Source organism: Lissotriton helveticus, chromosome 9, assembly GCF_964261635.1.
Source record: "Lissotriton helveticus chromosome 9, aLisHel1.1, whole genome shotgun sequence".
NCBI lineage: Eukaryota > Metazoa > Chordata > Amphibia > Caudata > Salamandridae > Lissotriton > Lissotriton helveticus.
The window spans coordinates 300,498,161-300,786,518 of record NC_136070.1 but is presented as its reverse complement, the minus strand read 5'-3'; positions in this window follow the sequence as shown (position 1 = coordinate 300,786,518).

Here is a 288,358-nt window from a genome sequence, read left to right as displayed (position 1 = left end):
TCGCAGTGGGAGTGCTGCAGGGTGGTCGGGTGGGGCGGGGGAGGGCAGGGTGCGGCGGTATTGGAGCCGGCCATACAACGGCCAGGAGTAATGTAAGGAAATAAATAAAACTATTTACCTTGCGCTTGCAGTGAGCGCAAGGTAAATAGTTGTAATTATTTATTTACTTACTTTACTCCTGGCCGCCGTATGTCCGACTCCACTACCCCCCACCCTGCCTCTCCCCCACATCGCACCACTGCCACTGCAAGCCGCCACTGCTAGGAAAGGAGGACAACAAAGGAGAGGAGGAGTTGGGGAACCGTGACGGCCTCTATAGTACAAGAAGTCCCTTCACCACTCATAACGCCAGGTAAGGCCCTCGTGACTCCAATGCACCTACAGTCTGTGCTGCCCTGTAGAAGCACCAGAGGTCCAGTGACCCTCCAGAAGATCCACAAAATGCTAGTGGGAGATCCCACTGCTAGAAGCCAGCAAGGAGAAACAAGAAGAGCTCATCAATTTCTGACTACAGACTTCAGTTGTACCGGACTGAGCTGTGCCAAGATGGCAAGTGGTGCCTGTACACATGCAGGGAAATCAAAGATCACCTGACTCGACATTGCAACTGATGTGGGCTCCTAACTTTTTTTGAGTGGGGTTATTTTCTGGGTACAAAGAATAAATGGAGGAGCAAGACTCACCAACCGTGAGCAGCACAACCGCTGCAGAGCTACTCTGCCGCTTGTGCAGCCTCCACTTCCTTGACCAAATATATGCTGTCACATGTGCCATGGAACATCTGGGTTGGGGAGAAGAAGTAGACTAGTCTTGCTCTGTGAGCTATGCCAAGTTCACACCACATCATATGGTGAAACTGATGACCAATGACAAACTGCAGGCTTGGCCTGCGTGAACTACTCCCACAGACAGAAAGCTACTGTGACACCATGACCTCAAAGTAGAGGAAGGAGCCGTCACATATCTTGTGGGCGGATCACTTAACTTAAACGATACTTGTGGGTGGAACAGAATGATGAACTGATCTGGACGAGCTCCATCTACACAGTTCTTCTGAGATTTCCCTTGAAGTACTAGGAGCCAATGAGCATTACTTCAGAAGATCTGTGCAAAAATAACAGTATACACTGTTCCACAGATTGCGACTGTTATTGCCTTTCCCCAGTACGCCACTTAACCCTAACATGACACTAAAGGGAGAAAGAGTCTGTAATTCCTGCCAAGAGGTCTGTTCTGCACTGTGACAGATGTGTACAATTGTTGAACTGAAAAAACATTCTCAGGTCGCAGTGGAGTCACTGTGTTTACTTTGGACAGCGACTCCTTCACGTGCCAAGAATGTTACATCAGGACCGAAGTCTTATTGGGACGAGTCAAAACCTTTCCCTTTATAGAAGAAAATATTTCCTTTTAGGAATGCCATTCCTGTAGCCTCAGTGATGTCTCAGTGAGAGAGTTATCTAATGAGATGTATATGCTGTTAGCAGGCGGGCTTGTTTGTATAGTAAGTAGCAGGGCCATTGCAGCTTTTCATTCTTTCAGGGATGCTTAAAGGTGCCTCGTGGGGTTATGTAGCTGTTAAACTCCCGGCATAGGACTGAAATTTTAATGTGCCTGGGTATGCGATTGTTATTCTTATCTGTAAAAGGCTCCAAAGTATGGCGTGTGCATTATAGGATTACTATTCCTATTTATGGGCAGCTGTGGGCTTCCTGCTAAGGGATCTACCATTGCCCGCAGCTCGCGCTGTCTCCGCTCGCGTCCTCCAGCACTTCGTTAATATCAGTTTGCACCTCACACTTCCTTTCAGGAACATAACTCACACATTTTACCAACAAAAAGCTCCATTTGATGCCTATTCCTCTGATGTGCTGTGACAGGGTGCTGTCGACCGTGTTTGCCTGGCAATTTCTCGGAAATCCGATTTGTTGTTGACATTTTCAGGCAGCGTGTCTCGTACAGTGCAGACGTCTGTGAAACACTTAAGTAAATCTGCGCTCGCGCTGCGTACACCCACTGCTGCGGGGACGTCAGAGAGCTTCCTCGCAACCAACCGCAGCATCCATTAGTCTTCACAAATTTGTTTTCTGGCAGCAAGTAATATATATGTGATTAAAATTACATGATGCCTTGAAAAAACATGTCAGGCAGCCGTGCCGAAGCCGTAATTGCACAACAACAGGCATTTAAAGATCCCTCCGCTCAAACCGATCGAGGGGAGAGCAGATAAGATCATCGAAAGTGGCAAGGCTCAGCGCTGTGGAGTGTTGCTTGCTATGACAGTTGCCTACTCGGGATGTGTGATGCTGTAAACACTTTCTCTTGCATACTCCCCGCATTTCTTGAGAATTGTATGATTGCAACTTGTATTATGCATGGCTTTCTTTAGTGAGCATGCGCTAAATTTCGATGCTCAGTTTCTGAGAAGTCGCAATATGAGTTGCAGAGTTATTTGGAGTTTGAGACATGGCATGCACACATTTTCACTGGGGGCCTCGTGTGTATCGAAATGTGACCTAAAATGTGGCTGTTAGATTTGGAAGGGGCCCCCAAGGTAAACCCTGCTAGAGAGATTGTCTATTGTGGAACATGAATGTGATTCTCTTGCTTGTGCAGATTAAGTTGTGAGAATGTTTAGCCTGTGTGTGTGTACTGAGGGCATGAAACCATGTTGGATCCCTTTGTATGAGAATGGTTGACAGGTTGCAGGACAAAGTGGGCTTGATTAGACACTTGTAGTTTGAGAGGGGACCATAGAACATAACTTGCTATTTCCGTTGCAGTGACCGAGGACACAGACAATAGAGGGTGCAGGCAATTGCCCAACTGAAGTGCAGAGGCGGCATTCTCCAGAAAGATAGTTACAGACAATCGTGTGAAGTAGCTTGGTAGAGGAGACCTCTCCTTGTTCATACCGATGTTTTAAATGCCCTAAGAGGGCAACTACGGCTCCACCCTTGTGTCATGAGAACACTGCTGATAAAATACGAATGATGGGAATGTTAGCTCTTGCAACAGATGCCAACACCCTAAATCCAGAACAGACAGAAACTTCTGCAATCCACATTTGCGTCTGTCAATAGGAAATAAATACTGGGTGGTGACCCAGGACAGTTTGCTGAGATTTGTTTGATCAGGGTTCAGAACACAGCCACGTGTCCGATTTTTCTTTGAGCCTTAGAGCTGTGAATTCTGATCGTCAGGTTTCCTTTAGGTTGGAAATAGACCTGCAAAGTCTTGCGTCCTGATAGAAGTGCAGTTTGGGAGAGCCTTGATGGAAGGAGCGTACTTGATGACTTTGTAAGGGATTTTGAAAGCACTTTGGGGGTAGAGCACTGCTTAAAATAATAATACACGGCCCATCTTCTTAGGGTTGCACAGGAGAGTCTCAATAATGACAGCCACATGCACTGCATGTGGACTATAAGAAGCATCAGCCTTCCCAGAGCTGTGGTAGACCCTATGTCCTTACCCCAAATGAGCTGCAAGGTTGCTCCTACTCTTAGAGCTCGGTTCCACCTTCTGGCATGAAGGAGCATTGGCAGGTTAATAACAGAAAAAAGCATGCTGTCCTGAAGCCTGAACTAAGAGATGCCACTATGAATATCGATTAATCCCTTAACTGACCTTTGAACTGAGTGAGCACTGCAGAGCTCTGCTCTGCGCAATTAACAGAACTTGAATTGTTTTACAGCCAAGGGTTGTCGTGCTGCTCCTATAAACCTATATAGGATCTTCGTGTTTAGACAACGTACACTGTAGGATTGGTGTCCAGACTTATTCTAGGCACCTCTACCGGGTATTTTGGCCCGTATACCAGCTAGCTCACAGTGCAACTAGAAACCCCTCTTACCAAGGAGAGAATAGTTCTTGGCAACTATCGAACATGACAACTCTGCCCCATCAGGGATCGTGGATACAGTGCAGTACGTTTTGCTCAGTTACTCGTGCTCATTTTGTCTCAGAGAGATACACAGAATACACGATGGGGACGTTTTCAATAAATATTTATTGAACCAGCCTCTTTCTAGTGTAAAATAAGTGTGCTGAGACAACCATAAGACAGAAACAGATATAAATGGTTATAAGCACCAACTAAGTTAAAGGAGGGTAGATTTCTACCATCGTGCTAAAACAATGAATACAGGCAAGTACATAAAATACATGTAATAATTAAAGCGTCTTGCGTCAATGTGTCAGCATGGAAGGGGGTTTCTCCTCTGACTCCCTCAGCAAGATATGGTGTATATATGTCTAAAGTGAAACCCCCTGGGATATACCTTGCTGTGTCATGTCAGACTAGCTTGACGGAAGGAATGACCCTTATACTTAGTTATTATGCAGGAGATGGTAGGACTCATGTTCTGCTGTGATTCCAAGATTCTTCATGCATAATGAATGAGGCTTAAGCTTTTTGGAGAAAACACCATGTCATCTCTGGACATTACTGTAACTAGGTAAAAGGTCAGTACTAAGAACCGTTATGTATTGTAATGATATGGAGAATATAGGTGAAAGGTTAGGTGAGTACCTGAGCCGATATTGGGGTACCTATATGGAACACAACAGGCTTGAAGGTCCTAGTGCACCCCTACCATGTTTCACCTTTAGACCCTGTTGGACTCCAAATAGCCGAAGCATTGGTCCCTGAAACAGAGCTCCCTTAATCTCACAGGATCACCAGTATTCCTAGGGTAGGCACTTAAGCCCTCTTTTGGGATGTTTCTTTTAAAGATTAAAATGGGGCATTTTGTACTTCTTTATATTTGTTTTGAGGAAAACATGGTACCATGTTTCCCTTAGTTTCAAAACCTATGCCTGGTCATAAACTTAAAAAAATGCATGTAACTCTACAGGTCGGTAGCATTTTTCATGCTGCTGTTACCTACCATCAGTTTCTTTCTCTTCATGCCATAGGCAGTGCTCCAGTATAACAGTGGCATTGGACTTACTCAACTAGGGCTCACTCAGCAAGAGAATGTCTGAATTTAGGAGACTTCTAATGCTCCAGAATGGGCGACAGAAAATCTTGAAAAAGCAAGGTGTACACGCAATGGCATCTTACCACTGGACCTGGACGCAACCGAATTGACCTGAAATAGTTAGCATAACAGATTGGCCATAATGGCCCTACGGAACAGTGTTTGTTTGAAATCTGTAGAAGAACATCAGATAATTCCCAAGCTGTGGGTTCAAGACAGAAAATTACTCCCCCTGAGCTGTGTACCCTACTCTAGTATTGCAAAGAGAAGATGAGCCACAGAAGGCAACAAGTAAAACTGAACAAGATGGTTGCATTTTCCCTGAGTACAAAATCCCATTAAAAAATGTATCTGAAGTAGGGGTGGGAAGAATATTCCATTCTGCCTGTGGCAGAATTTTGTCCACTCTGTATTACTTTTGTATATTGAAGTTCTGGCCAAATTCCGTCAAGCACTGCATTGCAGAATTTTTTCTTGTGTGCGGCTCCAGAATGGTAAGTTGGTGATGGAGATTTGGCACCCCCTAGTGCAATTTCCATTCACTAGGACAGAGCTTTCCAAAGTGTGTGCCGCGACACCATACTGTGTCGCTTCCACTCTGTGGGTGTGTCGCGTGACAATGACCCCCCCCTCGTGTGTGGCAGCCAGGCTCAGACAGCTCCCGGGCACACACACACCCGCATCCGAGCACTTCACAGGTCATTAAAAGACCGTGTGTTAAAGAGGCTTTGTTGATGTTTCACCCCTTCTAAGAGCCCCTGCAGCGCCACTCTACCTCGTGCTTAATGTTTCAGGCCCCCCGCCCTCCCCCGAAATGTGGCTCTAGTTGCGCCTCTGCGCTGGGGGGTGTCCGCTGCTGTTAATATGCTCTGTAGCGCCTCCCTCCACCCTGGGCCCAACAGGCACTAGTCTCGCCTGCCAAGCACCAGCCTTAGCCAGGGGCACTGGCTGCTGCGAACATGATTCCTGCTCCTTGACCTTGTCAGACACCTGGCAGTGGCAGCTTCCAAGCAGTTTCGGAAGGAGTCTCTGCTTGGCGCACTGGTTCAAGGCGCTGCATCTTATTACTTAGAAAACTCAGGCGTTAGCAGAGAGGTGGGGACTCTGTCCAGCCCCAGGTCCATATTTGTATTTGTCTATTTTTTTTATTTATTTCTCAGTTGTTGCATTTAATTATATCACAACCAACGGCTCCTTGTAATGCACAAACAGCAGAGGCAATGCTTTTCCAGGAGCGGCTTACGCGAGAAGTTCCTGAGAGAAGAGTAATGGCGAAAGGGTGGTAGAGATATGGGGGGGGGGAGATACTGAAGGATGGAGAGAGGGGGCGAGAGACATACCGAGGGAGAGAAACACAGAGAGGGAGAGAGACTGAAGGATGGAGAGAGAGAGATAAAGTGAGATAAAGAGAGAGGAGGGATAGCGAGGGGGGAGAGAGAGGGGGGGAGAGAGACTGAAGGATGGAGACGGAGAGAGATAGGAAGAGAGAGAGCGGAGAGAGAGATACTGAAGGATGGAGAGAGAGGGTGAAAGAGATACTGAGGGAGAGCCAGAGAGAGAGAGAGAAAGAGAGAAAGATAGGGGGAGAGGGTAGGAGGGAGAAAGAGGGAGAGAGAGGGAGAGAGGGAGGGAGAGGGAGAGAGGGAGAGAAGAAGAGGAGTGAGAGAGGAAGAGGAGTGAGAGTGAGATGGAGAGGAGAAAGAGGAGGGAGAGGGGGAGAGAGGGAGAGGAGGGAGAGGAGGGAGAGGGAGAGGAGTGAGAGGGAGAGGAGTGAGAGGAGAGAGAGGGAAAGGAATGAAAGGAAGAGGAGTGAGAGGGAGACAGAGGGAGAGAGAGGGAGAGGAGGGAGAGGAGTGAGAGGGAGAGGAGGGAGAGGAAGAGGAGTGAGAGGGAGACGGAGAGGGAGAGGAGGGAGAGGAGTGAGAGGAAGAGGAGTGAGAGGGAGACGGAGGGAGAGAGAGGGAGAGGAGGGAGAGGGAGAGGAGTGAGAGGAAGAGGAGTGAGAGGGAGACGGAGGGAGAGAGAGGGAGAGGAGGGAGAGGAGTGAGAGGGAGAGGAGGGAGAGGAAGAGGAGGGAGATGGAGACGGAGAGGGAGAGGGAGGGAGAGGAGAGAGAGGGAGAGGAGGGAGAGGGAGAGGAGAGAGAGGAAGAGGAGTGAGAGGGAGAGGAGGGAGAGGGAGAGGGAGAGGAGTGAGAGGAAGAGGAGTGAGAGGGAGACGGAGGGAGAGAGAGGGAGAGGAGGGAGAGGGAGAGGTGGGAGAGGGAGAGGAGGGAGAGGAAGAGGAGTGAGAGGGAGACGGAGAGGGAGGGAGAGGAGAGAGGGAGAGGAGGGAGAGGAAGAGGAGGGAGAGAGGGATAGAGGAGGGATAGGAAAGGGAGAGAGGGAGATAGAGAGAGGAGGAGGAGTGAGAGGGAGACGGAGAGGGAGAGGAGGGAGAGGAGGGAGAGGGAGAGGAGTGAGACGGAGAGGAGGGAGAGAGAGGGAGAGGAAGAGGAGAGAGAGAGAGGGAGAGGAAGAGGAAGAGGAGGGAGAGAGGGAGAGGAGGTAGAGAGAGGGAGAGGAGGGAGAGGAGACAGGGGTAGAGGAGACAGAGGGAGAGGAGACAAAGGGAGAGGAGACAGAGGAGACAGAGGGAGAGGAGGGAGAGGGAGAGAGAGAGGGAGAGGAGGGAGAGGAGTGAGAGGAAGAGGAGTGAGAGGGAGACAGAGAGGGAGAGGAGGGAGGGGGAGAGGAGGGAGAGGGAGAGGAGTGAGACGAGGAGGAGGGAGAGAGAGGGAGAGGAAGAGGAGGGAGAGGGAGAGGAAGAGGAGGGAGAGAGGGAGAGGAGGTAGGGAGAGGGAGAGGAGGGAGAGGAGACAGAGGGAGAGGAGACAGAGGGAGAGGAGACAGAGGGAGAGGAGACAGAGGGAAAGGAGAGAGAGGGAGAGGAGGGAGAGGGAGAGAGAGAGGGAGAGGAAGGAGTGAGAGGAGGGAGAGGGAGAGGAGGGAGAGGGAGAGGAGGGAGAGGGAGAGGAAGAGGAGTGAGAGGAGGGAGAGGGAGAGGAGGGAGAGGGAGAGGAGGGAGACAGAGAGGAGGGAGAGAGAGGGAGAGGAGGGAGAGGAAGAGGAGCGAGAGAGGGAGAGGAGCGAGAGAGGGGGAGGGAGAGGAGTGAGAGGGAGACGGAGGGAGAGAGAGGGAGAGGAGGGAGAGGGAGAGGTGGGAGAGGGAGAGGAGGGAGAGGAAGAGGAGTGAGAGGGAGACGGAGAGGGAGGGAGAGGAGAGAGAGGGAGAGGAGGGAGAGGAAGAGGAGGGAGAGAGGGATAGAGGAGGGATAGGAAAGGGAGAGAGGGAGATAGAGAGAGGAGGAGGAGTGAGAGGGAGACGGAGAGGGAGAGGAGGGAGAGGGAGAGGAGGGAGAGGGAGAGGAGGGAAAGGAGTGAGATGGAGAGGAGAGGGAAGGAGAGGAGGGAGAAGAGGGAGAGGGAGAGGAGGGAGAGGAGACAGGGGGAGAGGAGACAGAGGGAGAGGAGACAAAGGGAGAGGAGACAGAGGAGACAGAGGGAGAGGAGGGAGAGGGAGAGAGAGAGGGAGAGGAGGGAGAGGAGTGAGAGGAAGAGGAGTGAGAGGGAGACGGAGAGGGAGAGGAGGGAGAGGGAGAGGAGGGAGAGGGAGAGGAGTGAGCCGAGGAGGAGGGAGAGAGAGGGAGAGGAAGAGGAGGGAGAGGGAGAGGAAGAGGAGGGAGAGAGGGAGAGGAGGTAGGGAGAGGGAGAGGAGGGAGAGGAGACAGAGGGAGAGGAGACAGAGGGAGAGGAGACAGAGGGAAAGGAGAGAGAGGGAGAGGAGGGAGAGGGAGAGAGAGAGGGAAGGAGAGGAGGGAGAAGAGGGAGAGGGAGAGGAGGGAGAGGGAGAGGAGTGAGATGGAGAGGAGGGAGAGAGAGGGAGAGGAGGGAGAGGAAGAGGAGTGAGACGAGGAGGAGGGAGAGAGAGGGAGAGGAAGAGGAGGGAGAGGGAGAGGAAGAGGAGGGAGAGAGGGAGAGGAGGTAGGGAGAGGGAGAGGAGGGAGAGGAGACAGAGGGAGAGGAGAGGGAAGGAGAGGAGGGAGAAGAGGGAGAGGGAGAGGAGGGAGAGGGAGAGGAGTGAGATGGAGAGGAGGGAGAGAGAGGGAGAGGAGGGAGAGGAAGAGGACCAAGAGAGGGAGAGGAACAAAAGAGGGGGAGGGAGAGGAGTGAGAGGGAGAGGGGAGAGAGGGAGAGGAGGGAGAGGGAGAGGAGTAAGAGGGAGAGTAGAGAGAAGGAGAGGAGGGAGAGGAGGGAGAGGAAGGATGAGAGGTAGAAGAGGGAGAGGGAGAGGAGGGAGAGGAGTGAGACAGAGAGGAGGGAGAGAGAGGAGGAAGAAGAGGGAGAGAGGGAGAGAGGGAGAGGAGGGAGAGAGGGAGAGAGGGAGAGGAGGGAGAGAGGGAGAGGAGGGAGAGAAGGAGAGGAGGGAGAGAGGGAAAGGAGGGAGAGAGAGGGAGAGGAGGGAGAGGGAGAGGAGACAGAGGGAGAGGAGACAGAGGGAAAGGAGACAGAGGGAGAGGAGGGAGAGGGAGAGAGAGAGGGAGAGGAGGAAGAGGGAGAGGAGTGAGAGGAAGAGGAGTGAGAGGGAGACGGAGAGGGAGAGGAGGGAGAGGGAGAGGAGGGAGAGGGAGAGGAGTGAGACGAAGAGGAGGGAAAGAGAGGGAGAGGAAGAGGAGGGAGAGAGAGGGAGAGGAAGAGGAGGGAGAGAGGGAGAGGAGGTAGAGAGAGGGAGAGGAGGGAGAGGAGACAGAGGGAGAGGAGACAGAGGGAGAGGAGACAGAGGGAAAGGAGACAGCGGGAGAGGAGGGAGAGGGAGAGAGAGAGGGAGAGGAGGGAGTGAGAGGAGGGAGAGGGAGAGGAGGGAGAGGGAGAGGAAGAGGAGTGAGAGGAGGGAGAGGGAGAGGAGGGAGAGGGAGAGGAGGGAGACGGAGAGGAGGGAGAGAGAGGGAGAGGAGGGAGAGGAAGAGGAGCGAGAGAGGGAGAGGAGCGAGAGAGGGAGAGGGAGAGGAGTGAGAGGGAGACAGAAAGGAGAGAGAGGGAGAGGAGGGAGAGGACTGAGATGGAGAGGAGAGGGAAGGAGAGGAGGGAGAAGAGGGAGAGGGAGAGGAGGGAGAGGGAGAGGAGTGAGATGAAGAGGAGGGAGAGAGAGGGAGAGGAGGGAGAGGAAGAGGACCAAGAGAGGGAGAGGAACAAAAGAGGGAGAGGGAGAGGAGGGAGAGGAGAGAGAGGGAGAGGAGGGAGAGGGAGAGGAGTAAGAGGGAGAGTAGAGAGAAGGAGAGGAGGGAGAGGAGGGAGAGGAAGGATGAGAGGTAGAAGAGGGAGAGGGAGAGGAGGGAGAGGAGTGAGACAGAGAGGAGGGAGAGAGAGGAGGAAGAAGAGGGAGAGAGGGAGAGGAGGGAGAGAGGGAGAGAGGGAGAGGAGGGAGAGAAGGAGAGGAGGGAGAGAAGGAGAGGAGGGAGAGAGGGAAAGGAGGGAGAGAGAGGGAGAGGAGGGAGAGGGAGAGGAGACAGAGGGAGAGGAGGGAGAGGAGTGAGAGGGAGAAGGAGAAGGAGACAGAGAGGAGGGAGAGAGAGGGTGAGGAGTGAGACGGAGAGGAAGAGGAGGGAGTGGAAGAGGAGGAAGAGGAGGGAGAGAGGGAGAGGAGCGAGAGAGGGAGAGGAGGGAGGGGAGTGAGAGGGAGACTGAGAGAAGAGAGAGGGAGAGGAGGGAGAGGGAGAGGAGACAGGGAGAGGACGGAGAGGAGAGAGAGGGAGAGGAGGAAGAGGAAAAGGAGGGAGAGAGGGAGAGGGAGAGGAGAGAGAGAGGGAGAGGAGGGAGAGGAGAGAGAGATGGGAGAGGGAGATTGCAGGAATACTCCCCAGAAGCCCCTGTAGGAGGTTCGGCTCGCTCACTGCGCTCGCTCGCATTACCGTGTCACAAGATGAAGATTGTCGAAGAGGTGTGTCACTGACGGGGAAAGTTTGGAAAGCTGTGCACTAGGAGAACATCTGGATCTGGCGAGATTTTCCTAACTTGGACAGTCACGACCATTCAAGGTCAGAAGGTTGCCACTCGAGTAGAAAATCTACTGAAGCAGGAGCAAAATTATCTCAAGTAGCTGCACCCTCTGGGGCACCACATGGTACCGTATGTGCTGATTTTTCAGTGCGGAGTGTGCTATTGGTGCTAAATCACAGTGCATTCACAGCTCATGCAGCGCAACATACCTATTTCCTTCCATTGGCAGAACTCCATGGAAATTTGTGGAGTTTTTATGTAACTCAGTGGAATTCTGCTGAGACAAATTCCGCAAGTTCTGCCCACTCCTACTCTGAAGCCCAACTGCAGAGTGCACTCTAAAAATATACAAATATTGACGTAGTTTATGCCCTTTGTCTTTTAGTCTTGCTGTGTTTATGCAGTGTTCACAAGGCAGGAAACAATGATGGTTTTAAAGTTAGCAAAGTTGAATTGAGCGTAGTTTTCATTGCACCACACAGGGCTATGCATTGAAATGGGTTTTTCAGCTGAGGTTAAATATCCCAGCTCATCAACTTCACGGATGGAAAGTCCTTGATTATCAGGCAAACAATTGACCCAACCTACTTAGCGACAGTGAGGTAGAAAACTAGCAGCCTGATTCATCAAGCTAAATTGCACTGGCAAAGGGCAAGATTCTCAGAATCTTGCCTTTTGCAAATGCAATTTTTGCATTTGGGATTCATCATCCCAAATGCAAAATTCGCTATTAAAGAATTCGCACATTTGCGAAGAATAGCATTTAAGGAATCTCTATTTGAGATTCCTTAAATGCAATTCATGAATCATTTTTAAATTGCGAAATTGCAATTTTGGGCCGCTATTTACCGAGAGGTCAGACCTCGTGGTAAATAGCAAAAACTTAGAAAAATGCATTTAAATGCATTTTTCTAAGTTGCATGTTACACACACACATGTCCTTTGGACATTTGTGTGCGCAACACCAATGTAGATTACATTTCAGGGGTGCTACAGGGTGTCCTTTGGACACCCCTGCACCCTTGAAATCGCATCCTTATTTGCGATTAGCAATTTGCTAATCGCAAATAAGGAAGATGTAGGAATTGCAATATTTTTTGCAATTCCTACATGAATCCCGTTTTGCAAGTCCTTAATAGCGATTCCTTATGAATCGCTATTAGGGGCTCGCAAAACGGGAGAATGATGAATCTGGCTGTAGATCCCTTCCCTTCTTCGCAACAGTGGAGAGCCATTCTCTACAGCAAAATCCCCCAGCACATGCGATACTTAGTGATGCCTTCGGATTTTTTTACCCCCCCCCCAGATATTTACAATTGTGGCCACTCGTAATACTCGCAGGTGAGCCAGCAAATCATGATTCTTATTTTGCTTATGTATCACGCTGAAATTGTGATATACGGTAAATTCCTTTTGAATGACCATCAATATAATCTTTTACAGATAATCTGCGTTTAAAATTCAGGTAAACCATTCTATTAATTCAAAACTGCTTATGTTTTTCACTAATAATAAACTCACAGAATATAAGAAGCTTGTACAATCCTTTTATTTGTAGATCGACTGTAACCTACAGAATATTCCACCCGATTTAATTTCTATCGAGCTACCCTACGCCAGTGGTAAGAAACACTCAAATTAAATGACATAAAATTCAAATTACAAAAGCCTCCGCGGCATCTTTAGTAATTAAGTTTCCTTCTTTTTTTCAACAGACCCCCGACGAAGGGGCCTGAGCCCCGAAATGCATTGGGTTTTTTACAATATATTGTTTTGTGAAACATGTATTCATGATATAATGATGTAACTGTCTAAATTTGGAAATAATGTTCATCGTGTAACAAATGTATGAATAATAATGAAACAATGATGAATTATTGATAAAGCTGTTTCGAAACGTATAATTGGAGAATTTGAGCTTTCTTGTAGTGCGCGCTAGAGCCCTGGTGACCTTTTTGGGACCAGGCCAAACACATTTTGATTTACACAGTTAGCAGGCACTAATCTAGCGCAGCACACCTACCGAACAAATATTGAGCCATGTCAAAACAGAGTGCAATACCCATATTCATTCAATCACAAATAAGGAACATGTAGGAATCGCAATATTTTTTGCAATTCCTACATGAATCCCGTTTTGCAAGTCCTTAATAGCGATTCCTTATGAATCGCTATTAGGGGCTCGCAAAACGGGAGAATGATGAATCTGGCTGTAGATCCCTTCCCTTCTTCACAACAGTGGAGAGCCATTCTCTACAGCAAAATCCCCTAGCACATGCGTCTTCTTAGATGGCAGGGTATCTTAATGAGGTGTGGATAGTTCACAGTATGCACTATCTAAAGCAGTTATATTTCACATGAATAAACATTGCAACATAAGAAATATACCGTTTTGTAAAAGCGAATATTCTTAATGCATGCAAAATGAATTAGAGATTTGGGGCCATATTATATATATGGCAGACTTTCCCTGCTTGCGCCATGGTGCATCTTTTAAAAGGTGTAGTGGGAGCAAACAGGGAAGTGCATCCTAATATGTGTAATACACTGTCCCCAGGGCAGCTGTGTACTCGCAATGCCCTGGAGGCAGAGCGTTCAAGTGAAATGCAGCGAGACTTCTTCAAAGCTGCTCCACATTTCACAATGCTACGACATGCTGCCTGTACTTTGAAGTGGGGAGGGAGGTCTCCTTGCAAATGGGTGCAGTGAGTGACTGCACCCACCTACAGGGTCTGGGGTCCACAGGATGCCCTTTCTCTTGTCCAATCGGCTGTCTTTAGGAGGCACACTGAAAGTGCATCACCATTTTGTTGCGCACTGTCAGTGCACCTCCGATAGGCGTGTTTGCCTCTGAGCCCATGTTAGTAATTTGATGCGGGCGCAGAGGCAAAGCGTTTCCCTGATTTGCATGGGGTCAAACCGCCATGCAAATAAGGAAAGACTCTCTCCTGATAGCGCTAGTGCTGCATGTAAGTCAGCACTATCAGCATTAAAGAAGGGGACACGCAAGCCTCTGCAGCCCCTTCTGTAATACCATTGTGTCCCAAGGACACACAGAGCAGCCAGACACGCCCATCATACCCCAAGGCATAATGTATAATATGGCACCTGGAATGTAAAGAGTGACTGCATCACTGACATGGATTTTCTTAATGGCTCTAGTCATGCTGAGAAATCCATCAGTGTTTTTGCCTATAATAATAAGTTCATGAATATAGTGCTAGTGGAGCCCCTTTTCAGAGTTCGTTTTAAATGATTGCCAGGCCAGATCTTGTCAGGACCTGCCCCACTATAAGCCCTGCGATGAAGAATAACATATTAAAACAGTGCATTGCCAACAAGCATCAAAACGGTGCCAATTCCATCTATTAGAAGTCATTAAGGGCCAGATGTAGGTAACACATTTTTACCGACTCTAAAATACCGATTTTTACCGAATCGGTATTTAAGAAAAGTGAAACGAGATGTAGGTCAAAATCCGGTAAAAAATACCGATTCGGTAAAAATCGGTAACCCATGCACGGTAATCACCGAATCGGCATTTACCGATACTGCAAATACCGAGTCGGTAAGTCACATGCAATCCTATGGGCCCAGATGCCCATAGGAATGCATTGAAACAACCGACTCGGTATTTACCGACCGGTAAATACCGAGTCGGTAAATACCGAGTCGGTAAATACCGAGTCGGGGATACAAATATCAGGCAGTTGAAGTATCAACCAATCAGGTGTCTCCATCCCGCCCCTCAGCCAACCAACAGAGCAATAGACCAATCCTGTGCATCGACCCCACCCCACAACCAGGAAGTGGCCACACCCATGCAGGTGCAGTGTAACTGATCACACAGGAGAGCAGACTCACAGAGACAGCCAGTTGTGAAGCAGATCCCTGCAGGTTAACCAAATGGAGCAACAAGACTCACAGAGGGATGGACCTGAGAGGAAGAGGAAGATGAAGTTTAGCACTGGAGAACTGCAGGTGCTGGTGGAGGAGGTAGTGAAGCACTACCCAAGAATATTTGGAAAACATTCCCTGCAGGTACCAGAGGCTGTGAAGAGGAGCACCTGGCTGGGGATCCAGACTAAAATCAACGCCATTGGAGTCACCAACAGGGAAGTGGACGACCTAAAAAAACGATGGTACGATCTAAGGATCGTCACGAAGAAAAAACTGGCTGCAAGAAGGAAGGAATCCAATTTAACAGGTGGTGGGAAGAACAAGGCACCTACACTCACAGACCTTGAAGAGCTAGTGGAGTCCACATTGGAGCCAGATTGCGTCCTGGGGATTGGTGATGCAGACAGCTCAGCCCGAGCTGCAGCTAAGAAAGGTAAGGGACATGTCCATCATCCCACACCCCCTGCCTGTGTACCTCCCCCAATGTGTCTATGTAATAAGGAAATCCAGTCCTGACTTTAGTACTCACCTGCAATGCATTATGGGAGTGGTAGTCATTAGAATACCCATATGAACAGTCACCATTAAATTTCGTCAGGCATGCCACACAATACAAGCAGACACATGGGAGGAGCAGAAAATAGTGATGTGAAAGTGTAATTTAATGTTCATAAACAAGGTGAAAGCACCACTAAGATACTGTTCATGTCTGTCCACAGGAGAGACATCACGCAAGTCCCAGCAGTTGAGGGAGAAGACACATCCCCAAAAGGATAGCACTGCGGAAGAAGGCAGGGATGCTGGGCCCAGCAGTGCAAAACCCACAGCGCCATGCGCACAAGCAGCAGACATACCAGAGGCAGATGACACAATGCAACTGGAAGCATCTCCTGTGCTCATAGGCTCACCACTACCTGCGGAAATACAGTCACACACACCAGCTGACTCTGAGGTGTCTGAAATCCTCAGGCCTGTGAGGCATGAGGGACCCCCTCATAGGATCCTACAAACATCCTCGGATGAGGAAGGGGAAGATGATGAGGCAATGCAGTCTTTGGCAGGGAATGCACCAGGGCACACATCCACTACTGTCAGGCCATCAGAAGGAACAAGATGTCGCAGGGTCCGGGAGTCATGCGGCAGTGGCCGTGATGAGAGTGTGTTCCAAGGCCTCGAGACCACAATGGTGAAGGTCCAGCGCCTGCAGGCAAGAGGGATCAGTGCAGTACACAGGCAGATGCGAATTATGAACAGCAAATTCACAGACTTTAACAATGGAATCACATCAATGGCAGACAGCATGAGGGAAATGGCAGAGGGAGTCAGGGAAATGTCTCAGTCTGTGGCGACACTGTGTGAGGAACTGAGAGAGGACCGTGCACAAAGGCGCAGGGAGAGCTATCGCACACATCATGAGACAAGGGGAATGCGCCATCTAGCAACTGCGACTTCACTCATGTGTCGCCGTTCAGTTGCAATGCAGGAGGGCCTGGTGCACTGCTGTACGGATCTATCCCGGGGGATGGGGAGAGTCACTACAGCACTTGAAGTGCTGCTGACTAACCAGTCAGCCACCACAGGACTAGAAGCAGTTGGGGACACAGATACCCCTAGTAGCAGGAGGAGCACCCCAGCCCCTGAAGTAAGGAGGAGCAGCAGACGCCAGAGTGCCGGCGCAGGCACAGCAGACTCTGAACCTAATCAACATCAGGCAGCACGCCTGGGTGTTCTTGGACGCAAGCAGTGAGTCAGACTTTTGCTCATGGACATGTGAGGGTGACGTAACCCCCGTCCACACAGTAGTGCTGGGCACACTAGTATGTGTATTGTGTGTCTCATGTCATTTCGACGTAGTGCTAAATTAAACTACGTGCTTTGAAATACAATACGTGCTTTGTCTCTATACTTACTCAGAAGTAGTTGTGTGTGATTTCTGCCCGTCTCTGTCTACCGTCTGTGGGTGTTGGTCCTCCTACTGGGTTGGCTGATGGTAGTGCCTGCTCATCATCATGGTCTTCATAGTCCTCCAATTCCACCTCTGTGCCCCTCTTAGTAGCGAGGTTGTGCAACATCGCACACGTAGCAATAATCTTACAGCACGTTACAGGTGAGTACTGGCGTGCCCCCCCACTTTTGTGGAGGCAGCGGAACCGGCTCTTCAAGAGGCCAAAGGTGTGCTCAATGATGTTGCGGGTGGATTTATGTGCCACATTGTAACGTCTCTGGCTGGGGGTTGTTGGGTTGAGGTAGGGTGTCAGGACGAAGGAACGGAGTGCATATGCACTATCCCCCAAAGTGGAAGACAAAATATACATTACTCAGATGCACACATTGACATACGTCTGCTTCATCTATCAAGGGAGTGTCACCCATTTCTTTACCTAGCAGGTATCCTTCCCCGAATTCACCCGCTGTCAGGCGGGTATAGATCCCACTGTTCTGGAAGATAAATGAATCGTGGGTACTTCCTGGGTATCTGGCTACTATGTCTGTGATGAAGAACTTGGCATCACAGATTGCTTGAACATTAATCGTGTGTGTTGACTTCCTGTTCCTGTATATGTGCTCTGTGGCAGCAGGGGGGCAAATGGGGATGTGGGTCCCATCAATGCAGCCAATCACGTGTGGGAAGTTTGCCATGAGGTAAAAGTCAGTCTTGGTCCTGAGCAAGTACGCATCAGTGTCTGGGAAGTGGATGTACTGATCCATTCTTTGCATAATGGCATCCAGGAACTTTTTGAAAAAACACGACAGGCAGCTCTGGGACACCCCACCTGCCGCTGCAACTATACTCTGGTAGCTCCCGGATGCTAGGAGGTGTATGCTACAGAGCACCTGGACATGGGGTGGGATGGCATGGGCCCTTGGTCTTGGGTGGTCCAGGAGTGGATGCAGGTCCCTGATCAGGTCCATGATGGTTTCAGGGTGCAGTCTGTATCTCTGCAGTATCTCTGGCTCTGTCAATTGGATGAGTGTAATCCTTAGCCTATATACCTCTTCCTCCCTTCTCCATTCCCTCTCACCTGCTGCCTGTAGCCTTAGTCGTGTTGCTATGACGTAAAATGCCGCCATTCTGTTTCCTGTGTTGCATTTTGGGGTCCTTTTTTATAGGCTGCACCTGATTACCACCTGCTTGCAATCCATGTTAATTACCGACTCTTAATTACCGAATTTTGAAAAATTCGGTATTTTAAGGCTCTCCTACATCTCGATGGCATGGTATTTTCCATTTCGTATATTCCGACTCGGTAATTTTACCGGGTCGGAACTTTTACCGCCACGGTATTTCTTCCGACTCGGTAATTTTACCGAGTCGGAACTTTTACAGACTCGGTAATTGTTCCGACTCGGTAATTTTACAGAGTCGGTACTTTTACCGACTCAGTTTCTTTACCGAGCCGGTAATCTACCGATTCGGTATTTTTACCGGTTTTCGGCGACCTACATCTCATTTTCCGAATACCGGTCGGTAACGGCCGAAAACACCGATTTTCGGCCGTTACCGACCGGTATTAGGCTACCTACATCTGGCCCTTAACCCTTTAACCACGGCGGAAATTCTGCTGTCTCCCGATTTTGGTAAAATTCTGTAAATGTGAATGTTTATAGTGAAAATCACTTCCTATTGAAACATCCCCAAAATCGATTTACTCATGTCAAGAAAACGTGTAAATGTGACTTGATATAAAAGTTTTTACATATCTAGGTGAATTAGCCATTGACTCCCCACTCCTCTCAAGAAGTAGTTTTCTGCACACTTAAGGGCGTACGAGGCTCAGCTACCTCAAAATGTACTAAGTGGATAGGGCCAGGATTGCGCATGCTCGCAGAGACCTTATAAGGCATGGTTAAAGAGGGCATTTGCCCAGGGCACCCATCCTGCTAGTGGTCCCCTAGGAAATTGAACTTTCTCTCTATTTAACCTCTGTCCATTTTATTCATCTGTCTAAAACTCTTTCCCTATCTACCTGACTCCAACCATGTCGCTCTACCAAATGTCATCTTAAGGATTTTGGGGGTCCCGGGCAAGACGAATTTCAACCTTTTTTATACCACCCTGTTAAAGTTTAACATATAATTTACTAATGTTTGGTATCAGACAGGCTTGAATTGGCTCTAAATGGATAATGCAAATTCAATTTACGAAGGTCTCTAAAATATGTTTTCCCAGAGTCCACAAAATCATTATGATAACTTTGTATGCTCCACGCCATTTAAGGAACTTTACTAATAGCATTTAGTAGTAATATTTAAATCTGTAGAGTGGCGCAGAAAAAGTCAGATTCTGTTTTTAAAATAGAAATGATACTTTTCGCCCTAAAAATGGCTCCAGGTCAGTTGCTAGTTTGACGTATAGAGTGCTTTTGCCCGTGAACAAGGCATTTCCATTAACCCTGTCTGATTGCATTAATCCCAGCCTGTGACTCTGGAAGGAAAAGGTGATTTAGATTTAATGCTAATTGTAGGCTCTGAGTCTCCTGTAGGATTTAGACTGTCAGGTAAATAAGTCACAATTGCAAAAGGTCAGAGGTCGATTTAACCCACCACCACAAGTGCCTTGCTATTCATGTCAGATTTCTACGCGGCTTAACCAGATAAGATTCCTAGCTTGTGCTGACTTTGAATCAGATTCAGAGGAGAGATGAAACAGACGCAAATATGTGCCTTTATGTCAAGCTCTTGCTAGACAAGGAAGATAATCAAGTTTCTCATCAGTATACTTGGGCCAAGTAAAGTTACTGAAATTGCAACTCGTGCTCAAAATGTCTTTTGGACCATTTGATTTGAAGGAGGAACAGCTTTTTATCGCATAGAAGGCCTCAAAACCCTTTTTAGGTCCAGCCTGGGCGGCGCGTGCGCTGCTCTGTGGCATGCTGCATTGGAGTATGGAATAGAAGTCCCGCCCACTCTCCGCCCATATTTGTCATTGGCTTGTGTCATTGCCCTTCGTAAATGCTGGCTTCTGATTTGTTATTAGGCTTGTTAGTCCCTCCTTAGTACCGCCTTGTCTTCATTTGTAACCTCCCAAGAGGACTGTCCCTTTTACTTCAGTTCTTACATGTCTTACATGTCTGTAAGCACTATTTTCTTTAATGAGTTTCTCCTACTGCAGGCATGACATGCTTTTCTGCAATATTCAGCTCACCATGCGTGCTTTCACTTTCTGAGCATGCGGGACAATGGGGGCCACTTCTTTGAATATGTATAAGTTTGAGCTATTTGTACTGTAAATGACGTTGCCTTTTATTAATGTGTTAATTAGCAGAACCGATAAATAAAAGGCATTGTCATTTACAATGCCAATAGCTTAAACTCTTGCAAATGTGAGACCTATTGCATTGAAAATGCTTGTTGAAATATGGAATGCCTATCTGCTTTGCACATTAAGACAACTAAGGCAGACCGTAGCGGTAGGCTGGTTATTGGCGCACTCCCACGCTGGATATATTTGCTTTTTAAAACTGCACAACCCAGCTGACTAATAGCTGCGTTGCGCACTCTGGTCATTTTAAAACTGTTCTTTGCTGATTAAAAGCATCGCGCTCTCTTGGGTCTCTTAAATTGCTTTGTCCTGACCACTGGCATAGCGTTTTTATGTGTGTTTGTGTAAAATCTTTGTTTGCTGACTAAAAGCATAGCGCCTGCATACTACTTTGCAAGATTGTACTTACCTTCATTTTCTTCGCTCCCGACCCCGGTCCGCCCCGGCTGTGTGCCGTTTGAGCGGAGGGTCAGCCCATGAGCGACACTTCCTGTCTGGTCCTGCACCACTTCCGCCCTGCCTCTCCACCGTGCAGGTCAGCGGACTAGTGGCTGCAGTACCTGATTGCTTATCTTGCTTCCTGTTTCCCCTACGTGCAGACAACTAAGGCAGACCGTAGCGGTAGGCTGGTTATTGGCGCACTCCCACGCTGGATATATTTGCTTTTTAAAACTGCACAACCCAGCTGACTAATAGCTGCGTTGCGCACTCTGGTCATTTTAAAACTGTTCTTTGCTGATTAAAAGGATCGCGCTCTCTTGGGTCTCTTAAATTGCTTTGTCCTGACCACTGGCATAGCGTTTTTATGTGTGTTTGTGTAAAATCTTTGTTTGCTGACTAAAAGCATAGCGCCTGCATACTACTTTGCAAGATTGTACTTACCTTCATTTTCTTCGCTCCCGACCCCGGTCCGCCCCGGCTGTGTGCCGTTTGAGCGGAGGGTCAGCCCATGAGCGACACTTCCTGTCTGGTCCTGCACCACTTCCGCCCTGCCTCTCCACCGTGCAGGTCAGCGGACTAGTGGTTCACAACAACTAGATATAAATGGGGACTTGGAGTAAGCGCAGCGGACGAGCGCAGCGGGAGCGCCGACTTCGCGCCGAAGTCGCGCACAAGTCAAGCCCGTCTGCGCCCGTCTGCGGCCTGCCGGGGCAAGGGGCACGTCACTCTGCCCCAAGTACCACCTACTCTCCAGCAGAACTCCTTGGTCTCCAGGGCTCTTGGCCTCTAGATGCCATAACCTGTTCTCGTATTTCCTCCCTTGGCCTGTCTCCGGCCTCTGTCATTCCTCCCCCTATTCACACTCCCCTCAATTCCCTTAGAGATGCTGTCAATTCTGGACCCATCAAAACCCTTTCAGCCTACTATCTCAATACCCGATCCGCTGTAGCCCACTCGCACGAACTATCGGTGCTGTTGGACCTCCATGCCCCAGATATTCTGTTTCTGACAGAAACCTGGTTCTGCGAGGACTCCCTCCCCGCACTATTGGCCACCCTACCAGCCCCATACTATGCTCTGCGTTCAGATCGCCTGAATGGCAGGACTGGGGGAGGTGTTGCGGTTATCGCCCGAGGGGATTTCCCTTTTCAAATTCTCCCCTTCCCAGATATCGCTACCACGGAGTACCTGGCTATTCGCACTACCTCTACCACCCCTCCTCTCACCTGTGTACTTATTTACCGTCCTCCTCAATCGCCCTCACTGTTTCTCTCTACCTTTCTGGAAGTACTGGCCACAATCACGATCAACAACTCCTCCATTCTGCTTCTGGGTGACTTTAATTTCTGGCCAGCTGACCCCGCAGAATGCCCTTCCTCTAAGGAGTTTTCAGAAACCCTCCATTCCCTTAATTTCATACCCCATATTCACTCCCCCACTCACATAAAAGGACATGTCCTAGACCAGATTTGGTCCTTGAACTGTCCTGTACAATCTGTCTCCATTGCACCCTGTTCCTGGTCAGACCATCACCTAATCTCATTTGCTCTCCCTACCCACCCCCCAATCAAGCCCCCTCGTCCTAAAAATGTCTGGGTTCGAGCTTGGGGGCGAGTAGATCCTGACAACTTATCTACTCTCCTCTCTGCATCTTACCCTCCTCTACACGGATTACCCACCCTCTCCCAGGTTACTTCTATCGATCAGTGGCTCATCTCAGGTTGCGATTCTATCGCTCCCCTGAAACGGGTCACTTCAAAGCGGGAGAAGGACGCTAACCGGTGGTTCAACGATGACCTCAAGGCCATCAAATTAGCGGTACGCAGAGCGGAGCGTGCCTGGAGGAGAAACTACTGCCCCTTACTCCGACTGGAGTTTATCAACACCTTGAGCCAATACAAACTGGCCATTCTGGCGGCGAAAACAGCCTATTTCTCCTCCAAAATCCTCGCTGCGGAGAACCAATCGAAGGAAATCTTCTCGATTGTGCACAACCTGGCATTCTCCGACAGAACCACTCTCAAGCCCACCCCCTCCCCAGAACTCTGTCACTCCCTCAATAACTTTTTTATCCAGAAAATTGCTATTATTAAAGCCAATATCCCTCCCCCCTCTCCTACCTTTGTGGACCCTCTGTGCCCCCCTCCTGGAGGACATCTTGATACCTTTCCTCTTTTGTCCAAGGAATCCCTGATCTCATTAATCCCGTTAGTCAAATCTGGCTCCCCTTTAGATCCCTGCCCTTCCCATATTCTCCGTCATATTTTTTCTTCTTGCCCCGATCCTGCCCTGCATCTCCTGAATAGCTCTCTTTCCCAGGGCGTTGTACCTGTCCCATTGAAAACTGCAGTCATTGTCCCTATCCTTAAGAAACCAGGCGCGGATCCCTCAGTCCCCGCTAACTATCGCCCCATCTCCCTTTTGCCATTCCTGGCAAAAGTGCTCGAGCGCCACGTCACCCGCACTCTGAGCTCTTTTGTGGAGACTCATGGGGTCCTAGCCCCCCGTCAGGCCGGTTTTCGCCCCGCACACTCTACGGAGTCCGTAGTACTTTCGGTCCTGGACAACCTCAGGGAGGGAATGGACACCAACCAGACCCAGGCCTTGGTCCTCCTCGATCTCTCAGCCGCCTTTGACACGGTTGACCACACCATCTTACTTTCCCGTGTCGGGGCGGCGGGGATCGGGGGCACCGCCCTGGTATGGTTGTCCTCCTTCCTGAGGGGCCGCACCCAGGCGGTTCGCCTGGGTGATTTTTCTGCGGACTTCCGGAAAGTTCAGTGCGGGGTCCCCCAGGGTTCTTCCCTCTCACCTCTTTTGTTCAACCTTTACATTGCCCCTCTTATTTTTTCTCTGCAACAAATGGAGGTCTCCGTATATAACTATGCGGACGACCTCCAACTTGTTTTCAATCTATCTTCTTCTCCTTCATCTGTTTCTAATTTTCAATCTATTATGATTTATATCTGTGACTGGATGAACCACAATCATCTTAAACTCAACCCAGACAAGACTGAGCTGGTGTTGACAGGTGGTTCATCCAGTCCCTGGTCTTCCCTGTTCTGGCCCCCTTCCTTAGGTCTCCCTCCTGTCCCCTGTACCTCAGTCAAAACTTTAGGCATTAAACTTAATTCCCAACTCACCCTTCACTCCCAGGTTAGTTCTGTGGTGTCCTCTTCTTTCCTTTCACTGCGCACTATACGCAAGGTGTCCCGTTTTTTTTCTTTTGAGGCTCTGAAATTGATCACCTTGGCAATGGTCATCTCCCGCCTGGATTACGGCAACGCCCTATATGCAAGTATACCTGCATATAGTTTAAGGCGGTTGCAGCAGATTCAAAACCAGGCGGCGCGCCTTGTGTTCAAACTGCCAAAATTTCACCATGTCACCCCTCTCCTGAAATCTTTGCACTGGCTTCCAGTCCGTGAGCGTGTCCAGTTCAAGCTCGCCTCCATCACCTTTCAAGCTCGACTGGGCACGGCTCCGGCCTTCATCTCTTCTGAGATCACTCCCTATGTCCCTACCAGAGAGCTACGCTCATCTACCAAATCCCTTCTCTCAGTCCCGCGGTTTCGGAGGAAGAAATGGGGAGGATCGAAATTTGCGACCCTTGCCCCACTCTTTTGGAACTCCCTGCCCCCAGAGCTTAGAGCCTCGACCCTCTACCTGCAATTCAGGAAACAACTTAAAGCCCACCTATTCACTAAGGCCTTTGATTAGCTCCCCAGCTTTTCATATCCTTTAGAGTAGGCTGCCTTCCTGCCCTGTTATCTGTTGGTTGTAGCGCCATGAAGCCGCTGGCGAACGTGCGCTTAATAAATAATTTAAAATAGAAAATAGAAATAGAAATTAAACAATAAGAATAATCATAATCTTCAATCAAATTAATTGACTCCAAATTCAGACTAAATCTGTAGACTTGATAGTATAGAGGATAATAGCCCACTGCCTCAAAGACTTATCATTACGGTACGTGTCAAATAGCCAATGAAACAAAAGAAAGTCCAATTGGGACGATTAATTTAATATACCATACAGTAATGTTTGAAAAACAATATATCTATGTACATGTATTTACACAAATCATAAAGCAAAAATACATTTTTTTTAAAAGGAGAGAACGTGCACAGAGAAAGATAAAGTAAGTGCTCAAGTGGATGATCAAGACGATCAGAAGAAAGTGTGGTTGATTTATGTACAAAAGAATATTGAGCCTGTCCTAGATACCGCTTGTAAAAAATACTTCTTTTTTACTCGCTGATTCCTATGTACAATTCCTTAGTCCTTCAATTGCACCATTGGCAATGAAGAAAGGGAGTGGGGGGGTGGACAAGGGACAGGGATTAGTAGGTACAGGCTCCCAAGGGGGAATGTCGTCGACGTTTCGACCCAACCATGTAAGGGGTGGTTCAAATCCTCAATAACGGGTCTTCATCAGGACGGTGTAATGGGGAAAACTCTTTCAGAGTGCACGTCACTTAAAAACATTCATTGGGCACCCTTCCGTAGTGCCTTGTCACAATCAAGTGCGTCGGTTAATCCGCAACCCCAATGTGAGAGTATCCAAAGTTATACGAATTCTTTCCGCATTCCATAACGCGAACTCGTGTGGGAAGCCGTGCGCCACTGATCGGAGCGACGGAGAGAGGAGAGAATTAATACCCCTCGTCCGGATAGAAGACTGATGCACTGGGCATTTATATCTGTTGAAAAACAACGATACCGGCCAACTAACCCGCTAACACTCGGAGCCAGGTTGGCTTGATAGACAGTTTTGAATCTACACTGTAGTATAACTTTGGATACTCTCACATTGGGGTTGCGGATTAACCGACGCACTTGATTGTGACAAGGCACTACGGAAGGGTGCCCAATGAATGTTTTTAAGTGACGTGCACTCTGAAAGAGTTTTCCCCATTACACCGTCCTGATGAAGACCCGTTATTGAGGATTTGAACCACCCCTTACATGGTTGGGTCGAAACGTCGACGACATTCCCCCTTGGGAGCCTGTACCTACTAATCCCTGTCCCTTGTCCACCCCCCCACTCCCTTTCTTCATTGCCAATGGTGCAATTGAAGGACTAAGGAATTGTACATAGGAATCAGCGAGTAAAAAAGAAGTATTTTTTACAAGCGGTATCTAGGACAGGCTCAATATTCTTTTGTACATAAATCAACCACACTTTCTTCTGATCGTCTTGATCATCCACTTGAGCACTTACTTTATCTTTCTCTGTGCACGTTCTCTCCTTTTTAAAAAAATGTATTTTTGCTTTATGATTTGTGTAAATACATGTACATAGATATATTGTTTTTCAAACATTACTGTATGGTATATTAAATTAATCGTCCCAATTGGACTTTCTTTTGTTTCATTGGCTATTTGACACGTACCGTAATGATAAGTCTTTGAGGCAGTGGGCTATTATCCTCTATACTATCAAGTCTACAGATTTAGTCTGAATTTGGAGTCAATTAATTTGATTGAAGATTATGATTATTCTTATTGGCAAATCTATGTCGAGGACCATTTGTTGTCTGTACTGCTGAATACCCAGGTCCTTGGACTTCATTGGGTCAACCCCTGTTCTATAACAGTTGCACATTAAACAAGGTTGTACCATCGTTTGCATGTGGTTAGGCCAAAGAGGAATTCGAACGAGGGGCGCAGCGTCCATTTGTTCAGCAGGTGCAGTTGCATCGGGGCCCACATGCCCGAAAGCCCAATGAACCCAAATGAATGCTATATTTAACAGTTAATTTCCTTTCTTTATCTGCATTGAATCCAGCATTGCCTTTGTGCATACTGAGATTTTCACAACATTCATGAAGACAAAGAGACCCCAAGGGGATACTCCGAGGTGCACAAATGTGTCCATCTTTGTTACCCATTGGCACGCGGCATGGAGGGAACCAGGGACAGTCCATGGACACCCACCTCATCAATGAGGTCATTGACATAGCAGAAGATTTCAAAATCATGGGACATGATAAGCATGTGTAAGAACGTTTTGGGTACATAATGTCACTTTAGAAGATACAAAGGTGTTTTTCTGGGACAATAAAACCTCTTGGCTGCAGAACTATTCTTTTTGCGCATTTAGCACAATTGTAGGCATTATTCCGCATGCAATCTCTCTGAGTGCGTGTTGGCTGTTAAGGGAATTGCAGTCTTTCATCTACATTCATTCTACGGAATGAATGCTGCTGGATGTAAAAGGAAATATAATCAGGCATGGCCAAATGCTATGTGCAGAGTGCTCCGAGAGCCTCTCTGAGGCCAATTGCTATTTTTTTCTGTTGCGTTATTATACAGATTTTATGCTGCTCTGATGTGTTAAGTTTGCATTGAATTTTTATACAGCTGAATACCCCTGATAAAGGTACCAAAGCAAACTAGTAGATGGGTACTATGCTACACCATACCATAGTTGGTTAGCTGAGCAAACATAACTGGCACCCTGCCATGAACACCATAAATTGCACCGATGTATGCTCACTCTGGGTGGAGTATTGTTTCTTTATTTGGATATCTGTTGCTATTTAATGATGATGTATTGATAACTCCTGCTATTTATTGGTCTAAATAATGTGATGTCTAGAGTATTCTATTTGGGGTGCAAGTCTTGCTTTGCATAGCAGGCGTAGAGCAATAGTTTGCTCATCAAAGTATAACAAGTTAATTTCATGTGTTTATTAGGTTTGTTTAGTAACTTTTGTTTAACTGTAGTTTTTCAAAACAGAACTTACAACCCATAATGTGCCATTAATGAAAATTTTCAGTGTTTTTTTAAATTATATGTTCATATTCCTTTGTTACATCCAGCAACCATGGTGCATGGCATGTATTGTAGGCCTGGGCGGTGAACTTCGCTCAATTTGCGTAGTTTGCAGAGTTTTTTGCACTGTGCACTCCACGGAGTTCGCGGGGTGCATAATACTCCGCTTCGCGATGCGCAGCAGAGTTTTTTCCCCGCTCGCGATCGCGAATGTCAAACAGTAAGTTCGGGAGCGCGAGCTTCCACTCGGATAGAATTTCTACCCTTATGACAGGAATACCAGCACAAAGTGAGTCATATAGCCAGGCCCTCGGCCCAACAAGGCCATCCCTCACAGCTCACATTCTTTTAGCATGTGCAGTGGGGTTGGGCAGCACTTAGGTTGTACACCCAAACTCCTGTGCACCTGACTCTGGCAGCAAACCATCTTTGGTTGTGTGCAGCAGGGAGCTGGCCACTGTGCCTAAAGGCCAGGCCCAGCACCAACCTTCTCAATGCCAAACATCACATAATGACTTGTCGTCGCTATGTACTATGCAGAGCATAACTAGATTTTAGAACCACTCTAATCTATGCCACTCCACTCTATGCCACTGCGCTCCACGCTAGCCCTCTCTATGCTACTCTAGAGTATGCAACTCTACTCTCACCGCTACAATCTATGCTATTCCACTCCACACTGCTGCACTTTATGCCACTCCACTATACGTTATTCCACTCCATGTCACTCCATTGTAAAACACCATTGTACGACACTCCACTATATGCTTTTCCACTCTATGCCAAACCACTCAACTCTACGCTATTGTACTGTATGCCACTACACTGTACTTCATTCCACTATATGCCACTGGACTCTATGCTTCTTCACTGTATGCTCTTGCACTCTACCATACTACACTCTATCCCACTCCACTTTTCCCACTCTACTGTGTGCAGTTCTACTGTATGACAGTCCACTCTGCACTACTCTAGACCACTCCACTCTACAACACTCCACTCTATGCTATTTCACTCTACCCCATTCCGCTATGTGCCACTCCACTGTACCGCACCACACTTTAGAGCACTCCACTGTTCACCACTCCTCTCTGCTCCACTTCACTTTGTGACACTATACTCTATGACGGTACACTTTGAAACACTCTCCTCCCCTCCACTGTACAGTACCACACTCCTATTAATAGCACACCCCTTGACGACAGTAAACTCTATGACTTCAACTTTGTATTTTACTAAAAATAAAAAGCCAATACAATTCAATGAAAATAAATAAAGGTTAAACCTTTGTTAAGGTTAGGAAATCCTTATTTATTATTCCTATATAAAACAAACTAAAAACACACAATCATTAGAAATTCTTCAGAAATAGTTATACATTAAATGTATAATGTACACACCACCTTTAAATTTACATAACTGTATGTATTCTTTAGCTATAATTTGCTTTCTAAACTTAAACATATACCTTTAATTGATCATTTATGCAATACCTTCAAATTGTTATAAGTTGTGCACCACCAAATACAATGTATTCAACTCAGTAACCAAACTACATTAACCATAATTCACCACACTACCTTGCTCTGTGTTCTCACAAAATATATGATTTCCATGTAATAACTATTATTGTAAATACTATTATTTTAGATGCTATTGCCTATATAATATGAAGGGTATAAAAAGTGCATGGAGAAGGTTATAGTTAATGTAGTGTGACTACCGAGTTGAATACAATGTGCATGAGTTATAATAATTTGAAAGTGCTGCGTAAGTTATAAATTAAAGGTATAAGTATATCTCAGCACAAAATACTGAAAGTAGAAGGGGCTTCATCAAATCCCTTTCAAGAGTGATCAAAATGTCAATCAAGGTTGGGGTATTTACTTTAAATCTTTTATCTGTAAACAGGCATTTTAGATCTGGCATAAGCCATGACCATTTAATTTTACTACAACTATGGGCCCAATTCTGATGCGGTTAGGAACCCTCGGTTTGAGCCATTGTAACCGCATTGGTCTTGCCCGATTGAGCCATTCCAACTCGGTTTTCCGGATGGCTTCAGATGGGCTCGGAGAGTCCATCTGCCATGCGGAATCCCTTCAGTACCCTAGTCGGCTCTTCTGGCCAAGGGAGTATGATGGCAGTTTCCCATTGCCTTTCTATGCTGGCCTTTCCAACATAGAAAGGCATTAGGTAACTGTCTTTTGGGGCCCCCAGCAGGGCCAGCATGGGTGCTGAGCCGCCAAATGGTGGCCTAGGGAGCACCAATTGTGCACCCCTGTTGATCCCTGCACCCGGTGGCAGGCACCTTGGGTTGCCTGCCATGGGGTGCATGGATGAACTGCACCTCTGTACTTAATGATGCCAGCATGCATTTTGTTCAGAAAGCATGCTCTTATTGTTAAGTATAGGATTGCGACCGAACCTTCCTACTTGCAGGTCTGGAACCGACGTCAAGAGGTCATTTGTTTCCAGTTCCTGTCCGATGTCGGAGGGACTCTTTTTGTTTAATATACTTACTTACAAAGGATTTCACATAGTCTTCTTCATCCATTAGTCCATTGCTGTGTCATTTACACCAGCTACAGCTTGGAACTTCAGCCATTGGTTAACTTCACTATGAAAGTGCATAAGATGCATATCTACACACAAGTAACTCCCTTCAGTTCAATGGACTACTGTTTGAAAGTGTGCAGAGATTAAAAAGTATGTTTCTTTTAGACACAGTTTTTTGTAGATTGGTTAGGGTATGGTAGGCTCCTCAACAATAAACATTTGTAAAAACAATGACACAACAAAAAAAGGACTGACAGCCAACTTCAGTCCTATAGGTTTTGCCATTGCTTTTTAAATGTTAGTAGTAGAAGTCCTCTGCTTTTACTATTTTTCTCACTCATTAAATCTCTGTTTACCCCATAAGGTCTGTCAGAGCAACTGGTTGAAATCATTCAGAGGATCACATAAGGAGCCAGCGCACTGTCTGGTGTAATCCATTAAGTTGTTTTAATGGGCTAAACTGGAAAAAATACATCACCCCATGCTTACTTCTTGCCTAAGAGGCTTGGATTAAACACATTTTCTTCGCAATTTCTTCTGAGGAACAAATGTTTCCAAGCTTTGTCTGGCAACTGCAATAAACTATTCCAAGTATCTGCCTGTCTTGGTTTACGTTCATTTCAACCTACGTGGCTAAAACGTGAGAGCATTTAGTATCCCAGTGCAACAAACAGAGGGGCCGATATATTATGTCTGGTTGTCTCGAGATTCTGATGTGCGATAAGCAGCTTTGCATTGTCTGCATTCGATTCTGGCGATGACAGAATCTGCCAACACTAACCCCTGTGGCCATCAGTTCACCTTTAGGGAGAATGTGAGGCATCCTGTGAAAAACCCACTTATAAAGACCTCTTGATTTTACACACCCAGGGCAGTCCTAAAACTGGATCAAAACCACAAAATTCCAGACAGCAACAGGCGAGAAGAGTGTAACGCTATCAGGAATAATGGAGCGGCCAGCTGTCTGCAGGGCTCTAATTCAGTCTCCAAATTTTGGTGGCAAAAACTTTTCCTTTTGTGGATTATTATGTCATTAGAACGCAAGACTCGAATTAAAGCCTAGGGCGTTCAGCTGTTTTTTTGTCTATTAATATTCTCAGTGGGGCTATGCAACACCCTGGCATGGAAAAGCTATACAAAGTATACTACTGTTAATTAGGAGTGCTCCTTCCAAATATATTTAATTTCATCCATATTTGCCGTGGAAAGGTCAGGCCAATTAAGCACTTCAGCACCTAACTAAAGAACATAAACTAAAACTGGCTGCCGCACTGAAAAGGAATGGGGACATTAGATCACAGAACGGTATGTGCACGCCCAGGGAGCACTGATTGGAAACAGAATGAAGTCTAGAGGTAAGAGAGCTTCTAGAGTCACGCTTTTGAGATACCAGGTGCTGAAATTTCAGGTCAGAACATTGCCTGGGGTGCATCTGAGAAAACCACTTCCAAAGCCAACTAAAATAGAATCACTATAACATGATGCCTCCTTCAAAGTACTTTTCTATCACCTTTCACCTATGACTACATGCACAATTATTGATGGGTAACAGTGAATGCTTAGGATGTTTTTCATTGAGGGGTTCTGAGTGACATCAAGTAGACAATGGCAGGCTCTTACGTACGTCTCTATTTTGCTCACAACACACAGTGGTTATGAGGAAAAAATTTGAAGATTCACCATAGTTTTTCCTCATAGTCATACCCTGTCAGCTGTTGCTTTAAAATGATGGTTATTTTGAACTAAAAAATTAGGAAATATTGAGAGAACATATGTGAGCGTGCAAAGAAACGTTGGATCGTATAACCTCAGTTTCTAGTCATTTTATCTCTTTCCTGACACTTTATGAAAGCTGACACGTGTTCATTAAAGTTATGGGACCACTTTTTCAAGAAGGTAAAGTGGTTTATGAATGTGAACTGGCTTCCACTAAAAAGGCTGTATGAAAATCTAATGGTGACTTTTGCTCATAGCCATCAAGCCCTAAAAGAGCAGAGTTTGGGTGGCTGAAGGTTGTGAAAGCTGGCTTACAGGATGGGGTGCCTAGGCCCGAATGATTAATTACCTTACTTTACAGGGGTAAGTCATGTTGTCAAAAGGGATCTCTGTTCCACATCTTTGTTTAGGATTGCTACACCAAATTTAAGGCCTCATGATGATGGCTGTGTGACCGACACCTTTAGGCCGTCAGTGGCAGTCCCACCGCCATCAGACCGTGGAGGTGCCGCCACTGCATTACAATGGGAGGCGGATGGTTGGCGGTCGGAGAGACATACCGCCATGCATTTGATGGGCTCGCATTGGAGGGACTGCAATCCCTACACAGTGGCAGTGCCTGCTCAAGCACCAACATAGGGATTACAATGTACTTTCCGCCAGCCGTTTCATGGTGTCTAACCCCCCCCCCCATGAAATGGCAGGCGGAAATGGACTCGGGGGCCAGTTGCTGGCCCCTCTTCCCCTCTGGTCCTCCAGTATGGTCCCCCCGCATGGTGCCTGCCACATAGTGCAGGGATATTCAAATTGTGTTTATTTTGTACTACAACTTGTGCTGCAGCCCGCAGCACACGCTGCAATACAAAACAAACCCTTTGCGACGCCTTGAAGGCGGTCGCATCGTAATCCCTATGAAGGGACCGCCAACAGCTAGTCAGGCAGTCTCATTCCCGACAGGATGGCGGCCGGAAGAAAGTCCGACCGTCATCATAATCAGGCCTTAAGTATTAATCTTGCACACAGTGGCCTATATGATGTTATGGGACTTTATAGAGCACATACTGTGGATGCAGTCACTTCTAGGCACAGACTATGTTGAGGCACAAATCATTGAAACATACAGTAAAATGTGAGAGAGCAATCATTGCTTATCCCATATTTAAAAGAAAAAACACGCCACCACCCATGCAAGGGTGTATAGCGCCTACGTTCTGTGGAGTGGCCAAGAGCCTTCGTGTGGAACCAAGAGGTGTTCATCCTATTGCTGGCTCGCCCACCTATTTAAAAGTACATGCGGACAGACTCTTCTTAGTACCCGACAAAACTGCTTTGGGTTACAATCTGTCTATCCCAGAATTGAGTGCAAACTGGAATATTTGCATGCTCCCTTGTGTCGTTCTTTGACATATTAGTGTTACATGCGGCTAACAGCTGATTCTAAACCATTGTGGGCGAAACAGTACAAACCTAAAACTTGTGTAGTCTACACTGATGTCTGTAGACACTACAAAAATAAATGTTCTAATCGCAAAAAGGCTATATTACTTTTTATGCATGCATGGGAACAAGTGGGAAGATCAGGCTGCCGCCATCTCACTGCAAAGTTGAATAAGGCTACAGCACTTGGGATGTAATCTATACTCACATCGTTGTTCTGGTATTCACTTGCAATACTCAAAGCGGACGGGACAAACCTTACTTGTTTTTTTGAGTGATGCGTGCAGAAAAACATGTTTAGTGACGAGGGGCATCTGGGAAAAAACCCAGAAAATGAAGCATGTGCAATGCCTGCTTAATGCCACAAAAGCTGCTTGTGGAAAACATCTGCATACTATGTGCATTCAAATCAAATCAAATCAGGAACATATATTGAGCGCACAAATCACCCGAAAGTCTCATGGCGCTGGTCCTTCCAAACGCAAGAAAAACTAATCATGGGGACATTATGCAGTTCTACATTAATGTCAGACCAGGTGTTTAAGTGGCTGGAATCCTTTCTGTCAGGACGAACTCAGAGAGTGCAGCTGGGAGACCAGTTGTCTGGGATCAGTGATGTGACCTGGGGGGTGCCCCACGGGTCGGCATTATCCCTCCTGCTTTTCAACATCTATTTACAACCGCTGGTGGAAGAGCTCATGCGTATGAACTGTGAAATATTCAATTACGCAGATGACACCCAGCTATTGGTCCAGTTGGAAGACACTAAAGAGGCCCAGGAATCAGTGAGGAACCTGCTCAGTTTCACAGTCAACTGGATGACTAACAATCTGTTGAAAGTGAATGCTGATAAAACGGAGGTGCTGGTGATCAGCAACCGAGAGAATCCCTGGAGTGATCTGTACTGGCCCCCAGAGTTAGGAACCACCCCTTCTCCTGGTTCAGTGGTAAAGAGCTTGGGGCTGAGGATCGATGCGGATCTCTCGATGGCCCCTCAAGTCTCTGCTGTGGTTGGATCTTGTGTAGGTGTGTTGAGGCAATTACGAAAGCTAGTCCCCATCTTATCTGCCTCCACCCTGAAATCGATCGTATCGGCCTCAGTCATCTCGAAACTTGATTATGGCAACGCCTTATATCTTGGCCTGCCACAGAAGCTGCTGAGGAAGCTGCAGGTAGTACACAACGATGCAGCAAGGCTGATCCACTCTCTGCCCAGAAACTCGCACGCAACTCCCCTGCTTCAGAAGTTGCACTGGCTTCCAGTGAAATTTCGAGTTCAGTTTAAATGTCTCTGTGTGGCCCATAAGGCACTCTTTGGGAAAGCCCCAGAGTACATTAAGCAACGTTTGAAGAGGTATGTTCCTGGAAGACCTCTGCGCTCAGGAAAAACTTCCAATCTGATTCAACCCAGGTTCAAACTAAAAACCAGAGGAGGCAGGGCCCTGTCTGTGCTTCTCCCGCAACTGTGGAATGAGCTCCCGGTCATTCTGAAGGAAGATTCACAGCTACTACCCTTTAGAAAAAACTGAAAACCCATCTATTCAGAAAGGCATTGATTCCAGTTTAGGCGGTGAAATAGCAGAGGGCTTTCTTGGGGTACCAGTGTGTTATGTTTTTCTGTTTAGCGCTTAGAGACCGACGGTGATAGGCGCTTTATAAATAATCTATAACATAACATAACATAACATAACATGGTCTCACATGCAGATTCGGAAACACCGCATGAGCAAATATTGTGTGTTACTATTGAGGAACAGCAAGGTGAGTATAAATGAGGATGAAAGATTCAAGCCCTAGTTGTGTACGGCAAGCAGACCAGGTAGTTGATGTTATGGGATTCTTTATTTTCTCAAGACTATTTACAATGTATATAAGTATTGGCATGAGTCACTATGCAGAATCGTCTCACAGCACTCTCTTGTTTCCTCTTCCAGGCTCTTGAAGGACTGTCAAGGTGCCTCTCGGCATGTTAATCAAAAAAGAGGGATTTAGTAGGGCTTTTGGTAAGGTCCAGCATACATTCCCAAAACAAGCTAACCAAAAAAGGGGTATGCAGTTCCTCAGTGAGTCACCATGTAGGTAAGTAGGGAGGCACCATACAGAAAGGCTAAAAGGATATTTTGGTCCTTAAGTGAGTCAAAGGGGGGGGATGCTCCTTTTTCAGAACTAAGACACTCACACACCCAGCCAGCTAGATGTCATGTTTCGTCATTGGGTCTGCTCCTCGTCGGGTTGGCACTGCAATACCTGACAGGCACCCAATCAGGGGCTCTTTGGAGGAGATCTTTTGTTCCTTGCCATTTGGTGAGGTGCGTGTGAGGAGCCTAGGATAGTGTAGATGTAGTGTAAGGAGGGTGAAATTTAGAACAGGTTGGGCAGTCCAAAAACTGTTTTAATGGGATGGCTCCCACCTTATTAAAATGAAAAAAGAGTGGCGACTTAAGCTGAAATAATTGTTAAAGATACTAGCGCTCTGCTCTCAAGGGGTCAACATGTTTATTGCCTAAACATCCAAATGATTGGGCTGCAATTCATCAGGACCATGTGCACAATTATCTACACAGTGTGGTAGTTTCTTTACCAACCTACCTACAACGTGTTGCTAGGTGAAGTACCTAAACAAGGTTTGAGGATAATCTAAAAGAAGAAAAAAGCATACATAAACATGGGAAACAGCCATTACAACGCAACTTTCACAACGCACTACCATTTCAACTAAACCTTTACAATGCAGGATCCATTACAACGCATGCCATTACAACGCAGATGCTATTACAACGCATGCCATTACAACATCTTATTTACTGGTAGTGGCCATCACGAAAAGTCAAGATTTACTCTTAGGATCTCTACTCAAATACTCTGAGTATCTACAACTTGAATATGGCTTACTGCTTTCACAAAGGTGGTGACATGTTCATTTGTCAGAATTAAAGCCCCCATAAGCCTCCCTACCAAAACACTTGTGGACAGTTTTGGTGGGAGGTCTCCTACTTCATGGGATTTACACTGACCCCTATTCTCTGTCTCTACTGCAGAGTTGCTAAATTTGTCATTGGCAGGAAAGACTCTCACAATTCACAAGTTGTCTACTGCAATGAGCCCTGATGGGATGACTTGAAGGAGGTGTGATCAAAAACAATTTGATTAAATATCACATGAGCTCAACTTGTGTCATTATTCCAACTCTTGGAGATGCGAACAAGTGCAAGATGATATTTTACATATTTTGAGGTCCTGTAGCGTAATATTCCAGCATTAGAAGATGTTACTGGGATCTTTTAAGGACTCCTGTGGCTGTAATTTTCATTTAATAGTTACCATGGTTGCACAGGAGTTCTGCAAATGCCTAGGTATGACCAAAAACTGGAGACGGTGGTTTGATACATCAATGGCAGAAGCAAAGACATGGATATTAAGGGAAAGGAAGACTAAATCTGGCCATGAGAAATGGATGGTTTAAAGAAATGTTGTCATGGCGGGCCAGGTCAATATGAAGTCTTAATGACTATTGGGCCATGTTTGCCAAAATAATGGATAATTGTTTTAATTCAAAACACTGTAATAATGCCGATTTTTGTGAGATCTATCCGGTGGTATCTGATGCACTCCCCTAGTTGGCAGCGCTGACACTCTTTCCTGTGGGTACTGTCTTTTTAAGCTGCAAATCACCTCACAATGGAAAAATGGAAGAAATCACTTTCTAGTAGGTTGATGGTTGCATTGCCATTGCACAGCTGAATCTGCACTGAGGAGCCTGAATACACGGTTGGGGTGGTTGTGGATATTCATGCACTATTCAAAATATGTTATCCTGTAATAAAGTGTACTATGTTTTCTTGAAGTACCCTTTGTGCTGTGCATAGTATGTCCTTTCTGACTTCTGTTGCTGGAGTATCAGCCCACCTACAAAAGTAAGATACTTCACAACCAACACAAAGAAAGGGTGTAATTTCATTTGACTGTTCTGTCCTTCATCGATGCTGAATGCTTGACTTCATCTGTTCAGAGTGGAGTGTTGGCTGGAAATGTACTTGACACTTTCACTAATGTATATTGCCATAAACGAAGCAGGTTCTTGTTAGTTTTTTGAATAGTATACAATCATGGCTGATGTTTTCAATCATAATTGAGGTTGTCAGCATGGACATGTGATTTGATACAAATGTTTGTAATGCACTGAAAACAGTAGTGTGACAAGTTGTACTCTGCGAAATAAATGTCTGGGTTTTGGATACTCTATGTTGCTACTTTGTCTTTTGTATCTTCACTAAAATAGTTAAACCCAATGCCAGTGTTAATATCCCTTTCATGGTGTTATAATTACTCTCATTCCTGCTACTCCTCTATTTCAGCTGCAGAGGGATAGTTCTTGTTCCATCTATGTTTTTTACTACTTATACCATTATTCTATATTTTTAACATAGTCCTTTATACAACACTTGTAAATGTTACCCACCACTGGCAGCAAGCTTTGTTGTTATTATTGCTTGTTTTCAGACAGCATTTTTGTAACAGTTTAAATTCGTATTGTTTTTAGCAGCATTTTATCAGTAGGTGGCTTATGGAAATAAAAAGGAGCAAAAGGTAACCATACAAATGTACAAAATGACCTTTAAACAGCCTTTACAAATACAAGGTTAATATTCGGAAGGTGTGCTACTTACTATATTGATATGAAGCTACAGGCATCCTTTCTCCAGGAAACAGCTATATAAGATGTGAAATCGATTGCTAGTCTTCTTTTCACTGATTATATTGACATTTTAAAAAATTCTTTTAAAGCATGATGAGTATATGCTTAAAAGAGGTACGCTGGAAGATGTTTTCAGATTACATCATCATCAGTATATTCTTTTGTTTACTGGCTACACAATATTGACAAGCTTTCCTCACTGTGCTGTCCATGCATGCTTTTAGATATATACATACACCTCTTGTGTTTTAAATATAATACTCCTGTATTTTGCTTCGGAAATCTTGCATATTTACACATTTTTTTAAGCCATCACTCTGGATAAAATTAATTATTGCATAGTAGGCTTTATAAAGCATTTCTCCTGTTTCCAAGCACAATGGACCAGATGTTACTATTACCCACTCTTAATCTCCGTATTAACAACAGTGAGACATTTCAACACTTCTGTTTATCTTCTCCAACATAACTATATCACTTAGCTTAACACAGTTGTTGTATAGCATTTAAAGTGTGCATACACTTATGTTTATACCTCTGTACCTCAAACACAGCTTACGATGGACAATGTGTTGACTGTCCTACTCCTATGCTATTTCCCCTCTTTCAATAATTTTTTCTTCTTTACATTCCATACTTTTTTTTAATCATGGCTAGAAATTCATCTAGGCCGAACTTTCTATTTATTGTCAGTGTTGTATCTGTGTTCTGGTATATTGTGTGTCATAAAACTGTTGACATTATTTGATGTGCATGGACATAAAATGCCTGCAAGAACATAAATAGTGGAGTCTCTCATGTTATCAAACAGAAGGAGGAGGATGGAGAGGAATTTGGCGGTACAGGTCACGTCCTCCCCATATATAATAATTATTAAGTAATTTTCTGTTCCGTCGCTACACCAGCACTGCACTTAAGTAGGTGGATTTTAGGCGATCATTAAGGGCATTCTAGATAGGATGCAATGGCCCTCAGCCACCGGAGTGCCATACTTCATCATAGGACCATGCTCCTCACTCAGTGGGCGCTGTAATACCCAGCTGACCCCTCTTTGTCAGAGAACTTGGAATCTCAATGTCTGGTGTTGGCCAAACAAAGGGATGGTGCCCTTTTCTGAACTGGGGGGGGGGGTTGTTAGGTTGGGGAATATGCTTCAATTTGGCTATCGGTCATCTGTTGCCAATTTTATTGTCAGAAATTGCCCATGTCAGGGATAAAAGTCCTGTAAACTTATAGGGAAAGCAACGAGACCTAGGTTTAGTGATAGTCTCATGTTATGATTGATAATGAAAAGGAAGTTTTACTCTAATGAGCAAAGCCCTCACCCACCATGATTCATTTTAATGCCCCTCCTCACAGTGATAGAGTGCTCTATCAATGTGGGCTACAACCTAAAATAGATAAGGAAGCTCTTGAGGTAGAGATGACAGCCACTGTGTGGTTAAAGGAGCAGTCAAGTCAACGTGACTCGATTACAACAACTGTAAAATAAAATTAATGGATTACTAACACCGCTCAAGGAAGGGAGAAACAGTGGACACAATAAAAGAAATGGTGAAGAATAAGCTCATAAATTAATCATCTAGCATGTACATGTACAGTGAACAAACAACGCTCTTCAAAAAAAATATATATATTGGCATTTGTTGTGGAGCGATCGTTATATAGCATAGCATTCTGAATAAATATAAGACGTTTCGGTAAAATAATAATGTTCTGCTTTATGTGGCACCATTTAATGAAGATGTTAACATGAACGGGATTTTATTCTGAAAAAAATGCAGAAAGAATAACCTGTAGGCAAACATGGGAATATAAATGAAACCACGTACAAGACCTAGCTAGAACACCGCTAATAAATAAAAACGTATGTCCTACAGCGTGCTTCTTGAGTTATATAATTTCCATTGGGAAAATAGCACAAAAAAGGAAAATGCATCAGTGCATTCTGCTTACTGCACATTACGAACTTAAGTATCCTGTGAATGAATTGAAAAAAAATGAGTTTTCTTCAAAGGGATATGACACTGTCATATGTGTTAAGTAGAAATAAATAATACTCAACAATTATATACTATGCCTTACAAGGGGCTAAATATTCTGAAAAGCATTCCACTCGAATACAATCTATATTTGACATGTATTAAAAATCATATCTCATTTGTTTACAAGTTTACAATATTATAACAAACCCTTTTAATTAAATATAAGCACAAACAAAAAACAACACAGAACAAAGCACTTTTCTAAGTATATGTATTTGAACTATAAATAAACGGTATAAAAAGTCACAGTACAGCCCTTAAAACAACGGATTTAGAAAAGACAATGTTCCGCATATGTGGTAAACAACACATAAAGGAAATTAAATGGTTAGCCCAAAAATATGTGCAGTACATACTGCATAAAATAGCCACTTACACTGGCAAAAGGGCGTCACTTAACATAACCGTCAGGGACGGCAACTCATGAAAGTCTAGCACTGAAACAGGATATGGAAGACTACTTCCGGAGGCATTAAGAACCACACAGTACCTGTTTGAATAATGTAGGCTACTTTAGTGTTTGATTGAAAATACATTTAACCAATGGAAAAAAATGCAGGTGAAAGGCCACTTTCCAGCATGAATGCAAATATACTTATTATTTATTTGTTTTACTGAAAATGTAAGGCTGGCCAGGGGCGTGGGAAGGGGGGTGCGGTGGGTGCGTCACTGAGGGGGGGGACAAAATGGCAAGAATATGTGTTTTAAACATGTGTTAAACACATATTTTTGCCACTTTGTCAAGCCGGGGTGACAAGAAATGTTCCACTCCCGGTAGCACCTGACCTCGCTACGCTACTGAGGCTGGCCGCGTGCTACATTTTTAAAATTATAATGTGAGATACTCGCAAGTAGATTTTGTGAAATTTTGCATAATTTTCTCTAATTTTCTCAAACTTTTAGAAATTTCACCAAAACTCATTTTGATTTCTCTTATTAGGTGGTCAATTCTTATCCCGTTCAGAGGACACTAACAATTGCTAGATATGCCATGGTTGCAATTCTTAAAACTCACCAATAATAGTAGGCCTTCTCTTTATTACTGTGGAGGGGAATATCAACATTAATTGGACACTAGAGATATTGATTTGGAAGACTCACAGCAGCAATCCTAAGCATGATCTCTTTTGTTTTAGACATTCTTCAGCAGAGCACAATCGTGGAGGCAAAGGATAAACACAACACTGTTGATCCAGCACTCACCACACCTAATCAGGGATCAATACATCACAGAACAATAGCTCATACACATTCACCCAAATCCCTGATGCGCTGGGGGTCAATTTTTATAATGACTTTCAGTTCCCTTCACAGATTCCTGTTGACATCTCTTAATATATATCAAACTTATACATCAACTTTCTCTCCTCTTGGTCGACGGACCAATTAGTTGAATATTTGATGGCAATGATAATACTATCTTACTAACTATCCAGTCAGCGTAATAATCACACACCTTCTGTAAAGTTAGTAAAGTTCATAAAAAATTTGATTGAAAATGCTCATTGAATACAGTTACGAATGCAAACAATAAAATTCACAAGAGGGAGCGAAACCATCAGCATATGCAAAAAGTGTCAAACTCATTATTCAATTAACGATTCAAGAAGGAGTGGATAGATTAAGAGACATCAGTTTCAGGAAAGATCAATGCAAAACAATATACTTATGACGGAGTGGATAGGTAAAGAGACATAAGGTTCAGAGACAAAAATACATTTGCAAATAATTATGCAATGTATGAGTCAGAATAATAACACAAACCCAATGGAGCTGTGGAATACCACCCACCTGGCCAAGGTAATGGTTAGATAGAGTCAGGGAACAAAGACTTCAAAGACAGGAACGGAACAGGACAGGAACAGCTAGGCCTCCCTGCAAACCGACGGACAGCGACACATTCACCATTCTTCTCTTTCTCCCCTCAGGTCTAAACCACACCCCTAAAGGCACCCCTATTAGACCCTAAAACCTACATGTCCGTCCCACATCAGTTGAAAGATTTCACAAAGTACGATAGCCTATTAGTGGATTTTAGGAGGTGGCCTGTGACACCACTGTGACTTCACAAATAATTTGGTCATGTTATTGTTCTTCATGCCTTCCCATTACCTAATAATTGACTCGTTCACACGATTTAATACATGATACATTTCAACATTTTTGCACATAATTTTATTAGCAATATCTGTAGAAGGAGTCTTTAGTCAGTCACATCCTTTGTCAGGCGAACAATGCATTCAATGCTGAGTATCCTTGAACTCTTGTCTCTTCTTTGCAGCACTCAGAACTTCTGTCTGCTCTGTCACAACTTTTTCGTCCTCTCACCAGCCCCTCATCCATCAGGCCAACTTAAGAATAATGGAGACCCACCCAGCTCAATATAGCAAATAGAACATAAACATTCATTAATTATATGATAATGCACTTTCCACTGTCTACCACCCACCTTTGCACTAGTTTCTGTTAATGGTTTTCCTAGCAGAAGCATAAGGCAAAAGCGGAATTATTTATTAATTTTAAAGCAAAATGCGGCCTAATCATGCATTATTTCCCGTTTCTTTCAAACCGCAAACATGAATACGACTTAGTTCTTTCATGCTTTAGTTTACATTAGTGAACACATGCACAAAGCAGTTTCCCCCATGTTCATGTGATGTGTATATTTGTCTTTTACCGTACACTGTTAGTATGTATTATGGGGGTGTCAATCCGAGCAGGTTTCTTTTTGTGAAATCCTTCTCCATCAGTGTCTAATAGGATACATGTACCAGTCTTTCTCTGGCAGTGCCACTAGAACCTGGAACTCTCTGCCTCCCTCATTCCGTCTAACCACCTGCCTGGCAACCTTCAAAAAGGACCTCAAGCTTCTCCTATCTAACAGACATTTTGGTTAATTCAACCTCGACCAGACTTAATTCCTTTCTCAACTGGGCATATCCTCTGCCCAATTTTTGTAACTTTCTCTTGTGGTAACACTTGTACACCCTCACCAGTGTAAACATTTGAGTTTAACTACTACTAGTGTAACCCACTGTAACCCTGTATCCTGTGTGTTTAAAAGCACTCTGATGCTTTCCGGTCTTGTTCACGCTATATAAAATTATGAAAATAAATAAATAGAATTAGGGTAAGTTCATTGCATTAAGATGAGGTAAGCTGACATGGGGCAGGTCTTGGACCAGGGCTGGCTCAGCAGCCAAGTCTACTTAGGGCAGTTGCTTTTTCCCAAGCAGTGTTCTGGCTTGGTGCCTTGTTAGTATGGATTTCCAAACCCTCCATTTGGTATAGAGGGCATGCTATGGGAAGGCTGGATAGAATTTGTCATATGTATAAAGACACACAGAAGCAGAACTTCTATCCTTTCCTGCATTTTGTGTGAACTTGCTAAGTACCCTATTCAAATAAGATATGGACATCACATTATGTAGCAAATACTCCCATCATTCTACTAAGAGGAAGAAAGAGTAGGTTGAGTTATAATGGCAGGTAGGTGAAAGTTAGGACTGAGAGCTCAGGCTGAGGCAACAACTAGGGGTGTTTGAGCTGAGGGGTGGATAGGTGTGTTCTGAGCACAATGGATCCAGGAGAAATGCATGATATGAGGAGAACTTGCATGAATGCAGAGGTGTTGGAAGTGGGTGAGAGAAAGGGGAGTGAAAAGAGTAGTTTGTCCTCGCTGTCTTTTAACTGCTGTTTCACTTAAAGTAACTATAAATTACTTTATCTTTCTCCACACTCACGGACTGCTGTCCTCCATGAGCATTGTGGTGCCAATTAAGCAAGCAGCTCAGGCTCAGATTGTGAAACAGTTATCTGCTAGTGACTGTGAGGGTATTTACACATGTAACTCTCGGATGTAACTAGTGGGTCAAACAATGGAATTAGTGCTGAACAATGTCGAAAAACCAGAAGTTTGCAGTTTTGCAGATTTTTTAAAACGAGTCCACCATCTTAGCTATGTGCAAGGTTGTGGAAATGTTTATTTATTTAAAAAAAAAATCTTTTAACAGGTCTCTTCTCTTACTTTTAAAGATGACAATGCAGTGCCCTGTTTCCTTTTATCCACTAGAGGGGCAGGGCTGAAGCAGGGAAAGAAGATAATGCAGCCAAATGGAAGCTATACTGTTTCCCTGCAGCCACTCAGTTGACAGCAGCGAAAATACAAGTCCATGAAGTCAGATATATCAGTCACTTTGGGCCCTACATAAAGCTGCAGGAATTAGGCAAAGTTAACTATATCAGCCTCTGGCAATTATGGAAAATATTGTGCTTCTTCAAGAAGTGAGAAATTCCATGATTTGCTCTAGCACAACTGAAAGCTCACCCACCCATAAATCGTGGACATTGCTTCACCAAAAAGCCAGAGTTAGCCATCCATATACAATAAGCAACCCTTATGCCAGAAAAGGCATCTGGCATTTCAGGGTCAGCATTTTGTAAAGCTTTCCACATATCTTACCCCATATGCCATGGTTGTCATATTCATGACAAGTATTACTTCCAATGTGCTACCAATATTTTGCTACAAGTGCCCCATACAAGATGTAATATTAGTGTGCCATCACGAGGATTTTATAAGGGGTGCTCCATATTCCAAGAACTGCCTCCAGCGTACCAGTAACCGTTTTTTATCATGGATGCCCATTTTGCCACAAATTACCTCTAGTATACCAGTGTTTTGTCATAGGTGCCAGTCATGCAAACAGTTTCTTCCAGTACAAGTATGTAGCCATAGGTACCTCCTTTATAAGCCAATAATTAACTTCAGAATGACAGAGCCAACAGCAGACTGGCAAGCATAAAACCACATTTTTACTCATGCTAACTTACACTTCACTTACTCATTCTCTCTCACTATCGCTTGCACTCTTTGTCACTCACTAATTTTTGCTCATTGACACCCACTATCACTCATTCATATTCTGACTCATTCATACTTTCTCGCTCACTCCCATTTGTGCTCAATCTTAATCCCTCATCTCACTTATTCTCACTCATTGCCACTCATTCATTCACACTCACTCACATTCACTCTTACTCTTAATAATATTTCATACTTTCTCACTCACATTCACTTGCGCTCTGTTTTTACTCCCTTATTTCCACTCACTCTGACTCACTCTTTCTTACAGTTAATGGACAGAAAACAAGGATATTACAGCCCTGATGGCCATAGCAGAAATCTGCTCCTGTGTTCTTGGTACTGCCTTTTCCACCTCTGAAGGCAGGGGGTCGCAAAGGCAGTGTCAGAGGTCAAAAGGGGCAATCCAGTGGTCGCACCTGCGACCCCTAAATGACGTCCTTGCCATAGGTCCTACATGAAAGTAAATTAAAATAAATTGCAAATGTTGTCCACAGATTACTTACTTGCAAGGCAAAGGCGAAGAACCTACACAAAAATATGAAACGGAACCGTTTTAACAGGTCTCCTTTTCTATGCCCCTAACATCGGTTTATTTTAGTAAGCTTGATTTCATAGTTACTCAAGCATTAATAAGGGCAAAGTGAGGTTTCTCTGTTCATGAGATATATGAGGAAAAAATCACTGTCCTTGCACAATCTTTAACAGGCATTTAAAAGTCAATGAGCTTTGAATGAAGCTAACGATTATTGTGAATGGTCTAGGCTTTACTGCTTTGAACATCTGTTTCTTTATGCTTCCTTTGGCGTGGCGGTGTAACCCTGCCCTTTCGCATAAATTTCCCCTTTTTGGCTTTCTGTGGGCGAGCTGATCCTAATACCACAGAAAGCAATTGGAAGGAACAATAAATGGTCACGTTTTTTAACGTGATCATTCTATATCAAATCACGTGTCCACATGTGTTAGTATGAAAATGTTTATGCATTTATATAAGACTTCTGCTCATCAGATATTTTCCTACAAATGTAGAGCCATATGTGTGTTTGTATCAAATAATAAAGAGCTTGAGTTGAAGTTGAATAGAGTTGAATTTTGTTGGTATGTATGGCTCTCCTTAGTAGCCAATAGGATTTTAAAGTCTGTTTATTCACTGCAAAATACATCACCACTTCTGTGATTTCACCAAGGGAAGCGTTTACTTTCCTGGTTTTCACCTATCTCTCCAGTGTCTGCCATGAGAAAACAGTGGAATGGCGGCAGCCAGTCTCACTCACCTTCTTACAATCCTCTGTGCACTCCACAGACCTGAGAGGGAAGAATGCACCCAGCTTGTTGCCTCCACCAACAATAACTATCGCCCCTGTCAGCCGCAGACCTCTGCAGATACACGCTGACAAGGGACAATAAGCGAAACTGACCAGTCTCAGAGAGCGACAGAGAGTGAGGAGGAGGAAGAAAGAAGAGACAGTTTGAAAGATACCAGATTGCTTACATTGACATGGGATGGGAAATGTATTTCATGACTATACATTAGTTAGTGGGTTTAAAAAATAAATATATATATATATTGCAAATTCGGTGCCGTAGATTATTTTGAGAGGCTGATGAGACATCAACTAGCGTTTTGGAATGGGTATGTGTGGGGGGGAGGGGAGGGGAGAGGGTATTTTGGGTCTGTTGTGGGAGGATGGCAGTATACAAAGTACTGTTTTGTATTTCGGGCTGGGTGGCTGAGGATGTGTTGAGGATGTTGTGGGAGGGTGACAGAGCAACAGGTTAGCATGTGCATATCAAGGGCAATTGTTCGAAAAGGGTGGTCGGGTGGATGACAGGACATCATGTTAATTTTATTTAAAGTGTAGTTAGACAGAAGGAGGTGAGGCTATCTTGTGCACTGCATACCCTGGGGGACCTCTTTGCCAGTGCAGTTGATTCATGGGATCAGCTGCAGAGAGGATGAGGGTTAGAGGGCTTTCCAAAATGCAACATTTCTGATTCACCAGGGACATTATAGATAATTAGACTTCAGCAAAGCAAGAATCCCACACATAACAAGTTCAATCACAAACAGTGTAAACTCCCTTCCTTTCTGCAAAACAGGTACTATATAAGTGGTAACAGTATCCAAAAACACTCACTAGGTAAGTTACAGACAGAAGTAGTACCTGTGTCTTTCATGTACGCACAGTACACAGTGTACATCATCATTGTGGCAGGTTGACCTTATCTCACACAGCCACCGCATACACACTGAATTTGCTCACCGACACCAATGACTGCACACCGTTTAACGGTGTGGGTCAGTGAGGACCATATGTGGTCTACGGCCCCTTTTTTTCTATATCCTCTGGCCACGCCTGGCCAGAAGATGGGCAACAGTGAACATCTGGGGCAGTGAGCTACTGCGGAAAGGTCAAGGTGGTTCACTACAATCATCAAAAGGACAAATGCCCTTTCATGAGACAAACTACACCATAGTCAAAAAAACACCAAACTACAACAAATTCAGTGCAAAATGTAAAAAACATGCCCAGAAAGTTAGCAACAGCAAGAACGTGCATACTATGGATGAAGCAGCAGCAGCTACTGTGCTCATCATGAACTGGGCTCAGCAATATTCTGCACATTGGGAATCCATTAAAGCTTTACTTTGCTTTGATTTCTTTTTGGAATCTTCAGGGCGGGTCCTGCTACCACCAGCCTCTTCTGTCAGCACCACTGCTGCACAGAGCTAAACGCAGAAAATGGACTCCAAAATCCAGTACAGCTCTGACAACACTGACTATTGCCATTGGGTTTTTGAAGGATCTGGTCAATGTCAATCAGGCTGACATGCGCCTAACACACCTGGCAAGAGTATGTGATGAAAGCAGCACCATCAGTTAAGTCAAGTGACACGCTCCAGCTCCTTCCCAGCTGGCCCCAAGTGAGAACTGTTCAAATCCTTTTGCAACACTTCCTTAGGCCTCCTTGCAGTAGCAGTGTTGTGAACTATGCATGTTTTACAGTGGCACAAAGAAGCTCGACTTTAAAAGTAGGAGTGTGAGAAATTGGTGTAGTATGTATTCGTGTAATTACATGAAATGTTGGCAAAATTGCATGAAATTACATGTAATTATGGCAAATCCATATCCATAATTTAGAAGTATATTTTAGGGAGAAATGTGTCCCTGTGTCAATTTTTGATGCAAGAATGCATTTTGCACCAACAATAGTGCAAAGGACCCCAAAAGCTCTACAAACAAAAACTGCTTAGGTTTTACTGTTCCTGTGCATTCCTGTGAATGGAGCATAATCACATGAAGTGGCGTATGCCATCACTTTGGAAATTTGAACAAGCATAAAATGTAATTCATGAAATGATGCAAATTTAGCATGTGTTCTTTAAATTTCACCAAAGCTTACTTAAAAATATGCATAGTTCTAAAGGATAGTTATCGGAATCCAAAAACAGAGATTCCTGCTTGTTCATCATGGGCAACTTTGTCTTTTGCTAAGAGTGAAATAGTTGTTGAGGCAGAACCCACACACTCTTAATGAATGAACCACCACTGCTGCAGTTGCTTCAAAATATGCCGTTGAGAAAGTAAAACTAATCTAGATAGGCAATGTGCCTAAACTGTAGGTCACAAGTTTAAATACAAACAAGATAGCCTATACTCCTGCACTTCTGCATTAAGAGTCACACCTAGCTCCAGGAATACCGTGGAGTGAGCGAGGAACTTAAAAGTGTAGATGAAGCAGAGTCCCTCCGCATTTATCTGTGTCTTATTATGCAATCCCCTCTCCTATAAGATCAGATTGTCTGAAGGAAGACTGCTAGGGCAATAAATACCTACTTCTTGTGGAGCTTTCTAATGAAATGGTTAATAATAAAAGCCATAATAACAAGATAGGAATGAGTGAGGCTGCAGAGGGTGGAAACTAAGCAAGGGTGTTAAGACTATAATACCTTATTTCTGTGAGTAAGGCAGAGGGCATATCTTTGAATGCAAACAGTGTAATGAAGAGAGCTAGCACAGTTGTTTTTATTAGATCCCAATTCCCTTCCAATTTTAGCTACTCCAAAATGTTAACCTCCTTCCCCAGTATGAGTCCCTTGTCCCTATCACCATGATTAAAGTTTTAAATGGTCTGCTTAGCCTGTTTGAAAGGGTATTTTCACCACATTGCTAAGTTTTTAGTAATGTCTTCTAGTCTATATTAGCAAAGGCAATAGGCCTGATATGTGCACAACTTGTTGAATATTTTTGTTCGATTTTACAACTATTATTCAAATTTTTAAGTCAATTGAAAATGAACAATCTGTTACAATGAAATTAAACAAAAAACAAATAACCTTTTAAATTTCATTTTCTAGACACCTTTCCATCTTCATATATTTTATAGCTCCATCAATTTACTGAACAGCGATGGGACTATTCAGATACGTGATACTTTCGTATTATAATTGAGGCAACTTCAGTTTTGAGAGGAACTCATATTCTCGCATTGCATACTTTATCAGCATAGCAATCGTCGCAGAAGGAGCAAATTGATCACTGATTGTTTGCTTCAGAGAACTCCAAACTAATTTCTAATTACATGAATCCTCTTCCTAGGCAATGAACTATCAATTTGTCATTCTTTGAAAACCACCACCCATTAACCCTGTCTCTTTCTCGACAGGGACCAGAAAAATGGCCTCTACGTGTTTTTTCTTCTTTCTAAAGAGAGCCTTGTATTATGAATATACTTATCTCTCACTGATGTGTTCGGATTTAATTGATACTGTTGTATAGCGTTTTAGGACCCTAGTGTAATTTTCCCGATTCATGCCCTTATTTAGGTATAAATCACCTTGTCCTTATATAGGCATAGATATCATAACCATATTTAGACATAGCCCATGCAGTCCAAATACGGCATGGCTACTTCCACTAGTTCTGAAAAGCCACAACGATTTTTTGGAAAACTCGGCTTCAGCAGTTAGGGACTTACCCTTGCTTGAATATTGATTTGTCCAAGAACTCATGGAGTTTTCAAATAAACTGAGACTCTTTGATGACGTTATTATATCCACCTTTACGTCAAACTCAGCACCCTCAAGGTATAAATATGGCCACACTTACCCAAGCAAACACACAGTGGTTTGGAGCAGTTAGACTATCTACTTGCCCGACTCATCTCGCTACAACAAGTGCCAAAGGAAGCCGACCCTCCAGCTGACGCACTGAGAGAGGCACTGTCTTTTCTCTTGCAGAGAAATCCAGCTCCAGTGTTTCCAGGCTCCCCTTGCGGGCTGTTGGGAAATCGAGTCCTGAGACAGAGAGATACCAGACCTCCTTAATTCTAAACCAAGGTACGGAGCTGATTAGACCCTAAGAGAAATCTTGGATAGATTCTTGGCAAAAGAATACTAAACTTATGCTACACCACACTTACTTCTTCCCTTGTACTAGACTTAGGTTGGGAACATCAGGGTAGGCGTATTGTAGAAGCACCAGTTGAGTACTTTTAGTCTTTATTTATTTATGTATGTATTTTATGGCTTAGAAACCATACCATGCTTTTACAGTATTGTTTTATAATACTCTTTCTGCTGTACGTATTACAGTTTACAGGCAGTCTTACGACTGTAGCAGTTAATTTCTTCTGCATGAGAAAGAAGACTTTTCAATAAATACTTTTATTGAAAACACCCACCTCTCTATTTCTCTGCTCCTCTAGTGAAATGAAGCATGCACGAATGACTGAGTGAAATATCTATCTATTGTTTCCACGACTCTGAAGATATGTTTTATCTTGGGGAAACAAAGAAGTCATGTTTATGCGGTTGTCAGAAACTAATCCATTCTTGTGAATTCGAGAAAGTTTCCAGTGACCTCTGAGCTAGCTGGCACTCACAATTAAGTTTAATATATTAGATAGCGACCTAGTAGACATAAGTTCTACGTCACATCTATAGGATATATTATTCCAATGCGCAGAGCCTATTGGGAATATAGGAACTACACTACATTTTATTTTATTTATTTTATTTTGAAAGTTTTATATAGCCCGAACAAGATCTTTGCAGATATCAGAGCGCTTTACAAGTACAAGGGGGTGATAGAGTAGTAGTTGAGGTAGTTAGGTACAAGGTGCATAGTTACATACGTAGGTCAAAATACAAGAGGTAGGTCGCAGGTGAGGTAGTGTCGGTACAAGGAGCATAGTCAAACAGTTGCGCCAATAATATAACAGTACAAAAATAAGGAGCATATACTTGTTTAAGCGTGCTTAAAATGCTTTTGGAGATAGAATAAAGGCATAGTTGAGGTAGGTGTGTGCAGGGTGTATAGTCACACAGGTGCATCAGAAGTACAAGAGTAGGGATAGTTGAGGTGGTGTAGGTAGAGTGTGCAGAGTTAAGCAGGTGCGTCAACAATATAAAAAATATACAAAGAGGGAACGAATACAATCAAATAAGTCGATAATACAAGTAATACAAATAGACCTAGGGGTCAGGCAGGTAGTACAGGGCGGATTCATGAGAAATACAGAATAATAGATCATGTGTATTTAGCCATGAGGATCGCTTTTACTTCTTTCTTAAAAAGTTTGTTGGAGGAGATGAGCCTGATTTCACTAGGGAGTGCGTTCCAGATCCTGGGTGCCATTCCTGAAAAGGAGCGTTTATAGGTTTTTTCCTTCCGAAATCTTCGAGGCTTCAGCAGAAGATTGTTTGTGCTTCTAGTAGTTCTAGAGCCCCCAGATATAGTCAGCTTTTGAGTGAGGTAGGCGGGTGAGTTCATGTGTACAGCCTTGTGCGTCAAGCAGGCGATTTTCAGATGTATTCTGGCTTCAAAAGGTAGCCAGTTCAGGGATTTAAGGTCAGGGGAAATATGCGAGTGTTTTTTGAGCCAGTGATGAGTCTCAATATCATTGAGCATTCAGCTACTCTGGCACTAGTAATCAATGCCAGAGCCAAGTCTTCTTCCCGGTTGTGTTTCAGGTCCGCAGAGTTAAAATCTTCCAGGTCAGATCTCAAAGTCAAATAACCAGTTTACAATTTAAGTTATGTTGCCATGTTATTTTTTGTGCAGCAAATTTCGCGCATGTTTCCTCATATATTGAAGATTTCTGATGATCAACAAATTACATTATACAGCAACAATTATCTAAGCAGCCATACTGGCAGGAATGAGCACCCTTCACCGAGCCCCACTGCAAGGGGAATTTCTAGAACTGCACCCTGGTCTCCTCTTTTGAACCCGACTCCAAAGAGTCACAAGGACAGAAGATATGGAGTTTGGTGGAAGGCGGGAGGAGGGGCATTAAATGGAACACATATCGAGATAGCCAATCATTTTAACCTTGCCCCATTGAGTATGTCCCCACGAAGAAGCAAGTCATGAGGAAGAGTAGCTAAGCATCAGGGCCACTAGAGATAGTATATACAGCTTACATTAAAAAGAAGGTTATGGCACTTGCATGGAGGTAAAAGCTCTGAAATTATTTGTTCTCATCTTCTCAGTACATCATGGTGCGCTAACCTTTTTGCTGCTTGTTTGTTTATTTACTGGACCCCCTCCCTGCCGAGGCCTTTACTCTTCTCTTGCCTGCTCATTCTTCCCAATCGCCATGTGTCAGGGCAAGCTTCATTCAATTTCAATAAACTCTATAGTTTAAGTAATTAAGCATTTTACTGCAATAATTTTTATTATGCAGATGTAGATTAAACAGAAGTAGTCCTGAGCATCGGTTGGGAAAGCCATTTGTTCAGTGGATTTCGCATGCTGCATATCCATTCAAGGTGTTCCATGATTTATAAGTGTCATTCAAAGTGTGTTAATATCTACACTCCATGTAGCTACCGCCTCCTCTTACCAGGCTATGAAGCTGCATGTGATTGAACTGTAAAGCCAAGCTGACCAAGCTCATGCACTGCTTTCATTGAGCAAGGAAGCACTGCCAGACTTAATGCAAGTCTGTTCCTCCTACCCTAGGATATGGTTGGTAGCCTGGGTGCCCCACTAGCATCAAGTCATGCTGTACAGTGCTAAGCCTCTCTAATAGTTAGAAGAAGACAGTTCAAACCTCTAGTTCATTGTTTCCTGAGCGCTGATGAAACCTTAGCGCCAGCATCCAGGCAAAACAAATGACAAGCATGGTTGCATGGGCAGGGAGAGAGAGAGAGTGGTGAGGGCAAGCACATCCAGCAATGGCAACTGGCACTGTCACACCAAGGTCCCCATCTCTTACTGACAGAGCTGTTGCAGCTCAGTCACTGAAGGGGGAATCAGGGAACCGGGGGCCGGGCTGATAGGCGGTCAGAGCTCAGAGAGAATATCTGGCTCGCACAGCTTTAACTCATATAGGACACACAACTCACTGTGTGGGTTACTTTGCTCTGCTGGACACCTAACCATGATGTTAGAAGTACCAGTGAAGACCAGCTACCTCCAATGCTTATAAGGCACTGTCCCACACATCCTGGTGAAATATGTGTCCCATGATAGCACCCAACGAATTCTAATGTCCAAACCCCCCCTTAGCTATGCCCGGATTCCATGAAAAGACCTCATAGGTGCATGTGCTTTTCATGGCGCCCAACGTTTGGTAAGGCACTAATTTAACGCTAGATCGTAGAGTAACTCAGTCGTGCATTTCACAGAGACCCCCTTTTCCCGTAAAATACTCCAAGAGACGTCTGGAGTGGGTTAAAGGATAAAATATCCGCCATTACTAAGTAGGACGAAAAATCCTATGTATTAGTTTTTTTCGTTTGTTCAACGTTGAAGGATACACTGTTCCAAAATACTGTGCACCTTATCTTTGTTTCCTTGAAACTTGCTATGCAAATTTTCAGTCAACAAAATGTCGAATAGTGATGAAGAAAACGGTGGAGATGCAGTAAATGCAAACCAACCGGGTTTAAACCTTACAGGTTTTGAAGAAACCGATGCGGATGCTATAATCATCCCGGTAAAATGTACGGAAAACTATCGCTATAAAGCTTTACAAAATGGCCTATCATCAAGAGGTGGTAGGGTAATTTTTGTCATAGAGGCACATGAATATTGGCAGACAGAGGTATTCTACTCATGGATTATCTTCCCTCAAGCGAATCCAAGATCACATGTGTTACACTTCTACAAGATAGAGGAACCTCCAGCGGAATTTGTTTCTTTCGAGGACATTGAAATTCCACTAGCTTACCAAGAGCATCCGTTCTGGTTTAAAGGCGCCCTACAACATCAAAATCACATTACCAGGTTCGGTCCACTATGTAGACCAGGAGCAACATGGCTGGTACTAGCCAGCTATACACCACATCCTGACATTGAAAGAATGACAGATGTAGAACTATTAGCTCAGCTAAAACAATTAATTAAAATACATAGACAATTGGTACAATATGTTATGCGGACTCTAACAGTCCAACCTGCTGGGGAACAGCGTTTACAACGCAACTTTTACAACGAAGTACCTTTACGACGCAAACATTACAATGCAACTTTTACAACGACTTGCGCTGGGGGGCGCTCTAGGATAGGGAATAGTTTTAATTTACTATCCAACACCTTCCCTACTATCCACGGGGACTGGAGTAGGAATAGTAAATTAAACTATTCAGTATCCAGCGCCCCCCAACGCAAGTCGTTGTAACGACTTGCGTTGTAAAACTTGCATCATAAAGGCATGCGTTGTAAAAGCATGCGTTGTAACGACATACATCCCAACCTGCTATAAGAATTCCACAGCACACCCCTCATCAGAGGAACACAAACAAAATAACGCTACAGACCATACAATCGGTCATCGGTAAATTACCGACAAAAAGGGAACAAATTCCATTCTGGTTAGCTAAAAAAATTACTCAAATCGAGGCACTATTTCCAGATAGTACACCTCATGAGAAACACAGAATTCTAACAATCTGTTTACCAATGGAGTTCACACCACACCTGGAGGACTGTGACACTTGGGGTACAGTCTTTGCTGCAATCTACACAAAAACACATGGTGTTCCAGCCATGGCGGTAATACCAGATGTCCTGAAACAGATGTAAAATGAATACGGGGCAGAGCCTGCTTTAAATCTCACTATGAAGTTACTAAAAGATTTCAAACTGGTCTCAGCTATAATATTAGCTAATATTAAAGGTGAAGCAGCATCCGTTGCAATCCGCCAAAAACTAAAAGAACTTGATGTAACTGAGCAACCATATGAATTGGCCAGAATAATAGAAAAATCCTATGAAGAACTAGGTAGAGATAGTTTGGGTGGAAAACCAGTAAAGCCCGAACATAATCTCACCACTCCTAAAAAGAAGTGGGAAAATACTTAACAGACACTTCCTAAAGAGAAGCTTTCTCAATCCAGAGGTAGGTCTCCTCAAAAGGAGCCCTCTGAAAAGAGGTATAACCTTAGAAACAGGGATAATTTGAGAAAACCTGATAGATATCAAGATACTGATACAAGTTCCTCTCGTACCTTTCAGACTTCCTCACAGAAATCGGAAAGAAGAGGATGATCAGAACACAAGGAAGAACGCATGAAATCCTAAGACGATCAACACGTTCCAAAAAAATAAGAAAACTCAATTCACCAAAAAGAAGGTAGCAAGTCTAAAAATTAGACATGCCGAGGATCTTAAGAACACAACTCAAAAACGGGAAGTGGGCCCAGACAATGCTGGACAGCGCAGCAGAATTTACCATAGCTCGCAAGATCCGGAAGGATCATCTGGAGACAGTGGACCTGAATGAATACATTCAAGTTGAAACTGCCGATACCAGGGTTAGTGTACCCCATAAGTTATATGAAGTAACACTCCGGATAGAGGGGGACATACCTAGAAAAATAAGAGCACTCTTTTGGGAAAAGCTATCTAAGGGTTATGACATCATTCTGGCTGAAAAAGACTGGCCACCTGAATTTGTCAGGGATTGCCCACATGGCGAAGAGATCATTATGCCAGACTTCTCAAATCATATTCCTAGTCATAAAAAATACACCTATGCCAGAAAATGGGCTGTAGCCCAGGCTCCAGCATTACATAAAAAATCATGTGGGATGGGATAGGGACTTTCCTCACCATTATATCCAGTTAAAAAAATCAACCAACTGCTCAGAGGGAGTATCCAGTCAAGCAAGAAGCTAAAAAACAGGTCAGGGAGATCTTAGATCAACTTGAATTCCAAGGGGTGATTGAAACATGCACCTCGTCCATGAACAATCGTTTGTTTCCTGTCTCCAAACCAGACAATACATATCGTCTAGTTTTGGACTACAGACATTTCATTTCTTGTTGCAAAACCTTTGCAGCACAAAATGCACACAGCGCAGCACTGATGAATAACATTGTGCGCAAAAAATATAAAACCACATTAGATATTTCAAACAGTTTCTTCTGTCAAAATATCGCACCTGAAAGCAGGTATTTGACCGCTTTCTCAATTATGGGGACACAACATCACTTCTGTCGTCTCCCCCAGGGATTCAAGAATAGTCCAGGGTTATTTTCAGCCAGAGTAACAGAGTTACTGCAAACGTATGATGATGAGGCATTATCGTATGTCGATGAAATCTATCTTACAGATGATGATTTGGACAGGCACTTGAACAGGGTGAACACCATAATACTTGGCTTCGCCTCTGAAGGGTACAAGTTCAATTTTAAGAAATCAAGAATTGCCCACCTCAACGTCCTATTCTTAGGATACGAACTTTCAAGTGAAGGCAAAAGCCTGGCAGCAAACTTTTTAGGACAATGTGCGTTGCTCCAACCTCCAAAAATGATGAAAAACAGTCAGTTCTAGGATTCCTGAATTTCGGAAGAACTTATATTCTAAACTACGCAGAAAGGGTTAAACCTCTCTACAAATTAATCAAACCTGATTTCAAATCTACTAATTAGACTCAAAAACACACAGACATTTTGGGTTCAGTGCAAACAGACATGTTAGCAACAACCCCAGACACGCATAAACGTACGCAACCTTGTAATCCGAATCATCCCAGGAAGATGCGGATTCACGTACCTAACCTTTAATGAAGGTGAAAAGGTACCAATGGCTTATAAATCACACTTGTACACACAAGCTGAAATGTAATTCACTTCAACAGAAAAAATTCTGACCGCTGTTCAAACTGCGGTAGCAAAAGAGAGAGATCTCGCACAGGGAAAACACATAAAGGTCATTACTCCTGTACCTGCCTTAGAGGCAGTTACAAAAGCAAGCATTCCGAATGCAAAGGCTTTACATCCGAGATGGATACAATGAGTTAATTATCTTGCTGCAACAGACGTTGAATACGTTTTTGACCCTTACTTGAAAACTCAAGAATTTCTACAATACGAACAAGAGTGTCCTCTGCCCACTGAGATTTTGCCTCTAGAACATTACGGATGTATCATTTATACAGACGGATCAGCACAGCCCGCAATTAGGGGAAAACAAGCTTATAGTGCTGCGTGTGCGATTGTTCAAGGTCGCTGGCGCGATGGTAAATTCCGACCTATGGTCACAAAAACTCAATCCCTAGGAGACTGTACAGCTCAGCGAGCTGAACTACAAGCTTTCAAGATGGCGATTGAAAACACCGATCGCGAGTTCCCCACACTCATAGTGTGCAATTCGTATTACTGCGTCCAATCTGACAACGAATACTTGCAGAAAAGTTCTATTACAGAAAGAACTACAAAAGACTCACGAGATCCATACACTGAGTCATCAACGTGATGGCGTTCACGTTGCAGGAAATTCATTGGCTGATGAAGCCGCGAAGGCAGCTGTGCAAACGGTTTCCATTGCTGCAATCACTCGTTCAAAAACGAAAATAAACATCGAAATAATGCAGGCTGTCACTGCTTTAATAAAAAACAGTGGTAAAACACTTCCAAAAGGCTTTCCACTCAAGTACTCATATATAACTGATGCAAATAATGTTCCTTTTGCTCGAATCCCTGGAGTGGGGGATAGAGTAATCCCAAACATGGAACACAGATTCGGACTAATCTTAGCAGCACATGAAGGACTTGCCTCTGCACACGCAGGCGTTTCCGCCACAGTGTCATTATTAAAGCAAAGATACTGGTGGCCGCGCACGAGGAAACAGACCAGAAACTATGTTTTGGAATGTGAAATCTGCCAGAAAATGAAAGTCTCAACAGTGAAACGCCCGGCGCAGACGCCCCTATTCATTTCAGATAAACCACTAGCATGTATTTACCTCGACCACTGTGGTCCCTTACAAAGGGATGGCAACTATAAATACATCATGGTCACAGTGGACTCATGCTCAAGATTCATGTGGATGTGGCCTCAGCGCTCAGCTGATGCCCGAACTGTTATAAAAGATCTGCAAGTCTTAATCGGCACATACGCAATCAGCACTCTACATTCTGACCAGGGTCCGGCTTTTAGCTCTCGAGCTGACATGGAGGCCATGGCCAGCTTGGGCGTTGCATTGCGGTACTCAAGTCCATTCCATCCTGAGGGAAATTCGGTTGTGGAAAGAAAAAACCATGACATAAAGCAATCTATAACAGCAAGAGTATTAGGCTCGAGTAACGGGTGGGTCAAACATCTAATAAGTGTCCAACGTAGTCTTCACAATCTGCTAAGAAATTCTCTGGGTGGAATCACTCCATATGAAATCCTTTTTGGTACTAGAATGATTGTCGAAGACCTCGATCTCATACTTCAGTGGTAGAACAAAAACTCTTTGATATCAAAGACCGTTTGGCTGTTTTGCAGGACTTAAATGAAACAAGAAGAAGTCTCAGTAACATAGTACAGAAGCCAACGTCCACTGAAGAGAAACCATGTGTCCCAGCAAGATCTGTCTGCATTACAAAGATTGGGGATCTGGTCAGAGAAAATATAGCGGACAAGAAGGAATTTGGGCCTTCTTACAGAAAGCCAGTACCTGTACTAGCAATCCACGGATCAAGAAAGGTGTTACTGCCGCCCCTTGCTGGAAGAAAGGAGAACCAGTTCATATCAATTGACCTGGTAAAACCACATCATGTGGCCGATAATAAGTAGTAGGCCCAGTGGACTCCAAAGGTGTAGCAGACGGCCAAATCTTGCTACCATCCAAGAGGTTCAAACTGAGAGACTCATCACCTTTGAAGAATCTTCAGTAAGAAAAGAAGGACTATGCAACAAAGCCATGGAACTTGTACCTCTTGAAACCCAAATAAAAGTTTGTTAAGAAACTCCAGTCTACAATGATGTAGCATCTGACTATACTAATATGTCAAGGGATAATCAATGGGAACATAGTGCAACGCCACCAAAGGGTAGCTCAAGAACATTTAAAGAAAAATGTCCATACTTCTCAGGTTTTAATGTCACAAATCCAGAAACATTTTACCTAAAAAATGTTAATAAGACAGGAATGAAAAGTATGTTGACTAATACTAAGCAAATTTATTCTGCAGCCTTTTATGCTCAATTGTCCACATTAGGTTTTGACTTTCGAATAGACAACATTGAGACAAAAACTGTCTGGGACACAAAAGACTGGCAGGTACAAGGTTTAGAAGCATTATTCAGAGCCTGCATTATCCCAGAACAAATAATGTTTTTAAATGAAACTGTTCAACAGACATTTTGTCTTGGCCTGGCTAAGATAAAAGACTTAAACAAACCGTCCATACCTAAGCCCAGTCCTGATAGTAATGGAACTACAGATGAGGAAGTAGATGTGAAATATATTTTACAACAAAACAGAACTAATCCTGATTGGAAAAAATGGTTAATCTGGCCCATAGACATGAATACCTGTCAAGATAGATTCCTGAATAAGACACAAGGGTTTGCAGTAACTAGGCCAGATCCAAGATATGTCCATAGACAACATCCAGGGATAATAACAACTTACAGTGTAGGAACACTGTGCCTTGAGTGGCTACAAAAATCCGTACTCCCAGAGATAAAACAGCACTTATCCTTACTTAAAGATGGCGTTGACTTGAGAGACTTCTTACTAGGACCTCGCAAACCACGTCACAAACGTTTCATATACGCCGGTATATATGCTGCTTATAATGAAGCATGGAAAGTCACGCAAATGGAAACTGCAGAACGAATACGAGAAATTGATCGTATTAATTTAGAGAAAGCTCTCTCTGTAGTTGACAATGGGTTAACGACTCTGTCATCCAGAACTTATTATTTGGACAGCATTGTATCCTCTGCCATAGACATAATAGAACAGGACTTGCTCATGTTACAACATGGACAGTCTCAATTACGTTCTATAATGCTGCTAGGCTGGACGTTACAAAACCTTCGTTCAGGCTATGTGCCTTGGCGTCTAATCAACACCACGTCATTGTTTACTGGAGTTAACCTTACAGATAAACACATCTCTTTGGCACAGAGGGGAGCAGACTATACGGTGCTGAGCATAGAAAAACTGGAAAGATTACCATTAACCGTTTTTGAGAAACCAGCCGTGGAATGGATAATACATGGCACCATCACAATACCAGTGACGATTTTCCAGTTTCAGTATTGCTTGAAACACATACCAGCAGGCCTGTATGAAAGGTTGAGTAAAGAATACATAAGGTCGACCTGGGATTTACCATACACACACAAATGTTGGTGTGGGGAAAAGGAGGTATTTATCAGTGGTAAAAATTGTAAAGCCACACTGAGTGGTACACTTCTATGTCAGGGTATTAATTTACATGGAGCCTGCGATGGTTCTTCGACCAACTTATCCTGCCACCTGCAGGGTTCCCCGGCAGCAGTGATAGATCCAATTTTTAGGCAGCTTTCCAATGGGAGCTACATAATGTTGAATGATCACAGCTGTTGTGGAATGATGCCAGGAATGGCCTATCTCGTTAGTGTGTCTGCCAGGGTCACTTGCTGTTTGCAAGTATTGTTTCCTAAAACTAAGAAAGATGGGGAGTCGCCGCTATGGCCTTCACTGAACATCTCTTCTATACGAATTGATAACTTTAAGCAGAATGAAAGCCATTTTTTTACAAAAAACTGTGCCACTGACCTCGTCCAGACAGACATATAATCTGCAAGTTGCAAGGTCCTCTGCAGAGATTCATGCCCTATTATCAGCAAACTGCCCCATACATTTTGCAGAAATGTTAGGTCATATCTTAAACATGTCGGATACCAATGGTATTGTACATGTACTTAAGACGATTTTTTCGGGACTGCTAGCACCCTTTGAAGCAGTCCAAGGCATTTTTCCTAACTTCGTGCACTCTGTGTTCGGCAGCCTGCCTCTCATCTTGGGACTCGTAGCAGGGATAGTATTTCTGTTCCTTCTTCTCCGTTATGGCAAGTCTAGTCACCAGCGATACCCAGATTACCATGGAGAACACTCTTCTGGCAATGCAGTATCGTGAGCGCATAACACAGATTTTTGGCTTGTCTCGTTTAGGAGATCTGAATACCACGTGGTTCCTGTCATTCAGACCAATCTGGCAAGATTGCATCTTACCTGTTCTATGATGCCTGCTTTGTGGAGAGGAATGCATGTTGAATATTTGTCTGACACTTCCATCAGCACTGCCAACGGATGTTGACACTTTGCTTGGTTCTGTAATGGCTCATGCATTGTGTTGTCCCCAACGGAAACCAATCCTGATGACGGCATTAATTGAGGTCTCACCAGCAATTCCAGCTGAAAGTGTGATACGTGGACCAACAGGCACACAGGTACCATCTACTGCGAACATTGCTAATGCGACTGACGCTGACGGCGATGCTTCTCATCTGTGTACGATTGATCTACTTAATGAAGTGATTCAACTTTCACCTACTGTGGTAGACGATTTCGGTGCAAGCTTAGAAGATTTAATGTTTTCTCCTGACACCAAGAATAACTTTTGAAATTAGCACACAGCGTTCTATCAAGTTTGAATTCAACATTCGTTTTTCAAAACAAAGAAAACTCCTAACTTTGGAACTCTATTTTTCTACGATTTGATTTGACTTTTTTCCAAAATTGAGTACTTCCTAGAAACAATATTGACCTTATCCACAAAACAAAACAGTTTATATATTCTGCTGTGGGATGTTCTTGACCTTTTTATTCTGTATTTAGGAGCCATTTCATAAATGTAAAATGTCATGATTCATTCAGCCAGCATTGCCAAAATCATACTATATGCTTAAAATGAAATCATTGCTTTTAAATGCGTACAGTACAAATGCTCATTTTCATGTGCAACCATAGCAAATGCATTTTATGTATTTTTTGGGTGGGATTGTAAACACATGCTTTATATATGTTTTAGTGCTTAAATTTAGTAATGTCGAACATAATAAAGTGCAATGGGTGTTGTATAGCGTTTTAGGACCCTAGTGTAACTTTCACAATTCATGCCCTTATATAGGTAAAAATCACCTTGTCCTTATATAGGCATAGAAATCATAACCATATTTAGACATAGCCCATGCAGTCCAAATATGGCATGGCTACTTCCACTAGTTCCGAAAAGCCACAATGATTTCATGGAAAACTCGGCTTCAGCAGTTAGGGACTTACCCTTGCTTGAATATTGATTTGTCCAAGAACTCATGGAGTTTTCAAAGAACTGAGACGCTTTGATGACGTTATTATGTCCACCTTTACGTCAAACTCGGCACCTACAAGGTATAAATATGGCCACACTTGCCCAAGCAAACACACGGTGGTTGGGAGCAGTTCGACTATCTACTTGCCCGACGCATCTTGCTACAGCAAGTGCTGAAGGAAGCCGACCCTCCAGCTGATGCACTGAGAGAGGATGAAAAATACAGCTCCAGTGTTTCCAGGCTCCCCTTGCTAGGTGTTGGGAAATCGAGTCCTGAGACAGAGAGATACTAGACCTCCTTCATTCTAAACCAAGGTATGGAGCTGATTAGACCCTAAGAGAAATCTTGGATAGATTCTTGGCAAAAGAATACTAAACTTATGCTACACCACACTTACTTCTTCCCTCATACTAGACTTAGGTTAGATACATCGGGGTAGGCGTATTTTAGAAGCACCAGTTGAGTACTTTTAGTCTTTATTTATTTATGTATGTATTTTATGGCTTAGAAACCATACCATGCTTTTACAGTATTATTTTATAATACTCTTTCTGCTGTATGCATTATACTTCACAGCCAGTCTTACAATTGTAGCAGTTCATTTCTTCTGCATTAGAAAGAAGACTGTTCAATGAATACTTTTATTGAAAACGCCTGTCTCTCTATTTCTATGCACCTCTAGTGAAACGAAGCATGCACAAATGACTGAGTGAAATATCTATCTATTGTTTCCACGACTCTGAAGATACGTTTTATCTTCGGGAAACAAAGGTGTCATGTTTATGCAGTTGTCAGAAACTAATCCATTCTTGTGAATTCAAGAAAGTTTCTAGTGACCTCTGAGCTAGCTGGCACTCACAATTAAGTTTAAAGTATTCGATAGCGACCTAGTAGACATAATTCCTACGTCACATCTATAGGATATATTATTCCAATGCGCAGAACCTATTGGGAATATAGGAACTACACTACAATACAATAATTATCTCCTATCGTAAGATTTCCCCCCACTTATTTCCCCAAATCTGCATTTCTTGTTATGTACCAGCCAGTAATTCGCAAGAAATATCATAGCTTTGACCTGCCGACATTTATCTGGGAACAGTTTTAATTGCAAAGCTCATAATTCAATATGTGGGTAACAAACGTTACCACACATATCAGAAGATATGTGGCCAATCATAAAGAGGGAATACAAATAACATGTTTTTAAATGTTTACATTTTTTTTACAAGGAACAGCTAAAACATGAAAATGCATATAATCTTGAAAAATATATACTAAAATGAAATGGGAAGAATGTGTATATATGTGGGCATCTGTTTGCTAAATTAATTATGTATTGACATTACCCATTAAGGGTGAGATTTAAGGACTGGCAAATAGAGAGCATGGAAAGAGGCTATAAGCCCATTCAGGGCCATATCACACAGTATGTGAGATTATGTTTTCATTACGATCTAATGTTTTATTATCGTTAATGTTCTGATTGTTGAATCGATAGTTTTCTATTTTTGCGAAATGGACGCAATCGTTAATTATCGAGAGAGATGTATATGTATACTAAGAAAGACTAAGTTAAGATGGCACCCATGCCCTTGTTGATCAGTCCTCTCTCTATGTCATACATTGTAATGTGATGATGTAAATAAAAATGGCTGCCTCAGACGTACACTTTCACCATCGAAGAAGGCAAAACGCCGAAACGCGTCTGGTCGCTGTGGGTCTTCAAATAAACTTTTGAACCCACTCCTGAGAGTGCTTTCTCTTTTCTTGAAAATACGAGGCAAGTCAGAGCTTTGATATATATATATATATATATATATATATATATATATATATATATATATATATATATATATATATATATATATTACCTACTGGCGGTCGCCAGTAGGTATATATAGTTAGGATTTTTTCTCTATGGGTTTTTTGAAAATTCTATGTCTAATAACTTTGGCGTTTGTGGACGGAATTGGCTGAAATTTTCAGGAAAATGGCACATTTTGTTTCTGAGCAGCCCTTGAAAATTTGGGGGGGGTTCGTCCAGTGGGGGCCGAGAAAAAAGGGGGGTCCCAAAACGCGTTTTTCCCATGTTAATTTCCATAGGGCGGTTGGCCTCACTTTTAGCCCGAACGGCTGAATGGATTTGCACGAAACTTGGCAAAATTGTAGGGACTGGTAGCCCGATGTGCCTTTTGTAGGTCTCAATATATGTGCTCCAGTGGATTTTCAGAAATTAACGTTTAAAAAAAGATATATATCTGTAACAGCGGACTGGGCAGCGGCCCAGGACGCGTACTTTTTGCGCAACGGAGCTTTGTGAAGCGAAGCTGATTGGTTCTCCGGCGTCTGTCAACATTCCAAACAGTCCGTAGCGGCCGCCATCTTGTCTCTCGGTAGGATCGAGAGACAAGAGGAGGTCAAAACAAAGGGGGAAATAACTATAAGGGGGCATAGTAGATCCTCGCTGACCCCCTAGGTTTGATGTGGAGGTTTTAAAAGGGCCCCGCGGGGCAAAAAAAAAAAATAATAATAATAATCGAACGGCTGAATGGATTTGCACGAAACTTGGCAAAATTGTAGGGACTGGTAGCCCGATGTGCCTTTGCTAGGTCTCAATATATGTGCTTCAGTGGATTTTGAGAAATTAACGTTCAAAAAAAGATATATATCTGTAACAGCGCACCGCTTCGCGTACTTTTCGCATTACGGAGCTTTGCGAAGCGAAGCTGATTGGCTCTCCGGTGTCTGTAAACATTCCAAACAGTACGTAGCGGCCGCCATCTTGTCTCTCGGTAGGATCGAGAGACAAGAGGAGGCCAAAGCGAAGGGGCAAATGACCATAAGGGGGCATAGTAGATCCTCGCTGACCCCCTAGGTTTGATGTGGAGGTTTTAAAAGGGCCCCGCGGGGCAAAAAAAAAAAATAATAATAATAATCGAACGGCTGAATGGATTTGCACGAAACTTGGTAAAATATTAGGGACTGGTAGCCCGATATCTGTAACAGCGCTCCGCTTCGCGGAGATAAAATTATATCTGTATTACCTAGCTGTTGCTAACACCAGTTAGCGACGGCTAGTAGGAGATAGCGACCATCTTGGGTCCCACTTTGCATGTGAGTGATATTTATCACTAATGACATGCAAAGTGGGCATGCCAAGATGTTAGCGACTGGAAACAGTCGCTAACATCGCTATCTCCTATTATCAACTTTTGGAAATATTCGAGATAAGCGCGAATATCTCCAAAAAGTAACAGCTGCCCTGAGCAGTTCTTAGCCATGTTATCCAATGGGAGGTGGATAACATGGCTAAGAGCATTAGCTCGGTAATGCATGAATATCGCTGAGTTTTCAGCGATATTAATGCATTGCGGTCGTTTTTTATCGTATTTGCGATAAACCTTGATAATAGCAAGGTTTATCTGCGATAATTTCTGACGGTAAAAAAATCTTTGCAATGCATCTTTAGGGATAAATATCGCTTAACTTTGGTAATATGCCCCAACGTCTGTTAACGTTCGATTCGAAGGAAATCAGGAATGGTTGAAAAACATTGTGTGCGCCATCTTGTCTTTTTTCAAATGCCACACTTTTGTCGTGCACGGCAGCCATTTTAGATGCCTTGACCAGACCCACTCTGTGCACGCTGTCGATCCTTAGCATGGCTCCCCACCCTCGCAAGCATCTCACCCAGGCAGTGGTCACCCCCGCTCTCTGTCTTATGCATGGGTAATAAACCTCCCCCCATCTGCGCTGCTCTTCCCTGAGAATCACACCCTGTGCCCGCCCGACACCTCCCTTTCGCCCTATTCACTACCGCACCCTCTGACACTCCTTTTCCTCTGTGTCCGATTGTCCAGGCCGGTCCTAGGCTATCAGCTAGCCCTGCAGATGTAGTTTATGGCCACAGCTGTAAAGAATCACCCCTCTTCAAAGGAGTTATAGTAGATCAAGGCCCACACTCGATGAGATCCGTCACAGCAGAAGCGTTGCTATTATCTGAAAACCATCCTGTATTGTGATTGGGGAGGGGACCGAGCGTGAAGCGGAAGATTCCAGGGATGACTCTTTGTACATCAAAGTTTTTACAATTATGTGTCACATTAAAAATATATAGCACTCCGACAAAGTAGTAAGATTATAAAACTTTAATAATTTATAAATATATACAAGAAAACAAAAATAGTAATAACATATAAACATTTTTAGGGAAAAACAACGAAGTAGCGGTCGGCTGTGCGAATAGTCCCAACGCAGCACAACGTCCAGATTTCCGGCGTGGGGCGTCGCGGGGGGTGGGTCATCAGTAGCAAACTGTTGTGCGAATAGTTCCAAGGCAGCAGAACGCGCCGAAATCTAGATGACACGAAAGTGATGTCTAGTAAGTTGCCACCCAGCAAATAACGGCGTGGGGCGTCGCGGGGGGTGGGTCATCAGTAGCAAACTGTTGTGCGAATAGTTCCAAGGCAGCAGAACGATGGCACCAAGGTGATGTCCAGTAAGTTGCCGCACTGGTTTTGGTATCCTACAATGCTGCTCCGAATAACGGCGTGGGGCGCCCCGGGGGAGGCGGCGTGAACGGGCCTCTCCAGGTGGAGTCTCATCTGTTTTAGTGGGGCGCCCCTTTACCGTTTCAGTTGCCATTCCGTCCGCTTTTGGTCCACTGTGTCAAAATCCGCCATTCAGCTGAGTTGCGCCCACTCTTGCGGTGCAGCGATAGGCGGCTGCCACAGGACTCTCAAAATGGCGGCAGGCTCTTTCCTTTTTGGGCGTGGTCCACTGAAATGGCCCTGGGACACCTTGGAAATCGGACGCTTGTCTGCTAGGTCTTGGACCCCATTCTCGAAAGCGTCCCCTCCGCCTTGAGAATTCATCAAAAGTTTTGGGGGCCCCGACTCCTGCAGGCTTCTGGTGGGGAGCGGCTGCCATGATTGCTCGCGGAATGACCACGACGGAGCTACGAGATGGTGGTGCTCTCATGCTGACGCCAGTTTAGTCTGAAACATCCAGAAACAAGGTGGGGCTTTCATCGTTTGGGGGAAAAAAAAAGTTTTCATCCAATGAAAAGTGTTGTTTTTAGGTCATATGATCAAGCCTTCCATCATTAGGAAACCAAAAGTAAAATGAACCAATGAAAAGTTTTATAAACAAGTCACATGACCTGTTATGCGGCATAGGGTATAAAATGCGGAGAAAATACGTTGGCACGTGAGGCGGCGTCAGTAGCGGACCGATGTGCGAATAGGCCGAAGGCAATACAACGCGCCAAGATCCGGATGGCACCGAGGTGGTGTCCAGCAAGTTGCAGCACTGGTGTGGCCATCCTACAATGCTGAAAGTCGGCGTGGGGCGCCCCGTTGGCCTGTGAGTTTGCGTCAGTAGCGGACCGATGTGCGAATAGGCCGAAGGCAGCACAACGCGCCAAGATCCGGATGGCACCGAGGTGGTGTCTAGTAAGTTGTCGCACTTCTGTGGCCATCCTACAATGTTGAAAGTCGGCGTGGGGCGCCCCGTTGGCCTGTGAGATGGCGTCAGTAGCGGACCGATGTGCGAATGGGGCCAAAGGCAGCGCAACAATATTTTCTGACTGACACCACAAGGCGCTGAGATGCCAAGATCCGGATGGCACCGAGGTGATGTCTAAGTTGCGGACTGATGTGCGAATGGGGCCAAAGGCAGCGTAACAATATTTTTTGTATGGAAGATACCACTAGGCGTTGAGATGCCAAGATTCGGATGGCACTGAGGTGATGTCTAGCAAGTTGGTGTGGTCATCCTACAATGCTGAAACTCGGCGTGGGTCGCCCCATTAGCCTGTGAGATGGCGTCAGTAGCGGACCGATGTGCGAATAGGCCGAAGGCAGCACAACGCGCCAAGATCCGGATGTCACCGTGGTGGTTTCATAGTTGAGAGGCACTTCATCTGCAGTGGGGCGCCGAGATCCGGATGGCACCGAGGTGATGTCTAGCAAGTTGCTGTACTGGTGTGGTCATCCTACAATGCTGAAACTCGGCGTGGGTCGCCCCATTAGCCTGTGAGATGGCGTCAGTAGCGGACCGATGTGCGAATAGGCCGAAGGCAGCACAACGCGCCAAGATCCGGATGTCACCGTGGTGGTTTCATAGTTGAGAGGCACTTCATCTGCAGTGGGGCGCCGAGATCCGGATGGCACCGAGGTGATGTCTAGCAAGTTGCTGTACTGGTGTGGTTATTCTACAATGCTGAAACTCGGCGTGGGGCGCCCCATTAGCCTGTGAGATGGCGTCAGTAGCGGACCGATGTGCGAATGGGGCCAAAGGCAGCGCAACAATATTTTCTGAAGAGAAGACACCAAAAGGTGCTGACATTCCAAGATCCGGATGGCACCGAGGTGGTGTCTAGCAAGCTATGCAGTTGAGTTGTGTGCGCACTTGCGGCGAATAGGTCGAAGGCAGCATAACAATGTTTTCTGAATAGGAGACACCACAAGGCGTTGAGATTCGGTTACCACCGAGGTGATGTCTAGCAAGTTGCCGCACTGGTGTGGCCATCCTACAATACTGCTCCGAATAACGGCGTGGGGTGCCCGAAGGGGGGGGGAGCCGGCGTGAATGGGCCTTCCTAGGTGGAGGCTCGTCTGCTGTAGTGGGGCGCCCCTTTACCGTTTCAGTTGCCATTCAGCTGAGTTTCGGCTGCTCTTGATGCTACAGCGACAGGCGGCAGCAAGAGGACTCTCAAAATGGCGGCCTGTTCTTTGGATTTGGGCCTGGTCCACTAAAATGGCCCTGGGACACCTTAGAACTCGGACGCTCGATTTTTTTTTCCTTTCCTGTACATGCAAAAAAAGGTAAATGCCCGGTACGTTACACGCTTCATCTGCCACGATGAACTCTCCAGAGGAACCGAAAAAAAATATAGTTGTGGTAACTATACCATGCATCGTCATATGGAGAGGTGGCACCAATTAATTATAGTGCTGCATAAAAGAGAGATTTGGAGGAGAACCCCTGACCTGCTAGTACATTCATCAAAGAAGTGGCACTGAGAGCTTCAGAGGCAAGGGAAACGGTCCCAAATATTTAGAAGAACTTTGGAAAGATTAAAATGACATGTTTAGATTGTGGCAAATTAATTTCATGTGGACAGATGAGTGTTACTCTAATAAATACAGCATATGAACATCATCATAGTCGATGGTTGGTAGAGACATTTTGACTATATCCTGGACCTGCCCGTCCTCGCCCAAAATGGCGCCGGAATAAATGGGACTCGTAACTCCTTGTTGTGTACTGGTTGCAGAACCTTGAAATCACGAGATACGTATGCAGTTTTGAAGCACATGGCGGGCGGGGACGAGAATTGATTGAATATTTCAACATCCCTATTGATATTAAGTTCTGATGTGTTATTGATTACTGTACTGTTGAAAGTTCGAATTAACGTCACCCATGGTACTTGCCCGCAAATGTATATCTAGATAATTTTATTGTAACTGGCCCTGTCGTATTTTAATTATAAAATGTACGTCCACCGATTCCGTAACTGTTAGACACCTTAGTTCTTGCAACCTAATGGCCCGCCCGTTACGTTCCTCTACAGTGTAAATGTCTATTCATCATATACGATTACAGTTTGCTCTGTGGCAGGCCCACGTGGTTATAGGCTCGTATTTGTATAATGAAATTTTCACAATAAAGGTTTTTAAAAGAAAACATGGTAGTAGTATATACATTGGTAAAGTTTTTAATAATAGTGACTGTTTTAGAATCATTAAAAGGCAAGTGAAATAGAGCAGACCAATTACATGAAGGGTAAAAGGTATTATACGAAGGAACGCAGTAAAGATAAATGGTCAAGGGCTGTTGTGTTTTCTATTCCTGCAACATAAAGTGATCGATAAGAATCTCATATTCAGGCGTATCGGCGACTAAGACAGCAGGTCGACCCTCTTTTGCTCAACGGCTCCGTCATGGGACGAAGAAACGCTCTTTTTCTCGAAAAAAGAATATATTTTACTTGCAGGACAGTTGTAAAATTTCCGGGAAAGTACATTAGCCTGGAACATTATAACATATATTTAAGAAAAAATAATGTTCGGAAGTAATGAAAAGCGTAATTTTTAGGTCATATGACCAAGCCTTTCATCATTACAATAAGAAAAGTAAAATGAACCAATGAAAAGTTTTATTAACAAGTCACATGACTTGTTATGCTTACGTTACGCGCTGCGCGCCCCGGATGACTTCCGGATGCGCTAACGCGGCGCGTCATATGACGCATTACGCGACAACGCAGGTACAGAATATAGTCAAAATGTCTCCACCAACCAGCGGTCGGAACACAACCCCTTTCAGCAGGCTAAATAGTTCTGTTAAATGACAACAGAAGGGACAGGCAACAAGAACCATCAGTCAAAGAGGGGAGGGCTAGTTCTTCTCTACCGGGTTACATTGGGGCGCTACCGGAACTGATCGAATTGGTAGTCTACAGTGTTTCTGGATGTTTCAGACTGAAGCTGGGGTTAGCATGAGAGCAGCACCATTTCGTAGCTCCGTCGTGGTCATTCCGCAACCAATCATGGCAGCCGTTCTTTATCGTTATTTTGGGCGGGGTGGGTGGCGGAGCCGAGCTGTTTTGCAGCCATCATTGTGTGGAGTTCAGTTCATCTCACTAGTTTTGTATTTGTATTCCTAATGTTTCTATTTTAGCGAGGTCAAAAAGAGATCCCATTAGTGGCCTACTGATTTTGCTCGATTCCTTTTCTTTTTTTTTTACACGATTTTTCGTTATCTGCAAAGACTAAACAGAGTATTGCGACTCTGTGTTTGTTTGTAAATAGAGAATGAACCAAAGAGAACTAATTCTAAAACAGTAAATACTTGGATAACAATCAATCAAATGGAGAGAGAAGCAGGCACGACGGATTACAATGGGGGCAAAGGCCTGCGTTAACTACCTTTCACTATCTGCAAAGAGAGAGTACTCCTAATAGAAATGAGGGGGGGGGGGGCACCATTCAAAGCAGATCAGTGTGCATAAACACGAAAATGTTTTCACTTACCACGTACTTGACATTCGACAGCTTATGATATTTGCTATTAAAAAACCATTGAAATTCACTGAAAAACCCATAGGTTATAGACCATATATAGTTAGGAATTAGCATTTACAAAACCTTGAAAATTCACTGAAAAAACCATAGGTTATAGACCATATATAGTTAGGAATTAGCATTTAAAAAACCTTATTTTACTCACACAAAACCATTGAAATTCCATATATAGTTAGTTGCACTAACTATATATCGCGCACCCGCAATCCACTGCTGATCATGTCACATATTACATCATTCATGACATGGTCAGTGACATCACTGATGACATCACTGATGACATCTCAAATGACATCACTGATGACATCACTGATGACATCTCATTTGACATCATTCTTGTGCTAATACGATAAACCTCTTCAGACTCTAATATAACCTTAGATACACTCAGTGTATACAGACACTCACACACTGCCACTCATCCATGGAGTTACTCACACACCCAGTCAGTCATGCAAAGAAACAATCTCACCTCCATTTCTTCAACTATACAGTTAAACACACCTTACTTATTGAAACATATACTAACACATATTTACTCTCTTATACAATCCCTGATACAAGTTCACAATGATCGATACAACTACTCACTCATTCAGTGGCTCTCATGCACAGTTATTTATATATGCCAACTCTCACATGTACTGTGTTTTACATATGTACTTACTATGACATGTAGCATTGAGATATCCATTCACTCATCAATACACTCATGCACACAGTCAACTGCCCATGTAGCTGTTTCCACATGCACTCTTGAACTCATACACCTAGTGAATAAACTGCTCACACATCTATGCATAGAGTCACACACCTTCCAGCCACCCCTACACAAACTCAATCTCCCATAGAAATACTTGGGCAACCAATTAATAACACATATAGCCTCTCGTATAGCTAATGATCAACACATGCAGCAGTTTACAGAACAACAGACATAATGATGCACAAATTAAGACAGTTGAGTCACTAACCCATGCATTCAGTGAGACACATTTAATCACTCACTCATACAGTCAGTCACGCACCTACTAAATCCTTCATCCAGACACTTATACATCCACTCATTCTTCAATATGTAAAACATATTTAAACTTTACAAAAACACACAGACACTAGATGATGTCATCAGTGATGTCATTTGAGATGTCATCAGTGATGTCATTTGAGATGTCATCAGTGATGTCATCAGTGATGTCACTGACCATGTCATGAATGATGTAATATGTGACATGATCAGCAGTGGATTGCGGGTGCGCGATATATAGTTAGTGCAACTAACTATATATGGAATTTCAATGGTTTTGTGTGAGTAAAATAAGGTTTTTTAAATGCTAATTCCTAACTATATATGGTCTATAACCTATGGTTTTTTCAGTGAATTTTCAAGGTTTTGTAAATGCTAATTCCTAACTATATATGGTCTATAACCTATGGTTTTTTCAGTGAATATATATATATATATAAAAATCCTTTTCCAAACATCGTTAGTACGCTCTCAGGAAATGAGTCCAACAACACGATTCAATGGAATACAGGTGTATTCCACACAACGCGTTTCGCCTTGCAGCTTGTTCACGTGTAGAAGTGTCAAAGACCAAACTCCATTAATAAAGTTATGTATGAACATCGAAGAAGGACCAAAAAGTATATTACATGGCAGCCATCTTAGAGTGGTAAATCGCATATAGCTGAGAATCCCAAGCATAGTATGTCGTATATAGTAAACAAACTAAATATTCCAAAATTGCTCACATGAGTAAACATTCTCATAATAAGTGACCAAAGGAGATGTAAATGAACCATTAGAGAGTGTATGCCACCGTAAATGAATGGATACAAGAATACCTCACAGTTTCAGTGGCAAGTGCCCTGGTAAATAAAGGAAATAAACATAAATGTTGATTGAATAAATACATCACTCTATGTATGGAAATGGTTATCTCTATGGTCAATAGTAATTACAATGACTGCATCCATAAGTCAAATATTTGTTGGCAAGTGCCCAATTTTAGACAACAGAGTATCAAAAAAAGTTCTGGACCAAAATCTGGGATGTTCTCAAAAGTGAAAATGTGCATAACATACGTGGTCTCTGAATAGGAGTGCAAAGGTTGGGTACGCCCGTGAAAGTGAATGTTCGTGAATGGGCCCCTTCCTTTCCTCCTGTAGAGAAAGAAGAAAAGATAGGAATTATAGAAAAATCATGAAGAAAAATAAAAAAGAACAAGTTCTGACATGACTGATAACAGATAGTAAGCATACATGGTCTATCGATTCAGTCAGTATAATATTAGAAAACATTTGAAGAAAACCAATAACAGGCAGAACCCAATGTAGTTACGATCCTTCTTTCAGGTGTATCGCCAGTTCCTCATCCATGTTAAGACCCCCAGGGGTCTTACTCTGAAAGTCAATTATGTACCGTGATTCTTTCTTTCTGAGAGCGAGAATCCTATCACCTCCTCTCGATTTTATAGGGATATGTTCCAAAATCATGTAGCTACAGTCTGAGATATTGGAAAAATGATGCTGTTCAAAGTGTCTAGCAACAGGATATTTTGGATCATGGTTAGTTATGGCTCGTAGATGTTCCAAGATACGTTTTTTGGCAGCACAGGTGGTGCTGCCAATGTACCACAATCCGCATGTACACATGATTACATAAATGACAAAATTCATTCCACAGGTGAGAAATTGTGTCAGTTTTTTTGTCACACCATTGTAGGTCACCGTATCTTTATATTTACTGTTTTTACAAGCCTTGCAATGGCCACGAGGATAGAAGCCAACTAATCCATGTTGTGTACTCGATGAAAGAATAGTCACATCATTTCTTACCACTAGATCACGTATGTTTTTGCTGCGTCTGTACGTGATATTGGGTCTCTCAGGTATCGAGTTCCCCAGGGTGCCATCGGTTTTAAGGATGTCCCAGTTCTTTGTAATGATTTTCTTTACTTTCTGAGAATCAGTGTTGAAGGTCAGGATCATACGTGTGACATCCGTTTCTTTGGACGAAACATCATCCAGTTTATCACAAAGAATGTCACTTCTGTCTACGTCTGCCACCCGTTTGAGTGCTTTGGTAAGAACCCACTGTGGGTAACCCCGTTTCAGAAATCTCTCTACAATGTTGGCACTCTCATCCTTGAACGTTATGTTCGAGTTACAGTTTCTCTTGGCCCTCAGCAGCTCACCATATGGAATGCTCCATTTCAATGATTCAGGGTGGCTGCTTTCTCTACAGGAGGAAAGGAAGGGGCCCATTCACGAACATTCACTTTCACGGGCGTACCTAACCTTTGCACTCCTATTCAGAGACCACGTATGTTATGCACATTTTCACTTTTGAGAACATCCCAGATTTTGGTCCAGAACTTTTTTTGATACTCTGTTGTCTAAAATTGGGCACTTGCCAACAAATATTTGACTTATGGATGCAGTCATTGTAATTACTATTGACCATAGAGATAACCATTTCCATACATAGAGTGATATATTTATTCAATCAACATTTATGTTTATTTCCTTTATTTACCAGGGCACTTGCCATTGAAACTGTGAGGTATTCTTGTATCCATTCATTTACAGTGGCATACACTCTCTAATGGTTCATTTACATCTCCTTTGGTCACTTATTATGAGAATGTTTACTCATGTGAGCAATTTTGGAATATTTAGTTTGTTTACTATATACAACATACTATGCTTGGGATTCTCAGCTATATGCGATTTACCACTCTAAGATGGCTGCCATGTAATATACTTTTTGGTCCTTCTTCGATGTTCATACATAACTTTATTAATGGAGTTTGGTCTTTGACACTTCTACACGTGAACAAGCTGCAAGGCGAAACGCGTTGTGTGGAATAAACCTGTGTTCCATTGAATCGTGTTGTTGGACTCATTTCCTGAGAGCGTACTAATGATGTTTGATAAAGGATTTTGATTTGTGACTACCGGCACGCTCCGCCGGAGTGTACGCCACCCCTCCAGGGTCCCAGTATCTCGGCAGGAGCCTTTTCTGAGGATATATATATATATATATATATATATATATATATATATATATATATATATATATATATATATATATATATATATATATATTACCTACTGGCGGTCGCCAGTAGGTATATATAGTTAGGATTTTTTCTCTATGGGTTTTTTGAAAATTCTATGTCTAATAACTTTGGCGTTTGTGGACGGAATTGGCTGAAATTTTCAGGAAAATGGCACATTTTGTTTCTGAGCAGCCCTTGAAAATTTGGGGGGGGTTCGTCAAGGGGGGGCCGAGAAAAAAGGGGGGTCCCAAAACGTGTTTTTAACATTGAGTTTTCCATAGGGCGGTTGGCCTCACTTTTAGCCCGAACGGCTGAATGGATTTGCACGAAACTTGGCAAAATTGTAGGGACTGGTAGCCCGATGTGCCTTTTGTAGGTCTCAATATATGTGCTCCAGTGGATTTTGAGAAATTAACGTTTAAAAAAAGATATATATCTGTAACAGCGGACCGGGCAGCGTCCTAGGACGCGTACTTTTCGCGCAACGGAGCTTTGTGAAGCGAAGCTGATTGGTTCTCCGGCGTCTGTCAACATTCCAAACAGTCCGTAGCGGCCGCCATCTTGTCTCTCGGTAGGATCGAGAGACAAGAGGAGGCCAAAGCGAAGGGGCAAATGACCATAAGGGGGAATAGTAGATCCTCGCTGACCCCCTAGGTTTGATGTGGAGGTTTTAAAAGGGCCCCGCGGGGCAAAAAAAAAAAATAATAATAATAATCGAACACCTGAATGGATTTGCACGAAACTTGGCAAAATATTAGGGACTGGTAGCCCGATGTGCCTTTGCTAGGTCTCAATATATGTGCTCCAGTGGATTTTGAGAAATTAACGTTCAAAAAAAGATATATATCTGTAACAGCGCTCCGCTTCGCGTACTTTTCGCGTTACGGAGCTTTGCGAAGCTGATTGGTTCTCCGGCGTCTGTCAACATTCCAAACAGTCCGTAGCGGCCGCCATCTTGTCTCTCGGTAGGATTGAGAGACAAGAGGAGGCCAAAGCGAAGGGGGAAATGACCATAAGGGGGCATAGTAGATCCTTCCTGACCTCTTAGGTTTGATGTACCATTTTGCCAAGTTTGGTGTAATTCCGTTCAGCCATTCAGGCTGTAGACGTATGTAAATGTCCTATGGAAAATTGCATGGGGAAAACACATTTGAAAGTGTTGAAATTTAGAACCAATTAAAATGTTACTTTGGTTTTGTATTTGTGTGTGATGAAAGTTAATTGGTTATGTATATATGTCAAATGAGAGGAAACCACAGCCATTTTGTGATACTACTGTCTGAGGTACATTTGTGAGGAATTTTTGGTGGTGAATTTCTGGTGTTTGATTTACACAGTACTAACACTTCTGCTACTTTTAAAAAGGTGAGTTGTTAATTTGTAAGGGGAACTATGTTGTACACTTGAAGATAATTTGAAAAATGTTTTCTGTTATTTATTTGCAGTCCTTCTGTTATACTAAATACTTGATGAAGTTAGTTTTATATTATGTATTACTAAAAACGATAAATGAAAGTGATTATTTTTTTCTGCAATTTACAGCAAGCAATTTCAAAATAAAATGGCTCACAATGAAGAGACCGTGGCAATTTCTTTTGAATTGTCCACTACATTGATTGAAATTGAGAGCACCAATAATGAAATATTGTCACAAGGAGGACATGACTTGTATGATTCCATTAGATTGATTGAAATGGACAGCACCAAGAATGAAATATTGTCACAAGGAGATGACTTGAATGATTCCACTACATTGATTGAAATTGAGAGCACCAATAATGAAATATTGTCACAAGGAGGAGATGGCTTGTATGATTCCATTAGATTGATTGAAATGGACAGGACCAATAATGAAATATTGTCACAAGGAGGAGATGACTTGAATGATTCCACTACATTGATTGAAATTGAGAGCACCAATAATGAAATATTGTCACGAGGAGATGACTTGAATGATTCCACTACATTGATTGAAATGGACAGCACCAATAATGAAATATTGTCAGAAGGAGGAGATGACTTGAATGATTTTTTTGATCAATCTCTTGATGGCGAATTTATCGAGTGTTTGGAGACCATAGAGTTACAAGAATCATCATTGCAGACTTTTAATGAGGAGATTCCAGATGAGATGATTGAAGAGGAAATTACTGATGAGGACATGTTACTAGTTGTTTCAAATTTAGAAAATTTTGAAGAATAAATTTATATTTAGAAATCAAAAATTGTTTGAGACATTATTTATTTTTATTTTTAATTTATGAGGTTGTAGCGAAGTGATTGTAGTATAAAATGAGACTTATAGTATAGAGTGCAACATTTTTATGTTACATGGTAAGTTTACTCATATTTACTTCCCTTCTGCCACTATATTATCTCCAATGTGTATTTGACATGTCTTCTTCATCTCCGGCCTCCTTTCTCTCACTGTGTGTCTCCGATGCATCTTATCGCTGGTATTTTGTGTAATTACAGAAGAGAGTAAAATAAAATAGTTCGGAACGTGAAAAGGGGGCAAAGTAGAGTACTCCTCACCCCCTAGGCCTTTTTAGGCGGTCCCAAAAGGATCAGTTTCTGCTTTCCTGAGAGATTATGGTATGAGTTCCATATACCACAATAACTTGCATTACAACATGCAAGATATCTATCTCCTATTACCAACTTTTGGAGATATTCGCGCTAAGCGCGAATATCTCCAAAAAGTAACACCTGCCCTGAGCAGTTCTTAGCCATGTTATCCAATGGGAGGTGGATAACATGGCTAAGAGTATTAGCTCGGTAATGCATGAATATCGCTGAGTTTTTAGCGATATTCATGCATTGCGGCCGTTTATTATCGCATTTGCGATAAACCTTGATAATAGTAAGGTTTATCTTCGATAATTTCTGACGATGCTTAGTGGTAAAAAATTGGTTGGTAAGCATCGTTAGCGATAAATATTGCTTAACTTTGGTAATATGCCCCAACGTCTGTTAACGTTCGATTCGAAGGAAATGAGGAAGTGTTGAAAAACATTGTCTGCGCCATCTTGCCTTTTTTGAAATGCCACACTTTTGTCGTGCACGGCAGCCATTTTAGATGTCTTGACCAGACCCACTCTCTGCACGCTGTCGATTCGTAGCATGGCTCCTCACCCTCGCAAGCATCTTCCCCAGGCACTGGTCACCCCCGCTCTCTGTCTTATGCATGGGCAATAAACCTCCCCCCATCTGCGCTGCTCTTCCCTGAGAATCACACTGTGCCCGCCCGACACCTCCCTTTCGCCCTATTCACTACCGCACCCTGTGACACTCCTCTTCCTCTGTGTCCGATTGTCCAGGCTATCAGCTAGCCCTGCAGATGTAGTTTATGGCCCCAGCTGTAAAGAATCACCCCTCTTCAAAGGAGTTATAGTAGATCAAGGCCCACACCCGATGAGATCCGTCACACCACACGTGTTCCTACTATCTGAAAACTATCCTGTATTGTGATTGGGGAGGGGACCGAGCCTGAAGCGGAAGATTCCAGGAATGACTCTTTGTACATCAAAGTTTTTACAATTATGTGTCACATAAAAAATATATAGCACTCCAACAAAGTAGTAGGAATATAAAACTTTAATAACATATAAATATATACAACAAAACAAAAACAGTAAAAACATTTAAACAACGAAGAGACCGTGGCAATTTATTTTGAATTATCCAATAGATTTATTGAAATTGACAGCACCAATAATGAAATATTCTTGTCAGTAGCGGTCTGTTGTGCGAATAGTTCCAAGGCAGCAGAACGCGCTGAAATCTGGATGTCACGAAGGTGATGTCTAGCAAGTTGCCGCCCAGCAAATAACGGCGTGGGGCGCCGCGGGGGTGAGTGAGTCCAGTAGGCACCACAGCTATTCTTACCGGCATTGCAGAATTACTGCTGGGGACAATGCCTGTGCTGGAGCAGGGTCACAGCAGAAACAAAAAGGATTCTGTTGAAGATGTTGTTGGTTTTCAATTTGAAAACAGTTCTGGTGTCAACTGCTATGCTAATGTAGTGGTTAATGTTTTGTTTTCTCTAGAAAATGTAAAAGAGGGGGAGGCAGTCCAAAGTTCCGTTAAAAGGGCAAAGGAAAGGATCGGTGGTTTGAACTATCAGTCAAAAAGGGGAGGGGGTGCAACAATTTTTCCTACCGGGTCACACTGTGCTTTCACCGGAAGTGAGGTCTGCAGGATTCTAGTAATTCAAAGTGAGGCTGGCGCCGACGTCCCGCGGATACAGTTTCGTCACTCCACGGGTGATCATGGCAGTCATTCCCCATCGGGGGTGGGAGACTCCCGCGGCTCCTCTAGAATCTTCAAGGTCGTGGAGGACTACGGTGGTGGAGTCAACCAGTGACCGGGCCATTTCTTTATGCTGGGCCCGCTCTTGCCAGGTCGACCGCCATTTTGAGAGTTCGGTAGCTACTGGCGATCGCGGGGTCAAATGAACGGACGGGCTCCACCCTGCCGGGCGAGACGTTGCAGCATGGCCACAGTGGAAGAACTCTTTTCCGGGCGCCTGGACCGCTGAGGGTGCAGCTGGGAAGCCTACACTGGGGAGGCGGGAGAGGCCTGTTCGCACCGTCTCTCCCTCCCAGTGCACCCCACGGCGTCTCGCTTGAGATTTGTTATGGCCGGACCAGGCGATGAGGACGAGGGGGGGGTCGGAGGCATGTGCAAGACATCCCCCCCCAGTGTTGTCGCAGCCATTATAAAAGAAAGAAGTGTCCCGTCCGTCTTCGGGCCGGGCTTCCGGTGGATGTCGGCCGGACGCCCCTGGCTCTGGCCCCATGAACGGGTTTCTTGGTTTATCGGCTGCAGCCGGATTCCGTCGGCCTCGGCCCCCCGACCGTTGGTGGCCGGACCGGAAGAGCATGTGGCGGGACTACCTGCAACTCTCAAGGGCCACCGCGGCCGGACTGGGAGAGAGAGGGGAGGGTCGAGGAGACATTCCCCCCCCCCTGCAACTGTTCAGCGTTGTAAAGGCAATCCCCTGGCCGGGTCCCGTTGGTCTCGGCCTCTCCTCCGGCTACACCCTACGTTAGGATCTCCTGGCCGAGGCGTGGCAGCAGGACCTGCCTTATATGGGCTGCTCCCGGCTGGGCGTAGCCGGAACCCTGCCCCACCTTGGAAGTTTCCAGAGTGGGGGCGGATGTTCTACTGACTTGCATTTTCCCTAGTCTATCGATTTTTTTGGCGTGGCAGGCGGTGGGACAGCGAGGGGTGATTTGGTTTCTCTTACTGTTTTTCTGGTCTCTCACCACTGGCATATTTTAACGTTTTCTTGTTTCTAGGACATTAATAGGTTTTATCATTACGTTATGTTATCGTTTCTTTGTTCGTTGTTTAATAAAAGTTCATGTTCATCAGTGGCCTACTGATTTTCGTTTTCCTATTCTTTTCTTTCCAGGTTGTTTCATGCTAAAGTTTCTGTTAACAGGATACAGTGATCACTTCGTTATTATTGCATATGTCCTTTTCACTAGGGGTGCTCTCTGGTCGGGCCAGATGACGTATGTCTAGTAAATGGTCCGGGTGAAACAGGTGCATCAATCAGTGGGGATAGGCATGATAGATTACAACGGGGGAGAAAGGTCCGCATTACGTACCCTTTCACTACTTGCAAAGATTTTCCTACGTTTATTTGCAAACAGGGAATACCTCCAAAAAGAACTAATTCCCAAACAGTCAATGTTCGGACAATCAATCAATCAATGAGGAATGAAATAGGTACGACGTGTTAAAGGCTTGCGTTACCTACCCTTCACTATCTGCAAAGGGAGAGAGAATATTCCTATTCTTCCTCGTTTGCAGGTAGAGAAGATCCTTAAGAGAATTAACATCGAACAATTCAATGCTCGATTGAAACAATCAACAAGGGGTACTGTGAACACAAATGAACGCCGCTTATGTACATACGCATTGCTATTTTCAACAGGTTGTTCCTAATGTTTCTATTTTAGCGAGGTCAAAAAGAGATCCCATTAGTGGCCTACTGATTTTGCTCGATTCCTTTTGTTTTTTTACACGATTTTTCGCTATCTGCAAAGACTAAACAGAGTATTGCGACTCTGTGCTTGTTTGTAAATAGAGAATGAACCAAAGAGAACAATCAATCAAATGGAGAGAGAAGCAGGCACGACGGATTACAAAGGGGGAAAGGGCTGCGTTAACTACCCTTCACTATCTGCAAAGAGAGAGTACTCCTAATAGAAATGAGGGGTGGGGGGCAGCAATCAAAGCAGATCAGTGTGCATAAACACGAAAAAAAAAATTCTTACCACGTACTTGACATTCGACAGCTTATGATATTTGCTATTAAAAAACCATTGAAATTCACTGAAAAAACCATAGGTTATAGACCATATATAGTTAGGAATTAGCATTTACAAAACCTTGAAAATTCACTGAAAAAACCATAGGTTATAGACCATATATAGTTAGGAATTAGCATTTAAAAAACCTTATTTTACTCACACAAAACCATTGAAATTCCATATATAGTTAGTTGCACTAACTATATATTGCGCACCCGCAATCCACTGCTGATGATGTCACATATTACATCATTCATGACATGGTCAGTGACATCACTGATGACATCACTGATGACATCTCAAATGACATCACTGATGACATCTCATTTGACATCAATGACCACATCACTGATGATATCATTCATGTGACAATACAATGCATCTCCTCACATTTTAATATAACCTCTGTTTCACCCAGTGTTAAAAACAGAGTATAATTTTTGAAACCATTGACACACCAATACTAGTTACTACATACGTACTCACTGATTCCTACGTCTACACACACATTCACTCATTCACCCATACAATCATTCATACATACAATCACTCATGTTTACAACACAATCATATGCACTCATACACCTATACAGACACTCACACTCTGCCACTCATCCATGGAGTTACTCACACACCTAGTCAGTCCTGTAAAGAATCAATCACACTTCCATTTTCTACTCTATACAGTTAAACATAGAGCACCTTACGTTTTCAACCATATACTAACACATACTTACTCTCTTATACAATCATTGATACAAGTACACATTGATCTGTACAGAGTCACACACCTCCCATCCAGCCACACACACACTCAGTCTCCCATGCAAATACTTGGGCAATCAATCAATAACCCATATAGTTACTCATATAGCTACTGATCAACACATGCAGCAGTTTACAGAACAACAGACATAATGATGCACAAATTAAGACAGTTTAGTCACTAACCCATGCACTCAGTGAGACACATTTAATCACTCACTCATACATTCAGTCATGCACCTACTAAATCCTTCGTCCAGACACTTATACATCCACTCATTCTTCAATATGTAAGACATATTTTAACTTTACAGAAACATAGTCACTGGATGTTGTCATCAGTGATGTCACTGACCATGTCATGAATGATGTAATATGTGACATCATCAGCAGTGGATTGCGGGTGCGCAATATATAGTTAGTGCAACTAACTATATATGGAATTTCAATGGTTTTGTGTGAGTAAAATAAGGTTTTTTAAATGCTAATTCCTAACTATATATGGTCTATAACCTATGGTTTTTTCAGTGAATTTTCAAGGTTTTGTAAATGCTAATTCCTAACTATATATGGTCTATAACCTATGGTTTTTTCAGTGAATATATATATATATATATATATATATATATATATATATATATATCCCAAACATCCATCCAACTCCAGAGAGTAAGTGGCATGTACTCATGATCGGTATGAATAGGGCTAATTTATTTGTTCAGTCTCCCACTACCCCGCAATAACAGAGAGACGCGTTTCGCCTGCGCAGCAGGCTTTATCAATCTCATTTGCCGCCGTGATTGCAAAACTATATATAGCCCTCCCCTCTAGTACAGGCACTGATAAACATGAAGAACAGACTACATGGGTAAATTCCTGACTGGAAAAAACATTCTTAGCATGTTAAACAGGTAAAGCGCATAGTGCAACAAGTCAATAAATATGAAAGCAGCATAATGCAAAGCCACCCTATTTTGTAAATAAAAAAATGTCAGTGCGTCTTCAGACTGGGAAAGGAGCATATACAAATAATAACATTCCTAAGTGAATTAGTAATTAATGCAAATACAGCACCAAAGATCTCAAAAATATCAGCCCACCCACTATATCTTCAAAATTAAATTACTTTAAAAGACGTGCTCATTGTGGCTTTTATGAAAGTCGGAAACCCACATATTGCCACATTATTAAAAGGAACACATTTCCGTAGATAACAGGAGCAGCGAATATGGCAGGATACTGATATAATTAAGCATGGGCGTAAAATCCGTTCCGCTCGCGGATTTTCGGCAAATTCGCAATCCGCGAACTCTCGTGAACTTGCCGAAAATTCGTAAATCCGTGCGAAGCGGATTTTTTGCTTGGTCGCACTTGTCAACTAGAATACTATACAATTTCGGGGGGGGGAAACACTTGCGAACACGTAGATGCGGCGGGCAGCGACAATCTCGCAATTGCGAGATTGCAAAATTTGCAATTTCGCACAAGAAATCCACCAGCAGGCAACATAAACCTTGAAAATTATGATTTTTATCAGAATAACTCCTCAGGTTGACATTTGCCTGCACTTTTTTTTTTCAAGGAGTCCATTTTGGGGGGTGGGGGGGTGGGAGGGAGGAAGTGCCCCACAGTCTCCAACTCCAAAGGTGGCAGTGGTGAAACAGAGGGTGCTGTGATGAACCAGACGTAGAAACAACATGGTCGCGACCGTTGCTACCCGACAAGTAAGTTCGCGTTTGCGAACTGGTAAAAAAACCTTGCGAAATGGCAGAAACACTTGCGAACACAAAAAAAAAGGAATCCGCAAATTCGCGAGAGTTCGCGGATTTTGCGGATTGCGAATCCGTAAATACGCAATTTCGCGGATTGCCAATTCGCAAAATCCGCCCATGCTTAGATATAATTACTATTTAGATAAGCCATCTGGAACACATTCAAGAGATAACAGTCTTGTAACACGTTCATGGGGCTCCAATTGCACCAACTGAGTGCACTTGCGACCTGAATGTCAGCCTCCGGACAGTCTCTACTAACTAGTAGAACTACAAGATCCAGAATACCCTTCAACGGAATTGTCAATCAAAATCCGTGCAGTAATTATTACATCAGTTCCAAATGTGAATAAAATAAATCCGTAACCTGCTTAAACCTAAAATGATGTTCCATTGAAGGGCCACAACCTTGATATCTGAAAGTAACGGGGACAAAAGTTTTCCAAAACTCCTGTGCAAGAAGCACGCTGCTGTGTTAAAGTCAAGGGCACACATTAGGGGTCGGAGAAGACTGATAGGAATAAACTTCAGTAAGCCACACGAACCTCACCGCTTAGCTGTCAGCATCCACGGTGCCCAGTCACCAGAGTGCCACGGTATCTTGGGTAAGGCATTTCTTAACGCAGAATACAGATATGCGAGCTGGCAGTTGTGAAAACTGCCCCGCTTCGCCCTCTGAACCTCCACGCCAGTCATCCTATATATATATATTACCATCCAGTACTACTGCAGTCCTGCCTGCAGATGTGATGGCAGGTATCAATGCATCTTCTTGAATCAATCAATTAATCAATCAATCAGTCAGTCAATTTCAAGACCGCTGCTTGTCACCCATGAGGGTATTTTGGCGCTGGTGGGGTCCAGTGGTATAGTCAAAGAACCAGGTCTTCAACTCTGGTAATGATGGTGAGGTCTGAAAGTGTAGAGGGAGGTCTTTCTCCATCTTTGCTGTGAAGAAGGAGGAGGTGTAGCAACGATTCTGCTCATACACAGAACTGTGCATAGAGACTTGGAACCTCAGTGAATTAGGGTGTGCCAAAACTCACCTTAGTAGCCAAAATCCCCTACCAGACTAGCAATCAGTGTCTCATTGGTTCTTCCATATCCCCAATGATCAGACAACTCAGAACATGGAACTTAGAACACCTCAGGCAATGTGGAACACACGAACACTCTTTCATTATACTCTCATGCTAGTCCAAAACGGGGAGTAAATGAAGACACGTGCAAGTTTGAAATATTTATTTCTAATGCCGTGTTATCAGGCGCAGTATCTTAGCTAATACAAGCAGACATATTATAAGCAGCAAGATTATTATCATAGTTACTATTCCATAAAATACAAAAGGAGAAAGCATGTTAAAATGCTAAATGGAAATAGGCTAGATTACACCTAGATTTCACGCTCCCTTGCTATTAGGTTATTTTATATCTACAGAAGGTCTCTTAGGTTTACAAGGGTAGCCCCATACCTTTGGTCCTAGTAGAAATGTATCACATCATTTTCTACACCAGCTCTCTGCATGCAAATGTTCTCCAAGTGTCTTCGAGCATGCCTGCGCAGTGCATTATTAAACGCGCCAAAATCCAAGGTGGCCACAGCTGCATATATGTTATGTCTAGAACGTGCGCTGATCAGACCGAACAACAACCACTGTGTTGAAATAACCTTGAAGGCCTCGGCACTCACTGTTCAGACAAAGCTTACCAAGCCAAGCTGTTATTATAGAAAAACATATTATTCTCGTGTGAAGCAAAACAGTCCTCTAGACTCTAAACATTTGTAATAATGTGTGCCGTGTGCAAAGGCAGCAGAAAGGAAAAATGGTGTTTAAACCTCTAATAAGCTCATGCTAACTTAACACAGTGTATATGCAAGGCTCACCCCCATGACAGAGGCGCAGCACTTTTGTATCGGCAGATGCAGGGGGTAAAGTCGAGCACGAGTGAGGGGGAACGGTCTGCTGGGCTGCTGGAAGTTCAAACTGTAGTTCATGTAGGGGGAGCCACAGTTGTGAAGGCCTTTATATGCTTGGGTTAGTAGCTTGAACTACCATCTTTTCTGCACTGGGAGCTAGTGAAGTTCCTTGATGTGAGGGTTGATGTAGGTTCGTCGAGGTAGGTCGAGGACAAGTCTGGTGGCTGCACTCTATTTGACCTGAAATCTATGGAGTAGGTGAGCTGCAAATCCTGTGTGCACAGCATTGCCGTAGTCCAGTCAGCTGGTGATGAGGGCTTGAGAGACGGTGTGTTTTGGGCTCTCTGGTAGCCATTTAAAGATCTTGTGCAGCATACGCAGGATGAAGAAGCAGGAGGAGGAGACAGTATTGACCTCGGATGTCATGGTTAGCTTGCTGTCTAGGATTATGCAAAGGTTTCTGGCATGGTCAGATGGGTTCGGTGCTTAGCCCACTTCCGCGGGCCACCAGGAGTCGTCCCAGTGGGAGTGGTTGTTTGCAAAGATCAGTACCGCTGCTTGTCTGTGTAGAAGCTTCAGGCTGTTGTTCATCATCCAGTTGAAGACACTGGTCATGCATTTATGGAAGTGGGTCCTGGTGGTGGCAGAGTCCTCTGAGAGGTAGAGGAAAAGTTGCACGCTGTTGGCATATGAGATGATGTTTAGCCTGTAGGATCTGATGATGTCGGCCAGTTGGGTCATGTAGATGTTGAAGAGGGTGGGGCTGAGCAATGAGCCTTTGGATATTTAACAGACAATGTATTTGGGTTCAAAGGTGAATGGCGGTAGGCAGACTTTCTGTCTTCTTCTGGTGAGGAAAAAGGTGATCAATTTGAGTGAGGCTCTTTGGATGCTGATGCTGTGCATCTTTGTGATAAATGTGTGGCAGAAGACTATGTTGAATGCTGCTAATAGGTTGAGGAGGATGAGTGTTGCAGTCTCTCCTTGGTCAAGGAGGGCTCCAATGTGGTTGGTGGCTGTGATAAGGGCTGTCACAGTGCTGTGGTTGGTGGAAAAGCTGGATTAGGAGGTGTCAAGAAGATGGTTCTGTTCCAGGTGCTTGATGAGTTGTTGGTTGATGGCTTTCTGTAGGACTTTGGCTAGTATTGGGAGCAGGGAGATGGCCTGGTAATTACTGAATTCCCTGGGGTCTGCTGAAGGTTTCTTTAAGTAGTGGGTTGACCTCAGCATGTTTCTACTCCTTGGGGAAGGAGCTTGTGGCTATAGATGCATTGAATATGAAGGTGAGTTCATGGCTGATCCTGGTGCCTCCTATGTTGAAGAAGTAGTAGATGGGCACGGTAGTTGGGGGTCCCTGAGTGGACAGTGTTATTGATGGAGATGATTTCCTGGGGAGTGAGCTGGTTCCATGCCGTTAGTTGGTTACTTGCAGAGGTTACAGGGTGGATGAGTTAGTTGGGCTTGTGCTCGAAGTTCTTGTAGATCTTGGTGATTTTGTCATCGAAAAAATTGCAGAGGTTGTCGCAAAGCTCCTGGGAGGGGGTGATGGCATTCGCTGCAGTCACAGGAATGGAGAATTCTTTTACGATTATGAAAGGTTCTTTACTGTTGTTGGTTCTGGTTTCGATGCACATGGCTAGTGTTGTTTTCTTAGTCTCTTGCAGCTGCCCGTGGTAGACATTGAGGGTTGTTGCTTTGAAGAAGGTCCTATTGGTGGTGTCCTTGCTAGTACACCATCTCCTTTCTAGTTGTTTGCAGCAGCAAAAAGTGGTCGTTCAGTGTACCAACTTGGTTGTTTGGTGACTCTTTTGTGGCTGTGTTGCCAATGGGGGCAATGCTGTCTGTGCTGTTTGGGATCCAGTTGCTGTAGTGCCTTATGTTTTGGTCTAGGTTGTTGGAGGAGTCATGGTGGATGGTGTTAAGGGCATCATGCCATGTGGTCTCCGAGATTCTGCTCCATGGAAAATACCCTGTCCATAGTATTCTAAAGTGTTAAGAGAGGATGGCTTTGGTGGGAGTATGAGAAATAACTGCCATATTCTCGAGATTCCTAGAGCTTAACAAGAAGTCGATATATTTTTTGTATGGGGAAAGGTTCATAAAAAAGTTTATCAGAAAGAAAGCCTTATAGCAAAATTACCAGCTTTCTTCTGTCTAGCTTGGAGGAGTACTTCAAAACAAACATGCCTCATTGACCTATCTCGTATTGAAAGAAAACATGTTTCTTATTTCAACAGACAGAAAATAAAAACTCAGATGATGTAACTAGGAGCATTACAATTCCTGCAACTGCATTACCTACTCCATGAAATGCACCTTCACAGATCTACCCAATATAATTGAAAGAGAGGGCAATGCATTAAAAAAATGAAAAAGAAATGACAGAAACATTGTACATAGAGAAAACTAGCCTCTCCTTTGCTGTTTCCCTAAAATAAATTCTGTATAATGTTTTTCCTATTTTATTTTTCTATAACACAAGTCGAAAATTATTAGAAAATAAGGACAGAAAAAATAATGAATTAATAGAAACAGAAACAATTGAACATGCGCTGCATTTAACATACTATGCTACAACAATGCAACATTTGTAAAGATGAAAAGCTAGTGAACCTCATAGACGAAAACGACAAAACCAAGCTTACTGGAACACGTGTATTTGACGGCAAACAATCGCCCTATCTGTGACTGCAAACAATCACGCAATCTGTCACAGACGCTCATTAGCAGTGAATTTGCATATCAAACGAAGCAAACATTTCATGGTGTACATCTTTGAATTGAAATTGCAAATCATGACTTAAATTAGGCACCGATCCAAGATTGATAAGGGAAGAAATCAAATACATTAAATAGGAGGAATTATAATTAAAATAAATAATTTTTCAAAAATGATTTAACAAAAAAACACCAGTAGCGAGGAGACGAGGCAAACCTCGAAGTTTGAATGATAAATGTGAGTAATCTATCTACCTGGTACCTGACGAACAAACCAAAGGAGCAGTCCAGTACTTTTGGGTGAATACCGAAGTACTAATGGGTGGTTTCTAGAACAGATATTATAATGGAAAAAATAAAATGCCGGAATTGCTTTCAAATAGAACGCAACAGTGAGCGCAACTCTCCATGCCGCTGCAATAGCATATTCTGGCAAATAGGCGTTGTTCTGCCAATGGAAGGAGATGAAAATCAACTTAAAATTGGACTAGAATTTTGCTGCAAAAAAAACAAGTACCACTTACAGACAAATGGGCCCCAGCAGTCTGAGAGTTCTCAGGAGAAAGAAATTGATTTTTCTGTGCTACAGTGACTCCTTGGTTCAGAAGAAAACCAAATTAGAATAAAAGGGAAGGCTTTTATATCATCTTGGAGTTGCCTTAGCATTGTTGGAAGATCCATTGTCTAAGAGGTCTGATGAACCCGCTCAGCTATGATCGACTGTCTCCAGGAGATCACCCATGGACACGAGCATCAGCTCACTTTCACGACTAGGCCAGCTTCCTGACTGGATGAGGGACAGGTAGTTATAAAGTTCCAGGAAATGTCTTACTGCATTTTTTAGATTAACTTGAACAGATACGGGTTAGTGATTAATTTGTAGCTGACCAGGTGAGACAGGACCAACAAAGCCCTTTCAAAAGTCGTATTAAGACTTTTTTTTGCATCTTAATATAGGCTTGGTGTCAGCCAATGGAGAGCTGATTTTCGGTATACTGCCCGGAGACTCATGTGTGAGAAGCATTCATTTACAACCATCTCAAGGAAATATTCAATTACTCCTTGTCAATATCAGGTAGGTAAAAAGGTAAACTATATTCCATAAGAGCATATTTGGCTACGGTATGTGCATCATGATGTGCTCTTGTGGAGACTGTTGACGAATTGCAGCCTCTGGGTTACAATGTGGCACGGTTTATAATCCAAACACACTTCAAAATGCAGTTCTCTGTGCTCATCAACTATCAAACACCCAGTTCAGGAAGAACTGTTTAATGAAATGCATCCTGTAGCAGTGTCGGTGATAAATCATTCTAGTCTCCAAGCTCAAATGAGAATGCTGAAAATGAGGCCATCTACTAGATAGGTGCACAGTTCTCAATTCTTAAGAAACTTTGCGAAGTAGGAAAAACATTTAAAAATGTAATGAAGCTGCATAATTTGAAGTAAGTTTATCTGGTAAAAGGAAAAAAGAAACAAGGGACAGAAGAGGTAGAGAAGAAGAGATTACAGAAAGAAGGCAAAAAGAAAGAAAGGAAGAAACAAACAGAGAAACAAAAAGTAAAGAAAGAAGAGAGGGTGGATTAACATTTTCCAGAGAAAAATGATGAGAAAGATAAAACAAGGTAGAGAGCAGTTCACAAGGAGAGTCAGCATGTTAATAAATTTGGCGGAGAGAAAAGAACATTGCAGACACAGAAAAAAGGAACGATAGTAAAACCCTTCAATAAAGAATTTAAAAAACAAAAAGGAAGCCTGAGGAAAAGTGATAAGGAATAGGAAGAGGTTAGCCTGGAGTGCAGATGTACCACACCCCCTATCTACAAGAACATGTTTTTTTTCGCATAAGCCTTTAGGAAGGAGCATTCCTATGCCACAAAACGTTTTTGGGTCATACTTCTGAGAGAGTGCAAATTAAGAAAACTGTAGAAGTGCACCATATTTACAAGCACGTTGTATTAGTTTAGTAAACAGTATATAAGAGTGTCAAAATTATCGAGTGAAAGTACATAATAGTGTTTAATTAGAATAGAATACTTATATAGAGTGTGAAATGCTAAATGTAGATGTTGTTAGAGATGTTAGAATGATGTTGAAATCTCATGTTATGTGGCTGTTGTAAGGGAAAATGTAATTCTGCTAAGCGTAGAAATGTGTAGGCCACATGGCAGTTCACAAAGAGTACAAGAAGCTGATGTATTTCCACATAATCTGGATTTTAATGTTATTATGATTCACGTATTACTGAACCTAAGACTGATATATATGTTTTAGACGTTTATATAATCATTGTGTGTAAAAAGTTAGAATATCGTTTAAACTAAAGAAGTTAAATGTTTGCAGAAGTGCATAGGCCCGTTTCATGGAATCCTATCAGGCCTGAATAGATAAAGTCATTTCTTTGGATCTGCATGTGCTCGTTAGAGAAAGGTCGTGTTAGGCACAGGATGCAGAGCCTGTTACATGGTTTACGACTTAAAGATATGGTGGAGGCCGGAATTTGGGGCCCACAGAGAAAGTGTCTTTTGCAGGTGCGAGGGGGTTTAATCAGGAAAGTGATGAATAGACTTTTGTTCAAGAGAGCCTGGTACAGGCCTGGAGGAGTCTTCAGGAATTTCCTGGGGGTACCGTCTTGTCGGAGAGGAGCCTGGGAAGCAAGGTCAACGCTAACGATGGGCCTAGAAGGAGTACCAGCATGGAAGTTGCCGCCAGAACCAACACCACGTGAGGGGCGTCTCTGGGGCGTTTCTAGTGTAAATGTGATTTTGTATTAGGGACAGCACCCCTGGGTGGAGGCAAGGCAGATGATCTGAGGAACCTAAGAGAGCGGATGGGTAGGCAGATAGGGAACTGCGAGACATCGTTTTGGAACAAAGACTAAGGGAAGTGCGTGATCTTCTTTGGAAGTCACCACTGCTGACACCTTTTTAGGTTAAGATCTTGCTAAGTAGGGATGTCACTTAGTCTAGTGTAGGGACAGTCTAATCTGATTTCTTTCCTTCTGTAAATGACTCATAAGCTACCGCTTGTGTTTATCCTCGTAACTTTGGTAATTCTAGAATTTGTTTTGGTGATATTCTTCTGCCGACTAAGAGCATTTAGAAAATTCATGTTTGTATTGATGCCCGTATATCTTTTGAATCTTATTTTGAGATGTTTGTATCTCCAGTTAAGTTTGGCTTTGTAATAAACTTTTAAAACTTTTAAGCTTCAGTGGTTCTTTAGAGTGGAGTAAGTCTTTAACTAATTAACCTAGTAGTGGATTGCCTTTTACTCAATGACAGGTACCAACAGTTCAGTCGACCTGAGTTGGGATCTAGATCTATAAATATAGACCAGAAATCCCGCGTTAACAATTGGGAGCAGAGTGAGGATGGTTACCTTCTTGAGGAAGGTGATCTAGACTAGGTTAAGTTTACCCCAAGGTCCCTAGATCGAGAGGTGGCCTGCCAAAGAAGGTGCTGACGGCGCGAGAGAAAAGCAGCAGAATCGGACGAGAGTGAGTATAACAAGGGTCATGCGTGGACAGATTGCGGTGTTTTGTGTTGTATTTGTATTGTAATGTCATGCGGAGTTGGATGCCTGTAGTGTGATTGTGAGAAGGTTGTGAGCGCGCGCAACCTGGTAAAATCTTAAGTTCGGGGTAGAGCTTAAGTGGTTCAGGTGTATCGAACATCCAGAGTAGTTGTCGATCAGAGTAAGGAGGTCATGAGGTACCATTGACCGCCGCAGGACCGAGATAGGGGGAATGCAAGAGTGAGTGTGTGGGTAACGGACGCAGGTCGAAAGTTACCGTGTGCAAGTAACCTATCAGAGAAGGCGATTGTCTGGACGTACACGGAAAGACATTTCGTCAGTTAAGGTGACAATTACAGTTAGACTGTGGACGTACAGTCAGAGAAAAGTGATCGCTTGGTCGGAAGTAATCATTTTTTTTCAGAGTATGAATGGGACGCATGCATGACCGGGAGACGAGCGGAGAAAGGAGGGGAACTGCTGCAAAGGGGGACGAGTGACGTCAGCGAGAGCCGCGCTGAGATAGGTCGGTCAGTGTGAAGCCGCGCTGGGACGAGAGACGTCAGCGAGAGCCGCGCTGTGATAGGGCGGTCGGGGTGACGTCGGCTAAAGCCGCGCTGTGATAGGACGGTTGGTGTGACGTCAGCGAAGAGCCGCGCTGTGATAGGCCAGTTAGCGAAAACCGCGCTGAGATTGGTGGATTGTCATCAGGAAGTAAACGAACGCGGAGAAAATAGAAATTCGTAGATTTTGAACATGAAGTGTTTTAAATGTTTGAGAGGGATTTTTAAGACAAAAAGAAGAGAATCTTATTCCGGGGAAGAGGCACCGCCAGAGGGTACACCAGCTTACTATATGGCAGCAAATGTTGGGTTGCATACTATACTGTGGCTCGATACTTGGAGTAAGATTACAGAAGGGAATGAGGAATTGACCTTTCCGAAATACGGAACTTTTAGACTAGAAGTGTTACATCAGCTGAAAGCAGTCATGTCCTCACTGAGACCTTTGCCTAGACCAACACAGTTTGAGGCCCTTAATGCGTGGATTAGGGCGGCACACGACAGGAGTCAGAACAGACGCCAAGAAAGGGTAAGGCGATCAGTAAGGGCAGTGCAAGATGCTAAATGGGATGAGGAAGCCAAGAAATGGAGGGTACGGACGATTGAAGTAGACAAGTTGTACCCCTTGAGAGAGGTTACAGGTGGAAAGAAACCCATGGAAGAGGATGATGAGAGCGAGTCGGAGGACGGCCTCATAAATAGGTTGTTGATAGATAGATCACCTACGGACAATAGGGAGACAGAAGGTACGGGGCTCCCAAAAGAAGACAGGGTTGGCATAGAAGGGTATAGGCCACTCCCTGTAACGGATTGGGTACCTACGAAAGGTGAGGAGATACCTCAACATAGTCCTATACAGAGAGTAGTCGGAAGGTTTGTGGTGCAGAAGACGCCAGCAACAGAGAGGGCTGAGTCTCATGGATTGCCAGAGGCTCTTCAAGTACCTGTTACCATAGGTCCTATACGGTCGATTTATAACCCAGAGAAAACGAGAGAGGAAAAACAGGTACAGCTAGACAGAGAAAGAGTTGAGATGGAAGGAAGGAATAACACGACCAATGCCTGGAGGCAATTGCCAGGACCAATAACGTGGAGCACCCCATTGGATTCAGCAGTGGGCCCCATAACAGAGCAAGGGGGTCAGAGAGGACCAATGGATCTGAGGGGACCACGGCCGAAATCTTACAAAGAGCTGAGGGCTGACTTGAGAGAATGGGATGCGTCGACAGAAGCACAGAGAAACAGGTCAAGAGCAGAAGCAGAATGGGGAAGTCGAGGCAATGGAACATTATCTCATTGCGGGGCTAGCGAAGGCAGTCAGGAGTGGGACGGTAAAAGTCAGGAGAGTAGAGGAGTTATACGCCATACAGACAGAGGAAATGAGCAGGAGCAAAGAGGCAGAAGTACGGAGTGTGGGGAGACATCTCGTTTCACTCAAAATGAGGGAGGACAAAGGACCCAAGAATACAGGGATAGGTTTAGGTGCACTCACCATGCACCCAGTGATAATGTACAGCACTGGAGTCGTGGGAGCATAGGGAACAGTGAAGGATCTTGTCAGGTGCCGACTGATCAGAGACCACCGGCAAATGGTGAAGAGATGGGGAATAACGGAATGTCTTACCATGCACCTAGAGAAGCCAGGCAAAATGGGAAATGTGGAACTATGGGGAATAGGGGAGTGTTTCACTACCCACCTAGTGAGGATGGAACTGCATGGGACCTGGAGAGATGGGAGCATGGGAGGACTCCCCATAACACGCCTGAGCCCAGACGTAGGACTCAGAGCTGTGATGGGAGAGATACAATTGGACTCTCTAGAGATGGCATACTGAAAGCTGTGATAAAAGCCAAAAGACTCGACGTGACCAGCTTAAGATCTGATCTGAACGATATAATAGATGGTACATTGTCTTTAGAAAGGATCGACATGTACGAACAAGATGAGCTACTGTTTATAGCAAAGGACATCACTCGAAAAGCCAGAGCAACTCATGAGAAACTGTCTGAATTGGCAGACAAGTATATGGTAGATTTGTCCAGAACCAAGGCATTACAGGGTAACCACAGGTTGCAGTATTCAGATCAGGACTTAGATGAGAGGAGGATTAAAAACACACATAAGGGAACTGATCACAGGAATAAGAGCATGGAGAGATCTGGACAAATGGGAGGAGAGGTGGTCCAAGAAGGGAACTGTTAGGCGGAGTGCGAATGTGATGTCTCCAGAGGGAAGGCTAATGCAGATGGAGGCATTCCCTTTGCGGGAAATATCGAATGGGAATTACGTACATGTGCCCTGGAGTAGGGGAGATTTGGCTGCATTTACCAACTCATTTCCGAAGTTAAGGGAAAATCCTGTAGAGTGGTACAAGCAGGTAGAGAGGTTTGTCAAGATTTCAAAGGTGTTGTGGATTGATTTGAACACCTTGTTTGATATTGTGGTTCCAGGAGACTTGTGGATAGCATGCAAGGTTAGTGTCGATTGGCCAACTGTAGAACCAGAAAGGAATCCTCGTACTAATGGACCGTCAGAAAGTGTAATGTTGAAATATGAAAGGGTGATTACATGGTTGAAGGATAAAGTGCCACCACAAGACATAGACTGGGTAAAAATAGACCGAACAAGACAGGAACCAAAGGAGACAGTTCCTGAGTATTATGAGAGATTGCTGAAAGCATTCAAACAATACAGTGGACTAGATGTAATGGACCCCAAAGATATAGGACAGTTTGTATCAAAGTTTGTTTTGGGGTTGAGACCCGATATTTGTCTGATGATTCAGCAGCATTTAATTTGTTGGCAAAACAAACCATTGGATGAGATTTTGAGATACGCAAGATACTGTAGTGATGAGATAGAGTCCAAAGCAAAGAAATTAAAGGAAAAATTGATGGTGGTGCAGATGCAGTCCGCTGCGAAGGGAGGACAGCAGCAACAGGGAACAGGGACCATGGGACGGAAATCAAACAATCAGAATAGGGACAACGAGGAAAACCCTAGACCTAGGATAGATCTTGCTACATTGAAAAAAACGACAAAGTGCCACCAGTGTCACCAGGTGGGACATTGGAGACGCGAGTGTCCCTATAACCCTGAAAATGGAGAGATAGAAGTAGAGGAGGAAGTTCAGGAAGTTCCAGTACAAAGGGTGACAGTGTCAAGAAGTAATGTGGCCAAAGGGGGGACTTCGGCTCCACGAGCTCAGTTCCCACAGCCACCAAAGATTACGACAGGAAGAAAGGTCTATAGACAAATGCCTTTGTTCACAGGTAAAGAAGAGTGTTACTACGTTGATCCATTGACGGGACGACGTGTAAGTAGAGAAGAGGACTGCACCCTCGGGGCAGTTCTAGAAGTGGATCAACGAGGACCGTTCGTTGAGGCAGAAGTGGCAGGGTGTCCTACAACATTCTTGGTGGATACTGGAGCTACTCGATCAACTCTGAGATCGGCAGTGGTTTCAGATCTACCAATGTCGGGGGAAACGATTCAGGTGGTAGGAGTTGCAAATAAGAGAATGAATAGCCCTTTGACGGAACCAGTGTCAGTGAAAATAGGAAACTACTCGGATGAACATCAGTTTGTGGTATGTGATTCTAGTCCTGTGTGTTTGTTTGGAAGGGACTTATTGTGCAAACTGAACTGCACCATATACTGCACACCTCAGGGAGTAGAGGTACAGACTACAGACGATGATGCTACCTTCAAGGTTGTTAATTCGAGAACATGCATAGAACTATATCCTACCCTGACAGTGGAGGAGCTCCCATGGGATTTACGAGGTGCAGTGTCATCCGAGGTATGGGATTTTACTGGGGAAGAGATAGGACTGATCAAAGGAGTAGAACCAGTGAAGATTATGGTTAAACCAAATGCTGAATATCCAAAAACGCCCCAATACAAACTGACCCCGGAGACGATTGCAGGAATAAAACCCGTAATCGACTCTATGATTCAACAGGGAATACTGAAGGAGATCGTGGGAAGTCCATGCAACTCCCCGATTATGGGTTTGCAGAAACCTAGTGGGAAATTCAGAGTAGTGCAGGATCTTCGAAAAATTAACAACATAGTTGTTTCATGTTGTCCAGTGGTACCGAATCCATCAGTGATATTGTTTCAGATACCATTTCAAGCTGAGTGGTTCACAGTGATAGATCTTTGTCAGGCTTTCTTTTCAATCCCATTGGATGAAGAGAGCCAGTACCTTTTCGCTTTTAAAATGGAAAATCGCGTTTTAACATGGTGTCGTATCCCCCAAGGGTTTACAAATAGCCCATCAATTTTCAACCAGCTGTTGAAGAAAAATCTTGAAAGTCTAGTACTGCCCCAGAACTCGGTTCTGGTCCAGTACATAGACGACCTACTTGTTGCGTCAGAAACAGAAGAGGCCTGTAAGACAGATACCATTGCCTTGCTGAACCATTTAGCTGAAAATGGACACAAGGTATCTCCGAGCAAATTGCAGTACTGTCTGACAGAAGTACAGTACTTGGGTCACCGGATAGAAAAAGGAAAGCGCAAGGTGTCACCAGATAGGATGGAGGCGATAATGAAAATGAACGCGCCTACGACACAGAGAGAAGTCAGGATGTTCCTAGGAATGGTTGGTTATTGCCGACAGTGGATAGCTAACTTTTCACTGAAAGCAAAACCCTTACAAAAACTGACGCACAAGGAGGTGAGTGATCCGGTACCATGGGACAATGATTGTTTGATGGCGTTCCTCCAGCTGAGAGAAGACTTGTGTCGTGCTCCGGCTTTGGGAATGCCAGATTATGAGAAACCATTTGCACTTTTCTGCTGTGAGAGGGAGGGTTGTGCTTTGTCAGTTTTAGTGCAAATTCATGGAAATGCCCGTAGACCAGTTGCTTACTTTTCGGCTACCTTAGATCCAGTAGCCGCAGCGTTGCCCGGATGTCTCAAATCCGTTGCTGCAACAGGTGTCAGCATTGAACAGTGTGAAAATATTGTAATGGGACACCAGTTAGTGGTGTATGTACCGCATTCTGTAGAATTGTTGATGACCAGGACCAAGACACAGCACATGACCAACAGTAGGCTCACGCGCTACGAGCAAGTTATACTTGCTGCGGAGAACGTGACCCTTAAGAGGTGCTCTGTTTTGAATCCTGCTACTCTGATGCCACTTCCTAACGATATAGAAGGCGAGGAATGTGAAGATCACGATTGCCTTGATGTGACTGAACTATGCATGAAGCCAAGACCAGATATCGTGGATGAGCCGTTGATAGACCCTGATGAAATTTTCTTTGTTGATGGCTCATGTTTAAGAGACGATACTGGTCGGTTGAGAGCAGCTTATGCTGTTTGCACCATTACAGGAGTTGTGAAAGCCGCTTGTCTGGAAGGAGTACACTCCGCTCAGGTAGCAGAAATCATTGCATTGACACGTGCCTGTATAGCAGGAAACAAAATTAGAGTCACTATCTATACGGATAGCCAATATGGTTTCGGTGTAGTTCATGATTTTGGGCAGTTGTGGTCTCAGAGAGATTACATGACCTCCTCTGGTTCGCCTATTCGAAATGGAGAATTTGTGCGATTACTGTTAGAAGCATTACAAGGTCCAGCTGAAATCGCAATCGTTAAATGTGTAGCCCACACCAAAAATACTGATTTTGTGTCACAAGGTAATAGGTATGCAGATGAAGTTGCCCGCTATTGTGCGGAGCAAGGATATTCTTTCACGGAGGTGGAAGTAGGTGGGGTTCAGGAAAAGACCAAATTAAACATGATGTTAGAAACAGTAGATACTTGGGAGGATTTGAAAAACATGCAAGAAAATGCACCTGATTCTGAGAAAAAGGCATGGGAAACAGCAGGTTGTGTGAGAAGTGAAATGGATTTCTGGGTTTCAGCAGATGGAAGAGCAGTGTTACCTGAGGAATTAGTGAGTCCAATGGCACGACAGATACATGGTCCAGTATACTTAGGAAGGGATGCCATGCTGAGGGTATTCAGGCAGACTTGGTATTGCCCTAAGTTTAGGATTGCAGCAGAAGCAGTGTGTAGGAGATGTGTCACATGTCGGGCAACTGAACGTAGGGAAAAGAACACCGGTTACAATGAGTCACATTGGGAGGTCTGGGGGGCCTTTCAACAGAATGCAATTAGATTTTATTGAAATGCCAAAAAGCAACCACCTCAGGTATGTTCTGGTGGTTGTATGCATATTTTCCAGATGGGTCAAAGCATACCCTACACGCAGGTGCGACACACTCACAGTAGCAAAGTTGTTGCTTAGAGAGTTGATCCCGCGCTACGGGGTGCCAAACTCCCTGGAATCAGATCGAGGAACTCATTTTAACAGTGAAGTTGTGAAGATGCTTTGCTCTGTATTGAACATTGATCAGAAGTTGCACTGTAGCTATCGACCAGAGGCTTCAGGTACCGTGGAGCAGATTAACAGCACGCTGAAGTCCCGAATAGCCAAAGTATGTTCATCGACTTCCTTGAGTTGGCCTGATGCTCTGCCTTTGGTACTCATGAGTATTCGTAGCACACCAGACAGGAGGACAGGTCTCTCTCCGCATGAGATCCTCATGGGGAGGGCAATGAGACTTCCAACTGTCCCAACCACTGCTTTGTTGAACATTACAGATTACCTAATCCTGGATTACTGCAAGGGACTGTCTGACGCCATTCATTCTGTGTCCTTCCAGGTGCAGGCTGCTGAAGTTCCATCTTCCAGAGACTTGTGTCATAATCTGTGCCCAGGGGATTGGGTTTTACTGAAAAAACATGTCCGGAAGAACTGCCTAGACGTGCGCTGGAAGGGGCCCTACCAGGTTATTCTTACCACGAATACCGCTGTGAAGTGTGGAGGGTTGCCGAATTGGATCCATGCTTCCCATACTCGAAGAGTTCCAGCACCCCTAGAAGAAACAGCTCCTCTCGCAGATGAAGATTCAGTTGGGGACGGTGAGCCACTAGAGGGGAACAGTCAAGCTGTGGGGGTGTCTGAAGAAGTTGGGAGCGCTACAGATCCAGAAGAAGAAAGATAGAACGGCAGTGAAACTGAAGTTGCCACTGAAGGAGAAAGCTGCTGTGAAAACAACTCAGACACAGATCAAGTCCAGAGTGATCCAGAACAGAGTGAGAGGACAAGAAATAGGAGAACAAGGCGTGGAGCAGCTACTTGGCCTTAAAGAAAAAAGCGGCCAAGCTTGAAGCCAGCTCGAGAGGAAACTCTTGCTCCTATATCCGAAGACTCGGACCTGGACGAAGGTGTACAAGAGCAGGAACAGGAGGGTCCAAGGAGATCAAGGAGGGTGCGAGTGCCTTGCAGAAGATACTCTACTCCTGAGTGGACCTACCTCGCTGCAGATGTCAGAAGCACGCAGAACTGGGAGGGTGAGGCAAGTGACCCTGACCAGAGTTGACCCCATCATAACAGTGGAAATAGAGTTGCTGATACCAGGATTGGAGGTTGAAGGATTACTGACTCTCAATATTGTCTATCCTCCTCTCCTGAGTGGAATAAGAGACTTGGTCTTAAACACAGTAGAATTTCCGGTTTGTTGTTCAAGGAGTCCAATACTCGAGGAGCTCCTTCTTCGTTTAGAAATATTAGAAGGTGTGATGAGAGTCGTTGGAACACGTATAATTCCAGATTGCTAAAGACTTTGTAAATAAATTAATGAAGAGATAACCTAGCGCCGAGTGGAAGAAGAAACTAGGGACTTCCATTTAGTGGACAGAGAAGGGCTAGGGTTGTCTGTTGCTATAGAACACAAAGACTGATCTTGCGGAGAAGATTATCAGCTTCCAGGTGTGGTTCGACTAGAGACATTGTGCTGAGAAAGAAAACTGGAACTACACTGTTTGAGGTCATGGAGGCTGGCAACCCGAACCGCACGGCCAAATGTATAATAGGCACACTTTTAGTGGGAGTGATTTTTCTTATAGCTTTAGTGGTTACAATATCATATGTAGTGGGACATGAAAACGAAGAGAAAGCAACAACAAAACCAAAGATTACATCGACACAGAAACCTACTATTGTTAGTAAAAAGGGGGACAATACAGAGAAAGACAAAGCTTTACTAGCAGCTGAGACTCGTAGGTTACATGTAGATGAATCACAGGGGAACTTTAAATCGAATGCATATGCTAAATTGCTATACGAATATGTTGATGCTATGGAGGCTAAAAATTGTTATGTCTGCATGAAACTGCCAGCCTCTGTAGACGAAGGTATCAGATACCATCATCTTCCATTGACTTATGGAATCACATGTATTTTGCTGCTGAGCATATTTTATGAAAGGGATGGGTTCGAATATTATTTTTCGAACTTTGATTCAGTGTTACCAGAAGTGCCGAACTACAAACATTTGAATAAATGGGATTATTATAAGAGTGAAGACAGATTACAGAATTTTTTCCTTCCTTGGAAAACATTAGATACTTCACATGCCCGAAGAAATAATTTGACTTGTAAAGTGTCAGAAATTGAGAAAAAGTTTGTAGGGCAGGTGGATGATCGATACAGGAGACAAAAGATTTTAAAATCTTCAGGTCAATGGAAAACAGATTGGACCGAGGAAGAAAGGGCACATCAAAGAAAGGGTAGCAATGGTCCAATAGCTCTAGATAGAGAGAAAAGGAGGAAACTGTGCATACACAGAAGTGAAACTTATTACGAGAATGTGTTTGTGGGAAAAGTAAGTTGTGAACATGCTTTCCAATTAGAGTACTATTCTAAAGATTTCTTGAAGGAAATGCAGGTGATCCCAAATGTATATTTTGTCTGTGGGAGAAATGCATACGTGAAACTACCAGATAATTGGTATGGATCATGTTATTTGGCAATTGTCTTTCCCAAAATATACCATGCGGAGGATTTGCAAATTATAGAGGGATAAACACCAGCTAGAGGAAGAAGGGATGTACGCGCTGAGGAGGTAGTTGGAGACGTATTTGGTGCTATGTTTCCTATCTTAGGAATAGCACTAAATGATGTTAAGATAAGAAGACTGGCAACAGTTGTAGATAGGTTGTCCGCCAGTACTGCTAGATCACTAATGCTGGTGGAAGGAGAAATGCAATCGATAAGGGCAATGGTTCTTCAGAACCGACTTGCTCTAGATGTTCTGTTAGCTAAAGAGGGAGGAGTCTGTAAGGCTTTGAAGGTCCAGGAATGTTGCACTTACATTCCAGACAATTCAAAACCGTTAGAGAAGTACATTCGAAACATTACTGAAATACATCATGAGATAGAGGATTTGACAAAGGTAACAGGGTGGGAAAAAGTAGGTCAAGGAATGGGTAAAGTTGGAGGTTGGTTTGCCAACCTAGGAAAGAATATCATTTGGTACATACTGAAACCTATTATCATAGTAGTGATTTGTATAATCACTTTGTGGGGATTGGTGCGGCTGTATCAATGGTATAGATCAAACCAGTTGCAAAGAACCATGAGAAGGCAAGAGAGGAGATTGACTGCGATGCAGGATAATCAGTACAGGAGTCTAAAGGCTCTAGAGACGATGAAACGAGGGGGTACTGAAACGACTTCAGTTTGACTCAGTCCATACCTCAGGGATGGTGTTTTGAGGGTGATGACTACTGAAAGTCATCAAAGGGGGGATTGAGAGAGTGCAAATTAAGAAAACTGTAGAAGTGCACCATATTTACAAGCACGTTGTATTAGTTTAGTAAACAGTATATAAGAGTGTCAAAATTATCGAGTGAAAGTACATAATAGTGTTTAATTAGAATAGAATACTTATATAGAGTGTGAAATGCTAAATGTAGATGTTGTTAGAGATGTTAGAATGATGTTGAAATCTCATGTTATGTGGCTGTTGTAAGGGAAAATGTAATTCTGCTAAGCGTAGAAATGTGTAGGCCACATGGCAGTTCACAAAGAGTACAAGAAGCTGATGTATTTCCACATAATCTGGATTTTAATGTTATTATGATTCACGTATTACTGAACCTAAGACTGATATATATGTTTTAGACGTTTATATAATCATTGTGTGTAAAAAGTTAGAATATCGTTTAAACTAAAGAAGTTAAATGTTTGCAGAAGTGCATAGGCCCGTTTCATGGAATCCTATCAGGCCTGAATAGATAAAGTCATTTCTTTTGATCTGCATGTGCTCGTTAGAGAAAGGTCGTGTTAGGCACAGGATGCAGAGCCTGTTACATGGTTTACGACTTAAAGATATGGTGGAGGCCGGAATTTGGGGCCCACAGAGAAAGTGTCTTTTGCAGGTGCGAGGGGGTTTAATCAGGAAAGTGATGAATAGACTTTTGTTCAAGAGAGCCTGGTACAGGCCTGGAGGAGTCTTCAGGAATTTCCTGGGGGTACCGTCTTGTCGGAGAGGAGCCTGGGAAGCAAGGTCAACGCTAACGATGGGCCTAGAAGGAGTACCAGCATGGAAGTTGCCGCCAGAACCAACACCACGTGAGGGGCGTCTCTGGGGCGTTTCTAGTGTAAATGTGATTTTGTATTAGGGACAGCACCCCTGGGTGGAGGCAAGGCAGATGATCTGAGGAACCTAAGAGAGCGGATGGGTAGGCAGATAGGGAACTGCGAGACATCGTTTTGGAACAAAGACTAAGGGAAGTGCGTGATCTTCTTTGGAAGTCACCACTGCTGACACCTTTTTAGGTTAAGATCTTGCTAAGTAGGAATGTCACTTAGTCTAGTGTAGGGACAGTCTAATCTGATTTCTTTCCTTCTGTAAATGACTCATAAGCTACAGCTTGTGTTTATCCTCGTAATTTTGGTAATTCTAGAATTTGTTTTGGTGATATTCTTCTGCCGACTAAGAGCATTTAGAAAATTCATGTTTGTATTGATGCCCATATATCTTTTGAATCTTATTTTGAGATGTTTGTATCTCCAGTTAAGTTTGGCTTTGTAATAAACTTTTAAAACTTTTAAGCTTCAGTGGTTCTTTAGAGTGGAGTAAGTCTTTAACTAATTAACCTAGTAGTGGATTGCCTTTTACTCAATGACAGGTACCAACAGTTCAGTCGACCTGAGTTGGGATCTAGATCTATAAATATAGACCAGAAATCCCGCGTTAACAGTTGGTAGCAGAGTGAGGATGGTTACCTTCTTGAGGAAGGTGATCTAGACTTGGTTAAGTTTACCCCAAGGTCCCTAGATCGAGAGGTGGCCTGCCAAAGAAGGTGCTGACGGCGCGAGAGAAAAGCAGCAGAATCGGACGAGAGTGAGTATAACAAGGGTCATGCGTGGACAGATTGCGGTGTTTTGTGTTGTATTTGTATTGTAATGTCATGCGGAGTTGGATGCCTGTAGTGTGATTGTGAGAAGGTTGTGAGCGCGCGCAACCTGGTAAAATCTTAAGTTCGTGGTAGAGCTTAAGTGGTTCGGGTGTATCGAACATCCAGAGTAGTTGTCGACCAGAGTAAGGAGGTCATGAGGTACCATTGACCGCCGCAGGACCGAGATAGGGGGAATGCAAGAGTGAGTGTGTGGGTAACGGACGCAGGTCGAAAGTTACCGTGTGCAAGTAACCTATCAGAGAAGGCGATTGTCTGGACGTACACGGAAAGACATTTCGTCAGTTAAGGTGACAATTACAGTTAGACTGTGGACGTACAGTCAGAGAAAAGTGATCGCTTGGTCGGAAGTAATCATTTTTTTTCAGAGTATGAATGGGACGCATGCATGACCGGGAGACAAGCGGAGAAAGGAGGGGAACTGCTGCAAAGGGGGACGAGTGACGTCAGCGAGAGCCGCGCTGAGATAGGTCGGTCAGTGTGAAGCCGCGCTGGGACGAGAGACGTCAGCGAGAGCCGCGCTGTGATAGGGCGGTCGGGGTGACGTCGGCTAAAGCCGCGCTGTGATAGGACGGTTGGTGTGACGTCAGCGAAGAGCCGCGCTGTGATAGGACGGTTGGTGTGACGTCAGCGAAGAGCCGCGCTGTGATAGGCCAGTTAGCGAAAACCGCGCTGAGATTGGTGGATTGTCATCAGGAAGTAAACGAACGCGGAGAAAATAGAAATTCGTAGATTTTGAACATGAAGTGTTTTAAATGTTTGAGAGGGATTTTTAGGAGAAAAAGAAGAGAATCGTATTCCGGGGAAGAGGCACCGCCAGAGGGTACACCAGCTTACTATATGGCAGCAAATGTTGGGTTGCATACTATACTGTGGCTCGATACTTGGAGTAAGATTACAGAAGGGAATGAGGAATTGACCTGGGAGTTTGTGAAGGTTGCTGCTCATCCCTACGACCTCGGGACTGACTGCCGTGCTGGGTTGTGTTGCCGCTGGGTTGTGTTGCCGCTGCCTCTCGCCGCACCCGCTTCGCGGGTGCCGCTTCGCGGCTTGGAAAGGTGGGAGAGCTGAGCCTGAAGCGCTGTGCACTGGGAGGCGCTTGGAAAAAACATCACGTCGGCGCTGTAGCAGGGACTCGGAAGACCAGGAGTCCCTGCTTCCCCAGGTGCGCAAGCGGACGCGCCCACCAACAGACACACCCCCCACCTGCAACGTGCCTACTTTACGTTCTGCTCGACGCTCAGCGGGACGCGAGCAGGACGCCGAGCGAAGCCCGAGCAAAGGGCGGGCAGTCTGTGGCAGTCAGGGGCTGTCAGAGGCTGGGCTGGGACACGTCCCTTTCCACCAGCAGTGAGTACAACCATGTCAACCCGTTCTGGAAAATTGCTCAGGAGTGAGGGTGAAAGGGAAGTTGTTGGCGGGAGCCCTGTGATTGGAACTATGGACCGCTTTATCACCAGGGTGGCGGCTGTAATTGATAAGGAGATTGCTATGTCAGAGCGCCACCTATCTGAGGTCTACCTCCCTACCAGACGCTCATCCTTGGGGGCCGCTGCACAGGCCCTGACACCGGCTTGTGAGCGGGCCCAATTTGTCCCCCCTGTTGATGTCCCGGGCTGCTCCATAGACCCCCCCCAGCTGCTAGATATAGGGCAAAATATAGACAGGTTGGAGTATCTGGCCGCGCTTCTTCCTAGTGGTATTGAAGAAGCGGGTGGCTCTAGTATATCTACTCCACCAGTATCACCTAAGCCTCTAAATAAAGCCATAACACAGTCATTACTGCTAATACCGCCAACCCCCACTATAGTAATTCCAGATGGGGTGCCTTCCGTATCTGAAACTGATGCAAGTAGGCAGAATAAGAGGGCTAAAAGCAAAAAGGCAGGTTACCTTAAAAAGGGTAGGTTGGTGAGACAGGCCGCGCTCTATCAAAGAATAAGAAAGCCCCTTTGCCCAGGTGGGAAACACGCAAAGGGCCTGTTCCCAGAGGATAAAGTCGAGGTTGTGGGGGATGCTGTGGTCTCTCCCAAGGGATCGCCTACTAGTGATAGTACTGATAATGTCCCCAAGCTTATCGACCCTGTGACTATTGAAATTATTTTGGAGAGGGTAAATAGTCTCTTGATGCCCCTACTTACTCAGGTTAAGGGCCTGGGGGCTAGAATAGATAAACTTGAGCAATCAACCCTCGACGGGTTTTACTCACTTAAAACTACATTTAAACAGTTAAAAAGAGTGAGCGATAACCAGGACATGGGACTAAAGGGGAGTGCGCCCGCAGTAGTTTCCTTACCACTACAGGTAGATCCCAATCACCCAAAAAGGTCAAATAAGGTTGAAACTAACAGAGTGCAAGCTCCAGCACCCAAAAAAACGTCCCCACATAAAGCAGGGCCCCAATCGAAGGGAACACCAACACTCATAGAGGCTGCCAAAACTATGCCTAAGCCACTTCCACAAGTACAGCCCCAGGCAAGCAGAGGTAAAGCAAAAGCTATCCAAACATCTGGCTTACAAGATAATGCTCACGGATTAGCGACAGGGAAGGTCACCAAAAGTGCTCCCCAATCAATAGCCCCAGCTACTACTACAGTGGCCCCTCAAAATTTCATACGCCGGATCCCCCCCGTAAATCTCCCGCCAGACTGCCGTTGTGTTGTTCTGGTAAATGTTCCCCCTTTAAAGGAAGGCCAGTTGGAGAACCATCAATCTCTTAAGAATAAGTGCATTCACTGGCTTAAGTCAAATAAGCCAATTCCTACTGGTGTGGATGGGATTATCCTAAGTGTCCGCAGAGTAGGGTGGGTAGGGCAGGGGAAAAAAACTCAGGAGGGGGACTGCATAATAATAAACTTTCAAGACCCCAGAGTGGTGAGCTCCATTTGTACTCCTATAAAAAACATGGATGTACCAGGGGTTAAAGTAGTGGACCTAACCTATTTTTACCCTAGGCAAATTGTTATCTTGCCACGGGAGAGTCCAAGCACCCCTGATTTTTGCCAAAACTGGGACATACGCTGGGCTGGGGGTCTTGGGGGTAGTGGGCTGAACCCTCTGTGGGTGCCAGTGTGCTGCTGACTGGAGGAGGGCGATCCCAGGGAACATACAGATGTAGTTGCAGTTAAAGAAATTGTGAACAGAATAGACCCATTGGTAGCATCACCCTCCCGAACTACCTCTCCCTCAACTGTAAGTGCTAGTGGGATGGTAGCCATCATGGACATTCCCCTAGATTATTGGTATTTGCAAGTCCCCTTGGTTAGGGCTACAAGCAGTAGTGTTCTTGCGACCAGTGACACACCAGCTGTGACGGACCTAGTCTTTAAGGTTTTCAGCTGGAATGTCGCAGGGATCGCAAGAAAGTTGGCTCTCCCTGATTGGAATGCCTGGGTTGATGAGCACTCCTTATGCATCTTCCAAGAGACCTGAAGCTTGGAGCCGGTACATAGGGTGGGATTTTCCTCCTACTCTGTACTTGCGCTAACCTCGGAAACAGGGAAGGGACGCCCCTCGGGCGGTCTACTCATATGGGTAGCAGCCTCTTTAGACTGCAGAATAGAGGAGCTACAGACAGGTTGTCCGGATATTCAAAATATCATTTTAAGAGACCAAAGGGGAAGAACAGTTCTAAATGTTTATAATGTTTACGCCAGAGGGACCAAGGGCGGGAGGAAGTCGCCTGTACTATCTCTCCTTGAGACCCTCCTGAATAAAACTCCACACAAGTCATGTACCCTGGTCGCGGGTGATATGAATTGTACGTTCGAGCCCCTGGGCTCCGATGTTGCCCTTGACCAGGATGAGGAGGACACTAGGATAGGGATCCCTGTATTAGAGATTCCACCCATTAGGAGATGGTCAGAAGTGGCGTTACAGCTATACTCCCTGAGCCTCGAACTAAATCTAAGGGCAGTGAATGGAAGGACAATTTCGGACAGGGGGGGGGCCCACACTTATAATAGACCAGGACACTCCTCTAGAATAGACTACATCTTATTAGATGTATGTCTCTGGAACCATGTGAGGGATATGGTTGTGGTCCCGACGATTGAAAGTGACCATAATTCACTTTCCTTAACCATGGTCCAGTGGTGGTGCCCTGTAAAAAAGGGTCCTAGTAACCCCGTATTAGCTCCCCCCGACGACTCTGTAGTCTCACTCTGTGGAAGACTCATAAAATGGGCTAAATTGGTCCTCTCCGAGGAAAGGGTTGGAGAAATCTCAACCCTCTTAAACCAAGCAGTGACAACTCTGGGGTCTCCCTTGGAAGGGGTGGGCAGGGTGAGTGGTCTCTATGCCTCTTTAGTAGAGGCCTTGACAAATGTGTTTACCATCCCTCCTAGTAAGTCAGGAAATAAGCAAAGTAAAAAGCAAGGTGATGGTTGGTATACTCAAACGTGTAGGGTTCATAAAACAAGGCTTGTTGAGGCAGTGAAGCATGAATCCCATAGCGGTATACTGGAAGCAAGGAAGGCCTACAATAGATCCCTTAAAACCGCCAGGATGGAGTGGGAAGAGAAATTCTGGGAAGACCTACTCCATGCTAGCAAAAGTAGGGACTCAAGGGCCTTTTGGAACCTTGTAGGTTCCCGGAACAGGCCCGAGGCAGCTATGAGACCCTGTAATATCCCCCCACAAAGCTGGGTAAAACACTTCGGGGCTTTATACCTCCCGGCAGATGGGGAACTAAATGTTAGGGTGATCTCCCCACTAGCATTCGAACCCCATACCTATGATCTCTTTACATCTATAGAGATCGAAAAGGTAATTGGGTGGGTAGCCCCCCGCAAGGCAGCTGGTCCAGATGGCCTTCCGGGGGATCTTATGCGGGCATATCCAGTGGAGTGGGGAAGGGTTATTGCAGCTCTCCTTAACGACATCATGATGGGAGGGTCAGTGCCAGATTCCTGGAAGGGGGCGGTAGTGGTCCCGATTTATAAAAAAGGATGTAGAGAAACCCCGGGGAACTACCGCCCAATAAGCCTGATAGACTCCACCCAAAAGATAGCAGGTAAAGCTATACTTGGTAGGATTTTGCACTGGGTGGAGGAAAATAAAATATTATCAGACTTCCAGGCAGGTTTTCGGGCAGGAATGGGGACAATAGAGCAGGTGTTTAGGTTGGCACTTCTGGGGTGGAAGGTGGTGGAGCTAGGCAAGGGCAGTCTATACCTGGCCTTTATAGACCTAAGGACTGCCTTTGACCTAGTCCCCCGGGAGGAGTTATGGAGGGTGCTTCATGAGCTGGGATTGCCTCCATACATCTTGTCTCTCCTCATTAGCCTCCACGCCCATACCTTTGCTCAGGTCCGCTGGGGTAGAAATGGAGAACTAACAGAGAAAATACCAGTGTCTAGGGGTGTGAGGCAGGGATGCGTTTTGGCGCCCACCCTTTTCTCACTATATGTAAATGGGGTGGTGGAACATCTCCAGCAAGAACCAGCCGACGCCCCCTGTCTCGGAGGAGTGCGGATCCCCACCCTGCTTTTTGCGGATGACACGCTCTTGATCTCCAAGACTCCGCAAGGCCTCCAGAAACTGCTAACCCGTTTCCAGGATTTCTGTGTTGCAAAGGGACTAGTAATCAACGTGGATAAAACTAAGTTCCTAGTCCTAAATCCTCCAAGGAAACTGGGCCGCCCGCCTATTCTTAACTCTGTTGCCTTGGAGAAAGTATCCGAATTTGACTACCTCGGAATTCGGATTACGGATAGCATGAACTGGTCACCTCACATTGCTAAGATGGTCCTCAACCACAAGAGAGTAGGAGGAGCCCTCCTGAGGGAATTCCGGGCATCACCTAGGAGGTCGCTTACCCCAGTAATTGACATCTACAAGGCTAAGGTAGTAACATCAGCCTAGTATGGGGCCGAATTGTGGGGGCACTGCTGCCTGGACGCCTTGGCAACAGTAGAGAGTAAGCTCCTAAAATCCATAATTGCCATCCCTCCGAGCACCCCAACAGTACCGGTGCTGTTGGATACAGGCTGTAAAAACATTAAAGACCAAGCCCGGCTTCGTCCTCTCCTTCTATGGACACGTATCTGGAGGGGTGAAGATTTAAAATCGTATGCTGATGGGTTGGCGGAGATAATGAGCTTGGGTGGTTGGGCAAAGATAAGATGGTTGAGTGACACTAAAAAACTTCTGGAGAAAATCGGACTGGGGGACTGTTGGTTATCAAGATCAGCCCCACCAAAAGAGGTGTTGAAGAGACTGTACTGGAACTGGGTTGCGGAACAGCTAGTTATAAATTCGGAACATTGCAAGTCCACTGCTGCCTTTTTAACAGTAAAAGATGTTGTAGTGTTTGAGCCCTATCTGGACCTAATTACTCTTCCATATGACAGAGCACTGTATTTTAAATTTAGAGTGGGCTCGCTACCACTTGGGGCTCTGGTATCAAAGTGGAAATCAGGTGCTCACACGTCCCCTTATTGTGCATGTTGTCCTAATAGGATAGAGTCCATTACGCATATCCTATTCGAATGCCCGGATTATGCAAAGCCCAGGAGCTTTTGGCTTAAACCCCTCTGCCGGAATATGGGCACACGTAGTTATTTAGTAGCACTGCGCATCTTAATGTCGGACACTTCCCCCCCTATTGTATGTGGCATAGCCAAATTTTTAAAACAGTTCTGGTTGATAAGATGCAAGAGACTGTCAGTAGCGGTTTAATGCATTTTTAGGTAATTTATTCTTGGCACTACATGCCCTTTTACTCTTTTAATGTGCACCTAATATTTGCCTTTTTAAATGATGTTTTTTGTAGATTTGTAATTGGCTGTATTGTGTGTACGCTTATAAGATATCTTGCATATCGAATAAAAGCTTATCAATAAACAATAAACAATACCAGCATGGAAGTTGCCGCCAGAACCAACACCACGTGAGGGGCGTCTCTGGGGGCGTTTCTAGTGTAAATGTGATTTTGTATTAGGGACAGCACCCCTGGGTGGAGGCAAGGCAGATGATCTGAGGAACCTAAGAGAGCGGATGGGTAGGCAGATAGGGAACTGCGAGACATCGTTTTGGAACAAAGACTAAGGGAAGTGCGTGATCTTCTTTGGAAGTCACCACTGCTGACACCTTTTTAGGTTAAGATCTTGCTAAGTAGGGATGTCACTTAGTCTAGTGTAGGGACAGTCTAATCTGATTTCTTTCCTTCTGTAAATGACTCATAAGCTACAGCTTGTGTTTATCCTCGTAACTTTGGTAATTCTAGAATTTGTTTTGGTGATATTCTTCTGCCGACTAAGAGCATTTAGAAAATTCATGTTTGTATTGATGCCCGTATATCTTTTGAATCTTATTTTGAGATGTTTGTATCTCCAGTTAAGTTTGGCTTTGTAATAAACTTTTAAAACTTTTAAGCTTCAGTGGTTCTTTAGAGTGGAGTAAGTCTTTAACTAATTAACCTAGTAGTGTATTGCCTTTTACTCAATGACAGGTACCAACGGTTCAGTCGACCTGAGTTGGGATCTAGATCTATAAATATAGACCAGAAATCCCGCGTTAACACTTCCATTTGCAAATTTCAGAAGGTGAGGCAAGCACTTTGTGGCACTAGAAACAACATCCTGGAATGTTCCACCATTTACAATGGGAGTGGATTCTACCCACCGTGTTAGGGAGAATTTATTTTAAGAAAACAGGTCTCGCAACGCATTGCTGTGTAATTAGTAAAGAACTTCAGCGCTTGTATGCTCTAATTTGGTGTTAGCACTAAAGAAAACATAAACAAATATGAAATAAATAAGGCAAGCACGAACTCCTTCACCAACCAATTAGCAGCAAAGTCAGCCAGCCTTTGTGCCGTGTAAATCTATGAGATTGCTTGTGATTCCAGAATAGAAATATCCCAAAAAGTTACATGAAAGTATATTATTCAACACTAGAGGGCCACTTTCCATAGCACAATTTCATAAGGAGGACAACGATGTGGTAGAGCAGACAGTGAAAGGCAGATATATTATTTCATCTTGGCTACCCTGTGTGTGCTTTGTTGTGTCACAGGTACAATGTGTGGTCTGATTATGGATGTATTGTGTACCCTGGCATATTATTCATTCAGTTTTAAATTGAGGTCCAAAAAAGGTATCACAAATCCCACCTCGAAAAATGCTACTTCAGTTTTCTGTGATACGAATAAACTCAAACAGATGCTGAAATCAAGCTGGCAGATGCAGTGTACAGCTGTTCCAGGGATTAGATGAAAAATGTCACGATACGGGAAGATAATTAGTTCGCTCGCCCCGTGCCAGGCAACAATTAAAACGCTGTTATTACCCGAGGGTTTCTAATGAAAGAATGCTCACTCTTAGACTACAAGAGAGGCCGGTAACACGTTGGCTTTTAAATGGAGACCATTTTTAATATTCCATTTTCAATATTCTGCTTGGCACCGGCATAGCCTGAACATCAGTGGGATTTTGCGTCTTCCTCTGGATGAACATCTGACCTGGCTTCAAACCTTTAGAAAAGTAAACTCACTGAACTTGTACAACTTTTTACAGCACCATAGCACCCTGCAGTGTACCAAATGTTGTACTGCAATAGTAAGACAAACATAATACCCAATGTAAAACATGAGTTGCCATCATTTAGTTATTTTCTCATTTTTATCAAAAGAAGATCCAATTCAGACTTTCCCAACAGGTCCAAGTGGTTTCTTTAAATTAAGAAATAAAACTGGCGACGCCAGACACTTAAAGGCTTACACTAAAGAAAAAAAACCAAACCGCACAATGCTCAGACAATCAGAGAGTCTGTTGTAACACTCGTGTTTTCCAGCAGCCCAGAAGTGGTAGTCCATGGGCCAGTTCTATGGCAAGACAATACTAGGAAGTAACCTAATGTGCTCATAGCCAAGATCACTAGATTGTCTTAGGAGCATCACATGACATTTCTTGGAATTGGAGTATCAAAATGTTATACCTAAGGCACCGAAACTGTTGCGTCCCTTGTTGCTCAGTGAGGGAATGTGGTTTGAGAGAGGACCCTTCACGGACATCTCCTGGCGCCCCTCCAAGGTGAGCCTGGACCGTTTTATAGTCAGCCATAAATTGAAGCTCCTGGACAAGAGGTGCTGCAAAAAGGTGGGTGGCATCAGGGATGATACTTACCCTCATGGTACCGCTCTAGTTCACTCTCATGCGGGGAAGTGGGTGGGCGCAACTGCATACTACTAGGGAGGGGCGGCTAGGGCAACAGCTCTGCCAGGGAATGCAGGAGACAGTAGAGTTTTCATAATACCCTACTCTGCCCTGCACTATTATGGATAACAACCTTAATATGATTTAATCACCATCAAGGTTGTGAGCTGGAATAAGATCTTTAATGCTCTAGCTGATCGCTAACAAGATGTCATCTCCTGTGGCTAAGTAGGAACAAATCTTGGGCTTTTCATGCATTTCAACCTTTATCTCTGACAGTACGCTGTCTCAGTCTTCTTAGGTTTCGGTAAATCTTCTCTGCTGATCTCACATCTTTATTTCTGGACTACATTTTAACACCCTGTTCCTGGCAATAGTTTTACCGAAGACTGATGTTGGCAAAGCTAAACTGGCTCAGCTCACTATGTGCCCCTTCGTGGTTTTTGAGTCGTAGTTACTTAGGCGGCAATGCCTTTATAGGGACATATTATAAACAACAATTGGGTCTGTCAGGCCAAGCAATTTCTTTGCAGTATTATAATTTTCGAGTACAAATAACAATTGAACACACACAGAAGAACAAACAATGTATGTTATTCACAAAGGAAGGAAATTATACTTTACTTTATATTTTGACAAGGTCAAGAATTACCACGACAAACAAAGGAAGGCTGTCCGCTAATTCAATTAATAAACGGCGCATGTGAACATGATTAAAGTGACATAGTGAGTGTAGTGACAAAGTGATGAAATGTGTGCATTCAATACAAAGGTGACATAATACTATACATATATTTACAATGAGAGATTTTAGAAAATAGGCTCCGATTTCAAATTCAGAAAACAATGGCGCTAGCTTGATATTTAAATTCTATAAATTTGTGCGCTAGCGGGCCTTTTGGAGCATGGATGGACAAAAAAAATGAATTAGGGATGTCACTAGTGGGTCTTCTTCAGGACAAGGGGATGTGTTGGACAGTCAGGTGATTGTCAGGGTCGAAACGTTGACTTTTTTCTGTCCAACCATGCGTCAACAGGCCCGCTAGCGCACACATCTATAGAATTTAATTATTGTAGGACATTTGGGATTAGTAGAGACCAACACATGAATCAGTGATGGAATATTTTTTTGGTAGTCAACAGTTTAATAAAGTGATACTTGGACAGCCATAGCGCTGCGATACCCTTTGGTTTTCTGCTACACTTTACAAACAAGTACTCATCATCATCATCAGGTTGAAATACTGTTCCCAATCATCTCAGACAACTGAGTGGGACAATCTGGGTAAATTCAAGATGCAATTGTTTATGACATTCAATGTGTAATAAATGCTTCAGATGATGGATAAACCCAAAAGATACCCTGAAGTAGAATTATTCCCCAACACTACAACTGAAACTACCAAAAGAAACACAAAACTGAAGAAGATACTTACAACACATGGACCAACACACCCAAAATGGCTGACAAGGATTTCCCTCATTACAAGGGCAAAATTCATACAATACTCATAAGTCCAGCAGCTGAGTCTTGGGGGCGGGGCAACAGCATTGCAGCAGGGGAGGAGGAATGGTGGCAATAAAATTCAAAAACAGTGCAGGTGTAAACTACAGCTGGTACAAAACAGACTGGGTCTCCCAGCCCTCTGCACCCTGGTGTGATTGAATGGGTTGCGCCATTGATAGATACAGCCTGCTTGTTATATAATAGTGCCCCAATGTGAGAGACAGGTCAAAGAACATAATTACAGATGAAGTGCGAACAACAAAATTGAGAACTGGCTTCTCATTATTCTGATCTGTTTTTCTAAAATGAACAGTGGTCAACATTACAGGAAATATAGAATCCCTGTACTTGCTACTACACATTCTGAGATGCAGTGTTTTTTATCTGATTTACATTAAACTCATTCTGCTATCTGTTTACAACAAATTACTAACAGTTTTTTGGTGTATTTAATTTTTCCCTGCAAATTCTGCCTTTATTTTCCAAATCTGCAACCATACTATCTCTTTAATTTGAAAGACCAAAACATTGGGACACAAATTAACTTACACTTTGTGCTGCTGCAGTATCCCCAAACTGATAAAAATCAGTGCGAAGAGTTGTTTTGGGATTTACTTTCCTGCACAAAACTTATTTTGTACTTGAAAATAGTCCTAAAGTAATGTAAAGTAGTGCTTTGCACACTGCATTACTTTGTGTCAAGAGACCATCCTGTATGTCGTACATGAGTTTTCCCATGCAACCACCATGGGTTTTGAGTCATATCCTTAGTTACTAACATTGGTAGAGAGAGATTCACATTACAAATGATGGCTTCTTGAGGCAGAAATAAAGGTGGAACATTACGTAAATGTATTTAAACTTTTTCAAACTTTGGATATGTGTTGCATTGTACAGCATACATATAAAGTGGGAAAAGCTGTAAGGTATAACTGCAAAAAATTGTTTTTTTTTTTACCTATGCCTCTATTATGAATATGACAATGAATGCTGAATTTGGGTAAACCAAAATTTATTAGTTTATCCGGACATTTAAGTCTTTTAAGTTCATTCACTTTTGAATTTTTCAATTATTTTAGTATAGGCAAAACAAAGAACATCATCAACTTCATGTATTACCATATACTCCGCAGTGCAAAATTATTCCACAAAAAAAACACATAAACTGTTACAATAATGAAAACATTGCTACACGAATGACAATTACATATATATACAATTACAATATCAAAGTGCTCTTAATTGCAGTGAAACATGGAACTGTTACTCAATAATACAGTCTCAATCCTGTCGAGAGTTAAGCCAATCATGGAACTGGTCTAACTGGGTCTGACTCCCCTGCCACAGGAGCCAGACGTCGTCAATATAACGTAACCATTGATGTATATTGCTCAAAAATGGATTATTGTTATATATGAATCGTTGTTCATATTGGTCCATGTAAAGCACCGCCAGCTCCGGCGCATAGGGACAACCCATGGCTGTCCCTTTGATCTGGATGTGGAACTCATTCTCAAATTTAAAATAATTGCTCCGTAGCGTGATTTCTGCTAGTGACACAATGAATGACGTGGGCACCCTGTGTGGTCTCTCACGCTGGTCCAAGTATATTTCAATCACTTCCAATGCCTCATCCTGAAGAATTTGGGTGTATAGAGAGGCCACGTCTAGTGTTACCATCAATTGTGTGTCTGCATCAAATGGTTTCCCCTCAATTTTGGTGATAAAATCTGTGGTGTCACGAAGATGTGACTTCACCTGCACTATACACGGTTTTAAGAAAAAATCGATGTACTTCGATACTGGCTCTAGTGCAGAATCACAGCCCGAAACAATCGGACGGCCCGGGGGTACCTGTGCATTTTTGTGTATTTTAGGCAGAAAATACACCACCGGTGTTCTGGGTAATTTCTTATTGAGGTATTCAAACTCCCTGGGTCCCAGAAAGCCATCATCCAGCCCAGCCTTTGATATTCTATGGATTTTGTCTTGAATCGCATGTATAGGGTCTTCCTTAGACAGCCTGTACCAATCACGATTGTTTACATGTGCCTGACCTTCTGTGAGGTACATGGAGCGTGGCCAAAGCACAACTGCCCCACCTTTATCAGCCTGCTTTATTATGATCGATGTATCCGATTTCAAATCACTGATTGCTGTGGTCATTCCTTTACTGATGTTATTTTTCAAGAACCTTTTCGTTTTTTCCAGTTTAGTGAGCGATGATAGGACCGTTTGTTCAAAAGCAATTATTTGTTTGGGAATGTTTTGGGTCGGTGTGAACTTTGACTTAACTCTCAAACCTGTAGTTTCACTACTGGATGTCGTTTCGGCAGAGGCAAAGAAGGCCTTTAGTCGTATCTTCCGACAAAAGTTCAATGCTTCCAATTTAAGTTTTGTAAAGTCTGTTTTTTTATTTGGGACAAACTTGAGACCCAAGCCTAAGAGCATCTCTTCGTCTTTCGTCAGTTGTTTGTCTGAAAGGTTAACTATAGTTGACACATTTAGTTGTTGTAGGTCTTGTTGCGGGTTCGCATATCCCATGGTTGTTTGAAGCGGACACGCGATTGCCCGCCCCTGGCTAAAAAAGAAGAGGAAGAGGCAGATGAGGCACCTCGTCTTTTAGAATTATTCTGCCTGGAGTCGTTAGAGGAGTCAGATGAGGTTGTATCGGAGAAAGTGAGGAATCTGTTCCTTGATCTACCTTGATAGGATGTAAGTGCCCCCCGTGACTCTCCTGACGTATAGAAGTCTTCTTTAAGAAAGGGATACACTTGTTCAAGTTTGAAGGATTTAGAATCCCTGTCAAATTGAGAGGATTTAATGGTGAGAGTGTTGTCCTTAAAGACCGCAATTTCTTTCTCAATTTTATCAAGGAGCGCTTTAGCCTCAGTCACAGTTTGGGTATCGTTAATGGCTTTGATCAGTTCCTCTATTTCTGACTCTTCTTGGCTGCAGATCCGTTGTGCTGTCTCAATGGCATGCACCATTAGATCTCTGCTGCACTTAGTATTAATTTGACTAAATCCCTTCTTATATTCTGTGTCTTCTATAAAGATGACCGGGATATTCTTGACCTGGAGGCCCCACGGGATAGTCCCTGCTTTAAGGTGTTTTAGCAAAAAGTGGCCGTGCAGTTCTGTGCGGATATGTTTTTTTTTACGACGTATCAACTTATCAGCCTCATTTTGTTGTTTCGCTGAGGTACTGAGGGTGATTGAGGAGAATGGAGAGGACGCAATGAGGTTCTGTATATGGCTTTCTGTGAAGAACAGCGTATCTTTTTCTGCCATGCTAGGCAATAAATAATGGATGGAGGACTAGATAGATAAAGTTTATCTTGTTTTTTTTTTTGTGTTTCACAAATAGTTTCCATGGACCAGACTCTGACAGCCCTGATGAGAGTCTCTTGATTCACCTAAGGGACTCGAAACGCGTCGGCATTTTTTACTCTTTGACATTCATTGGCAGTGATTAATGCAGAACTCTTCTAATTTGCATAGAAGTAGATGCACATTGTATTGGGTTGAAATACTCTGTACATTTTTTCTGTTTAAGAGATGGTTTAATAATCAGGATTGAGACTGTATTATTGAGTAACAGTTCCATGTTTCACTGTAATTAAGAGCACTTTGATATTGTAATTGTGTATATATGTAATTGTCATTCGTGTAGCAATGTTTTCATTATTGTAACAGTTTATGTGTTTTTTTTGTGGAATAATTTTGCACTGCGAAGTATATGGTAATACATGAAGTTGATGATGTTCTTTGTTTTGCCTATACTAAAATAATTGAAAAATTCAAAAGTGAATGAACTTAAAAGACTTAAATGTCCGGATAAACTAATACATTTTGGTTTACCCAAATTCAGCATTCATTGTCATATTCATAATAGAGGCATAGGTAAAAAAAAAACAATTTTTTGCATTTAACAGTGGCCCTACCTACCCTCTTTCCCAGTGGGCCCAACCCCCAGTTGCCTTCGTAAGGTATAACTGAGCATGATGTTTTTCACTGGAAGGATCCACTTTTCAATTGATTTGCTAATAACATTGATTTTATATTTGCACATAGTGACCATTACATTTCAACATATGAAGACATATATTTCCTTAATTGTAATAAATATATGATAATGAGATGTATGCCAATCACCCAGTACCTTTAAACCCTCATGCTCTGCTCCTCATTCATTTTCCTCAATATTTGCAGTATGTATGATAATCTGCATCTCACTGAGTTAGTGTCAGTTCAGAAGAAGGTCCTCCTCTAGTTTGATCTCTTTTAATGTCCAGGGGTGTGCAGAGACAGTGTTTACATTAGTCATGATTTTTTGCCTCAGCTTGATTGAGTTTTGGCTCCACTTGCACCACCTCCTCTAACAGAATTGTTGTACTGCTGCCTCACTGAATTTTGACTTTCTGATTCCCTCAGGAGGCAGGCTGGATAATGGAATTAGATGAGTAGATGTATGGCTTTGTAAAAATGTGGATTGTTTCAAAATACACGAAATGGCTTGCAAATGATAAAAGTTTGGAAAATGGGCATTAAAAGACGAAGAGCTGCTAGTATTTGGAGCAGTGTAATTTTGATTCAATCCTAAAATAATGTAGTAGTGCATTATAACCTTGTGTAATCAGCACTTGAATATACTCTGTGTAATTAATGGTACTAATGTAAAATGAGTTATTGTATATTTAAATACTCCATGTGAAAACTCATGGGAAAAATAAACTATGTGCTTAGAAATGTGATACTACAGTGTTCTGCAATACTTATATAGTAATACATTGAGAGAAATCTAAGCTTGTACCATGTCCCATTGTGAAGTTAGCAGTATAAGATATTTGTGCAGACTAGTGTTTAGATGTTGTTGCATGAAATCAAGAAATTATATTCAGGTTAGTGTAGTTTGAAATGACATCCTTTTGTAATCTTTTGCGTTTTATTCATTTGTAAGAAACTGCATTTGCTATACGTTTAGAAATGTGCATGTATCTGTAACCCTGTGCACCATTAAGTTGACATGATTTTGCAACCTCAGGCATAATTTCAGCACAAGCTGACATTTATGTTTAACATTTAATATGTATTTACCTTCAATGTAGAATGTGTTAGATTGCATTTTTGTTTTCACTGTAGGTGCAGACAAGGTTTCAGTATTTGGTAAAGGAGGCTTTGTGTTTTAGTTAGACAGCAAGGAGCAGAGGCTGGATCTTGGCAAGGAGAAACATGGTAACCAGCAAGGAGGCAAATTCCCATGGAGGAGAAGAATGTCCAAGGACTAATGGAGTATCAACTTATCAACGTGGAAAAGGTTGTACCAGAAACCAATTTGTGCTGGAATTGTGGAAAGGTACTATGTTATGTTATCTTAACTTATAGAGCGTGACAGCTGATCATGTGATTTACCTATAATGCAATTAATGTCTTATGCTGTAACATAGTGAGGGTCAGAGAGACTTCATAGGATTAGATGAGGTACAGACCTATACTTCTGGTTTGTTTGCCTTTATGTTACTTGACCCTTTGTGGGATTTTCTTCTACTGAAGACTCTGACAGCTGACACCTTTCTACTTTATCATTTTACATATGCTTCTTAGTTTAGCGTTGTCCATTTTCAGGGCACTGTGGGAAGAAATAGCGAGCTCATGCTTATCTTTGAAAACCATTTGACGCAATTTAATTTTCAAATCTTTTTCCTTATTACTTGCATCATCATAACCAAATTAGTTGTATGCTTTTAGGCGATTCAGACTCATTTTGTTTGTCCTGTATATCTATACTGTGATTCTGAGATTGATTTATATCAATCTTCTTTTGAATTTATAATTAAACCTCACTAATCTAAGTTTTAGGTGTTGAGTGGGTTATTGTGTGACTAAATTGGCTGCACTGTATTGAAATTAAAATTGTGCTGGTTTCCTCCCTCTTAACACTTAAGCAGGTAAAAAGACCATCAGGTTGAGGAAGGATGTTTAGGTGGGCCCAAATTCTCTCATATTCATCAAGCAAAATTCACTCCTCTGCCCTGCAAATGAGTTGTGGAGCAGCAAAATGCAGACTCCCATTTTTTAATGTAATTTCTTATTGACACATTGTTTCCAAGCCTGAGCAGGTTTCATATGATTTTACCAGCCGAAAATTTCTTATGTGGTAAAATCGGACCCGCTAAAATCATTTCTACAGAATTTGGAATATACTCATAATTAATCGATTTCTGAGTCCACTGACAAATTTATTGGCCATTAATGGCAAAATCGGTTGCAATTTTAACGCATCTGATTTACCCACCGTCTCATATTCAATACCTAAATTGGATAATAGCAAAACTCATGTTTGGAAGTGTTACGAAACACCAACACTGTGCTGTGAAAGAAAGAGCAGTATAAAAATCAAGTTAGTACTAATTTCTTTGTTGATATTAACAATGATTGTTCTGTTTTTTAAACTCTAGCTGTCACAAAACAGTGTTATTTTTGTAGCACTTGCAGCACTGGATTTTACTATTACCAAACTCAATGGTACTCACTTTATCAACATAAGAAGACTCTAAGGCTGAGTTGGCTTGTGGCGTTTCCAGCCACTGAACTACAATTTACCGAGAGATCTCAGCAGGGAGGGCTTTAATTACTGAGCTAGCTTACCAGAACATTAAGGGAAGTCGAGACATGGAAGTGACACATTTTAAAGTCCAATGTATGTTTTTTCACTTTTTTTACGATTCATAGGGGCATATTATCAAGGGGGTTTATCTCCGCTTTTTTTAAAAGCCAAGAAAGCGGAGATAAAATTATCTCCCTATTACCTAGCTGTCGCTAACACCAGTTAGCGACAGCTAGTAGGAGATAGCGACCATCTTGGGCCCCGCTTTGCATGTCAGTGAAATTTATCACTAATGACATGCAAAGTGGGCGTGCCAAGATGTTAGCGACTGGAAACAGTCGCTAACATCGCTATCTCCTATTACCAACTTTTGGAGATATTCGCGCTAAGCGCGAATATCTCCAAAAGCTAACACCTGCCCCTGAGCAGTTCTTAGCCATGTTATCCAATGGTAGGTGGATAACATGGCTAAGAGCATTAGCTCGGTAATTCAGCGATATTCATGCATTTCGGACGATTTTTATCGCTTAGGAGATAAACCTTGATAATAGCAAGGTTCCTAAGCGATAAAAATCGCCGCAGCTCGGCGATAAAAATATTGCCGCTAAGCCAACATATCGATAATTATCGCTAGTTGTTGGTAATATGCCCCATAGTTCTTCACTCCTGCTAAAATAAATTAGGAAACATTTGAAGTTAACTTATTTTGCGTATCAATACATAAATTATTACACTAATGGATATCACTGTATCTTGAAATATGTCCTTAAAAAAATGTGTAGTAAAAGGCAACGCACTTTATGGTGAGAATGTCTATATTCCCTCCTTTAGGCATCTTCCGTAACAGCTCACATGGCAGAGCCTTGCCATTGTCTCGGATGAGTTTATACATTATTTCTGCATAATTCAGACAGTTAATCTTCAAAAAGGAAGTGCATTGTTCTTTTCAATTTGAAAGCCCCTGAGGAAGCCATGTGAGAGATGCACTTTAAACCTCGGCATTTCCTGCAGCTCGCAGCCCCATCGCTCATGGCCTGATATGTAAATAATACCGGTAGCCTGATAATTTCCCTTATGATTGATACCTTATGGAAATGACTCCATTAGCCGGCAGACAATATATCACACGCCACGTCCTGTTCCACCTTATCTCGCTCATACGAGAGAAATGAACAAGGCGAGACGTGTGATAGAGCCGAGGAGGAAACATTAAAGCTGGACCACCAAATGAAGTTTATTGTAATAGCAGCGCAACAATTTGATTCCGCAGCAGATGATTCGAGAGGACATGACAGACACGGGAGAAAATTTGTTTTGCTAAGTGCTGTAAATCTTGTGTGAGATTAATTATATTTGAAAATCACATTTCATTTGTACTGGAATGGCAGGTGACTGGGAATTATGTTAATAAACGGAGTTATTTAGAGAATATACATGCAGTCCTGGTGTATGAGGCGTATTTTTTTTTTTTACTGAGTAGCGTAGCCTCCCGTGGCGTGGCGCCTCAGCGCCTGATCAACACATTAGCAGACAGCACAGTGCTGTGAAGGGCAACAAAGAGCCCTAGCAGAATAGAAAAACAGGTAAAAAGCTGAGAATCCCCAAGCAAAAGCGTGGTCTCCATTGAGGTTGGGTCATTTACAGCAAGTGGAGACTCAAAGGAGTACAGGGACGAGCTAGCAATAGAGACAATCTCGCCCCTATCAGCGGAAGCATCCATCTGCCCTATGGCTCATTACTTCAACTATAGTTAACTTAAAAGATTCTTGGGCATATTCTCAATCCCCCATCGCCATCAGTGTCACTTTCAGTGACGTGGTTGTGGCGATAGGGGCTTAGCCCTATTCACAAGGCAGCGTTAAGCTATGTTAAGTGGCTTAACAGGGCTTAACGCTGCCTTGTGAATAGGGCCCGCTTCTCGCTGTTTTTAGCGTGAAAAGGGCATGCAGTGTGTGTTGTGGTGGGCGTTCCACCGCAATACACATTGAGTTTGACGCTACCCTCTATTCACAAGGGCAGCGTAATTTGGAGATAGCGTCAAACTTAATACCAGGTCTTGAGGTGGCGAAACGAAGAGAAATGCTTTATTTCTCCTCGTTTTTGCTATTTTCATGTGTGCTGCCTTGTGCAGCACACAAGGAAAAAGAAAGATGCCATGGTTTGTGTATGTACAGGAAGGTGTCCCTTCGTGTACATAAACAAAGTTTTTTCCTAAATGTTGATCTGTAACTTACATGTGTGCGGCATGGAGCAGCACACATGTAAGTTATAACCTGGCATTTAAGGTTTGTTTATGTGCAGAAAGGGACACCTTCCTGTACATAAACAACCTCCCTGCTTGCAGACATCCTTGCACTCTAGTGCAAAGGTGCCTTAGTTGGCGCTAAGTTGTGAAACTAAGCACCATCGCTGAGGGAAACAAGAGGCTGCACCATATCCTTGAGAATAGGGTGCAGCCTCGTGTTTTCGAAGTGGCGAAGAGAGGGGTTAAGCCAAGAAGGCTAATGCTTCTCTCCGACACTTCCTTGAGAATATGGCCCTCTGGGTTCTTGTAAACCATGTGGGTGTAGCCCACTTTCCAACAAGCACAATTGTTAGCACAGAAAACTCCCTGATCCGGAACATTGAAGGCATTTCCATAACGTTGGATGACTCATATCTGAGAGCTTTCCTAAACTTGTTCACCCATATATCCCTTCAGGAAACATAGGCCACAAAAACACAGCAAGAGAAAGGTTATGCAGACAGGGTCACTGAATAGCTAAATCACTAGCAGAAAAATCTACTGCCATTATACAAGTTTGGTGATGAGTGCAGAGAACAGAATAGTAATTTGCAACTGACTTTGTAGGAGGAAGCATAGAGCAAGAGTTAAGGCTGCGGAGGAAACCTGTATAAACTTAATCACAGTAAAACAACAACTCCTATATTATAAAATGGTACATGTTCAGGAGTAAACAAATTAACTTCAATGATTTCTTATTACAAAGTAGAAGAATTAACTGAAAACCCTTTGCATTTTTGGCCATCAAATGTAGGGAAACTTTGAGTCTAGTGTGGAGATCACATTGACATGAGAGGCGCTAACCGGTTTCTTCTCAAAAATACTTTTGGATCTCCTCAGAGATAAAACCCCAGAGGAGGCACGATTGGTAGATTATCATCTATTTTCATGTTCATACACTTACATTACTTGGTAAACAGAGCAAAAATATGAAATTGTCCATCAAAAGTATGGGAAGCAAGAAAGTCTAAAGTTTATCCAGATGAATAGTTCACATTTCATGGGGATTGGTGGGTAAAAGCCTGTTTCAGAATTAATACCTTCCTTAGTTGCTCTCCTTCATAAGACAACTTCTCTGGCTGAGCCAGCCCTCTTTTAGCTAATCAGTATCTTCTACATTGAGAAAAAGATGTATTCCAAACATAATTTCTAGGTGTTTGGGAAGTTGAATAGTTGGTAGGGTATTTACTTCACCTTACAACATACCGCAAAAAAGAGACACTTATGGCAGGGGGAGAATATCACAGCTATATCTCAATCTCCCACCTCCTTTTACAGGCCCCACCCTGCACAAAATCTAGAGAATCAACCCTCAATCAGTGACCTGCCAACCCTCTAGAGCCCCATCATCCTAGCATCCACATCTGCAGCACCTCCTCGTGCCTTCCACACTGCCTACATCATAAAACAAGACCTGTATAGCGTGGCTAATCACCCAAGAGGGTATCCAGGCACTGAGGATCTTGCTGTGGAGGCTCAGTTGAACAACCAGGTCTTAAGTCCTTTCCTGAATTCAAGCAGAGATGGTGAGGTCGGAGGTGGAGAGGGAGAGGGAGGTAATTTCAGAACTGACCGCCAGGTAGGAGAATGAACAAAGTCCCCTGTTGCTTCGATGTATGCAAGGGGTGTCAGCGAGGTAAAGGGAGGTGGAGTGCAGGTGTCTGGCGGGGTTGATGGAAGTTCAAGCGGTGGTTGATGTATGCTCGTCTTGGGTTGTGCAGTGCCTTATAGGTGTGGATCAGCATCTTGAAGTGACATCTCTTCTGAATGGGGAGCCAGTGGCATTTCCTGAAGTGGGGGGTGATGTGGTTCCACTTGGGGAGGTCAAGAATGAGTTTGGCTGCTAAATTCTGTATGATCTGTAGTCTCTTCAGGAGGTGCGAGGTGATCCCTGCATAGAGTGTATTGTATTCCAGCCTGCTGGTGATTAGGGTTTGGGTGATGGTTGGCTGGTGTTGACCAGGAGCCATTTGAAGATCTAGTGGAGCATGTGAAGAGTGAACAAACAGGCGCAGGAGACTGCATTGATGTGGTTCTTCACGGTGAGATTGCTGTCCAGGCTGATGCTGAGGGTGTGGGCATTGTCTGTGGGTGTGGGTCCAAGTTCAGAAGGCCACCAGATGTCCTTGTACCGGTAGGTGTTGTTCCTGGAGATCAGTACTTCCGCTTTGAGTTTCAGGCAGTTGTCTTTCATCCAGTCGGCTATGCTTGTCATGCACCTGAGGAAGTTGGCCCTCATCGTGGACGCCTCTTCTGGCAGCACAAGGATGAGCTGGGTGGGTCGGTGTAGGGAATTATGTTTAGTCCATGGGCTGTGATGATGTTGGTCGGGGGGTTCTTGTAAGTGTTGAACAAGGTGGGGCTGAGGGATAAACCTTGAGAGACACCGCAGATGATGCTCTTGTATTCGGAGGTGAAGGAAGAAAGGCGGATTGTCTGAGTTCTTCCAGTGAGGAAGGAGACAATCCATCTGAAGATGTCTCCTTGAATTTCGATATGGGGGATCCTCTTTCACAGGGTGTGGGGATACAGTGTCAAATGTTGCTGAAAGGTTGAGGAGGATCAGGGTCGCCATTCCTCTTTTGTCAAGAAAGGCTCCAATGTCGTTGATGGCAACATTGAGGGCAGTTTCAGTGCTGTGGTTGGTGTTTAATCCAGACTGGGGGATGTCCAGAAGATTGTTGTTCTCCAGGTGTTCCATGAGATGGCACTTGATGGCTTTTCTGAGAACCTTGCTAGGAAAGGGGAGCAGAGAGATGGGACAGATATTCTTCAGTTCGCTGAGCTGCCACACATTACCTGCACATAACTGTGTGAGGAAGTTTGCTCTCGGCAATCACAGATTACCTGAAGGAGGATTTCTCATTCACAAGGCATCCTGCTGCAAGCTAATACTGTTTTGTAGTGGGCCAGATGGGTTTATGTTCGTCTTGGACAATGTTGAGAAACTTTTCCAAGGCTAACACTTCAAAATTCACCTGCCTTTGCAGGTGAAGGCAAATCCATCAGCTGGTCTATTCAAATTCCCTGCCAAAGTAGAACTGGGCTACACACTGTCAACCAAGCCAAGAACCCAACTGTTTTCTGTGAACTTGTAAAAACAAACTTATTGGTTGTTATCAAGATGGTGAACCAATTCTTTCAAATCTGTTTCCTTGAATGTTCTTGTATAAATTGTGATTCCTACGTTTTCAGATACAATGCAGTGCATGTGTTTTATTTTCAAGTTGTAATTGTTGAGGCTTTGATTACAAGTGTCTCCCTAAATCGCAGTTCCTGTTTACATAAGAGTCGGAATTACAAGTGGTTTGATAAAGTTTGCACCCATTGGATTTCAGTAGTGTAACCCTGGTGAAGTGTAACAGAGGAAAAGGTCATTTCAATGCTAACTATGCAGAGTTTGGTGCAGAAAGAACAAAAATCTGCACATTAATCCTCTGTCATGCAGGGAAAAATGTTAAATGGTTCTAAATATTGTACCTGGTCAACATCAATAACTGGGATATCAGATTTTACTCGGTGTGTTAATTAGCACCAAATACTCTGGATCACTCGTAATTGAGGCCAAAGATTGCTTTTTTCACGAGCATCTTATAGATTCTTTTCAGTTGCTTTATTCTACATCCTGCTTCTTCTGAAGTTTTATTCCACATTTCCACATTTTCCAGATGGAAAACATCTTCTATGCCAATTCAATGGTATATTTTGGCACTGTAAACATTACTCACTATAGGTAATTTCAGGTTTCGGGATCACCAAGGATATAGGATGGGATTGATGGTAGTTCCCATTACCCGGGGTGCTGTGTACATGTCTCCAATGGAAAGTATCCTTCCCAAGCTACCTTTTCTGTCTGGATAGCTGTGGATGACCAGTGATGGCATAGTTGAGTGGTGCAGGTGTCACATTCGATATAATGCAATCCAGTTATTACTACTGCAACACAGATGTAATCGTTCATTCAGAGTTGGGGGTTTTGTGAAAAGAACACAACTTTAACAACATGTCAAACACATAGTCATGGGTGTAGTAAAAATGAGGATCAAATATTCAAAAGCACAATAATCAAAATGTGCAGTAAAAGCAATGCAATGAATCTCAGGTGACAAATAAGGCCCGCTATGTATTAAAATGTCACAAACTTTTCAATCACTATGCAATAGCAAGCACTGGGATCCTACTGAAACTGAGAAGTCCAAAACAATTATAGATGAGTTACATTGAATACCAGGAATTTTTCTCATCAATGGGTTTATAGTCACATGAAGCAGATGAGAGCAAAGGTCGAGTTGTCTGTGATATCACTCAAAAGCCAGTGGTGAATAATATCCCTGTTTTACCCATCTGTATTTTGTGTTGTATATGGCTGCCATATCATCTGTCTCTGCTTATAGCACATATACTAGTGAAGCGGAGTAATGGGGGAGCTATGTATAATATGTATTTTAAAAAACCTGGTGACTAACAAATGCAGAGGCTTGGAATGGCAGAGCTATATTTGGGGCTATATTTGGGGATGAACCCGAAGATGTGATAGAGTCAGATGCGACTTTCTAGGGAGGGGTTTCAAGACCTCATCCAAGGGTGGACATTGGACAGAACACGAGCAGAATGTACATCTCAATTAATTGGAGTTGTTGGCAGATTAATTTGCAATTCATTGCTTTATTCAAGGAATGATGTAGTGTTATGTAATGCTTCACATGGACAAAGTGTCAGCTGTAAGGTATGTCAACAAGATGAGTGGAACTCGATCAAAGGGCTTGCCAGATTTAATAAAGGTCTTTTAGGAATTCTGTATGAGAAAATGGATTTCAGTCATGGTGGTGTATATTCCTGGTCTGAGCAATAGTATGGCAGGTTGATTCAAGAAATTTCAAAGATTTGAGCAATTGTAAATTGGACAGAGGTGTATTTCTGAGGATTCAGGTGATATGGGGTCCATTCAGAGAGGACCTATTTTGAGACAGTCTGAATATACATTTGGCAGGTTTTTTCAGTTGGAGACCAGACCAAGAAGATTTGGGAGTAGATATGTTCTTACAAGATTGGGGGCACTAGCTCCTTATGCTTTTCCTCCTTTTGTGATGTTGCCAAGTCTTCTGGTGCAAGTATGCATATGCAAGGAAACCTTGGTTGTTGTAACTCCAATCTAAAGATCACAGGCATGGTTCCCTATTATGATGGAGAAAACAATAGATTTTCCGGATTATATTCCAAAATTCAGGGATTTGACCCTGGGACTTCAAGGAGAGTATCACACTATGGTGGAGCATCGTGTACTGGTCTTGGGCATGAAGGAGTTCAGGAGACAATGGGAAATGCTGAGCCTTTAAGCAGAGAATCCTGTGCTTCAGAAACAAGAAAAGCATTTAGATTGGCATGGAAAAAAAAAAATTCTTGGTGCTTTCAGAGGAGATTTTAAACCTGTTTCAACAGATGTAGTTATTGTGGTAAACTATTTGACAGAATTGTTTGAGTCAGGACTTTCATATAGAAGGGTGAATGTCCAGAGCTCACCTATAGCCGCAGGGAACTGTTAATTAAATAGGGTGTCTGTTGGACAAAATCTGGTGAACAGAGAAATAATGTGTAGTATAAGGGTATTAAGCCTCCAGTGGCGAAGTATACATGTTTTGGGATGTAAGACAAGTTTTACCCATGGTGGTAAGCGTGGGAGATAATTTAGTCTTAACACTGAAACAGATGTCATGGAAGTTAACATTGCTACTGTGTTTGGTATCTTCTAGAAGGACATCAGAAGTGAGGGTCCTGGATGTTACACGTAGGTCTTTTCAACCAGAAAAAGTTTGATTTTATGTTAAAAGGAGAACACAGACTTTGTCAAGGGCAATATTTTGTCCTTATTTTAGATTGAATGAAAGACTGTTTGTGGTCAGCTGTTTCAAGGAGTATGCCAGTAGAACTGAGAGTTTTTGACGGAATGATGTGGCTCACTTCTTAATTTCTTAGCACATAAGCTTGTTCTACCAACCACTTTAGCAAGATGAGTTAAAGAAGTGATGGAAGGGGCTGGTGTGGATGTGAGTAGTTTTCAAGCGCACTTGCTTAGAGGTGCGTAAGCATCAAAACCTTCAATTTTGGGTGGAGGATTTGGAGAGCTGCAGACTGGTCAAATGAGAATATGTTAGGAAGTTGTTACTTTAAACCCGTGGTGAGCACAATAAATAATGAGTTAATAGGACTTTAAACTTGTAAAATGTTACCCTCTGTGCCTGGACATAAAATGTCGATTTTCCACAGCCTGGTGGGCAGAAAATCTGGATTTTATTAAAGTCACGGAGGCTAAGGTTATCCTGCCACATTTATTTGAAAGCCAACTCTATTGGATTACATGTTGTTTTGAATATTTCAGATTAAAGGAAGGCTTTGAAGAGAGGCTTTGGGATAATGGCAGACAAAAGTATTTATTCATGTTGGAGTTTTTTAGCATTATTCAAATACGGTGTTCCTTCTTATCTTGTTCACAGCATTTAAAAGAAGGAAGAGAGCTGCGTGTTCCTGGGTTTATAGACTATTATAACGTTTAAAATATCAAAATTCCTTCTATTGTTGCTGCTGTGGGTGGAGCTATAGTGAAAGTAGTGCATGATCTTAAACTCTGTGTCTTTAATAAAATCCAGATTTTCTGACCACCAGGCTTTGGAAAATTGACATTCTCCCTCACTAATACAACTCCTTTTCTGCTTCTTCCTCCCTCACTGACAATATGCGTGAAGCTTCCATTGTCAATATTCCCAAGCCTGGCGAGGACCCTACCCAGTGTTCCTCACACATACGGATATCCCTCCTTAATATTGGTACAAAACCTTTCTATGGGTTTCTGGCGGCACTTCTGGCCCCATTAATGCAGGGTCTCATTGACCCTGATCAAGCAGGGTTTTTGCCCGGTAGGAACACGGCTGATAATGCCAAACTCTTAATTGATTAAGGGTGAGGATCCTATGCCCCAGCGTTGGTTTACGCTGTTTTATGTTCAATCCTGGGAAAGTATATGCTTGGACCCAGATTCAAGTCGTGGTTCACCAGTATCTGCACTCACTTGGGGCCTCATTTATGAGGTTTTGCCATAGGGCAGTGCCGCAGGCCTTCTTGCTGCGCAGCCCTATAACAAAAGAAAAGGGCAGGAATGTGATGTATGTATCAAATATGGGGCATTCGGGTCCTTGCCACCTGCACCGGTGCACAATGAGATGACATGCGCCAACACAGGCACCTTTGCACCTTGCATTGCAGGGATGATTATTTGTGTGCAGGAAGGAAAACCTTCCTGCACAAAAGCAATCACAAGAGGCTTTTCTGCAGCACAAGGAAAAAGAAAAAAATGAGGTAAAATGAAGATATTTCTCCTCGTTTTGCCTCCCTTTCGCCTCCACTGGGGAGGCACACATTTTTGGCACTGCCTCAGATTTACAATTTTTCGTAAATCTGGGGCAGTGTCAAAAATAAACCTAGGCGTAGTTCGCATAGTAGCGCTACGCGTAGCTACGAGAAGTGCACTTCACACTATGCGAGCTACGCGAACTGCGTAGTGCTGTCGGGAAAATGCTGTTCGCACTGATTGCACAGTGCCGGATGCTTGTCCGCACTGTGCAATCATTGCAAGCCGCATCTTGCACAGTGCAAGCAGTCATTTTCTGCAGCTCGAGTAGATTTGTACTCGAGCTGCAGCTTTCTTAATGCAGACTGGTAGTTTCTCATCACGAGCGGTCGCGAGCATACGCGACCACTTGCAATGAGAAACCTGACCTCCCCATGTTGAGAATCTTGCCGGAAGGTTTATTTTCCACGCTCGCGATTGGCAACTTGATGTTGCTGATCGTAAACGAGGAAAAAGTCTTGCCGGGATGTTATTTTGCTCACTCGCGGTCGCCAACTTGAAGTTGAGGATAACGAGCAAGCAAAAAATGCCCGCTACGCTACATGTTTTTGCACTGTGCTACGTGCAATTTGTGGAGCGCGTAATTGCGCAAACTACGCACGCTCTGAGAATGTAGCGTAGTCCTACGCCCAGTGTTAGTCAAAAAGCCATGGATGTTGCTGCAAACGCCCCCAGTAATACCCACTGCATGCCCCTTTAATGCACCAAACTGCGTTAAAGGGAACAGTATATATGAAGCAACATTAAAGCCAAAAAAATGCCTTAGTGCTGCCTTATAAATATGGAGCGCTCTCCTGCACCATGGAATGTCACAAAAAGTGATGTTCAGGTGGCGCAAGGCCGTCAGTGTGCAAACCTATGGCAAATGTGGGGCCTCTGATGTGTTTCGGATAGCGGGGGGACAAGGCAGACCTGTCCCCTCGCACCTCTCCCACATGCTCTTTGATCTCTATATGGAGCTGCTAGCAAATGCGATAAGGGCACAACAGGATACCGAGGTATATACATTGGCAAGGAAGAGCACACCATTTATTTATATGCAGATGACATGCTCCTAAAACTAACAGATCATATGCTTTCATTGCTTCCCCTTCTAGAGGAACTGACCAGATTTACACAGTTAGCAGGTTTCAAAACTATTCTCCAGAAGTCACAAATTTTTATTATCTCCCTGCCACCTAAATGTGAGGAAGAATTACAGACCCATTAACCCTTAGTCTTGGTCAAGAAATTTATCAATTCAAAAAAAGAGGGGAAGGAAGAGCATAAACTGGGTTCGGCCTCCTATACATCTGACTTATTCCAAAAATAGAGAAATCCAGCCCTGACACAAACATAAATATTAACTCTCAGAGAAGCAGCCGCGGTCGGCAGTAGGAGTTCCTGCAGGGCGGTGACGTGGGGAGGGGGAGGGGTAGGGTGGGGGTAATAATGTATGGATTACAGAGTTTAACAGGTAAGTAAACATATAAATAAATAAAACAAATTTCGTTGCGCGCACTGCATCACCAAATGCGATGCAGTGCGTGCAACGAAATTCATTTTATTTATGTATATATTTACTTACCTGTTAAACTCCGTAATCCACGCATTACTACCCCCCACCCTGTCCCTCCCCCTCCCCACGTCACGGCCCTGCAGGAACTCCTACTGCTGACCGTGGCTGCAGAGAAGGCTGACGAGGGGGGATCAATTCCGGGCTTAATAGGAAAAGAAGGGAACAGGCACAAAACAGGGGCAGAAATCGTGGAAGAATTCGTAAAATATTATGAGGATATCTACTCCTCCCAAGCCGAATATAATGCAACTGAGTGTAAAGAATTTTTGAGAGCTATCTAAATGACTCACCTATCCCAGGAAGATAGAAATCAGCTGGAGGAACATCTAACGAGCAAAGAGGTAAGTACTGCATCACAAGAGCTTCAGTCCGGGAAAGCACCAAGCCCCAATGGCTTGCCGGTTGAACTGTATAAAGCAATGGTCGACGTAACTGCTAAATATATGCTAAACATGTTTAACCAGGCGTAGAAGGACGGAATACTACCGGTGGATCAAAGAACCGCTTTGATAATGGTAATCCCGAAGCCAGGAAAGGAGCTTTCCCGCTGCAGCTCATACAGGCCAATTTCCCTTTAAAATGTTGAAATAAAGGTGCTAGCCAAACTCCTTGCAACAAGGCTAGCAAACGTCATAGAGAACATTATTCACCCGAACCTTATTCACCCGGACCAATTGGGCTTCATACCTCATAGGAGTACGAGACTAAACATCCAACAACTTTTTGGGATCCTTCCTATGACTCAGGCACAGGAGCAAGTGACTCTCCTATCGTTAGACGTGAACATGGTGTTTGAAAGCGTGGAATGGCAGCACCTATATGCGGTTCTTGAACATTGCGGCCTTGCACCAAAATTAATTGGTTAGGTTAGGCTTTTATATAACCAGCCACTAGCCAGGGTAAAGGTTAATTCCACAGTCTCTCACATGTTCGTTCTGCAGAGAGGAACAAGGCAGGGGTGTCCGCTCTCCCCAATCCTCTTTGCACTGGCCTAAGAGACGTTGGCAGCATGGGTGAGGCAGGACACATTGATCTTGGGGATACCGATTGGAGGGGATGAAGAGGACCAGATATCACTTTATGCAGATGACGTTTTGTTATATGTCAGGAGACCTAGACAATCAAAAAAATATATATAAATAATAATAATAATATTACAGATCTTCAGAATATTCGGTGAGTATTCGGGATATTGGATCAACTGGAATAAATCCCTGCTTTTCCGCCTGGTAGGGGAGGGCCCGATTTTATAGTTGAGATGCAATGTGCCCTTCCAGGAAAATGGTTTTAAATATTTGGAAATATTTATTACCCGGAACCCAGATCACTTTTACACCCAAAATCTGGGAGGACAGGCAGATAGGCTAAAAAACGACGCAAGGCATTGGCACACGCTCCCATTGGAACTCATTAGTCGGGCGGCATTGTTCAAGATGATGGCTCTACCACTCCTGCTCTATGCACTACAAAACTCATTATATGAGTAGACTCAGAAATTCGAGCCCTGATATGGAGCGGGCTGCCCCTAGAATTATATTGAATAGGCTACAGAGTGGGGTATATGAGGGTGGTTTAGCGATACCAGATGTACGGGGATATTACTGGGCCTCTCAATTGACGAATATTAACGGCTGGATGTTCGACAAGAGTGCGGAGCCAGCATATAGGGTAGATAGGCTGTTCATGGGGACACAGGGCCCGCTACAACTACTATATACAAAACAAAAAGACAGCTACAATAAATTTGGGATGGAAAAAAAAGCTATCAGGGATGACTCCACTCTGGGTGGGCGACTGCCTGGGAAAAGTCTGACGGTTAGAGAATTTCGCTAAATGGGAGCTTCTTGGATTGGAAAAATCGGGTGATATCTGGAGAAGAGAAGCATGTATTGAGTTTACGACGCTGCATAGAGAGTATGAAGGGAGAATGCCTGAGGTATATCCAATTGGGACATGCAATTCGGAAATATTTGAGGGAAGGAGATACACTGACAGAAGCTTCACCATTAGAAAACAGGGTCTTGACTGTCAGGTATTTTAAAAACTATATCACCACCCCCACTCCCCCTTCATAAAAAAACTATCCTTTATCACTGAAAATGAAAATCGTCCTCTCACGCAGTTCGTAGGTCGCAGCACGCCCCAATCCGTAGCGGTTCGGGATGGACTGTAAGATGAAGCATACCACCAAGGGTTAACCCTGGTGGGTGAGGGTTTAACAAGAAAAAACATGTTTTTTTCTTTTTCTTTTCTAAGCGAGAGTTACTATTTAAGATCGTGACAGGACTAGGTTTCTCTATTTTTGGAGCAAGAAATTTATCATGCACCTGGAAGTTACAATCTATGCATTCCTGGAGGGTAAAGCTTATAATGGCTATTCAGGCTGACCTTCACAAATGGTACAATGGAGACTTCTTGTGGCTAGGATGCATAGCCGCAAATAAAATGACTGCTTTACCCAGATTACTAGATTTGGTCCAGTCTCTTCCCTTACTCTCCCAAACAGGGTTATCCAACAGATTCTGCAAATCTTCAACAATATAATTTGGGGCAAGATGGCTAGATACTCTAAAAGCATGATGGGTGCTCCCACCTCTGAAAGAGGTTTGAGCGTAACACAGATAAGGCACTACTATCAAGTGACACAACTTCTGTATATTGTGGAGTTCTGGAGAGCAGCCAGTGAAAAAGTATGGTGCTTCATAGATCAGATAATTTCAGCTCAGCTAAGCACATTTGAAAAGCTCTCTGGCTTTCAAGACATCACAGCTCATAGGGCTTTATTCATCTCCAATTACTTGGGCTACACTCTCATCTTGGGAGATGATCTTGACTAAAACAGGTCTCCCATCGCACCGTTCTCCCCTAAATCCTATTACAGGGAACCCAGATTTTACTCTTGTAATGGACGTGGCCAATTCTCAGAAAGTAGAAGGTGTAGGAGAGTAGGGTCTGCTTCCTATGGTTACCCCCACTTTTTGCTGTGTTTCACTGGTTTTTCGACTTTAGCATGGCTGTATCCCTGCTAATCAGGCCCACAACCTGGCTGTACTCTCTCTAAATTGATACCATGTACTTTAGGTACATAGCAGATTGGTTACTGGGTCACCCTTGTGAGCCCCTGTATATGGTACCTTATGTACCCAGGGCATAGGTGCACCCTAGGCCTACCAGGGGCTGCACCATATATTGTGCCACCCCTGGTTAGCCTTCCAAACTGACACCACAGGTCTGTACTGACAGCCTGGGTAAGGTGGTGTAATCACCCTTTACTTAGATATAGTATATCTATATCTACCTTATATATAGACACATAGTAACCTATAAGTCACTCCTATTGACAATACTGGAGGCAGAGTGCTTGGTTTTTTGTGAGAGAGTCCCCTAGCATGAGCTGAGCCCCTCTGCAGCTTTTGGAACCATCTCCTTATAGCTGTTCTATGATATAGCCATACCATATACTCATAAGTGCATTATAATCCTCGCGGTTAATGCTACCTTTGGTTTGACTTTATCTAAACATGTTGTGTAAGGTGTCAAACACTTTGGAATACTACCCCCCGCCAGTTCTGATGGCGGGGGTAGCATTCCACCCTTCTAGAGGGAGAAGACATGTCGTTACTGATAAACCCGGTTAAAGTTAAACAGAGCCCCAGCATCACAAAATGGATGCTGCTGCCACAGACACAAGTCTGCCCTCTTGCTGCTGGATGAAACTCCGGCAGGGGAAGTCTGGACAATAGGTTTCCTGTCCAGGGAGGTGCCAGCACCTCCCCAGACAGGCTTTAGTGTATTTGGGCAGGGTGGGTTGCATTCAGTGACTACTTTTCAGACACTGCCTGGGGCACACAAGGTGCTCCATGCATTTCCCAGTTCAAACCGGTTGCTGGAGCACTCAGCCCCAGCTCTGGCATGAAACTAGACAAAGGGTAAGGGGTGTAACCACCCCCTCCCCAGGTCCACCCATAGGAGAGACCTTAGAGTAAGTCCAACCCGTAAACTTGCTATAAGTATAGAACACCAGTCCCTAGGACTTTAGATTACGATGGACGAAACTCTGATACATAATTCCTGGACCTTCAACATTCCATATCGACTGGAAGGTGGAAGAAATCTCCCTTGTGGTGAAGGAGTGACCACCGTGTCCAAACAGGGACTAAAAGCATCTTTGCCGGTCTGCATTTTCGAGGCTCATGCCAGATCCAGAAGAATCTGCGACATGGACTTCCAGACATCTCTGATGCTGTCCTGCGCTCCCAGCAAAGCTGAGACCCGTGGCAGACACGAGAGACATGGGACCGAAACTCCTGGACATCCTGCATTTTTGCTACTGCAGCTACTTCCCGAAGAATCCCAAAGTTGTGCATTGGGATATTTGAAGCCCCTGCCCTGAGCACCTTTTGCACATTGGGATATTTGAAGCCCATGCCCTGAGCACCTTTTGCACTGAAGATCAGAGGCCCACACTCCAAGAGTGCCCTGTGGGCCTGCTTTGTGCATTTCAGCTTGACGCGTCTTCGCAGTTCCTAGTCAGTTGGCTAGTGAGCCCCCACGAAGACCAATCTTCACTTTCTTTAGCTTTCCTGGTTGCTCCAGGCTTGCTCCCACTCCTCTCTAAAGGAGAAGTTTCTCAGACCTTGCTGGTCTGCACGGAGGCCCATCTTGACATCTTGATTGGATTGCGTTTGCCTAGACTTGTGGGTTTAAGTCGGATTCCGACAGTGCAGTCAACCAGACCCTTTGTGGGACAGCTCGAATCCAGCTTTGGGTCATCGTCGACACCTACTGGTTCTCGTGGCTGAAGAGACATACTTCACCTTTTTACCTGAAATCACCCGACATCGACTGGCATCTTCCTATCGCCATCCTGGTCACTGACTAGTGACCCAGACTCTCTCTCCTCTGCTTTCAGGTTCTTCAAATCTCTGATCCACCTTTGGATCCACCAGAATACTTTTCCTCTGGTCGCCTGCAGCACTTCTTCTCAGTTCTCCATTGGAATTGATGACGAAACCCGACACCAAAAGACATCTATGCACCCGGCTGCCCTGGGTGAGATAACACGAGTACTCCAGTGCTCCCTTGGGTCTTGACTCTCGAAGTGTCCTAGTCTAAAAGGGTTTCATCGTAGTTCACCTGGAAGTGCCCTTAATCTTTAAAATTGTCAATGCTAACCCGCGGCTGTGTTTAGACACTGCACGTGTCTCCGGTGGACCTCCTACATCCTAACCTTTAGTGGTTCTACGCAGCCCCAGCAATTCCACCTGCCCTATGCCTGCTTTCTAACTCAGATGTGGTTCTTATACCACTATTTTAGTATATGGTTTGTGAGGCCCCTCGGGCATAACGTATACTGTACAACTTATCGTATGCTAATTAAGTTCCTTGTATTGTACTTTTACCTCTGACCTCATAAACAGTCCAGAGGGGTTGTGTTTAGAATAAATACATATATATTTGATATATACCTTGTGTGGTGTGCTTTCATTTGATCATTCAAGAGATTATAATTGGTAAAACAACTTGCTTAACTCGTCTCCAAGTCTTAGCCTGAAGGCTGCTCTCCACAGCTACCACTAGGATAGCTTTCTATAAGGTTGACTTTATAACCTACTGTCAATAAGGGTCGTTTGGACTGGTGCAAGGTGCCCACTAGAATAGTGGACATCATATACCAGGCCAACTTCTCACATTGGTGCGCAGTGGATGGGATAAGAGCTTGCATTGTTTTACCAAATATTCTTGAGAATATCATTTGAAAAATCCCATCAAGGTAACAGTAGGTACATATAAATCAAGCTTATAATACATATGTTCTACTGAACTTAGACGTTGAGGTGGTAAGGGCTTAGCGCACCCTGACTACAACCCCTAGAGAGGTTCTAGTAGGAAACAAAGTAGTGTGGGTAGGTGCACACACCACACTTCACTAGTCAAGGCAGGGCCTGGAGTGCCTCTGCAAGATGAAAGCCCAGTGCTGCCATCTAAGTATGACACATTCTCTTTCCAAGAGTTAGGAGGTTTGTGTGCCATAAGGAAATTAAATCAAGGACAGAGTCCCATCACCCGACGCCTGATAGATATCTTAGTGGCAGATGACTTAGCCAAAGCATCAGAGCCAGATACCCAAGGTAGTAAGGAGGGGGCCATCCACCATCAGAAGAAGATCCTACTGGGGTCCCCCACCAGGACTCTGAAGATGATGAGGATGAGGATGCAGACCAGGAAGTGGTTAATGAACCCAACCTGGGAGACACAGGGCTACCTGGAGATGGAGAGGGCCTACCAAGGCCTCCCTCTATTCCCCCACGTAGGCCTACTGGTGTGCTTAGAAGGGCAAGATCAACTTCGGTGGAATCTAACCATTCTGGGTCATCAATAGGGTCTTCCGCCTCATCTCATAGGAGAAGAAGTTCTCCTGAGAGGAGGTAACATGAAGCTAGAATGAAAGAAGTCCAGCTTAGGATCAACATGCAAGAAATTGCCTTGGAGAAAGAGACCCTAGCTCTTGAGAGAGAGAGACAAAAGAGGGGACTAGAGTCCTTTGGTGGCAGCAATATCCCTACTGGTAGGGATAGGTCTTATGTCCATAGAAACCTAAACAAGATTGTCCCTCCCTATAAAACTGGGGATGACATCCACAAATGGATCACTGCACTGGAAAGGGCCTGCAAAGTACAGAAGGTAGCCCAGGTGCAGTGGCAGCAATCTTGTGGCTCTCCTTTGCAGACAAAGGTAGAGATAAGCTCCTCACTGTAAGAGAAGAGGATGCTGATGATTACAAAGTCCTGAAGAGTGTTCTAATAGATGGGTTTGGCCTAAGCACTGAACAGTATAGGTTGCAGTTCAGAGATACACAGAAGGCACAGACTCAGGACAGGACTAACTTTGTAGATTGTGCTACCAAGACTCTAGAAGGCTGGTTACTGGGCAGTAAAGTGTGTGACTAGACAGGATTGTATAATATAATCATGAGAGAACAGATTCTTAATAATTGACAGAACCAGTTGTTGCATCAGCACTTGGTTGACTCTGATCTGACCTCTCCCCAAGAATTGGGAAAGAAGGCAGACAAATGGGTCAGAACCAGGGTGAAGCAGAAGGTACAGAACCAAGGTAGTGACCAGAAGAAGCAAGACGAAAAGGGTGGGGAGAAAGCTAAAGACCAGAAGTCTTCACAAGGTCCCCAAAAAGCTTCTAATGGTGGGGGTCCCCAACAATCCAAAAGGACAGAAGGTCCAAAGAAACTATGGTGCAAGAATTGTAAAGTTAATAGTCAGTGGACCAGTGATTGCACTAAAAAGGAGACAGCTCCAGCCACCATTGCCCCTAAGGCAACTGTTCCCCCTAGTTCAGCTCCAAGTGGTGGTTCTCAACAGAAGGGTGTAGTAGGGTTAACCCTGGGAACTGAGATGGGTTCTGGCCTAGTAAGAACACGAACCCAAGTGGTTTTGATCTGTGATGGAGGCATGAGTCCCAGTAATCTGAGCAAGTACAGACAAACTTCTTTAGTCAATGAGAAAAAGGCTCAGGCCTACAGGGACACAGGTGCCAGTGTCACAATGGTGATACCTGACTTTGTGGACCCTGGACAGATCATACTTGGTGAAACCTACCAAGTGACAAATGCTAGCAATGTCACTACCACACATAGTATGGCAGTTGGTAATTTCTCCTAGGGAGGGGTAACTGGCCCTAAGAAGGTTGTTGTTAGTTCAGACCTCCCTGTAGAATGTTTGCTTGTAGGTATCTCAGCACATCTTCTTGCAGTGACTAGGTCACAGGTCAAAAAGTACAACACTGAACAGGCACTGGATTCTGGAATAATGGACCATTTGCCTACCAGGAAAAGGAGCAGTGGGGTTAAGGCTGTGACTTCCACCGTGCCTCAGAGTGAGGATCAGACTTCTGAGGAAGCTGATTGTGGGCCTAAGAAGGAACTGTCCTAGAAGAACTTGAACCTGATTAGGTTGAGTTTCTTGGGACAGGGGGACCTTCCAGGGCAGATCTGAGGCAGGCGCAGTTGGACTGCCCTTCTCTTGAACCCCTCAGACAGTAAGCTGCTGCTGAGGCTGCAGGGAATTTTAGTGGCACCCATAAAGTTTATTGGGATGAAGGGCTCCTGTATTCAGAGGTTAGAGACCCCAAGCCTGGTGCTTCCAGGAGGTTGGTCATACCTTTGGCATTCAGGGGCTTCCTTTTGACACTAACCCATGATATTCCTCTTGCAGGACATCTTGGCCAGAAAAAAACTTGGGACAGGCTTTTCCCTCACTTTCACTGGCCCCACATGTCAGAAGACACAAAGGAGTTTTGTTGCTCCTGTGTAACCTGCGAAGCCAGTGGCAAAACAGGTGGCACTACAAAGGCCCCCCTTAAACCGCTACCTGTGGTGGGGGTTCCCTTTGAAAGAGTGGGGATTGATATTGTTGAACCAATGGATCCTCAGACAGCCTCTGGGCACAGGTTTATTCTGGTGGTAGTGGATCATGCCATCAAATACCCAGAAGCTATACCCCTTAGGACCACTACAGCACCTGTTGTGGCAAGAGTCCTCCTGGGAGTTTTCCCAAGAGTGGGTTTCCCTAGGGAAGTTGTATCAGACAGAGGTGCAAACTTTATGTCTAGTTACTTAACTGCAATGTGGAAGGAGTGTGGAGTGAACTATAAGTTCACCACACCCTAAAACCCACAGCGCAATGGTCTGGTTGAAAGATTCAACAAGACCTTAAAGGGTATGATTAAGGGTATCCCAGAAAATTTCAGGCAGGGGTGGGATATCCTGCTACCCTGCCTTTTGTTTGCATACCGGGAGGTTCCTCAGAAGGGGGTTGGCTACAGCCCATTTGAACTTCAGTTTGGGCACCCTGTCAGAGGCCCACTGTGTCTAGTGACGGAGGGATGGGAGTTACCTTTCAAACCCCCTAAACATGACATTGTGGAGAAGTGTGGCTCAGGGGTTAGAGGCGGCAGACCCGGAATCTGAGATCGGTCCTGGACCAGGGTTCAATTCCCCGCCCCGGCGGGTCTTGGGCTAAAAATTCCACGGACTCGATAATTCTCACCCCGGTGCCTCCTCGACTCACGGGTTCACACTCTGCGACTCTGGGCAACAGCTTGCTTAATCTCCACAACGGCCCCTCGTGGCGGGATGCCTGACTTTCACCTTGTGGATACCCTGCTATCTCACAGGGGAATATCAGGAAGGGTTCCCTAAGCAAGCGCCGGGACACCTGCTTTGCGGGTAGCTGTGCGCTATATAAGCTCAACTACATTTACATTTACATTTACTATGTACTTGGTCTCCGCTACCGGATGGCTGAGTACATGAAAAAGGCTACCAAAAACCTGGAGGCCAGTCAGGAATTACAAAAGGCCTGGCATGACCAAAAGGCTGAGCTGTTTACCAGCCAGGACAGAAAGTGTGGGTGTTGGAGACTGTGGCCCCAGCAGCTCTCCAAGACAAGTGGAGTAGACCCCACACTATTGTTGAGCAGAAGGGAGAGGTTACCTACTTGGTAGATCTTGGAACTCCCAGGAGCCCCATAGGGTGCTTCATGTCAACAGACTGAAACCAAATGTTGACAGGGCAGGCATGGGCTTGCTCATGGCTACTGATGAAGGATAGGAGGAAGAGAGTGACCCTCTCCCAGGCCTGCTCTCTCAGAACCCTGATGATGGGTCAGTTGATGGTGTAGCCTTGGCAGGCAGCCTCACTGACCAGCAGAAAAGTGACTGCAGATAAGTTCTGCAACAATACAGACATATGTTTCACTGACTCCATGTCAGACTACCTGGTGCACTCATGAAGTGGACACTGGGGACAGTCTGCCTGTTAAAAATAAGATTTACAGGCAAACTGATCATGTCAGGGACTGTATCAGGACAGAAGTCCAGAAAATGTTGGAATTGGGAGTTATTGAACCTTCAGAGAGCTCTTGGGTCTGTCTAGTAGTCCTACTGCCAAAACCTCACATCCAGGGTGGTATGAGAGAGATGAGGTTTTGTGTAGACTACATCGGTCTCAATGCTGTCACTAAGACAGATGCCCATCCAACACCTAGAGCAGATGAGCTCATAGATAAGTTGGCCTCTGCCAAATTTCTGAGCAAATTTGACCAGACAGCTGGCTACTGGCAAATCAGGCTAGCTGAGGATACCAAGCCAAAAACAGCATTATCAGTTTGTGGTGATGCCCTTTGGTCTGAAAAAAGGCACCTGCCACATTTCAAAGGTTGGTGAACAAAGTCCTCACAGGCCTGGATGACTACTGTGCAGCTTATCTTGATGATATTGCTGTATTTAGCTCCACCTGGGAAGATCACCTTATCCACCTGAAAAATGTTTTGGAGGCCCTGCAAAAAGCAAGCCTAACTATCAAGGCTACTAAGTGCCAGACAGGGCAGAGTCAGGTTGTGTACCTGGGCCACCTTGTAGGTGGAGGCCAGGTTCAACCATTGCGGAGTAAAATCCAGATCATAATGGACTGGGTTGCTCCAACCACCGAGACTCAGATGAGAGCTTTCGTGGGCCTGACTGGGTACTATAGGAGATTTTTCAATGGGTATGGTTCCATTGTGACACCCCTGAATGACTTAACTTCTAAAATAATGCCTAAGAAAGTTCAATGGACAGACAGCTGTCAAAAGGCATTTGATGACCTGAAGCAGGCAATGTGCACTGCACCAATTCTGCAAAGTCCTAACTACTCCAAAGAGTTCATTGTTCAAACAAATGCTTCTGAGTTGGGGTGGGGGCTGTGCTGTCACAATTGAATGAAGAAGGTCAGGATCAGCCAGTAGCTTTTATTAGCAGAAGGCTGACCCCTAGAGAAAAACGTTGGTCAGCTATTGAGAGGGATGCCTTTGCTGTGGTTTGGGCCCTGAAGAAGCTGAGGCCATACTTGTTTCATACTCACTTCACAGTTTAGACAGATCATAAGCCCCTCTTGTGGCTAAAACAGATGAAGGGTGTAAGTCCCAAACTGCTCAGGTGGTCCATTTCCATACAGGGGATGGACTATACAGTGGAACAGAGACCTGGGAGTAACCATGCCAATGCAGATGGACTCTCCAGATATTTCCACTTAGAACATGAAGACTCAACTGGTCAAGGTTAGTTTAATGTCCCTGCTTTTGGGGAGGGGGGTTGTGTAGGAGAGTAGGGTCTGCTTCCTATGGTTACCCCCACTTTTTGCTGTGCTTCACTGGTTTATCGACTTCAGTATGGCTGTGGCCCTGCCAATCAGGCCCACAGCCTAGCTGTACTCTCTCCAAATTGATACCATGTACTTTAGGTACATACCAGATTGGTTACTGGGTCACCTTTGTGAACCCCTGTATATGGTACCTTAGGTACCCAGGGCATAGGTGCACCCTAGGCCTACCAGGGGCTGCAGCATATATTGTGCCACCCCTGGTTAGCCTTCCAAACTAACATCACAGGTCTGTACTAACAGCCTGGGTAAGGTAGTGTAATCACCCCTTACTTAGATATAGTATATCTATATCTACCTTATATATAGACACATCGTAATCTATAAGTCACTCCTATGGCAGGCCTTGACAATCCTGGAGGCAGAGTGCTTGGTTTTGTGTGAGGGGGTGCCCTAGCATGAGCCGAGCCCCTCTGCAGCTTTCCGAACCATCTCCTTATAGCTGTTCTATGATATAGCCATACCATATACTCTTAAGTGCATTATTATCCTTGCGGTTAATGCTAACTTTGGTTTGGCTTTATGAAAACATGTCGTGTAAGGTGTTAAACTCTTTGGAATACTACCACACAAGGTGCTCCATGCATTACCCAGTACAAACCGGTTGCTGGGGCACTCAGCCCCAGCTCTGGTGCGAAATTGGACAAAGGGGAAGGGGTGTAACCACCCCCTCCCCAGGTCCACCCATAGAAGGGACCTTAGAGTTAGTCCAACCCCTAAACTTGCTATAAGTATAGAACCTCAGTCCCTGGGACTTTAGATTACCCTGGACGAAACTCTGATACATAATTCCTGGACCTTCGACATTCCATATTGACTGGAAGATGGAAGAAATCTCCCTTTTTCTCAAGGAGTGACCACCCTGTCCAAACAGGCACCAACAGCATCTTTGCCAGTCTGCATTTTTGAGGCTCTCGCCGGATCCCGAAGAATCTGTGACACAAGACACAGACTTCCAGATATCTCTGACATTGACCTGCGCTCCCAGCAAAGCTAAGACCTGTGGCGGACACGAGAGAAGTGGGACTCAAACTCTTGGACATCCTGCATTTTTGCTACTGCACCTACTTAACGAAAAATTCTGAAATTGTGCATATGGGTATTTGAAGCCCCTGCCCCGAGCACCTTTTGCACCGAAGCTCAGAGGCCCACACTCCACGAGTGCGCCTTGGGCTCGCTTTGTGCATTTCCGCTCAATGCGTCTTTGTGGTTCCTAGTCCGTTGGCTAGTAAGCCCCCACGAAGACCATTCTTCACTTTCTTTAGCTTTCCTGGTTGCTCCAAACTTGCTCCCACTCCTCTCCAAAGGATGAGTTCCTCAGACCTTGCTTGTCTGAACCAAAGCCCATCTCGTCATCTTGCATGGATTGCGTTTACCAAGGCTTGTTGGCTCCAATCCGGATTCCAACACCGCAGTCAACTAGATCCTTTGTGGCACAGCTCGAATCCAGCTCCCGGTTGTCATCGACACCTCCTGGTTCTCATGGCTGAAGAGACAAGCTTCACCTTTTTACCTGAAATCACCCAACATCGGCTGGCATCTTCCTATCGCCATCCTGGTCACTGGCTAGTGACCCAGACTCTGTCTCCTCTGCTTTGAGGTTCTACACATCTCTGATCCACCCTTGGATCCACCTGGACACTTTTCCTCTGGTCACCTGCAGCACTTCTTTGCAGCTCTCCATTGGAATCGACGACGAAACCCGACACCAAAAGACACCTATGCACCCGGCTTCCATGGGTGATATACCACGAGTACTCCAGTGCTCCCATGGGTCTTGACTCTCGAAGTGTCCTAGTCTAAAAGGGCTCCATTGTAGTTCACCTAGAAGTGCCCTTAATCTTTAAAATTGTAACTTGTTCGTTCTCCATAGAAAGTCAATGGTAACCCGCGGCTGTGTTTAGACACTGCATGCGTCATCCGTGGGCCTTCTACATCCTAACCTTTATTGGTTCTAGGCAGCCCCAGTGATTCCACAGGCCCTAGGCGTGCTTTCTAACTCAGACGTGATTCTTATACTACTATTTTAGTAGATAATTTGTGTGGCCCCTAGGGTATAATGTATACTGTGCAACTTATCATATGCTAATTAAGTTCCTTGTATTGTACTTTTACCTCTGACCTCATAAAGAGTCAAGAGGGGTTGTGTTTAGAATAAATACATATATATTTTATATATACTTTGTGTGGTATGCTTTCATTTGATCATTCAAGAGATTATAATTGGTAAAACAACTTGCTTAACTCGTCTCCAAGTCTTAGCCTGAAGGCTGTTCTCCATAGCTACCACTAGGATAGCTTACTATAAGGTTGACTTTATAACCTACCATCAACAAAGGTCGTTTGGACTGGTGCAAGGTGTCCACTAGAATAATGGACATCATATACCAGGCTAACTTCTCACATAAGGCTAATTGTAAACAAGCTGGAAACTTCATTGGGTCTAGGACCTGCTATTGATGGAAAATATTTAATTTGGGTTAACAAGTGGAAGTGACAGGTTTGAGTCTGTCTGGAAGGCCTGTCTAAGCATGCTATCTACTGAATTTTTCTGAGGTTGCATGCTCGAAATATTTGGGTATCTTTCCTATCACTCTGGCAGGACAAACAAGTCCCATGGTTCTGGTTCAGCAATAATCTGCATTGAGGGTTTTTGTTGACATATGCTGTTGAGTTACAAGTCTCTGGAGGTAGCTCGGATGGGTGGTGGAAGTTTCTGTATGGAGGAATGGAAGGCGAGTGGGGCAGAGGGGTGTTGGCAAATATAGTTTTGTTGTTCATTCTAGTGGTACCATGTATATAATTTATAAATTGCATATTACCATACAGATTCACTGACTTACACACTAGCATTCCCCTTCAGCCTAGTGATGTAGATGGGAGCATGGGTATCTAAAACTCAATAAACACATTTAATCCTAACAGATACTATTAAAAAGCTGATATCATGCCACCCTTCCTGCCACTTTCGAAAAAATAACAAGCCCCTTCCCAAATAAAAAAAAAATACTAGGGGGCATATCATCAAGAGGGTGCGATAATTATCGCTAAGTGCACTTAGCGCTAGGATAATTATCGCCACCCAACTCTGAATTTTACCGTGGACATAGAGTGCTATCAGCAATGCTTATCTTGACAGCGATAAAATTCAGAGGGCAAGCTGCCTAACTGTGTGATTATCTCTGGAAATCCAGCGATAATCACACAACTTTTGGCGATAGCTTGCTGACAGGGCCTCACATACTTAGCCATGATGTCCACCTTCCATAGGATATCATGGCTAAGTCAGTTTCAAAGCAGGCGTAAGGAAAGTAGCGATAACAGAGGTTATCGCTACTTTTCTTGTCGCTATGCTGCTTTGCGTGAGGCTTGATAATAGGGGAAATGTTGCTTAGCGACTTTTCTCCCGTTACCCTGGGGAGGAAAGCCCACATTGCATCTCATTAGAGATGCAAAGCTGGGCGGAGAAGCATAGATTCATGCGTTAGCCTGTCCTTGCTAATAGGGCGTTAGAATTATCACCGCTTTTCTGCTGAAAACGGCCGCAAAAGCGGCGATAATTTTTTAACGCCCCCTTGTTGATATGCCCCTATGTCTCTTTTTTTCCAGCACCACCACCTTGTAAAAAACAACACTCTCCTGCATGAGTGTGATTTTCGGGGTGGAAAACAAGATCGATGAAGTCAATCAAATTTAGCCCTAACCTCATATCGTGGCCTAAGCATCCGCTTTACTTCACTAAGTAAATGCTTGTAAAATTAACTAATTCCTTGAAACAAACGAATGTCTTTTCCTTGTTGTAGCATTTTTGGTGACTGTATTAAGTTGATAGGGAGGAATGTGATTTCGGTCTATTTGCATTTAATGCTGTTTTATTCCTAAAGTGGGTTGCGCGTGGATGATTAATCTCGTAGGCAATGACATTCTATTCATCAATCAATCAGGATTTGTATAGCTCGGCTGCATCACCTGTGAGCGTCTCGAGGCAATGTGGAGTCATGCTTCGGGATCATGTTGTCTGTTCATATTGGTTGAATTTCCAGGCTTTGAGGTAATTCCTGATCTGTTGGAGCGATGCTGAGGCTCTGAGGTGCAGGGGGAGGGTATTGCTGGTCCAGCTAGGGAGAGGGGTCTGGAACACAGTTCCCTGGTAGGTTGGTGGAAATTCACTCATTTGTTGCAGTACACCGGTCCTTCCTTGTGTAGAGCTATGTGAGTGTGGTTGAGCAGCATGAACCGAGATCTCTGTGCAACTGTTAGCCAATGGTGTTTCCTGGGTTGAGGGTGATGTGTGTCATTGTTTGTGTATGTGTGTCATTATTTGTGTGTGGTGTGTGGAAGAGAGTGTAGCAAAGTGTTCATTTTGAACAGAACAAGGTAAAATGGATTTTGATGCGGTGTGCCTTGCTGAGAGGGTTTTGAGTGAAGCCTCACAATATGGATGCTCTCAGAGCAATACTAGTGTGTGCTTTGGAGCACTGAGAAAAAAATTTATGACAAAGGAAGTTACATCAACTAAATGTTGCATGGGTGCTATAAAAAAATGACCACTTTGCTGTATCCTTGATGAGTAATTTTCTGTCCACATTATGTAGCAAGATTTACACCAATACATATGATGGACCCCATTCAGAAAGGTGAATGTACAGATGTAGGTTAATTCAAGTTAAAATCTACCATCGCACCTAAGTGTAACTGTACACTTGTTTGCTGTTCACTATTTCCGATTGTCTGCTTACAAGCTTGCAGGCTTACATGTCCCCACCTCCTAGGTGTAGCCCCCTATAACAGGCTTTACAAGCGTAAATTTACTATGAATAACTTTCACATGTCAGTGGTGATAACCCCCACTGTGGCTGAGGACACTAAATGGGTACCTCTAGGGAAAATATTGAAGCCTATTATTCTTTAAAAAACTATTTAAAGTGGTTTAATGTGAAACATAATTGGAAAGTAATTTAAAATATGTATTATCCACCTTGACTTATTAAAATAACATGCTACAGTTCATAAACTCTTTAAATTAAATGTGTATTGAATAATTAACACAAATCTATGTATATTTAATTTATAAATTATATGTCTTAAAGACGAAATAATACATTTCCCTCCAAACCAACATTTACATTTCTAATTAATATGTAGTACATTTTTTTAAGTTATGTGTAGAATTACTTTAAATATTTAATAATGGTTTAAGTTCATCAACACGTGGTTCTTCTACAGGAAGGCAGCGTGCACTCCAAAGTGTTTATGCAGATTCAGTTATTGATTTCAATCCTTAATATAGGGCATCAGCAACCCAGATGCATTTCGGTTTAACTGCCTTGATCACGGGTATTCTGCATGCAAACAAAACCCCCCTAAAACCCAATACCAGTGTCATCAACATCGAAAAAGGGCTTGAATCAGAACAAATGGCTGTACGAATATGGCTCCTATCTTATAATTAGGTCTCCCGTTTTATGGTATTTATTTTTGGGACATTTCCGTCTGTATTTATCCATTTTTATTTTTTGTCAACTTTATCTGCATTTATCCATATTTATTATGGGTTTTGTAAAAAAAATAAAGCTGAAACTGGTATATTTCCGCATTCATTTAACCAATAAATATGCAGTCATGCTTGAATGCCTGCCAGGTTTCAGTGATATGAACACCAGCAGAAGATAAATGAATGCACTTATTCGAAATTATGCACATTTCAGTATCCTTGTGCATATCTACTGCTGTTAAATCCTCTTTACTAAAATTCCTTTCTTTTTTATCCCTCTTACCTATCAATCTACACAGTTATTGGCTCGGCAGTTTTTCAAAATAAATACAGGCAAGAACATAAATGGTTTTCGGTCTGTTTTTTTTGGGGAAAAATCAGTAAAAACGGAAAACAGAGAGCCTTACTTATAATGTAATCTTATGACGAGCATACATTCGTCCATATAAAACTAATAAAAAATATTTGAATTCAGCATTGTGCTCATAGGTAGTACTCCATTCCAGCGATGAAAAAACTAAACTTCCTGACAGAAAATCATGCTGCACATATCAACAGACCAGCCACGGCCCATGGAGGGAGTTACGGTGGGGCAGGGAGGCAGGGAAGGGGATGGGCAGGGTGGAGGGTGCTAAAAACCGGCATATGGATAATTACAGGTAAGTAAACAATTTAATTAATAAAACGAATTTGGTAGTGCGCCTTGCATCGCAAAATTCCATTTGCAATGTTTAAATGACCCCCTAGGTCTTTCCCACCTCTCCCATAACATGCTTGGCAGTAGAAGGCCTTAGCAATCTAGAACTCTTTTGTACTTCAATTCCGACATTTCTCATTATTCAAATCCAGTAGGGCCTCTGGCTCACTTCCCATTTCCTCATGTTTATTCCCTCCAGCTCCACAATCAATGCAGACATTTTTTGAAATCTGCTCATTCCCACAAAATTTGGTTGCCATCTTGGATGGGGGACTTTGAATACCACACTCCTGCATGAAGTCTTGCTTGGCTTCAAGATTCATCCTCAAGAAGACCTAGCTCCTGTTTCTCTTCCATAAATCAAACTTCCTTGGTGAGTTCCAGTTCCTCTTCGCCTTGCCTTCCTCAGCGACTCTTCGTGAATCCTCAGGACAGCTGTCAACTTCTCCTCTCCTTCTTCTCCTACAAAGAAAGACAAAGACTCAATATTTAACAGTGACAGTCCAGGTCAGTGCACTGTACTTGCAAGTTCCAAACTGTGAGTGAATCTTCTATTGACAAGTTGAACACTAGTTTAGTTTTAAGGCTTGTTAACCCAAAGTTCTGCTTAAACAAGGATTTCAAGAATAGCCGCTTCACAGGAATAGCGAAAATTATTCTGGTGATTTCTGGAACTATAGCTAAATTCATTGAGTGCAGTAATCCAGAGAATGTATTGCCTGCAATAATTAAGTCTTCCCCTTTGGGGACCGGATGAATGCACCCTGAGAACAAATACTTTAATATACTATGTGATGGTTGTTCTTATGTATACTTAATAAGTATATTGGTGTGAAAGGTGTGTCTGTGCTCTTCTCGAAATATCCACAGTGAGCCATTGAGACCCCAGTGTGGAGAACGTTATAAGCTGTGAAACAGGGCCAAAAGATCTTTGCCTTACCTTCCCTCTTCTTTATCGTTTCTAACCCCCTTTCCCTTGCGTACAATCTCCGACTCTTGTGGAGTATCTCATGTTGAACACAGCAGCAGTGTAGGTAGCACATCCCTCTCTGCCCCGCTGTCTCGTGCATGGCCTGCACCTCCAGGTGCGGACGCGGGGGCCTCTCCCTCCTGTGGGCAGGCATCTCTTTTCTTGTCGTGGCCACTCGCTGCCCCCAGAGATGGGCATAGGGAGCGGGGCAGGCCCATCGCTTGGTGTGGGGTTGCAACAGTGCTACCCCTTCACAAGGAACTGGGACCTTTCCCCATCCTGATGAATTTGCTCAGGGGATGGCTCTTCAGTCAATAGAGGGAGGGGGCCTCATGCACACCCCTTCTCTGAAAATAATTAGAGGAAACATTGTTTGCTGACCCCCAAGTCCTGGCTCAACATAGGGTTACGTTTAGGAATCACAGCGGAGCCCCACACTCTGTTTTTCTTCACAAGATGTCAAAGGTCACCAGTTTTCTAAATGCCATAACCTGGGCCATAACTAGGGCCAATATTGACAATCCTGGGCTCATTTTACTTCTAGTGGCAAGCTCTATCCTGAATCACAAGGAGAGGGATTGGGGCTTCACAGGTCCAGCATACGTGCCCCTGTACATGAATGGTGAGAACAAGGGTATGCAGTTCCTAGAGGAGGCAGGGAAGGAGGATACCAAAGGGGGCAAGATGGGGTACATTATCCCATCTTACCCCCTTTGGTATCCCCTTTCGCTGCCTCCACTAGGAAATGCATAACCTTGTTTTCTCCAATCAACCTCTAGCCACCAGGGGCAGTTGCAGTAGACATCCTCATATCCAAGGCAGTTTAATCCACAGAGAGCTGGATCTCCAATTTCTCTGTGCCAGCCTTACTTCTGGTCTCTGTCTTTGGGCACAAGAGTCCAGGGCTTTTCCCTAACTTGGCCTCGGGGAGTTTAAGGGGGCCAGCCTTATTGGCCCTTGGAGAGACCTCCTGGGCAGAGTCCTAAATCCTTTCATCAAGGGTTTCTTCCTTCCAGTTATCCATGGCAGCGCCAGGATCCAGCAGTGTAGTGCAGGAAAATCACCAAGCCTGAGAGAGTCTCTCCCCCTTGTGTATGGGATTTTTAAGGAGAGTGGAAGGTTCCAGGGCCAGGCACCCCTGCCCAATCCTAAGCTGCCATTTCACCTTTCCACCCCTGTCACAACCCTCCTACTACAAGATGGCGTCAACCAGGAGTTACTAGTCACATCTACTTTGGGGGCCTCAACTTAGCCCCTTACTGATATCACTACCAAGGTTTTTCTCACCAAGTTTTCAAAGTCTCATGGTTGGCTCCAAAGGTCTGAGCTCCCTCCTTTGTTCAGTTGGCTTGGGCATGCATCCCTGGTACAGTGTGACAGCTGATTGATTGATGCAAATCATTGAACCCCACTCCATTCCTCCTCAGGAGCTGAGTGAAGCACTGTTAGTTGCTTCCTTTGTGTGGGTGGTGGGGGCTTTTCCTGCTGCTGGAGTGAAATGTATTTAGCCTGGCACAGCAGGGTGTCATAAGGCTTGGGTTCCGATCCTGAGCTGAGACAGAGAAATATGACAATTCTGGATGGCCCATAATTTGTACTGATATCTTTTTGGAACTTGCTGATTTTATTTTTTCGCACAGGTTACACCCCATTTCAATATGTCACTGTACTCTGTTGGCCTAAGGGAGGCAAAACTGCACTCTCAGGCAGTTTTCCCTCGATGTGTATAATAAAGTGTCACTACAGACAAAACAGTAAATCACACTGACTTTCTCTATTAGTGTACACTAACATTATAAGGCCTACCGCAGATCAATATAAAATCCTATCAAATCCAGAGTCCCCTCTGCTTCAGGCTACCTGTGCGCAGTTACCATGCTGCGCACTAGGATAGTCTTACCACCGCAGGCCCCATACATGTGTAAATGTATGTGCATGTGTAACCAGCCAAGTGTCCTTTACTTTTGCACCATCCCAGTGGCCTTATCTTAAAAGGGGGACAATGGTGGTAAACAAGTGCAGTCCATTTGTCATGTGATTACTGTGGGTGAGCACATGTAGTGAGACTTACCAACAGGAAAACTTACAAAACCAATCAATCAATCAATCAATCAATCAATCAATCATAGTATTTATAAAGCACACTACTTACCCGTGAGGGTCTTAGGGCGCTGGGGGGGTTGGGGAATGCTGCTACTGCTCAAAAAGCCAGGTCTTGAGGAGTCTTCTGAATGTCAGCAGGTCTTTGGCCTGTCATAGGTGGATGGGGAGGGTGTTCCAGGTCTTGGCGCAAGGTGGGAGAATGATCTGGTGCTGATGGTCGCTCTTCAGATGCGGGGGACTGTGGGGAATGCGAGGTCGGCGGAGCGGAGCTGGCCTGTGGGGGTGTATAAGCTGAGTCATCTGTTGAGGTACACTGGTCCGGTGTTGTGGAGTGCCTTGTGTGCGTGGGTGAGGAGCTTTAAGGTTATCCTCTTGTTGACGGGGAGCCAGTGCAGGTCTCTCAGGTGGGGTGTGATGTGGCTGCGGCGAGGTATGTTGAAGATCAGGCATGCAGAGGCGTTCTGGATGCGTTGAAGCTGTTTCAGGAGTTGGCCGTGGCTCCTGCATAGAGGGCGTTTCCGTAGTTCAACCTGCTGCTGACGAGGGCCTGGGTGACCGTTCTACTCGTTTCAGTGGGGATCCACTTGTAGAACTTGCGGAGCATGCAGTGGGTGTTGAAGCAGGAGGAAGAGACGGTGTTCACCTGCTTAGTCATGGAGAGGGTGGAGTCAAGGATGACCTCTTGGTTGCATGCATCATCGGTGGGTGTTGTAACTGTTCCCAGTGCGGTCAGCCATGAGGAGTCGTCCCAGGCTGTGGGGGTGGATCCAAGGATGAGTACCTCCATCTTATCTGAGCTCAGCTTCAGCCGGCAGTTCATCATCCATTCGGCGACGGCCTTCATTCCTTCTTGGAGGTTGGTTTTGGCGGTGTGGGGGTCCTTGGTGAGGGAGAGGATCAACTGGGTGTCATCGGCGTAGGAGATGATGTTGAGGTTGTGCAGTCAGGAGATGTGGACGAGCGGTGCCATATAGATGTTAAACAGCGTTGGGCTGAGGGATGAGCCTTTGGGTATGCCGCAGATGATCTCGGTGGATTCTGAGCAGAAGGGGGGAGGCGGACGCTCTGTGTTCAGCCGGAGAGGAAAGAGGTGGTCCAGTCCAGGGCCTTCTCTTGGATCCCGGCATCGTGGAGACGTGTGCGTAGTGTGCGGTGGCAGACCGTGTCTAAGGCAGCTGACAGGTCCAGGAGAATGAGGGTTGCGGTTTCTCCGTTGTCTAACAGGGTCCTGAGGATGTATGACGGTATGACGCGTACCATCACAACGCATTCCTTTACAACGCGTCCCTTACAACGCAAGTCGTTACCACGACTTGCGTTGGGGGCGCGGATTTCGAATAGTATAATTTACTATTCTATCACCAGTCCCCGAGGACACTAGGGAAGGTGTTGGAGTAGTAAATATACTATTTTTAATCCTCTAGCGCCCTCCAGCTCAAGTCGTGGGTACGACTTGCTTTGTAACGGACGGGTTCTAAAGGCCACGTGGAGTAAAATCCACGTGGTAAAAGATGTTTCCCGGGTCCTGATGTCATCGGTGGCGGCGATGAGGGGGATTTCGGTGCTGTGGTTGCTGCGGAACCCGGACTGGTATGGCTCCAGGATCCTGTTTTCCTCGAGGCAGCGGGTCAGTTGTTGGGATCCGGAGTGGACGGTGTTCATGATCTTGATGGTGTCGTCATAGTTTTTGTTGGTGCGGTTGGTGCGGATGGTGGTCGTGGGGGTGGAGGTCTCAGTGGTTGTTGGGGCAGTCATGGCATTGAAGCTGTCATGGATGTCTGTGATCTTGTGATGGAAGAAGGTGGCCAGCGAGTCGCACAGGTCTTGCGAAGGTGGGATGTCATTGGTGTTGGAGCTGGGGTTGGAGAGTTCCTTCATGATGTTGAAGAGCTCTTTGCTATTGTGTGTGTTGTTTTCTAGGCGGTTTTTGAAGTAGGCCCTTTTGGCAGATCCGGTGAGGTGATGGTGTCTGCAAGTGGCATACTTGTGGGCTGCGTAGCTGTCCGGTGTTCGTTCACGGTGCCAGTTCTTCTCTAGATTTCGGCAGGTTTGCTTGGAGGCCTGGAGGTCTTCAGTGAACCTGCTGGCTTTCTTGCTAGTGTGGCTGTTGGAGGGTTTCTTGAGCGGGGCAAGGGTTTTGGAGCAGTTGACGATCCACTATCTGAAGTTGTGGGCGGCGGAGTCGGGATTGCAGGGGTCAGCGGGTGGGCTCTGGGCAAGGGTGGTGGTTAGCTGGTCTTTGCTCCAGCAGCGGCGAGGCATCTGTTGGGTGTGGTGGAACGTGGTGGATTTCCAAAAGGTGAAGTGGATGCAGCGATGGTCAATCCAATGAAGTTCGGTGGTGTGGTTGAAGGCGACGTGGGGGCTTGGGGAGAAGATAGCGTCAAGCGTGTGGCCGGCGCAGAGGGTGGGTGTTGTGACGATTTATCTGAGTCCGAGGTTGGAGAGGTTGTCATTCAGGGTGGTGGAGTTGGCGTCATTGTTTTGCTCGAGGTGGAAGTTCAGGTCCCCGAGAAGGATGTAGTCTGTGGAGGCGAGAGCGGGTGTGCTGACGAAGTCGGCGATGGTGTCACTGAACTGTGGCCGGGGTCCGGGGGCTCTATAGACGAGGGTTCCTCTGAGGGTGGTGTTGGGATAAGCGTGGATCTGGAGGTGCCGGTGTTCAGCGGTGCTGAGGATGTCTTCGGTGTTGGTCGAGACTCTGAGAGTGTTCCTGTGGATGATGGCGATTCCTACTCCGTTGGTGCGGTCCATGTGGCTGATCTTGTAGCCTTCCGGAATGGCTATGGCGATGTTGAGTCCTGAGGAGGGGTTCAGCCAGGTCTCCGTCAGGAAGGCGATGTCTGGGGAGGTTGAGTCGAGTAGGTCCCAGAGTTCAATGGCGCGTTTGTGGGCGGAGCGTGTATTGAGAAGAATGCATCTGAGGTAGTTGGGTTTTTTCCTGGTCAGAGGGTTGGTGGGCCGCATGCTGGTGAAGCTGCAGTTCCGGCAGGAGAAGGGTCATTGGGTGCTCTTCGGGGCGGCCAGGCAGCAGGTGCGTGATCGTCTGGCATTAGTGCGAGGAGGGTGCTGGAATCATAGCGGTGCCAGGTGTTGTGGGGTTCGCAGGGGCCAGGGGTTCTGGCACGGGGCGTGGACCAGGCGCGGACGGGTGCAGACGTGCTTGCCTTAGGTGCGCCTTCGGTGCGCCAGCGGCACGCCTGTTGCACGCTGCCGCGCAGCGGCTGCCATATGGAGGGAGGTGGGAGGGAGGAGCAGCTGGGAGGCGGGAGCGGGACGGCAAATGGGTAAATGGGGGGTGGGGCCGCAGGGGGCACAACGGTGGGAAAAATGAAGGGGGAAGCAGGCGGCGGTACAGAAGGCAAGAAGGACACAGTGAGGGTGAGAATAAGCAAATAGTACAGTAAATACAAGAAATACAATGGGTCACAACAGGAACCAACAGGTGGAAGAGTGAAAAATAAAGGAGGCTAAGCAGGGACACGAACCGTAACGAGCAGCAGCAGCTGTCTCAGGGCAGCGTCGCACAGGTGGTGCTGTGCGGCCGGGGAGTGGCCTGCCTGGTGACAGGGTCAAGGGTCGCTCCCTTTACCACGCAGCGGCTGTCAAATGAGGGAAGATGGGAGGGAGAAGCAGCTGGGAGGCGGGAGCGGGGTGGCAAATGGGTAAATAGGGGGTCAGGGCCCCAGGGGGCGCAGCGGGCGGAAAAATGAATGGAGAAGCGGCCGGGGTTACAGAAAGCAAGAAGGGCACAGTAAGGGTGAGAAATAAGCAAATGATACAGTAAATACAAGAAATACAATAGGGCACAACAGGAACCAACAGGGGGCGGCGGTGGGCAAAACAGAGGGGGAAGCGGGTGGGGGGTACAGAAGGCAAGAAGGGCACAGTAAGGCTGAGAATAAGCAAATAGTACAGTAAATACAAAAAATAGAATAGGGCACAACAGGAAGCAACAGGGGAAAATGTGAAAAATAAAGGAGGCTAAGCAGGGGCATGAACCGTAACGAGCGGCAGCAGCTGGCTCATGGCAGCGTTGCACAGGTGGTGCTGTGCGGCGGGGGCAGTAACCTGCCTGGTGACAGGGTCAAGGGTCGAAAAACCAGATGATCGAAAAAAGCAAAAAACTCCAGGCCTACTCAATGGGCAGAACCCTATTGCAAAAATAAGTTTGGTACAACCCTATGCAGAATTTTAGTATGGGTTCAAGCCCTTGTTGTTTCAATTCTAAAATGAAGGCAGAAATATGGAGTAAAAAGGATTTAATGTAATATTTGGCATGGTTGTTGAACAATACCTAATATGGCTTCTTCTTTAAAATAGCATTCTTCCAATTTTTCTAAAATGTGTTGTTATGAAATTGTGGAAGTTTACTTCCTTCCCAATTGCAATCGTACTGTTCTTTGGGAAAACCCAAATACGATCCCATATTCTTAATTTTAGTAGGCTTAAAATCAGACATACCTCAACCATTGGTCTGAGTACTTACCATTTCAAACACTCACTCACTTACCTCAAACACTTTCAACAGGTTCTACATTGGTACATTATCTGTTTATTTCTAATAAGGCATACCCATCAGCCCTATTGTTTTACACAGCTAACATGCAATCCTAAACCATGTAGCCTGTGTCCACTATTTCCTTGTGATGTGCTCCGTGGACTGCACAGGATAATTATAGGATATTGTACCACTGCTCAAGATCAAAGGTTGACCTGCATTGAGCTATCAGTGCCTATATGCTGCAGGGCATTGTTGCAGCAAGAGCAATGGTTGTGCTGGCCCCCATTTCTTTAGGATAACCAGCAAAGTTGCTGTTGTTTTCTCAAGCATTATTTGGAACCAAGTCAACATCGAAACATTCCTCATTTGAAAATGCCAGAGGTCACACTAGACTACATCATAGAGGAGGGCTACTGTAATGAAAAAAGTAGACTTCATGGTCTCAAATGTGAAATCAATATGGGCAGACTTCTATTCCTTCCAATAGTCACCCAACAGTCACCCAGTCACTCATAACCAGCATACTGGACTATGGAAACACTCTACGCCGGCATCAACAAGTCCCTGCTCCGCAAACTTCAGACAATACAGAACACCACAGCCAGACTTGTCCTCGGCTTCCCCCGACACATACACATCAGCCAACACCTGCGGAGACTCCACTGGCTCCCAGTGGAGAAGAGAATCACCTTCAAAATCCTCACATATGCCTAGAAATACCTACACAACAATGGACCCAAATACCTCAACGACAGAATAAACTTCCACGTACCCAAAAGAAACCTCTGATCAGCCAACCTCGCACTGGCTGAAACCTCTTGCATCCACAGAGCCAGAGCAGGCAGAAGATCGTTCTTCCACATTGCAGCCAGGTGCTGGAATGAGCTACCAGCAGACATCAGACATGCCCCCTCCCAGAACACCTTCAGGAAGACTCTCAAGACCTGACTTTTTGGCTGAATGGATCTGCACCCCTCCCCCAGCACCTTGGGACCCTCACGGGTGAGTAGCATGCTTACAATTCCTCGATTGACTGATTGATTGATTGAGTGCTGAAAAACTCTTGGATAATTCTGAAGAACAAAAGAGCCTTCCGCACTTTGGTCATGATATCTGGTTCGTGAAATGTATGGTGACAGACTCAGTGACGCATTTTGGGGAAGGGCAAAGTATGACTCTTTGGAGTTCAGTATGAGTTGAAACAAGATAACTTAATTGGTTTCCTGTCAGACAAAGGATCACATCTGATGAATATTGCCTATTCAGAACAGCTGGAATTTCATTTGCCCAATCAGTTCAAATTACAAGCTGTCAAAGTCAGAAACAATCACTGGCCTTCATTGCTTGAATCCTACAACACCAGCATATAAGACCAGCAATGGAAGCTGCCAAGTAAAAGAATGGACCGTATCTCTTAGAGCATCACCCTATTCATATCTCTGTGTACTACTCCTGAAACTAAAGTGGAGAGAAAGAAATTAATTTCCCTCCCCCTAAACTCAGAAAAGTGGGGCATTACATTTGCTTTACTGGTCCGTGTATTCTGGATCCTCAAGGTAGATGGTAAGACTACCAAATATACAGAAATAGAAGAGTTGGAGTACTTTCTAGGCAGACTGGACAATAGACACCGTCATTGCTCTCGAAACTTCACAGACAGAAGTACTGAAGGACAGCCACTACTGATAGAGGCTCCTTAATCACCCTCAGAGAAACACACAGAAAAGCATTACAAGCAACTTGATCTAGCAGGGCTGCACCAGGTCATGCAGTATCCGGTTCGAAATACATAGCAGTCCAGATTGCTTTTGAAGAATGACCTTAAAGCCGAGTTTTTCAGACTGAGAACAACTTTTGTACATTAATCTGGTGGGCGATAGGTCACTACATAGGAAGCTTTGCTTCCCTTAACAACACTGAATCTCTGAGTAAGCATATCTGCTTTATTTTGCTACTTCTCGCTGAACCCTGTAAGAAACCCATTCATGTTGAAGGAAGAGACTTAGAGATCATTGTGAACCCATTTGTTTCTGGTAGGTCCCAGTGATAGCCGTGGTACCCATAGGTCTCAAATAGAACATATTTCCCTTGAGGTTAAGCCCCTCATGAGAGAAGGGACTGGTGTAAGAGTGATTACTCCTATTTTGGTGAATTCTCCACCCCCTGGATCTGAGATCGACTTTTGGTGTCTGCAATTGGTAATATATATTTACAATGGTATTCCCCATCCCTTCTTAAGTAAGTCTGAGAGAATCTGGACTCCTGTTAGTGCTGGGCTGCACTTCAGGTAAAGTAGTAGACTTACCTCTCCCTTGCTCCTGATTGCTTTCTAAATACACCCTTCACCTAGTCATTGCATCTAATTTTGAATGTCTGCTCCTCTCGCTTCCCTCCCTCGAGGCTCTAAGCTCCGACTAGCCTGGGAACTTCTTACAGGGCCGATCAGCAGTTATGCACCCTCTTTTCAATACATTTCCGAATGCTTCCCTAACAGGACCCTTCTACCGGTGATCTCCCCTTCTCCTCCATATCTCTTCTCCACAGACATCTTTTCTTGATCACATATGAGATGACAGACACATACACTGACTTACAGATTTCCGTCTTGTTCACACAATATTATGGCAAGACATGTCCACTGCTAAAAGATCTTCCTATTATATCACTGAACGTTGACAGCCTCTTCATTATGTAAAGCATAACAATATCCTCCATTTCCTTAACCCCTTCGATGCGGATGACAAAGCCAGCTCGTCATGGGCGTTACCTGCGCTACGCGGATGACGAGCTGGCTTTGTCACAAACTGCGCGTTTTTCAAAAATCAGCGCACAGCGGGAAAACCCGCTAGCACGGTAGCGGTTAATACGAAATAATGGCACATTGCACTACTACAGCAGATGCCTCTATTTAAAAATTAATCACAGCTATTGAAAAGGACCTGGGTAGGTGAAATGATAAGTAGGAGCCGCACGATATCAGAGCAGGAACAGCCCAACGACTTAATATGCATGGTAGCCATCTTTATTCATAAAATCCTTCCACACCAGGGGGCATATTTACAAGCCCCTACTGCCACCACCTCGTCACTTTCAGTGATGGTGTGATGGCGACAGGGGCTTCACCTTATTTACCAGGAAGCGTTAAGCCACTTAACGTGGCTTAACGCTGCCTTGTAAACAATGCCGCCTTTCAAGTTACACTTAGCGTGAAAGGGGCTGGCAATGGGTGTTGTGGTGGGCGTTCGAACACAACACCCATTGATTTTGATGCTGCCCCCTAATTACAGGGGCAGTGTAAATAGGAGTCAGCGCCAGAATTAAGACCAGGAAAACCGTGGTCTTAAACAGACAAAACAAGGAGAAATGCTGTATTTCTCCTAGTTTTTGATGTTTCCATGTGTGCTGCGTTGTGCAGCACACATAGAAACAGCAAAATGTCAATGATTGTTTATGTAAAGGAAGATACCTTTCCTGCACATTAACAATAATAAAAAATAAAAAAAATCAGTTTTGCAATTTCTATGTCTGCTGCATTAAGTGTCTGCATGCAGTTTTTATTGCCATGTCGACTTGGCAAGTGCACCCACTTTTCCCCACGCCTTCCCTTCCCTTTTATTACATATTAGTGAACCTTAAGGTAGGCCAAAGGTGCCACTGTGGGCATGGTGAAGTGTATGTGAAAGGTAGGATATGTACTGGTGTGTATGACATGTCCTGATAGTGAAATACTGAGAATATCTTCCTATTGGGACAAGAGTTTAGGATGCCTGAACTCAGAATATAGAAATGCATCTTTTAGGAATGATGATTTTTATGTTCTGTGTCGGAAAATACCACTTTTAGAAAGTTGGTATTTTCATGCTTAGACATCCTGTGTACCTCTGCTGGGTTATGGATTGACGATCTAGCTTTGGAGTGACGGGGGGCTGGGAATGTGCATTCTCCTCGGACAGCCACTGGGGGGGTTTGAGGTGTGTCCTGTCTTTCCTGGATGAGTCAGGGCTGGGCTGAATAGACCTAGGCTTCATTTCGAGTACTGGGAGGAGATTTCCTTGCACCTGAATGGGCGTGGTCCATGGACGTCCGTGGGGGCGGGGGGGGCAAGGAGGGGCGCTTGCCCCCCAGAGCACCCCTCCTTGACCCCACCTGCGGACACCCATGCTTTTTAAGGACGCCTTTTGTTGTAATTCTGGGCCCTGCAGGGAACAGACCTGTTCCCTGCCAGAGACCTCAACTCCCTGATGGGGCACCTTGCACGCCTTCTCTCAGCCCCTCCCACCCTTTGTCATTCTGTCTGTGGCTGATTATCACATACAGAATGACAATGGCCTAATTAAGCTGTGAAAGCATACATCCCACCCTGAATCAATGAGGCAGCTCAGCAGCTTGGGTATGAGCTGCCGAGACCAGTGGACACAGAGCAGTGTTGTGTCTGCCATGATCGGGTTTTTCTCCCTAAGGCCATGAAACGGAACAGGCTCTGTCTCGAGTGCTACATGACATCACCACTGCTAGAGGCTGCATCCTAAGGGGAAGTGGCAAACTAGGTCTGGACACAAAGACCTCATTTTAACACTGTGTAGCCTGAGAGCAATTGGTCTTCTGAATGAAGTTCGGGAGGAGGGTCGATGCATTATCCTCCTAAGTCAAAAATTGTGGTTGCAGCATAGCCCGGATTTCAGATCCCGCTAAAACCTACACAGTCTCGTGTCGATAACATACCTCTCTGCCAGTATGCACACTATCATGTCTGGCAGGACGTCCCGGCCCTGTGTTTCACTGCCTTCTATCCCTCTGTACCCCAATCCCCGTGCTCACTTCCTAAAATCCCTCTGTACCCCACACCTCTCACTCACTGCCTTATATCCCTCTGTACCCCACACCTCTCGCTCACTGCCTTATATCCTTCCGTATCCCACACCTCTCGCTCACTGCCTTGTATCCCCCTGTACCGCACACCTCTCACTCACTGCCTTCTATCCCTCTGTACCCCACACCTTGCGCTCACTGCCTTATATCCCTCTGTACCCCACACCTCGCGCTCACTGACACAACATATCCCTCTGTACCCCACACTTCGTGCTCACTGCCACAACACATCCCTCTATACCCCACACCTCGTGCTCACTGCCACATATCCCTCTGTATCACACTCCTCACACTCACTGCCTGATCGCTCACTCTACCCTGCCATTCATCTTCTACGTGTTCTCTCCACTTCCACTCGTTCTACCTCTGTTCACCCCCTTACTTCTTTTAATACCTATTCCTTTCTCAATACCTCTATATTTTTCCTCTTCAGTAACATCTCTCTGACACATCTCTGCACTTCCTTTATATCAACGCACCCCTCTATCTCACCTGTCTACCTCAGTCTTTATTATTTCCTCTTCCTCAGCTGCCTCTACCTGTCTCTGACACACCTCACCCTCTCTCTACCTGGCCCTCTCACGTTCTATGGCTGCGTTATTCTCCCCTCTCCATCTTTGATTTATCTGTCTCTGCTCCTGAATCTTTTTTGTCTACAACTCACTTCTTTGTCTACCCTTCACCCCTCGCTACCCCCTGTTTGCCTCACTACGGTCTTTACCCGACCCACCTTTCGGTGCCTCTTCCCATTTCGCCTCCCTCCCTCAAGGCGCTCTCCTAGCATGCATCTGTTTCTCCCCTCACCACCATGCCTGCCTCTACCCCTCCTTACCTTTCTAAGCAGCCTAACTTTCTACCTGCCTGTTATTCCTGGTAGTGAACCTTTCATTTCACACCTCCGGTTGTATTACCTACGCATTCAAATTGAGTAGGTCATTGCTGTGCTCCCAACCAATAGCCTCTCAACATGCCCAGATGTAGCAACAAGCATTGGCATAGCCAATAGGTCTCAACTTTGCTTAACTAAATACTTATAAGGTCCCAAAGGCGAGACCTATTGGCTATGCCAATGCTTGTTTTTCTCCTGGAAAATTTTCTGCAAACGCCCATGGCCTGGTCTGCCTTGGATAATGCAGTTTCCACCTCCTGCCGGGAAGCTTGGCCGGAGAGGACCAAACTTGTCCAGACTGGGACCAGACAATCTCGGCCCAAGAGAACAAAGAGAAATGATGTTTAAATATTGGGCCCAAGACCCTAGAACTTTATAACTCTTTTGGATCAAGGAACCTGCCAAGTAGAAGAGCTAGAGAAGCTGTGAGGAGGAAATACCAGTTTGCTGTGTGCTTTGCTGTGTTGGCCTGAAGTAGCTGCTTCTGTCTTGGGCAGAGAAAGGACTGGACTGAACTTTGTGCAACTTCTTTGTGTGAGGGGCGTGGCTTTGGCGCGAGGCGGAACGGATGCCTCTTGAGGGAGCTCCAAAAGCCAGATTCACCATCTGTTAAATACCATCCGTCATAGACACCTGTGCGGCCCCAGGACCACATGGGACAGTGACTAAGAACGGCATGCAGAAGCGGGGAAGTTTTAAAGCCTGTAGCAGCTGCGAAACCGCCGAAAACAGACGATTGTGCACCGACTCGGCCGGAATGGAAATGGCGCCTGTAAGTGTCTCGGCTGCCGAGGAGTGTCTCTGAAATTAAATGAGGGCGGTGAGCGAGTCGACGCTGAACTGATTTCGGTGTGGAGGACCGATTACAGCAACAGGGACAGAGAGCCGCAAAAGGTGGACACTCGTGCACTGGAACTGCATTCAGCGTGGCAGCAGTAGCGTCCGGAAAAGAGAGAGCCCCGGGAGCCCGAAGCCACTACGGCGCGGTGTGCAGAGGAGGCTCGAGAGCGGCGGACGGACCCATCCTGTGAGGAGCCTGGTGCGATCGGCGATCAGGAGGAGGCAGAGTGAGTGGGGTGTGAGGCGCGGGCTGGGCCTGGTGTCGGTTGGGCGGTGCAGACCTCTTTAGATGCCCCAGTACACATGCGTGGTGGTATCTAGCAGGATCGGGCCGTCTGACTTTCTGGTGCGCAGAGGCACAGCATTCCCACGGCAGACATTGGGTGTTTGTGCGGACCTGACGCTCTTCGGTGGGGTAGTTCTAGTCGGAGCATCCTAGTGTAAAGGCTAGCTGCTCTTCCTGGCTGGCAGGCACGTGGCGCTGCGGGGACTCCCGGGCTGCTGGGGGAAGGTTGCGGCGATGCCCTATGTATGTAAGGAGATCCCGGGGTGCCCTATAAGTCTTCTGTAGGTTCGAACATTGGGCAGTGCTGTTCAGATGACATGGTGGAGGGGCTCATATATACATGTGGCAGACGCAGTCTCCAACAGCAGTGAACACTGGACTGTTTAATGAAGTAGCTGGGTAAGCCTGGGTGCCAGCTTTAACTAGCCCTGAGTAGAGGTGCTGCTTGTCATCTGATCGGGCGTGCATGGAGCGATGGTAACTGCAGTCTACAGCTCTATGCGTCCCTGCACAAGTTGACTCCTCTAGATCGCGACGGAGCATTCCCTTGCTCTGACTGCCGGGGGTGGTGCTGCAAAAATGCTGAGTGGGTGTGGAATTGGTCGCCTTTCATGATGGAGGGAACCACTGGAACTGTGCGCGATCAAAGTGGCGAGGCTGGATACCGCACAGTACCCTGCTGACATTATCACCAATATGGGGAAGTCTGACCCCAAACAGTCCAAGTTGCAATTAGAGAATAAACACAACACACGTGCCAGTGAAGCAATGGGTGATCAGGCCGGGTCACAGGGTGCCTCGGGGACGGTGGAAGACACAGAGGATGACACCAGAACCATCCTGTTGGAGTGACGAGCTGGCATGAAATCAATTGATAGTAAAATAGATGCACTGGCGACTGGACTGGATATTGTAAAGAAGAAAGTGAATAAGCATGAGCACATGCTAGACGTCTTGGAAAATAGACCATCTGACACGCAGGCCTCGCAACCGGAATCTCAGACTCAAATTCCGCAAATGGAGAAGGTACTGGAGATTATAAGGGCAAAGAACGAGGATTTGGAAGCGTGCTCTACGCACAACCACCTTCGCATTATTGGCCTGCCGGAATCCACAGCCATTTCCAAAACAGAGACATTCATAGATGGGCTACTGAGCTACCTTTTTGGCTCAGTGTTGTCCACAGTAATGATAGTAGAGAGGGCACACCACTCCTTGGGCCCCAGACCGAAATCGGGTGCGCCACCTCGCCCGATAATTGCACGCCTTCTAAACTATACTGACATGGACGCTATCCTGAGGGAGGCTAGAGCCAAGGCCCCTGTTACTTATAAGGGGAACACTTTATCATTTTTCCCCGATTACACCTCAGTCGTACAGGCAGCTAGGAGGGAGTTTATGCCAGCGGAAAAATTACTGCAGGCCGCCTTGGTGCCCTACGCTATGTTATACCCAGCCAAACTGAAAATAACGCACAATGCGCAGGCTCACTTCTTTACAGACTCAAAGTCGGCCCTAAAATTCTCAAAGCACATCTGTAAATCTAGGCCTCGGCAGGGTGGGACAGAGAGCTCAGCAGCGGCATCAAACCTGGAAGAAACGGACGTAGTTTGGTGAGATTGTATTAAATTTGTTGGTCATCGGAGGGTTTTTTCATACAAGTCATAAACAAATGTTGATCTGATATTATATGTTTAGCATGTCGTGGACAGGGGATGCTTCCCTAAACATGTGTTATATGTTTCATGAGGTTATGGCAATTTGTCACTGGTCAGTGTGTTAGATGCTGGCCACATTCTTTGTTTAATGCGCGCGGCTGTGCCACATGGTCCTAATCTGGCGACAGCACCTTGGTGTGTGTATTCGTTGCCGATCGTCTTCCCCTAACGGGTGTTCCCCAACTGTTGAGCTGTATGGAAAATGGGGTGGATGTGCGCGTGGGGTGGTGGGTTTTGATCTCAACCAAATTGGGAGGTTGAAGTGGGCAGGGGGCGAAGGGCAGGAAGTGTGGGGTATGTGTTGTATTTTTTTTTACAATTGTTGCATTGAAGTTGATTGGAGTGAGAGCTGAGAGATATGATGAGTTACCTTGACACAGTGCTGGTGGTGCCCTTCCACAGCTGTACGAGTCAATGATGAGGTGGTCAGGCGCTGATCGGGGTTGCTATGGGTGAGAGATTTAGAATGTTGACTGGGAATGTGAGAGGCCTCAACTCACCTAAAAAAGTAAGACAGGTGTTCGCTTAGTTGAATCGGCATTCCATACATATATAGCCCTTCTGCAGGAAACACATTTGACTAAAAACACTGCACATGGCATTGAAGGGAGATGGGCTGGTTTTAAGCTAGCAGCTTTGTTTTCATCATATGCCAGAGGTATGATGATACTGGTTAAAAGGGGAGAAGTATTTCAGCCCATTCATACATATGTTGATGAAGAGGGTAGATGTGCAATGGTGCAAGGTAAACTGGGCGGATCGTTAGTGACTATAATCAACATGTATGGACCCATTACAGATGACCCAGTGTGTTTTTTGTGAATGTATGTTGCACTGAGAGATTGGCCAGAGGCCGCTTTATTGTGGGAGGGGGACATGAACACATATTTACATCCTGATCTGGATAAGTCTAATCCACTGTCCCATCACACTCCCAAAGTAGCCAGGTGTGTTTCCTGTGCCATGGAAGAATTCGGGTTGAGCGATGTGTGGAGAGTGAGGAACACCCTGGCAAAAGAAGGGACACATGCGACACCCTCGCACAACCGCTGGTCAAGGCTGGACTGCTGGCTGCTGGGAGGGAAGGCCATGGACTGGGGGCAGGAGGTAGCAAATCTACCGTGCACATTGTCAGATCACAATCCCGTGCAGTTAGACTTAGAAATCCAGACGGACTTGCATCGCCCTTTCACGTGGCAGCTACGCTCTGAGGCACTGCTTGACCAGGCATATGAGAACACAGTGAGGGAGACTATTGAACAATATTTTGCAATTAATAAGGGCACGGTAGAAGAGGCCTCAACGCTGTGGGAGGCTTTTAAGGTCACAATCAGGGGAGTGTGCATTGGCACAGCAGCAGGCATATTGAGGGACATTAGAACGCAGCTTAAAAACACAGAGAACGCCCTTCGAGAGTTGAAGCGTAGTTATGCAATGACCCCGGCGGCAGACACCTTGGCTCGAATAAATGAGTTGATTAAAGAATAGGACACATTGGTTGAAACTGAAATAAAATATTTATCACGCAGACACATGGCCCGACGGTATGGGGAGGGAGTGATGCCGGGGCGCACACTGGCGAATAAAATTAAAGGTCGCATGAAGCAACCACATATAGATATGATTACTGACTCACATGGGGGGAACATTATCACCCATTTGCCATTACAGAACAATTCAGAGAATTTTATGCGGATTTATACACTTCCAAGGGGGGTGTGACGGTGGCTGAATTAGAGGACTAACTAGGTGATGTGGCGTGCGCCTGGATATCAGACGCACACAGGGAGTTTCTATGTGTGCCTATAGACGAGCAGGATATTAGGGCAGCGATTTCGGCACTTTCTAATGGAAAAGCACCCAGGCCGGATGGCCTCACAGTGGAATTCTATAAACTGTATACAGACCTACTCGTTCCATACTTATTAGAGATATACGCTGAGGCGCATGTGTCCGGGAAACTACCACCCTCATTGCGACAAGCATTGATAATAACTTTGCTCAAAAAAGATAAGCCCCCGGACAAATGTGACTCCTACCACCCTCTGTCGCTGATTAATATAGATGCTAAAAAACTGGCCAAAACTTAGCGACTAGGTTGCAACCCCTGATGTGGGAAACAACCTTTGCAACGCAACTTTTACAACGCACTACCATTACAACTAAACTTTTAAAACGCGTCATCCATTACAACGCATGCCATCACAACGCAACAATTACAACGCATGACACCACTATGCACACCACTACAACGCATGTCTTTACAACGCAGTCATTACAACACATACCATTACAATGCATAACATTACCATCCAACACTTACCCTACTGTTGCACCCCCTGGAGTTAGAATAGTAATTTTTACCCCACACTATCCAAAACTTACCCTACTGTTGCACCCCCTGGAGTTAGAATAGTAATTTTTACCCCTACACTATCCAATACTTACCAAACATGCAATGTAATGTTATGCGTTGTAATGGTATGCGTTGTAAAGGTAGTATGTGTTGTAATGGAATGCGTTGTAAATGTAGTTTTTTAATTTTCATTGTAATGGCATGTGTTGTAATGGAATGCGTTGTAATGGATGTTGCGTTGTAAAAAATGCGTTGTAAAGGTATGCGTTGTTAAAGAGTGCGTTGTAGTGACATACATCCCCTGATGTCGTGCCTGGTGTTGCCCGATCAGGCTTTATACCTGATAAACAGCCGCGCCCCATGGAGGGAGTTACGGTGGGTCAGGGAGGCGGGGAGGGGGAGGGGCAGGGTGGAGGGAGCTAAAAAATGACATATGGATAATTGCAGGTAAGTACACAATTTATTTAATAAAATGAATTTCGTAGCGCGCACTGCATCGCAAAATGCGATGCTGTGTGCGCTACGAATTTCGTTTTATTAATTCAATTGTGTACTTACCTGCAATTATCCATATGCCAGATTATTGGTGCCTCCACCCTGCCCCTATCCCTCCCCGCCTCCCTGCCCCACCGTAACTCCCTCCACGGGCCGCGGCTGCTGATAGATCCACATCACATAATCTTCTGACTATTTTTCCATGTTACATATACTCGAGCCGAGCCTGTCAGCTGCGGCTATACTGCTGGACGCTGCGAAAGCGTTTGATTCAGTGGAATGGAACTACATGCTTTTAGTTTTGCGAAATATGGGATTCTCACCCCTTTTTATACAGTGGATAGCGGTGCTTTATGCGGATCCATTGGTGAGAGTGCGTGTTGGAGGGCTGACTTCTGAACTTTTTAATATAGAGAGGGAGGGGCATGCGCCAGGGTTGTCCACTATCTCCACTCCTATTTGCAATTATACTGGAACCTCTGGCGTGTGTCATTCGGCAAAGGCATAGAGAGACGGCACTACATTTTAACTATAGCCCAGTAGCTATCTCGCTATAAGCGGATGATATGGTGCTTTTTGTTCGTGAACCCTCCTGGTACCTGGCACAGCTGCTCTGGGATTATGTTGGATTCGGTCGCTTATCGGGCCTTTTTGTCAATTGGGATAAATGCATCATAATTCCTCTGACGGAGTCCACTGAACAACCAGGTATGGATTTCCAGCTGGTATGGTCTACGGACCCGGTAAAAAATCTTGGAGTCTGGTTCCACAGAGATACGAGCACAGTGATTCGGGAAACTATGGGAGAGCATACACGAGGCTGGAGCAGCAGGTGGACGTATGGGTTTCGCTGCTGTTATCTCTGGCAGATTGCATTGCACTAATTAAAATGGTGGTATTGCTGCGGTTTCTGTACCTGTTTATTAACATCCCGAAGGTGTTAACAAAGGGGTTTTTCAATAATCTCCGAGGGGTCTTGTTCCGGCTAGTCTCGGGTGGTAAAAACGCTCCCGTAAAATGGTCGACCCTCACTAATGGGTATGACAGGGGAGGGCTCGGAGCGCCGGATTTTTATGCTTACTCTCTCAGTGAGCAGGCCCAGAATGTGTACTATTGGCTGAGACCGCATGCGTTTACTCCACATGTGGCGGGAGAGGAGGGAGATATCTATCCAGTGCCGTTGCACAGCATCATTGCGCACTGAGCACGTGGATCCCTGAGAACTGAAATAAATGCAGTGGACGTAACCATATCCGCCTGGCAGGTGATAGGGCATCTGGCGCTCAAGTTGCAGCTATACGCACCAGCCATGTACATAGAGCACCTTGATGCGTTCTCAGTGACCCATGAAGCGCCTTCGATGCATTTGCTTAACAAGGCAGGCTTTCAACGGATGCAAGATATATATACAGAAGGGTTGTTTATCACACCGGATGCTCTCCAATACATTAGCAATCGTTCATTGTTATTCATGTTTGCGATGCACCGACTGCGACATGCGATCAAGGTGCATTATGCTACTTACCCTGTGGAACCTCCCACGCTGTTGTCACTACAGTTTGCTCTTACCACTCCCGCTAACAAAAAACTGATCTCAAGGTTATATAGAATGATTAAGGATGAATGTATAAATGAACCAGGCACAGAAGTTGGGATAGATGGAATACCTGTCTACCTGAGCCTATTTCTGAGAAGGATTCTAAGTATGCATGTGAATTAACAGGTGCTGATTAAAAAACCCTCATTCACGTACTAAGGCTCGATAGGCGGTATATCTTGGTTCTCCGCCTTGTTGTTAGCAACATGACAGCATCATCATAGGGTTTGATGCTTCCTCCGCCCGGAGGTAAACCACTGGTTAGTACAGTAGTGATTTAGTGATAAAAAAATGGGGGTGTGCAGTTAAAAAGGCTTCTATAACCAGTGCTGCTAATTTTTAATTGGTGCTGGAAGGAAGGCCTGGTTAAAAAGATTGGGCGTGCGTAGAAAGCTTGATTAGGAGGCTTCCGCACTTTCCATAAAAAGGTCGACATGTTTCAGCCACAAGTTGCCCGCAAGGGGTCAAGTCAGCTTTTTTCAGGACCTAGTATCTCTATTGAAAGTAGAGAAAAGTGAAGTAACCTTAAGTTTTAGGTCAGAATCTTAGATTAATTATTCTAGAATTAGGAAAGGCCTTACAGTACCTGTGGATATAGAAAAAAGGGGGAGGGGGTGACAAGACAAACAATACAAACATATATAGATTGCGTCAATGCCCTGTACCATAGATGCTGGTGTGCTGTTATAGAAGGAGTGTTAAGAAACTTAAAAATGGCAATTCTTTCTTACAGAAGGCAAAATTCTCTAGTTCCCATTTAGGCAAACTTCCTCTCATTGATCATATTGTACATGCTAAGAATTTATTGTCCATGTGTGTGGATAGATATCTGGAGCGTACATTCCTAAAGCTGGGGTAGGACAGTGACAGCTGGTATGTTGAAGGACGTGGTCCCGCTTCCCGTCCTTAATGAGTACAGGTTATTCGTTTAATTTGCAGTCGGCATTTTTGCCGCTATGTGTGTTTAAAAAGTGTCGAGCAGAATGATGGCAACATATGTCTACTGGCTATAGAGCCAAACGGCTATACGGGTAATGCGCGTTGTACTGTCTATACTCCTTGACATTTAACAACTCTCGCAACAAGGCTGTATTTTTGCACCGTGAGACTTAATTTCTACAGCGTTTAGCATATTATTTCACTGAAATGCGGCCCCTAAGTGCATAGGTGTCAGTGCGGCGTGTTAAGTATATGTTAAACCGCTTTCACCTGCTGTATGTCTGCAAATGATGTACGTGGCGTTTGCGGTGTGGGTTATTTACAAAATGGCAAAGCAAAGTCCCTCGGAGTAATGACAATGCGACGGAGTGTGTGTGTTTAAAATAATGAGTCCGCTCGCTTACACCCGCTGATGGCCTTGTATCCCATACCTTTTTGGAGATCAATAAACGCCTCCTCTGACGTGCTGAGAGTAGCTGGACCTGCTGAAAAAAGACATATAAACATTCTGTATTATACACAAATCACCACATATACATTACGTTTTTGCAGCGGAGAGGTTTTTTCGGTGTTCGCTCTACCTCCTTAGCAGTTTTGGCACGACTTGTGCTGTCTCTGCCTCTCAATCCCAGGAAACAGAGGTGGCTTGGTTTCTTGTCTAATGTGGGTCCGAGGGGGATAGACATGGAAGACAGACTTGGTGCTAACGCTGTAGTTCCCTGGATATTAAGTGAACTACAACCGAGGTTTCAAAAATCAAAAACAAATAAGTTATGATTGTGAAAATTAAGGGTTGGAGATTGTCTTCGTCTTAGTTGTTAATTACAAGTATGTTTTACTCAACTCCTCACAAATAATGAACCAGACGCAAGATCGGTTGTTAGGGTGTGGTGAGTGTCTTTGGTGGAGAAGGATATCAATGTATAATGGGATGGATCTATCCTCACATATCTATACATTCATCCAAGGTTTCTAACAGGAAGGAGTCTTATTGTGGACTCAGTTATCCTGATGTTCAGATATATGATATATAGACCAGCTGTGAAGGCTGAGCCACAGAATGTTGTCTGTTTTACTCATCCTCTCACAGATAGTGAACCCTACGTCAGGTCGCTTGTTAGGGTGTGATTGGTATCATTGGTGGAGAAGGATATTAAAGTATAGTGAGATGAATCTGTCCACTCATATGTATCCAATTATCCAAGGTTTCTCACTGGAAGGAGTCTTATTGTGGACTCAGTTAATCAGATGTTCAGAAATGTGATATTGAGACAAATCGGTGGACCCATCTTTGCTCCTTTTCGAAAATAATCTTTTCAGCATTGTGGTTCTTGGTGGGTAGGGTTTCTAAGATTACCCATCTCAGGTCTTTCACTGTATGTTTTTTCTCGATGTAGTGATTACTCATTTTGGTTGTATTGCGTTGGCACTTGACATTGCTTCTGTTCTACAATTCTTAGTTTTCCTTGCGGCTTGTGACAAGGACAGGTGATCATGTAAATACATGTGTGGTGTTACAGTTAGTATCACACCTGATGGTCCATTTGAAATTCGGGAAAATGTGTGGTGACTTGGCTGCGGTTGTTAGTTCACATACAGAACATGCGCCGCATGGGTCGTGGCCCATCACGGGGGGATTGTTCCATAGCTGGGAGGTAGGATTGTTTTTGCTGATTGGCACTGGTCTAGTGTTAACCAGTATGTCTTCCACAGCTGGCAGATTTTTTACATCTGGCTTGGGGATGTAGAAAGGTGGATGAGTTTTGGGAATTGGCGGTGAGAGACTTAAAGACTAAGGTAGCTGTTGAGCTCCAGTGTGATCCGCTTGTCTGCCTGCTTTGCAGTGTGCCACACATCAGGGGAGTGAGTGGGAGATTTGTAAGATTGGCCTTGCTGATGGCTGCGCGGAGGGTGGTGGTTACGTGGGGGGAAATGCATTCCGAAAGTGGAACATTGGATAAAGGACTTAGTCTACTGCAAAGAAAACCTGGAAACTTATGAGGAAGAATTACCAACAATTTTGAGGCCAAAAGACATTTGGGAGTCACTGCGTTTTTTTCAGTTGAATAGGACGGCGGATGCTGAGTAGGGGGATGCATATTAGAGATTGGGAGGATGGTGACGGGAGGGCAGAAAGGGTGTCCAGAATGTTGACTGGGTGACGCTTCAGTACTCCAACACGACTCTGTAACTAACGTCTAAGAAGGATGTGAGGATGTGTTTTCCTTTTTATTGTTTTATTTTTTATTTTGGAGTTATCTGTCCTTTTGTTGGACATATAAGGACGTTGATGTATCTGAATATTTTTTATTATTTCTAATATGTTGAATGTGATTTTATGTTGGTGGGGGATGTATTGTAATGTCATTTGTTTGCTTATTGGAAAAAAACAAAAAACAACTACTTTATGTGAGTTCTCCAAGGGTTTGAGGCAGCTGCTGGCGCTGTGTCCTGAAAGCACCGCAGAGGACACCGCCGCACCACACACCGCAAAACTGGTCTCACCGATGATGGCAACGTCCAGCACTGCCCCCAGCTGCTGCTTGTACCATGACCTGTGGGCACCACACTCCCTTCCTCCTTGCTTCACGCCACTGCCCTGGCATCACCGATGATACCACTCCACACTGACATTGACGCTGATGCTTGCACTGTGGTTTGAGAGCACCGCTCGTAAGTTAAACGATGCACTGCCCTCATCCTGCACCACATCCTTGGCCTTCCACAAAAGGGTAGCGCTGTCAGTGTTGCATCACTAGACGACAACTGTGGTGACCAGATAACAAAGATTTGGAGCCACGTGTTTTGCAGTTGAAGTACGGAACGATGTTTAATGCATGTGGAGACAAAGCGCAACTCCAGCTGCTGTAAAGAAGTTAAAAGCAATAAAAGCCTTGAAAAGCAATCTAGATATCTGTTGGTCAGAATGTACATAAATGTAATGCCCTGCTACGCAATATACAGTCATACGTAATACGGAGCATGAACGCTGACAGCAAATGCAACCAGATTTTCAAAGAGAAGTTATTGATAATCACAAATTGCAAGATAATGTTATGATTAGAAAGTGGTGAAGATAAAGAGAGAGCAAAGAGAGGCCAGCGGATAAAACAGTTATGTACTCACCAGAACCTGAGTAAAGTGAGGGGGTACAACCACCCCGCCATGCACCACAAACGAGAACAAGCCCAGGGGTTGTGTTTGACAAGGGCGTGACAATCTCCACAGTCTCTTACATCTTTGGTATAGTGAAATCTTTCAGATGGCAGTGAAGAAAGTCATATTTTCAGCTTTCACTAATGATAATCTAGAAGCCAGCACATTGAAAGTTCTCACAGAAGAGTTGAATAACCATTTCCCAGAGATCCAACAGCGGTGTCAGTGAGTTATGCATTGGTTTACAATGCTGCTGCAATTTTGAAAAAAACACCACCATTCGATACCGCCAAAAGGCAAAATAATGGCAGTAGATGGGCTGTGTGGATAGGGACATTTGATTATTTAATTGATGCACTTGAATAGACTGATAACAAAAAAGATTATCACGTATCTCAAAAATGTAGCTGGTGATAGTGTAAATGAAATCATAAAGAAAATGCAGCAAACTGACGAAAAATAAAAGACACCATTCATCCGATTAAAGAAGTGTTGAATCTTAAGTTTAATTCAATGCCAAAGGATGATAATGAATAATACATCTTCCATAAAAAATACCATAGAGTTGGTGAAACCATTAATGAATTTGTGGAGAGACCCAACACACTCATCAGCCATTGTAGGTTCAATGAATTTGATGATGAAGAAGCTATGCGTCTGAGGGTTATTGACGGATGCTTGTCAGATTCATTCAGAAGATGAATGCTGAGAGAAGCTCTTAGTGTGGAGCAAACGTTAATGGCTGCCATAGCTGAAGAGCATGCTGATAGACACACTGCACACATGGCGGCTAGAGGTGCCCAGAATGAATCCGTCATGAGTGTGAAAAGTAAGCCAAAAAATAAGACTGAATGACATACAGTGATGTCTACATGTAAAAATACGTTGCTTTTTAGATGTGGATTTTCGTTTCCTCATGAAGGTATATCTCCCCCCGTTGGACAGATATGTTAAGACTTTGGGAAGGAGAACCATTTTGTGACTGTTTGCAAAGCAAAAGAAAAGGGAGTGCATCATGGCACGAAGACAAAATGGTCGCCAGAATGTTCCAGAAACTGCGTTTGACACTCGCACAAGGCCAAGTGGCAACGCCAGTTAAGACATATCAACACTGAACAAAGATGATCATCATCTAAATCACCGTTAAACAATTCCTTTATAAGTATCAAGTGAAAGTGAAGAAAATGATTGCGCCATGTCGATGTTTACCTCTGAAAAGCATGCGCATGCCAAAGTCATTCAAACATTGTCCAAAGTTTCCACTGAATGATAGTCCGATACCTTTCATTATTGACAGTGGTGAATCAATAAACATTATATCTGAGGAGAAATGCAATTAATGATCTCCATTACGGCAACTTACGCCATCGAAAATCAAAGTGTATACATGAGCTACACTGACGCATTTAAAAAGTCAAGGTTCATTTGTTGATACAATGAAACCTAAGAAAACAAAGGTGCAAGCAACCATCCAAGTGCTTCAGGCACAGTGTCAAGTACCTGCCTACTCAGTTTCAACACAGCCACTAAAAAGGGACTGATTTCTGTGAATTAAAACATGAATGCTCACCATGAAATAATAAGTTAGCTCCCTTCATTATTTCATGGTTTGGGAAAACTTAAGACTATGAAAGTAAAGTTGCATATTAATCGTCCATCCTGGTGCATAGACATAGGTGAATTACCTTTAATTTGCAAGAAACTGCTGAAAAATAACTAGAAATGTTACTTAAGCATGATATTATTGAGCGTTACACTAGTCCAACACCGTGGGATTATACCATAGTAGTACTGCCTAAAAAGGATAGTGAAAGAGCTGTATGCATATGGATTGACATGTGTCAGGCCAAAAAGGCAATTAAACAAGAATGACATACAGGGTCCACACATTGCTTATATGATAATGCATTTAAATAGTGTCAAGGTTTTTCTTGCCATGATTTAAATCAAGGTTATCATCAGTTGTGACTTTAAGAAGATTGTACTAGATTACAAACTTTCTATATATATGGGTTTGCTACGATACAAAAGACTATGGGCCATATTACCAAGAACTTGCGATATTTATCGCAAAACTCGCTTAGCACGTTTATTTTTATCAATGCCTATCGCTGGATATTTTAGCAGAGAAAACATGCTGTTTGTAACGTTTATCTCCACTGTGATAAAATAGGGGCGAAATACCTGAATATCACTGGAAATCCAGCAATATTCACACATTACCACCATGGTGGACTTAGCCTGAAGATCCACCTCCTATTTAGGAATACAGGTAAGTCAGGTTTTCAGCAGGTGTTAAATACTAGCGATAATCGCACTTCGCCTGCGTTGGTAGTCCGGCGAAGTAGTGTTAGCGACTGTTTTCAGTCGCTTCTAGTTGGGAACGACTACCTTGCATGTCATTAGCGATAATCATCGCTGGCATGCAAGGCGATAGGAAAACCAGCCTCTATCGCCAGAAAGCTGTCACTAATGTCTGTTAGCGACAGCTTCCTGATAGGGCGATAAAATAATCTACGCTTTAGCGGCAAAAAGTGCAGCTAAAGCGGGGATAAAGCCCTTGCTATATATGCCCTTATGTTTTAGTGTTTTTCAGGTAAGAAATAACTCCTAGGCAATTTTAATCAATCGTGGAAACAAGTATATCAGGGAGAATTAAGGAAACAGAATTTATGTAAAAAAGTTCACTTTTAATGATTTAGTTAAAGAACTTTTGTTAAAAATTGTGTCAATAACACAATGTGAAATACATTTCAAACATTACAATCAGAACATATAATTAATCAAAAAATTAATTATAATCTTTATCAACTTTATTGACGCGCGTTTCGGCCTACTCGGCGCCTTCATAAGGAATAGCCACAGAATTACCTGTAAATAATAACAAATAAACATTCAATAACACCTATATCATATAATTTATAAAATTCATTTACAGTTTTCTCAGTGTCCTTTCATATACTTACAACCACAGGACACTATTTCATATAACTATTTTGCATTTTAAAAGAGAAAAAAATCATAATCTGAATTCCATTAAACTCCCTTTATAGTAAATCATATTTCCATACATACAATAAATGCTATTATCTGGGTGCTCATATCATACTCAAGACCATATTCCAATGGTTATAATAGGCAATCAGGATTGAAAAATAATAATTAAGTATCCTAAAAACTGATACACTGCTGATATACATTAAAACTTACTTTATATATTTTGTAGTTCAAGCCCAAGTTCAAGGAAAATGTATAAGGCTTTAGGTTCCTAATTGATCCCTCAGTATATATCTGTATCAGATATATCACTGTCAGTAAAGATAAAAGATATTTTATAATGAGGACAGTACATATGGGTGCTAATTTAGTTATGTGTGCCAACTTACATTCAACTTTTGTGCGGACGATAATCCTTTATAGTCATAGAGGCAGAAATGATATAACTGGAAATTGATATAGATATACTCCTCACATGAAACTACAATACAAAACTGTAGTGAATAGTATGTTCATGTTATATTTCATATCTAATTCTGTAACCTATTATTCACGACACTATAAATCTAGACTACCTAAGGTACCTACTTAAGAGCGTCCGTTTGGAAACTCCTGCGTTATTGTAAAAAACACATCAGAGTACGATATCCTAGTGGAGACGGTCTACCTTATTAATAATAAAGGAGGAAAGGAAACAAGTATGCCTTATACTTCTTAGCCTTAATTCGGCAAGGTAACATACCAAAAAAGAAATAAAGGAATTACCTGAATGATAATCAGGAGCCGGAACATAAAGAGCAGTATTCGAATAATTCGGCTTTTTCAAGTTTAAAAAGGTGACGGGAAACTATTCTAAGAGTGAAATTAGAAATGAAGGATAAGTTTGTTGGGCCAACAGAGACGGTTGTCAATGTTTACATTCCATCTCTTACGTATTTACCTACCTTGGCTTCTACTTTCATCACGATACGGGGCAGAAGATGGCCGCCGGCATCTGCCGTCACAAAGGAGGAGTTATCAACTTGGTTCTACCTTCATGTCTTTTAAATACTTGTCGACCAAATCACGTGTCTGATTATGTAATTTCAGACGTGATACTGTAAAAATCTTGATCACGAACAAAAATTACATAAAAAAGGACAAAAACTCACGGATTATTTTTTATATATTATAAATTGATGCGGAACCTCCAATAAAAATTGTGGATGAATCTCCAAGAAGTTTTTTCCTAAAACATTATCAATGCATGTTAACTGATAACGGAACATGACCTTTGACACAAAGAAGGGACAAATGCACTAGTTCACTATACGAACGTATTTGTACTTTCAACAAAACTTTATTTTTGTGTTGCAGAAAATCTCCAACATCTAAACATTTTAATATAGTTAGCGCTTCCTATTTAAAAAAAGGTTTGTATCAACATATTTATATAAACCATTTAAAATATACCCCAACTGAATTTGTAAAGGGGACCAGGGCATTGATTAATTATGTGAGAATATCAAAACTGCCTATAAAGTTATCTCAATTTCCATAAAGTTCACCAAATTTCGGTTTATATATTTATATAACCAGTATTAGATCTAAACAATTACTCAGGCTAAGGTTATGATCCTATATTTTGATATACTGGTTCACAATATTTCAATTTATATATTTACAACCAGTATTAAAAATATCAAATGATGGCATTTTCCCATGGTATCTCGCTGTTTAAACCGTTTCTCAAAGTGTCAAATGAGAAAATCCCAAAAACTTTGCATTTTTTGCGTATTTTAAGATCCCCTTTATTGTCGGGGTCCTAATTTTTTCCAGAATTCTCCATCGGAATTCGTACGGTTTATGTTTTTTCTCGATAAAGTGTTTTACCATGGGAGCCTGGATATTTCCTGTTCTGATTGCCGAACGATGTTTGGTAATCCTGGTTTGGATGGGTCTGGATGTTTCACCCACATATCCTAATGTGTATGGATACAGAATAAAATATATAGTATTCTGTGACCTACAATTCCACATTTGTGTTGCTTGAGTTGTGAAACCATTGTGTGTAAAGGTTTCTCCTTCAATGATCATATTGCATGATTTACATGCGGAACATTTTATAGTTCCCTCAATAGGCACATTTCCGTCAATTGACTTCTGAACAAATATTGAATTACTTGGTTTTTTCTCAAACCGAGAGTGGACAATGAGATCTTTAATATTTCTATTTCGTCAATGGGCGAATAGAGGTTTTGGTAATTTCTGTCCTTGTGTGAGATTGCTGTTTAAAATCTGCCAATTTGCATTAATGATCTGTTTTATTTTGGCATCTAGGGTAGAGTGTTTGGTGATACATACGAGTTGTGTGTTCTCTTTTACAATTTTAGATTTTAAAAGATGGTCCAGATCAAAAAACATCTCTCTTTTATAGGAATCCCTCACCAGCCAGTGAGGGTATCCCCTCTCCAGAAATGTATTTCTCATTATTGTTGCTTGTCTGTCGAAATCTTTTAAATTTGTACAATTCCTTCTTACTCTCAAAAATTGAGAGAAGGGAATACTCTGTTTCTGATTTCTGGGATGGAAACTTTGGAAATGCAACAAAGTATTCCTTGCTGTTGGTTTAATAAACAGATCTACCTCTAACTTGCCTTGATCATGTCTAATCAGAATATCACGAAATTCCACTTTATCTCTACTTTTACGGGCTGTGAATCTAAGATTTTGATCAGTCAAATTAAGCCAACTCAAAAAGTCAGATAAATAGTCCCCACCATTGGTCCAGATAAAAAAAATATCGTCTATATATCTGGACCAATGGGAGACAGACTCAAAGAATGGTGCGATCTCATTGTGTATGAATTTCTTTTCGAAGTCTGCCTTATAGATATTCGCTATGGACAGTGCGACTGATGCGCCCATACTTACACCCTTAACTTGACGATAAAGGGTTTGTCTGAATTAAAAAATGTTCTCAGTTAATACTATGTTTAGACATGCAAGAATGAAAGTTTGGGGCAAGGTATATTATATTCCTCAATAAACCAATCTGTTGCTTCTATTGCTTCTTTTAGAGGGATATTACTATATAGTGACTCTATGTCTAGAGTCACTAATATATCATTGTGGGGATCAAATCTCATATGTTCAACTTTCTTGATCATCTCTCTGGTATCTGTTATGTATGAAGTGATCTTAGGGATATACGGATGTAGATGATGATCAACAATTTTAAACAACGGCTCAGTGATGGTGCCAATCGTGGTGAGTATCGGTCTATAGGGGGAATAGTGGTATTCTTATGTATTTTTGGCATACCATATATGCACGCTGTTTTACCTTTATTATAGTTAAGGAAATCATATTCCTTGGTAGTTATCTCTCCTGAAATCAGCGCTTGATGAGTCAGAACCTGAATTTTTTTAGAGATTTTTGTCATTGGATTAGATGTTATCTTATAATAAAAAACATTATCATTTAGCATAGTTGTCATCTTCTGTTCATAGGCATTAGTATCGATAACAACTATACCCCCTCCCTTGTCACCTCTATTTAGTACTAGATCTTTAATTTGAACTAGGGCGTTTAATGCTCTGAACTCTTCTCTGTTAAGATTGTACGGAGGTTAGGGGATAGAGTGTAAAGCTTGCTCTAACCTTTGTAGAACCACCAATTCAAAAGCAGCCACTTCTTTCAGTGTGTCATCCGCTGCAGAACTGTTTCAAGATGCCATTTGACGTACTGTACAGCCTGTCATGAAGGCGTTCATTTCCAGCAATGACACATCGTTTTTCAGAGATACACAAAAAGAGCACGATAAACCTCTTACATAAGTATGTCATTTACTTGCCGAAGGAAGTTTCACTTTGAATGGAGATAAGTGTGAGTTCCATAAGACAAAGCTGAAGGGCGCAAACTCCCTTGTTGGATACTCTTAGTCCAATTTTAGAATCTAGTTTGGACGGGCCAGATTTTACAATCCTTGGTGATTTCAACTATCATTTAGAAAAACTTGAAAACAACAACACGGCCGCATTGGTCGATGCGATGACTAATTTTGCCTTAACTCAAATAGTTAAACAAGATACACACACAGCTGGTCACATGTTGGATGGGATATTTACTTCCAATCCTAACCTTAAAGTTGACACAATACTGCATGTTCCGTGGTCAGACCACAAAGCTATTCTGTTCTCGGTAAGCATAGATCAGGGGCTGACAATGCACAGGAAAGAACATAAGCTGATTACTTATCAGGACTGGGCTAATATAGATGCCTCGTTGTTACAAGACATATTAGCAAAGAGCAAACCTGAATAATATCCAATAGTAATGTAGCTATGGATAGACTCGGGCCAGGCTTAAATCAGCGGTAAATATTGCAGCCCCCAAAAAAGGTTCACTTCCTGGAGGAAAAATCCATCAGAACCGTGGTTCACAGATTCATTAGAGGCACAAAAACAAACATGCCGAAGGGCCGAAAGGAAATGGAGAACTAACTATGACCAATGTCAGAAAAGGCTTTAGGTACAATCATTGGCATACTACAAAAAAAATGTTATGAGGGAAAAAAGCAAGAATTATACTAACAAAATTAATGAGACTACGAATTCCAGTAGGGAGCTTTTCACCACTGTCAAAAAACTAGCGAACCTACCGACGGCCATGCAAATAGAAAGCAGCAGAGTTCTGTAGCACACTTGGGCAGTTCTTTGTTAACAAAGTCACCTCAGTGTATGAATCTTTTAAGAAAACTAATAAGCTTATGTGTTGAAAATGGCAATGTATGTGTACATAAGCGGCGTTCATTTGTGTTCACTGTACCCCTTGTTGTAAGCAGAACAAATAATTACGAAACACTGACTGTGTTATCCCGCCAGCATAAGACCCATGCACACATGTACACTACAGCTATTTTAGGCACCATGGCCTCTCTGACCGTTTGCTAAACCCCCGACCCCCCTCCCCGTGCGCACTGCTCATCCATCGACCACAAGACCCTCTCCCTCTGCGTGACCCTGCTCTAAAAGTAGCACTCCTGCTTGACCCACACCCCCCATTTCCTCCCAAGAACACCCTTCCCCTCAGCTGACAAACCCCCTGGCTGCACTTGACCTATCGACCCGGTCCCAAGTCCTAAGACCAAGCCTCGTGGACATACATCCCCCTTTTCCCTGCCCAGCATAACAAAACCCGTGATACACCAACCGAAGTGTCCGACCTTACCACCTGACCAACCTTTGACCTGATCATCCCCTCCTGCCCTCGTGTCCTGTAGGAATGTCCAGCTGAGAGATCACAATCTCTTGTTACATTCAGGAGGGGGGGATGACATCTGAGCGATTGGTATGGGAATAGGCCTGAAGCGGGGATTCCAAGCATGTTTTTCCTACTTCAAAGCGTCTTATTGTAATAAGGAATGTTTTTGTGCCATAAACATATGTATAAAAGACGAAGCCTCAGAGAGACTTGTTAGAGCACCTCCTGAAGACACTATGCGAGTGTCCGAAATGACAGGCTCTCCTCATGAGAAATAAAACTCTATTCTTGTATTCCTGCTTCCAGCGCCCGTCTCTTTATTTGGTAATCGTTCAAGATGGGAACTAAGAGGCGTCCTGCGCCAGCAGCCTGGGCATCAGGTGTGTTATGGGCTGACTTTTCCTCAATTGGCGCCCTAACGCGGGGTCCATCAGCGACATAAGGTCCGGTAAGAGAGGTCCAGACGATGGGGTGAACATCTAAACGATTGGAGTATACCTGCCTTGAGAGGGCCCTCGTCCGGCTGCCGATTGAATGAACTTCACCGATTCTGAACGGACCTCTCTCAAGTGACCTACTGTCCTGACTGGAATCCCACAGGAATGCTGCGATAAAAACATAGAGAAAAGAGGCGCTGGAGGAAGGAAGGCGAAGAATTGCCCACATGATCCGGTCCGGGTAAGGTTAAGTAGGACGTCTTTACGTCTGATTGCTAGGATGGCTTATCCATCTGATTGATTGATTGATTGTTTTGGAATCAGTATTTAAAATACTGGTATTGTTCATTGATTGGTTCATTTAGCCTCGGTTGCTACTTGAAGTATTGGTTCTCTTGGAGACATTCTCTGTTTGCAAACAGCGACGAATAGGAACGTTCCTCTCTCTTTGCAAATAGTGAAGGATAGGTAATGCGGACTTTTGTCCCCCGTTGTAATCCGTCATGCCTATTTTTCTCCCCACTGATTGATTGGTTGCTCTGTTGCTCTTTGAGACATTCGCTGTCTGCAAACGGGGAAGAATAGGAATATTCCGTCTCCCTTTGCAGATAGTGAAGGGTAGGTAATGCAGACTTTTGTCCCCGTTGTAATCCGTCATGCCTATCTTTTCTCCGCATTGATTGTTTGTTATCGATTTTTATCGATTATTGCTCTTTGAGATATTCCCTGTCTACAAACGGGGAAGAATAGGAATATTCTGCCTCCCTTTGCAGATAGTGAAGGATAGGTAATGCAGACTTTTGTCCCCGTTGTAATCCGTCATGCCTGTTTTTTTCTCCCCACTGATTGATTGATTGTCTGAACATTTATTGTTCAAGGAATAGTTCTTTTGAGGCATTCTCTGTTTGCAAATAACGTGGAATAGAAATGTTCTGCCTAGTCTTTGCAAGTAAGGAAGGGTAGGTAATGCGGACCTTTGTCCCCTGTTGTAATCTGTCATGCCTATCTACTCCCCACTGATTGGTAAACCAGTTCCACCCGGACCATTTATTGGAGGTAGGTCATCTGGCTCGGCCAGGAGGGTACCCCTAATACAAAAGGACAAATATAAAAATGCGGATTAGCCGCTGTATCATGCTAGCAAATAAAAGAGAAAAAAAATATATAAAAATCGTTAGGGAAAAGAAAAGGAATAGAGTGAAATCAGTAGGCCGCTGATGAGATCTCTTTTCAACCTCGCTGAAATGGAAACATAGGGAACAACCCCTCAGGAAATATGAAACTGGTGAGGAAAGCCGAACTTAACGCTATGACTTTGAGACAGCTTGGCTCCACCACCCACCCCGCCCAATTAACGACAAAACTTAGGCGAATAATAGAAAAATATATAACACTCTAGCGAAGTAACAGGTGAACACGTTTTATTTTTTTTAACAAACAAAAAAAAAACATTTAAGCAACTATTTACATGACAAACTGCTGCATCGACAAACGAAACCCACAATGCATTTCGCCGTCTGCCTGACGCCGTTCCAGCCCTTCCTTCCCCAAAGTAGCAATGTTGGGCTACTTTGGGCTACTTTCTAGTAGTTTTTGGGCGTTTTAAAGTCTACAAAAACCGTCAGGGGCGGTGGGGTGGAAGGACCACTACGCGAATAGCCCGAAGGCGGCGCCACACGCCAAGGCCTGTCCCCCGGATGAACCAAGGGACCCGTTCCTGGGGCCAGGGCGAAGAAGCGTCCGGCCGCCATCGGCTGTGGGCCCGGCCCGAAACGTGCCAGGCGTCCCCACTTCTTCAATAATGGCTGCGACAACACTGGGGGGGATGTCTTGCACATGCCTCCGACCCCCCCCCTCGTCCTCATCGCCTGGTCCGGCCATAACAAATGTCAAGCAAGACGCCGTGGGGTGCACCGGGAGGGAGAGGCGGCGCGAACGAGCCTCTCCCACCTCCCCAGGTGAAGGCTCCCCAGCTGCACCCCCAACGCTCCTCGCACCCGGCAAAGGGTTCATCCACTGTGACGATGCTGCGACACCTCGCCCGGCAGGTTGGAGCCCGTCTGCTCATTTGACCCCGCGATTGCCGGTAGCTGCCGAACTCTCAAAATGGCGGTCGACCTTGCAAGAGCGGGCCCAGCATGAAGGAATGGCCCGGTTGCTTGTTGATTCCACCATCATAAAAGTTCTCCTCGACCTTGAAGATTCTATAGGAGCCACGGGAGTCCCCGACTCCCGCAGATACCCCCGATGGGGAAAGACTGCCATGATTGCCCACGGAACGATGGAAATGTAGCCGCAGGACGTCGGCGCTCCCATGCTGACGCCAGCCTCAATTTGAATGACTAAAATCCTGCAGACTACAGTTCGGAACAGTTCCGGTGAAAAACCCAGTATGACCCGGTAGGAAAATTGTTGCCTCCCTCCCCCCTTTGACTGATGGTTCAAACCACCGATCCTTTCTTTTGCCCTTCAACGGAACTTTTGGACTGCCAAAAAGAGGCTCTGGGCCAACCACGAGTTAGTGGAGATTTAGACTATGCCTGGATCTGCCTGGCCGCACCCAAAATGGCACCAGTACAAATGAAACTTTCAACTCCTTGTTGTACTCCGATTGCTCAGCCTTGGTGTCATGGGATATGTATGAAGTTTTTAAACATATGGATTGATATAGGATGTGTACTGATTATATGTTCGGACAATGGATTGATATAGGATGTACTGATTATGTGTTCGAACAATGAAGGACAATGAATTGACATGAGATGGGTACCGATTGAACATTCGGACAATGAATTGTTGTTAAGTTTTGGCGCCTCATGATTATTGCAAGTTCGAATTTTAACACTTATGATACTCGCCCACACTGAATTCTCGACATGTTTTTATTGCACTAGTCGTACTTTTTCTTATAAAATAAACAACCCCCGACTTCATTAGATTTTTCGCTAATAAAGTATCCCCACATCTACAGTTCCAGCCTGCTCCGTGGCCGGCCCACGGGGTTGTAGACCCGTATTTGTGCACCGACATTCTTATTAAAGATTTTTGGAAAAAACGTACGAAGTTGTCACGTGTAAATTGGTACGTTTCGAATAAATGACCACTGTTTCCGATATAACTGAATTACAGGTGAAATGGCTCAGCTCGATTAGTTAAGGTTAAAAAGTATAATACGCAGAAATATTGCAAATATGAATGGTCCAGGTTTTTGTTGTATGTACTTTGCACATTTTTGTACAGCCCAAAGCAACAGCTAAAAAGACGCTGGAATTCAGCCTATACTTTATATGCTACCCGTATCAGGAAAATTGTGCTAAAATGCCCCTAAGTCGCCCCGAAGGAGTGCCACCTGGCCTCCCTACATACGGTCCATAATACCACACTTGGGTGACCTATGCTATCCACCGGCTTCCGATAATCATATCTCCCACCCTAAAAGGTTCATCTGGGCTTAAATGCCGAGTTGGCAAGAGCTGCGTTCCGTGGAGATAGACCGAGTATGTAGTAAGTAAAAGCCTTTTCGGGTTTATGCGCGCTGATGTGTTTTTAAAATGCTGCCCCCGCCCCCTTCTTTTTCCCTCTTTCTGCAGGTCACTTTGGAACATCGATTAAAAATACGAAAAAGAAAAAGGTGATCTAACGGACGAAGAGACGGGAAAAAGGCGTTCGATTATGGTGCCAACGCACCCCGAATAATACAACCAAAAATAATGTGCACTCATGATTAAGCACTCTACACTTAACTAAATAGGGAAAGGTTTAAAGAATATTCTGAGGTGAGGTTTAAACTCTAGTACCCTCCGTTTGGAGGACTAGGAATGTTGTCAGTGTTTAGAAATTACTACATCCTTTCCACACCCTCATGGACCGGAAACTCAGAGCTGCCCTATTGTTCTCCCAACTGACACCAACTGTTGTCTCAGCCTGGAAACACATTTACTAAAATGACTCGAAAATACCACCGTGAGCATTAGCCCGACCAGGTTAGTTCATGACCAATTGCCAAAGGCGTAAGTGTGTACAATCAAAGCCACCAGTAAGGGCAGCCAACGAATAAAAGAGAAGAAAAAGGTAAAAAAAAAAAAAAAAGAGCTTAGGATGACAAGGATGCACAGCATACAGAAAAGGATAATTTTGGCCAATAACTGTTTTATGTTTTGTCGTGGATTTTTGTGTATAATACATGTACTGTCTTCCCCGTCTGAGTTTGTGTGTACGTAATGTATGGATTTCCGTATTACTTAACCCCTGTTGTTCTATGTTGTGCGCGCACTGAATGGTCCATTATTGTACACGTCTCTCTCTCTCTCTCTCTCCCCCTCTCTTTCTCTCTCCATGTCACACGTGTACTGAATGGACCACTTAGAGTGCGGTCTCTCCCTCTCTCCCTCGCCTCTCTCTCTCTCTCTCTCTCTCTCTCTCTCTCTCTCTCTCTCTCTCTCTCTCTCTCTCACTCTCTAAAACCCCCCTGTTCCCTCTTTCCTTGTATGGTAACGTTGTGCCCCTCCCGGCACAACACCTAATTGGGTTTCCTCGAACACAAAGGTGTTTGGAAAAATTGACAGGAACTAAAACGACTGTAACTTGCCATATTACTACCTCTCCTTTCTGCAAAACAATAGAACCCGAGTTGGTCATGAAAGAAAGGACGGGTCAGACGACTAACGTCCCCTAATCTGGCCTTTATAGGGGGACTATAACGTCAATGGCCTCCTGTTTCTCAGTTCGCTAAAAATGCAATTCCCAATGCACAGATTACTTCGCTCCTCTGCACTAAAGGGTGGATGTCCAGAGTACCCCACTTCTCCCGATCGACCCCAGCTCCCTGCCCAAAACGTCCCCGTTTCCCCCGATTAACCCCAGCTTCATGTCATCTACCCTCGAAAGCAAAATTGATGACCTTGATTAACGTTCACTCCCCAAGAAGAGCATGTTTTACGTCCACCCCCTCCCCCTTCTTCATGACGATAACGCCCCACTTACAAGAGTTAGCCGACCCCGAAGGGAGATGTAAGATTGTCGATGCTTGGGTTAAAGGGAAGGGCGAGTCTCTACATAAGGACTCGACTTTGAGTTTGATATAATACACTGTGTATAAAAGTCCAATTTCTCTCCACGTACGTCACGAATGAGCGCCGAACAGGGTTATGAATTCCATAGCAATGCACTCCTACAGACTCCATAAATGACGACTTCTGACTGTGACCGATGAACTTATCCCCCACCTACATAGGATTGGGGACGGAATTGAGATGTATAAATGTCTTCTCCTGCCAGTTTTTCTAAAAATTTGTTTTCTACTCATTTAAAGATATAATAACCGGAGGAGAGGAGCTGGACGTGACGCACAGCCTGGCCACAGATCATGAAGCACATGTGACCGCAACCAAAGGTGGAGCTGCAGAGCAACGAGACGCGGGACGAGGCACCACTCTCAAACTCGGCAGATGAAAGAATGAAGGGCTACCTTGAAGCCCTCGACTTGCTGACCCACTCGTGCCTGAAGTCCCCGTCCCCTTTTGAGTCCGACTGATGGGCCTGCCTGCTCATTGTCCTTTGCTCCCTTGGTCTCTTGGTGTGTTCGAAGATCTGGCCCCACTCCGCCCTCTCTTCCCTCGATTATTCAACAAACTCTTTCATATAAACTTTTGACTATGGAATGGGATTTTGCCACGGAAAAAGAAAGACACGCAGGTGCCCAGCATGAGGCACCCCTAAGAAAATGAGTTAGGAAACAGGACTGTGATCTATCAGCAGAGGACTGATCGCACCCTGCAACGCGTAAGGATGATTCCGAGCTGGACTTATAGCTCCACCGCCGGTGCTCAAAAGCGCCAACGAAAAGAAAACGGACTACCAGAGTCTACCAGTGGTGGCTCGTCATTGAAAAAGACATTTTCACTAAGACCCCCCTTCCTGAACTTTCTACCCACCCCTTGACTAGTTGCTTACATCGAATTGCATTCCCCCCTCAATTTTATTGCTTACAAAAATGTTTCACCGGTCACCCATGTATCTAGCTTTCCAAAGTACTGATAAGACCCGAAGGTATCAGATTACTCTTAATTAATGTCATCGGAGAAAAAGTCTGAACTTGATGCTGTAATGTTTCGGAACCTCTTTTCTTGACTCCGACTAAAATATTATGCCGATCTCTAGGATTGTATGAAGAACCCAACAAATGTAAATTAACATGTAGTGCATTCTGCCTATCGCATTAACTATGTAGAAACTGAACTTGCTTATGTAAAAAAGCGGCGACTGTTGAAAATGGCAATGTGTATGTACATAAGCGGCGTTCATTTTGTGTTCACTGTACCCCTTGTTGTAAGCAGAACGGATATCGCTAAAACACTGACTGTGTCATCCCGCTAGCATAGACCCATGCACACACGTACACGACTGCCATTTTAGGTATCATGGTCTCCTAGTTCACGATCGATCATCGGCACACTTCCCTGACCCTGCAAGCTTCCCCCATGCACCCTGACCGCCCCCGCTCTCACATGTACAAGTCATGAGCACCTCCCCTCCCGCATGACTCTGTCTCTAGGGATCACACCCCGCGCCTGACCAACACCTCCTTTCCTTTCATGAATACCCCTCTTTGGATAAACCCTTTCTCTACGCTCGATTTTCCACACTGACCTTTTCTTTCATGAATATCTCTCCTTTGATGACCTCTTCCTCTGAACCTAATTGATTGCACGGACCGCTGGTCATCCCTTAGCCCGAGGATACAGTTTATTGCCCACTACTGTATGCACTCGTCTTTCTTGAAAGAAGCCACTATTGATCATGGCCACCCCACCCCCTGAGATTCGATCAGGCACACACATTCCAATGGAATCAGCAGAACACCCAGCTGCGTGACAGCCCCCTCCTTTTGCATGAAGGATAAGGGCCCCTACTGTAGCCACGTGTTGGAATATCTTCATACTTCACAATGTCTTGATTGTAATGAAGGATGTGTGTGTGCCTTAAACCTGTGTATAAAAGACGAAGCCTCAGAGAAACTTGTTAGAGCACCTCCCGAAGACACTATGCGAGTGTCCGAAATGACATGCTCTCCTCATGAGTAATAAACTCTGTTCTTGTTTTCCTACTTCCAGTGCCCGTCTCTTCATTTGGTAATTATTTATGATGGGAACAAAGAGTCGCCCTGCACCAGCAGCCTGGGCATCGGGTGGGATATGGGCTGACTTTTCTACAGAATGTCCAGCTGAGAGATCACAATCTCTTGTTACATTCAGGAGGGGAGGATGACATCTGAGCGATTGGTATGGGAATAGGCCTGAAGCGGGGATTCCAAGCATGTTTTTCCTACTTCAAAGCGTCTTATTGTAATAAGGAATGTTTTTGTGCCATAAACATATGTATAAAAGACGAAGCCTCAGAGAGACTTGTTAGAGCACCTCCTGAAGACACTATGCGAGTGTCCGAAATGACAGGCTCTCCTCATGAGAAATAAAACTCTATTCTTGTATTCCTGCTTCCAGCGCCCGTCTCTTTATTTCGTAATCGTTCAAGATGGGAACTAAGAGGCGTCCTGCGCCAGCAGCCTGGGCATCAGGTGTGTTATGGGCTGACTTTTCCTCATATGGACTCATTTAAACAAGATACACAAGATATGGACATTGCAAGTCCTAAATCTGGGTTTTGTTTCTTACCTCCCTCATTTGAACAAATCAACCGGGTAGTAAAGAAGGTTAAATCCGGGGGACCAATGGACCCTTGTCCACCCAAGATGATGCATATATTTTCAGAATTATTAAGTGAACAATTACAATTTGTTTTCATAGAAATAATTTGGTCAAGCTACTTTCCAGATATGTGGAAGATAGCTTCAGTATTGCCACTCTTAAAAAAGACTACTTAGACCCTAAACAACTTAGCAGCTACCGTCCTATATCAAAAATTCCATTCCCAGCTAAGGTTTTTGAAAAACTACTCAATAATCAACTATCAGAACATATCACTGCGAAAGAACTTCTGGACAATTCACAATATGGATTCAGAGAGAAGCAAGGAACAGAAACTGCATTAGTTCTGGCAGCTGAGGAATTGAGGATGATTTTAGATGCTGGAGGGAAGGCCGCCCTGATTCTACTGGATCTTTCGGCGGACTTCGATACCGTGAACCATGAGATATTACTTGTACGTTTAGCAGAACTAGGATTACAGGACTCAGCACTCATGCGGATGGCCTCCTTCCTAAGAGATAGGTCTTTCTCAGTAAAAATAGGAGAATGTACATCTGCCTCCTTTAAATCACCATGTGGAGTGCCTCAAGGATCATCCTTGAGCCCCACACTTTTTAATGTGTATGTTGCTTCCCTGGCAGATATAATAAGGCAGTATGGCTTAACACCAGTGTCATACGCCGATGACACCCAAATAGTGGTGTCAGTCACAGGGAATGTTGAAGAAACAGCAAGGCATTTTAATGAATGTATGGCACTGGATGCAGTCAGACTGCTTGAAGCTAAATGGAGAGAAAATAGAGGTGATGCTACTGGTAGAGAGGGCAGATTTTTGGTCGCCCAGATGGTGACCGGATAGTCTGGGCGATTACCCAAAAACAGTGAATAAGGTTAAAAATCTGGGAGCCATTTTTGATAATCGACTGACTTTTAATGACCAGATACATTTATCTATTTATTTCGACTTATATAGCGCATTATCACCCCGGGTCTCTAAGCGCTTGGTCGGGTACACACCAGAATTCATGCAGCCAATCATCAGATTACAACACACCCCATGCTTGCTGGCAAAGCACTGTTTTTAATTTTTTTCGAAAAGGCAGCAAATTGGATTCTTTGCGCAGTTCGATTGGTAGGCTATTCCAGACAGCTGGAAAGATGTTAGAAAAAGCACGACCACCCAGGTTGGACAGTCTGAAACGCGGTTGGGTTAAAAGGGTGGCTTCTGAGGAACGCAACACCCTACCAGGCCTTTATGGGGCCAAGCGAGCTTTCATGTAGCTAGGCGCCTTTCCATACAGAGATTTATGTGTAATGCACAGCCCTTTAAACATTACCCTCTGTTTGACTGGCAGCCAATGGAGTTCGCGCAGAAGAGGGGAGGCATGCGTTCTCCTTGGTTTTTTAAAAATCAATCTTGCAGCGTCATTCATGACGATTTGCAGTCTATTCAGATGTTTTTGAGGGAGCCCTGCATATAGCGAATTGCCATAATCCATCCTGGCTAAGATCATGGCAGATACCGCGCGCCTCAAGGTAGAAGAAGACAAAAGCGAGGAGATTTTTTTCAGTTGTCGAAGAAGGCCCACACAAGTGCCCACCACCACCGAAACTTGCTTCTGCATTGTAAGATTGCCATCCAAATGTATGCCCAAGCTTTTTACTGCAGCTGCAGGTTCTGGGGGCGCCCCTAGTTCTGTAGGCCAGAACAGATCATTCCAGGGGTTGCCGATGATGGTGATTGGCAACACCTCGGTCTTGTCTGGATTAATTTTCAGGGAATTCGCAGACATCCAGTTAGCTGTAAATTTTAGGATATTTTGCAGTCGCGCATGTGCGCCTGGACAATCCTCCATTTGGATGACGATCTGGGTATCGTCAGCGTAGTTGTAAATTTGAAAGTCCATCTGATTGAGGGCCGAAATCAGGGGCTGTAAATAAACATTAAATGGAAGAGGGGAGGGGGCAGAGCCCTGCGGCACACCACAAGTAATTGGCGCTGTGGTTGAGACTAAGTCTGCCAGCTGAACTCTCTGAGTTCTCCCTTGGAGAAAGGAGGAGAGCCAGACATGTGCTTTGCCCTGGATGACTAGGTCCCTCAACCGCGACAGCAATTGACTGTGACAAACTGTGTCAAATGCCGCGGAGAGGTCTAATAGCACCAGGGCACCGGGCATTTTCCTGTCTGCTCTACGCCTTAACTCATCCAAGACGGACAGCATCACTAGCTCCGTGCTGTGATGCGCACGAAATCCCGCCTGGTTCTGTTCGAGTAGGGCGTTGTCCTCCAAGTGATTGGAGAGATAGGTGAGGACATGCTGCTCCAAAACTTTGGCCAAGAATGGTAATTGGGAGATAGGCCTAAAGTTCTTTAGATTCTTGGCGTCCGCCCCTGTTTTCTTCAACAGAATAAATAACCTTGCATCAACCATTTGGTATATATTGAAAATGATTAGAAGAGTCTGCCCATATATACCTCAAGATTCATGCAAAACACTGGTGATGGCACTGGCCTTGGCCAGACTAGATTACGGAAATGCCTTATATTCAGGATTGCAAGTCCAACACCGAGCAAAACTCCAGCTTTTGCAGAACGCCGTCGCAAGGATAGTGCTCAAAATAACAAGATCGGAACCAGTAGGTCACAGATTGAGTAGCCTTCATTGACTTTTGTCTCTGGCTCACAAAACCTTGCATGGGATGGGACCACAATTCCTGAGAATCCATCTGAAGTGACATATGCCGGCTAGAAGTTTAAGGTCAGCCCACTCAAAAACTGTGCAAGTTCCTAAATTCAAGCAGATGATGTGATGTGGGGAGGGAGAAGTTTCTGGTAACGTACTGTCAAGGACTGGAACCTTCTCCCCATTACGATAATATGCAGCCCGTCGCTCCTGCATTTTAGAAAAGCCATAAAAACATGGCTTTTTACCTGCTAAGACTATATATGTAAGCATAACTCCTCATTAAGCACCAGACATAGCATCAAGATGCCCCAGGGCATTCGTGCGTTCTAAAAATACCAAATCAAATCAAATCAAGTTCCTTGGCCATATTTTTTTCTGATGGGAATATTACACTAGATCCTGCCAAAGTAAAATTGCTGTCAAATGCTGATCCCCACAAGATATTTCTCAATGTGCATTCATTTCTTGGCATGGCCAGTTACTGTTCCAGATACATACAAGACATTGCCACTCTAAGTTCTCAGTTGAGAGCCTTGACGAAAAAGAATGTTTCATTTCATTGGTCACATGAACATGAGGAAGGTTTTAAGGAAATTAAACAAGGCATTGAGAATGCTACTGAAATTACATACTTCAATCCGAAGCTTCATACAGAGATTGTTGTTGATGCTAGCCAAGAAGGTTTAAGCGCTATCCTTGCGCAGCACAGCGGACACCTGGATGCTCAAAGGCATATTATGGCATATGCAACTAGAATTTTGTCCTAAACAGAACGTACTTACTCACAACTTGAAAAAGACAGCTTAGCTGTGGTATGGGTTTGTGAACATGTACATGCATTCGTGTACGGAAGACCTTTTACGCTGGTATCTGATCAGCATGCTTTACTGTCTAAATTTGGCAATCCAAAGTCGAAAATTCCTCCTTGCATTGAACGATGGGGACAACGGTTACAAGAATGCAATGATACCATTGTGCATCATCCAAGGAAGAATCAGAACCCTGCTGCTGACTACTTTTCCAAAGTGACTATACAGGATCATAGACATGTTCATGGTACTCCCTCCATGACGGCTGAGGTGTATATTATTTTAATTGTAAAATCAAACACACCAGCTACTATTTCGTTAGCCCCGGTTATCACATCCATGATAGTGACATGTTATGGTTAAAGGATATAATTACATCTCAGTCATGGAACCAACAGCCTCAACCACTCTCCAGTGATGGTGAATATCAAAAATGCTAAGATATCAAGGATAAACTGTCCATATCTCAGAAAGGAGATATACTACGAAGGTCGAGGAACTTGGTTCCAGATAGTCTGCACCAGAAGATAATTTAAGTGGACTTTGATGGACATCGTGGAATCATTGCCACATAACGAGCTCTCCGAAACTGAGTCTGGTTTCGTTATCTTGATGACAGGGTTGAAAAGGAATTAAAGGTCTATCATCTATGCAACTGCCTTCCTACAAAAACGACTGTTCACACCTTTAGCATGTCAGAACTCCCAAAGCATGCATTGGAGAGAGTAGTATTGACGTTTTCGGACCACTCTACAATAGCCATCACCTCATGATGATTTCATCTACCACTCAAGAATGAGTCATTGAAAGACTAGATGGCATCTTTGCAACATGCAGTGTCCTAGCCACAGTGAAGTCTGACAATAGCCCACCTTCCAATAGTCGACAGTTCAAAGATTTCTCTGAGAATTTGAATATGAAGCATTGGAGGAGCAGATCTCTGTGATTGCGGGTCAACTGACTTGTTGAGCATTTTATGAGTATGCTGAAGAAAGCAGTGCAACATGCTACTCTTGACAAGCTTGGTTTGAAAACTGTGATGAATTCTACCTTGAGAGCTTATCGTTCAACACCTCACTTGACCACAGGTCAAAACCAGAGACACTGATGTTCGGGAAAGAAATGAACTCCAACTTACCTCAATGGACCAATCAGAGAAAGAAAGGTGAGAAAGCAACTCATGAGAAGGTCTTGGCAAACAGACAAAAGATGAAAGCGTATGCTGACAAAAGATGACATGCGTTAAACATCGTCTTTAAAAAGAGAGATTGAGTGCTTGCTCGACAAATGAATAGAAGAAATCTGATGCTCAAATAATGAAGAACCTTTTCAAGTGGTGTCTATCAAGGGACACATAGTGACTGCCCTGCACAAGAGACTCTTCTTATTTTCAGCTTTTAACTAATCGTTCTTCAGATCTAAGGGCCAGATGTACTAAAAGCATATTTACCGATTCATAAATACCGAATTTTACCGATTCGGTATTTATGAATCGGTAAATATGAAGGTAGGAGATTTAGGAAGATTCGGTAATTGAATTACCGAATCTGTAAAAATCGGTATTGCCCATTCATTCCTATGTGCCTTGAAGCCCATAGGAATCAATGGGCAATATCGAATCGGTATTTACCGGTTCGGTAAATACCGATTTTTGCAAGGGTGCAGGGGGTGTCACTTTGACTCCCTCTAGCACCCTGAATACAGGCATGTGTGCCATGTGGCACACAGACATGCCCTAAGGGCATGTCTGTCTGTCACATGGCATAGGTGTGCATGCACACATGTGCATGCACACCTGGATTCGGTATTTTACCACCCAATTGAATTGGGTGGGAAAATACCGAATCTGTATGGCCTTTGGGACTCAGAAGAGTCCCACCTACATTTGGATTTACCGAATCGGTAAAATTACCAATTCGGTTTTACAGAATCGGTAAATTTACCGAATCGGTAAATTTACTGAATCTGTAAAATAAATACCTCTACATGCCGAGTCTTAAATACCGGTCGGTAACGGCCGAAATCGGCCGTTACCGACCGGTATTTAGGCTCCTACATCTGGCCCTAACTGTTGAAGGAGAGACTGGATCTGAAATGTCAGTAAGTCCAGTTGCCTCTACACGGTTGATGCAGATCCTGGACATTGGTGCTGACAGCTCCCAGTTTTCAAGAACAACAATTAAAGTGCCAAAAAGATTGATTGACGACGTTTAATTGTACATGTCCCAAAAAAAAATATATATATATATATAAATATTGTAAAAAACCTATTCTTTATTTAACAGAGGGGGAGATATGGTGTCTTGCGAGTTAGAAATGATGGAACATTTTGGCTACTGATAGACTCCTTAGAACTGTGACATGAGTGTTAGAGTGGAATGCAATTGAAGGCTGGTTTAGAATATTGAGTTTACAGTTACATGCAGCAGAATAAAGTCATGTAATACTAAGTTTGTGTGTGGTGTAGTTGTTCGCGTACACCCAGGCTAGGTAGAACGCTACTCTGCCTGTACTTACTTTTCCTCATCAGATGTTTCTCGAAATCAAGTGAGGAAACATAAATAAAGTGTAAACAGAAAAACCGCCACAAATAGAGAAATCAGAGATCTGTAAGAGTGATTTAAAGGGCCAGTGAGTGTCTGCTACTTGTTAAAGAAGCTTGAGGTGGATTGAAGACGGCCAGACATATAATAACTCCAGCTTCGGACTTCTGGTCTGGGCAGAGTTTTGGGCACTGGCAATCATTACTTTACAAATTAAGTTCTACATCTCTTTATTATACCTGCAGTCCCAACACTTCCATTACAGTGTAACGTTTTGTTTTAAAAAAAAGCAAACACTTTAAAACGCAGCTGGAACAAGAAATTATGAACTTCCTAAAAAATTCTGCTGCTTACTTTGTTCTCGAGAGTGCCCCTATTGTTACAAATCCACCTCAGCATCTCCCCACATTATGGAAAATACCGGAAGAAGTTGAGCAACAGCACTGTGTCCATCTCTCCAGCCCATATGTAGCATTACATGTTCCTTGCAGGCAGCTCTGTGATACAGAGAGAGTGGCGCGCGCCAGCGGAATCAAGCCATCAGTGTCCTTTTTCATTTTCGCTTGTTCGCGACAATCTCATTAGAGCACGAGGGCTTTGGGCTCTTGAGAGGTGGAGAGATTTCACTCCAAAGGTTAAGAGCAATCGAATACGAAAGGGATTTACACCTCTTTTGGAAGTGCTGTGTGAAAAGCTATTAAATCTGTGAGGGATCATCTGTCTGGGCAGAGCAGGACACTTCTACCCTCAATATCTCTGCTCACTCAGGTGCTAAATGTTAAAGCTGCAGACTGCTCCATGCATCCCTCCCTCTCCAGCTGGAGTGGATTTGGGTGAATCGGATGCTGCCCTTTCATTTTAACGTTTCTTACATTAGAAAAAAGGGTCTGAATAAGAATTAATGTTTTAGATGGTAATTTTTTTTATTTGATTGTGAATACCAGTATTTAGAGGTTCTAGGCCAGCTTTCAACTGAATCTGTGAGCAAACAGCTAACTTGGCAACCAAAAATATGCATTTGACAGCTGAAAGCTATGTTCATGACAAAAAAAATCTAAGTTTATAGGAGTTTTTTCTGAAATGGTTAATTATAAATTTTAGGATTTGGGTAGGGTGAAATGAAACTTACAGGAGGAAGGATAACGTTTCCACTTTAAGTTTATATTATACAGAAATCGACTTCAAAAGTCCTGCCCTATGAACGGATATTTTTTATGAGGCCTCTAATGATGCACACATGGAGCTATTGAGAAATTTTATTTCCAGGAATGAAATGTCATTCTATACAAGAAGGACATTCTCATGTTCATTCAGTCATCCCTTTTTACCGAAATCATAGCTTAAGTGAAAACACCTATCTATCTATTTTCTGAGAAAACAACTGTTCTTGTTCTCTTAGCTCAGTTGTGAATAATCGAGCACCTAAATATGTCACACACAAAGCAGTAGATTTCTAAACTGCGTTGGTGTGTTACATTCGAAATTGCAGATTGCACTGTTTTGCAATAGAAGCACTGCCAAGTTAGATGGATGCCCAAACTCCATCAAAGGCTACTTTAGAAAGGATTTCAACGTCCCTCCCCTTGCTTTCAGGATCAGTACCATATCTTCTTGTACAACCATAACTAAACCCTTACAAATCTGATAGGAGTGAATTCATAGTTTAGCATCCGTGTATTGCCGTCCTAGATGGAACACTCGTTTTTTAATGGACTTTCCGAAGAGCAGAAAACACTTTCCTGAAGAGCAGAATACACTTTCCGAAGAGCAGAACACACTTTCTGAAGAGCAGAACACACTTTCTGAAGAGCAGGACACACTTTCCTCTCTGTAGAATCCATAAGAATGGCAACTTCAGCCATAGAGAATCACCTGACGAGGCTTGTCACTAGAGGCCACTGGAAGAAGAAAATAAATGAATACACCTCATTAAATTAGAGGCTCTAACAGGATCGCACCATTTTCGCATCCCTACATCCTTAATATAGAAAGTGTAAGGTAGGGAATAGTTAATGTCTCTTTTTGGATTGGCTTAGACTTGAAAAAGACATGCTAGGATAATAAAGAGTAGGAAAGTTCCCAATATATTTGCCATTTCATTGAGAAGTGTCTACCAATAGAGAGTCCACCACTGACTCATCAACGATGTGTGTGCCTTCTCCATTAGATGGATCAAGATTATCTTTGGCATATGATTCCTTTTGATGCAAAGAAGACAGCATCTCAGTAACCAGCTGTCATATGTTGATCTTAGGTGGTGAAAAGGTATCTTCTACCCTCTCCTGAAGACACCTAGGGGGAGATGAGGAATGAGAAGAATCAGATAAGTAGATATGTCATGGTTATCTGGAACATCTCCTTATGTTTCCAATGAAGCTGAACAACAATAAACTGTATGCCTCACAGAAACACTTACCTGAACTCCACTGCCATGCTTAAAGAGAATGCAGTGGAATGGAATACCTCTCAGTTGATGTCTGCACTGCACCTGCATGAATCTGTCTCAGCTGAAGACAGAAAGCCTCATTGAGAAGGAGAGCCTCTCAACTCAATGGCCTCAAACATTTGGTACAACTAAGAGGTTCAGGAAATACCCAGTTCTCCAAACCGAGAGAAGATCTCTGTGGCCAGGATCCAGACCTCCTCTCCCATGTGACTGCTTCCTCGTGGCACCCTGTATGCCCTCAAGGGATATAGAAGGAATGAGCAGGAGTAAAGATGGAAGTCAAATGCCGAGAAGCAATTACAACTCCAAGAATGCTGTCCTGTGAGAGATAGGAAACAGAACAACACGGCACTTGAACCTTCAACCTTCTTGTGGTTCATAAAAGGTGTGTCTATCTCTTCAGCATTTAGCTCTGGAAATACTGTGTCGGAGCTAGGATAACACCAATATTTATGACTGGGATGAGGAAGTGTAGGACCAGGAGTAGTGAAAAATAATGGTAAGTAATGCAGACAATGAAGGTTGCTTTCAGACTACCTTTTTAAAATAAATAAGTAGAAAGGGGTCTTAAGTTTTGATCACATTCCACTAAAGAGTAATTGGCTCAACTGTGAAAGAGGAAAATAATAAAAAATCAAGTCTTATTGAGTTTATTGGCAATTATAATTTTCTTGGTTTAATGTGAAAATAAACATTTGCATTGCTAATAATTAATTCTTTGAATTTTTTTGATCCTCAGGAGTAAACAAATAAGAGTTTATATTGAGAACGACACTTTGAATTGAATGCAATATAAGTCTATATATAATCATGAGACTTGATTTCTATGTTTGTTCACTCATTTTAAAAAACATTGCTTAGCAAAATGCTTATTTTTCCCTCACACAGTGCTGAAGAATTAGTATAAAAAACCTGACTATTTAGTTGCTACACCACCATTACAATTTCTTTCTCCCTGTGGGTCCATACCATTTTCTTTTATTTTTGGACTGCATTGGGTGACTAACAAGCCCAAGGTACCCTCCCCTACCTAACTCTAGATCTTATGCTTCTGGGGGCGTCCATGGTCTACCCTAAAATGAGAGAACTTCTAAATTGATCTCTATTATATTGTTTGGAATTGGTAGACCCTAAATTCGTTACCCAAGACATAACTGGTAGAAGTGTTTAATAGCTTTTCTGGAGCAGTAGCTTATCCCATTGATGATACCCGCTGATATCAGTCTTTACATCTCCCAGGATCATTGACTCTCTATGCTGAACCTCTTAAAGTGGCAACGTTTCTCTCTATTTGTGGGGTTTGTTGAGGGGCCACTGCTGCTTCTGGATGACCCACAGCACTTAGTAAAACTCTTTGTGGTGCCCTTGTCCTGAATACATACATGAAAATATAAGTGGCCTAGGGGGCACTGCTGCACCCAGCAGCTTTCCTGTTTCTTCTCTGGGCCAAATGTATCTTTCCTTTTCACTATAATTTTGGAAAATTTTGATTCATTCAGTGATGCTTATTTCAGAAGCAGACCCCTCCCACACTGAATACTTATTTGTGCATGGCAGTCCCAAAACCCATGCTGTCCTGGCCCTCTCCCCTTGGTGCCGGCATGAAGCTGACTTTACTTTGTCCAACAGGGCCCCCTTCATTCACCCAGAATGAGAGGTGCTATCCTGAGATACCAGAAACATCGTGTGCAGGTCAATGCTCTTTACTCCTAGAACAGAATAGTAAGAAACGGATTACAGTCTGCCTCGCAGTCTTTCAACTTATGCTTTTCTGTGTCAGTGATCGTTTCCATGGATAACATATCCAATAATCTAGCAATCCAATATGGAAGGCTGTGGGTTGATATTTTCTCCAGCGTGACAGTATAGTATCTACCAACAACAATGCTAACTGTTTGCCCCACAGAGATTTATTGGCTCTACTACTCTGATATTGCAGACCCATTAGAATAGTTCTCAGTTCTCGCAGTATATTTCCAAGGTCTCTTCAATTTCTTGAAGGTCTTCCTTCCGATATCTATTCAGTTCCTGACAATTCCAAAGTAAATGAATCAAGGAACCTGTGGCCCTACATCCATTCCAGTACTCTCCATTTCCAGCTTTGTTCCATACTGCCAATTTCTCTAGGTTCCTAAATTCATATGTCAGTGATTTATATTGGGATCATGCTTTTCACACTTTTCTCTGAGACCGTAGCGCTATCAGCTAGCCTGTACTATTGCTGATCAGTAAAAGTTCTTCCCTCCCCATCCCAAGGCTTTTGATGAAAGGTTTTCATCCCCTGGGTTAAACCTATCAATTGTTGATGCTTCACTGCTTTCATAATACTATTATGCCATGAACTCCTGTTCATCTTAGACTAGCCTTTCCAACCTTTTCATAGATATAGTATTTGAGGATGGAAGTGTGAGCCTATGCCCTCCACCCACCAGCTTACCTACAGCACAAAGTTAACCCTCTACCTTGTCAGGGAACCATATTACAAGGTGACAGGAAAAGGAATTTTGCTAACGTCAGAACTATGGAAGGCTGTCTGATTAAAAAATGCTTCAGTTAATTTATTTGCAAGCTTCAATCTGATGAATATTATTTAACAAATGTTAACCTTCTGTGAATTTGTGGTGAGGAATTTGTCAGCCATGATGAGGCAAATCGCAAAAAAAAAAGAGCTGTTCAGTCCTTTTTAAAAAAAAATTCCCTCAACAAACACTGTGACTTTTCTAAATTCTCCACTCTGTAAGGAAGCTCACCAGGTTTTTGTCAAAGTTCCTGCTTTGAATTGCAGTCCAGACATTCTGCTGTGCTGTACCAACTCTGTCTTTTTTCAGTAAATCCATAAATGTTCACATCAAGAAATGTAAAACACTATGTCAATGTTCTTCACTACAAAGTAGCCTTTAAAAATGAGAAGGAACAGTCTACTATTCTGAAGTTGAATAAACCCACACAGAAGAACAGAGTCTGTTGTAATTTAGCAGCGATTAGGTTAAGCATTAGCAGAAGACATCTTGTATTTTGATGCAATCTTGTCCATTTCTTTCGGAATCCATTTTGTATTTCTGTCAGCCATTTTGTTTGCCATGTGCCCGCCATGTGCTCTGTCCTACCTTCCTGTCAACTGCTCTTCAAATCTGCCTAGAGACGAGATATATTTAGCCTGCTCAGTTGAGCTTACAGCTGTCCCCAACTTGTAACTGTCAGGATGTGTCCACCAGAATTAGCTGACTGTCAGCCCCTCCCACTTGTTGCTAGCACACCCTCTGTATGACCTTATATGTATTTGAAACCAGCATTCTGTTCTTTGTACCGCTTTCATTTCAGCCCCTGTGTGGGTATAAAAGGACCAAGCTCCTTCCAGTCAGTGTGCTACTTCATACATTGCCGAAGGGTGTTATGTGAATGTAGTTCCACCTCATGAGGTTTAATAAACTTTGTCTTTTCTATTCCAGTTTCTGTGCCAACGTCTTTCTATTGGTCTGAGGACTCTGTGCAGAGAAGGGAGAACCCCTAGCACTGGTAGGCCTTGCTGAGGCTCACTACTACAAGACGTGTCAAAATTGAGCTCATCAGTAGAAGGAGTGTTTAGACAGAAGGGTGGCAGTCATGTTGAGGCCGACAACTCTATTTCTGCTGTCGAAAACTGAGATGGAGATCCAATTACTGTGGATTGGCATTAACAGGATAGGAAAATAGCAGCAAACAGGATTCATTAATTTAAGTGCCCTCTCCTTTGAACTTGCAATCTACCCACTCTAATCAATGGCTACATTGACATTAAGCACATTGTAACAGTCGCCATTGATTTGTTCAATTGCATTCTAGTTGTGCTGTCAGTAGACTTTCACCATATTTGCCTACCCATACCTCTCTATCTAATTATTCGCAGAAAACTATTCAAAATTAAATTATAAAATAATCAAAGTCTACCTGATGAAATTTAAATAACATAACGGAAAAACAAGAAAGTATGACTGATAACTCCCTGTAAGAAGACACTCATACCCCATTTTGTTGTGAAAATAGATGTATCTCCCTGTATACCATCTCCGTTATCTGGAAAAACTAGTAGGTCTTAGGAACTAGGAAATCCTGGTAGTAGGTACTTTATAAAGACAGCTGCTTATCTGCATATATCTTCGCCAAGAGTAGCATTAATATTGTCCCATATTTATTTCCTTTTCTTCAGTATGTTTCTGAATCTTTCACCATTTTCGGTTCCTCCTTCCCGATGTATCCATCCCCAACTTTTACCCTATTTTCCTCCTGTATACCTATGCCCGAGAAATAGTCTAATCATCCACGTCATATTGTTACAGCATGAAAAGATTTCCCAATATTTCAAAAACACAAGGGTGTTTTAGGTTTACTTGCGTCTCAGAAGGGTGCTGTGTATAGATGGCACCCTCTTTTTTCGTTTTCTCTAGATTGATGTGAAAATACATATTTTTCATCAAATTTCATTGGGGAAGAAAGCACCACATGTGTGTGCTACCGACACAGAGCTTCCGTTATTTAGTCTTCCTTGGGTGAGAGGTAATGTATGGCAAATCATTCTTGTGCTCATAGATGCGTTTCAAATTATAAGTTTGAAGAAAACATATTAATGAACAAGTTTTCACCACTGGACTATCCAAACTGAATGGCATGAAAAATAAATGCATAACATGTGTTTATCTCGTTATTCCTCACTTATGTAAAACTAATCAACTCTCCCTAGCTTTCTTAATCCTCCCAAACTCATTTTATTGAAGGTTTGATCCCCTTGCATTTTAGATTTGTTTGCAGAACGAAGATCTTTTATTTAAGAAATGTGCTTGTTAAAGAATATACCAGTTTCTGTGCCAACGTCTTTCTATTGGTCTGAGGACTCTGTGCAGAGAAGGGAGAACCCCTAGCACTGGTAGGCCTTGCTGAGGCTCACTACTACAAGACGTGTCAAAATTGAGCTCATCAGTAGAAGGAGTGTTTAGACAGAAGGGTGGCAGTCATGTTGAGGCCGACAACTCTATTTCTGCTGTCGAAAACTGAGATGGAGATCCAATTACTGTGGATTGGCATTAACAGGATAGGAAAATAGCAGCAAACAGGATTCATTAATTTAAGTGCCCTCTCCTTTGAACTTGCAATCTACCCACTCTAATCAATGGCTACATTGATATTAAGCACATTGTAACAGTCGCCATTGATTTGTTCAATTGCATTCTAGTTGTGCTGTCAGTAGACTTTCACCATATTTGCCTACCCATACCTCTCTATCTAATTATTCGCAGAAAACTATTCAAAATTAAATTATAAAATAATCAAAGTCTACCTGATGAAATTTAAATAACATAACGGAAAAACAAGAAAGTATGACTGATAACTCCCTGTAAGAAGACACTCATACCCCATTTTGTTGTGAAAATAGATGTATCTCCCTGTATACCATCTCCGTTATCTGGAAAAACTAGTAGGTCTTAGGAACTAGGAAATCCTGGTAGTAGGTACTTTATAAAGACAATCAATCAATCAATCAATCAAGTCATTTATAGAGCGCACTACTCACCCGTAGGGTCTCAAGGCGCTGGGATGGGGGGGGTGCCGTTACTGCTCGAACAGCCAGGTCTTGAGCTTCTTCCTGAAGGAGAGGTGGTCTTGGGTCAGGCGCAGGTCGGACGGGAGTGAGTTCCAGGTCTTGGCAGCCAGGTAGGAGAAGGACCTTCCTCCTGTTGTCGCTCTTCGGATGCGGGGGACGGCGGCGAGGGCGTGGCTGGTTGATCTGAGGAGGCGCGTGGGAGTGTAGAAGTTGATCCGGTTGTTGAGGTAGCTCGGGCCTTGGTCGTGTAGGGCTTTGTGCGCGTGGGTGAGGAGGCGGAAGGTGATTCTCTTGTTGACCGGGAGCCAGTGCAGGTCTCTCAGGTGTCCGGAGATGTGGCTGCTTATCTGCATATATCTTCGCCAAGAGTAGCATTAATATTGTCCCATATTTATTTCCTTTTCTTCAGTATGTTTCTGAATCTTTCACCATTTTCGGTTCCTCCTTCCCGATGTATCCATCCCCAACTTTTACCCTATTTTCCTCCTGTATACCTATGCCCGAGAAATAGTCTAATCATCCACGTCATATTGTTACAGCATGAAAAGATTTCCCAATATTTCAAAAACACAAGGGTGTTTTAGGTTTACTTGCGTCTCAGAAGGGTGCTGTGTATAGATGGCACCCTCTTTTTTCGTTTTCTCTAGATTGATGTGAAAATACATATTTTTCATCAAATTTCATTGGGGAAGAAAGCACCACATGTGTGTGCTACCGACACAGAGCTTCCGTTATTTAGTCTTCCTTGGGTGAGAGGTAATGTATGACAAATCATTCTTGTGCTTATAGATGCGTTTCAAATTATAAGTTTGAAGAAAACATATTAATGAACAAGTTTTCACCACTGGACTATCCAAACTGAATGGCATGAAAAATAAATGCATAACATGTGTTTATCTCGTTATTCCTCACTTATGTAAAACTAATCAACTCTCCCTATCTTTCTTAATCCTCCCAAACTCATTTTATTGAAGGTTTGATCCCCTTGCATTTTAGATTTGTTTTGCAGAACGAAGATCTTTTATTTAAGAAATGTGCTTGTTAAAGAATATGTTTACATCTGTGTGCTTAGCACCCCTTCTAAATATTTTAGGTAACCAATAAAACCTATTTTTCCACGTAAATCGTTTTGACCACTTTAGTATTTAGACCCTGCAATAGTAAACACATGCTTAATTTATTGCATACAGACGTCCATTTAAAGCGACACATGCCTGTATAGAATGTTTTCTTTGACAGAGAAACTGCCATTGAGGACAAAACACACACAGAAAAGAGGTATTCTCATTAGAGTACTGCATAGAGTTAGTTGGAAAATTTGCACATGTTGCATTCAATGTCTGCGATGATAGGGTTATGTGATACACAACTAAATAATTTTCCGGTACTGTATGAGATAGAATTATTGTCGGTTCTTACTGTGCAAACCCATGGTGTATAAATGGTACACTAAATGTAGTGTTACCACATGCGAAATAATAGCAGGCTCTTCATGTGTTTTTCATCTCAAAGTGAAATATTGCTCAAATGAACCTGGCCACAGCAGTAGTAGTGGGTCTACTGCATTGGGCAACAAAGGTAACTCAACTCTTTGGCCTCCATTACAACTTCCCCATTACCTAGCCAGGGGATTAAAGGGATCGCAAGTTATGGTCTTCGCAATGGGGAATAACATGCTGGGCCCAGCTTTGTTGGTCCTTTTGCACAGGGGTCCCCTGATTCCAGAGAGTGAAACACAGAGGTTTGCCACCTACTCAGAGCTAGCAGGAACTAGTCAGGGAGAGTATCTGAGCGTTCGAGGGGGATTTGAAGGTCTCTGGGGGAAGTAATGCCTACTCCATGTGTGGTGCTGGAGGCAGTAAGAAGTGGCCAAGTTCTGCCTCTGCCTGTGCCACTTGCTGTTGCCGGCTAACTCGTAATCAATGCCTAAATGGGATGTTAAATGGACATGTAAACTGAATTTTTAGAAGCATATCCAACACACACTGAAAGCAGTTCCTTACCCCCAATGCTTTTAAACAAGATTGAATGGTAATTCTCAAAATCAGTTTGAGCATTCAAGTTTTGGCAACACACGCCTAGTAATCTGCTTATTCCAACATTTGTAACTATACAACCACATCCTCTGATCAATACAGCAATGAAGGGGAAAGTACCAACTACAACATCGAGATCCTCTTCACAATCACCTACACCTATCTTGGCACCTCCCATTCTACCAATCCATGGAGTAACCAGCTAATGCTATATTCATTAGTTACCTGTTGCACGTTTGATTGCTCTGGTCAGCAGCCTCTTCCTGCGCTCTGATAATATTCATTAAGCCATAACTTTGATTATAACATAATCCAACAGAGAGACCTTCTGGAGGCACCTGAGGGTCACTGCTAAGAAAGACCATCCCACATGGACATATCTCTCCGGATCATACTCATAGTCAGCAGTGCCGTTAGTTCCATCTGACACAACAGAGGTGGATCTAGGAAGACCTGGCACTAGCTCATTGTGCTGCAGCACCAACCTGCTTTTCAGTGGTTGTGGGCCCTTGCTTCTAACTCATCAGTGAAAGAGTTACACCAGCCCTAATTTATCTAGGGGCCGGGGCAAACCCCAAAGCACCATTGAGTTGGAGGTTGTCTATCTTCTTCTGGAGCAGTTTCCAACATTTCTATATGTGTCGCGTGGTCAGTGTTGTCCTGTGATTGGTCAGCAACCCTGGATTCAATAGCTGCCAGGCAAGAATCTGTTTGGCACAGGGACTGGTCAAGATGATGGCCCTGGCGCAATCCTGCTGAAGCAACGCAAAATGTTCATGGCACTCGACAAACAGAAGCTGTATATCCTCTTTAGTCACTGGAGCCCAGAACTCAAGGCCCTCCTCCGAGCCTGAGGGTGGTGTGAAGAGGTCCCCCTAGTGAGCACTGGTCTGCTTTCTGGAGCATGTCCTTAATGGAGGAGGAATGGACGGTTCTTAGCTCTGCTCGCTTGCCATTTTCATGGGCGGGTATCGTCATACTGGGATCCTCCAAGTCTGCCACATGCCGTCTGTGCTGTTGTTTACAGTTTTGTTGCATCTCCTCACAAACTCCCAGGACCTTTCAGCCCCCTTCCAGTCTGCACAATGGTTTGTGAAGGACTGACCCTCCTTGTGGGCCAGTAAGTTGCAATTATGTACAGCGCTTAATAAGCTAGCTATTTATGGTGTTCATTTTATGAAGGCAACTGTGGGGGCGTCCCCCCTAGACATGCCACTGAAGCCCTGACACCTCAGGCACATTTGGGGCATGGTCGCAGCCACTATAGCCCCATTCCCAGCTCCCTGGTTCCCCTTGGGTCTCGATGCTTGTAAAGGAGGTGCCTCTACTGTTCAAGTTAGCCTATCTTCCAGGCCTCTGCTCCAGTGTCGCCCCTGGAACTTCCACCTGCCTCTGGATGTGGCTCACCGTTGTGATGGGGGGCACCTGCATTCAGATTCAAGCTCTGGTCTGCTGAAGGCTTGAGGATGGGCCCACTTCCCACTGGGGCCTGCCCAAAACCTTACTGCCTCAGGACAGGAGTCCTGTGGGAGGCCTCTGTGCTGTGCACTTCTAGGTCAGGGCAGGCCCATGATGGTTTTGGCGCACTCAGGCCCCAGATAGTCAACTCCCACAGTATTCCATGATTGCCAGACTCTCTCCATGCCCAGCACACCTCATGTTACTCAATTTGCAAAGGCAGTACCCACTACCCACTAGGGCCTGCCCAAAGCCTCACTGTCTCAGGGTAGGTCTCGCTAGTGGCAGGCCCCAGTCATTGCTAGTGCACTCAACACACGATCTCTGTCTCCCATGCTGTTTCGCCAAAGCCAGAAGGTCTCACCTGGCTCCTCTGGAGCCGCAGGCACTGCAGCTTGCGTGTATGTTAGCTCGCGGAGGAGCAGCACCTACAATTGCTGTCCATTGTGACTGATTCTTGTATTATCGGGTTCTCAATAGCCGCCAGAGATGTGTCTACACAGCCCTCCCTCTGCATGCACGAGGGAGACCTCGATGGAAGGCTCTCCAGAAGGGATGCACCAGGTTGGGAGGAGAAATGGGGGTTTCCATGCAGAGATCAGGGGAGATGCATCGTGCCTGGTCTCCTCCATGGCCACACTCCTTGTTTACTACTTTTTGATACTCACTAAAAGATCTTTTAGCAACAAATACATTGGTATGCTAAAATGATGTCCGTCAATAGCTTCAGCAGCAGCACCTTCAAAGCATACCTACCTGAATAGCACAAGGCTACCATATACTAACTATTAATGCCTCAGAGAGCTGTAAGGAGCAGTGCCTAAGGATAGATCCCAGTACTACCATTATTGACACAATAGTTGTGATTAAGGATATAGCTCAACAGAAGCCATCAACATTTTCTCCTAGGAATATTTCAAAATCATCTTCCATTACATAACGCAGTTACCTACTCTTATGCCATGACTCAAGCTGCTTCAATACACTGTGAACAATGCCCCTAGTTAACTACTCAGAAGGGAGCCTTACTAAGGCATGTTCAGCATCAAAATAATTCATCTTAGGTGAATAACCAGCAAATATGAAAACGAATAGCAAGAAACATTCATTTTCCACACTTATACAGAAGTGTGGAAAACTAGATTATCAAAACAGAACTCATATTTTTCACCTAAAGCCCAGCAGCCAGGTAGGAGGTCTGATGTGAGTTACTCTCTTAAACTAAGTACTCATAAACACCTGATCATAAAAGAGGACCCTAAACTTATCAAAAAAGACAAAGCCCCTTACAAAAGAAATTCACAATTACTTGTTAAAATGACGGACAGATTTGGTGCTGCAAAGAGCAAGAAATCTGGGCCTAGATGTAGGTAATTCTATTTTACCACTTCTTAAATACTGAATTTTACCGATTCGGTATTTAAGAAGTGGTAAAATAGAGGGGGGGATGTAGGTATTTCTGAATCGGTAAATACCGAATCGTTAAGATTCGGTATTTACCGATTCTGTAAATACCGATTCGGTAATGCCCATTGATTCCTATGGGCATTGAAGCCCATAGGAATCAATGGGCAATACCAAATCGGTATTTACCGATTCGGTAAATACCGATTCCAGCAAGGGTGCAAGGGGTGTCACTTTGACACCCTCTAGCACCCCAAATACAGGCATGTGTGCCATGTGGCACACAGACGTGCCCTAAGGGCATGTCTGTCTGTCACATGGCATAGGTGTGCATGCACAGATGTGCATGCACACCTGAATTCGGTATTTTACCACACAATAGGATTGTGTGGTAAAATACCGAATTCTGAAGGCCTGTAGCACTGTAAACAGTGCTACCTACATCTTGAATTTACCGATTCGGTAAATTTACCGAATCTGTAAAATGATGCCCCTACATCACAAATACCCATTTACCGGTCGGTAACGGCCGAAATCGGCCATTACCGGTCGGTAAATGGCCTCCTACATCTGGCCCCTGAAGTGTTCAAAGACATCTCTACCACATGGGTCAACTATAATAGCAATCTATGACCATGCAACCAGAAAATAATAAATCAACGCAAAGGTACAGTCATATAATCATATGCATCTCAAAGTACTTTAACTTGGACTGATAAACAGGCACACCCAACTCCTCTCCGAAGGACCCATATGACCAATGTAATCTTCCTAAAAACCAAAGTGCAAAAAAAAAAACAACAACGGAAAAATATACAAACAAAAACAACTCTTCATGAAACAATCAAATCAAATCATCTTCTCTTTGTCAAGACACAAAGGGTCATATGTAGGAAGGCGTTTGCGAATCGCAAACGGCCATTTGGTATGTAGGTGCCACATATCAAAATAAGGAATCGCAAAAATTGTGATTCCTTATTTTGCGCAAGCATTTAAGGAATCGCTATTTTGCGATTCCTTAAATGCTATGTAGGGGTGCTTTAGACATTGCCATTTTGGCCTAAGGAATCGCAAAATACCACCTACTCCAAGTAGATGGTATTTTGCGAATTCCTGTCACAATGCATTTTTTTTAAAAATTCAAAGTGCCATGTGGCATGTCTGTGCGCCACATGTACTTACAGGCACATGCCAGGGGTGCAACAGGTGTCCTTTGGAATCCCAGGCACACTTGGAATTGCGATTCTCAAATTGCGAATTTCTCATAGAAAATCTCAATTTGGGAATGTATCCCCATTCATTCCTATGGGCCTCTTGGCCCATAGGAATTAGGGGGACACTCATTCCTTTGCAATTTGCTAATCGCAATTAAGGAATTTTAGAGATTCGCAATAAATGTGATTTTTTACCTACATTCCATTTTGCAATTCTCAAATAGCGATTCTTTAAAAATCGCTATTTGAGAATCGCAAAATGTGAATTACCTACATATGCCCCAAAATCATTCCTTCCAATCGCACTGAAAACCTCTCAATGACAATGTCGAATTCCCACTTTTGAACAACCACAAAAACGATGCCAAGTACTCTCATTGCATAACACCTTAAGTGTCAGACACCCACTGTAGACATTAGAAGCATGAAATTATATTGCATAAAAACCCATCAAAATCTATGGGGGTGTAAGGTTGCATAATCCTAAAGCTCTGCATATTTTTTAGAAATCATAAGAATTTACACAGCATTGTGCATAGCTTCCCCTAGTTTGAAAACAAGCATTTGCAATGCAATCAGTCTCGCCTGTGGGACCTTATATGTATTTAGCTATGCAGCACATTACCCTGGGTGATGAAACATCTACTGTTCTTTAAGGAGGGAAAGTAAGCACCAAGCTGCCTGACACACCAGGTATGGTAACACATGGAGAGAAATATTGCCTTGCAGCTGGAAATGATATAGTCCAAAGCTCTGTTTTTAACATAAAATCAGGGCCTTCAGTAATCATATCACTGAAAATACAAGATTTGAAAAAAATATTATTGTCTACGGGTGCTTGTGGAAGACAATTTCTAGAAAGTTAAATAGAGGCAGTTGCTGGAAAAAAAAGAAAGTCTTTACTGACCTCTGCTGGTCGTTTTCTATCAAAACAGTGAAATATAGGCAGTTGAACAGAAAAAAAGTCCCTAAGTGGAAGCAGACACGTCCTAGGGCTGGTCTCCAGAGCCCACAAAGAACATACTCATATAAGTACATACTAAAGTATATACAAGAGGTCTCGACTGCTCGACCTAATAAGGGTAGAATTAGGGGCCTTTTGCAGCTACAGTAAACTGTTTCCATTGCATTGCTACAGAGGTTTAAAACGGCCTGGTGTTTGAGAATCATCCACTCCATCCTCTTCATGTAGCCCCACAGAAAATGTTTCCTCATGATCCTGGCTTACCTGCACCCCCCCCCCCCACCACACACTATTTTCCTTTGCCTGCAGCATTCATGACCTTAAACCTCACAAATTGCTTGTCCGTCTACCCTTGAAGGCTCCTGTGCATGACTGGGGAAGAGTGCAGCCTCTCCATCTTTCATTTTCTGATCTTGGATGTTCCCCATGGCAGCTTATACTTGCCTACATGAGTATTATAAAAATGTATCCACCAATAAAAGAGAACAACTATTCAGCCCTTCTGCTATTATTGTCAGGATAGAACCATCTTAGGGGATCCACACTGATCCTCATACTTGGATCTATCAGTACCCTATTTTTCTACAAATTTGTGGTTTTCTTACTTGATGTAATATTGTTAAATGCAACTTTGGAACCTCCATAATGTAAACGTACTGCATCACTGGCTTCAATATGATCCACAAAAATAGGGGTTGGGTGACCTGGTATACACTACCAAACGTACCGGTACAGAAACACCCACATGTACAATTTCATAATTCAAGTGTATGGTTGTACGATGCTCAATTAACTCAATCATTTATTTTTGTCGCTGCAGTGGTCTTGTGATTGACATGCCGGAACCCCAAATTTCTGATGAATTCCTGAACTTTAACTTACACTTACAATAGCACAAAAAAATTCAGACATTCTTCGATTTATAGACTCAAAAACAGACTAGCAACAGAGCTTATTTAAAGTACCAATGTGCTGGCATTCTTTCAAGCTATTAGTGGGCCCACTAACATACACTTGAATTTATATTCACCAATAGCATTGAAATTACCAAATCGAGATGCAGCCTCAGGTGTGGTAGACCACTTCTTTATCCCTCTGTTCCTCTTAAACTTGCTGCATTTCCCATATCAACCGAGTTTAGTAACAACGTGTGAAAGCTCATCACTATATCACCTCGTAACAACCACCCATAGTCCCTTTAAATGAATATCTAGACAAAATCTCCAATGTTGCTTTGAAATAACTGGAGCCACATAAAAAAAGGCAACTCAACCAAAGCATGATAGCTTCAAACGAATAACTCAATTTAGCTGTGCCTAAAGTGAAAAGAGAATGTGGAAAGTGGTAATTCTTTGTCTGACACAATTTCCTAAGAGAACAACAGAGGAGGCTAACAAAAAAACAAAAAAGGTTTTCTTGTCAAATTCATTAACAACTCTCAGAAACATAGATAATTTTACATATATTGTAATTATTATATATTACTAATCCAGAAGAATTAGAAACACACCTCGTGATAACCTGTAATACTGTGAACAACTTACTGATGATTTTATCAAAGCAATCTTAAACAACCTGTAACCCTTGTCATACCCACCACTTTTTCCTGCTCCAGTTCAATCACCCCTCAACAGTTTTAATTCTATAATTGATGATTAGGTAATTGAGTATGCTTCAAAGATTAAAGCATCTGATATGCCTTTTGAGTCATTTACGAATCGATGCTATTAGCTATTTTCATGATACGTCTTCTCTTAGGACAGGCATAGAGCTAAGCAAATAAAACACACAAAATCCCATATGGTGGCAGAATCATGAGGCAACAAAAAAAAATATTGTGAATAAAATTGACGCCTTCATTATATGCAGCTAAGGGCAATGTCCTGTAACATGGATGAAATCCTCTTATGCTGATTTTAGAGAGTAACTGCTCATGACACTCGATGAAGACCAATAGATGCTGCTCCCTTTTGATCACTCTGCATCATAGACCATGACATATTTTCACTGGGCTGAAAGGTTGGTTTGGGATATATCTGAAATTATCTTTAAGTGAACAGCTGTTTCCTTTGTAGTATGAATTAGATCTACTGAGTCCTCCCCTCAGAAGTCATTGGGAGGTGTCCCAGGGATCACCTTCAATTCTTCATTGCTCCACTTTTAAATGTGACACGTTGTCCATCTGTTAGACCAGCATCAGCTACTCTTAAATGTACAACGTTGAAGTGCCCTTTTCACATTCAACCCTGAATGAGAGAAATCTTCCTATGCCAGAGCAGAGTAATCCTGACAACGGTGATAAGGGTGGCCATCTCTGGACCATACCTTAATGCCATGCCTATCATTTCCACCTTTAAGTCTATTTTGAGGACAACAATAATCAAGGAGGCCATCCTAAACATCTCTGGCAGCATAGAGAACACCTACTTTTCTCATGGATCCACAATATCTCTTCAACCTTTTAATGCCTCTCATCTTCCTGTGCTTGAGCACGTTTGCTGATAATACCAAGTGGCAGGCAAACTCCACAATAGATATAATTATCCTTCATTTTAATCGAAGCATGCATGTGGTGTCCATCAAGCAGTGAAGAAATGTCAAAGTGACTTAATGAAACTGTACAGATAAATCTCATTACAGGCGTTGCAGTAGCATAACCCAAAGGGATATGTCTTCCTTTAAAATGAGGTCCATAAATGCGGGTTTGCACATGAGCTGTGAGGAATCTATGCTCTACAGTGCCCTCAACAGCCTCTGTTACACTCTCTCCTGAAGTAAAGTTCTTAATGCTTCTGTTTCTATCAGATTCTAAGCGTGCATTAAGTTGAATAATTTAGCAGCTGGATAAACTTCCTTTTCCGCTTTATAGGACCCTAATTAAGAACCACTAAGCACAGAACTCACTGACTCAGGCATTTGGTGTGTGGTCTACATTTACAATGAAAGGGGAAATTCATTCACACTTTGTTGGAAAGCATTAGGATATCAGAATAGTTATTTTACTTCTAATGAGACAGGAATTTGTGGCTAAAAGGATCCATTACACAAAGTGGCGAGAAGCAAGATGTTTTATTTCTAGAGATGATTGATGGTGCACAGCTAACTATTATATCACAGCCCAAAGATAGTACATCACACTTATTTATGTAGCAGAAAATTAGATTAGTGATAAAAAAACAGTGCAACATATTTGCAGATATAATAGCTTGTATGGGCATACATGAAGAGAGTGCGTACACCTATATGCACTTCACTTGTATTGTGGTGTTTATATTGAACATACAAAACACGAGATGTGTTAACTATTCACATGATTACAAATATAATGCGGGCAGATACGTGTCAAATTGTCACTTTGATTAGTTGTCCATCATTTCATCCACAACATCAATAGTTTGTTTTTAAATTATTTGAGTGAACTTTTTCATTTGCATAAAATCTTCAGCAACTACGCATTAGTTAACCATTACTTGTAGAAACAGTCATGTGAATGTTTAATGCTCACCTTGCTGTTCCATGCATTAGCCTTGTTGCTTCTTATATTAACATCATTATCTTAAGTTAGATATACGGAGAAGGGATGATTGTATGGTGTGGGTGTGATTATCTGTTAGAGTTTGCTTCACAACGTTGGATGTCATGGTTTGATGTCAGTTGTTCAGTGGTGGGTCTAACAGGTGTCCAATTATATCTCTAGGCTTTTGGGAGGGGGCAGTGGCATTGTCTGCCACAGCATTTCTGAATGTGAAAGGGTTTGCACTTAGCTGGGGGTGGGGGGGGATCTAGCAGCGAAAGGGTTAAGAAATCCAGGAAATGAGGATTTCAAACAATCATTTTGGTGTTTAAGAGAAAGTGACAAGTTGACTTAAATTCTACAGTTATATTTTGCTTAGACTCCTTACCTCACACAGTGGCTGTCAAACCAAGGGGCATATTTACAAGCCCTTATCGCCACCATAGCGTCACTTCTAGTGACGTTGTGGTGGCGATATGTGCTTTGCCTTATTTACAAAGGCAGCGTTAAGCCACTTAACGTGGCTGAATGCTGCCTTGTAAATAAGGCACCCTTTTCACTGTACTTACTGTTAAAGGGGAGGGCAATGGGTGTTGCGGTGGCCATTCCACCGCAACAGCCATTGATTTTGATGTTTCCCCCTATTTACAAGGGTGGTGTAAATAGGAGGCAGTGCCAAAATTCAGACCAGGCAAAACCTGGGGCCTAATTTATGAAAGCCTTGCGCCACCGGTGCGTCACTTTTCCCCATGTTAAAAGTGACCCACCAGCAGTGCAAGTCCTTCATAAAGAAGGCCCCTGGTCTTAAACAGGTGAAACTAGTAGTAATACTTTATTTCTCCTTGTTTTTGCTGTCTCCACGTGTGCTGCTTTGTGCAGCACACATGGAAACAGCAAAACGCCAATGATTGTTTATGTGCAGGAAGGGAGACCTTCCTGCACATAAACAAACATCAAAAATTACATTTTGTAACTTCTATGTATGCTGCATTAAGCAGCATACATAAAAGTTACAAAACGCCATTTAAATATTGTTTATGTGCAGGAAGAGAGACCTTCTTGCACATAAACAATCTTCCCCTCAAAGCAGACACCCTTGCACTATAGTGCAAGGGTGCCTGCATTGGCACTTGTCAGCTAAATTTAGTGCCATCGCAGGGGGAAACACAGAGCTGTGCCATATTCTTGTGAATATGGTGCAGCCCTGCATTTAGAAAGTGACGGAGCGTGTTTTAAGCCTTCCTGGCTAAACGACACGCTTCACCACTTTGTTGTAAATATGCCCCCAAAACTCTTTCACCAAATGCAATGCTCATGACTTCACCCTTGATGTGGCAGATACAAATATAACTGGGGTGAGTAGCCTTCCTGATGAAACTACATATTATAATAACCTTAACACCATGAAAAAGATGACTATGAACGTAGTATTGTTTACTGGTTTGAGTATGAGTTGTTATTCAATTATGTTGTGCTTATAGATGTTACTTGTTGGTATGGAAATTGTAAGAATGAGGCATTGTATATGGTGTTTGAGTTATGGTTTGTATGGCTGTTGTCTGAGTTGTGGATAGTGGTACTGAATATATCCTGTAAACTTTTGTGTTTCTTGGCTTTAATTCTCAACCATTTCTGCACTTTAACTGAGGTTTTAAAACAAAATCTCCAAGGCTTTCCTAAATATGCATTAAGTTGTTCTTTACAAAACTAGTCAGAACTTCACTGTATGCTTTGTTTATTTTCAGTGAACTTTTGTTTCTTTCTGATCATATACCACATACTACAGTTTTCCCTTCCGTACCCCTCATTGGCAGCCAACCCCTGTTTTGTACAGCCTTTCGCTGTGCCAAGTTGCCGTTTGACACATGGTCTGCCCTAATTGTGGACCCTGTTCATTTGTTTAATGTTTTAATGCTTCCAAAGTCTGCCTTGGTGTTTGCAGACACACACAAACTTGTGTACAGTATTAAAGATCATATGGGGTTCCTCAACTCGGTACCAGGTCAACAAACCAAGCAGATGTCTAACAACAGGCCAAAACCCCTTGCTGTGAGGTCATACACCACGGGGCTGGATTCACAGACCTTGGTGGCTGTGTTAGGAGCCACCAACCTTGCCTCAAGGATCTATAACTAACATCCAGTTATTATCCTAAATCTGGTGTTTAATTTCTACTTTGATGTTCTAATACTTGCGCTCAAATATGCATTAATGAGTTTATACTCTTCAATTGACTTCTCATGAATGCAAACGTAGAGATTAGATGTTATACTCCTATATTTCCCTACATTTAGTACATTAGAAAACTTGTACCTTCAAAAGTTGTAAGTGTTATGTGATGATAAATGTGAGGGCGTTACTTGACTCATTAATTCTTTTTTCTAGTAACTACCTTCTGTTTATTCCATGATGTCTCAGAAGGTTTCAGATTTGTGTGGCTTGGGTGTTCATGTTTCTTTCTTAATGTCTCTTCAACCTCAACTATACTGTAAATTGAGATTGCAGCGTCATGAACTTATATAACTGATTTGTAGGACACAGACAGCTAGATTCAGGAGAAGGTTGGGCCTTTTCCCTAGGCCTAGACAATAAATTGTACAGCACACAGAATCCACTGGAGGATATCTGAAGCAAAGTTACCTGGTCTTTCTTCCTCAGATTTGAACACAGCTCTTCTGCCTTTTTGTGAAAACCTTGGATATTATGAACCTATTTCTATAGAAGACCAGCTTACAAAGAATTTAAACAGTATAAGAATGGGCGACCTGATGAGGTATGTAAACTATTTTAATTGGGATCAGTTTTGGTGTTGATAAAGTCCTAGAATAATGTCCAATTTATTTAGGAAAGGGGACAAGAAAGACATTCCTATTTGACACATTAAACCATACAATTATTCCTTATCCAAAGGTGGATGTGCAAAATACTTCTAGAGATGTTAAACTGGTAATGGGGTCCTCTCTTCCATTGGAAGTACATATATGTATCCATGTAGTACATCTGTAAGTAAAGGGGATATAACTTTACCTTCTGCATCAAGCACCTCATGAACACACTAAAAAACAAGTGTGATTGAATTGAACCTTGTCATATACTAATTTATTGTTTTGATTCTGGATTTGGCTGTATTCAGATTTTGATACCAAGCAGAAAGGAATACCTCGATCCATTCGAGTTTTGACATCAGGCTTAGAAATTCCTGAAAGCCTCATCAACACACTGTAAAGAAATCACCGTTTTTTTTATTATTCCTTTCTTCCTCTTCAAACGTAATGTTTTTTTGCTAAAATGAGTGAATGGTAGGAAAAGTGCTAAACAAAGTCATGAAATACTAGCTAAAATATAAACGACTAACTGAGACTTAATAATTAGACTGATACAAGTCCCATGCTTCTTCCAGATGCCAGCTGTGCAAGTTGCTTCTTTTCATTTGTCCGCCATGAAAATTGTTCTTTATTTTAACAATGTTACAGTTGTCCTCCAGTGTTTATGTCATTTACACATACCGGTGCACAAAGAATAGGCTTTAGGTCAGCCTTCATCAGCCTGTTATGTGTTTAGGACCGCCCATGATTGATGAGTCTTTCACATTTTGTATCAACCTTCAGGAGTATTGTGTTGTTACACATTTTGCAATGGTAATTTTTAATTGTCGTTGTTCTGGGACCCCCTTATTGTGAGGAAATTCTCTTTTCTAAGAAAGTAATGGTTCAGTTTAATGACACTGTAGTTGTCTTAGATGAGTAGATGAGGAGATGCTACTGGCTAATTGTGAGCAGTGCTGTTTTCACTACATAAGCATTATAAAGTAACAAAGCAGATCGCAATATTCATCAATAATATCACTTCTCATCAACATTGATGATCGTGTTTCTGTTAGGGTTACTTTTTGTTCTTGCAATGTTTTCTTTAATTTGAAATCCCCGTGAACTTCAGGAAATTGTAAAATCATATAGTTAATCGGGCCATAATGTGAGGCAGTTTTTGAAACCACCATTGTTGGACTTGGCTTTCTTGCAAGGTCACCATCAACCCTTTTGCCTTCACCCCTCTTGATTTCTGAATTTCATTGTTGTGGCGTTAGGACTCTATGCACTTTCTCACTTCTAACCAGTGCTAAAGTGCTTTTGCTCTCGCCATGAAACATTGTACAATTGTTCTACACCTAATTGGCACAATTAATTTACCTGTAAGTCCCTGGTGAATTGTACTACATGTACTCAGGGCCTGCAAATTAAATGCTGCTAGTCGGACCGCAGCACTCCATGTAGCACCCATTAAAGTAGCCTTAGAAGACATGTCGCAGGCTTCCACTACAGCCTGTTCAGAAGGTGAAAACTTCCGTTTCAAACTGGAAAAATATTCTTTTTTCCAAGACCTAAACCTTACCTTTTAATTCATATGCATCATGCCTATGGCAGGCCGTAAAGGCACATAGGACAGGGTGCATTGTATTTAAAAAGAAAGACATGTGGGTTTAAGATGTACATGTCCTGGCAGTGAAAAGCTCTAGGCCTGGGCATAGCTTGCAGAGTTTCACTCTGTAAAATTTCTTGGAGTTAGCAAAACACTCCACGAGATTCCACAGGTTTCCTCGACCGGGTGGAGTCAGTATCCAGTCGGCTTAATTAAGGACACGGCATGGGAATTAGCCATTTAAGTCACGGGCAAACACAACAAAGTAATAGTGCTGAAAATCACATGCGCATAATGAGCTTCGAACCCTGTCAGCTTCCTATAGTGAGACAAGTTGTGAATGTGAGCATCACAGCTGCCCCATTCCGTCCCCACCAGTTAAGCCCCTCTCACTGCACTTGAAAGACCTCTTGCAGCTCCTACAGGTTGCTGGTGTCCATGGCCCACGGGTCGGGTCCCCACGTAGGGGCATCGAACCAGTAGTCGGGCGCAGGGTGGAAGAGCTGGAAGTGTGCACCGGGCACGATGACAGTGCTTGGGCAGGGAGGGGTGAATTCCTTACAGCAGTCTCTTTACAAACAACAGCACCCACCCCTGCTCCAGAAACCAGCACAACAAAATGAAGGTGATATGCAGAGGACACCTGGAGAGATCATAGTGTCAGGGATAGTCTGGCTCCCAAGATCACAGAGAAGGATAGAAAGGTCGAAAAACCATTGATTGGCATGAATGCATTATACAAAGGCCATAGAGTGTCAGCAGGTAAGCCTCACAACACGCCCTACTTTAGCCACTTTGCATTGTGGGACTTGTAGTTAATCGTGACATTTTTGATCCTCATGCGACAAGTCTCAGCAGGCAACGTCTCGGTTTGAAACCATGTTAGCTGGTATCCCATATGAAAACTGACTACACGGCTGAAGTCATGATCTTGCATCCCCTCCCTGCCTGTGACTAGCACTGAGATTTTTGTCTCCTTTCTCTCTGCTCTGTGCTGCTCCTCTTAAGCTGTCCCTCTCCCACCTCTTCCTTTCCCTCCTCCTACTCCCACTAGAAACTGTGAGAGTGCTGCTGCTTCCACAAGCAGAAAGTCACATGATCTTCCAAGGCCAAAAAGGTTGAGTGCCAGCGTCGTCAAGCAAATGTCACATCTCTCCAGCCTAAGGTTGAGCTCTGATCACTCCTTCCTCCAGTGGTTGGTGAATTTTGCCAAACTCTGTGCTCTAAGCGTAGTGCGGTGGGCAAACTCCGTGAACTCCACTGACAGAGCGGAGTTCACCGCCCACCCCTAAAAAACTTCTGAAGTTGTTTTTCACTGTTGCAAGGCTTATCTCTCCAAAACATAACATTGGGTTACATTATTACACTTATTCGGTGATAACTTGACTTTGGAAGCTGACAGAAAAATTATGTTTGCATACAAATGAATTGTAATTTAAAGTGGGATTTTATGTCACAATTCCTCAAATGCTACTTTTGCAAACTTGGAATTTTCTTGTACCAACCATTTGGTGCCTGTTACCTGTGTCCTGGGTCACATGAGTATGAATGGTTTGGCAGTTGGCGTTTGTGTATTGCTCCCAGACTAAGTCTTGGATGGATGGGCCATCCTGCCAGGATGGTTGGGGCACAGCTGTTTCCTGCCTCACACACACAAAGGAGCCTGACATCAGTCTTGCAACCCTAGACTACTTGGAGCCTTGGCAGGGGAAGGGAAGAACTTTTCAGAACCAGATGTTGAGGTAGTAGAGGAAGTTCTCACACTTCAAAGGCTGGCACCAGGTATACCTATTTGATCTCCTGAGCCACTCATCAGATCACTACTAGACCCGTGGGAAATTCAGAATATAAAATTGCCTGCTGCCCTGCTGTTGAAGGGCCGGCTCTGCTACCCTGCCACTGGAAGGACTGGCCTGCTGCCCTGCTGCCTGAGTAAGGAAGCCTGTACGAACTCTTTGAATCCAGGACCACCAGAGTAACTCCAAGGGCTAGCTGGCAGGCAGGCTCCAGAGACCTGTCCCTGTCAGCTGACCAGACCTGCAAATAGACATGCCTGAAACTTGCTGTTCTCTGCAAGAATAAGTCACTGATTCCCAAGAGATGCCTCCCCAGGTCCTGGTTCCTTGGCTGGCAATGGAGAACACTCATCTGTAAAGTAGAGTGAAATTGTCAAGTTTTTGGGCTCTTTGCAACTGTGAGTGGACAGAAACTCTGCCTCCTGCAAAGACCAACAACTTGAAACTCCAGCGAACCTGACTCTCCACACTAAAACAATGACCACATACTCCGTATTACCTCCTGAATGCAAAGAACATGAATATTCCGCCCTTGCAGTCCAAGAGAAAATCCTTCTGGTACTTGGTTGTCTGGGTTTTTAATGCCATTTTTTAGATAAAAACATACCCTTTCTTGCACTTTCCCATTTTTCAAAAATATAAATCCAATGAATTTAGGGGTATTTTGGCTAAGAAAACAAATTTGGCCTTGATAACGTTTGTAGAAAAAACCGTTCTAAACGCATAAGTGCAAAGTGCTCTACACATCAAAAAAAGGGTTCAGTGCTGGGGCAGGAAATGCCTGAGCATCTAGGTGTTAAGTGGAAATGTCATGTAATGCAAATGTATGCATTTTAAAAGGCACCTCATGATGGTTTGTGAAACCTAGTTATAGTGATGTTAAATAACTTTGAAGGATTGAGCACACAGTGCTAGAAGGATTCTTTTTCACTCTATGACTAGTTTATGATATGTTAATTCATTGAAAAACAACTAAAAAATATGTCATCAGAGCCCCTGATGTACTCCAGCAGTGTGTCGGTATCTCAAAAGAGCTATTTCAATTCACCCCACTGCACTTCATATTTTCTGATGCAGTTTCACCCTACACATACTTCATTTGTTATTTTTACAATCAGTGGCACATGGTACAAATGCTCTTTTGTATGTACAAAAGTTGAAAGGGTACTGTATTTGATGAGTGCACATAAATTAAAATTTTGACCTGCTGAAATTTCACATCAAGTCTGTGAACAGAAATGTAACCTGCAGTGACTTTATACTTGCTCTTTATTACATGTTTCTATGAAGGTAATGAACGCAGAATAATGAACAGAAAACTCAGGAAACAACTCAAGACCTGGCTGTTCAAGCAGTAGCATACCCCTCCCCCCAAGCGCCTTGAGACCCTCCCGGGTGAGTAGTGCGCTATACAAATGGCATGATTGATTGATTGATTGAAAACGAATTTTCCCTTCCAGATTGATTTCTTGGCACAAGCCTGTCTTAAATGTTTTACCATAGGAGAGGCAAAAAGAAAGCACATACTTATCCTGATTTTGGTGGGTTAAGGAGTCTGGGGGCACAGGACAAATAAAAACGGATTATAATGCTACATACTTCTGTTTACTTCAGATGTATCTCCAGAAGTAATCTGAGTTGCAGGGCCCCTTCTGGCGATCTGAGATACTATCCCCTTTCAGCTAACTTCAGAAGGACCCACTGCTGATGGCCTGATTTACTGCACACTTCTTGCTTACCTCAGAGGAAGCTTCAATAATGACTATTATGGAACTGCACCATTGTGAAGCTGGCAACATACATTGTATCCATGTGTTATGGAGTGTATGTTGTGTGTAGTGAAGTTCCCCTATTTTAGATTTACTGGTAGAGCTGTGCCTGTCTTTGAAATAATAGTTCTTTTTCCGCAGAGGTGTGACCAAGGCCTAAAAAGAGTGCAAAAACACCAGTCGATTTGGGATTTGCGAGCCCTTAATTGTAAATAGCAGGCCAAATCCACACCCCTAAATTGACATATACCACACATATTCATTCGGTAGGACCGGCCCACGGAAGTAGGCTACATTTTCTGGTGTATGTTTGGATTGGTTTATGAACAAAGTTTTATTCTTTTTGATAAATAAATATATTTCAATAACATGTTGAGAAATTAAACAAGTTTGAACAGGAAGTTTTCATCTCTTGCATTTATTCACATGGTTTCTATAGGTAAAAACAGAGAAATCCCCTAAATTGTAACAGTGCCTGACCCACCGTTAATATGAAGAAAATGTAGTACAAGCAAACAAACCTTGTAGAGCTCTAGCAATTCAATACCTCAATTTAGACAATAACAGACCACCCCAGTTCCTGTCACACGGGGTCTGCGCTCGGAGTTACTGCTGCTGACGTGCTAAAACAATCAAAGCTCAACTGATCTCTCCTTTTTATGGCAGTTCCGTTAATCAATGCCTTTGACTAGCACTCGCAATACCTTGCTTCAACTCCAAGATCACCGTAAATCTGAGCACACTGACAGGGGCGCTCCTATCATTAGTGGCAATATGTGCCAGGTGTACAGGGGCCCACTACACCACAATGACGATCTATACAACAAAGCAGCAACATATCATTGATTGCATTAGGACCTTTAAAACACTTAATACTACACTGAAAAGAAATCATCAAATATTAGGCACCGGATTCCCTACCTCTCATGCCACAGATTATTGAGTTTGTTTGATGACCCAATTCCGTAATTTACTGCCCATACCCTAATTCTCTAAATCCGACTCACCATACTTTCCTGGGACGGCAGGCCACTCTGTAGCTCACATAAATCCCGGAAGTTCGAGAGTTTGAAGTCCAGATCCACATCCAGTGAGAAGGTGAGTTCCTAGCGTTCCCGGGGCTGGCAGAACACCATCAGAAGCATACCGCAGCCCACAGTAAATCAACTAAGGGAAACGGAGAGCACTGTAGTCCGGTCAGGGAAAAAAGAAGCACTGACGGGAATCCTCAGGGATGGACAATGGTTGTAGCTGCCTACATTACTCCTCCCCTGGCCAGGAGGTATTTATCAGTCAGCAGTGTCTCTTGTCTCGGGGAGGAGGGGGCAACAATGTGTTTTTGGGCAGCACAGGTTACCGACTTATTGAGAACGCGTAACGGTGCGGTAGATCCGTCCACATAGCCAACGTCACAGATACAGGAAACAATAGTTTGGCAAGCGCGTCCCCATCAGCGGAAGCCGCTGTTTTTGTGTGACTGGGTAGGGCCATCTAATAAGTTTGGATATGACGTAAATCGGTCTTGGGGACGGTGATACCCGCAACTTTACACATAACAGCGACTTTAGTACTATGAAAATATCCACAGGTACAATACAAAGCACGAGAAATCAGTAATATATTTAGACTGCCCAAAAATAAACACATGTTGGAAACAATTACAAACTACAGGAACAATGCCTTTTAATCATGAAAGATGGCTAGTACAAAGATTGAGATACAAGCTAACTCGTAAACATGATCCGTCACTACACGCCCCCTATAGATAACAAATTTAGTCTCAACAGCCGGCAAGCAGACAATCCAGTCCGGATAGGCTGGACGAAAAGGAGACAGGGCGGAAACAAAAGCGTCTCAGTTTCAATCGGAGGCCACTGTTTTACATAAATGATGACACCAGCCAATGAAAATGAGGGGCAGGGCTTAAAGTCCCCTTCTGTAATCTCCTCAATCACAAAAGCTCTTGCAGAACGAGTAGCGCATGCACGCTGCAAAGCTAGGCGAGACCTAAAAATGGGTTCCTGTAGTATTATCAAATGTGATGTTTCACGTGATATGTTTGAAAATGTGATGTGACAGTATTACTATAAGTGGAGAAGTGTGGCTCACTGGTTAGAGGCGCAGACCCGTAAGCAGAGAACGGCCCGGGACCAGGGTTCGATTCCCGACGCGGCAGGGTCGTGGACCTGGGTCAACGGACTCGATAATTCTCGCCTCAGTGCCTACTCTAGTCAGAAACCACACTCGGCAACTCTGGGCATCAGCTTGCCTCATCTTCACAACGGCCCCCCCAGACCGCCGGGGATGCTTGGTCGCACCTTAGAGATACCCATCAGGGACCATCTCTCAGGGTGAGCCAGGACGGGTTCCCCAGCGGTCGAAGCGTGGAGATACTCCTCCGGGAGTCGATTCCTAGCGCTATATAAACCCACAATTAATTAATTAATTAATTACTCATTAATTGTAAATGTATTATAGGGACAACTGATTGAAGGAGCAAATCTGAGCATGCAGTAAAATTAACTGTTTATGAGGCAAATGTGCTCATGCACATTACGCTTCTGAGTTGACAATCAAGGTTTCTGAATGCAAATCTAAATAAGCATTCAAGATGAATGCGGGAGGATGCAAATCCGAACATGTGCTATGGATTAATGAGTGAGGGCGAAAGTAAACATGCCCTAAACATTACAACGAAAAGGGGCTAAATTAAAATGCATTCAGAATTATTTAGTGATGGGGATTATCTGCATCTGAGCAATGATGATAACGGTCATTCCTAACATACGGTGGATATTCTTGGCATGATGGTGCCCATTTCAGAGTAATACTTGCAAGGGCATGGTGGTGATAATTGCAAGGGCATGGTGGTGATAACTCCATACATATCGTAGGGTAAAGAATGCATTTGGATAACATTGGTCAATATTTATATATGTTGTGGGCATTCTTAGCTTGATGACACCCAGCCCTAATGCAATCCTTGCACTCATATAATGTTGGCATTTCTTTGTATTTTTATAACGCTATGACTATTCCCTTATTCTGTAGGATTGATGCATCATGTCTGCCTTCATCCATGGAAGTACTATACTCATGTTATGCACTCATAAAATCTACCAGATATCTATCAGTGCACCCACATATTAAACCATGCTTTCATCTGTCAACTCACTCTGCTTATACTTAGCAGTCATTGAATCATTTACTTATCCTTGTACTAAATCATACGTCTAGCCACCGACTTCAGCCACTCATTCATTAGTAAAATCACATAGACAAACTCTACAATCAATGAATAATCACTTTCTCTTTTAAAATGCCAGTCCTCTTGACTTTGCCAAAGCATCTGTATGTTTTTTTTAAACTTAGAGGCGAAGAGGGAGATCATGTTCACTTTAACATGCAACATACATTTTAATTTCTATTCCTGACTAATTGAATGTCTTTCCTGAAGTAAATTAAAATGGAGCAAGTCTTTCATAGATACGCAAAAAAACTGAAAACGCCCTACGAAGACATCACTTACCTACTTTCAAGATGATAAAGTGATCGCACAGTGACTATTGCTAAAAGTTTGAAGGAATTTTATGACAAGAGCACAAAAGAACATGGTTAATTAGGTCTGTCACTTTCCGTGGAACTGACAGGTGATGAGTGACAGCAGCTGAGAGGGCGACAGGTGAGAACCGCCCTTTTTAATTAAAACATTTAAAAGATAATATAATTTAGTGCTGGAAAATGTTGAGGGGAAGGATCACGGCAGTGGAAATGCTAACAGGGCAATGGCAAGCATGATTAAGGAAGACATCAGAGGGGAACTTTAGCAATAGGACTCTGGGTGAAATGGTTACTGCCCCTGACCATCATTAGAGTACATAATTCTCCTGGAACTCTCAATGTTCTTTGCAGGGTGACTTGAAATTGCTTAAGGTGTCCATCGCCGTAAAAGTATGATTTCTTTCACGTATTTAGGGAGGACAGAAGATGGTTCGGGTAGTCCAATTACTGCAAATCTATGTGAGCAATTGTCCTTTTCCTACTGACCATGATAACTCATATATGAAAATATCCAAAGTAATTGGAATATCCTGACCACTTTGGTGGAAAAACTGCCTTTGTATTGCCTCGAAAACTAAGCCATTCAATTCCAGCACACCTAAGACATTATGAACAGTGTTATGAGAATTACATTATAAAATGCATGTGAGGATTAAAACTCATTCATTTTTATTGAATGCCTTCCCTTTAAGATATATGTGCTAATGTAATCCACAATACTTCATCTGATATATTAAGGGTCTTTGCAGTTTTAAATGGACTAATACTACCACCTAGACGGGGTATTTAATTTGTCAAAATCAGAAAGGTACAAGGATGATCTTGTCCTACTATGATTTGAAATTTTAACCTGAACATGACGCACATTTATCGGCAGCACACATTCTAGTTAAGAGAGTTAGCTTTCTATCATGGTGGTAAACACAAAGATTAGTCATGACGTTGGGACAGAGTGGGATATCTAGTATATTTTATAGCTTAATTGTTTAGCATTTGACAGCAACAATACCATCAGTCACTGGCGTACTTGTTTTGTTTATTAAAAGTTGTTTGCGGCTTAAAATTGTTTTTAAATAATGACAAAACAATCATGGTGAGATTTGATGGAAAGGACACTGAGGCAATGAAGTGTATGGGGATTATTTAGGCACATTAGGATATTTGGCTGGAAAAAATGCCCTATTACTTACCAGTAATATTCATTACTCCTGGTCCCGTTGTCCTCGTCCCATTAATTACAAGTGGAGATAACCATCTCCCAAACAGAATAAAGAACAGAGGAATACCGGGATGCGTACCCCACCCCTTCCCACTGGTAGTACTTAGCCAGTGCTTACCCAGCATTCCCCCTGAACCACCAAGCCACCAACAGGAACTCCGCAATCCGGGAGGCAGGGGCGTAATGAATGGGACGAGGGTAACGGGACCAGGAGATATGAAGATTACCGGTTAGTAATAAGGCATTTCCCCAAGCCACCAACAGGAAGGCCAGCTCGCCGTCCGGGAGGGAGGGAGGGGCGTAATGAATGGGACAAGGACAATGGGACCAGGAGTAATGAAGATTACCAGTAAGCAATGGGGCATTACCTCCAGGTCCCTCCAGTCTTCGTCGCATTCATTACAAATCGAGTATACCAAAGCCAGAAACTCAGCTTTCTGAACCCCCAAGAACACTCAGGACACCACGACAAAAGCAGCAGCCCAAACAACACAAAAGGGGAGAACCACAGGAAAACACCACCAGGAGCACACAGCCTGCAACACCCCCAACCAAACAACAGAATGCACCCCCCAGAACAAGCAGAAGATGACCAAGGTGACCAAAAAGAGCCAACCAACGATGCCACAACCAGAGGGCAGCAAACCACACAGAAAGCATCCCCAAAACAGCAACGGAGAAGTAGAAACCAACAAGGAAGCCCCAGGGATTGCCCACAACAGAAGGACAGTGAGGAGCCCCACAAGGAAGAAATTCCAAGGCAACTAGACACACCAGGACACAAACAAGGACCGCAAGAACCAGCACAATGGAACCAGAAGTCACAAGCGGCACCAAGGAGAAAGCCCCCTCAGAAAAAACGGGCCAGCAGGGCACCCAGGCCCCAACGACCCCTAACCAAAAAACCACCAAGCTGATTGGAGCATGCTAAGGAGGCAACAATGCAAAGACCAACCAAGCACAAGCTGGAGAGGAGGCAAACCACAGAAACTCAAACCCACGAGGAAGGCAAAGGAGAACCAGAACCGCCATCACACCCCATAGGGCACGAAAAGTCCGGAAGAACTCCCACCAGACCTGAAGGCAGCCATGCCCAGCACCCCCAGGCAGCCCACCAAACCTAGCAGCAGCACTGACACAATGTGGGGAAGCAAGGAAAGGCCAAAAATGCCCCGCCAAAGACAGGAAACGAAGGGCGGCAGGACAAACAACAGGAACAACTCCAAGACCCAAGGGGAGCCCTACAGCAGACCTGTCTAGAAAAAAGAGGACAGGGCCAGCCAACAGGACGAAGGCACAGACCCAAAGGAGTTAACGAGGCCAAGCCACACTGACCAATCCAGGAAGGGAGGAACCAGCAACCAGAAGCCAGGCCGCCAACAAAAAGGAACCGACCACCACATTGCCCAGAGGATCCATATGAGGATACAGCCCCAGGGGCAGGAAAGGCCAGCCCCAACCACCACCAGCAACACAGAGCAACCGCCAAAACCCCCAAAACAGGAGAAGATGCCAGGGCACAGGGACAGGCCAACAGGCCAGGACCGAGGCACCCACCAGAACACCGGGACACAACCCAGAACGCTGCCCCACAAAGACCCAGGCGGAAGGTAGCAGGACCGTCGGGCACCTGATTCCCGCTGCCTGAAGGACAACCAAAAGGACCAGGTAACCATAAACACAGACCCCATCTGGACATGAAGTGGCATGGTAGAACCAGAGGCCAGAACTTTGCTAAGAACAACCCTCAAACAAGAACGAGGCCAACATCAGGACCGTGCTCAAGGGAAACCATGGGACGGACACTAGCAAACCCCACAACCACACCAGCGCACAGCAACCAAGAGAGGGGAGAGGCAAAAAAAACCAAGGCCACAGATACCAGGGAAACCAAATAGGGCCAACAGGGAATACCCCAGCCCCAGCAACAGGCACCCAGGATGAAAACCCCAACCACACCCCCAAGGGTCGACCAAAAGCATAACAGACAGGACCAGACAGAGGACAACCACCCGAAGCAAGTCCAAAACCAGCCGCAGGAGGGCCAGAAGAGCAGGAGCCACCAACAGGACAGCCCAGTTCCTGACAGCAGTCGTCCTGACAAGAGCGCATTTTCAATTGAGGTGCAGCCAGCTAAATATTTTGGCGATGTAAAAAGATATGGTAACCAAGTATACAGCAAAACATGGGTGCATTGCACTCTTATTTAGGGGGAGATATATAGCAAATACAGAGTATATGTGGTGCTCCAAGGAAAGGAGTGGTTACCATCGACAATCCTAAAATGCCCTCACAAAAGAGAGCAAAAATTTTGAATATACAAATCCGAGCACTCAAATAATCATATAAACAATAGTATCTTATAGTAGTCCACTTTAATCCAAGTTTTCATTTCAGGCCCAAATGTTAGTCCAAGTCTTCACAATGAGTTTGTAGCAATTGTTATTTCCAGTTGTATTCAGAAAGAAGACAATCCAGTACAATTGCTCAAAGCGACGAGCAGTTGTATACAGTAGCGGCTGTTGGAGGGAGTTCCCTGGGGCGATGAGGCAGGGCGGGGAGGGGCAGGGTGAAGGGGTAGTACACACCGGAATATGGATGAACGGAGGAAAGTAAACAATTAAATAAAGCAAAAAATGTTGTTGCGGGCAAAGAAAATTGTTTTATTTATTTAATTGTTTACATACCTCTGTTTACCCATATTCCGGTGTTTACTACCACCCACTCTACCCCTCCCCCGCCCCGCCTCACCGCTCCACGGAACTCCCTCCACGGGGCGCTACCAGTTGTATAAACAGCTTAAAGACAACAAGCCAACACGTATTTCGTTGATAGGTCATTAAGACCTCGACTTCTTCAGAGCTGTGGACATTAAGAAGACCATCATAACAATATATTTTTCTTACGTATAAGAGAATTAATCTCCATCACCAACCACTGGTGTGTTATAAAGGCCAAGTAGAAAGTTTTGCGACTGAGTTGACAAAAGGCAGGAAGAGAAAATAGGATTTATATCTAATGAGAGCACTTAATATAACTATATTACATGTAACTTTTTGAACTTGTTTGGTGGTATTATACTAGGTTCTGGCGCCTCAGAGGCAAGTACACCTTGTTTAATTATGACTGAATCTAATTGGGTGGGTGACGGTGCTATAAGGAAAAGAGAACCACACTCCCTCTTCTAGGTTAGGCAAGAGCCACAATGTACTTAATACTCCTTAGCACACGTTTTTTATATCATATTGCAAGTACATGTGTTTTCACAATACATTCATCACGCATTCATTAATATTTGAAATCCTTTTCATTCAGGGTTGTCGATTGGTGTTGTTTATTTCTGAAGACTTCACAGCCAACACGTGTTTCGTCGCTAGGGGATGTAACCCTCGACTTTCTCAAGGCTATATTCCGGAATGTCTCTCTGTAGTTTGCACCGAAACGACGGCAGTGGGGATCGAACCAGATACACGAGGGGTAAAGCGAAAGCTGCCCAATGAAGAACCGGCACTCCGGTCCGAATCGAATGAACTGAAAAATTACGAACAAGTCCCCTAAAGGAACCCCTTTGAGGGTTGGAAGTATCACCTCAAAAACTACAGAGAGACACCCCAGAATATAGCCTTGAGAAAGTCGAGGGTTACATCCCCTAGCGACGAAATACGTGTTGGCTGTGAAGTCTTCAGAAATAAACAACACCAATCGACAACCCTGAATGACAAGGATTTCAATTATTAATGAATGCGTGATGAATGTATTGTGAAAACACATGTACTTGCAATATGATATAAAAAAGGAGTATTAAGTATATTACATGTAAGCCTAACCTACATACATTTTAAGACAAAATCACAGTGCATCAAGAGGAAAAAATAGAGAAAATGTGTACATATAAAGAAAACTAAAAAATGAAAGGAAGAATGTGGAACCACTACAAGTGACAAAAAACTCGTAGCCAATATAATATTGGCCTGAAATGAAATCTTAAGCCCCAGAGCAACCCTTCTACATATAAGTGAGAAGGGTCCTCAATTCCGAGTACCCTTACGGTAATTAATATAAAAAGAGTAATGGTAGTATCCTGGTTGAAAGGTGTGTAAGGATTCATCCACGAGATCGATATCCAATCCGTTGGGCACCATAATGCCTGAGTCCAGTAAAGACCGAAGATACAGAGTCCTATGTCAAAGACAACATCCTTCAGGAGTGTGATGATTCAAAATCCCTTATAGATGATAGTAAACAATTTCAAATGTATGGTGGACCAGTACGCTAGATTGTTCATCCCGACATTGTGAATGCAACCATAACTTGTGGTCTATTCACTTATAAGTTGTTAAAAACACCATCCCATTATATTTTAAGTGGGGGAAAGTCTATATATTAAAACATGAGCCAATAAGTAAAATCCCAATTTAATGTATCAAGTAAAGTCCAAGTATATACAACATCACTTTTGGTTATGAGTTACCTTAAGCAACAATATGCTCCATTGGTTACTGTGCTACCATTCCCAGTATAGTACAAAAACGACAATAATTGTGAAAAAGTGGGGACATAGGTTAACAAAGAGAGTGCTCCATTAAAAAGATAAAATGAGACCAAGGGTGTATATACACCCCACACAATCAGGTTTGCCCAAGGACATCCATATCTCCTGGGAAAGTGCGTGTTCGTGTAGCGTGGGCCACCCGCGCCATATTGGAGGTCCAATATATAGCCCTCCGCATCAAACGCTCTAGTGCGTCCATCAGGTAAAAGGTGCAGCCATCTTTGGGTGGGTATTAAATACCGGTCAGAAATACTAGTATACATATCTGGCAGTTAATAACTACAAAGTAATATACGTGCAAATTTTGGGAAAAAGCACTCATAAGCAAATGGAGGAAAACATAAAAATAGATTGGATTTGGAGTTTAGGTCTGCCATTTTGGGCGTCTACTACGGTTGCCTAATGTATTTCCTAATGTGTTGGTGAAGACCCACATGCGGAGGTCTGGATTTACCCTCTACGCCTAAGTCGGGTAGAAGTGTCGACACCCCATATCCCATGGCCTGTATTTTGTTGTATCAGTCCTCCCTGGATTTGGATGATACATTTTGAGTAGACAAGCATAATTTTTAGAAATGGACGTGGAAGAATAAAATGAAATAGTTTTGAAGACAGGCCCATGTGCACCGGTTTACTGTTCACAGCATTATTGCAGCCAGTGTCCTCTGTGTAAAATGATAAAACCATGATCTGTAATTACTTTTCTTTGAATTTTCTTTTTTCTTACTCACTTCACACATGAGCACTTTTTCTTTGCACCCTCTGTCAGAACAACCGTCTATTAATATACCTTTGACATTTAAATATTTCATCTATTATTATCATTTCATAAAATAAGAGAATATAAATGAGATTTTTTCAAAAAAATGCAGTAATTTTGTCTTTCTCTCTGGTGTGTTGAGGAATATTCTCTCCGGTATAAGAATTGTGTGTAAACTTTACAGTGACTGACCACATTAATTTTAGGGGTCACAGCCTTTTTGGTCCTTCCAAGAAGGGACATCAAGACTACTTTGTGTCTTTACTACATTGTACCCAGGTCTTTTGACATATTATGGGTTACCCCATTAGTTTATAAAGGTTTACTTGAACAAGTGCATATCTGCAAGGGTTTTTATATTATCTTTACTACACAGCCCAACCCAGCAGGCATCCCCACAGTATCCCGAGAAGCCAGCCAACTGAACCACAGACATGCCAGCAATGACAGGTGGCCACCAATACAGTGCCTCCACTGACCAGGAAGGAGTGACACAGGAACAATAGCACAAAACACTCAACCACACAAGGCAGAGAGAAAGGCGATGGAACCAGACAACACCCGGCTATGAAGGGAACACACAGCAGCAGGAAGCCAGGGCGGAAGCCAAGCAGCCCGCAATGGCACACCCACGCCACAGCCCAGCCTGCACCAGTGGAAGGCAGGTGCCAAGAAAAGGCCACAGGAAGGAGCAAGGAGGCTGACCAGGACCCCCACCACGCCCTACAAAAGAAACACCGACCACCAAAGGCCCAAAAGATCCACCCCACAAACAAGGCAAAAAGCGACAAGAGAAAGTGATCCCAGAACAGGGCCACATGCCGACACCCAAAAATGACCGAGAAGGCACCGCCAACCCAACTCGTAGAGTCCCACGCGGGGTGAACAAGTCACAGTGAGGCTATGACAAACAGAAGCCAAGGCCCCACCACCATGTGTGGCGACAAGTTGGAGGACACACCGGTGCCCAACTCTCCAAGAGGCAGAAACCAGAGCAGGGAGCAGGCTGAAACCGGACCCAAGCAGACATCGGAACCCTAAAGGACCAAACCCAAATGGGCAGACCAGGCCCTAAGCGGAAAGAGACGACCCAGCCAACACCTCAGAGACCCACTTACGGCCACCAAACATGAGGTACAGCAGACAGAGACTGCACAGCAGAGGCCAGGGATTTCACGATGCACCAAACACAAAAGCCCCAAGGCCAAGAAGTACTGTACAGTACAGCAGAAGAAGAGGAAAGAAAAACCACCAGCGCAATACCACCCGGGGTCAGCAGACCCCAAACAGCAGAGCTGCCAAAAGAACAGGACCAACAGCCAGTCTACGCAAGCCTCAAGCCAGAGCACCAGGACAAACCCCAAAAACTGGCCCAACGGCAACCAGGCATACGAGAGGCACTCTGACGACACCCCCGAAGTTCACGTCACTCAAGGGCACTCAAGGGCAGTGGTAAAGCAAGCCAGAGAAGAGAAGAGGTAAAGTCCAGAGAAGGGAAACAACAGGGCCTCCAAGAGGATGTGAAACCTGGAAAAGCAGGGGGGAAAATGGGAAAGCTGCAACGTGGCCGCCCGCTCAGGGCTGGTAGACACCAGACAACACCGGTCGCCACCCCATCTCCCCCAATAGCCAGCCACAAGCAAAGGGGAATAAAGGAGCTGAACAGACAGCGTCATACAATCTGGCAGCAGGGAGGCAGTGGACCCCAAAACGAAAAGCTGAGGCACCCAGAAAGGAACGAAAGAGGTGACACAAAAACCATAATGTTGCAACACCCCAGGGAAGGCAGATACAGTCCCACACCGCCTGCTCCCACCAACCAGCCAAGGTTCGCCCCAAAATCTTAGGGCGGGGCAACAGGCAACCCACCATACAGCCCACCAGCCACATGGACATCACCATCGCAGCCCCCATGCAAAAAAAAATAATAAATAAATAAACCACCCAAGGCCTGCTGTGACCAGAGAGAGGGTCCACAGGCACAGGGTGAATCAGGGAGCCAACGGCATCTGGACCATGCCAGGCCAGAGGGAAAAACCTCAAGCCCCCACAGGTGGGAAGGCCACTCAAGCAGCAGGGAGGGCAGGATCACCAATTGCCTGACCCAGCTGGCAAAAAGTGCCAGACCAGCAGAAAGGCCAAGGGGAAAAGGGAGGAACACTACCACATTGTACTCACCCTGAGGGAAGCAGATCTCACACAACACCATCTACCCCCACTAGCCAACCCAGGTGTCCACCATAGCCCCAGCAGAGGGCAACAGGCGTGTCAGGCCACCACATGAGAATCGAACACCGGAGCAGGGAGGCTGGTGACACCAAACAGCCCAACCGAGCCACCAATACAATAACCCAAAAGAATCCTCAACACCATCTGCAAAACTCAAAATGAGGATGAACCATTGAAACTCTGCCGCTGGTGGAACTCGAACCCTTGCAGCGGCATGGAACAGACAGAAAGAAACCAAGAAGGTAAAGAAGAGGAGATGTAAAAAACCGCTATGCTGTACTCACCCCAGGGCTGACATATGCCATGTTCCACCATCTGCCCCTACCAGCCAGCTCATGTGCCTTGCAACACTCCAGCTTTTTGGCAAAAATCAAAGCGAGACACCGGTGGTGGGATGCGAACTGTGGTATGCTAGGGATCGGTGACTCAAATGGCACTAGATCCACCTCTGACCCACAGTGCCCGGTCATCACCACTGCACACCAAGCACTTCTGGGGCACCACCAGGGCCGGACTGAGAACCAAAACCGGCCCTGGCAAAGTGCTCGGCCGGCCCCCTGGGGAGCAACCGAGCTCTTTGACGGGCTCGGTTTTCGGCCGATTTTGTGACAGGGCCGATTTTGCAGTTATGCTGCAAAATACGGACCTGTAACAAAACGGCCCCCAGTGCCCAAAACCGGCCCCCACCCTTGCTGCGCACTGGGGGATTGCCCGGTGCACGCAACGGCCAGTCCGGGCCGGGGCACCACCAAGTCAGCCACGAGCCGACATCCAGCTTCCAGTGCTTCCTTCCGCCCGGCCCAGCAAACAGGAGAACGCGCTCCAGCAAACCTGAACCGCTCCGCAGAAACTGCACAATTGCCGCAAAGGCCCAGCAGACCAGGAGGCACCAGAAGAAACCTGTCAAAGACAGTGTGGATGTCAGACAGGGAATTCAGGAGATCACAACTCCTGCATCCACCACAATCCTTGTCCCATTCTGTCCGCATCACTATCCACGGAGCAGGCGGAGGGGATGGCCGGGCGAGGTAGAATCCTCCCATATAGTGCTTAATTAAGCACAGGGTCCCCAACGCTTTTCTCCCCAAGGACTCATGAGGCCTGAGACCACTAGATTGCAAGAGGAGATAAAGATATTACTTTGTCACCACACCATATTGAGCTGATTAGGCCAAATTCAAGTATTTTGACACATAGTATTTCCTATGTTTTGACAGTATTTTACTGTCTGTTTGTGAGCAGGATAGTGATCTGTGTACCCATCCTGAAGAAGAAGTATCTGACTTAGAAACATGTTGACACAGACACACATGAGGCGTTGTACATTAATACATTAGAAACCTCAGCTTCACATCTTTTAACAATATCAGCAGGAGGTTTATTAAAATTCTTTCTAGTCCTACCTGCCAGGTATTTTTTAACATTTACTCACTAATCACTTCTGACCCTACCACTCACACCCTCTCACACACTACACATAGTGGTTACATCAAGTGCTCCAGCGTATTCGCTGGTTAGTAGCACCCTGCGCTCTGTAGAGGGGTGCGAAGACCCCTATGATGAAGCATGACACCAAGGGCCCTTTTGGTGTGTGAGGGGTATTTAAACAACACAATGTGCTTCCCACTAGAGTAGGAACCACATCACTATTGAGATCGCCCATTGGGTTTTTCACTTAAGGCCTTGTGGATGGATTCCTTATGTTTATGAATTGTAGTAAGGGGAGAATGAATCCACTCCCTGTGTCCCGCTAGACACTCCCTGTCTCCACTCCCTCTTTTGATATAGATGCCATTCTGTCTGCAGACAGAAAAAAGAATAGGGGGAATGCTGGGAAAGTACTGGCTTAGTATTTCCAGTGGGAGGGAGTGAGGTAGGGATCCCAGCATTCCTCTGTTCTTTTTTCTGTCTGGGAGATGGTTATCTCCACTAGTAAAGGATGGGACGAGGACTGGAGGGACCCAGGGGTAATATTGAGGTAGATGTCATGATGAACAGTTTTGAGGTTTGTTATATAGAAATGTTCTCCTTGTAAATATTTATTCCACAAAGAATGCACTGTCTCCTATGAAGTCAATGGTTCGACAGTACTAAAATAAAGGTTCACTCTTTCTGAGTGAAGTATATCTCTCTGACTATTGTTGTATATTTATTATGTACGGCTGTATTTATACCAGCCTGACTTCATTAATGACCATTAATCTTGGACTTATGCATGGTTTCTATAGGAAGCCTTTATCATCAGAGCACATCTCTCTATGAAATATTTTATATTTACTAAGTCCTGCTGGATTTAACCCATTCTAATTTCATTATAGACCATTAATACTAATAATATGTATAGCTTCTATTGGAAGCCTGTAGAATGAGAGCACATCTATCCACGAAATTTAACATATTTACTATGTACTGCTGGATTTACACCACTCAAACTTCATTAAAGACCATTAAGACTGTTATTATGTACTGGTTCCATTGGATGCCTTTAGTATGAAAGCATCTCTCTGTGAAATATTATATATTTAGTATGATCTTACCTCAAAAAAGTATCCTCACTTCCAAGGATCAATTATTAAGGAGAAGGGGAAAAAGAAAACCTATACTCCACCGCACTTAGAGGCGGGAAGAGAAGAAAACCTATTTTTATATATAACCCTCACCCACTCTAGTAGTGGCATGCTTCATCATCGGGTTCACCCTAACTCCTAAAGGTCAGAGTGGGCTCAACCGTGCACCAGGGAGCTGTTGAAAGAAGTCTTTTCATGTGTTTGTTTTTTTAACATTCATTAAAAATCCCTACCTCACTCTAAGGTATCCCCTTATTGGTGGGGTGAGCAGGGAAGATTACAAACTATGGGAAGAGGCATCCAGGATATTGGGATATTGAGGTAAAAGCACCAACATGTTTTGCCCTACTCTATTGCCCTATATAGGGTTTCAAAATGACAGATACAAATAAACTGTATTTTGCCGCATTTTGCGCCTGATTGACATTTTTCAACAGGCTAAGCAGTTCATGTTTATTACTTTTTGTGCGTCCACGTTCCGGACTCATCTTATTCAAAGGCTTCAGAAGATGCCATAAAAGTAAGCAAGAGATATCATGAGGTTTTCAAGGTAACCGCTAAACAACACAGAAACACAGAGGGACAGTAATCATTAGAGGCTAAATAGCTCTGACATGCAAAATCACAAACACATGTGGAAACAATATCACACATATTTTGCAAGCATTCAAATTTTAAAATACCCCAGCTCTAAATAAGAAATACTTATCAATGGGCAGTGGGGGTAGGCCCTGTAGTCAAACTTTTGGTTCAAGGTAAAAAATGAGGGGAAGAAGAGAGAGAGCGAGTGAGGTAAAGAGCACCATAGTAGGTATTCTTAAATGTATGACAGTGTTCATTTCGGATTTCAACTCAGTCTTTACCCCAAAGAGGTACTCCCTGAAAGACTACCAGCCTCTGGTGAGCTTCCTGTCCTGCCACACCTGAGCATTGCAAGGCTTGAGCCCACCTGTTGACTCAACTCAACTGGCCCCCCCAGCCAGAACCTGCAGCATCTGTTTACCGATACCGATCCCCATTGAAACGCGTTGGGCTCCTGATGCTGATCTGCACCCTGCACCTGGCCGCTCTCATGTCGATGGTGGTGTACTTCTGGTGCTGCCCCAGACCTTACCCACCACCTACCCCAACTGCTGGAGATTGGTCCTGCAAGTAGATGTACTATACCAGTTTGCAGACCCTATCCTTCCTTCCACTGGATAACACTGCAGAACTCAGAAATTGCACTGTGTCCACTTTTCAAAGTGAAAAACATTCCAATCTAAAAACGCACCTACCCGGATCATTTTTTTTTGATGCCCCAACATATGTAAAGATACCTGCCATTTTTAAAAATTGGTGTGGATCTCCTTCTTGAGTTGTGTTGTTATTCATTAATAATTGTGTGTATTTGCACTCCTCTGTGTCAAGCCCAAGGCTGCTTGACACCCCCCTCCCTTCAACAAAGCACCCTGGCATTGCATAGCCACCCTTGTTAACCAGTAAGTGTACCCCTAAACTCCTAACACGGTACATCAGATTATTGATGTCTCACAGAAAGAGCCAGCTTCGTACAGGTTGAGAGAAATAGAGAGATCATGCAGTAAGAAAGTGAGCATATGATTCTGATCTTGAACTCTTGAACATCGTTTTTCCATTAATAATCACTTTAAATTTCAGCATTTTACTATTTCGTTATTCTTATTTACTACCAAGGGGCCGATTACGATCTTGTTAAGAAATTCTCCGGATGGGATTTGGTATTGTCGGATACGATTGGGAACCCTTGCTTCCTATGGAATTGTACAGTTTTCCTAATAGTTTTCCCAATGACCGATTACGATGCTCGGAAACTGTTCGAGCAGGCCGAATCGGTTCCAAAAGGCATCCGAACACCCTGAGTATTTAACATTCATTTTGTTCAGCTCTATAGACACGGATTCCGGATGAGCGATTACGATGACCGGTTCGGGACCCCTCTTCCTAGCCATGCACAATGTAGTGGGCACCATGGGGTGCCCGCCACAGAGTGCAAGGTTTTTCCCAATCACCCCTGTTTTCAATGGGAGCCTGTGTTCACGTTCCCGTTGTAGTCAATGCGAGTCTGACCGAACGATGTTGGGAGGCATCGTAATCTGTCGTTCGGACTCACAGGACCTGATTCATTTGGAAACGAGTCCGGAACCGATTAATTTGTGACAGTTTCCAAAAGAAATCATAATTGGGCCCTTAGTAAAACACTCCTGCCCCTGTGCAAGGTTTGTGCTAGATGCCATAACACAGAAAATAATAGCTTGATCTATACATAAACTACGCAGACCATTAGCTTGATTGGACAACAGTAGGGCAGTTACTCCTACGTATGAATCCATTAGGTATAAGGAAACATAAACAGTTGAGGGTTTAAAATTTGCACAGGTTTACAATATTGTGTAGTGTTATTATGGTACATTTATATAACCAGGTATCTGGTCATTACTCAGCTTCTAAGTACTTGCACTGATCACTGGAAAGTAAGAAACTAAAACTCAGTTTCTTGAATAATGTACTATGCAATTTCCAAATGATTTTGAAAACTGCTTGAAATAATGGGATACTTATGAGCAAATCAACAAGCAAAAAGTGTGGTAGAAAGAAAAAACTTTCTCCATAGTTATTCTTTAATTATCTTTAGCAAAACCAAATTACCTTTCGAAGGCAGTTGTCTGCTGTGGTTGCTGGGGGATAGTCATCACAATATTGTCAAGGACTTGAGGAGACTGTGGTTTTGGTGCCTGTTGGAAAGTCTGGAGAAACTGCTGGAGCTGCTGTCCTTGTGTTGGGCAAATGTCCTTGTGCAGTAAGAGGATTTGGGGGTTATATGTAGAATAAAAGTGTACATGCAATGTTAATGAAGAGGTTGTTTTCAACCCCGGAATTTCCCATGGCTCTTAAGGAGATCTTGAGATTGCTCTTGTTGTCTATATGTTGTGACTTCAAATCCCTCATTGGATGACAACCCCATTGATAATAGCTTACAATGTATAACTCTTTATATTATTACAGAATTTAGTTTGAAAAATTCAAACATTTTGTTGATTCATATAGTATTATAAACAGAACATTATTAGCAGAAATAGATTATATATCTATGTATTGTTTTTGAGGCACCCCTTTGATCATAACACATTTGTCACCTTTCAGTTTATACTATTTCAAACTGCAGTTCACCCCAGAGTAAATCCACTTTGCCTATACCAAACTTGGTCTAAAATACACTCACCTTCAAAAATGTTATCATTATGTTATCATTATACGATCATTGAAATATAGATGTGGTCAGCACCACACAACCACTAGGGCCTCATGTAGATGGTTATGCCCCTTGAATATAGAATCAGCAATATAGAAGGGACAGAATATCGAGGGCAGAATATTGAAAATAGTGCTCTGATACCGAATGTCTCAGGTCTAATGCGCACTGTATAAAACAAAAAAAACAAAAAATAAGTAAGCCTAGATTTGATATACCTAACTCAACATTCATGTGCAAACTTGGTACATATATCTTCAGGGTACTTAGATATAAAGTTAGGAATAGGAATAGGAATTCTATATTTCCCTACATGCACTTACCTTTCAATATTTTGTCCCTCAATTTTCTGTCCTCGATATTGTATGCCACAATACTGCTGATGTCGATATTCAGTAGTACACTGATGTCAATGGTACAGCAGCAAAAACAAGCACCTATACTTTTTGCGCCTACTGTTTTAGCATGTTTTCAATTATGAGTGTAAAATTTGTTTAATAAAGTGAGTATTGGTCACAAAATTGAAGCTAAAGTTGTTTGCTTGTGTATCATCCTATTTTCCCTCAAAAAATATTGTCAGGGTACCAAAACGCCAGAAATTTCTGTGCAGAAACATAACTTTCCCTAATGTTGCTGTATGCACTTTTTTCATCAGGGTATAAGTGACCACTCACAGGTCACCTATGGAGTATTTCTCATGGTGGTGTTCATAGGCTGTACATACAAAGATTTAACCTAAAGTTAACATTCGAAGACCGTTTTGGTCATTTTAATATCTGTGTTTGTGGGAGGAATTCCGTTTGTCTGATTCCTTATTTCCAAAGTATGCTTCTGCAAAAGACAAATAAGGGAACACAAAAGATGATGTAATCCCCATAATAAATCATTTAAAGTGATACCAAACATTTTCTATTTCCTTCCTCATGGAACCAAATGACTCATCCTTTACTTTAATTTAAATGATTTTATATGTATCTGTAGGACTTGACCTTTTTGGCTAAAGTTCCCTAAACTTTTTGCTTTTCCCCTAGACCGTTTTCCTAACATAGAGTTGCCAATTTAGATGCTTCGGGTACTTTGCCACTGCTGATCAGTGGCAAAGTACACGTGTTCCTTGTGTAAAGTGTAATGGCAATTGGTTGGCCATGATTGGTATGTTTGCCTTACTAGTAAAGTCCCTAGTGATGTCCACTGTGTGTGCCAGGGCTAGTAATGCCAATGTGCGTGGAGAAGGGATCTCAAGCCTGCAGTGTAGGGCCTGCGTGCAGTTTGCTAAGTTAGCATGTTGTCCTGACAAGTGTAACCACTTGTCAGGCCTTACTTTCCCTTTTGCGTCCACAGTGGGCACACCTGTGGTAGGTCCTGAGTAACCCCCGGGCAGGGTGCAGTGTAAGTAAAAGGCATGACATATACTGAGGTGTATGCTATGTCCTGACAGTGAAAAACACTTCAATCAGTTTTTCACTGGTGAAAGGCCATCCTGCCCATAGGACAGAATGGGGGAGGCTGGGTATTTTGTTTGTTAGCCTAATTTACCATAAGTTTAAAATGGAGAGTTGATGTTTAGTCTGTATGAACTCACAGTGTCATAACACATCTTTCTAGGAGAGTGGTTTTGTCACTGTGTGTTCAGTAACCATTCCTTTAGAATGTGGCTGAGTTTTGTGCTTGAAGCATTTCTCTGTGTTTCTGCTGAATGTGGATTGACTGTCTGGATCCGAGAGAAGCTGGGGGAGGTCTTGACCCAGGGAGGGGCGGAGGAGAAGCCCAGGGAGGTGAAGAGCTATAAAACAATTGACCCATCTCCTGTTGAGTGATTAAGGATCCAGACCCCCAGTATCAAAGGTAGAAAGGTGACACTGGGAGGGAGACAACTAGAACTGATTTAGGCAGGGGTCAGGGACCCCTGAGCACAACAAACTTCAAAGACAATTAGGTTTATAACTATGAGAGCTGAGACCCCTGAACATTGGAATAGAAATGGATTGAGACTGAAAAGGCTCGGACCCATTTCGTGGTCAAGAGGAACCTCTGCTAAGGAAGGAGCAACTGAAGAGACTGTTGGGAAGGACCAACTCTTGCTTCGTGATCTGGGGATGGTCTGCAGTTTGCTGTTTTAACCAAGAAAGAGACTGTTGGGACTGTGCTTTGTGCGCTGGGTCCCCCTGCTTGAAGAAGACTGTGCTTTGTGCTGTGTCTTGTTACCACAAGGGCCCGAGGTGAGCTGGCTCCCTGTTTGGAAACCAAGGAACATGAACGTTTACGGAGAAGTTTCAAGCAACGTGGTGGGCCCGTGTTGTGGCAGCTTGAGACCCTCGGAAGGTGTGCCCTGTGATCTTGGACACACGGAGGAGAAGGGTGACTCGGACGCGCTGGGTGCATCTCATGGTGCACAGGAGGCGTTGGTGAGAAGTGTCTGGTCAATGTGTGCATCAAAAGTGGAGTGAGTCTCGGACATGCAGGGTGAGCGTCGGGGTGCACCGGAGGCGCTGGTGAAGAGCGCCTGGTCATCAAGTGCACCGGAGGAAAAGTGAGGCTTGGACACGGTGAGTGCGTCGGGTGCGGCTGAAGGCGTTGGTGAAGAGCACCTGGATATCGGGGCACCAGAGTTGGAGTAAGTCTCAGTGAAGCAGTGTGTGTGCTTTGCTGCAACCTTGGACTGCTGGAAGGACTGCCTGGTGAACATGCACTCAGACTCAACATGAAGTCTCATCAGCGTTGTGTGTGTAGCTTCGTGCCAGAGGGGAACCGGAGGGTCCTGTGGTGAACGTGCACCCGGAGTAACGTAATCTCAGAGGCATACGGTACGTGTGCCCTGCTGCCTACTGAGACCTTCCTAACAGTTGCAGCCTGGACCAGCAGCCTCAGAGGAGCTGAGTTGCCAGGCAGAGCCGCTGAGGCCCATTGAGAAAGTTCTGCACGGAAGGCCCAGTTCGCTGAAGGAGGAGAGGAGAGTGGGGTTGCACCCCCAGGTAACGTGGATCACTGCCTAAGTGGGGTGCGGGCTCGGAGGGACACTCTCTCGGCCTCTCAGTCCTTCTGGCGACATGAATGTTTGCTTCTGCTCAGATTGGGGCCCATTCCGGCCAAAGGAATGGCAGTACTCGGGCCAGAGTGAGAAGCAGCACTTTATGCCATTGTTGATGCGTGTGGGGGGCAACTGTGATCGAAGAGGCTGACTGTCGTAATACACATTGCCAATATTGCTGCTAACGTACTGCCGGACTGTCTTATGACGCCTGACATTATTTCTGCATAACGAAGTACAGGAATGTAGCGCTATGCATTGCATTATTTCTCCATTGCAAAGCACAGGATTGTAGCGGCCCGCATTGCATTACTTCTTCATTGCAAAGTACATGATTGTAGCTACGCATTGCATTATTCCTTAATTGCAAAGTACATGATTTTAGCAGTGCACATTGCATTATTTCATCATTGCAAAGTACATGATTGGGGTGTGACGCATTGCATTAGTCCTTCATTGCGCAGTACATGATTGTAGCGGTATGCATTGCATTATTTCTCCCATTGCAAGGTACCAGGGTGTATTGTTACGCATTGTATTATTTCTTCGTTGCCCAGCACAGGATTGTATCATTATGCAGGGCACTATTGTTTGTCTCTTGCAACTTTGTGTGATTCTAGCATTGCGACCAGCATAGCATTTCGAAAGTGGTGGTTGGGATTTGAACCTATCAGCCAGCCAGAACTACTATTACCCTTTATTATATGTTGGCTTTTGATAATAGTGTGGTCTGATCGAATGTCTTTTTATATAAAGTTATACTTGTTTTATCAAACTTGTGTGGAGTCCATTTGTGGTGTTACCAGTTGGTTGCTGTAAGTGTGGTTGCACATACTGTACACTCATGCCTTGGAGATAGGCCTGACTGCTCGTGCCAAGCTACTAAGGGGCTGAGCAGGGCTATCTCAAATGGTGTCCTTACTTGGCCTAACATTGAGTAGGGAGTCCCGGGTCTCGCATTTGGTGACAGTGATGCGGGACTGGGACTCCGGCTTCCAACATTTGGTGGCAGAAGTGTGGGACAAAATCCCAATGAAATTCCACTCAAAGTAATTGGTGTACATCAGAAATTTATCGCAGACCATCACGCAACAACATAACATACTGTTTTGAATTGTTGGTTCTATTGTTGAGTAACCTTTAAACCACACATCATGTCTCTGGAGGGGAGCCAGATAGCTGGTAAGGCTGTGGCTGCAGAATTAGATTTTAACATTGAGGCATTGTTTACCTACAAGGTTGATCAGTTGAGGAAATTCTACAGAGCTTTGGGATGTCCCATGAAGGGTAGCACCAAGGAGGAGCTGCAAGTGGCCTTGAGGGCCTGATGGGAAGCCAAAGAGGCTCAGGAGACAGGTCTCACATTTGGTGACAGAGGTGCAAGACTGGGACTCCGGCTTCCAACAGTATCCTTTCATGTATAAATGAATTCGAAAAGAAAGTTGTACAAAGCTTACTGCACAGTAAGGAATGGAAGGTGAACGACAGAAGTGGAAGAGACCGTGGCAGGACATGTTGATAAAAACCATCTTAAGTTCAGAGAATAGACATGATGCACCCGGAGCATGATAGCATCTGTGTTGTACCAAGGTTTGTCTTCTGTGCAGTCATATCCACCCCTCCATTCATGCCAACTCCATGCACTTGAATCATCCATTCTAACAACATCCTTGGTCTCATAGACAACAGACTCTTGCCATCCCCTATCAACACCCATTTCCGGCACTAGCAATGTATTGACTATGTTGCCACACAGAAACTCGTCCAACATCAAGCTCAGGACCACAGATTCCTTCACATCATATCTCACCCCATTAGCAACAAGCAAATCCCTAATTTGTTAAAAATATATGTGTCACTAGTGTATATATTTGCCTAGCTTTGATGATACCAACTTGTGTTGCTATGAATTGCTGCTGACTACATGCCGTATAGATTACAGGCCATATGCATGAAACTTAGGTTTTGTGATTCTCAAATAGCGATTTTTAGAGAATCGCTATTTGAGAATCGCAAAAAGCTATGTATGTAGGATTTGCAAATAATTTTGAAGTTGGTGGTAATTTGCGATTCCTTAAGGCAGTTTTGCTTTCATACATACCACTTAACCAAATTGCGATCGCAAACGCCGAAATTTTGCGAATTTCAGTGTTTACGATCGCAATTTGGAATGATACATATGCCCTACATTCCTTCGAGATCATGGTGAAATTGATCCTACCACTGCATCAGTTGTAAGGACTAGTTCTGGGATGCAACACAGTGCAACCAGAGACCAATCAAAGGGGATTAGTACACCAATATAATTAACCAGGTTGGGATAGAGCTATGAAGGACTCAACAAGAGAAGACTCATTTAGGGCCTCGCAAGCAGGAACATTTATCCAGTGTGCTACCTTATCAGAGATAAAGAGAGACAAAAAAAGAGCTGCAGAAGTTTAGAGAGATACAGAGGGACACCAGCAAAGTGAGACAGAAAAATAGATAAGTAGTAAAGAGCCTAAGAAAGAGAGGCACAGTGAGAAAAAAAATAGAGAAACAGCAAGATAGAGAACTAAAGCTGGAACAAACGAGGAACGCAGAAAGTGTGAAGTATAAAGGGATTGCATAAACAGTTATGGTGGGGTGCAATATGTTTATGACTTAGGCCTATTCTTGAGGATATTATTATTATTGGGCTACCTGCAGAGCTTCTTCTTCTCCTACACTTAACACATTGCGTATTTTTCCAAACTAACTGTCAACATTTCTCTTATGAGTGCGTATGAGTTTTCTCGTGACTTTCTAACTGTATGGATGTTACCAATTTTCTTTTCTTGCAACAAATGAAAAGGGTCTCGAAATACCCAATTTCAGGTAACAATCCAGATGCAGCGTACATTATGAACAAAGGAGAGCAATTGTAGTATTCGCGAGAAGTTCACAAAAGAACCACACAACTTCGTTTGTCACAGTATCATGGGGGTTCGCTGAGGTTATGTTTTTGCCAGTTATCGCCGAATGAAGATTCTGCAGTTGGGTGAACTGTAAACATCTCTTTACACATACTTGTTGTTCGTCCTGCAAGCAACCACGACCCCGACGTCATTCTTGTATTTCTGCCTGCACTGTTAGCGTGCCTTTTCCTGTTCCAATTCACAGATTCGTTTTGCTTGGACACAGATGCAATGTAAAACAGGCCCACGGAATACCAATGAAAATGAACTGCTGAATTCAAAACATGAACGTCTGCTAAATTCTCAGCAAGAGCTACAAAAAACACCAGTCAAAGAAAATTTCAAAAGAAGACTAGGCATGCTTAAAAATATCAGGAAGATAAGGAGGTCACATCCAATATTGAGAGCTTTCAGAGATAATGATGGGAAATATTGGGCGGTGCAGATAACCGGCCGCCTTTTTAGATAGTCGAAGGCAATCACAGTCATCCAGAAGGAGGAAGCCAAGCAGACGAGGTGATTTTGCTATCTGCACATCAATATGAATTGCAAATAACTGGGCAGTGCTTGCTCAAGCTGTTGCAAGGCATGATGTCTATCGCTCTGTAAATGACTACTTTCTGTGAAAGTTAAATACTTTAAGAGTTTACTTCCAAAGTTTTTTGCTGTTTTGCTTTTTTAAATTATGCTAGCAACTTGTGTTTCTTTTTACAGTGGGGCTGTAGTTTAGTGAAAGGCTTGAAGGTGTGCACTGGCAATACTCTGATCTCAGGGCATCCCAGATATTGAACAATAATTGAATGACAAAGACAGTGTCAGACATCAATTCAAGACCCGGTTAAATATTGATTGACTCTTAGCGTACATCTGGCACCTTTCGGCTTCTTGCTTTCTTTTTGTACCCCAATGTTTAAGGCTGAGGTCTTCAAACTGGGGGTAGGCTCCCCTGGGGGCCTTAATTGATTCCGAGGGCTTGAGGAGGTGGGGGTGAGGGCGGCACCAGTCTCTGGCCAAAAAAGCATTTTATTGAGGACAGTGTTTTGTTTTAAGTGGGAGAAAATAAGTGGCAGGCATGTTGTGGTGCAGGCTTTATAAGTACTTGGTCAGAATCTCTAACAGTTCCTATCTATGAAAAAGGTGACCACTCTGATTCAGCTTGTTACCGGCCCATTTCCTTGCTAGATTCTTTGGTAAAGGTCGTGAGGAGAATCATTTTGAACAAGCTTTAAGAGTGGCGGAAAACAACTAAATATTATAGGCTATCCACTATGGTTTCTGAAGAGGCCAAGGGACGTTCTATCAAAGTGTAAATCTCAACCTGCTAATTGAAAAGTATACCCTCGCCAAGAAGGGCCACATGTTGTTGGTCTTTGTTGACTTGTTCAGTGCGTTATAGAATTCCAATAGAAGCCCAGGTTAGATGTGAAGGACATCTAACCTGGGCTTCTATTGGAATTCTATAAAGCATATTATCAAGCCCATTATCGCCATTCTAGCGGCAGTTTCCTGCCGCTAAAACGGCGATAATTTTAACAAGGTTCTTGGTAATATGCCCCGCTGTTCCTTAAAATATACTTGCAGCTCCGAGACGCTCTTCCCAGATCTGTCACTCAGAACTGTCACTGATATGGTTCACACCCAGATAATATTAATATGGCACAAGGTTTGGTCCTGTGAAGACACTAGTCTAAATAATCAAATTATTAACGGTTGTATTAATTTGTCTGCACCTCCAAGTATATCATAGTTATATCATATCAAGCAAGTTTTTTCAGACCTGTGGCGCCCTGAAATATTTGACCATCTCAACGTTCTACAGTGCATACCTAGGAACATGTTAAAAATGATGTACCTCATGATGTATGAGGAAGCAAGCCTGGCAACTTGATTAACAATAACGAGTGTCATTAAGAACAAACTGATTTTGGTGACCTTACCTAAAGTTTGTTCACAATAGTTACCATGAATTAGTTTTGACAAGTTTTTGCTTTAGCATATTTCATAATTTGGTAACTTTTCCCAATGTGAATAACTGGTCTGACAAATATTCTCAAGTGCCAAAGCTGTAGTTTATCTGGTCGAAGTACGAATAATACCATGTTTTTTTGCAATAATTTTAAGGATGTAAGATTTTTTTTTACTACAGATGTTACGTCACCTGAATTTTAAGCAATGTCACCCTCCCTACTTGTTTTTACAAATATTGTCATCTCTTACAGTCTGTTTTTATGTGGCTAGCAAGGTATGCCGTGTTTTACAACACAAAAAAACAGGGATTGTCAAGATTTGTTTAAGACTGGGAGTTTCTAATTGCACTTGCCTTTAATTATTGTACTGTTTCATGAGGTAAATTTGTAAAATCACTGGGACTTATTCATGCTGCTGGCAAATTCTGTAATAATATTTTTAATATGTATGTTTTTATGATTTAAAATATGAAATCTGATAAAGCTGATGTTGATTTGATTGAAGTGGCAGCAGGCCACTCTGTGAGGGGCCATCACTAACATCTTTTGTCATTTATGTCCTTGAGAGTATGAGTCAAAGGGGAGGGGACTCCAAATATTCTTCAAATCTCTCCCACCCATTTCTGATAATCACACTGTGGATACTTTTATACTTTAGTAAGGTCTTGCTGACCAGTATTATTGACAATCATGCTTTTTTACAAGGGATAACAGAACTTAAGTGCAATGCTTAAATGTGTTCAGGCATATTTAAACATTGCCAATTTAACAGAATAATTTTGCAAAAGTGAGGGGGGACAGATAATAAAATTTTTATGGGGGTTGGTGTTGAAAAATTTGAAGACCACTGGTTTAAGGTGACAGTAACAAGTACATCTTAGCGAAACTTTAATACCATTCTGACTGCAAACTTTCACTTTGGTCTGAAATGGAATTCGAAGTTTGCACCCAAATTTACTGAGTGCAGTGAAACCTGGGCACAGTTCCACCTGCATAATATGGAATTTATGTGTGCTAGCAATGTATTTTTGTATATAGGTATACGGTGTAGGGATGTATTTATGTATAAAAGGTATAAGGTGTCAGTATAACGTGAACCTACCAAGAGGCAGTGAATATGGAAAACATGCTTAGAAGTTTCCATCCCCTGTATTATCCCCCATTACTGTATCTTTTACCTGTGATAGCACATTGATTTGTTGATATCAAGTGAAAGGAATAATTCCAGTGAAATTACCAATCCACTGTTAAAGTCCAACTCTTGAGCAGCCCATTTATGTTGTTTGTTGTACCCTTTATACAACTAGATCAGTTGGCTGAATGAAAAATAAGGCTTAAAACAGTATCACATCACTAACTTAAAAACACAATCAATTAACATCAACAATTAATAGAACTGTTGTGAGAATGTAAGATTTGTAAAACTGGGACAAATAGACTAATGGAGGAAAAATAGAGTATGTTTGAGGCAAAGCTAAATTACACTGGGATTTGCCCAGGCAAACCGCCATCTTTGTAGTCAGATTTTTGTTGATATGATAGCCTCCATATATTTCTTGCCTAAACTACAAATCTGTGGTCTTAATGGAATAATAACTCATCTATACCATGTTAGCAGTAAGCCACTGCAATATCTGTCTGCAGATTAATTAGATAATTACTTACCCCTGATATTATGAGCCTGATCCACAGCAGGAGGTCAAAATTGAGTGGGGAAATTACAGTAAGTATTGTCCTGCACATACTAAAGCTATTACACTATGCCCCTCCTAAATCGAGTGCAGCAGGATAAAGAAATAAGCTGTCTAATGGCTCCTCCTGTGAAAAGGTAGGGCCGAATTCGACCAAGAACCCTTCAGTATTTGCCCGGAGTTAGCCGCCTCTCATACCATTCGAGATTACCAAACAAAGAGGCAGGCGCTGGAGAGAGGAAGGCAGGAAACAGGAGTTTTTATTCCGACGGAGCAGAACACGTCAAATCAGACAACAGAGTATCTTCTCGAGGTGCTCTAACCGCATCTCTGAGGCCTGGCCTCTTATACACAGGTTTATGGCTTTATTACATACACTGCATCCGTAATGTTTCTTTGAAGAACAGAAAAGACATCCTCGGAATCCCCGGTCCAGGCCGTTCCCACACACATCTACAGTAGAGTTCCCACCCCGATCTCAGCATGTGGTGGTTATCGCGCAGCTGGACATTCCGCTGGGAACGGGGATGTGTGTGATCAGTCGGATCTTCGGGGTGCGAAAGCATTGATTAATCCCCGCTCCTTTGATGTGAGGCGAGGTCCTACTGTAGGGGGCAATAAACTGCATCTGTTGGGCTAGGTGATGGCCTGGGATCAGGCCGGACAATCGGGCAGGGAGGAAGAGGTTATCAAATAGGAGTGAGATGAAAGGAGTGTGGGGGTTCAGCACGGGATGTGGCTCTGAGACAGGGTCGCGCTGGAGGTGCATTTATGGCTCAAGCAGGAGAGACCGGGGGCTGTCGGGGCGCGGGGGAATGCTTGCGAGGCCGGGGTGTGAGGGGGAGAGACGCGCAGGCTATTGGCAGTGGGCAGAGAGGCCAAGGCACACAAAATAGCTGCTACTTACGTGCATGATGGGGCCTAAAAGGGACAAGATGGCGTGGCCACTGTTTCACGATTTTCACTTTACTTTCAACAGTGGCTGTGGTGAACATAAATGAACGCCGCTTATATATACCTAATTTTAGTCATTTTCCACCGTCCCCAGTTTTTATCATAAGTTAGTTCATTTCTGTTCATGTCATAGGTGAGGATGTACAAGCTGACATTAGTTATACAATTCGCTTTGGTAGCCCATATGCATTACAGGTAGATGGAAATAATTCTGCTATCAATGCAGACAGAATCGCACATAACCATATGTAGTCAATGTGATGGGCGGGGAGACAGTGTACACAAAATTACATTAGCTGCGTCATACGTTAGACCTTGGAGGCGGGGACATTACTTTAGACGATGTAGGAGATTCGTTCGAATACAAACATGATGTCATACAAAAAATGTTCTGGCAGGATAAAAGCTACTAAGTACATTACTTGAGGTTTGGACTTCATGGGGATCAAAACTCGACAGCATGTTCATGTGTATGACTGGTGTTCTACAATCATCATGATACAGAGTTAACGCTTTCTTAGTTACTCATGCACAGTTGAAAGTGACCGATGTAAGGTTTCGAAAGCTCAATTGGGTGATTAATCAATACAAAGTGGTTGGGAGAGGAATTCAACTTAATACAAGGGACAGTCAAGGGGTGGCAATGTTCAGAAAAAGGGTTCGTCTTTCCAGTGACTTATTACAGCGAGCCATCACTGGTAGGCTCTCATTGTTTTTCTTCTTTCGTTGGCACTGTTGAGCACCGGCGGTGGAGCTATGCGTCCAGCTCGGATTCAGATTTCGCGTTGCAGGGTGTGGCCACTCTTTGCTCTCAGACCACAGTCCTGTTTGTCCTGTTACCTAACTAATCTACCATAGGTACTTTAGTCGGGGTACCCGTATTCCGTTCTTCTTTCGGGGCAAACCCTATTCTATCTTTTGTGCTGTGTTCTTCTTTAAGTCAAGTTCAAAAACTCCATATGGAAAAAGAGGTGATGGGGGCGTGATTTGGGAGGCCGAGGGAAAAGAGGGTGGAGTGGGATCAGGTCTGAAACGGACCAAGGAGGGCAGAAATTTCAAGCAAGTGGGCCCATCAATCGGGCACAATGGGCTGGGACTTTCGGCACAAGCTCATCAACATGCAGGGGCTTCTGGACAGCCCTTCTTTCCTTCACTTTCCACGTCGAGAATGGTGCCTTGTCCCGCAACTCTTTGCTCTGTGGCTCCACCTTGGTCGAGGTCATAGATATTCCCCGATCCGCAGCCAGGCTGTGCGTCACGTCCGGCCCCTCTTCCTCCGACGACCGCACGTTATCTTTAAATGAGTACAAAAAAACAAGTCTTAGAGAACTGGCAGGGGAAGATGTTACACATTTTAATTTCTCTCCCAACCCCAAGTAGTGGGGAAACGTTTATTGGTCACGATAGGGTGATGCTTAGTGATCCTTACATCGGTGTATGCTGTTAACTCATGCATCATTGCTGTGGTGCAGGTCTGCAAGTATCTTTCTATTTTCAAACATCATGTCTGTCTGGTGTTTATTCCTGTTATATTCGTGAGCGTGGCAAAAAGTCTGATATCCAACAATTACATGGTTCATCGAATTCAAACCGGCTCCTCCAGTAGAGACTTGTGTTTTTCTAAAACAAATCCTGCTGAGCTATATTTTTCTTCAAGGTCTGCTAATTCATAAAAAGTGGGAAGTGCTTATTATCATGGGCTTACAGCTACTTTTTCCAGGGAAGGACATACGTTAAGCATTGTTTTTTTTCTTTCTTGTCTGACAGCAACGGCTAACTTTTATCAGTTTTTGGACGATTTATCTTTAAAAACAAGGTCATCAGCTACAGTCTTTAAGATTTTCTGGGACGGCTGGTTACAGAACTGGGACCATTCTGGAAAAACGGGGACGTTTCGGACATTCTACTATTGTGCAATGGGCGGTGGTAATCCGAATGATGAGGGTGGTGTTACTAAAGCACTAAAACAAAAGCCACTGACATATAGTTCCCTTTTAAGGGCCAGATTAGGGGACATTAGTCGTCTTACCTGTCCTTTCTTTCTCAGCCAATTAAGTTCCATCATTTTACAGAAAGGAGAGGTAGTAATATGGCAAAATACGATTGTTTTGTTTCTGTCAATTTGCGAGGCCGGGGTGTGAGGGGGAGAGACGCGCAGGCTATTGGCAGTGGGCAGAGAGGCCAAGGCACACAAAATGGCTGCTACTTACGTGCATGATGGGGCCTAAAAGTGACAAGATGGCGTGGCCACTGTTTCACGATTTTCACTTTACTTTCAACAGTGGCTGTGGTGAACATAAATGAACGCCGCTTATATATACCTAATTTTAGTCATTTTCCACACTCCAATCATCACTGCTCCCAGCCGCGGCCCAATCTGGGAAAGAGCAGTGGGGCTGTGGGGCCGGTGTGGGTATGCTATTCGACAGATGACTATGAGGGAAAATAAATAAATACATAATGTTCCCTCCCTGTCGTCTGTCTAAATTCCCCCCACACGGCCCCACCCCTCTTACCTGTATGGGCTGCCTCTGACTGCTCCAATGACACAGTATGTCAGCTACTCCCCTTGGTTCACTGAAAGGGGAATGTGAGCCCTGATTTTAGTGAAAGTGTTCCATAATCTTTATTTTTTTCAAACTGTTAAGTGCCATTAAGCTCATTTTTTCTTTTCCCCAAATCAAAGGGAGGAGCAGGCCCAGTGAGGCAGTGTAGAGACCATAATATAAAGAGACGACATTAAGCGGAGCTGACATAGTATGCTGTATTCTCACTTGTTGGCCATGAGAGAAAACCCCCGAAAAAGTGGAGGGGCTGATCCACAACAAAAATAGGACAGTGAACATCAGAGGGGCAGCGAGCTGGAATGCTTCAGTGCAGGCGCCTAATGGAATTTTTATAGCTTGCACAGGATCCATTCTGTTCGGCTGTCAAGCTCATAACCATAACTCTGTGGGGTAATATGCATTACGGGGCATATTTCCTAAAAGTTCATACAACGCAGACCAACAAACAAAGTTGCTGCGCTGTGTTGCTAGAACAGGAAAGGGTTGAACAGTGCCATAGCTACTAAGATATGATATGACACTCTTCAGCTCTCTACCATAGGCTTCCTAGTGCCAACAAAGGCTCCTTCGCACCATGTCCAATGATGCCTGCATTACAGACAGGGTTGTTATGTGCAGAAAGGAACACATCCTGCACAAAAACAATCCTAATAGGGAATTTTTCTATGTTATGAGTGCTGTAAAATGCATCTTGCATAAAAAGAGAAAGTAACATGGAGAAAAAAACATATTTCTTCTTGTTACACCATGGTCAGGATGGCAGTCCATTTTAACTCAATCACAGGTTTCTTGATTTTAGTAAATCAGGGATTGTGTCCAATGCCGTGGGTGGTGCACAGGAGCCCCCATGATCCACCCATGGAATGTCTATCACTATGAAATGTAACGCAATCCAGCTCGAGTCGCTGCAGTGCATTACACTTCTTTACAAATTCACGCAAGTTGGTGTAAATCGCCCCTTGTGTGGGTCTTTTACATTTTACTTAAGCTTTAGCATTGCCTATAATCACTTTGCACAACATAAGCAAAACATAAAGGCTTAGCAAATCTGGGCCTATATTTGTATACAGCATATACTTCAGCAGATATTTACATGAAAATTGTACGAGGTATGCTCTTGCAATCTATTTTCCTTGTAGTTTCTAAGATCACTATGTAAACATTGCTAGCTCACTATTGTAGGATTTGAAGGACAACCAGTTTTACAATTCGAGCAAGTAATTTTATGCTCAAATCAATCTCCTGAATGCAGAAATAATTCAAAAATTGTGAGGAAACGAAATTAACTCAAAATATGCAAACGCCGATAATCGGGTCTATTAAGTATGCGCAAAAACAGTACTTACTATCTGGATCTACACCACAGAGCCAAATCTGTTTTCTGTTTATAGAAATCTTGCATAAGGGGGGAATCAACCAGGTCAATATTCTTTGGCTCATTTTTGAGGGCCAAAGAAGGTAAAGTTTCTAAACTTCTGTAATTACATTAGTAGGAACTGATATGTGCCTTTATGGAAACGTTCTTAAAATCTTGAACATTCAAGTTTTATGAAATTAAAATTTGCTCTATGTAGAAATGTAAAAATCTTTGAATTATCAAAGAATGTTATTTATATGAGATAACTATAGAATTCTACTACAATAAATTACAAGAACAGGCTTACATAGAGATTTTTACATGTGAAGGAAATATCATCCACGCAGTATTCAATAGAACTTTGTACGCATCATGAGCAATAATCTGTAGCAACAAGTTATTACATGCTTTGCTGCATTTATTTCCTACGATTTCCCCACATATTTTTATAAGTCATAACAATTCACCCTTTTTTTTTATATAATGTGGTATTTCCTACGTTATGTTAAAAATTCGGAAAAGGCCCTCAGTTAGATAGTAAATCCTTTTATGCAGTCTGAAATTGTTAGGGCTTTTCTGAAATGTCTCTTTGAACAATGCAACCAATGAGTCTACTGTCTAATTTCATATTAATAATGAGTGATGTCATATGTGATGTCATAAGCAGGTGCACAAGGTATAGTTAGTCTTGCTAAATTATAGATTTAACATTGTAGTTGTTATTAGAAACAAAGGTAGTACTAGTGCATAGTGTCACTTTAAATAGAAAGTTTAAGGCTGAGTACTCTCTGGTCCAGTCAAAGGCAAATTGCTAATACTATTGTGAACAAGACTCTTGGGAGCTGAAACTCGTTGATCGCTCATCAGCTACTAAATCAGTATCACTGAGAAGCACTGCCAGATTGCTGATCATCTTTTTTTTTAAAACTGACAGAGTGTATTTGTGTGTGTGTATATATATATATATATATATATATATGTGTATATATATATATATATATATATATATATATATATATATATATATATATATATATATATATATATATATATATATATATGTATATATATATATATATATTTGCAATCCACAATATGCCTATAAGCATCACGCACACTCGGTAGTAAAGATGCAGGTTCTTTATTCTCAAAAAACGTTACGCGCTTCCGCACCAAGTGTGTCTTGTTCACACGTTACCTAACACAACATTCTGCTTGTTTAAATAAACACAGGTACTGGAAAAGTGTAATCGACAGTGAGAAAGTCCACAAATTCAGTCATGTTGTTGTTCGAGGTAAAGGGATCGGCCATTTTGGAGTGGTATATTTTTCAATTGGTTAAACATTCGATTACATATCTAAGTATTGTAAATACATACTTTGTAATGCACGTGCAATGAATAATGTATATGTATCGAATTATTCTAAAGGCGAAAGCAATTCATAACGAGGTCTAGTGCCTATAGTCATCACACATGCTTTCACAAATCATTGTAAATAAAAATATAAACGGTATCTGACACATTGTCTAGGGTCTAGTGCCCATGTGCTCATTTTGCTTTATATTCTAGAAAATGAGCCAAATGTTCAATATCGTATTCCCCTTGTCCAAGAAACACAAATGTATTACTGTCATGTCCAAGATCTGTGTTACTTCTATACAAGCCGTAGGACTATCTAAAACCCAAAACGGTCCTAACAAATGTCCAATATATAACAATGAAAAGTGAAAATGTGCTCCTTATCTTAATCAAGTGAAGTGACTTCATCCTTCCCCGAAGAAAAGGGTAGGGAAGATGTGCAGTGCATTAAAAAAAGGTGATGTCCCCCTTCCTTTTCTCCTGGAAAAAACATATACACATAATTAAAATATGCATTTAAAATAAATCAAGACTAGCTTGAACATTCTCATTAGTTGCAGTTTAGTACAGATAGCATATAACATCGGGCTGGTCTAAGACCTAATATGATTGTAACATCATCTCAACCCCTAAACTGTCAATTACTCTTCATATAAATGAGTTGACAGTTCTTCGTCTAAATTATGACCCCCAGGATATTTGCTTTCTAACTCCATAATCCACTTAGACTCTCTCTTTCTGAGTGCCAGAACACGATTGCCTCCTCTTTTGCCGACATTAACTTGTTCAACAGCAAAATATCTAAGCAGAGAGGAGTTAGATTGGTGAAACTCCTGAAAATGTCTGGCAACCGGGTAGTGGGCATCTACATTGGTTATTGCTCTCAAATGTTCTTGTATACGTTTTTTTGCTGTACAAGTTGTGCTGCCCACATATCTCATGTTACACGGACATTCGAGTACATAAATGACAAAACTTGAATTACATGTAAGAAATTGTTTGATTTTACGTTTCAGTGTCTGTCCAGGAATGTTAACCTCTTTCACCATATAGCTGGATTTACAAGCCCTGTAGTGTCCACATGGGTAAAATCCTTTAAGGTCCTGCACATGTTGGTTTTTTTTTCAGAGATATCACCTTTTACTAAAATATCTCTCAAGTTTCTCCCCCTTCTATAGGTGATTTGGGGTCTTTCATTCAACTCTGGTCCCATTATAGTGTCTGATTTAAGGATATTCCTGTTATCTACTAGGATCCTGCGGACTTTATCTGATCTCTGATGATAAGTGGTTATAATTCTAGTTGTGTTGGTCTCGCTGTCTTTGTTTGATTTTGGGTTTAGGGTTTCTGATCTCTCCACTTCTGTGGCTTTTCTCACAGCTTTGATCAGCACCCATTCGGGGTAACCTCTTTCCCGGAATCTCGATAGCATACGTTCTTGTTCTAGAACAAACACCTCTTTGTCACAACAATTTCTTTTTGCTCTGAGTAATTCCCATAGGGGATACTCCATTTCAAGGGGTCAGGGTGAGCGCTTAAAGCGTGGAGGAGACTATTTCCAGCTGTCTCTTTTCTATGTAGGCTGGAAATCAGTCTACCATCCTTCACATTTATTTCTGTGTCCAGGAATTCTGCATGATTTTTGCTTATGGTGTAGGTGAGCTGTATGTTATATATGTTCCTATTGAGCTTTTCAATGAAACAGATCGCTTCCTCTTTTGTACCACCCCACACCATGAACAGATCATCAATATATCTGATCCACGTTTGTACTTTAGCAAAGTCCTCTCTCAACATGTCATCATTTCTGAGTTCCTCCTCCCATTTGCCCACAAAAAGGTTCGCGAAGCTAGGTGCAAAGGCGGAACCCATTACCGTGCCGCGAATTTGTCTGTAAATTAACCCATCGAACATAAAAATGTTATTTCTCAGACACAATTTCATCATTTGTTTTACCATGTTAGTGTGTTCTCGGAAACCTATTTCCCTCTTTTTAAGGAAGTAGTAGCTAGCTTCCATCCCTTGGATGTGGTCAATGATAGTATAAAGCGCACTCACATCCATAGTGATGAGAAGAGCGCCATCTGACCACTGAATATTTTCAAGTTTATTCAAGAAGTCAGTTGTATCCTTGGTATAGGAAGGTAATTGACATACAAATTCTCTGAGAAAATGATCGATGTAGTTAGATAGGTTTTCGTTGATACTCCCTATTGAGGATATAATGGGTCTCCCTGGAGGTTCTCTTACGTTTTTGTGAACCTTCGGTAGAAGGTAGAAAACGGGAAGTTTGGGGTACTCTTTCTTGAGAAACCGAAACTCATGCCATGAAAGTAATCCCTCATTCTGCCATTCCGTGAGGTGTTCCCATGTTTCTATAATACTCTCATTGTATTCATTCATGTTGCTCGTGCAGTAGAACTTTCCCCCATTCAGTTGAAACAATGCTTCTTTTATATACAATTCTCTCCCCCATAGTACAATATTTCCTCCCTTGTCTGAGGGTCTCAGTATAACATTTTTATCATCTGCTAAAGAAAAAATGAAATCCATCTCTCCTTTAGTCAGATTGATATCTCCTCTCCTCTGTTTGGGGCGGGTGTGTTTTAATTTGGTCAGTTCTTTAGTCACCACCTCATGAAAGGTATCAATTGAATCGTGAGGAAGAGTGGGATAGAACACTGATTTTGGCTTAAAGGAAGTGTTAGCCGCGCTATCAGTTCTTGTCTCTGTCACTCCCACGACCTCTTGTTCTAGTTTATTGTCAGAGGTTAGGCCTCCCAGGGAGTAAACAGTTTGTAACACATCGACATCCCCCACTGTAAGTTCAGGTGCACTTACATTTCCTCTGAGTTGATTGATGTTTTCTTATTCATAAGTGAATGCCATTTTGTCAATTTCAGCTTCCTAATGAATTTGCACATATCAACCCTTGTATCTGCATAGTTGAAAAGTTCTGTGGGGCAAAATGTGAGTCCTAAACACAGGGTTTGTTTTTCTTTAAACGTAAGTGTTCTTGATGAAAGGTTAATAATTGTTTTATTTACCGTTAACTCATCCATCATTATCTTCTTTTTTTGTAACCCCCACGTTTGGTTCCCACTGGTTTTTTGTTGTTCTTTTCTTCTCCTCTGCTGGAGCTTGAGTCATCTCTGTCGCGATCTCCCTTGCCTCTTGCTCTTCCCCTTGGTTGACCTCGTGTAGGGTTCTGTTTGAATTCTGCTTGATGTGACGCATCTGCTTCTTTTTTGCGCCGTGTTCTTAAGAATTGATGATCTGGTCATGGTGTGGGGTGGTACAAAAGAGGAAGCGATCTGTTTCGTTGAAAAACTCAATAGGAACATATATAACATACAGCTCACCTACACCATAAGCAAAGATCATGCAGAATTCCTGGACACAGAAAAAAATGTGAAGGATGGTAGACTGATTTCCAGCCTACATAGAAAAGAGACAGCTGGAAATAGTCTCCTCCACGCTTTAAGCGCTCACCCTGACCCCTTGAAATAGAGTATCCCCTATGGGGAATTACTCAGAGCAAAAAGAAATTGTAGTGACAAAGAGGTATTTGTTCTAGAACAAGAACGTATGCTAACGAGATTCCGGGAAAGAGGTTACCCCGAATGGGTGCTGAACAAAGCTGTGAGAAAAGCCGCAGAAGTAGAGAGATCAGAAACCCTAATCCCAAAATCAAACAAAGACAGCGAGACCAACACAACTAGAATTATAACCACTTATCATCAGAGATCAGATAAAGTCCGCAGGATCCTAGTAGATAACTGGAATATCCTTAAATCAGACACTATAATAGGACCAGAGTTGAATGAAAGACCCCAAATCACCTATAGAAGGGGGAGAAACTTGAGAGATATTTTGGTAAAAGGTGATATCTCGGAAAACAAAAAACAACATGTGCAGGGCCTTAAAGGATTTTACCCATGTGGACACTGCAGGGCTTGTAAATCCAGCTATATGGTGAAAGAGGTTAACATTCCTGGACAGGCACTGAAACGTAAAATCAAACAATTTCTTACATGTAATTCAAGTTTTGTCATTTATATACTCGAATGTCCGTGTAACATGAGATATGTGGGCAGCACAACTTGTACAGCAAAAAAACGTATACAAGAACATTTGAGAGCAATAACCAATGTAGATGCCCACTACCCGGTTGCCAGACATTTTCAGGAGTTCCACCAATATAACTCCTCTCTGCTTAGATATTTTGCTGTTGAACAAGTTAATGTCGGCAAAAGAGGAGGCAATTGTTTTCTGGCACTCAGAAAGAGAGAGTCTAAGTGGATTATGGAGTTAGAAAGCAGATATCCTGGGGGACATAATTTAGACGAAGAACTGTCAACTCATTTATATGAAGAGTAATTGGCAGTTTAGGGGTTGAGATGATGTTACAATCATATTAGGTCTTAGACCAGCCCGATGATATATGCTATCTGTACTAAACTGCAACTAATGAGAATGTTCAAGCTAGTCTTGATTTATTTTAAATGCATATTTTAATTATGTGTATATGTTTTTTCCAGGAGAAAAGGAAGGGGGACATCACCTTTTTTTAATGCACTGCACATCTTCCCTACCCTTTTCTTCGGGGAAGGATGAAGTCACTTCACTTGATTAAGATAAGGAGCACATTTTCACTTTTCATTGTTATATATTGGACATTTGTTAGGACCGTTTTGGGTTTTAGATAGTCCTACGGCTTGTATAGAAGTAACACAGATCTTGGACATGACAGTAATACATTTGTGTTTCTTGGACAAGGGGAATACGATATTGAACATTTGGCTCATTTTCTAGAATATAAAGCAAAATGAGCACATGGGCACTAGACCCTAGACAATGTGTCAGATACCTTTTATATTTTTATTTACAATGATTTGTGAAAGCATGTGTGATGACTATAGGCACTAGACCTCGTTATGAATTGCTTTCGCCTTTAGAATAATTCGATACATATACATTATTCATTGCACGTGCATTACAAAGTATGTATTTACAATACTTAGATATGTAATCGAATGTTTAACCAATTGAAAAATATACCACTCCAAAATGGCCGATCCCTTTACCTTGAACAACAACATGACTGAATTTGTGGACTTTCTCACTGTCGATTACATATTTAAACAAGCAGAATGTTGTGTTAGGTAATGTGTGAACAAGACACACTTGGTGTCGAAACGCGTAACGTTTTTTGAGAATAAAGAACCTGCATCTTTACTACCGAGTGCGCGTGATGCTTATAGACATATTGTGGATGGAAAATTAATCTTTCGGCATATGGGTTCGCCGACAACGCGCCACCTGACTACGGGAGCGGGATCCCGGAAGGACCCTGTCTGTTGACTGATATATATATATATATATATACTTAATAAACTAAAGTTAAACAGACATTACAGTTTGTTGTGCCAAGAACTATATTTAATTTTTTTTTAAAAACACTAAAATTCACCATTTATAGTTGTCGACTAACTATATCTTCCACCCCCATCATGCATTGCTTATGACCTCACATATTACATCACTCATGGCGGGCCATTCAGTACGTTCGAATTTTCAGACCAATCTTGCTGCTCCCTTTTGCACTGAAGAGCCTGAACAAGCATGCAAACAAGCTGCTATATGGCTTTTTAGAGGAGAATGACATCTTGGATTCAGTAAAATCAGGGCTTTAATCAAGGCATATTACTGAAACGGCTCTGCTGTTTATTCTGAAAACATTGTATTGGAAAGTGGATAAGGCAACCAGGTGGATCTAGTGCTACTGGATTTGTCAGCCATTTTTGACACTGTATCCCATTCTATCCTCCTCTCTAAACTGGTGGAAACTGGTCTAAAAATCTGACCTTACAGCGGTGTAATTGATATTAGTGAATCAGTATCAAGCTGTGGTTCTTCCACCTTATTGGCTGGAATTCTAAAATCATACAGGAAGAAGCCCCTCAGAGTTTGGCACTTAGCCACACTCTGTTGAACATCTATATCCCACATATTTGGGGCTCCACTGAATGAACTATGCTGACAAAACCCATTTGAGCATTTCTATTAATCTTTAGGGACAGGCTTCCTCTGGTTCCTTCCCACTTGTATCTAAACTGGGTATAAACATATTAAAGGCTAGCTCAAATAAAATAGAGTTACTTTTAATTTACCACAGCTCCCCTACTCTATCTCAATACTTAATGTTTTGGCCCCAAAAAGCCTTCTGTTTCTGAATTTGCAAACTTTTTATTTTTCCTAGGTGGTAATCTCTTACTGGTTAGACAAGATAGTCACCTGCCATCTTCCTACTGCTAGATTCTGAAGAAAATTCTGGCCTCTCTTCCTGTGGCCGTTCACTGTATTTTATTCCAGGTGAATATTTTGAACAATCTGGAATATAACAATTCCCAGTTTTTGGGGTCTTCTGCAGAAGTATTGGGTACATTGCAGCACATACAAAATGTGGCAGCCAAACTTGCTCTAGCCACAACCTGGCACTCCTCTTCATTGGTGCCGCTGCATTGGCTTCCAGTGGAGAAGAAGATTGCCTTTAAGTCACTTTTCATGTTCACTGTGCTTACCATCTGCTGGATCCAACCTACTTCAGACATTATGTGCTGGATTAACCCCTATAGTCATCAGATGCCTCTGTTTTCCAAGTACCCCGATTCAAATGTGTCCAGATAGGAGGCATAGGTTTCTCGCCATTCAAAGTTTTGCACCCAGACTGGCTTATGCCTGTGGAACCTTCGAAAAAAAACCTGCCCTTTCTTTCTATGTACACCCACAGGATAGTAGTCAAGATGACCATTTTGAGTGATCTGGATTATTGCAATTCCATATTTTTAGTCCCTTCAGCAGAAGTATTGAGGAAATTGGAGCACATTCAAAATGTAGGAGCCACACTTACTCTATCTCGCATCCTAGCACTCCTCTTCATCAGCAGTCCTAAAAGTCTGCATTGGCTTCCAGTGCAGAGGAAGATTGCTTTTAATTCACTTTTCATGTCAACCGTGCTTACCATCAGCTGGTTCCGACCTATCTTGAAAAAAAAGCTCAGTTGTTATCTGCTAGTTTATTCCCTGCAATCATCTGGTTCACCTTTTTCCAAGCATCTTGATTCCGATGTGCCAAGATGGGAAGCAAACCTTTATTAGTCATTGCAGCTAGACCTTTGAAATGCTCTCCCACCATCCTTGCTCAATTCTCATAATCTGTTGTACTTTGGAAAAGCATGGACGACTTGGCTCTATGCCAATTGAGCCACATCTAGGCACTTTTTCTGCCTTTTTCTAGTGCTAGGTTACCTGTATAGATGACAGCATGCTTAATAAAACTGATACAATAACACAAAATGGCATATTAAATGACTTTATTGATAAAATCACTGATGACATCTCAAGTGGTATCTTGGTGACATCACTGTTGACATCATCCAGTGATTGTGACACTGTGCAATAGGCATTATTATTATTATTTTTGCATTTGTTGAGCACGTAGCTGCCTGCAGGCATCCCAGCGCTAGTCCGACAGGCAAGCAACAGCAAGAGTTCTCAGATCGTATTGTGGAACAGCCAGGTCTTCAGCAGCTTCCGAAAAGAGAGGTGATGAGCAATTGAGCGAAGATGAGGAGGAAGGGTGTTCCATAATCTGGCTGTATTATAGGAGAAAGAGTGGCCTCTGGAACGGGCCCTTTTGATTTTAGTTACGGAAGCTAAGAGCAGATTGACTGAACAAGGACATCTCTAGGGGTGATAAAAGGTGATAAGGGAGTGATTAATTGTGGACTGGAAGCATTTCAGCAAGCTACATCTGTACCCAATTTTCTATCACCAATCAAATGATAATGGGCATACATTTTTGTAACATATAGGACACATAGCATATGTCTGAAGTCACCCACATTTGGTGGATGACACCCCGTTTTTACTGGTATTCACCTGCCTAACAAGCCAAATGCCCCCCTACTCTGAGGCATGATGACTCTGCTTGTCTGCACACCAATCTGCCTTTGTAAAACAATAATGTGGATGTGGTGTTCAGAAAAGTACTTTACGCCTTTTTTTAAAATCTGCTGGATAATTTTGTCAGTAGTGTTCTCTAATGTGGTAATCAGATGGCTGTTTTCATTTGTATTTGTTTTATGGTGCCTCCTTGCTGCTATTGTACTCCTGTAAAATTCTTAGAGGCAATGATTTAGCACCATATCATTCCTAAAAAAAGTATTTTACTTCCATAGTAGTTTGTGAGATTACAAGTTTGTAAAAAACATTTAGCTTACTGTTAGACCTGGCATCATTGGTGTGAGTCTCCCTTCCATTTTGACGGATTGCCTTCTCTGTTTTGATATGTTTTTGCTGGATTTATGCTTTGGGCACTGTGCCACTGCTAATCAGTGCCACAGTGCAAGTGCTCCCTATGTTAAATTAATGTACTGATTGGTTATTCCATGATTGGGTTATTTGATTTACCTGTCAGCCCTTAGTACAGTGCTGCACCATGTGTGTCCGGGGTTTGTAAATCAAATGCCGCTGATGGGCTTGCAGCACTGGTTGTGCCACTCACAGAAGCTGCTTGTAAAGTGTGTCTATTCAGTCTAGCACTGTCATGTCGACTTGGCCAAGTGCACCCACTTGCCAGTCCCTAAACCTTCCCTTTGCTTCATATTAGACACCCCTATGGTAGGCCCAAGGGCAGGGTGCATTGTAAGTTCAAGGTAGGACATGCTCTGATGTGTAATGCATGTTCTAATAGTGAATTACAATCATTTTCGTTTTCCACTATTGAAGGCTACCTGTTCTCATAGGTTAGAATGGGCAGTTAGATTATTACATTCTTATAATCCTAACTGACTCAGGGAACATGGTCGAAATTCGAATTTATATGCCTGAACTCAGAATATTAAAATACATCTTTTAGTAAAGTTTATTTCAATATTCTGTGTTTGCAAATACCTCTTTTAGAAAGCAGGTATTTGCTTGCCTAACCATTTGAGCCTGCCTCCGCTGGGTTGTGTATTCCTTGTCTGGGTTTGTGTGTGACAGGGCTGGGGAATTCCAGGAGACAGGCTGGGACAGCCCAGTGACGAATAGAGAGATTTACATCCAGATGGGAGGGAGGAGTGCACCTGGGACCTGAATAGGCCTGGCAGCAGCATCTCTTCCAGATACCTGTCCCTCAGAGAGTTGGAAGACAGGGAGAGAAATAGGGCGCACAAGCTGGATTTGATTAAGCTTAAGATGGAGAGTCAGAGGGAAACAGAGAATAGCAGGTTGTCTTTGGAAAGGGAGAGAATGAGAATGGAGCATGAGAGGATGTTGAGGGAGTTAGAGATCAAGGCCAAGGGCTTAGAAATCAATCCCTCTGGTGGCAGCGCACCATCTGTACCTTCAGAAGGCAGGGTACATATTCCCAAGGATGTTATCAAAGATTTTCACAAAGGTGAAGATATTGCTCAGTGGTTTTCAGCCTATGAGATAGCAATGTTGGCCCACCGGGTCCCTGAGAAGGATTGGGGAGCGGGGTTGTGGGGCCGCTTTCTGACTGAGGGGAGGGATACTTTGTTAGACCTTCCCAGTGAGCATAGGATGTCTTATCACCACATGAAGGAAGCATTAATGACAAGAGATGGGTTAACTCCAGAGCTCTATAGACAGAGGTTCAGGAATTGTAAGAAACTGGAGGGAACCACTTGGGTAGAATATGTGTCTTTCTTTTGCAGAGCTATGGATGGTTGGGTGAGAGGTAGCAATGTTTGATAATTTTCAAGCGCTCTATGATTTGATTGCTAGGGAGCACTTGTCTGCTAATTTTTTTCCAGAGCTATGCCAGCACCTTATTGATTGCAAGTTGACTAATCCTAGAAAGCTTGCTGAAGAGGCGGACCGCTGGGTCAGAACCATGGTCCACAAGGGTCTTGAGGGAGACTCCACCAAAAGTGGGCAGGGTCCCCAGGAGAAGAGTGGGGGGCAGAAATGTCCCTTGTCTCATTAGGAGACTTTGAGATGGTCCCTAAAACTCAGCTGCCTGAGAACACTAAAAAATACAGGCAGTGGGTGACCATCAATGGCCATAGAGTGGAGGCTATCAGAGACACAGGAGCAAGTGTGACAGCTGTAAAGTGTCACTTGGTCTCTGAAGAGCAGGTAGTCCCTCATGCATTCTTCCCAGTTTTTGCCGCTGACAACACAGAGAGCCATTGCAAAGTGGCTCAAGTTCCCTTTGAGTGGAGGGTGGTCTCTTGTACTCTTCAAGTAGCTGTGAGGCCATCCATACCTGTTGATTGTCTGTTAGGCAATGATTTAGAAAGCTCCCCTTGGGTTAAGGTGGAGAGGAAGGCGCATTTAGAGATGTTGGGTCTGCCTTAATGGGCATGTGTGCCCTTTCGGTCTATGGCAGCTAAGGGTGTTCAAGAGACCCTGGAGCCTAAAAGGATGGCCCAGGGACCTGCCTTAAAGAGAAGAGGTAGGGGGTGCGGGAAACCGCCCCCCATTGTTCCCACCGTCCAGGAGGAGGCAGACCTTGAGGGGGATGCCCTGAAACCTACAGGGGAGCAAGTTTCTGAACTGGGGTACATTCCTGAGCTGACCCATTGGCAGCAAGAAGGGGGTCCCTCCGGGGAGGAATTTTGTGAAGAGCAACAGAAGTGCCCTTCTCTTGTGGGTTTGAGGCAACAGGCCACAAACCAGGCAGCGGTGATCAGTCTGGATCACATTGGATCTACTGGGAGAATGTTATCCTGTATAGCGAGCCTAAGGTTGCTGAGCCTGGGATTTTGGGGTATAAATATTGGGACCCTGCTCCCAAGAAATTAGATCACTTCTGGAACAAGAAACCTTTCTGCCAAGGAGAAGAACCAAGGAAGCTGCAGGAGTGTGGACTGCCTCTCGGCCAGTGTGCTGTTTGCTGGGCTGGCCTGCAGTGGTTGCTACATTGCCAAGGGAAAGGAGAAGGAACTTTGTAAGGACTTTCATCTACAGAATATTCTCTAAGCGTTTGAACTGTGCTTGCCTCCTGCTGAAGTCTCAGGGACAAAAGACTTCACCTCCAGCTCCCTCCTGAATTTCCTTGCTGGGAATTCTGACTCCAGTCACTTGCGTGCCGCTGGGAGCTGGAAGCGCGACGCATCGGGAAAAATCGTGTCGCCGCCGCAGCTGAAATCATCGCAACGCCGGATAAACGAGCCTTTGTCGCATCTCCCTGGAAGCGTGTGTTCATCGAAGCTGTCTGCTGTCGCATCACCGGAGAAGCGTGATGCCATCGAGAGAGTCGCCATCGCATCATCGGAGAAGTGCGACGTAGGGCCTGTCGCGGCTCCAAAGTACAGAGTCATCGCAAGGCTGCCAGGGCGTCATCGCATTGTCATCGCATCTCCGCATCAAGGGCGCCATCTTCTCGTATCGCAACAGGATCATCGCATCGCATCAATGCGCCATCTTGCGCACAACAACAGGCCCGCAAGCCAAGAATCTATGCATCACCTCCGCCGGTAAGGCTCACGACGAGTCCCCTACTCTGTGCAAGCATTGAGGAAGGACGCAACTGTTCCCCCGGGTCACAGAACCGACGCATCTCCCCTTTTGTGATCCTTTTGTTCACTTTGCATTACGCATCCAGGTACTTTGTTGAGAACTTTGTCGCATTTACCATCAACTTGAACTAAGATACTTTAATCATCTTTTAAGTAATCTTAAGTGTAGTATTGTGGATTTTTGTTGTTTCTGGTCTTTTGTTTTGTCTATATAAAGAATACTTATTTTTATAAAACCTGTGTTGTATCCATCTGTAGTGTTATCTCTGTATTACTGTGTATATTCACAAATGCTTAACACACTGCCTCTGAGATAAGCCTGTCTGCTTGTGCCAGGCTACCAAGGGGGTGACCAGGGGTTATTAAGGAGTGTATTCCCCTTATCCTGACTTAGAAGTAAGGGTCCCTATTTGGACAAAGGTGATAACCATTGCCAACTAGAGACCGCCCAGATCTAACACTTAATATGAAGGGCTAATTCTATTTTAAGCTTGAGCCTCTGCCCAAGTTACTAAGGTCTGTTGTTGTCTTTATTAACGGTTCTGTGATTTTAACTGTTGTGGTACCTAAAAATGGCACCACACTACCTGAGACCCACAGTAAAGCTACATCTGATTGGTTGATATGACTGTTATGATGAATTAAGAAGGAGTTCCTGCTCCATTACTCTCACTAGGGATGTGCACTTGAGATTTTCCACATCTTGTGAACTCTTTACCTCTTTCTCTGGGACTTTTCTAAATAACTGGGGTGTAGACAACTTTGCATTTTGAAGAGATCAGCAAATAAGTAAGGAGCCTCAGGATAAGGAGCAGCAGCCATCCACCTCTCACTAAATTGACTGTCTATTAATTGTCTTCATACCACCCAGAGCAAAGAAGGTGTGAGCATAACTGGCACTGTGGTACAGTTAAAAATACTGTGTTCGAATTTCTGGTATGAATAAGCACTTAAAAGCATGCCAAACCACAGAGTTGAATGATGTAAAGAAGAAACACGAGGAGAAGTGGACACCCTCTTCTGCTGTACCACCGAATATGCAACCCTATAATTCTCTTTCACTTCCAGTGCTTGATAGTCAAAAATAAGATTTAAAATCTGTATATGCAAACATGGGATTCTACTGCATTAAGTGCTCAAAAATCATTTCCATTGAGGAGCAAAGTGACATTGTGTTCTGTTTGGTTAAAACCTTTGTCTAAAGAAAACATGTAGTGAATTGCACTTGGATAGCAAGTTATTTCTGAATTAGAAATATGAATTGTTTCAAGCTTGTTTTGATGATTTGATCTATGGGCCTCTTGGTGTTGGGAGTCTGTTTTCCCTTTCTTTCTATTTCTTGACTGTCCCAAGATGGCCACTGCCGATCGAGTGAATAGGGAATGTCTCCTTTAATAATTTATTTTCCTTTTTTAGTCACAGTTTACGTGTATTCTAACATGAGAATTAATGATCTTGATTTTGTGACTACTGTTCCTATGAAACAGCTATCAAGAATGTTCTGAATTTGTACACACTGTTCGGGCGCTGTTCCGGGTCAGTCCGCTTTCTATGTAGCTTATCCTACGAGCTCAAAAGCCGGGTATGATTCTGACGCCGTCACGTCGGCTGTTTTTATTTTATTTATTTTATTTAATGCATTTTTATAAAGCCCGGACTTTACCCGAAGGTGTCAGAGCACTGTACAATAGAACCAGTTATGTTACATGAGAGAACTGTTGCAGGAATAGAACAAACAAAAATAGCCTGAACAGAGTGTACAAGCAAAAGTAAGAATAAATATGACACATTTTACAATGACTAAAGAACTTCCTGGCGAATAGCAGGCCATAGAATCAAAACAAGACAGGCAAAAGGAAAACAATTTCAAACACAGCAAGCACAGGATGTACAGCAAAAATAGAAACATATGTGACAAATTTACAAAGACTAAAGAACTTCCTGGCGGGGTCTGAGAAGGAGGGAATTAGTTCTGAAAGTGTCTTTGGAATAAAAGAGATTTGAGGTCCGCTTTGAAGAACTGGATGGAGGTGATGGCACGGAGCGAAGGAGGAAGCGAGTTCCAGGTTCTCACGGCATTACCTGAGAACGATTGTGCCAACAGTTTTTCTCTTTTGAAGGAGGGGGGTTCAAGAAGGAACTTTTCCGCATTCCGAGAAGGCCTTGAGCCTCCAGACAGTTTGAGTTTATTCGCCAGATTGCGAGGGGAGGAAGAGTGCAAAGCTTTGTGGGTGATGCACTCTGTTTTGTAGATAGCTCTAGCCTCAATGGGAAGCCATCGGAGAGAAGACAGGATAGGAGTGATGTGGTCACTTCGTTTGGACCCTGAGATGAAGCGAGCTGCTGAATGGAGGACGGATTTGAGGGGGGAGAGGTGAGATTTGGGAAGGCCAGTCAGAAGAGAATTACAATAGTCAAGTCTAGAGAGAACTAGCGATTGGATCAAGGTTTTTAGGTCATTCTCTGGGAAGAACTGACGAATCCCCCATAAGAGTCGCAGTTGATAACGTGCGCTCTTGGCCATGGAGTTGATGTGTGAGACTAGGTTGAGCCTTTGGTCTAGTATGACACCTAGGGATTTAGCGCAGTCCACAATGATGGGTTTACTGTTGAGTAGATTTGATTGATCCATCCAGGCTTGAACAGGAGGCGGCGAGAGAGAGTTAGATATGAGGAGGAATTCCGTTTTGGATGGATTGAGAATGAGTTGGTGAACTAGCATCCAGTTGTGAATAGTGTTGAGAGTAGAGCTGAGTAGTGAGAGATCATGAGGGGAAGACACCTTGGGGTAGATTTGGGTGTCATCAGAGTAGAGATGGTAGAGGATTCCAGATTTGCTTAGAAGGTTCCCTAATGGTTCCAGATAGAGATTGAACAGAGTTGGAGCAAGGATAGAACTTTAAGGGACGCCTTGTCCAACCACCAGTGGAGACGAGAGACTGTTTGCAATCTTGATCATTTGGGATCTGTCTGTGAGGAAAGAGGCAAACCATTTGAGTACTGTGCCTTCCACGCCCATTCTCTGTTGAAGAATGTTAAGGAGGGTGGTGTGATTAACAGTGTCAAAAGCTGCAGAGAGGTCAAGAAGAATCAGAAGGCACGATTCCCCTGAATCAAGAATATGCAGCGCATCATCGATCACTTGCAGCAGGGTTGTTTTAGTGCTGCAGTTTTGAATAAAGCCCGACTGGAACATGTTGGGACAGTTGTTTTGCAACACATTTTTCTGTGATCTTTGAAAGAAAAGGGAGATTGGTGAAGGGGCGGAAGATATTGAGGTCATTTGCATCTGCAGAGGTTTTTTTTTAGAAGTGGGGTAACCTGTCCTGTCTTAAGGACACTTGGGAGGCATCCTTGACTAAGGAAGAGATTGATTAGCCTGGTTCAGTAGGAGAGAGTATTAGTATAGAAATCAATGGCGATGCCCTTGGGAATGGGGTCAGAGGAATGGTTGGAGGGTTTGGATTTACGGATGCATTTGAGGAGATCAACCTCTGAGATGGTGGCAAAGTTCTGCCAAGTGACTAAGGATTTTCACTCCTCGATGGGGGTGGGGTGGGTGACCTGTTCCACCAGAGATTTTACCTTTTGGTCGAAGAATATAGCGAACTCAGTTGCTTTCTTTGATGCATCCTCAGGCTGGATGGTTTGGGGAGAACAATTTGGGTTTTTGATGAGGTCGAAAAGTTTTTTCGGTCTGTTTGTAGCTGAATCGAAGAGGGATCTGAAGTGTGATGTTTTTTCCTGGAAGATGTGTTTGTGGTAAATGGATCTTGCTGAACGTAAAAGAGAGAGGTTGGGGTGGATGGAGAATGTCTCCAGTGCTTCTCTAAGATTCTGAGGTTTTTCCTTTTGTCGTAGAAAGCTTTGTTGAACCAAGGAGCTAATGGGGTGGGTCTTTTCCTTTGGAGTGGAGCAACCTTGTCAATTTCGACTGCGAGGATTGAGAGGCAAAGGGGAGTGAGATTGTTTACATCCGTATTGGGGTCTAGACTAGGAAGAGACTGCATAGCAGAATCACATAGAGTCTCAAGATCAATGTTTTTTGTGTTGCTGAACCACGTAACGGCTCTTTTGGGTTGGCCGAGAGTTAAAATGTGAGAGAGGTGAAAACAGAAGGGAATGAGGAAATGGTCAGACCAGTCCACAAGGATGGGTGAAGACGTGCCCCGGTTTTGAAGTAAGTGGAAGTGAGGTCGTTTGTCGTGCTGAATTAGGTTTCCTCTACATGATTTTTTTGTGGGGGTACTTTCAATATGTGTACATCGTTGCAGGTGATTTATGTGATCTCTCTGGGACATTTGCTTCAGCTTCGGCGGAGCAAGCAGCCATTATTCAGTAACGGGAGTTTAATGAACTTCTCCATCTACATCAGGGTAATATTATTACGAGCATTTGTGAGTCACCGCTACTGTGGGCTCTCGAAGTAGGAGGTCACCGGCTTCATGGCACTTAGGTATTGCTAAGACACGGGTTGTTAATAGACAACCGGGCATGAACTATGGAAATTTCAAGAGAAGCATTTAGAGTCCCTGAGTCGGGGTGGTTGCAAGTATAAGTCACCTAGTTCCATGTGTAATACATTGAATTATGGATGTTCATAAACATGAGTTATTTAGTTTTACATTTTCTTTAAGCTTTAAGGCATGGTTTAATTCAGGGTCCTGTACTACAAGATATAATCTCTGTAGCTTTGAGTTATTGTCAAATTCTCAATGTCAAGGTGAAGGGTGGCCTAGTCCGTTCTATTTCCACTCGTATCCACCACTATCACTTATGTGGGTAGTCACCTATTAACAATTAGCAAGTATTATATACGTTTTCTCTATGAGACGGAAATGTCGATGAAGTTGTTCTTCCTTAGTTTATGATAAAAAACTCTCTACTTTTGTTTTTCTCATTTCAGTTTATATATTTATTGAATTTGTTCCTGGTATCTTCGTCTAAATTTGAATATCGGGCTCCACACCATACTAACCAATTAATTTTCCATAGCATAGTTTGGAGGTTCCCCATTGAACGGGACTCCCACACATTGCCAAGTATGGATATGGGCTGTGTGATATATAATGGGTTCGCTGCCCATCATCTAGAGGCTATAGTTGTTTACGTATGCCCTATCCTATTAACTTCCCATAGGTCTCCCCATTGGAATTTATTTGGTACAATAGTGCACAAGTGCTACCACATCTTGGAAGATTGTTAAGGTTTTCCATTTTAAATCTTTTTTTAATAATCTTTTTCTCTAGATTCACGTGTATATAACTATTTGCACAAAGGTATATATTTTCTAAGGAATCAGGTTCTACTCTTATCTAACATCGCTAACTTTGACACTTTTTCTTAAATCTTCTTTTGCACGAATTCGGTGGTGGAAAAGCCTGCCCATATGAAATACCTGTTACCTCAATGTTTTTTTACAAAACCGATATATATTATGGTTTCTTTATAGATAATTTATCAAGTGCTCGTTACCACTCTTGGAGTTTTTTCTGTTCTGATGATGACCCTTGAAGAAATTCCGGGTTGAAACGCCGTCGACGCCTGTAACATGGCTCAAACCTGAGACAACACTATTTTTTTTATTGATTATTGTGTTTATTGTTATTTGTTTATTTGTCTCTGCTGCTGTTGTTTTGATTTCACATATGTTTATGTTTTTTGGAGCGTATATTATAAGTGTAATTATTTGAGCGCCCTTGTGTTTTCATCAAATTTCATTAAAATTATTTAAGTATATTTCTATGTATTGGTTTCTTGTGACATTGTGACACTCACAGGTTTTTTCCCTCTTTTTCCCTTTAATTTTTCCTAGTTCGATGGAGTTCTTTCTTCTCTCCATTTTTTTAAAGTAGTCAAGTACGTTAATATAGCTCAAGAACCTCTGGATTATAGTGTTTTATTATCCCTGGTTCTTGTTCTAGGGTTGCCCTTGTGGTCAGAAAATCAAGATAAATAAGTTGCCACACATCAAGCTGACTGTGTTAGAAAGTGGATTATTACTTTAAGTGTATGGTAGTCCACCACAAGTAATATTGTACTATTCTTATTATATCCAATCCAGTAGAGACTCCAGTTGTTTAAACCTGAGCTCAAGGCCTGGTAGATATGGCACAGTGCAGACAGGCTTAACTGAAGAAAATGTGTAAAGTATTTAGTAGTACCAAAGCAGTAAAAATGTCAAGTATCCAACACAATAAAAATTCCACTTGTTTATTAAGACCTTGCTTTTCGGCTGCCCCCCCCTCCCCCAGCGCCTTGAGACCCTCGCGGGTGTGTAGCGCACTTTAAAATTCCCCCTATTGATTGATTGATTGAAAGCGTACTTCAACAGTCTACATGGCTTGTGATAAATGTTTCAAAATGCCCAAGAATGAAATTTAAAGGTGTTGGCTAGACCTCAAATAATGCCAATAAATCCTATGGTACAGCCAACGATACCACAGTGAAAATTGCTTTTGGGGCCTTTTCACTGTAAGGATACCTTTAACATTAAATGTTTACATGTCCAACTTTGAAATACCATGCACCCTGCCTTATGGGGAATAAGGCCTACTTATGGGTGCCTTAATAATATTTAAAAGGAAGATGTAGGCCTCCCAAAAGGGGTGGCTTTGACAGGTTGAATTTTCAGTTTTAAAGCTGCACTGGCAGGCTACAATGCACAGTAAAAAAAAAAAAAAAAAATAACAACATCAGTCAAAAAAATATGGATTGATCATACAAAAGAGGGAATTTCCAAGAGACTGCAAAGAATAGTTTTCAGTTTTTCTGACTGGTTTGTTCTTTATTTTTTAGTCTAACCCTCCCAAAGTTAAAGAATAGAAAAATTACAGAAACACATAAAAACGATTCTTTCCACCTTTCTTTATTGAAAAGTATATGTTGCTTTGTCATGTCTTTCCATAACTATTGGCTGTGTACAGCTAAGGCTGGCAGCCAGCTGAGTATGTGGCCATGCCCTGTGGCCAAGTCATGCTGCACAAGAACAAAAGGGGTTGGCCATAGGGTCTGGCCTGCTGACTAGCCATGTGTTCAACCCCCGAAAGAGGAGGCCAAAAACGTCAGTGCTCAGAGGGGGTGGCTACAGTTACCAATCTGCCCCGGGACAGCCAACCCTTTGTGTGCATGGCCATGCGCAGGGTTGGCAGTCCACAGTACTGGGCCTGCAGGCAATTTCTCTGGGCAACCCAACATGAGGTTGCTACTATCTTATTTTTTATTATTATTTTTGATAGTGCAGCACTTCAACAGTACTATTAGTACAGCAGTAGTACTGTGGTACCCCCAGTGGGCCCGTGCTGAGTCCTGCTATAGTAAAGAGGTGCTTCTGAAAACATCAAAATTGCTTTTCCAATTTTACGTATTGCAGGTGTCCAAGCCCTCCCACATAAGCCTAGGTCAGGTTGTGCATAATCTGCCCCCTTTGATGCACTTTATCTTCTCAGTAAGCAAAAAAGGGGAAACACCTGGCCCTTATATCTTTTAGATATGGAAATGATTTCTCATAAAGATCCAACACCTTACTTAGGGGCCCATTATGATTGCGGATAATCCGCATCCTCCGGGCCGGCGGAAGCCACCGCCGGGCCGGAGGATGCGGATTATCCGCTGTGGAGTGAAGAAATATCCCCCGTCAGATTAGGATGGCGGGGGGGATATTTTTTCAATCTGCAGCTTTTCTCCCGCGGTCGCCTTCCGATCGCGGCGGAAAAGCTCTAACATGTCTGGCCAGGCATATTAGGATGTCTGCGGTACTATGCCTTTCCACGGCGGCATTTCCGCCGTGGAAAGGCATACGGTCTTTTGTTTGGGGGCCCGTCACGGGCCCCCTGGGGTGAAGGGGGGGTGGAGGTTGCACATGGGGGTACCTATGGTACCCCCCTGCCTTTGCGTGCATGAAGCGGAAGGCACCACGCGGTGCCTGCCACTTCGTGCATGCAAAGGTCAACATGTATTTTTTAACCATGCGGCGGGTGCTGCTTGAAGCAGCATCCGCCGCAATGATAAAGGTAGGGGATGTGACCGCCAGGGTGGCAACAGGCCACAAACCAGGCAGCGGTGATCAGTCTGGATCACATTGGATCTACTGGGAGAATGTTATCCTGTATAGCGAGCCTAAGGTTGCTGAGCCTGGGATTTTGGGGTATAAATATTGGGACCCTGCTCCCAAGAAATTAGATCACTTCTGGAACAAGAAACCTTTCTGCCAAGGAGAAGAACCAAGGAAGCTGCAGGAGTGTGGACTGCCTCTCGGCCAGTGTGCTGTTTGCTGGGCTGGCCTGCAGTGGTTGCTACATTGCCAAGGGAAAGGAGAAGGAACTTTGTAAGGACTTTCATCTACAGAATATTCTCTAAGCGTTTGAACTGTGCTTGCCTCCTGCTGAAGTCTCAGGGACAAAAGACTTCACCTCCAGCTCCCTCCTGAATTTCCTTGCTGGGAATTCTGACTCCAGTCACTTGCGTGCCGCTGGGAGCTGGAAGCGCGACGCATCGGGAAAAATCGTGTCGCCGCCGCAGCTGAAATCATCGCAACGCCGGATAAACGAGCCTTTGTCGCATCTCCCTGGAAGCGTGTGTTCATCGAAGCTGTCTGCTGTTGCATCACCGGAGAAGCGTGATGCCATCGAGAGAGTCGCCATCGCATCATCGGAGAAGTGCGACGTAGGGCCTGTCGCGGCTCCAAAGTACAGAGTCATCGCAAGGCTGCCAGGGCGTCATCGCATTGTCATCGCATCTCCGCATCAAGGGCGCCATCTTCTCGTATCGCAACAGGATCATCGCATCGCATCAATGCGCCATCTTGCGCACAACAACAGGCCCGCAAGCCAAGAATCTATGCATCACCTCCGCCGGTAAGGCTCACGACGAGTCCCCTACTCTGTGCAAGCATTGAGGAAGGACGCAACTGTTCCCCCGGGTCACAGAACCGACGCATCTCCCCTTTTGTGATCCTTTTGTTCACTTTGCATTACGCATCCAGGTACTTTGTTGAGAACTTTGTCGCATTTACCATCAACTTGAACTAAGAGACTTTAATCATCTTTTAAGTAATCTTAAGTGTAGTATTGTGGATTTTTGTTGTTTCTGGTCTTTTGTTTTGTCTATATAAAGAATACTTATTTTTATAAAACCTGTGTTGTATCCATCTGTAGTGTTATCTCTGTATTACTGTGTATATTCACAAATGCTTAACACACTGCCTCTGAGATAAGCCTGTCTGCTTGTGCCAGGCTACCAAGGGGGTGACCAGGGGTTATTAAGGAGTGTATTCCCCTTATCCTGACTTAGAAGTAAGGGTCCCTATTTGGACAAAGGTGATAACCATTGCCAACTAGAGACCGCCCAGATCTAACACTTAATATGAAGGGCTAATTCTATTTTAAGCTTGAGCCTCTGCCCAAGTTACTAAGGTCTGTTGTTGTCTTTATTAACGGTTCTGTGATTTTAACTGTTGTGGTACCTAAAAATGGCACCACACTACCTGAGACCCACAGTAAAGCTACATCTGATTGGTTGATATGACTGTTATGATGAATTAAGAAGGAGTTCCTGCTCCATTACTCTCACTAGGGATGTGCACTTGAGATTTTCCACATCTTGTGAACTCTTTACCTCTTTCTCTGGGACTTTTCTAAATAACTGGGGTGTAGACAACTTTGCATTTTGAAGAGATCAGCAAATAAGTAAGGAGCCTCAGGATAAGGAGCAGCAGCCATCCACCTCTCACTAAATTGACTGTCTATTAATTGTCTTCATACCACCCAGAGCAAAGAAGGTGTGAGCATAACTGGCACTGTGGTACAGTTAAAAATACTGTGTTCGAATTTCTGGTATGAATAAGCACTTAAAAGCATGCCAAACCACAGAGTTGAATGATGTAAAGAAGAAACACGAGGAGAAGTGGACACCCTCTTCTGCTGTACCACCGAATATGCAACCCTATAATTCTCTTTCACTTCCAGTGCTTGATAGTCAAAAATAAGATTTACAATCTGTATATGCAAACATGGGATTCTACTGCATTAAGTGCTCAAAAATCATTTCCATTGAGGAGCAAAGTGACATTGTGTTCTGTTTGGTTAAAACCTTTGTCTAAAGAAAACATGTAGTGAATTGCACTTGGATAGCAAGTTATTTCTGAATTAGAAATATGTATTGTTTCAAGCTTGTTTTGATGATTTGATCTATGGGCCTCTTGGTGTTGGGAGTCTGTTTTCCCTTTCTTTCTATTTCTTGACTGTCCCAAGATGGCCACTGCCGATCGAGTGAATAGGGAATGTCTCCTTTAATAATTTATTTTCCTTTTTTAGTCACAGTTTACGTGTATTCTAACATGAGAATTAATGATCTTGATTTTGTGACTACTGTTCCTATGAAACAGCTATCAAGAATGTTCTGAATTTGTACACACTGTTCGGGCGCTGTTCCGGGTCAGTCCGCTTTCTATGTAGCTTATCCTACGAGCTCAAAAGCCGGGTATGATTCTGACGCCGTCACGTCGGCTGTTTTTATTTTATTTATTTTATTTAATGCATTTTTATAAAGCCCGGACTTTACCCGAAGGTGTCAGAGCACTGTACAATAGAACCAGTTATGTTACATGAGAGAACTGTTGCAGGAATAGAACAAACAAAAATAGCCTGAACAGAGTGTACAAGCAAAAGTAAGAATAAATATGACACATTTTACAATGACTAAAGAACTTCCTGGCGAATAGCAGGCCATAGAATCAAAACAAGACAGGCAAAAGGAAAACAATTTCAAACACAGCAAGCACAGGATGTACAGCAAAAATAGAAACATATGTGACAAATTTACAAAGACTAAAGAACTTCCTGGCGGGGTCTGAGAAGGAGGGAATTAGTTCTGAAAGTGTCTTTGGAATAAAAGAGATTTGAGGTCCGCTTTGAAGAACTGGATGGAGGTGATGGCACGGAGCGAAGGAGGAAGCGAGTTCCAGGTTCTCACGGCATTACCTGAGAACGATTGTGCCAACAGTTTTTCTCTTTTGAAGGAGGGGGGTTCAAGAAGGAACTTTTCCGCATTCCGAGAAGGCCTTGAGCCTCCAGACAGTTTGAGTTTATTCGCCAGATTGCGAGGGGAGGAAGAGTGCAAAGCTTTGTGGGTGATGCACTCTGTTTTGTAGATAGCTCTAGCCTCAATGGGAAGCCATCGGAGAGAAGACAGGATAGGAGTGATGTGGTCACTTCGTTTGGACCCTGAGATGAAGCGAGCTGCTGAATGGAGGACGGATTTGAGGGGGGAGAGGTGAGATTTGGGAAGGCCAGTCAGAAGAGAATTACAATAGTCAAGTCTAGAGAGAACTAGCGATTGGATCAAGGTTTTTAGGTCATTCTCTGGGAAGAACTGACGAATCCCCCATAAGAGTCGCAGTTGATAACGTGCGCTCTTGGCCATGGAGTTGATGTGTGAGACTAGGTTGAGCCTTTGGTCTAGTATGACACCTAGGGATTTAGCGCAGTCCACAATGATGGGTTTACTGTTGAGTAGATTTGATTGATCCATCCAGGCTTGAACAGGAGGCGGCGAGAGAGAGTTAGATATGAGGAGGAATTCCGTTTTGGATGGATTGAGAATGAGTTGGTGAACTAGCATCCAGTTGTGAATAGTGTTGAGAGTAGAGCTGAGTAGTGAGAGATCATGAGGGGAAGACACCTTGGGGTAGATTTGGGTGTCATCAGAGTAGAGATGGTAGAGGATTCCAGATTTGCTTAGAAGGTTCCCTAATGGTTCCAGATAGAGATTGAACAGAGTTGGAGCAAGGATAGAACTTTAAGGGACGCCTTGTCCAACCACCAGTGGAGACGAGAGACTGTTTGCAATCTTGATCATTTGGGATCTGTCTGTGAGGAAAGAGGCAAACCATTTGAGTACTGTGCCTTCCACGCCCATTCTCTGTTGAAGAATGTTAAGGAGGGTGGTGTGATTAACAGTGTCAAAAGCTGCAGAGAGGTCAAGAAGAATCAGAAGGCACGATTCCCCTGAATCAAGAATATGCAGCGCATCATCGATCACTTGCAGCAGGGTTGTTTTAGTGCTGCAGTTTTGAATAAAGCCCGACTGGAACATGTTGGGACAGTTGTTTTGCAACACATTTTTCTGTGATCTTTGAAAGAAAAGGGAGATTGGTGAAGGGGCGGAAGATATTGAGGTCATTTGCATCTGCAGAGGTTTTTTTTTTAGAAGTGGGGTAACCTGTCCTGTCTTAAGGACACTTGGGAGGCATCCTTGACTAAGGAAGAGATTGATTAGCCTGGTTCAGTAGGAGAGAGTATTAGTATAGAAATCAATGGCGATGCCCTTGGGAATGGGGTCAGAGGAATGGTTGGAGGGTTTGGATTTACGGATGCATTTGAGGAGATCAACCTCTGAGATGGTGGCAAAGTTCTGCCAAGTGACTAAGGATTTTCACTCCTCGATGGGGGTGGGGTGGGTGACCTGTTCCACCAGAGATTTTACCTTTTGGTCGAAGAATATAGCGAACTCAGTTGCTTTCTTTGATGCATCCTCAGGCTGGATGGTTTGGGGAGAACAATTTGGGTTTTTGATGAGGTCGAAAAGTTTTTTCGGTCTGTTTGTAGCTGAATCGAAGAGGGATCTGAAGTGTGATGTTTTTTCCTGGAAGATGTGTTTGTGGTAAATGGATCTTGCTGAACGTAAAAGAGAGAGGTTGGGGTGGATGGAGAATGTCTCCAGTGCTTCTCTAAGATTCTGAGGTTTTTCCTTTTGTCGTAGAAAGCTTTGTTGAACCAAGGAGCTGATGGGGTGGGTCTTTTCCTTTGGAGTGGAGCAACCTTGTCAATTTCGACTGCGAGGATTGAGAGGCAAAGGGGAGTGAGATTGTTTACATCCGTATTGGGGTCTAGACTAGGAAGAGACTGCATAGCAGAATCACATAGAGTCTCAAGATCAATGTTTTTTGTGTTGCTGAACCACGTAACGGCTCTTTTGGGTTGGCCGAGAGTTAAAATGTGAGAGAGGTGAAAACAGAAGGGAATGAGGAAATGGTCAGACCAGTCCACAAGGATGGGTGAAGACGTGCCCCGGTTTTGAAGTAAGTGGAAGTGAGGTCGTTTGTCGTGCTGAATTAGGTTTCCTCTACATGATTTTTTTGTGGGGGTACTTTCAATATGTGTACATCGTTGCAGGTGATTTATGTGATCTCTCTGGGACATTTGCTTCAGCTTCGGCGGAGCAAGCAGCCATTATTCAGTAACGGGAGTTTAATGAACTTCTCCATCTACATCAGGGTAATATTATTACGAGCATTTGTGAGTCACCGCTACTGTGGGCTCTCGAAGTAGGAGGTCACCGGCTTCATGGCACTTAGGTATTGCTAAGACACGGGTTGTTAATAGACAACCGGGCATGAACTATGGAAATTTCAAGAGAAGCATTTAGAGTCCCTGAGTCGGGGTGGTTGCAAGTATAAGTCACCTAGTTCCATGTGTAATACATTGAATTATGGATGTTCATAAACATGAGTTATTTAGTTTTACATTTTCTTTAAGCTTTAAGGCATGGTTTAATTCAGGGTCCTGTACTACAAGATATAATCTCCGTAGCTTTGAGTTATTGTCAAATTCTCAATGTCAAGGTGAAGGGTGGCCTAGTCCGTTCTATTTCCACTCGTATCCACCACTATCACTTATGTGGGTAGTCACCTATTAACAATTAGCAAGTATTATATACGTTTTCTCTATGAGACGGAAATGTCGATGAAGTTGTTCTTCCTTAGTTTATGATAAAAAACTCTCTACTTTTGTTTTTCTCATTTCAGTTTATATATTTATTGAATTTGTTCCTGGTATCTTCGTCTAAATTTGAATATCGGGCTCCACACCATACTAACCAATTAATTTTCCATAGCATAGTTTGGAGGTTCCCCATTGAACGGGACTCCCACACATTGCCAAGTATGGATATGGGCTGTGTGATATATAATGGGTTCGCTGCCCATCATCTAGAGGCTATAGTTGTTTACGTATGCCCTATCCTATTAACTTCCCATAGGTCTCCCCATTGGAATTTATTTGGTACAATAGTGCACAAGTGCTACCACATCTTGGAAGATTGTTAAGGTTTTCCATTTTAAATCTTTTTTTAATAATCTTTTTCTCTAGATTCACGTGTATATAACTATTTGCACAAAGGTATATATTTTCTAAGGAATCAGGTTCTACTCTTATCTAACATCGCTAACTTTGACACTTTTTCTTAAATCTTCTTTTGCACGAATTCGGTGGTGGAAAAGCCTGCCCATATGAAATACCTGTTACCTCAATGTTTTTTTACAAAACCGATATATATTATGGTTTCTTTATAGATAATTTATCAAGTGCTCGTTACCACTCTTGGAGTTTTTTCTGTTCTGATGATGACCCTTGAAGAAATTCCGGGTTGAAACGCCGTCGACGCCTGTAACATGGCTCAAACCTGAGACAACACTATTTTTTTTATTGATTATTGTGTTTATTGTTATTTGTTTATTTGTCTCTGCTGCTGTTGTTTTGATTTCACATATGTTTATGTTTTTTGGAGCGTATATTATAAGTGTAATTATTTGAGCGCCCTTGTGTTTTCATCAAATTTCATTAAAATTATTTAAGTATATTTCTATGTATTGGTTTCTTGTGACATTGTGACACTCACAGGTTTTTTCCCTCTTTTTCCCTTTAATTTTTCCTAGTTCGATGGAGTTCTTTCTTCTCTCCATTTTTTTAAAGTAGTCAAGTACGTTAATATAGCTCAAGAACCTCTGGATTATAGTGTTTTATTATCCCTGGTTCTTGTTCTAGGGTTGCCCTTGTGGTCAGAAAATCAAGATAAATAAGTTGCCACACATCAAGCTGACTGTGTTAGAAAGTGGATTATTACTTTAAGTGTATGGTAGTCCACCACAAGTAATATTGTACTATTCTTATTATATCCAATCCAGTAGAGACTCCAGTTGTTTAAACCTGAGCTCAAGGCCTGGTAGATATGGCACAGTGCAGACAGGCTTAACTGAAGAAGATGTGTAAAGTATTTAGTAGTACCAAAGCAGTAAAAATGTCAAGTATCCAACACAATAAAAATTCCACTTGTTTATTAAGACCTTGCTTTTCGGCTGCCCCCCCCTCCCCCAGCGCCTTGAGACCCTCGCGGGTGTGTAGCGCACTTTAAAATTCCCCCGATTGATTGATTGATTGAAAGCGTACTTCAACAGTCTACATGGCTTGTGATAAATGTTTCAAAATGCCCAAGAATGAAATTTAAAGGTGTTGGCTAGACCTCAAATAATGCCAATAAATCCTATGGTACAGCCAACGATACCACAGTGAAAATTGCTTTTGGGGCCTTTTCACTGTAAGGATACCTTTAACATTAAATGTTTACATGTCCAACTTTGAAATACCATGCACCCTGCCTTATGGGGAATAAGGCCTACTTATGGGTGCCTTAATAATATTTAAAAGGAAGATTTAGGCCTCCCAAAAGGGGTGGCTTTGACAGGTTGAATTTTCAGTTTTAAAGCTGCACTGGCAGGCTACAATGCACAGTAAAAAAAAAAAAAAAAAATAACAACATCAGTCAAAAAAATATGGATTGATCATACAAAAGAGGGAATTTCCAAGAGACTGCAAAGAATAGTTTTCAGTTTTTCTGACTGGTTTGTTCTTTATTTTTTAGTCTAACCCTCCCAAAGTTAAAGAATAGAAAAATTACAGAAACACATAAAAACGATTCTTTCCACCTTTCTTTATTGAAAAGTATATGTTGCTTTGTCATGTCTTTCCATAACTATTGGCTGTGTACAGCTAAGGCTGGCAGCCAGCTGAGTATGTGGCCATGCCCTGTGGCCAAGTCATGCTGCACAAGAACAAAAGGGGTTGGCCATAGGGTCTGGCCTGCTGACTAGCCATGTGTTCAACCCCCGAAAGAGGAGGCCAAAAACGTCAGTGCTCAGAGGGGGTGGCTACAGTTACCAATCTGCCCCGGGACAGCCAACCCTTTGTGTGCATGGCCATGCGCAGGGTTGGCAGTCCACAGTACTGGGCCTGCAGGCAATTTCTCTGGGCAACCCAACATGAGGTTGCTACTATCTTATTTTTTATTATTATTTTTGATAGTGCAGCACTTCAACAGTACTATTAGTACAGCAGTAGTACTGTGGTACCCCCAGTGGGCCCGTGCTGAGTCCTGCTATAGTAAAGAGGTGCTTCTGAAAACATCAAAATTGCTTTTCCAATTTTACGTATTGCAGGTGTCCAAGCCCTCCCACATAAGCCTAGGTCAGGTTGTGCATAATCTGCCCCCTTTGATGCACTTTATCTTCTCAGTAAGCAAAAAAGGGGAAACACCTGGCCCTTATATCTTTTAGATATGGAAATGATTTCTCATAAAGATCCAACACCTTACTTAGGGGCCCATTATGATTGCGGATAATCCGCATCCTCCGGGCCGGCGGAAGCCACCGCCGGGCCGGAGGATGCGGATTATCCGCTGTGGAGTGAAGAAATATCCCCCGTCAGATTAGGATGGCGGGGGGGATATTTTTTCAATCTGCAGCTTTTCTCCCGCGGTCGCCTTCCGATCGCGGCGGAAAAGCTCTAACATGTCTGGCCAGGCATATTAGGATGTCTGCGGTACTATGCCTTTCCACGGCGGCATTTCCGCCGTGGAAAGGCATACGGTCTTTTGTTTGGGGGCCCGTCACGGGCCCCCTGGGGTGAAGGGGGGGTGGAGGTTGCACATGGGGGTACCTATGGTACCCCCCTGCCTTTGCGTGCATGAAGCGGAAGGCACCACACGGTGCCTGCCACTTCGTGCATGCAAAGGTCAACATGTATTTTTTAACCATGCGGCGGGTGCTGCTTGAAGCAGCATCCGCCGCAATGATAAAGGTAGGGGATGTGACCGCCAGGGTGGCAACAGGCCACAAACCAGGCAGCGGTGATCAGTCTGGATCACATTGGATCTACTGGGAGAATGTTATCCTGTATAGCGAGCCTAAGGTTGCTGAGCCTGGGATTTTGGGGTATAAATATTGGGACCCTGCTCCCAAGAAATTAGATCACTTCTGGAACAAGAAACCTTTCTGCCAAGGAGAAGAACCAAGGAAGCTGCAGGAGTGTGGACTGCCTCTCGGCCAGTGTGCTGTTTGCTGGGCTGGCCTGCAGTGGTTGCTACATTGACAAGGGAAAGGAGAAGGAACTTTGTAAGGACTTTCATCTACAGAATATTCTCTAAGCGTTTGAACTGTGCTTGCCTCCTGCTGAAGTCTCAGGGACAAAAGACTTCACCTCCAGCTCCCTCCTGAATTTCCTTGCTGGGAATTCTGACTCCAGTCACTTGCGTGCCGCTGGGAGCTGGAAGCGCGACGCATCGGGAAAAATCGTGTCGCCGCCGCAGCTGAAATCATCGCAACGCCGGATAAACGAGCCTTTGTCGCATCTCCCTGGAAGCGTGTGTTCATCGAAGCTGTCTGCTGTCGCATCACCGGAGAAGCGTGATGCCATCGAGAGAGTCGCCATCGCATCATCGGAGAAGTGCGACGTAGGGCCTGTCGCGGCTCCAAAGTACAGAGTCATCGCAAGGTTGCCAGGGCGTCATCGCATTGTCATCGCATCTCCGCATCAAGGGCGCCATCTTCTCGTATCGCAACAGGATCATCGCATCGCATCAATGCGCCATCTTGCGCACAACAACAGGCCCGCAAGCCAAGAATCTATGCATCACCTCCGCCGGTAAGGCTCACGACGAGTCCCCTACTCTGTGCAAGCATTGAGGAAGGACGCAACTGTTCCCCCGGGTCACAGAACCGACGCATCTCCCCTTTTGTGATCCTTTTGTTCACTTTGCATTACGCATCCAGGTACTTTGTTGAGAACTTTGTCGCATTTACCATCAACTTGAACTAAGAGACTTTAATCATCTTTTAAGTAATCTTAAGTGTAGTATTGTGGATTTTTGTTGTTTCTGGTCTTTTGTTTTGTCTATATAAAGAATACTTATTTTTATAAAACCTGTGTTGTATCCATCTGTAGTGTTATCTCTGTATTACTGTGTATATTCACAAATGCTTAACACACTGCCTCTGAGATAAGCCTGTCTGCTTGTGCCAGGCTACCAAGGGGGTGACCAGGGGTTATTAAGGAGTGTATTCCCCTTATCCTGACTTAGAAGTAAGGGTCCCTATTTGGACAAAGGTGATAACCATTGCCAACTAGAGACCGCCCAGATCTAACACTTAATATGAAGGGCTAATTCTATTTTAAGCTTGAGCCTCTGCCCAAGTTACTAAGGTCTGTTGTTGTCTTTATTAACGGTTCTGTAATTTTAACTGTTGTGGTACCTAAAAATGGCACCACACTACCTGAGACCCACAGTAAAGCTACATCTGATTGGTTGATATGACTGTTATGATGAATTAAGAAGGAGTTCCTGCTCCATTACTCTCACTAGGGATGTGCACTTGAGATTTTCCACATCTTGTGAACTCTTTACCTCTTTCTCTGGGACTTTTCTAAATAACTGGGGTGTAGACAACTTTGCATTTTGAAGAGATCAGCAAATAAGTAAGGAACCTCAGGATAAGGAGCAGCAGCCATCCACCTCTCACTAAATTGACTGTCTATTAATTGTCTTCATACCACCCAGAGCAAAGAAGGTGTGAGCATAACTGGCACTGTGGTACAGTTAAAAATACTGTGTTCGAATTTCTGGTATGAATAAGCACTTAAAAGCATGCCAAACCACAGAGTTGAATGATGTAAAGAAGAAACACGAGGAGAAGTGGACACCCTCTTCTGCTGTACCACCGAATATGCAACCCTATAATTCTCTTTCAC